At 42.3% G+C, this 288358-nt stretch overlaps 3 protein-coding genes, 1 long non-coding RNA gene, 1 other non-coding gene and 1 pseudogene across 15 annotated transcripts in view; 4 read left to right on the plus strand and 2 right to left on the minus strand.

Annotated features, from left to right (window-relative positions):
• Positions 1 to 44616: 44616 nt before the first annotated feature.
• LOC113614771 (U6 spliceosomal RNA) lies at positions 44617 to 44719 on the plus strand. The gene has a single exon (XR_003430722.1). It is a non-coding gene; the product is annotated as a U6 spliceosomal RNA (small nuclear RNA).
• Positions 44720 to 59529: 14810 nt separating this feature from the next.
• Positions 59530 to 82354, plus strand: HPF1 (histone PARylation factor 1). Its single transcript, XM_027096537.1, has 8 exons — positions 59530 to 59657; positions 62688 to 62847; positions 64549 to 64738; positions 65844 to 65942; positions 72832 to 72982; positions 77235 to 77322; positions 80292 to 80464; positions 82112 to 82354. The coding sequence occupies exons 1-8, from the start codon at positions 59610 to 59612 to the stop codon at positions 82241 to 82243; spliced, it is 1041 nt and encodes a 346-aa protein (XP_026952338.1). The 5' UTR covers positions 59530 to 59609; the 3' UTR covers positions 82244 to 82354.
• A 4151-nt stretch (positions 82355 to 86505) lies between these two features.
• On the minus strand, positions 86506 to 169859 carry CLCN3 (Cl-/H+ antiporter 3). Of its 6 annotated transcripts, none has more exons than XM_027096527.1 (14): positions 169667 to 169859; positions 157716 to 157891; positions 118384 to 118541; positions 112723 to 112822; positions 111238 to 111425; positions 110132 to 110254; positions 108761 to 108967; positions 106575 to 106655; positions 105096 to 105641; positions 102734 to 102920; positions 99839 to 100237; positions 94956 to 95172; positions 90768 to 90843; positions 86506 to 89276 (listed from the first exon to the last, which is right to left on the minus strand). In XM_027096527.1, exons 2-14 carry the CDS (start codon positions 157873 to 157875, stop codon positions 89118 to 89120), a joined length of 2601 nt encoding a protein of 866 aa, XP_026952328.1. In that variant the 5' UTR covers positions 157876 to 157891; positions 169667 to 169859; the 3' UTR covers positions 86506 to 89117. The 6 variants fall into 6 exon arrangements, with proteins under 6 accessions (XP_026952328.1, XP_026952327.1, XP_026952331.1 ...); XM_027096526.1 differs by having other exon boundaries at positions 169453 to 169859; XM_027096530.1 differs by lacking the exon at positions 169667 to 169859 and adding an exon at positions 154482 to 154587 and having other exon boundaries at positions 157716 to 157798.
• A 427-nt stretch (positions 169860 to 170286) lies between these two features.
• Positions 170287 to 172415, plus strand: LOC113614763 (uncharacterized). Its single transcript, XR_003430717.1, has 3 exons — positions 170287 to 170412; positions 170522 to 170633; positions 172168 to 172415. It is a non-coding gene; the product is annotated as an uncharacterized LOC113614763 (long non-coding RNA).
• Positions 172416 to 189205: 16790 nt separating this feature from the next.
• The window catches only part of NEK1 (NIMA related kinase 1), a 213219-nt gene continuing 114066 nt past the window's right edge, over positions 189206 to 288358 (plus strand). For 2 of the 6 annotated variants that reach the window (XM_027096521.1, XM_027096522.1), the window contains exons 1-17: positions 189208 to 189607; positions 206136 to 206284; positions 206965 to 207061; positions 212777 to 212874; positions 232242 to 232325; positions 234766 to 234833; positions 234959 to 235045; positions 237023 to 237077; positions 239190 to 239390; positions 243885 to 243945; positions 246927 to 247078; positions 259428 to 259487; positions 259726 to 259785; positions 259888 to 259935; positions 260427 to 260501; positions 266023 to 266186; positions 279320 to 279422. In XM_027096521.1, the coding sequence (XP_026952322.1) occupies positions 206168 to 206284; positions 206965 to 207061; positions 212777 to 212874; positions 232242 to 232325; positions 234766 to 234833; positions 234959 to 235045; positions 237023 to 237077; positions 239190 to 239390; positions 243885 to 243945; positions 246927 to 247078; positions 259428 to 259487; positions 259726 to 259785; positions 259888 to 259935; positions 260427 to 260501; positions 266023 to 266186; positions 279320 to 279422 (1530 nt within the window). In that variant the 5' untranslated portion in view covers positions 189208 to 189607; positions 206136 to 206167. Of the gene's footprint in view, positions 189608 to 206135; positions 206285 to 206964; positions 207062 to 212776; positions 212875 to 232241; positions 232326 to 234765; positions 234834 to 234958; positions 235046 to 237022; positions 237078 to 239189; positions 239391 to 243884; positions 243946 to 246926; positions 247079 to 259427; positions 259488 to 259725; positions 259786 to 259887; positions 259936 to 260426; positions 260502 to 266022; positions 266187 to 266260; positions 266393 to 279319; positions 279423 to 288358 lie in introns of those variants that run through there. The other 4 variants (XM_027096525.1, XM_027096520.1, XM_027096523.1 and 1 more) reach the window with 4 other exon arrangements.
• On the minus strand, positions 279429 to 282718 carry LOC113614761 (60S ribosomal protein L17 pseudogene; annotated as a pseudogene).

Raw genomic sequence — 288358 nt, forward strand, 5'->3', positions numbered from 1 at the left:
CATGTTGTTGAAAATGGCAAAATTTCACACTTTTTTATGGCTGAGTGATATTCTATTGTTTATATACACCATATCTTCTTTATCCATTTGTCTGTTGATGGGCACTTGGGTTGCTTTCATATCTTGGCAATTACAAATAACACTGCTATGAACATTGGGGTACATGTATCTTTTCGATTAAGTGTTTCTGGTTTTTTTCAGATGTATACCCAGGAATGGAATTGCTGGGTCATATGGTAGTCGATTTTTAGTTTTTTGAGGAAACTCCATACTGTTTTCCACAGTGGCTGCACCAATGTATACTCCCACCAACATTGCAGGAGGGTTCCCTTTTTTCCACACCCTCTCCGACCTTTGTTACTTGTGTTCTTTTTGATAATAGTCATTCTGACAGGTGTGAGGTGAGATCTCATTGTGGTTTTAATTTGCATTTCTCTGATGACTAACGATGTTGAACATATTTTCGTGTGCAAGTATTTAATTCTTGAGTAAAGCTTGGAAGCACTGAGGGGAAGGAAATGTATATTTACATCCTTTGACTGGACAGTATTTTAAATGAGATTAAGAAATAATCTTACTCCTTGGCCTGAAAACTCTCTCTAGCCTGTTACCGGCTTCAAAAGTTGGGATGTGATTGACAGAACCCTTCACATCGCTCGGTGTGGCTATGGTCACATGGGCATCATAATAAACGAGGTGAGGATACTGACATGACTTGATCTGAGATGCTCTTATGAACTCCTTCATCTGTGTGCTGTTTGGCTGCACTGAAAATTGAGTTATAATGTTGCCTTCTTTAGGTGTCCTCTTGAAATGTAGATACCTTGGAATGAGTCCTACATGAAGCCTCATCCAGAGAGGTTAAGTAAGTGGCTCAGAGTCACACAGCTAGCTTGGAAAAGCCCAGAATCTAAACCTTGATTTCTGATTGGTCATTCATCCACACACTTGCTGTTGCCTGATTACCATCTCATCTGTCTGTCTGCCTTCACGCACAGTTGAGATCATATGGCTCACAAACAAAAAATTGACTCTCTGGTCCTCTGTAGAAAAGGTTTGCCAACCTCTGGTTTAGATGATTGTTGTACATGTGCAGGAATTTGAAATATAGCACATATATTTTATATCTGGTACAGAAATAGACCTAGGTTGGGACCCATCCTGCCAGAGGAAGGGACGCCTGGACCACTAGCCTCGGATTCACCAGGTGGTGTGGTGGACACGGAGAAACACACCAGGTCATCACTCAAACCCGTGAGCCTCTGACTTTCACCACTTATACCTGGTGAGTCTCCAGAGCAGCCAGGAGGCACTAGGAAGGCATCAAGTGTAAATAAATAAATGGGAATTTAAAAGTAATCTCAAAGGACAGCCTCTTCAGTAAGCGGTGCTGGGAAAAGTGGACAGCTACATGTAAAAGCATGAAATTAGAACACTCCCTAACACCATACACAAAAATAAACTCAAAATGGATTAGAGACCTAAAGGAAGGCCAGACACTATCAAACTCTTAGAGGAAAACATAGGCAGGACACTCTATGACATAAATCACAGCAAGAGCCTTTTGACCCACCTCCTAGAGAAATGGAAATAAAAACAAAAATAAACAAATGGGACCTAATGAAACTTCAAAGCTTTTGCACAGCAAAGGAAACCATAAACAAGATGAAAAGACAACCCTCAGAATGGGAGAAAATATTTGCAAATGAAGCAACTGACAAAGGATTAATCTCCATAATTTACAAGCAGCTCATGCAGCTCAATAACAAAAAACCAAACAACCCAATCCAAAAATGTGCAGAAGATCTAAATAGACATTTCTCCAAAGAAGATATACAGATTGCCAACAAACACATGAAAGGATGCTCAACACTACTCATCATTAGAGAAATGCAAATCAAAACTACAATGAGGTATCACCTCACACCGGTCAGAATGGCCTCATCAAAAAATCTAGAAACAATAAATGGTGGAGAGGGTGTGGAGAAAAGGGAACCCTCTTGCACTGCTAGTGGGAATGTGAATTGGTACATATATATGGAATCTAAGGAAAAAAATGTCATGAAGAACCTAGGGGTAAGACGGGAATAAAGACACAGACCTACTAGAGAATGGACTTGAGGATATGGGGAGGAGGAAGGGTAAGCTGTGACAAAGTGAGAGCGTGGCATGGGCATATATACACTACCAAACGTAAAGTAGATAGCTAGTGGGAAGCAGCCACATAGCACAGGGAGATCAGCTTGGTGCTTTGTGACCACCTAGAGGGGTTGGTTAGGGAGGGTGGGAGGGAGACGCAAGAGGGACAGGATATGGGGATATACGTATATGTATAGCTGATTCACTTTGTTATAAGGCAGAAACTAACACACCATTATAAAGCAATTATACTCCAATAAAGATGTTAAAAAAATAAATAATTTTTAAAAATCTCAGTGGAGAGATAAATTAGGAGTTTGGCATTAACATATACAGACTACGATACATACAATAGATAAACAACAAGGACCTACTGTATAGCATAGGGAACTATATTCAATATCTTGTAATAGCCTGTGATTGACTCTGAAAACGAGTACATATCTATACATATATGTGTATATATATGTATATTCACTTTGCTATACACCTGAAACTAACACAGCATTGTAAATTAACTACAATTTTACAAAATCATTAAAAATTTAAAAAAATTTTTTAAATAAAAGTAAACTTGGGAACAGTAAGCTGTTATAGACCTGACAGGGTCTTTCCCACAACAGGCTGTGTAGCCTGTGAGAATTAAGGGGCCGACGGGGCAGATGCAAAGAACGTGCAGCTAAGTTGTTTGCACTGTTAAGTCCTCTGTGTGATCCACGTTCAGATAGATGCTTTCTTTTAAAATAGAAATATAATCAAGTGCACAGCTTTTAAGTAGGCACATCAGTGAATTTTTATCATGTATATGGCTGAGTAACCAGTACCGACATCAAGGTGTCAAACTTTCCTGCGCCCAGAGGCCCCCCGCTGAGCTCCGATTCAGTCGGTGACCCCCTAAAGAGACCAAATATTCTGATGTCTGTCATCATAAGTTAGTCATGCCTGGTTCTGGAGCATCAGATGAGCGGAATCGAACAGTATATGCCCTTGGTGTGGGGCTCCTCTGGCTATGGACAAACCACACGAGTTCAGGATGGGCCGTTCCGGCCCTGGGCTGGAACAACCCAAGGACAGAATAGACGCTGAGGCAACCGTCCCACGCTGCCTACCTAGCCTGGCACGTGGGTACAGGTGGGATCTCACCAGTGCTCTCGAGCCCCTGCAAAAACCAGGTGCGTCTGTTTTCAAAAGGCAAATATTGTTTGCTCCCTAATCGCTGAAGGCCATAGGGGAGAGCCCCTCCCTGAAATCAACACCGGCCTCAGCCTTGCCCGCTTAGCATAAACACTGCACCCTCCTCGCTCTACCCTCTGGGACCCCTCAGATTTGCTGAAGGCCAACACCTCAGCTTCAGCCCTAGGGAGCCACCTCTGCCTCTAGAGAAACAGGATCACAGTTTAGAAGCAGCTCCCTGCCTGTGGACAGAGCAGCCCAGAGCTGCCCAGCTCCCCACAGAGAGCGTCTGCACTTAGCACAGAATCCCCAGCACTGATGGCACTGCCACGCCAGACACCACACCCCACATGGTGGCCTGCCCTGGCTCATGTCATGAGGCTCGGGCCCCTGGCGTAGAGATGCTCGGGACTCCCCTCCACAATGAGTCCTGATCCAATTGGGAAACAAGACAAAAGAGTCAGTAAGACACAATCTCTCATGTCTTACTGATCAAGCCTCGGCTGGTGGACAGATTACATCTGCAGCAAATGGACGTCCTAGGACCAAACCCTAGAAGGAATCAGGCGGCCCTGCACCCGAGGCGTGTCCTGACGGCGTGGAGCAGCTGAGGGGACCGTTGGCTGTCCCCGAAGCAGGCAAGTGGAGGGAGGGGTTACAGGTGCCCAGCGCCTCTGCCTAAGCGCACTAAACAGATTAAATCCTTCTCTCCCGGGGAGAGTGAATGAGAGGCTGCGGAGAAGCCAGTTCTATACTGAGTGGATCTTTCTCCACGTCGAAGGGAACATCAGAAAACGGAAATAAGTGTTCCTTCAACAGAATATAGACTGTGGAACTATCAGTGATTGTTCGTTAAAAACATTAAACCACGCTTAAAACTTGGAGTAAATATTCACCAGAATATTTTATTAACTAATTGAAAACCCCTTTCACTGACCGTAAAAGATAAGAAGATTGTAATTTTTGCAAGTGCCTTTCAATGTCAGAACAAGAAAATGGCTTACAAATAGGGCATCTGTATTTTATTTTTTTATTGAAGTATAGTTGATTTTACAGTGTTGTGCTAATTTCTGCTGTACAGCACAGTGACTCAGTTATACACATAGATACATTCTCTTTTAGATTCTTTTCTATTATGGTTTATCCCAGGATATTGAATATAGTCTCCTGTGCTCTGCAGCAGGACCTTGTTGTTTATCCATCCTGTATATAATAGTTTTGCATCCACTAACCCCAAATACCCAGTCCTTCCCTCTCCTTCCCTTCCCCCTCCTTGGCAACCACAAGTCTGTTCTCTGTGTCTTTGAGTCCATTTCTGTTTTGTAAGTCCATTTGTGCCATATTTTAGATTCCACACTATACGGGATATCACGTGGTATTCATCTTTCTCTGTCTGGCTTACTTCACTTAGTAGGATAATCTCTAGGTCCATCCATGTTGCTGCAAATGGCAATATTTCGTTCTTTTTTGTGGCTGTGTAATATTCCATTGTATATATGTACCACATCTCTATCCATTCATCTGTTGATGCGCATTTAGGTTGTTTCCAAGTCTTGGCTATTGTAAATAGTGCTGCTGTGAACACTGGGGTGCATGTATCTTTTTGAATTGTAGTTTTGTCCGGGTATAAGAGCATCTGTATTTTAAACAGGATATACCCATATTCTGGATCCACTTTAAAAATAAGACGTTTCCTTATAAGAACTACTACGAAACACGAGGTAGAGACCTCATCACAGCTAGGATCCAGAGACTCAAACTTTACTATTTAAATCTTTTCATTACGAACTATTATCTTACATTTGGATATTTTCATGATCAGTTATCCTGGGCCAGAAATAAAGCAGCTCTGTGCGATCAAATAGCCTTGGGAGCAGCGCTGCTGCAGGAAGCCTGCGCTCCCTGTCAGGGGCTCACCTGAACACGCGTGATTACCTGGTCCCCAAGACATGACTTCACATCTGTGATGCTCGATTCAAATGATGTTTATAAGCATGAGTTACCTCCATTCAGGAGCAGTCTCAAAAAGCGGACTTTAAGAACACAGGAGGGGGAAAAAGCACCAAAGTATCTAAATGATGGATGAAATATACTGTTTTTCGGAACTGAAAACTGGAAAATTGCTTTCCACATGTGAGCTACGACATAAAAAAATGATATAATGATCATATTTTAAACTTCACAGCTGGGTTAGCAAAGTCAACCAAATCTTGCACATTATAAAATGCACTTTCTCAACTAAGAACAAAGATCTAAATAGCCGTTTTGATGATGTTTCGTTCCTCCACGGTGGTCCTAGGATCATAATACGTGGTAAAGCCCATCACCAGTAAAGAAACAGAGGCGGCTCTCCCCTCTGCTTAGTAAACCCTGGAAGCTTCCCCGGGGCCAACATGTTTCTCACCTGCCGTCATTTCTATGAAAACGCTCAGAGTCAGCGAGCCGCCCCTCTAGCTGGCTGAAGACTTAAATCTGGATCCTGGGAGAGTGACCAAATAACCGTGACGCCTTTCTTGTGCTCCACCCACTGTTGTCTCTAGAGTGCCCTTGGTTTAATTCATAGAAACGTTCTGGGGGGGTAGACAGTACAGTGGTTCAGAATCTAAGAACTCTAAAGCCAATTTATCCAGGCTCATACCTGGCTTTACTCACAATATGTCTCAGAAGGTTATTAATAACTGATCTTTGCTGCAGTTGTTTTTTTGTTTTTAATCTGTAGCGGGCAGGTGATACCAACTGCATTAGGGCTCTTGTAAGAATTAAGTAGGATACACATTAATTGCACAGAATGGCATCAAGCCCATAGCAATTGCCAGTGATCGTTCCTATAAAAGGCATCCATGCATCCTCACCCATGAGGGCAGTTTTAATGTATTCACTCTAGAGAATTCCAAGTCCTGGTTATGATTTCAGACTTTGTTAATGGTAACTCTGCAGTGTAGAATTTTAATCATAATTCAGTCATCCCTCAATTACTCTCATTAATGGACAGGAGCATTGGTCTAAACACACATGTACTCTCAGACACACACACACTCACACTCACACACACAGACTCATGCACGCCCTTCTTCATCATGGGAGTGCCATAGCCTGAATGTTTGTCTCCTCAAAATCCATATGTGGGGGCTTCCCTGGTGGCGCAGCGGTTGAGAGTCCGCCTGCCGATGCAGGGGACATGGGTTCGTGCCCCGGTCCGGGAAGATCCCACATGCCGCGGAGCGGCTGGGGCCGTGAGCCATGGCTGCTGAGCCTGCACGTCCAGAGCCTGTGCTCCGCAACGGGAGAGGCCACGACGGTGAGAGGCCCGCACAGTGAGAAAAAAAAAAAAAAAAATCCATGTGTGGAAGCCTAATCCCTAATGTGGCGGCATTTGTCAGTGGAGCCTTTCGGGGGCCGTGAGTGGCACGCTCATGGATGGGATCAGCAGTCACAGGAAGGCTGGTACAAATCTGCTGGCACCTCGGCCTTGCACTTCCAGCCTCCAGACTGTGAGCAATAGACTCCTGTTGTTTCTAAGCCACCCCGTCTGTGGTGGTCTGTTACAGCAGCCCGAACAGACTAAGGCAGGGAGGGAGTGAGAGAAACCTGAGGTTACTCTCTGCTTTACTCAGATAACCCCTCACTGGCTCATGCAATCATTGAAAACACTGTAGAAACAGGGCAAATTTCTCCCTTCAGGGTCTTTAAACATCAGACTGGAACCTTCAGTCTGAGATGGGGTAGGTGCAGTCAGTGCTGCATGACGTCAGGGACATGCAATAGATTTCCTAACCCTACACTTGCTTCCCTTCTTCTGGTTCACCTTTAGCTCTATTGTTAACTTTTTTTTTTTTTTCTGAAGTGCTGACTTTTAATTTTTTATTTTTATACCATTTTTAAAGGTAACTTTATATTTACAGTTATTACAAAATAATTCCCTGTGTTGTATAATATATCCTTGAGCCCATCTTACACCCAATAGTCTATACTCTTAATTCCCTCCCCTACATTGCCCTTCTCCCTTTCCTTCTCTCCACTGGTAACTGCTAGTTCGTTCTCTATATCTGTGAGTCTGCTTCTTTTTTGTTATATTCACCAGTTTGTTGTATTTTTAGATTCCACATATAAGTGATATCATACAGTATTTATCTTTGTCTGACTTACTTCACTTAACATAATACCCTCCAGGCCCATCCATGTTGCTGCAAATGGCATTATTTCATTCTTCTTTATTTATGGCTGAGTAATATTTCATTGCTGCCATGTCTTGGCTCTTGTAAATAATGCTGCTGTGATCATTGGGGTGCACGTGTCTTTTTGAGTTAGTGTTTTTGTCTTTTTTGGATGTATACCCAGGAGTGGAATTGTAGGATTCTATGGTAGCTCAGGTTTTTGTGGGGTTTTTTTGAGAGACCTCCATGCTGTTCTCCGCAGTGACTGCACCAATTTCCATTCCCACCAGCAGTGCACTAGGATTTCTTCCTACACCCTCTCCAGCCTTTATTTATAGACGTTTTGGTGACACCTGCTGTTACTTACAACACATTTATGTTACTCTTAACTGCTCTTTCTCTTTAATGTTTCAAAAAATAAAATAAACCTGTTCTTGGCCCAAGTTGAAGAGATAAAATGAATTTTCTGTAATAGCTACAATTCCTAAAATACTGTTGAGCATATAATAAGGAAGAATTAAATTACCATAAATGCCTGAGCAAAAAACATTTTCCCAAGATCAATTTAAGTATCTAATGCAGTGGAAATTAAGAGGTTTGCTAACTGTCCAAGTTATTGGTTGGTTTTTCAGTTCAAATGCCATCTTTTTTTCTTAATTCAGGAAAAGCCTTTTATTTGTAACATTGTCTCTTTGATCAATATTTCTTGTCCTTTCCCTTGTTTTCATCTTGTAAATTACTCTTGCCAGCATCATTCAGTCTGTTTTCAGGCCACAGATTATATAATAGCAAAAAATATATTTCAGATAAGAATCTATTAATATCGCATCTGAGAGCAAGAACCAGTTTTTCCTCTGTACCTCTTTTGAATTGCCCAGAATTGCTGAAGACTGTCTATCAAACCTAAATGTTTGACATCTCTGCTCCTTAGAATTATTCTTAAAATGAGCCTTAAGTCTGCAGGCTTCAAAAACATTTCTTTATGTCTCTTCCTTCCAAGGCTGTTGGAATCATAAGACCTCCCATTCTTAAGTGGGAGGTTGGCAGCAGGCTTACTGGAGTAGCTTTATCTTGGTTTATCTGACAAATGCAGCATTTTGCTGCTCTCAAGGATCTGACAAGTCAAGAAAATGGAGCACCCGAACACCTGGATATGTGACAATCATCTAGGAAAAGAAAATGGAACGGTCAATGTGCTGTTTATAAGACGCTGACTTTGAATACTGTTTTTTTTTTTTTTTTTTTTTTTTGGCGGTACGCGGGCCTCTCACTGTTGTGGCCTCTCCCGTTGCAGAGCACAGGCTCCGGACGTGCAGGCTCAGCAGCCATGGCTCACGGGCCCAGCCGCTCCGCGGCATGTGGGATCTTCCCGGACCGGGGCACGAACCCGTGTCCCCTGCATCGGCAGGCGGACTCTCAACCACTGCGCCACCAGGGAAGCCCCCGAATACTGTATTTTCAACTATCGTCCCATAAAGATAAAGCTTTAACACTAAAGATTTAACTCTCCATTCACAGACTGCCTCTCTCCCCAGCCATGTCAGACGAGTGAAATATTCATTTAATCCACTGAACAGTATGTGAGGGCTTCCTATGTGCCCGGCAGTGCGCCGAGCCCTAAAGCTGTAGCCGTGAGCCGGATTGTCAGAGTGCCCCGTGCACCTGGGAGGACGCAGCATTCAATAAGCCACAGCTGGGATGCCGCTGTGCACAGCCGGGAGGACGCAGGAGCCTAATCCCAGGTCTGCCAGCCGCCACCTGTCCCGTGCACTTGCTAAAGCAACATGTTAACCTTTCTCCGCAGCATCCCCATTACCACTGCTGTCTGAAGAACTGCCCTTGTCATTCCTCGCGATTGGATCCTCTCAAATCCATCCTCCAGCTGTGCTAGAGAGAGATTTCTAAAATGCACATATGCTGTGACTCCTTTGCTGCTCGTACGTCAGGAAACAAAGTAGGGGGTGTTTTCCCACGTCATTTCTGGGACCTGCACTTCCACTTCCTTAGCTCTGACCCCGTTCAATTCCAGGAGGCATGAAAGTCCATGGTCAGGAGGCGGCCACACACCAGCTGTGTGTGCCTGAGGGCCGTGTCCCCGTCTCTCTGGCCCCAGGGTCCTCATCCGTGGCACAAAGTCATACGATTAAGCCACCTTCAAATCCCTTCAGCTCTGCGACTTGTCGGGCAGAACCACTGAGGCAGAGTGAGGAGGGCCTGACCTTGCCGAGAGTTCTGGCTTTGCCCCCTAACTAGCTGTTTGGCCTTGTGCTGGTTACTGAACTTCTCTGCTGTAGGTTTCATCACGAATGATCCGGTGGCTTCATAGACGCATATGGTACAAAACGTGGAGCCATGTAACAGAGGTCTGCACGTGTAGAATGTGGACCTGTGACAGCGCCATCCCAGCTGAGTTCTGTGGAAGGTGAAGTCAGTGAGATGGTCATCATTGTGGACACTCTGATTTCTCGTGTTGGTCCTAAGATCGATTTTCTGCTCTGTGAATTATCTGAGGAATGCAGGGCTTTTATGTTCGTACCGCACAATTAAGCATCCATCACCGACGGAAATAATTCAGTTAGTAACGTAGTGTGGAAAACAGGAAATTCTGTGAAAAAGTTGAGACTTATTTGGGGGGCCTCTCACTCATTTCCTAAATCTGATAAAATCATTCTTGGATTACCTGTTATTTTAGGTTCTCCATGCCTTTATCCCTTTATTTTGTTGTAAGCAATTAAATGTTTTCTTAATTTCTTTATATTGGAGTATAGTTGATTTACAATGTTGTGTTAGTTTCAGGTGTACAGCAAAGTGATTTAGTTATACATATACATGTATCCTTTTTCAGATTCTTTTCCCATATAAGTTATTACAGAGTGTTGAGTAGAGTTCCCTGTGCTGTACAGTAGGTCCTTGTTGATTATCTGTTTTATATGTAGTAGTCTGTATATGTTAATCCCAAACTCCTAACTTACCCCTCACCTCCCCCCACTTTGGTAACCATAAGTTTGTTTTCTAAGTCCATGAGTCCGTTTCTGTTTTATAAATAAGTTCATTTGTATCCTTGTCTTAGATTCCACATGATATCATACGATATTTGTGTTTCTCTGTCTGACTTGCTTCACTTAGTACGATAATCTCTAGGTCCCCCCATGTTGCTGCAAATGGCATTATTTCATTCTTTTCTGTGGCTGAGTAGTATTCCATTGTATATATGTACCACATCTTCTTTACCCATTCCTCTGTTGGTGGACAGATTGTTGTCTGTCCATGTCAGACAGATGATAGGTTGTTTCCATGTCTTGGCTATTGTAAATAGTGCTGCCGTGAACATTGGGGTGCATGTATCTTTTCGAATGTAAGCAATTAAATGTTGACAATCTTGTCTAGTTAGCAAAGTGACATATTAGGAATGATTCATTCTTCAAGCATTTCTTGTGGGAGCCATGCCAGACACTGGGCTTATAAAACAAATGAAACCATACCACCCTGAAAGAGTTCACAGCCTGGAATGCTGGTGGTTCTGGCCTATAATTATGAAAAGCAAAATTCTTTCTTTCAAAGACTTGAAAACAGTATTAAAAATGGACAGCACAGGGCTTCCCTGGTGGCATAGTGGTTGGGGGTCCACCTGCCGATGCAGGGGATGCGGGTTCGTGCCCCGGTCCGGGAAGATCCCACATGCCGCGGAGCGGCTGGGCCCGTGAGCCATGGCCGCTGAGCCTGCGTGTCCCGAGCCTGTGCTCCGCAGCAGGAGAGGCCCCAGCAGTGAGAGGCCCGCGTACCGCCAAAAAATAATAATAATAATAATAATTGACAGCACAATTTTTTTTAATCTATGAGAGAGATGCACAAAGTAGCTTGAACTACATGGTATCAAATCCCTTCCGACTCTAAATTCTAATTTTGTGATCCACCCTACCGACCAAAGGCCGAATAATAACCTCAAAACCTGGAGCAGGATAAACTGATCTTAAAAGCTTCTCACAGGCTTTCCTGAAAGAAAAGGGGGAGAAATACATTTCATTAGCGCTTCTGAGAGAAGAGGGAGAGAAAGAGATGATAAACGTACAACAGGCCTCCAAGTGGAAACGGCCTTCATTTGGAGGGTTCCGTTGATTGACCGACATTTGAGGGATTAAAGGGGTCCCTCAACCCCTTTCTCCTTGATCTGTTTGTGAGTCACAGTTGGCAGGGTCTTCTTGAATAGCAAGCTTGTTGGTTCTTCTTAAAACTCCCAGGGTCAACACTCTAAGAGGAGGTCATTTTTTTTTTAATGTGAGTTCTGTAAATTTACCCTATTATTACCAGTTAGCATCAATTAAATAAGGCTGTTAAGGACTCTGCTTCATGCTAGAAAGGTAACCCAAAAGGAACTAACCATTCTTCTGAGCAATAATATATATGTATTTATAGCTATACTTGCATATATTCTTTGCTATCATTATATGCTGTTTACTCATAAATTACACATAGAAGTTCTACAAATATCAGCTGGGCTTGAATTCTATAAATGTTCCTGAAACACTCTAGCAGCCTGTATATTTATTACGATTGCATAGGTTAGAAAACTGAGGGCTGAAAGGCTGGGAGGCTTGTGCAAGGTCACCCATCGTAGAGAGACACGTCTCAAAACACAGGTCTGCCTTTTCCACACTACCCACCTGCCCCTCCCATGGAGGTACAGATGGCAAAATGTCTCTTTCCTTCCATCAGCCTAAAGAGCCAGGCCCTAGTACAAAGGTCATGCTCAGAGTGGGCAGATCATTCATTCATTCATTCATTCATTTATTGAACAAATAGTTTTGATGAGCTCCCACCATGAGTCAGGCACTACTCCAGGCTCTGGGTATAAACGGTGAATGACAGAGAACTCACCCTCTGGAGCTCACAATTCAGTGGGGATTGTTAGGCATAAAACAAATAAATGGGGGACTTCCTTGGTGGTCCAGCGGTTAAGACTTCGCCTTCCAATGCAGGGGGTGTGGGTTCGATCCCTGGTTGGGGAGCTGAGATCCCACATGCCTCGCAGCCAAAAAACCAAAACATAAAACAGAAACAGTATTGTAACAAATTCAATAAAGACTTTAAAAATGGTCCACATCAACAACAACAAAATCTTTAAAAAAGAAAAAACAAATAAATGAACACATGATTTCAATTCGTGGTAAATATCTTGAAGAAAACAAAGAAAGATATGATTGGAATTACTTAGGTTGGTCAGGAAAGGCCTTTCTGAGCAGGCACCATTTGAGCCAAGACCTAAGTAATAAGAATCAGACCTAAATCATAATATGCAAACACTTGAAGATGTGAGGGAGGGAAACGGCTAGTATAGAAACCCCAGACTGGACATTGCCTGGTGTGACCCACGAGGCAGGAGAGCCAGAGGGGGCAGAGGCAGGAGATGCAGTCGCAGAGGCGGGCAGGGCTGCCGTGACTCCCCCAGGCCACCATGGTCAGGAGAGCTTTAAGTAGCAGAGGGAGGGCCACGGTCTGACTTACACTTTTAAAAGATCTCTCCACTCCGTAGAGCTCTGTAGAAGCTGCGTTGCAGGGACAAGAGTGAAAACATGGCAGCAATTCATAGTTGGGTGCAAACATCTAAGCAGTTGCTAACAGCCGTACAGATGTGAGATATATTTTGAAAGTAGAACTCATAGAACTTGATGATGGATTGATTGCGGGGAGTGAGGGAAGGAAGGAAACCAAGGATCCCTCCCTGGTTTGGGGCTGGAGTAATTGGCTGAACGGCAGTGCCATCTGCTGAAATGGGATGGGCTGGGGGAAATCGGAGATTCTGTGGGGAGTTTGAAAGGCATGTGCCTTATCCCAGTGGACATGTTAAGTAGACAGCTGGGTATCCTTGTCTAAAGCCCAGTGAAAAAGTTATGTCAACAGGTATTCGTTTGGGAGTCATTGGAATATTAACTATTAAGGGGTTTTAAACCCACAAGCTTTGGGGGAGTGTGTATGTAGAGAAGAGATGAGAAGCCGAGCCCGGAGATCCCCACTTCATAGGTCTACCAACTGCCTTGAGGCATGGCCTCTTCATTCCTGATTTATAAGATGCACTTCACCTCTGACAGCCACGGAGCGGGCCATTTGTCATTTGATATAGAGGCATGTTTTCCGCATCTCAATCCAATACTGTACAACATATAATTTATTACAGTTGCGATGCTTCCGTGTTTCCAGCATTTCCCGTTCTTTAAAAATTCTATAATGTCATATTAGTTGAGGAGAAGACGCACAGCGAAGTTGATTTCTCTTCGTTTTCTCTTTTCAAGTTTGTCAGTTTATCATGTTTTACTAGATGCGGTAGTTCTATGTTGTGACCAAGTCTCCTGGCCAGGTGCCAGCCCTTCTCACCTCTTTCCCCACATTCAGATGCAGTCGTGAAAAAGCGTGTTGTTATTGGGGCAATGAAATAAATTAGACTTATAATGACGACAGCATTTTCTTGGAAAGGCAGTTGTAGTCCATAGGAAACAGAAGGTACATTCACCACATGCCGAGAATTTTGAAATTCTCGACAGGAGCAGGCAGAGGATTTTATACCCTGGACCACTCTGTCCGCCAGAGGTCACCTCCTTGATCCTGCCCTTCCGGGTGAGGGTTAGCGGGCGCTAATCAGGGAGGGGCATTGGCACCTGGAGGAGGTGTTCCCGGCACAGGATGCAGCGTGTGCAAAGACCCGGCGGTGAGAGCACCAGGGTGGCTGAGTGATCTGAGATCTGCCCCATTTCACTGCCTGGGCAGCCAGATGGCAACACAAAGCGAGGCTCCGGAAGTATCAGGGGCTGGATGGTGAAGGGCCTTGCGGGCCGCGCTGAGGAGTTTGGGTTTCATTCTGAGGCTTCAGTAAAATTCTGAACCACGGAAGGAACTTAACCGTATCGTGCGGTAGAAAGATGCCTCTGGCAGCAGACTGGGGGATAGCAGAAGGGGAGCGAGGATGACCGAGTAGCGGTGAGTTCAACGGGGACGTGGCTGAGTTAAGCAGGGGAGATGACAGACGGCCTACCTGTCTCCACGTGGCTGCTTGGGGAGAGGGGTTCACAGGGCTCCGAGCTCAGCCAAAAGGGTGTACGTGTGGTACTGTTCGGGGTGGAAGGGATACGTGAGCTCCAAACTGGGAATGCGGGCTTCTAGATGCAGGTGTCCAGTAAGAAGTAGTACACAGGATCGTGGAGTTGAGGAGATAGTCTGTCCTAAAAAAATACAGTACATGTGGGAGCCATTGTCACGTGGAAGGGAGCTGGTACGTCACCAAGAGCACAGTGTTAAGTCTGGGCTCGGCAAACTTGGACTCTCGGATCAAATCTCAGCCCACTGCCCGTTTTTCTGAATAAAGTTTTACGGAGACCAGCCACGCCCGTTGTTTACATAGCGTCCGCGGCTGCTTTCACACGACAGCAGCAAGGTTGAATTGTTACAGTAGAGACCGTATGTCCACAAAGCCTAAAATATTTACCATCTGGCCGTTTACAGAAACAATTGCCAACCTTTAGTGTGGAGTAATAAAAAAATATATAATTTAAATATTAATTTAAAAATTGCCAACCTTTAGTGTGGAGTAATAAAAAAAAAAAAGGACTAAAGTCTACACCTGGGGAAACATCCACAGTTAAGTGGGAGTCAGGGAAAGAAGAATCTTCAAAGGACGCCGAGAATTGGAGGGTTAAACAGGGACTTCCCTGGCGGTCCAGTCATTAAGACTCTGCGCTTCCACTGCAGGGGTCAAGGGTTCGATCCCCGGTGGGGGAACTGAGATCCCATATGCTAAGTGGCACGGCCAAAAAAAAAAAAAGAAAACGGAAAAGAGTGGATTCAAGAGAGAATGAAGATAGAGTCAGCATGTCCAGTATTGTCAGAGGTTTTTAAATAACGTCTGTGGAGTTTAACCAAAAAGAGGACTGTATGCCCTTTTACCGCGTGTACCCCGCTACCACTGCCAGCACCACCTTTGTTGCGAACTCCAGCCTAGACCCTGCTGATATCTTTGACTCACTTACACCATCAGCTGCTCCCCTTCGTCCTTTCTCTTTTTATAAACAGCCGTGAATTCACTCCGTCTATCCCTTCTCCATTCCTACGCCACTGCTCTATTCCACTCCAGTTACCCAGTCCTCTGGATCCCGCATCTGCACCATTTTACTCCCCTCCTTGGTTTTTTCCTCTAGTCCCTCTAACTTATTTTTAAATGACTTTATGTTACTCTGTCCTTTACGTCTTTTTGAGTTTCCTCAAAAAAAAGAGATGATTATCCCTCAAGAGGCTTCTAGTAATCATCTTGCCGGTGGGGTCCTCCTCGATTAGTTAGGGCAGGCTAATCACTGTTTAAACAAATCCACCCCGAGTTCTCAAGGCTCAGCACAAGAGAGGTTTGTTTTTCAGTCACACCAGCTGTCCAAGGCGGGTGTCCTTCAGGTGCCCTTCTGCTCCCCACAGACACACAAATCCTCCCAAAACACGACTTCCCTGACCCAGTGCCGCCTTGCTTCCTGTTGCTGAATGTGCCAGCACATCTTGCCCAGGGCCTTTGTGCTGGCTGGTCCCTCAGCCTGGAAAGTCCTTCCCCTGGAGCACACGGTGTGCTCCCTCCAAAGGTAAGGGAGGCTTCAAGTCCTCACCCAAATATCATCTTCTCAGGGAAGACTCCCCAGTCGCTGCATTTAACACTGTAAATCTCTCCCTTCACCTCCTGCCACGCTTTGCGGCTTTCTTTTCTCACGGCTCCGTCTCTGCCTAAAGTGCTGCGTGTTCGTTTCACTGTGGCTTCCCCTCTGTGTCCATGAGAACCTAAGGCCCACGAAGCAGAGGTTTTTGCCGCTCTGTCAGATCCTAGAACAGTACAGGGCACATAACAAGCAGTAAAAATCTGTTGCTGAAGGAAAGAATCTCAATACACCAAGGGGTGTAAACTTGCAAAGGCTGATGTCAGCTTAAATCAGAAGTAGGGCCATGGGAAAAGAATGGGCGAGAACCACCCAAGAAGGGCAGCTGTGAGAGCAGCCAGGGGGTCAGTTCCGCGGAGAGGGGAAGAGTCCTGCAGAGCCTGGACAGAAGGAGAGCCAGGAGGTGGGACCACGTCCCTCACAGAGGGCAGAGCCCAGCTTTACCCAAAGCTTGGATCAGCTCAACTGAAACCCCCTAACAGTCAAAGATGACTGAGACAAAACAGAATGTGACCTCTCACTTTATTTGCTTTTAATTTAAAAAAAATGTTTACTTATATTGGCCTATAGTTGACTTACAATGTTGCGTTAGTTTCAGGCATACAGCAAAGTGATTCAGGTGTACATATACATATATCTATTCTTTTTCAGATTCTTTTCCCATTTAGGATATTACAGAATATCCTCAATAATATCCTAATAATAGTAGAGTTCCCTGTGCTCTACAGTAGGTCCTTGTTGATTATCTATTTTATATATTGTAGTGTGGACATGTCAATCCCAGACTCCTAACTTATCCCTTCCCCACCCCTGCCTTCCCCTTCGGTAACCATAAGTTTGTTTTTGAAGTCTGAGTCTGTTTCTGTTTTGTGAATAAATTCACTTGTATCCTTTTTTAAAATTCCACATATAAGGGGTATCATGTGATATTTATCTTTCTCTGTCTGACTTCACTTAGTATGATAATCTCTAGGTCCATCCATGTTGCTGCAAATGGCATTATTTCATTCTTTTTTATGGCTGAGTAATATCCCATTGTGTGTGTGTGTGTGTGTGTGTGTGTGTGTGTGTGTGTGTGTGTGTGTGTGTGTGTGTACCACATCTTCTTTATCCATTCCTCTGTCGCTGGACAGTTAGGTTGCTTCCATGTCTTGGTTATTGTGAATAGTGCTGCAGTGAACACTGGGGTGCATGTATCTTTTCAAATTAGGTTTTCTCCAGATATATGCCCAGGAGTGGGATTGCTGGATCATATGGTAACTCTGTTTTTAGTTTTTTAAGGAACCTCCACACTGTTCTCCATAGTGGCTGCACCACTTTACATTCCCACCAGCAGTCTTAGAGGGTTCCTTTTTCTCCACACCTGTTATTTGTAGACCTTTTAATGCTGACCATCCTGACTGGTGTGAGGTGATACCTCATTGTAGTTTTGACCTGCATTTCTCTAATAATTAGTGATGTTGAGCATCTTTTCATGATATATAGATGCCTCTTGGCCATCTATATATCTTCTTTGGAGAAATGTCCATTTAGGTCTTCTGCCCATTTTTTGATTGGGTTGTTTGTTGTTTTTTCTTGAGCTGTAGGAGCTGTTTGTATATTTTGGAGATTAATCCCTTGTCGGTCGCTTTGTTTGCAAATATTTTCTCCCATTCCGTGGGTTGTCTTTTTGTTTTGTTTATGGTTTCCTTTGCTGTGCAAAAGTTTTTAAGTTTAATTAGGTCCTTTTTGTTTATTTGTTTATTTTTGTTTTTATTTTCATCACTCTAGGAGGTGGACCCAAAAAGATATTGCTGTGATTTATGTCACAGAGTGTCTGCCTATGTTTTCCTCCAAGAGTTTTATAGTATCCGGTCTTATATTTAGGTCTTTAATCCATTTTTAGTTTATTTTTGGGTATGGTGTTAGATAATGTTCTAATTTCATTCTTTTACATGTAACTGTCCAGTTTTCCCAGCGCCACTTACTGAAGAGACTGTCTTTTCTCCATTGTATATTCTTGCCTCCTTTGTCATAGATTAATTGACCATAGGTGCATGGGTTTATCTCTGGATTTTCTAACCTGTTGCATTGATATATATCTATCTTTGTGCCAGACTGTTTTGATTACAGCATCGGGGAAGAAGACATTTTCCTCTAGGTTCTTCTGCAAATTAAGTTGACATGAGACAGACAAACAGGAGAAAATCACACAAAAGTTTAATAACATGTATACATGGGAGAGACCCAGGAAAACTGAGTCACTCGTCAAAATGGCCCAAACCCTCACTTAAATACCATCTTTAGCTAAAGACAAAAAAGGATGCTGGGGGTGGTGGTTTGGACCACAAAGGGGAGGAAGGCAATTCACATGGAGACAGAAAAGCAAATGTTTGGTAAACAAATGTCTGCTGGGCCAGACAGCGACAGCGAGACAGAGAGGATTCTTATCTCTGGGCCCCGCCGAGTTCCCCTACCACAACCAGCCCACGTTCTTTGCAGATATTTCTGGTGATGGTTCTATTCCAGAAACAGGCCCCGTAGCTAAATTCTTCTAGGCCATTCAGAGGGAGGTAAGAAGAAAAACTTCTTGAGTCTTCTATTTCTTAAAACTAATCAGCCTAATTCAATCCTCATGCCAAAGATCATTTTGGGGGTGGCACATTTTGCTCCCCTGCATGGAGACATTCTCACAACATAAAATTATAAATTTAAAAACTAACTTCCTGGTTAAGAATCTGGGTTTTGGAGCAAAACCAACATGGATTTAAAATCTTCTTTCTGCAGCACACAGGCTGTGTGACCTTAGGCAAGTCACTTAACCTCTAAGGCTCAGTTTCCTCATCTGTAAACCTAGGATAATAATACTGATTCTCAAGATGATTGTAAATATAAAGAAGATTGTGATTGTAAAGCACTTAACACAGTACTTGACACATAGAAAGGCACTTAATCATAGCACCTGGTATTGTAAGAAAATATTACTTACTTTTCTTTACTTCTTTGCACTTAGTACGTTTAAGTATTCCTCCAGTTTTCTACCTGGAAGGGCCTGTATTCTTTTTATGAGAAAAAAAAAACATTATTTCAGAAGACAGTAAATATTTTTGCTCAAGTCTGTGGAGGTAATAGAGATTTTACTAAGACTCTAGGAACCTCTTAAGAATTTCATTTTGTGTGTAGTCTACTATTGGGGCTCAGGGCAGGTGGCCCCAAAATTTGCATCAATGATATATTGATTATTTTGAATTAAGGTTACTTAAGAAACAGTCAACACAAGAGGGATGCTCTGAGCCTCCTGTCCATCTCCCTGAAAGCAGGAAATAAACCTCCCCTGTGAAAGGTGTACCCCTGCATCTGGAGGTAGAAGGATGCCCTTATTGCCAGAGATAAGGGATTTGGGGCAAGAAGCCTGTATCAAAAAACCCTGTGAATTCTTTAATTGGCTACCCCCAGCCTAAAATCTGTTTAGATTCTTCACGAATTGAGCTTCCAAAACCTAGGTTGCTTTCTTCTGTCGTGTCATTTCCTCACAAATGTGTTTCTTTGCTTAAAAGCACTAAAGCTGCCTGCCTTGGCCACTTCTTAGGTCCCATTTCTATGGGACCTCCATGCACACGAATTAAAATTTGTTGCTTTTTCTCCTGTTAATCTTTGTGCCAATTTTACTATTAGTTCAGCCACAAGAACTCAGGAGAGGTGCGGGGGAAATTTCCATTCCAGTCAAGTGGATTTCAGCTGTTTAACAGTCCTTGTTAAATCATGATCTAGAAGGGTGACACCCCTAGGTTTACCCCAATATGGAGCCAATTTTAGATAATCAACAATCAGTAGATAAGGGAGGTAAAACCGTTGTCTTTAAGATACCCAAGAAAGATTTACAAGAAATCCTTGGAAAACAAGAGAGACAGGAGTGCAGTACAAAGCCCCTCACCTCATCTCATTCTTTCATAATCTCACCAGTCCAGGAGAGAAACAGGAAGGACTTGATGTGAATAGAAAATAATCACTTGCCACCCGTTAAACATACATGCTAAGAGGGGTGGAGAATGGAGTCAGAGCTGGCTAACGATGAAATATTCTGTGATGCTGACATCTGAGGTTAAGACAGAAATAAACCTCCCAGAGTGATCCCGGATTCTATCATTCCGTATTTCCAAGTTCCATCTGTATTTAGTGAGAAAACTTTAACTCAAGTCGGAACGACGTTCCCCAGGACAGGGGCAATAGGTAAGCAGTCCTCCCTTTCCTTGACAGAAACACGTGTCCAGACAGCCATAAATATATGCCAAGCAGTTGAAGGACCCAGCCGAGCTTGGAAACAAGGAAAGGAAAGTAGGAATCACAGCTCTGGACTTGGGCACGCAGGGTTTGAATAGGCCTGAGTAAGGAGCAACTAGAGCTGACCAGCTTTGGCAAGGACGTACGTGGCTCTGGGAAGTTTGGGAGTTGGACGTGCCTTCTCTCTTGATGTTTCACCTGGTGGCCACCTGTCCTGGTCCACCTGAGTTTAGAACGTGTATTTTCCTCCAAGCTGGTTCCTCTACCAGCATCCTCTGGTTGTCCTTGAACAAAAGCCTGACGTTGTCACAAGTTCTGGGTAGATGTACAGAGAACTCGGTTTTCTCTTCATCTTAGAGATGGGATCACTCAGGCTATTTCCCCAGAAGCTATTTATCCAATAGCTCTGAGCAGTAGCAAAGCCAAACCAAAGGTTTATATGCCCTGTAAGGCAGGCTTAGTGGGGAAAAAGGGGTCAGATCTAGTCGGGAATATGTGGATTTCCCCAGACACTCCAAAGGGAAAGTTAGATTGGTTTTTTGAGCAGTTATTGCTAAAATAGTTTTTTCCGTTGCATTCGCTTACATGTCAAACATTAGTGGTTAATAGTGACCCAGTGAACTTTACTTTCTGCTGCTGAAACACTTTTAATTCTACAGATTTCCAGCACTTAGACTGGGAATTAAATATGTTTCAGTGAAACCAAATAATATCAACAAAATTTAAGCCAATTTTTAAAAAATAAATTTATTTGTTTATTTTTGGCTTCGTTGGGTCTTCATTGCTGGGCGCAGGCTTCTCATTATGGTGGCTTCTTTTTTTGTGGAGCACAGGCTCTAGGCACGCATGCTTCAGTAGCTGTGGCACGCGGGCTCAGTAGTTGTGGCTCGTGGGCTCTAGAGCACAGGCTCAGTCGTTGTGGCATACCGGCTCAGTTGCTCCGTGGCACGTGGGATCTTCCCAGACCAGGGCTTGAACCCGTGTCCCTTGCATTAGCTGGCGGATTCCTAACCACTGCACCACCAGGGAAGTCCCTAAACCAATTTAATTCGAAGTGTGACCCAGAGAAAAGAGTCCTCTAGTATTTCCTAAGGTCTGATACAGATATGGATAAAAAATCATTTCAAGAACCTCCTTTTCTATAAAGCAGCCACACTCAAACCCAGATACCATGAGCAGAAGTGTTAAATAAAATCTGGGCCGTGAGAGAGAAATAAAATGTGGCAATCCTGTGAAATCCGAGGTAACTAGAGTCTAGCAAATACGTGGATCTAGTTATCAATTGATTCATTTCTACCTTGAACTGAATTGTCCCAAAATACAGTATTTGCCAGAGTATGGGGGGTGGTTTCTTTTTAATTTTTTTAAATATTGCAAAACATGTAAAATAAAAGTCACTATCTTAACCATATTTCAATGTTCAGTGGTGCTAACTGTAGTCACATTGTTGTACTGCAGACCTCCAGAACTTTTCCCTCTTGCAAAACTGAAACTCTGTACCCGTTAAACAGCAACTTCCCATGCCGTTCCCACTATCCCTGGCAACCTCCATCCTGCCTTCTGTTTCTTTGAGATTGACCACATTGAATCCCTCATATAAGTGGAATCATACAGCACTTGTCTTTTTGGAACTGGTTTATTGCACTTAGCATCATGTCCTCAAGATTCATCCACAGTGTAGCACATGTCAGAATTTCCTGTTTTCTAAGGCTGAATAATATTCAGTTGTGTGTGTAAATGCCACATTTTCTTTTTTTAATAATTTTTAAAAATTATTTATTTCTCTCTTTGGCTGTGCCAGGACTTAGTTGCGGCACACGGGATCTTCGTTGCCACATGCAGGATCTTTAGCTGTGGCTTGCAGGCTCTTAGTTGCATCATGCGGGCTCTTAGTTGTGGCATGCAGGATCTAGTTCCCTGACCAGGGGTCGAACCCAGGCCCCCTGCATTGGGAGCACGGAGTCCTGGCCACTGGACTACCAGGGAAGTTCCCACATTTTCTTTCTTCATTCATCCTTGATGGACATTTAAGTTGTTTTCATAGTTTGGCTATTGTAAATAAGGCTGCAAGGAACATGGGAGTGCTAAGATCCCTTCAGAATTCTGCTTTCAATTCTTTTGGATAAATACCCAAAAGTAGGATTGATGGATCATATGGTAGTTTTATTTTTAATCTTCTGAGGAACCTCAGACTCCAAACCCATAGGGCATGAGTTTTTCAACACACTTTTCCTCAATAACCCCTCTGAAAAGTTTAGATACTACAACTTACTTTCCACTCAGTGAAAGAGATAGACAAGAGGAATTAGACCCAATACTGAAAGGAAACATGGTAAAGGAACCAAGAAGTTATTCCAGGACTGTGACCCTCAGATTCCTAGACCCGCTCCCAGACACTCTGATTCATAATATTCATGATTCTGGTCAGAGCCAGGTTTGGGAGCCATTGATTTAGGGCAAAACTAGGGTAGCAGGGCTTCCCTGGTGGCGCAGTGGTTGAGAGTCTGCCTGCCGATGCAGGGGACACGGGTTCGTGCCCCGGTCCAGAAAGATCCCATATGTGGAGCGGCTGGGCCCGTGAGCCATGGCCGCTGGGCCTGCACGTCCAGAGCCTGTGCTCCGCAACAGGAGAGGCCACAACAGTGAGAGGCCCGCGTACTGCAAAAAAACCCAAAAAAACAAAAAAAACTAGGGTAGCTGTCACAGTGGACGGTGTCCCAGCTCCAACAGGCACAGGTCAGACAGGGCAGAGGTTAGGCCAGGCCAGGTCAGCCTCGGTCAGACCAGGCCAACAGGACAGAACTTGGTTCAAGCAGTAGGCATTGCCTCCTTTCTGACCAATTGTCGAGTGCTGGGCAAGCAGGGCAGCAAAAGGACTACAGAGGTTCAGGTCTACAGGATCAGCACCCTGGACAGCTCCCTGCTGGCAAAACTCATCCAAGCAATCCCGATGTCTTTCACTCTCCAAGACCCGAGTTTCTTAAGCAGGTCCACCCACAGGAGGCTGGTTTTTGGTAAGGGTCTCACACCTGTGCCAGATATAGGTCCTGTAGTGTGCGAGAACCATGCTTACTCCCACCACCACCTTTGCCCAGCTTTTGGTCTCTCTCTCAAATGGGAAGGACTCAGGATTCCAGAGGGCAGCCATGGCCCTGGGGATGACACAGTTTGGTCTCAGTGGCAAAGTACACGGGAAATTTATCTTCCTAGGCCTGGATCTTTCCCAGGTGAACGCCAGGTCCTGCCAGATTTTTCCGCCAATGACTTTCACACTGTCGTTAATACCAAAACACAGCTGTTAAATGAAGGATCATTATGGATAAATTGACACCTGGACACTTTGAGGATAGCAGTTGATCATGTCCAGTGACAACTTCATTTCAAGGCAGGCGTCCAACTAAATGAAAGAGATCCTGGTATTGAAAAGACTCAATGAAACGCAAAGGCTATTTTCACCATCTTTCCACCAAAAAAAGTTACTGTTCTACCGGGGCATTGATAGAGAAGTCCAAAAGATTAGCAAAGATTTTCTAAACAAATGTGTTATCTCAGACTCCAAAGCCTCAAATGCAAGTGTATTACAGAGCAGAGATGTTCCCAGTGGCAATCCAAACATGTCCTTTATGTCATTCATGTTCTTCTAACAGACTCTAACCCAACCTGCAGACAGCAGGCTCTGTAATGCAGATTGTATGCTGAGTCCTGGAATAGGATCGTTAGTACTCAGCACTGACAAAGCCGGGAGCTCTTGAGAAATCTCTCAGGCATTAATTGCTGCATGGAATTTAGCTCAGAGACCGTGAATTGATCTCTTTAAGGATGCTTAATTTAAATAGGGTGGTAATTTGCCCAGATGGCTACAATGTAAAAAGTTCTCACAAATGCATGAGAGAAAATGCATTTCTGGCACCTCTAACAAAACACGTAATGAAGAAGCAGACCTTCAGAAGCAGATGGTCCCTTGGTCTGCTCTTCACATTGTAACCCCATTGAAACAAAACCCCGGAAAGTCCAATCAGCCTTGGGTTTTGCCCCACATGGAACAAACTTAAAGGGCGAAAACAGTAATCTTTTGCTTCTGGGTGTTTTTCTCTTCACAGTGATTCTGAGTCACTGTCACCTGGTGTGAAATTCGGTGAAATTGGGTAATCACACTAGAAGATGTATAAAATCACCGCCACCCTGCCCCCAAAAGATGTATGTGCCAGAAGTGACAGGAAACACGAAACTGACAGATGCCCAGGAGAACTGTGTACAGCTCTGCTACTCATGCTGTTGGGGGTTAGGGGAGGAAAGGACTTGGGTTTTCTGTAAAGGATTAATTTGGAAACATCAGCCTTTTGTCATCGTAACTGACACCTTCTATTATATGCATCGACATTGGTTTACTTCAGGCCCCTTGGCTTGTTTATTGTTCAGATGCAGAATTCTAGCCCAATTTTATAATGAATAACTTTCCAATTATTTCCACGTCTTAATGACTACTTGATTATAAGGGGTTTCTTTTTTAGCTTTTGTTAAGGTTGCAAGCCTGTTTCCAAGGTAGCTAGTTGAATCTGATCACCATGTCCAAATCGCTTCCACAAATGCACTTGTTATAACTTTGGGCTGGTTTTACGTGCAGCTCAACTCACAGCAGCGCTTCTCGAAGACTCTCCTCGAACACCTGCATCGCGTCACCCAGGATGCACGTTACACGTGCGGACTCCTGGCCGCTGGCCCAAATGTATGACATCAGTGTTTCTGAGAGTGGAGTCAGGGAAGCTGCTTGTTCGGGAAGCTCCCGAGGTAACCCTGTGCACAGGGAGATTTGAGACCCATGGATTCGCAGGCTGGAATCAATCTGTACCCCTTCCCATTTCACCACTCGACTCATTCGATAGCCAGCTTATGGTTGCCTTGGATTTTAAATTATTTGCTCAACAAATGTTCATTGCACAAGTGTTATGAACAAGGCACTTGACTGGGCATCGGAGAAACACAAGAACACAAGCCAGAAATGTTCCCTGGAAGCACAGGGGCCAATTCCATCAGAGAAGACAATCAACAAATAATTTCATAAGTAATTGCTCAACTACAATTTTGACAGGTGCTACTAAGGGGAAATGGAAGATGTTTATACCAAGAGGGAGTTCAGGGAGGGTGTCTCTGGGAATGGATGCTCAGACAGGGATCGGAGACCTGGGTGGGGAAGAAGGGTCCAGAGAGAGCATTCCAGGCAGAGGGAGCTTGAGCCGAGGCTCTAAGGAAGGAAAACCATGGCGAAGCAGTAGGAGGGTAGCTGCCAGAGTGTGCAAGGGCCAGACCATGCCGGTCTTTTCAGTCCTGTTGAGGATTCTGGATTTTATCCTGAGAACAGAAAGGATCCGCTCAAGAATTTTAAATACACCTGCTTGTCAGTGAGCTGTGCAGCGGTGTAGATGAAGGGGTGAAAGCAAGGGCAGCCAGAACACAGTGAAAGCTTGGGGAGAGCTCTGCCCAGTGACAGTGGGGCAGAGATAGGAACTGTGCATTAGAAATATGGGGCTGGCCAAAAAAGTTCGTTCGGGATTTTCCGTAAGATGTTACGGAAAAACCGGAATGAACTTTTTGGCCAACCCAGTAAAACTTACAAGGGAAGATGTTAAATTGCATCTGATCAAGGCAGTGCCCTGGAACATTTAAGGATGTTAAAATCTTGACAATCTACTTTTACTGATTTAAAAAATAGCCCTCACAACATATAATTTCCTTTTATCCTCAGTGACAGTCATTCATGAGAACAAAAATAAAAACGTCAGTGGACACCCAAATTGTTCACTCCATCCCATGCCACTGGACTTTATGTGGTTTGTGGCTGCAGACCTGTGGCTCTCAGAGAAGTTGGATTTGGTTGGTGCCCTCTCTCTGGCGGGAAGCACCACCCCTGTAAACATGCAGGCTGCGATCATGGTGGCTTTGAGGAACACGGCACTCAGATCCTGGAGCCTGTTATTCTACAAAGTAAACACAGGTTTAAGTCAAAAGGCAATGTGTATAGTATCATGTCATCTGCAAACAGTGACAGCTTTACTTCTTCTTTTCCGATTTGGATTCCTTTTATTTCCTTTTCTTCTCTGATTGCTGTGGCTAAAACTTCCAAAACTATGTTGAATAAGAGTGGTGAGAGTGGGCAACCTTGTCTTGTTCCTGATCTTAGTGGAAATGCTTTCAGTTTTTCACCATTGAGGACAATGTTGGCTGTGGGTTTGTCATATATGGCCTTTATTATGTTGAGGAATGTTCCCTCTATGCCTACTTTCTGCAGGGTTTTTATCATAAATGGTGTTGAATTTTGTCGGAAGCTTTCTCTGCATCTATTGAGATGATCATATGGTTTTTCTCCTTCAATTTTTTAATATGGTGTATCACGTTGATTTGCGTATATTGAAGAATCCTTGCATTCCTGGAATAAACCTCACTTGATCATAGTGTATGATCCTTTTAATGTGCTGTTGGATTCTGTTTGCTAGTATTTTGTTGAGGATTTTTGCATCTATGTTCATCAGTGATATTGGCCTGTAGTTTTCTTTCTTTGTGACATCCTTGTCTGGTTTTGGTATCAGGGTGATGGTAGCCTCGTAGAATGAGTTTGGGAGTGTTCCTCCCTCTGCTATATTTTGGAAGAGTTTGAGAAGGATAGGTGTTAGCTCTTCTCTACATGTTTGAGAGAATTCGCCTGTGAAGCCATCTGGTCCTGGGCTTTTGTTTGTTGGAAGATTTTTAATCACAGTTTCAATTTCAGTGCTTGTGATTGGTCTGTTCATATTTTCTATTTCTTCCTGATTCAGTCTCGGAAGGTTGTGCTTTTCTAAGAATTTGTCCATTTCTTCCAGGTTGTCCATTTCATTGGCATAGAGTTGCTTGTAGTAATCTCTCATGATCTTTAGTATTTCTGCAGTGTCAGTTGTTACTTCTCCTTTTTCATTTCTAATTCTATTGATTTGAGTCTTCTCCCTTTTTTTCTTGATGAGTCTGGCTAATGGTTTATCAATTTTGTTTATTTTCTCAAAGAACCAGCTTTTAGTTTTATTGATCTTTGCTATCGTTTCCTTCATTTCTTTTTCATTTATTTCTGATCTGATCTTTATGATTTCTTTCCTTCTGCTAACTTTGGGGGTTTTTTGTTCTTCTTTCTCTAATTGCTTTAGGTGCAAGGTTAGGTTGCTTATTTGAGATGTTTCCTGTTTCTTAAGGTAGGATTGTATTGCTCTAAACTTCCCTGTTAGAACTGCTTTTGCTGCATCCCATAGGTTTTGGGTCGTCGTGTCTCCATTGTCATGCTACCAGAAAACTACTAGAGCTAATCAATGAATTTGGTAAAGTAGCAGGATACAAAATTAATGCACAGAAATCTCTGGCATTCCTATTCACTAATGATGAAAAATCTGAAAGTGAAATTAAGAAAACACTCCCATTTACCATTGCAACAAAAAGAATAAAATATCTAGGAATAAACCTACCTAAGGAGACAAAAGACCTGTATGCAGAAAATTATAGGACACTGATGAAAGAAATTAAAGATGATACAAATAGATGGAGAGATATACCATGTTCTTGGATTGGAAGAATCCACATTGTGAAAATGACTCTACTACCCAAAGCAATCTACAGATTCAATGCAATCCCTATCAAACTACCACTGGTATTTTTCAGAGAACTAGAACAAAAAATTTCACAATTTGTATGGAAACACAAAAGACCCCGAATAGCCAAAGCAATCTTGAGAACGAAAAACGGAGCTGGAGGAATCAGGCTCCCTGACTTCAGACTATACTACAAAGCTACAGTAATCAAGACAGTATGGTACTGGCACAAAAACAGAAAGATAGATCAATGGAACAGGATAGAAAGCCCAGAGATAAACCCATGCACATATGGTCACCTTATCTTTGATAAAGGAGGCAAGAATGTACAGTGGAGAAAGGAGAGCCTCTTCAATAAGTGGTGCCGGGAAAACTGGACAGGTCCATGTAAAAGTATGAGATTAGAACACTCCCTAACACCATACACAAAAATAAGCTCAAAATGGATTAAATACCTAAATGTAAAGCCAGAAACTCTCAAACTCTTAGAGGAAAACATAGGCAGAACACTCTATGACATAAATCACAGCAAGATCCTTTTTGGCCCACCTTCTAGAGAAGTGGAAATAAAAACAAAAATAAACAAATGGGACCTAATGAAACTTCAAAGCTTTTGCACAGCAAAGGAAACCATAAACAAGACCAAAAGACAACCCTCCGAATGGGAGAAAATATTTGCAAATGAAGCAACTGACAAAGGATTCATCTCCAAAATTTACAAGCAGCTCATGCAGCTCAATAACAAAATAAACAGACAACCCAATCCAATAATGGGCAGAAGACCTAAATAGACATTTCTCCAAAGAAGATATACAGACTGCCAACAAACACATGAAAGAATGCTCAACATCATTAATCATTAGAGAAATGCAAATCAAAACTACAATGAGATATCATCTCACACCAGTCAGAATGGCCATCATCAAAAAATCTAGAAACAATAAATGCTGGAGAGGGTGTGGAGAAAAGGGAACCCTCTTGCACTGCTGATGGGAATGTGAATTGGTACAGCTACTATGGAGAACAGTATGGAGTTTCCTTAAAAAAACTACAAATAGAGCTACCATACAACCCAGCAATCCCACTACTGGGCATATACCCTGAGAAAACCATAATTCAAAAAGAGACATGTACCAAAATGTTCATTGCAGCTCTATTTACACTAGCCAGGAGATGGAAGCAACCTAAGCGTCCATCATCGGATGAATGGATAAAGAAGATGTGGCACATATATACAATGGAATATTACTCAGCCATAAAAAGAAATGAAATTGAGTTATTTGTAGTGAAGTGGATGGACCTAGAGTCTGTCAATACAGAGTGAAGTAAGTCAGAAAGAGAAAGACAAATACCGTATGCTAGCACATATATATGGAATCTAAGAAAAAAAAATGTCATGAAGAACCTAGGGGTAAGACGGGAATAAAGACACAGACCTACTAGAGCATGGACTTGAGGATTTGGGGAGGAGGAAGGGTAAGCTGTGACAAAGTGAGAGCGTGGCATGGGCATATATACACTACCAAACGTAAAGTAGATAGCTAGTGGGAAGCAGCCGCATAGCACAGGGAGATCAGCTCGGTGCTTTGTGACCACCTAGAGGGGTGGTAGAGGGAGGGTGGGAGGGAGGGAGACGCAAGAGGGAAGAGATGTGGGAACATATGTATATGTATAACTGATTCACTTTGTTATAAAGCAGAAACTAACACAGCATTGTAAAGCAATTATATTCCAGGAAAGATGTAAAAAAAAAAAGGCAATGTGTTATTTTAATGCCAACCTCTATTTTAGTCAAAGACACAGAGTGAAGTTAGGGTAACTGGAAAGAGGCTTCAAAGGAAAAAGAAGGAAATCATTTGGGAACTTCTAATCTGTAACAGGGTCAGCCCCTCTTCTGATCCTGAGCTATAATAAACAGCAAAGCCCTTTACTCCCGTCCTCCACGCACTGATAACGTGGGTTGAACCTTTGATTTGGAGTATATGCTGTAGTAGCTATACTTTGAGAACATGGCCAGCTATTATAGAGATCCTCTACTGAGAGAAAAGTGTTTATAACAACGAGACTTCACAAACAAACTTCATTTACGTCACCACTAAGTCAAAATCTATGAGATCCAATCTGATCTGAGATTTACATTTAATATGATTATAACCAAAAAGATTATTATGCAAATTTCTAACATAAACAAGATTGGAAGAAGAATTTGTAAAAAAAAATCTTTAAATATAAAAAAAACCAATATACTCTCATAGGTGTCATCTGTTTAATACCTGAGGGCCAGCGCAATCTTTAATAAAGTTCCCAAACATTTGAGAATGTATAGCAAGTTTTTTCTGATAGCCATAGTTAGATAATTAATTCTGATTAAATATATATTAAATAATATATAATTATATAGTGCTATATAATTATTTGTACATTAATTTTTACATGCAGACTTGCCGTATGTACTACAAAGAATTTACCAGTTCTTGAAAAATTGGATAACTAAAAATATTATTTCCAGAAAATTGAACATAATTAACCTGCTTTTTCATATTTATTTATGTTTTAAATGTACCTACAGTAAAATGTCTCACATCCAGTTCTCTGAGCTATAACTTACGCAGAGATTCTTCTAACCACCACAGGCAGGAAACAGCATGACTCCATCACCCCAAGGAATTCCTTCATGTTGACCCTTTGACGTCAGACCCTCTACCCACCCCAAGCCCTGGGGACCACTGGTCTGGTCTCTACCTCTGCTGTCCTGGCTTTTTCAGAATGTCATGTAAATGGGTTCACACAGTGTGTCATCTTTTGACCCTGGCTTCCGTCACTTAGCACACTTCCTGTGAGATGCATCCACGTTGCTGCCTGTCTTCTTCTGATGATTCTCTAAGTAGTGCTTTACAGCCCTCATACCACCGATACAACAATATTCATGTAGAAAGTGCAGCCATAAAAGAAGAAGGAAATAATGCCATTTACAGCAATACGGATGGTCCTAGAGATTATCATACTAAGTGAAGCAAGTCAAAGACAAATACCATATCACTTATATCACTTATATGTGGAATCTAAGAAAATGATACAAATGAACTGATTTATAAAACAGAAACAGACTCACAGACGTAGAAAACAAATTTATGGTCACCAAAGGGGAAAGGGTAGGAATAAAACAGGAGTTTGGGATTAACATATACACACTACTCCATATAAAATAGATGAACAAGGTCCTACTGCATAGCACAGAGAACTATATTCAATTGATTGATTGGCAGCTCAGCTTGCGGGATCTTAGTTCCCCGGCCAGGGATCAAACCAGTGCCCCTGCAATGGAAGCGCGAACAGGACCGCCAGAGAAGTCCCTTCAATATCGTATAATAATCTATCATGGAAAAGAATCTGAAAAAGAATATATATATATATATATATATATATGTGTGTGTGTGTGTGTATGTATAACGGAGTCACTTTGCTGTACACCTGAAATGGATACAACATTATAAATCAACTATACTTCAATTTTTTAAATTTTTAAAGTAAAAACTAAAAAATAAAAGAAAGTGCAGGAGATACGGTGCCGCCAGTTCAGCAGCACCGCTGAGTGGTCCTCGGTGTGCACACGATCTCTGGGGCAACCAGCAGGTTTGCAGTTTGTTTCTTTCTAACAAAAGTGCCTGGTAGCAAAACCACAGTCGTTATTTGACCTATGACTTCTCTGCCGAGCCATGGTCAAGGCTTCCCCGCTGCCCATCGACTGACACCCAAACTCCTCCTCAAACAAAATTCTCTCATTTTCTCGGTCTTATGTCCACCAGTTCCCTAAAATAACCTACTTTTCAGCCAAACTGGGCTGTTCATTCTTCCCTGATTCTTCTACACTTCTCAGCCTTGGAACATCCTGCCTCTTCATGCTTCAAGGACCAATTTCAGTGCCGTCTTTTACACACCATCTTTCCTAATTCCTCCCTTTCTTCCCTCAAGGCTGCCCCAAAGTGGACTTAATCTCCAGTTCACGTGGCATGTTTGGAACCTCTCTCAGGGCACTGTTCACACCCGGTCCCACCCCCTCCTCCCCTCCCCCTCTGCTGCTCTCCTGCCCCCACTGGGTCATCTGCTCCATCAGGGAAAGCTGTGTCTTTCTCATCTCTGGGAAACAGCACCCAGCATGGCATCTTCGACTATTATTAAGGTGACACTAAAGGGTCCTATTACAAAATAACTGCTTGGCCGTGGAAGACAGGAGAGAGAAAAGGGCAGACATCTGAAAATTGTCAGGAAAAGAAAAACTGAGAATTGTGACTCTAATGCCACTGGAAAAAATACTTTGCAGCATGTTCCTGGTAAAAGCATTATGACAGCAATTTCTGGATGAAAATTTTAAACTGGTAAAAAAATGTAGACCACTGGTGTTTTGTGTTTTTTTTTTTTTGGTTTGTTTGGGGTTTTTTTGCGGTAGGCGGGCCTCTCACTGTCGTGGCCTCTCCCGTTGCGGAGCACAGACTCCGGACGCGCAGGCTCAGCGGCCATGGCTCACGGGCCCAGCCGCTCCGCGGCATGTGGGATCTTCCCGCACCGGGGCACGAACCCGCGTCCCCTGCATCGGCAGGCGGACTCTCAACCGCTGCGCCACCAGGGAAGCCCAGGCAACTGGTGTTGTATCTCCTATTAAATAGGAGGCTGTATGTTTAAGACTCCTGGTCTCCTCAGGAGCCACACATGCCCGCCTCGTGAGACAAAAGAGTTCCTCACGGGAGGGACTCACAGAAGCTGGTTCTCCCAAGGATCAGAAAAGAGGGCTACACTTTCGCTTCTAAAACACCAAGTGAGCTGGTTGCCTATAACAGAGCGAGTCACGGCTCTCCCTCAGGGGGGTTATAAATACTAGATGGGCAGGAATCACACCTTAGGCTTTTCTTAACCTTGTATGGTGGCCACTGAAACGCTCCCGGTCCCAAGGTCCTCCTGGACGCCCATCCCCCATGGGTGCACACTCATACACGCCGCACACCCTGACTCCTAAAATGTTTGGGCATTTGAAGTGCAGTCCCAACCATTTCCACTTCCTGGGGTGACACCCAGCTCCTCGGGGCTGTGTCCTCCCTCCCTTCCAACAGGTGCAAGTGCTTAGCGGATATCAGCTGGCACCTGTGAGAATGGCAACAGTCATCTTACAAAATCGACGGCAGCCAGGGAGACAAGGGGACAGGGTCCTAGCTCCAGATCCATCACTACCCGGACCCACGGCCTTGTGGAAGTCACCAGCCTGCCCAGGGCTCTGGTTTCCTTGCCTGTAAACTGACAGATGGTGTCAGGTGTGTTAGATCCATGCCTTATCCTGGCTCTCACCTTGGGGCTCTCTCAGGGTCTGAGGGGCAGGTGCTTTCATGTTTGGGCTTGACCTTCATCCCCGTCTTGCTTCCTCTCTAGACAAAGCGGAGCCCAAACATGAGGTGCTCGGCTGTCTTTTCCCCTCTCTGGCCTTTCCTGGAAATAGGAGCGCAGGAGGGCTCCAGTCTGACCGCCCCGCCGAGCCATCTTTAGAGTAAATGATAGATGGAAAGAAGAGTCTGTTTCTTTTTGTCCTGTTTTCAATGACTTCCAAGTTAGAAAAACTGATGATAGGATGAGAGCCTCATCCGTATTGAAGACACATAGCACTTAGGAGCTGCAGATTCCAGTGTTCACAGACCCTCAGTATCTCAGCTGTTAATAGATAATAAAAATGGTCAGAGCTTGAATTTATATTCAACAGTCCCTCTGACATGTCTGGGGCTCTACATGGATCACCATTCCCCCTTGTCCTCAAGTCTGTCCTTGGGGGTGAATGAGCCTGCTGGGAGGAGCCATTAGCTCCCGAAGGTGCCTCTGGGGATCGCTGAGCCAGCTGCCGTGCTCCTGCCCCCTCCCCCCATCACCTGGGAGTACGGGAGAGCTTTCTAGAGAGTGGGGTGGCAGGGGGCACACTGGGATGTGGCCAGTCAGTGGCCCATAGATGACCAGGGGCCACCCTGCACGCCCCACAAGCTCTCAAGCCTCCACCCAAGGACTGGGTACCACTTTCCCATGTACCACTGAGTGGCTGAACTAAGCCAATGCTTACTGTCCCTGGACTCAGAATCCCTGATAAGTGTGTAAGCTTAACCAGATGCGTATATAGTCATCCACACACGGGAGATCTACCCTCAGTGGTTACAGGACAAAGGCTGTGTCTTCAGACCTCTAGGATCCTTTAACAGAGATGAAAGATAGGGTTCTGATGACATAGAAACCTTCAGAAAAGAAGTTTAAATGTTTTGGTGCCAAGTGCTTTCAACACACTATCTTGTCTAGTTCTCTTAACAGTGACCTCAGTACTTCGAGGAGTTGGTCCTGTCCACATTTTCAACCATCTCTAAAAGTCATAGGAATAATAACAGCTAACATTTGTTGAGTAGCCCCTCGATTACTAAGTGCTTTGATGCATTAGTTCGTTTCATCCTGACAACAGAACTCTGAGGTCGGGGATTCTATTATTGGCCCCATTTTACAGATAGGAAAACTAAGCACAGAGAAGCCAAGTAGTTTGCTGAAGTCCACACAGCTGGCAAGGCATCCCAGCGCTCTGGTTCCAGGGCCTGTCCTCAACCACGAAGCTCCAGGATCGGTGAGAGGCAGGGAGAAGGGCTGCCAGACTTGGCAAATGCACGCACAAGACACCCAGTTCAATGTGAATTTCAGACGAACAACGAATTATTGTAAGTGCAAGTATCTCCCTTGTAATACTTGGAATATACTTTTACGAAAAGAATTATTTGTTGTTTATCCAAAATTCAAATTGGATTGAACAGCCTCTATTTTTTTTTTTTAATTTTTTTGGCTGTGCTACATGGCATGTGGGATCTTAGTTCCCCCACCAGGGATCGAACCTGCGTCCCCTGCATTGGAAGCACAGAGTCTTACCCAATGGACCGCCAGGGAAGTCCTGAACAGCCTATGCTTAAACGGGCGACCCTGTGGGGAAGGGATACCTGAGGGTTGAGCCTCAGCCTGTCTAATTCCAGAGAACCTTTTCAAATATGCTGCCATATTTGAATACATGCTTCTAAGGGCAGAATCATGTCCCAGTCCTGACGCTGGACTTTGGTCAACCGCTGGAACGAAAAGGCAAGCGGGCTTGACCCTGCATTAACAACAGAAGACAGGCATCCCAAGGCACTGTGATTGTCAGTCCTTCTTAAAATTCATTCAAACTCTGTGCCTGGTTCATAAAAACTTGAGTAAAGATGTGAGGAGACGTTTTAAAAAAAGAAAGGATAAGAAATGGGTCATTTATTTTTATATTCAGGAATGCCATTTTCTCCTAGGTACTCTGATAAGAAAAGCCAGCAATGTTCTCCAAGTACTTAAAGGAGGCCAGCTAGGAGTAGGGATGAGAGCAGGGTCAGGAGAAAATGCAGGCAGACGGTAGACAGTAGCAAGAGGTCTTTCCTCCTCCCTCACCACCATTGCCACCCCGAGCCAGGAAGATGATCTTTCTGTGTCTGCTCGCAGCACATGTCTGAGTGTTTACTCAGAACACATGCTCAGGCTCTAGACAACTACAGGAAAAGTGTAGGAATTTTTAAAAGTCATGTGCTTAGAGCATTTTCGATGACCTCTCTTGAGCATGAAATGGTGTGTGTTCATCATGATTCAGATGAATTTGTCTGTGTTCCCACAAGGCTTGACATCACCCAGGTGAGTCAGCAGAAAACCAGCATCTTTACCACATTTACTATTTGCTGACAATCACCCCAGAAATAGCTGCCCTTGAGACACTATAAAAGCTTTCCTCTCTCCCTCTTAGGGCAAAACATTTTAGGGGAAGAAGAAAATCTTGGCCAAATCCTGGTGTTCTCAATAGGGTAACAATGGACATCCTTGGCCCATTATAAGGAAGAAGCACATTACCCAGGGCCCAGTGATCTTAACCACACTCAGACTGGCCCGCTGAGTAGAATTCCATTCAAGGGCCTCCCCCTGGAGGGGGTTTCAAATCGTGGCTCCCTGACTCAATACAATACAAGACACTCGGGCTTTCTCTCTGAGCCTCAGTTTTCCCATCCCCAAACTGAAACATAACCGTGGCTTCCACACGTCGCTGTGCAGGACAGACAGGCTGGCCCATGTGAAGTTCCCAGCACAGAGCCTGGACCGCATGACACTCCCCATGTGTTATCCTCACGGGTCATTTGACTGCATCAAAGCCCCCGTGTGCCCTCTCACTGGCTTCTCAGAAAAGCCTCCTTCTGCCGCTGGGTCAGGCCCTTTCAGCTCAACCATGTCCTCGGGGTGACGGGAGGGCTGGCAGGCGGAGCTACTATAAATTAACTCGTGGTAGGTAAACACATCTGCGATTAGACTCAGTGTTATTAATGAATTCTCAAGCCATAGGCTATACATTTCTTTTAAAAATCTGATGATTGGCACCGATATTTAGGTATTTGAAATCTTATAGGCTAATTAGTGAAAGAAACAGTAACATTTTTTGATGAAGTATAGTTGATTTACAATGTTCTGTTAGTTTCAGATGTACAGCAAAGTGATTCAGTTATACATATATACACATTCTTTTTCATATTCTTTCCCATTATGGTTTACCCCAGGGTATTGAATAGAGTTCCCTGTGCTCTACAGTAGGACCTTGTTGTTTATCCATCCTATATGTACTAGTTTGCATCTGCTAACCCCAAACTCCCACTCCATCCCTCCCCCAACCCCCTTCCCCTTGGCAACCACAAGTCTGTTCTCTATGTCTGTGAGTCTGTCTCGAAACAGTAACTTTTTAAAGAAAGCTTACTTCGTCCCTAAGGCTGTTTTAGAGAAAAAGGATTTAGGAAAAAAAGATTCATTTCAAAAGGAATTTTCATCTCTTTGTCCGTTCGCTGAATACTTACACATCCTCACACTAGTTAAATTAGACTTAAAATTAGATTTTAAGGGAAAAACAATTCTCTGCCTTTCATAACACTATTTAAAATGCAAATTACTTTGCAGACAAAAAGAATTGGAATTTTTGTAGCTTAAAAAATACTTGGAATTCCGGAGTCAACATCATATAAATAGGTGTCCATCTGGCCAACCTTATGATTGCCAATTTCTTCTCTTTCAATTTTTTTCTTCATGTTTAACAGGAATTTAAACAGTTCCCTCTTGTGGCCTAAAAAGTCATTGTCAACTCAGAGTTTGGTCAGCTTCGTAGGTCATTTTATTCACTGCACGTTTTCTTAATAAATTATATATTTGCTACAGTGGTGGGCAAGCAGCCAGGGGCTGGGATGGATGTTGTTGCCTGTGGCTGCAGCGTGTGTGAATGGAATCAGCGTTCCAGTTCCAGGCTGGGACTCCGGCATCGCGTTCTCGCTGCTTCTAATTCAGGGGCTGTGTTTCTCGAGAATGCTTTGGGCAGAGCAGCTCACGAAGGGGATTGTTGCCTTCAGGCACCGACTGAGCTGCGCGGTGCTCAGAATTCCTGATGCCCAATCTACCCATTTTCAGCTGCAAAGCTTCAGATCATAAAGGTTTAAAGGGAAATCCCCTGAGTACATTTTCTGGTACACGCTGTGATGTCCCTGAAACTTTAATCAGTTGTTCATTCCAAAAATATTTGGGGTTGGGGGCGCGGGCTGCCTGCCGGGCACTGTACCAGATGCCGAGATGCAGTAAGCAAACCAGACACGGCCCAGTGATGCCGCAGCCTAGTGAGACGACGAATCGTTGTTTAACGTGGGGCGTGGCCATCACTGTCCATGAAAACGACCTATTCAGTGTAGATGGGGCGTCAGGGAAGGCGGCGTCTCTGAGAAATGGCTGAGTAGGAATCTGCCAGATGAAGAAGGAAAAATAACAGGTGCCCACGTGGAGAAGCGGGTGGCGCTTGGCTCCCGAGAGACTGGGAGCGCGTGATGGGGGGGCAGTATCAGGCCGAAGCCAGGTGCTTTGTGACCATGGGTGGACACATTCTCAGCTGAGAATGATTCCCAGAGGGACTTGCAGGAGGCTGAGAGTGGCCAGCACTCCTGGGGGCGGGGGGGAGATGGGGCATCATCCTGATGTACTTTGAAAGGCCTGATGTCTCTTTGAAAGGCCATGCTGGCTGCCTGAGCAGACAGGATAGGAGGGGAGCGGGGATGGAAGTGAGGACACTCCCCAAGGACCATGCAACATCCAGGCAGGATGGCCGGGGCCTGGATGGTGTGTGCAGAGAGGGCAGGGGGCGCAGGTTTTAGATCTACTTGAAGATCACATCGATAGGATTTGATGATGAAACCAAAGTAAGGGGCGGAGGGGAGGTTTCAAATGACCCGCACACAGCAAAGACAGGGAATCACCCACAACTATGCACCACAGAAATAGGGATGAACCTCACATCCAAGGTTGAATGAAAGAGCCCAAAGACAAGCGGACACAGAAGACACCTCCAGGCAGCTCCCACCTCCTCCTGTCTCTGAAGCTGCTGGGTGCCCTGCACCGCCTGTCTGGTGGCATCTTACAACCCTAAGGTCATTTGCCTTCCAAAATCACACCCAGGAGAACCCACGTGGAAAATCAAAGCCCAAGGTTTGAACAGTAAGAGACGACAGACCCGTGAAGAGATTTCTGTGGAACTCCTTGGAGGTTCCAGGAGCTATTCAGATCAGGACACAAATGGAACATCCTTTCTGAGCATTATATTCAATGCAGCATAATCTGAACGTTCTGACTACAGATTGAGGGAAGTGAAAACCAGAATTCATACATTCTTCTGTAAAGATGGACATGCTCGGTGTGAATATAAGACGAGAGACCTTCCGTGTGCCACGCAAACCGCGAGAAATATTACTTTAAATTTGCTGCTTGTTTTATGCCCTTTGTATCACACATCTTTTAGCTGCTGGTATTGGAATCAAAATAGATTTTCTGGCCCCAAAGCAGAAAGCTTCTCCTAGTCAGGAAAACAAGTGCCAGCCTTTTGGATTGCCTGAAAGCTAGAATTAGTTTGAATAAGGAGCCTAAGTCTTTCAGCTGAGGAAGCGTCTTTGAATGTGGGAGGTCATCTGAGGACAGCATCCGAGAATTTCCTCTACAAGTATCTGGCAAGAAGCTGGGAGAAAACCAACAGGAAACAAAGTCTGACCCAGGGAGCTGGTGTGCACTGTGGTGGCTAAATTTGGTGATTCCCTTTGTCGACGAAAAATCAAATAACAATCAAGCTAAGAAGAAAGAAAAGAGAATTTTATTCGAGCCAAACTGAGGATTATAACCTGGGAAACATTCTCAGAAGCTCTGAGAACTGCTCCATTGATCAGGAATTAAAGATGCATTTTTATACATTTTTGAGACAAATTATGTATCATGTTGACAGGTTAGCATTGTATCCATAATGCAATCAACAAAGTTTTTTTTTCCTTTTTTTCAATTATGCATGTACAGACAAGCCTTTGGTCAATGCCGCCCATGGTACCCTTGTATGAGATGAAAAAGAAACACAGTAATCATAGAATTACAATATTACAGTGCTGGCCGCTGAAGAAAGGGGCCAACTTTTCCCCACAGGTCGATTTCATCCTCCTCCTTTGAGGAGGTCTGGTTAATGTATAATGGAGATGCACATCGCACTTTGGGAAAAGCCTGCCCAAAGGGGGCATGTCAATTGTCTTCTTTTTTCTTCTTTCTGTCTTAGTTTGATTGTCCTGCCACAGAATATCAATGGTTTTCCTCATCACCTTCGAAGGTAAACGAGAGGGTAGTGTTTAAGCACAATTGTTTTATTTGTTCTGACAGTTCCCACGCTGAGTCATGAACTTTATCACCTCAGTCCCACAAAGGCGAAAAACGATCTTTGTTAGGGCAGGAGAGCAATGGTCCTCCGTCTGCCTTAGATGCGGTATCACATTGACCATTTTCAGATTTTGATGCCTTTGTTTCATTCTTCAATATTTATTCTCAGGGAAAAGAGAAAAGCAAGACTGTAAATCCTCAAAGAGAAGACTGGAAGACTTCACAAGTCGGAGAGAGAAAACCATGCCATGACCCCATTTTACTACAGAGCATGAACCACCACGGGCTTGAAACTGCACCTGCTGGCTTTACAGCGGGAAGCAGCGGACACTGGCGGCCACCCTAATCCCCCCGCCTGGGGCTGAAGCCACCTGCACTCCCCTCCCCCATCTCCCCCCCCAGGAGTGCTGGCCACTCTCAGCCTCCTGCAAGTCTCTCTGGGAATCATTCTCAGCTGAGAAAGGCCAGCTCACTCGCTCCCTGAGGTCAGCCTGCGCCGAGACTGGTCAAGGTGGGGTGTAGAAGTTCACACGCACACGCACACAGACACACCCCGCGAAATTCGGGAAACTTTAAAAGGTGTCCGTGTCAGTGCTCCTGACGGGGTCAGCCGACGCCTTCGGCAAGACTTCACTAGAGTCCCCCTTCACCTTTGCTCGATCACGCTTCCCTTCCTTCTGCCGACAGGCGTAAACCCTGGTGAAGGTTCTACCGGCTGAACACCGCCTGCAACGTCGCCGTGACCGACCCGGCGTGTTGATTCGTTTCTTTGTTTTCCTAGATCTAGGGGTGAAGGTTGGGGGTTCTGGGGTCTGACTCCTAATCATCTTTCATCTTTTTTTTTCCCTGGGGAATTTGAAGGGCTGTCATGACGAGAGGTTCCATCTCGGAAAACATTCAGAATCCACTTCATGTGACTACGAACCAAGGCAGTCCTCAGTGTACCGATGAATCTCTGTAGCCATAAGCAATTGAGGCGTAAGATACCGCCCGCCCCCTGGAGCTCTCAGGACAAGAAATTTCTAGCTCTCCTCCTTCCCCCATGATTGGCCAACCCCTTTATTCTCCTTTATTAAAGAAGAGTATGTGGGACTTCCCGGGTGGTGCAGTGGTTAAGAATCCGCCTGCCGATGCAGGGGACACAGGTTTGAGCCCTGGTCCGGGATGATCCCATATGCCTCAGAGCAACTAAGCCCGTGCACCACAACTACTGAGCCTGAACACCTAGAGGCCAAGCTCTGCAACAAGAGAAGCCACCGCAACGAGAAGCCCGCGCACCGCCACGAAGAGCAGCCCCTGCTCGCTGCAACTAGAGAAAGCCCGCATGCAGCAACGAAGACCCAATGCAGCCAAAAATAAATAAAAAATTTTATAAATAAATAAATAAAACTAAAAAATGAAGAGTACACTACCCAAAGGTATGCAGACATCAGTGAAAACATTGGGATACAGAGCTGTTCACATTTCTCCTTCTTCAGCATTTTCACAATGATAAGAATAAAAGATCTGTGGAAAGCATTTCTTTAATTAACAGCCATACATTGAACACCTCCTGTGCACCTCCTGTGCACTCCTGTGGTTTAGAGTTCGGGAAAGAAAAGAGACAGTCTGTCCCTCAGGAGTTTAACATCTGGTGCAGAGAATCTCAACCCTATCAAACCCAGCACTCCTTCTTAAAACAAATATTTTGTAAGGCCACCATCACGATTCTGATACAAAATCCATAAGTAGTTTACCTACAGATTCAAAAACCCATTATAATGCCCTAATTGTAAAGTATAACATACATTTATAATATAAATTATAAACTATGTATTTTAGTTATAAACAAAAAGAAAGTTGTAATCTTCTTAATGTAGTTCAGTGTGTAGCTACTACAGAAATACGCAGTTGCTGTGCCTTAAAATAGCACCTGCCAATCATTGTGATAATCAGGACTTCCAGAAATTTTCTAAAATGCTACCAAGAGCTGTTCTGGCTTCCCTAAAAATCACTAATCATTTAAGAGAAGAAAAGGAAACTGTTTGCTACATATTTAAAAGGTGGTATCAACTTCTAGTATTTCAAGAATCGTGCTTGAGCTTATGTATTTTTATTCTAATTAGAACAAGACTAGACAAGAACAGCATTTTCAGGTAACACCCTGTTAAGGGCTCAGTGTGTCCCCACAAAATCCGTATGTTGATGCCTTAACTGCTGTAGCTCAGAGTGTGACTGTGTTTGGAAATGGTGCCTTTAAAGAGGTAATTAAGTTAAAGTGAGGTCATATTACAGCTAGTGTCCTTACAAGAAGAAGATTAGGGCACAGAAAACATGGCAGAAGGACAGCCATGTGCGGACACGGTGAGAAGGCAGCCGTCTGCAAGCCAAGGAGAGAGGCTTCCAAAGAAACTCAACTGCCGACAGCTTGGTCTTGGACTTCAGCCTCCAGAATTGGAGACAGTACATTTCCGTCATTTAAGCCACTCAGCCTGGGGGATTTTGTTATGGCAGCCCTAGCAAACAAATCCACACCCCTAGGTGGGACTTGGGAGGGGACAGCAGCCCTGGGTGCCCTGCCCAGAACTGGTACAAGGAAGCAGGAAGAAGAGGAGGATGAAGAGGGAGCCCTTGAGCAGAAGCAACAGAGCAGCAGGGCTGAATAGCTTTTGTGTTGAAAGAACTGCATTGCCTGCTCGCTTAATTTAGCATTGTGTGCAGCATTTGGGAGAAGAGAGACACGATCCTCACAGAGAAGTCTGTTAACAATCATCTCTCTGTCAACGCAGTGAAAGAGAGCAGTTGTGAGCAAAAACCCAATTCTCAACTGCATTCTCAAAATGTGGTGTATGCAGAAATGCATAAGGGCAGTTGTGCAAGTAAGTGTCTCATATGTGCATGGGTAGCAAAAGTTTGCTCCAACAAAATGGGGACAAAATTACTCTTGTTGAATAAATTAATGAGGATCCATCTGTAAAGACCTGCTTTTCATTTCTGCGTTCTGTTCTACCACACGTTCATCTCCATGCGCATGTCTGATGGTACTCAGACCCACTAGATTGCCGCTGCATCCTGTGTCTGTTCACCGTCCCTGCCGAGTCACAACAGAGCTGAGTTTACAAATGAAAAGAATATTTTTCTTAGAGTCAGCTTTCCTGTGAATCCTCACTCCTTGTTTCAGTATTACTGACACGGCAGCAATGTCTTGCCTGATGTGTAGAAAGTCCACACCAGCCACCTTGCAAGAGAAGGTGTGGAGAAGTAAGGGGAACGAAGCGGATGGGACACATCCCTCCTCATGAGGGAAATAGGACACAAACAGGAAGAGCATGGATGCCACGTGAGCTGTACAGAGGAAATGTCTTCTCCCTAGCACTAATTTGTTTATATTTAGTAAGGCTTTACTATGTTGTGGACTTTGCTAAAATACTGCAGAAATACCAAAGAATTGTACAAGGACTCTTGTCCCCAAGAAATGATCATCTACCTGGAAAGACAGCACGAGCATAGAAAGCAGTCATCTAGAGGGCGGTTAGGGGCTGAAGTCTGAGACCCTGAGCGGGACCTGCCCTGCCTGGGGCACCCGAGGTCAGTCCTCAAGCCCGAGCCAGCTCCTTCTTTCAGGAAGAACACAGGACAGGAGCACACCCAGGTCCCTTCGTACCTACAGAGCATTGAGGTGACGCCTGTCAGAGTAAATTACATCATCAGCCAGCACAGAGCATCACTATTGCTCCGGTATTATCTCGGCCTCGTTAACGGTATTTGTGTCTGTGTATTTTATTAATTGTCTTTTATTAATGAGTAATATTGTAGGGGGGGGGCAGTGGGAAGATTGAGGCAGCTTCCACGGGAAAGACCCCCCAAGCCGTGAGTAGAGGCAATGGGTAAATAGCTTCCCAGCCTGGTTTCCGGTTCCCATAGACACGACCAAAACTATGTTTAAAACGCAAATGTTTAGGGGAAAACGGCATGGTTTAGGAAGGAGGGGAAGCTAAGAAAGCAAGAAAAGAGGAGTCTCCAAGAGTCGATCGATTTCACGAGATCTCTTCTACTGGGGTAACTGGAGCCTCCCAAGGGCTGCCAGCCGTGCATCTGTATGGGCCATACAAGTTACAGATCAGGGTGAACTGCTCCCAGCCTGCTCTTGTAAGCCGTGTGCCTCCGCGTGCAGCCCTCCATTCACACTCCGCGGCCCTCGCCGGCAGCATCGGGGCTGCGCCCTCGTGGAGTGTGCACTGTCTCCCAAGGAGGGAACCCTGGGACCTTTACAGCCTGGGGTCTGCACTGCACCACAGTAAGTCGCGTTGCTCCAGGTAACAGGCAGACAGATCTTTTCCCTCTCTGGGTCACACTTTTTCGGCTGAGGATAAACACAGGGCTGCCGTGCCCCGGTGTCGCGCCGTCCTCTCTCTGCCAGCTCGACAGGCGTCCAGCACGCAGGGCTGGAGAGACACAGCCACATTAACAGCTGGCACAGCACGTGATCCCTGCCATACTCTGCTTGAAGTGGGCTACACAGGTCAACTTAAACCCCCCCTGAGAGGCATGCAACTGCCAACACCCCCAGTGGTAAAAGGAGGTGGAGCGGCTTGTCTGAGACTGGCACCAGCCACTAGGCAGTAGAGCTGGGGGACCTGACCCCAGGCAGGTCCTCTGGCCGCAGAATCTGCACCTGATCCATCAAGCTGCCCTCATCCTTCCATCCTTCCCTGAGGCTCCGCAGACACCACTCTCCTCCAGACATATCCCCGATGAGAATACACTTCTTGGGAGTTGGCTCAAGCTGGGGCCCCTGCCGCACTAGCATCTTGCAAAGTTTCTTTTTCCCATCACAGTTTAAAAGCAGGTCTCCTGTGCGCGCTTCAGCAACACTTATACTAAAATGGAGATGATACAGAGAAGATTAGCATGGCCCTTGCGCAAAGATGACGCACAGATTTATGGAGCGTGGCATATTTTTGTTCCGACGTTTTCTTAGGTCAGTCTCCCAAGGCAATAGAAATAAAAACAAAAAATAAACAAATGGGACCTAATCAAACTTACAAGCTTTTGCACAGGAAAGGAAACCATAAAAAAAAAATGAAAAGACAACCTACGGAATGGGAGAAAGTATTTGCAAAAGATGCGACCAACAAGGGCTTAATCTCCAAAATATACAAACAGTTCATACAACTCAACAGCAAAAAAAACAAAGAGCCCTATCCAAAAATGGGCAGAAGACCTTAATAGACATTTCTCCAAAGAAAACGTACAGATGGCCAGTAGGCACATGAAAAGATGCTCAGCAACACTGATTATTAGAGAAATTCAAATCAAAACTACAATGAGGTATCACCTCACACCAGTCAGAATGGTCATCAGTAGAGAGTCTACAAATAACAGAATGCTGGAGGGGGTCTAGAGAAAAGGGAACCCTCCTGCAGTGTTGGTGGGAATGTAAGTTGGTGCAGCCACTATGGAGAACAGTATGGAGGTTCCTTAAAAAACTCAAACTAGAACTCCCATATGAGCCAGCAATCCCACTCCTGGGCATATACCAGGGGAAAACTATAATTCAAGAAGATACATCACCCCTATGTTCATAGCTGCACTATTTACAATAGTGAAGACACGGAAGCAACATCAGTGTCTATCAGCAGATGAGTGGATAAAGAAGATGGCGATATATATATATATATAGAGAGAGAGAGAGAGAGAGAGAGAGATACACTCATACAATGCAGTATTACTCAGCCATAAAAAAGAATGAAATCATTCCATTTGCAGCACCATGGATGAAACTAGAGGTTATCATACTAAGTGAAGTAAGTCAGAAAGAGAAAGACAAATGCCATATATCATTTATATGTGGAGTCTAAAATATGGCACAAATGAACCTATCTACAAAACAGACTCACAGGCATAGAGAACAGACTTGTGGTTGCCGAGAGGGGGAGGGGGAGGGATGGACTGGGAGTTTGGGGTTAGTAGATGCAAACTATTACATTTAGAGTGGATAAACCACAAGGTCCTAATGTAGAACACGGAACTATTGTCAGTATCCTATGATAAACCGTAATGGAAACGGAACTACAGTCAATATCCTATGATAAACCATAAAGGAGAATATGAAAAAAAGAACATATATATGTGTATAACTGAGTCACTTTGCTGTACAGCAGAGATAGGCACAGCATTGTAAATCAACTACACTGCAATTAAAGAAAGAGAGAGAGGGGCTTCCCTGGTGGCGCAGTGGTTAAGAATCCACCTGCCAATGCAGCGGGTTCGAGCCCTGGTCCGGGAAGATCCCACACACCACGGAGCAACTAAGCCCGTGCACCACAGCTACTGAGCCTGCATTCTAGAGCCCACGAACCACAACTACGGAGCCCGTGTGCCACAACTACTGAAGCCCGCATGCCTAGAGCCCCTGCTCCACAACAAGAGAAGCCACCACAATGAGAGGCCCACACACTGCAACCAAGAGTAGTCCCGGCTCGCCGCAACTAGAGAAAGGTCGTGCACAACAACGAAGACCCAACACAGCCAAAAAAAAAGAATCCGCCTGCCATTGCAGAGGACACGGGTTCGAGCCCTGGTCTGGGAAGATCCCACATGCCGCGGAGCAACTAAGCCCGTGCACCACAACTACTGAAGCCTGCACGCCTAGAGCCCGTGAGCCACAACAAGAGAAGCCACCACTTGCCACAGCTAGAGAAAACCCACGCGCAGCAACCAAGACCCGACGCAGCCAAAAATGAATAAATAAATTTTTATAAAAAGAGAGAGAGAGAGAAGAAAAACAGGTCTCTCAAGCTCCAGTGCCGTGCATTCAGCCATTAGCTCCCACTAATAGCTGGAGCTGCTTTATATGTCGTACTTCCAGCTGTTCTCTTAGCAGTGATAAATTATCACTGAAGGACAGGAGAGTCTGGAAAGGGAGACACTACTCAGAAGTTACAAATTCAGGGCTCTAAAGTGGGAAGAGTGGGTGACAGTGGGGACTGGAGAGGCAATGACAAGGCAGAGATGAGAAGGAAGCTCAGGACTTCCCTGGCGGTCCAGTGGTTAGGCCTCCGCACTTTCACTGCAGAGGGCCTGGGTTCAATCCCTGTTCGGGGAACTAAGATCCTACAAGCCAAGTGGTACAGCCAAAACAAAAAAGAAAAGGAAGCTGGACAAATAACAAATGTTAATGAGGATATGAGGAAAAGGGAACCCTCCTGCACTGTTGGGGGGGAATGTAAGTTGGTGCAGCCACTGTGGAGAACAGTACGGAGGTTTCTCAAAAAACTAAAAATAGAACGATGACCCAGCAATTCATTCCTGAGGATATATCCAAAAAAAACAAAAACACTAATCCAAAAAGATACATGCACCCCAATGTTCATAGCAGAATTTACAATAGCCAAGACATGGAAGCAACCTAAATGTTCACTGACAGATGAATGGATAAAGAAGATATGGTACATTTATATGGTGGAATATTACTCAGCCATGAAAAAGAATGAAATTTTGCCCTTTTGCAGCAACATGGATGGACTTGGAAGGCATTATGCTATGTGAAATAAGTCAGACAGAGAAAGACAAACATTGTATATCATTTATATGTGGAATGTAAAAAAAAATACAACAAACTAATGAATATAACAAAAAGACGTACTCACAGATATTGAGAACAAACTAGCGGTTACCACTGAGGAGAGAGAAGCGGGGAGGGGCAACATAGGGGTACGAGACTAAGAGGTGCTAACTATTTGGTATAAAATAAGCTACAAGGACATAATTGTACAGCCCAGGGACTATAGCCAATATTTTATAATAACTATAAATGGAGTATAACCTATAAAAATTGTTAATCACTATATTGTACACCTGTAACATATTCAATATAATATTGTACATCAACTATACTTCAATAAAAGAAAAAAAGAAATGGAAGCTGGAGAGATGACAAAACAACCATCCTCAACTTAGTTTCTACCTTTGGCCACTGAACTAGTGTTTGCTATGATGCTCCAGTGAAACCTGGGTTCTGTAATTATTACCCCAAATCCCTAGGCATTAAAGGAAAACAGTCTGCCTAGTTCCTATCTCTGCCAGCCCTCAAAATGTACCTTTTCCTCCCCAAGCCAATATCAACGGCACCTAATTGAGAGTTCACAATTTCACGTGGAATAATTTGTGAGCGCTGGGTCTCAAGTGGATATCAGGTGCAGCTAACACGCATAATAAAATCTCAAGGGCTTGCCAACTAGAGGTGTAACCTATAAACTGGTTCTAATAGCAGTTCATTCTGTGACAGACACTGCATAATGAAAGCATCCCACAGAATAAAAGAGCTTCTGTTTGCACAGAATACCATGGCAACTGGCAATTGCATCCCGATAGAAACATTAGGGTAAAAGCAATCTAACAGAGATTTGGAAGAATCAGAACTTCCCTGAGAGCCTGGTCAGTTGGAGGGTTTGCTCCTGGCTTGACCTGTGAGGCCCAAGAAGCAAAAGCTGGGCAGTGACTTGGGGAGGGAGCTCACGGGAGATGGCAGGAGGTTGTCACCTGGGGGAGAGAGAAGTAAAAGCCCAGGGTCTCGGAAACCACCACGTCCTCTGCAGCAGTCAAGGCAGCTGGAGAGATGGAGGTGGTAATAGCCGTGAGACCGTGGGTAAGGGGATGGTCTTCCCTCTCATTCCCCGCCCTGCAAACGCTTCTATCTCTCGCTGCTGTTCCATTGGCCAAGGCCACACTGAGTCAGCTCGTGAACCTGGTACCTTGCAGCAGGCCTCCTGGTGTGAAACCCCACCTGACCATTCAGATCCACTCTCTGGGCAGGCTCTTCCTCTTGCATTTGGACAAAAATTCTTACAGTCACCCTCAGATACCCAAAAGCCTCCAGCAATGTTAAGTCATTAAAAATTTGTTTCGATTCAGTGACGACTATATCCAGTCCGGTGCAATGAGTTAAAATTTCAATCTTCGTTCAGAGTTAACGTCTTCTCTCTCAGCTAAGGTCTGACACGGCCAGGTGGACCTGGGGCTTCTCTCTCCTTGGCCTCTCATTCCCACACCTGGGCACCCACGCACTCAGGTGCCTCTGAGTCCCCAGGAGCTGAATCCCAGCCCCAGTTGTCCAGATCTGTGAGTAATGGATTAAGATCGCTACTGGTTTCTGACCACCTACACCTTGGATTGACTCGACAAATTCATTAAAATATCCATTTGACTTTTTGACTTAATAAAAATTGACAGGATAACACTGTGCTAGATACTGCATAAGACACTCCCTGCCCTCCAGAAACTTTGCCTCTAGTTCTGATGAGAAAACACGTACACAAATAACTAGACCGCAAGGCCGCGTAGACTGTGGCCCTATTGATCATGAGCACGGTAAGTGCTACAAGAAATTAGCAAAGGAAACTATCCTTTCCAACATGGCTCATCGGAGAAGACTTTGTGAGGGGGTGGGATGTGAATTTGAGATGTGAACGCTGTGTAATAATAATAGCTCAATATGGTGTTTTGCATGGATATTACCCCTTAATCCCTTCAACAACCTTGTGAAGGGGGTACTATTATTATCTGTAGTTACCGCTGAGAAAATTAAAGCCTGGTGATATCAAGTAATTTGTCTAAGTTCTCATAGCTGGGAAGTGAAGGATCAGAGATTCGAACCAACATTGTCCATTTCTGAAGCCTGGAGAGAACTTTCCAAAATGGGAGATGGAGGTGGAATAACAGACAAAGGAACAAAGTGAGGAAAGGAGAACGATGGCTCAGGTGTGGCTAATCTGATACTTGACCAAAGGAGTCACCTCAGCAGGAGCGACGAAGATAGTCTCGGGGTTAAACAGGGCAGTGGACTCCACCATCTCCACTCTAAGAGCAGCCTTTAAGAACCCTAGGGCTTCCCTGGTGGTGCAGTGGTTAAGAATCTGCCTGCCAACGCAGGCGACACGGGTTCGATTCCAGGTCCGGGAAGATCCCACATGCCATGGAGCAACTAAGCCCATGCACCACAACTACTGAACCTGCAAGCCACAACTACTGAAGCCCGTGTGCCTAGAGCCCATGCTCTGCAACAAGAGAAGCCACCGCAATGAGAAGCCCGCACACCACAACGAAGGGTAGCCCCCGCTTGCAGCAACTAGAGAAAGCCCGCGCTCAGCAATGAAGACCCAACGCAGCCATAAATAAGTATCAGTAAATTTTTTTCAAATTGTATTAAAAAAAAAAAAACCTCTAACTGAAGAGCGTGTCTGGAAGATATGTGTCCCATTTGCGAGCTCCCAGCGCCCCTGGTGCTGGCTACATGACAGCTTTTTCCTGAGCTCCTGCCTGGGTTTACTTCTTTATTTCCTATGGCAGCAGGATTTGATCTGACAGCCCTGTACAGGAGGGTCTGTATCTGCACAGTCCTGTGTTCATGCACCTGGGCAGCTCATGCTGGTTCCTCTCCTTTTCCTCAACCCAGATAAATAAAAATGCCAATCAGAAGTGTCCAGTAGGGGCTTCCCTGGTGGCGCAGCGGTTGAGAGTCTGCCTGCCGATGCAGGGGACACGGGTTCGTGCCCCGGTCCGGGAAGATCCCACGTGCCGCGGAGCGGCTGGGCCCGTGAGCCATGGCCGCTGAGCCTGCGCGTCCGGAGCCTGTGCTCCGCAACGGAAGAGGCCACAACAGTGAGAGGCCCGCATACCGTAAAAAAAAAAAAAAAGTGTCCAGTAGGGCAGGCTGCTTTGGTTTAATCTTCTGGTGTGTTTAGAGGGTAGGTTCGGGGTGGGGAGACATGAGCGATACAGGAAAGAGACTCAGACTAGGGAATTCAACAGCAGGATGATCTAGAGGGTGGATCCGTCAAAACTAAGAAAAATCAATTCATCTGCCCAAAGCCAGTCACGATTTTCAGTGAGTTCTCAGTAGCCACAAAATGCCTTTTTTATTTTTTTAAAAAAAAGTATGTATTACCTATTGTTATGTTTGGTGATTTATAGAGTTATTTCATTGTGAAATGATGAGACTAGTGATTTTTCTTTCAAAATCAGCAGCTCACACGCTGCTCCTTCATCCCCTACGGGACCATCTCTCCCCTGGTCTGGGCTCATGTGCTTTAATCCACAAACACAGTCACATTTGTCACCAAGAGTTTGCATTTACCAGACTCCCTAGCTACTACTTTTTTCACCAAATTAAAAAGAGACAAATAAAATGGTAAGTGCAGCCCTTGAGAGCTACAGGAGAGTGAGCTAGAACTTCAAAACTGGGGGTGTCCCGGTTACTGCTGGGTCTGCCCCTGTGTTGTAATGCCTATAAGGGTTCCTGTCAGTGAGGTCCAGGAGGAAATTCCAAAAGCATCAGGCAATACAATAATTTATACTTTCCATGTGGTTTTCCCCGTTTCTCAGAAGAGGTATGGTCTCAGGTTTTGGATTCTCTTTTCAGGCATGTTTTTTTGATATAGTAACGTTTGAAACCTTGCTTTTCATCTCCAAGAAGAGCAGCAAATGTGCATAAAATGCCTCTCTAGGAGTTGCAGAGTGGTGCGCTGATAAGCTCTGTAGTAAAGAATTGCACTCAATTTTGTTCCTCTGGAGGTCCCGATAATTTTCTTCTTGTAATAGCTATTGTCATCTTGTAGAACATGCTAGGAAGCACTGTGAAAGTGAAGGTATGCAGCATCTGGACCATCAGACTGGATTATAATAAAAGTCTTTTCATTGGACAGGAAGAAAAGTAATGGATAGTGCATAACAATAAGTGTTTTTCTCATGCGACACCTGTAAATGAACTGCATATCCTGTTGCTATGAATTTTAAGATGCCTGAGATAAAAATAAAATAAACCAGAGCTTATCAATTCAAGTCTCATTTTCATGCTATTTCCCACAGAAATACACTCTAGGCTTCCAGAAGAATCTCTGGACTTTTCAAATGAACATTCTGAATGTAGCCGAGCTCCATGCCCTGGCTCCTTATTTCACCTGTATAAATAGGTATGACCCACTGAAAACTGCAGAGGTGCAGTTATGTGCCAGGAAAGTACAATTGCAGACGTTTTTTTCCCTGGCAACTGGGATGGAGCCCTCCAGTGGCTAATTTAATCAAGCAATGATTCCTACCTAAGCAGAAAAGCGTGCAAAGAAGCAGCTGCACTGCAGCTGTAGTCATGACAAGGTGCTCTGAGTCTAAGAGACCTAGGAATAAACAGCCCTGTGACAAGTACGCATTTCCCTGGGAAGAGGACATAAAGCCTGAGGACAGAAGGAACAGAGTTTACCTCCTTCTTTGTGGGTGGCCTCTGAAGGCATTCTCGTCAATTTCATGGTGGTGATTTACAAAAGGGAAAGGCCTGGAGCTCGGTGCCGCGTCAACAGTGAGAGAATATTTGTGCCTAAAAAGAGGAAAACCACCTATTTCCATGACTCAGATGTCCCAAATGTTAAGCGAAAAAGAATTTGCCATTTATCCAGAAATAATTTATCTGGCAGGTGCTATAGGTTGACGGATTATGTGCCCACAAATTCATATGTTAAAAATCTAACACCCATTGTGATGCTGTGAGGAGGTGGAGCCTTTGGGAGGTCATGAGGGCAGAGCCCTTAGGAGGGAATTAGTGCCCTTATGAAAGCGACCCCACAGAGCTCCCTCGCCCCTACTGCCGATGCGAGTACAGGTACAGTGAAAAGACAGCCGTCAGCTAGGAGGAAGGTCCTCAGCAGACACGGAATCTACCAGTGCCGTGATCTCGGGCTCACAGCCTCCAGAACTACAGGAATAAATGTCTGTTGTGTATAAACCACCAGTTCGTGGGCTTTTGTTATAGCAGCCCTAACCGACTAAGGCAGACGTTGGTACCGAGAGTAGGATGCCGCTGTACCAAATCCATAAGAATGTGGAAGACGCTTGGGAATGGGGTAATGGTGAGAGGCTGGAAAAGCTTTGAGGTTCTTGCTGGAAGAAGCCCAGTTGCCATGAACAGACCACGAAGGGCGATTCTGGTCAGAGACCAGAAAGAAAGGAATAGACTTCTAGAGAAGGCCTCAGTTTTTTAGAGAATAAGGAATCCTGAACAGAGTTTTGGTGGGAATATGGACAAGGAAGCCCATTCTGATGAGATCACAGATAGAAATGACAGATGACTGAGGGATGGAGGAGAGGCCAACCTTGTTACAAAGTAGCAACGAGCTTAGAGGAATTATGCTCACCTAGGAGGCTTTTGTGGAAGGTACGGCTTTCGAGGGGTGAAACTGGATATTTGGCTGAGAAAATTTCAAAGTGTCAGAGAAATTGCCCCATGCCTCTTGACTGCTTATAATAAAATGCAAGGAGAGGGCTTCCCTGGTGGCGCAGTGGTTGAGAGTCCGCCTGCCGATGCAGGGGACACGGGTTCGTGCCCCGGTCCGGGAAGATCCCACATGCTGCGGAGCGCCTGGGCCTGTGAGCCATGGCCACTGAGCCTGCGCGTCCGGAGCCTGCGCGTCCGGAGCCTGTGCTCCGCAACGGGAGAGGGCACAACAGTGAGAGGCCCGCGTACCGCAAAAAAAAAAAAAAAAAAAAAAAAAAGCAAGGGGAGAGACATGCCAAAGATGGAATTGTTGATCAATTATTGTGAGAATCAGGCCTGCCCCTCCCATCACAGGCCCTGAGAGCAAGGGCCTGGGGTCCACCGATTTCCAAGGAGGGGCTCTGCCCCACCCCCTGCACTCCATCGCCCCCCTGGTGGAGCAAAGCTATGGGGACATAGCTGCCTCCTCCCAGACTTCAAAGGATGCCTCCAAGAGCCTCAGGTCCAGGCAGAGAACCGAGGGGGGAGTGGGGCTGCTGCTGAGAGCCCCCGCTAGGGCCACACCAGCAGGACAGCAGAGGGGAGCCAGTGGACTCAGCTGTGGTGTGGTGAGTTCCCGTGGAGAGAGCCGCATGCCTGGGCTCCCACCCAGCAAAGTCCCCGGGGCAGGCCCTGTAGAGCCCTGCAAAGGCGGGCTCCAGAATCCCTGTGTCTGGAAGGCAGAACCTCGTGAGATGGGCCAGAGGCCAGAACACTGAGCCCAAGGTTATCCCTGAACCTTGAGGTGTGACCCACCCTTGCCCTGTTGCATTTTGGAGGTGCTGGGCGCTCTGTCTTTCCTATGTCTGTACTATGCCTGCCTCACCACTGTGGTTTGGAACCAGAGATTCACGGCTGGAGAGGAATTGGAGTCTCCCCCACATCTGCTTTCGATGGTATTTAGAGGAGACTTTGGACTGAGACTTTTGAGTTGATGACATACCAGAAGGACATGAACTTGCTGAGGGGGTAAAGGCAAAACAAACCAAGACAGCGGGCCTCGGTTTATCCAAGATACAGCTCAAAACCAGAAAGTAGTAACAGGAAAAAAAATACTGTTCTGAACTTGACCTGTTGAACGCCACTCCTCATCAAGGAACAGAAAGGGCCCTCGCTGTCCTGCCTGCCGAGAAGTGCCGGAGGGTCTGCTCACGCATCCGAGGCAGAACGCGAAGACCACTTCCCGCCTGACTTTTCATATCCCCCCATCTTGGCTCTTCTCAAGGACGCTTTCCCTTCTCTCTGGTCTCAGAGCGTCCATGGATCACCCTGATAACCAATACGTTCCTGGTTCAATCCAGTCTGTGGACCCTCTTCCCCAAAACTGTCCTTGGGGGCAGTGGCTGTCCACACTCCCTAAACGTGTGTGAGCTGCACAACCTCGAAATCTCACCTCCTTCCCTAACGGAAGTGCTCCTGATAAGTCTGTGTGGGGTGGACTGCCCCCGGCTCTAAGTAGGATGGTACCCAGCGCCTAGGTCATTTGGGGGTCATCTGGATGTACTTAGGAAATCACAGAAACCAATTCTCAGTGTCTTACACATGAGTGACCCCTAATATTTGTTAAATGATGGCCTGGATGGATAGATGAATGGTTGAAAGTGTGGTTGTGTGAGACATCAATTCCATTCCTAATTTTTAGGTAATGCATTTTTCATGTTCATTGTGACACATATATATGGCTTCTACAGTTAAAATGAAAGAAAAGGAGCACTTGATGTCCTCTCTGTGTGATCGTCTTTTATGTGGATACCTATGTTGGGGAGGATAAAGCTAGCTACTGTAACAAGTGACTACCAACGTTTCCATGAGTTAATGTAATAAACATTTATTTCTTGCTCATGAAACAGTCCAGTCAATTCAGCTGTGCTTAGCTGGCAGTGGCTTTCCTCCCATGATGACTGAGGCATCCAGGTTCTTCTACCTTGCGGCTCTGCCATCCCCTGGGGCCACAGGGCCCTCTTCAGCCACCCAGAAGGGGAACAGTAAGTGGAGAAGGCACACATGCTTCCTGAGAAAACCTGGCCTGGACGTGACACGCATCTCTCCTGCCCACAGTGCATCAGTAACACTGCGTCACTGGACACACTGGGATGCAGGGTGGCCTGGGAAATAGTCCCTGGCTGGACCACCGCCTCCCTCCTAGTACAAACTCACGCTAAGAAAAGGTGAGAGGGCTTCCTTGGTGGAGCAGTGGTTAAGAATCCGCCTGCCAGTGCAGGGGACACGGGTTCGAGCCCTGGTCCGGGAAGATCCCACATGCCGCGGAGCAACTAAGCCCGTGCGCCACAACTGCTGAGCCCGTGTGCCACAGCTACTGAAGCCTGTGCGCCTAGAGCCTATGCTCCGCAACAAGAGAAGCCACTGCAGTGAGAAGCCTGCACACCGTAACCAAGAGTAGCCCCTGCTCACCACAACTAGAGAAAGCCCGCGTGCAGTAACGAAGACCCAACACAGCCAAAAATAAATAAATTTATGTTTAAAAAAAAGCACAAACTTTTAGTCAATAGCTAGCATCTTTGCTGTTTAACTTCAAAAGAAATACAAAACAATTAGCAAAATTTTTGTTTGTTTGTTTTTGTTTTGCGGTACACGGGCCTCTCACTGTTGTGGCCTCTCCCGTTGCGGAGCACAGGCTCCAGACGCGGAGGCTCAGCGGCCATGGCTCACGGGCCCAGCCGCTCCGCGGCATGTGGGATCTTCCCGGACCGGGGCACGAACCCACGTCCCCTGCATCGGCAGGCGGACTCCCAACCACGGCGCCACCAGGGAAGCCCAGCAAAGATTATTTTTAACGAGAATTCCCAATGCTGTTTTGAAAAGAGCACTCTGACACACTACTTCTAAATGACAAAACGTTTTTTGCTCTAATTTCAAACTGCTTTATTTAGAAAGCAATTTGCAGTATGTGTTATGACTCTAAGTTTTTCACGTCTTGGGATCTAGCGATCCTTCTGAGGATCCACATTAAGGTAACCTTCCAAAATGTAAGATGTTGAACGTAGAGTTATGCATAGCAACAAAACGTTAGGAAAAATAGTGAAAACTTATTACTAAGAGAAAAGTTCATTATCTTATTAAACATTTGTCCAATGGCATATCTGTGTAGCCATTGAAATATTTATTAAGTATTCATGTTTTTTATGAAGCTTTATTTTTTTAGAGCAAGTTATAAAATTTTAAGAGCAGTATTATCTCAATTATTTAAAAAAAGAAACAAATAAGGAAGTACTGACTATACTAAATGTTTAGCTAAGGCTCCTTCTAGGTGGTGGGATATGATCATTTCTGTATTTTCCATACTCTTCAGACTTTCTAAAATTAATGTATATTACAACTTTATATTCAGAAATTAAAAAATAAAATTGGAGGGTAAGGAGAATGACCTCATCCAAGACAGATATTACTCAGCAGAATTTGGTTGCATCCTTCCAGTAACTGCTCCCCGAGCTCCCATCTCCTGTCTCCTTGGCTGTTTTCCTCATTCTTGGTCTTGGCTACTGCCTACCCCACCCCCACCCCCAGAGCATCACCAGGTGAAGTCCTTGTTTCAGCTGAGCTTGGTCCCCTAATCAAGTACTAATCAATACTGCCCTTTGCTGCTGTGTCATTTGTCATTTCCTGGTAATAACACTACTTGCTCAGAATTCTAGGTCTGATCAACTCTGTGATCCTCTAAGAATAAAATGATTAGAGCAGTTCTTTGAAGGAGGCTGATCTGGAGCAAGACATCTGGAAGACTGGAGTGTGATAAAGACGACCTGATGCTTCTACCTCTTTACGTGGATACAGGATTTTCCATGTCTCCAGGACTCGTCAGTGGCCTGTGAGCTCCTGGAACACACCACCTGCATCGTCTTGGCTTTTCCAGTGCCTAACACAGTTCTGATCCATAACCGGCACTGAATAAATGTTTCGAATGAGTAAATGACTAAACAGATGGAAGGAAGGGTAACTGTTCAATGGTGGTCATGGCTGTTTGCTAATGGAGATCTGCCAGTCAATTAATATTTATTGAGAGCCCATGATGTGCCACTTGGTACTTGGAGCTAGATTCCATGAAATTGTAGTAGAAAAAAAGTGGATTGGTGCATCAGCTGGACCTGTAATCCAGTGTAAATGTGAAGGCTCAGGCATCTGTGAAGCCTTTTAAAGAGGCGTTTGGATCATCCTCCTAGTGCTAACTAAAGGATAAATGGTCCCGGGGCTACTGATCTGGAATAAGCATAGCTGGACAGACCAGGCAGAGTTTAGTCACTGTTCAGTTGGTAGTCTGCCAGGGTGCAGTGGTCACAGGGTCAGACCAGGCTGAGTTTAGTCACTGTTCATTTGGTAGTTTGCCAGGGTCCAGTGGTCACAGACAGGGTCAGCATGCAGTATCAAAGATTAACTCAAGGACTTCCCTGGTGGTCCAGCGGTTAAGAATCCACCTGCCAATGCAGGGGACACAGGTTCGAGCCCTGGTCTGGGAAGATCCCACATGCCGTGGGGCAACTAAGCCTGTGCGCCCCAACTACTGAGTCCGTGTGCCTGGAGCCTGTGCTCCGCAACAAGAGAAGCCACTGCAATGAGAAGCCCATGCACCACAACCAAGAGTAGCCCCTGCTCACCGTAACTAGAGAAAGCCCACACGCAGCAACGAAGACCCAGCGCAGCCAAAAACAAAACAAAACACACACACACAACAACAACAAACTGAAGTGGATTGCATCAAGGATTTTACATTAAAAAAAAGATGAGGGGGCTTCCGTGGTGGCGCAGTGGTTGGGAGTCCGCCTGCCGATGCAGGGGACACAGGTTCGTGCCCCGGTCCGGGAAGATCCCACATGCCGCGGAGCGGCTGGGCCCGTGAGCCATGGCCGCTGAGCCTGCGCGTCCGGAGCCTGTGCTCCGCAACGGGAGAGGCCACAACAGTGAGAAGCCCGCGTACCGCAAAAAAAAAAAAAAGAGATGAATTCGACAGCTCATCTGCAGTCCATCAGTGGAGCAACCACCTGGGACCAGCTCTGTCTGAAGCTGCCTCTGACTTTTGATCTGGCAACTTAGACAAAAATGGACCCCTCCCACCTCTCCCTGTCCTCTGGGTTTAACACAATCACCTGGGTTTCCCTAATTAGGTCCCTCACGATCAACAGTCCCTACAAGAAGTCCTTTCTGCCAGGAAAGGCTAGGAACCTGAATGCCCTAGGGGCTCTGGGCCTTATCAATGCCAGTGCTACCCTCCAGGGGTGGGCAGTGCCTTGTCAGGGGCGCATTCCTGATTGGTAGTGTTAATGGTTCCCACATCCAGAGCCTCATACTGCTTCAGTACGAGTCTGGTTTCACCCGAGGACCTGGAATTCCAAGTGCATCCAGTCTTGTCTTTTATTTGCAGCAGCTCTCATAACAAATGCAGAAAGAGGTGTTTATTCCAGAGGCCAGATGTGACATCTACTGTCTTGAAAGCATTAAAAAGATTGGAAATAAATATTCCTTTTAAAATCTTATCTTGGATCAGGAGCTTAAAGTTAGCTGAATCCTAGAATCAATCACTCTTAAGGAATACAGAGGAATTCTGATTCCATTTTCATTGTCTTTTATTAATCCATGTTTCACTAACAGTCTAACCCTAAATAGTAATCCCAGTGACTTTTAGCTCTAAAAAACATATTCGTTTGGTAGCTACTATTTTTGCAGCGTGTGTCTTCTCAGTCTGTACTGTGATTAGCATCCTTTTCAATTTTAGCATTTTATTGGGTCTGAGAGCCTTCAACTATGCGATCTTAAACATTTCACTGATTTTACTTGTCAATTCCCGTTTTCATACAGAGAATTTTCCTTCAAAAGTCCACCAGCACCATCACCAACAAAAATATCTGTTTTAAAGTATGTTGGTGATAATTGTGTTAACCCAAATTTGGCAAAAAAAAAAAAAAAAAAAATCCAAACAATTACTATCTTTTCCCCCAGCAAGGTCAACAATCTTATACAAATCTATGGACACACTGTAGCTTAATTCTAGGCAGACTTCAGTTTGTCTTACTGATAAACTTTTATTAACAAAAAAGAATACCTTTCAAAGATACAGATCTCAAGAGGATCTTATTTAAGACCGACTCAGTTAAGTAAAACAAAAGCGTGGGTGGACAGAAATTGTGTGATTTCAAACCACTGAAGATGAATCAGGGCTGGGCAAGAAAAACGCGGTAGGGGAGGGACAGATAGAGGAATCTTTTAAACGAATGCAGACGAAGGAGCACCGGCCTTGCCCCAGTGAAGGCCTGGGGAGGAAGAAGACCTCCGCAGTGTCCGAGTCTGGGCCGAGGTCCATGTGCCCCCGGAGAAGCTCAGGTGGGTCAGCTCGCGGGACGCGCACGCGCGTACAAAGGGCAACCTGCCCAGCTGGCCGGGTGGGCGGGGCCTCGGCCGCGCGCTCGCTTGTGGGGGCGGGGCCTTCCCTATATTTGTGTGCGCCGCGGCGCGGAGAGGTGATTGGTCGCCCTTGAACCGGAAGCAGTCGGCGGCGTACGAGTTCTCGGCGGGACGGGCTTCATCCTGCAGCGGCTACAGGATGGTGGGCGGCGGCGGGAAGCGCAGGCCCGGCGGGGAGGGGCCGCAGGTACCGCGCTGAGGTCCAAGGGCGGCCGCGGGTCCGAGGGTGGCGCCGCGCGTTTGACCCCAGCCGCAGCGGAGAGCGGCGCCTCGCGTCCCTGCGTCCCCCGGGGGCGGGCCCGGGGCGGGTTACAGCCCGGGGTTCCCCCGGGGCCGGGTTGGCGCAGTCAGGGGCCCTCCCCCGGGGAGCGGGTTGACTCAGCCCGGTCCCCCCACAGCACGCTCCCCCAACCCTCTGGTCCGGCCGGCCCCGCCGAGTGTAGAAAGAGCTGCTGACGCCCCGGAAGGAGGGCGTCCCCGAAGGCGGGAAACGCGGCGGAGGGGTGGCCGGGCGCAGCGCCGAGCTCGGCCGCGGGGAGGCCGGGGTGGGGACGGGGGGGGGCGCTGACCACGGAGGGGCGTCGGCTCAGGCTTTCCTGCGGCCTCACACGTTCTGTCACCACTGCAAGAGCAGCAGGGAGTCAAGCAGGAAAGAAGTAGAGGTTTCCAAAACTCCCTCTGGCTGCGCTGTCAGCTGGATGGGGTGAGACGGTGCAGGAGGGCCGCGTTCTGGGCGTTCATTACTCTGGTCCCGCTCTCCAGGAACAGAAGGGTAAAGGATAAGGGCAGCCCCTGAAGGGCACAGCCGTCCTAAACTCGAGTTATTAGGGATTTGGGGATGCAGCCAGCGTGTGAGCTCAGGCAGAGCTGAAAACACCCTTTTCTCCCTTTGAAAGGGCAGTGAACTTCTTTGACAGAGTGTTAGTCTTAGAAATAAAGCATCAAAAATTACGATTCGTCTACAGAGACTATGGCCAACGGTAATAGCCAGCATTTATGTATTCTGTGCTAGCACTGTTTGTGTATTTTTACAAATAATTTATTCCTTTTAACAACCCTGTGATAGAGGTACTACATAGCCCTTTTTTTGTAGATGAGAGAACGGTACAGAGAGGTTAGGTAACTTGCCCAGGGTGACAGAGCTGGAAATGGGAAAAGTCAGGAATCAACCAGGGCAGCCTAACCATTATGCAACACTGCCTTTCAGCGAGGTAGATTTAAGGCTCTTCTTTCTAACATCTTAAGTTTGAGCCAGTCTTTGGAAGTCTCAGCAAAGGCGGGCATACACACAGAGGGGAGGCTGGGTCAGGACTTGACATGTTTCTGCTGTTGTGTGTTTGCAGTTGAAGAGACAGCTTGAAGTGGTTGGATCTGCTGGGGGCCGGCCCACCTGGGGTTAAATGCCTGTTCTCCCACTTTCTAGTTAGGGACTCGGGGAAGTCACCTAACCTCAGTTTCCTTGTCTGTAGAATGTGGATAACAGAATCTAGCTCATAAGGAATTTCTGAGAACTAAATGAGTTAATCCATAGAAGGAGTTTAGCACAGTGGCTTGGCACCATAGTAAGTGCATAACAGGTAGTTATTACTGACTGTTTTTACTGTTATATTTCTTACTGTTTGCTATTATCACCATCAATTTTTGGATCCCTGTTTGAACAGCCTTCTTGTTCAGTTTAATTTTTTATGACCTCATATAGACATGTTATAATCCTTGGCGTGATACACTGTTATTCTTGGTCATGGTCCTGTTTTACCTTATTCGTTTAATAATACGACAAACACCTGTGAGGCCGTTGCCCAGGCCAAGCACTGAAAGGCTGACCATCTTCATGTTGCTCACCTGTCCTGTCTGCCTAACTCCTTCCTGTCGACCCCATTCGGTGTAGCTGCGATCCTGAACTGTTTGTTTTCCTCTGTCTTCTTTTTATGGCTTTATCACCCATGAGTTTATGCCTGAACAGTACTTTTTGAACTTCATAAAAAGGCTATCATGCTGCATATAATCTTCAGGGACGTTTTTCTTTATTCAGCATTATATTATCAAGATTGATCCATACTGTGTGTGGCTCTCTTTCCTTTTCACTAAGCGTAATATTCCATTGTTTGAAAGTCCTGTAACCATTCTCCTGTCAATAGGCATTTTCATTTGTCCTGTCTTCCACTCGTAAAACAATGCCATCAAGAACATTCTTGTATATGTCATCTGGTACATAAATACACTTTGCAGACTCTGAAGGATACCCAAAATAACATCAGTAAACTTGAGCCTGCTGGAAGAATGTGAATATGAGAAACATGAGGTTAGAATTTCTCGGTCGTGACCCCTGTGGACGTCTGGGCCAGATAGGTGTTTGTTAAGGGGCCTCTCCTGTGCACTGGAGGATGTTTAGTAGCATCCCTGGCCTCTACCCACTGAACGCCAGCAGCACACACACACCCCCAAGTTTGTACAACCGAAAAGGTCTCCAGATACTGCTAAACGTGTCCCCTTGGGGGCAGAATACCTCGGGGTTGGGCAGCACTGATGTACTGATCGCTGGAAAGGAAGGACAGGAAGGAAAGGATCCAGGTTCCCAGAAAGAACAACACGCACGGCTGCTCCCAAGACTGAAGATGCGTACCCTCCAACCAAGCATTTTATTTTTGTGGGAATAGGTCACAGATGTAATAAGCATTCTAAAGCCTAGCATACTTACAGAATGAACCTATACTGCAGAGCTGCTGGAGCTGAGTTTTATAACCTAGTCTGGCCTTAAACGACCTTTTCTGAAATCATTGTTTTAACTGGTAAATCCCTTGCATCCAGTTATTTCTGGCAATTTGTTTCTGGTGTGGTCACTGAGTCTGTTTAAATGAAAGGCACGATGACACCCTGTTTACCAGAACAGGGCAAAACCTGCCATTTTCTTATTCCTCTTTTTCCTGCTGTTTACCTTTTATACTTTTTGGTTTTTTGTTTTCTGAATTTCCATTATCTTAGGGAAATATGTTTAAAAAGTTGCTGTGTGTGTCCCTCTTGACATCTATATATTATAAACTGTTCTTTCCTTTTTTTCCTCACCCAAAAGAATCCCCAGATTTTACTCAAATACCATTTATAGAGTTTTAAAGGAAACTCATAGAGTTGGGGTGAACAAAAATGAGCAATATTATTAAGCAGTCCAAGTTGCTGAAATTACTTTGGGAGAAACAAAGTTGTGTGTGCGGATTTTCAGTGTGAAAAAGCAGTCGCCGTGAAGAAGGGTAAATGCTGTGAAGCTGACGTGCCCAGTGACCTTCGAAAAGAAGTAGAAAGTCATTACAGGCTTTCTCTGCCTGAAGATTTCTATCACTTCTGGAGGTTCTGTGAAGGACTTGATCCTGAACAGCCAGCTGGTGAGTTGCTCCAGAATCTTCCTCTGGCTTCTGCCAGTGGAAAAGACAGTAGGAAACTGGACCCAGGATCTAAACAGTTCATGGAAAAGGAACTTTTCCAAAGATGTTTCAAATGAGAGAAATAAAATGTCATACTAGCAAAGGTACATCATTCCACAACATGCTTTGATGAGAGTTTGCAAGAAAACAAGCACATACTTCTGTGTGTTCCAGGACTTTTAGTATGACTTAGCAGTGCTGCCCCTAGGAACTTGTCTTAAGGGTTAGGTGAACCCAAACTATGTTAAATGATACTGAAACAAAAAGCAGAAAATGCCTTAAATGCTCATCACTTACCCATCTTTCAGTGGACATACATAGTTTTAAAAGAATCAGGCAGATTTTTAAGCGATGATAAACTATCATGCCTGGAATATTTCAAAAGAAAAAAGAGAGTAGCATATGCTGCCGTTAGTATTTTTAGGTCAAGAATACACACACACACACACACACACACACACACACACACACATCCCTACATACTTCCTATGTGCGTATACTATCTCTGAAAAGGTACACTAAAAACTGATAATGTAACAGTTACTTTGCATTGTTACCCTTTGGTACTGTTTAAATGTCTTCACATGAGGTGGGGGGAAGCAGTCCCAGAGACTGCTGACGAAAATGTATACTGGGAGATAACTGAATTTTGGCAGTATATCAAAACACTGCAACCATGCAGCACCTTCTCAAAAAGTACTCATGGATGTGTACAAACATGTGTTAGCAAAGATATTCACTGAAGCATTGTTTAGAATAAAAAAGAAACAGTAAATGCCTAGCAATGGTAGACATATTAAAGAAACATTTAATAGTATAAGAAACTATTCAGAAGATTTAAATGAGGACAGGATGACGAACAAAAAAACACTACAAAACAGCATGATCTCCATTTAAAACATCTATATATTTATATCTCTTCGTAGAGGGGGGGAAATTAAACTGTCCCCATGCTTTTTTTTCACATTGTTACCTCTTCCAAGAATTTCCTTCCTCTCTCCATCCTCACCTCCTTGCACATCCAGGTCCTGCCTGAAGTGCTTGCCTCGCTCTTAGAGAAGCACGAAGGCCCATCTGATGCTGTAAACGTGTACATTTGAACAGACTTGATGGCTGATCTGTGGATGGAAAAAGAAGGTGGGCTCATCCAGGATTAGGGTGAGCCAGATGGATGGTCAAGGAGGCAATGAGTCGAGAGTGACAATTAGCTGAGGTGGAGGGAAGGGGAAGGAAATACTTACATTAAACACATTTTTAGTTAAATTATTCGTCCTCATGTGCTGTCTGTTGCCTCTCCCTTGGTCTGGATGTGCTACAAGTATTTGAGACCGACAGCAACACAGTAATGAGACAAGGTAAAGGTTTGCAGTGCATAGGAACACAAAGCAGTCTTGTTTTGGCCAAAATAAGAAACAGCAGGAATGTTTGAAATGTCATCAGTGGTAAAGTTAAGAGGAAATCCTAGCCACATCTTCATTGCTCTGATTTCTTTTCCATTGAGTATTTACAACTAACATCTTCACATGTAACTAAAGACTTCTTTCTTTTCCTTTAGAAGCTCTTTTTTAAGACAACTGCTTAGAAATATTTTCTGAATGAAAGGCAGTATTTCCTGTCTGCCTCCAGAAAGGCACTGTCTAAATAAACATATTTAATTTATAGATTCACTTTCTGCAAGCCTTGGACTTCGATTAGTGGGTCCTTATGATATCCTTGCCGGAAGACATAAAATGAAGAAAAAGTCAGCAAGCCTGAACTTTAACCTTCACTGGAGATTTTACTATGATCCTCCTGAGTTCCAGACCATTATTATTGGAGATCGTAAAACTGAGTTCCACATGGGCTATTTCAGGTAAAGGGGCTTTTCTTCTCCTAAAATACAGCTACTGTCCCTGTAATGAGCGTAAGCAGATGTTCACTGGCCTCACCCAAGGTGCAGGACATGTACCCTCTCCTGGTGGGTACACAGGCTGTCTGCCGTTCTAACCTACTAACCTACCCTGGGACGGGTGAGCTCGTTAGGCTGAACCTCTCCAGCTTTTCCTCTGTAGTTATAAACTTTTTTTTTCCTTTTGAGTTCAGAAAAGCTCTTTTAGCCTAGGAAAGGTAATTTAGAGCAGCTGCTGTGACTTAAGTTGGCCCTGTGCTTCCAGGGGCCATAGAATTAAGAACGCGGTTTGGAGGCAGGCTGGTCCTCCTACTTACTACCTGGCTCACCCTGTGCCAGGGACTTGCTGTGACTCAGTTTCCTGTCCTGTGATCATCAGACACGCCCAACGGGAATGTTGGGAGGGTTAAATGATACATGCGGGAAGCTTAGACTCTTAGAAGTCGCGCTGTGGGTGGGGGGTGGCTCCTCCACTTGGAGCGGCGCTGGCGCTGACAGCGAGGCGGGGAGAAGAGGACGTGGAGAAGGTGTGCAGGGGTGCCAGGGAGCCGTGGGCGCGCGGGGCTGGGAGCTGGGGCGCCGGGGTCTGCTGGCTTCCTGCTGCCTCACCAGGACCTCGGCCGAGTCGCTTCGTCTCCATCGGTTCCCTCAGGCGTAGAGTAAAGGGATTTGGTTATAGATGTGAACCGGCTCCTTACGCTGCCAATGTTTTATGATCCTTTCTGTCCTGTTTCTTTTGGTTTTTCCACCTTTCTTTTTTTCACGGACTGTTAAACTGGGGTAGAGATGATTGTGTATAATTTCACCTCCTTTTAACAAGCTTTATTCTTTCCTTCTTTGTACTCAGGTATAAAAGTAACTAGGTCCTAAGAATCTTAATTTTAGGTTCTGTTATATAAATAAGATTTGTTATAGATATTCGTAAGAAAACTAGAGCTTAAACCTGGCAAATTCATTGGCAGTTTTTGAAACATGCAGATATAATTTGTTGTTTATAGACCTAAAATTCTACTTTGCTGATAATACAAATTATGGGCAGCTAAATTTGTAATATCTTTTGCTTAAACAGGGATTCTCCTGATGAACTTCCTGTATTTGTCGCTACAAATGAAGCAAAGAAAAATTGTATAATTGTTCAAAATGGAGATAATGTGTTTGCTGCAGTCAAGTAAGAAAATGTTTTATTTCAGTATGTCTCCTATTTATATTGGTTTACAATTTTTGTACTGTATCAGTCCATCTCTGAGGGGAAATGAGGTAACCAAAAATTTTTAGATACCTGGAGATCATTTACATGACTTTTGCAGGCATCTTATCCACACTTCAACTTTTCGCCAAACAACAGACCTCTTTTATAACTAATCATTTAATGAAAATATTACTTAATCTTGACCTTGTTTGTCCCGTGGCAAACTCAAAAGATTTTTTAGGCATCTTAGGTCAAACAGTCTTGAAGAGTTCGTTCCGAGAACCTGTGGTATGTGGTTGAGACGGAAGGTTGAGTGCAGTGAAGCCACTGTCAGGGCACATCGCAGGGAGCCGGAGCGCCAGCTGCGGCCACACGAGTGCTCCGGGACCGCGTGGTCTGGCAGAACCTGTGCCGGTGAGAGTGGGCCCCTGCCCGCCTCCCCTCCACCCGGGAGGCTAAGACCTCTGCGTGCAGGTAGGGCCGGAGCTGGACCTCCACCCCCCGAGGTCAGGGCCCCGCGTCTGCAGCCGGGTGGGGCATCAGCCCTGTCCGGAACGCGAGCTGAAGCGCAGGGCAGGTGGTGCGGCAGCGCCGGGGCGGCTCAGAGCCCAGCCAGGGAGCCGCCCACGGTGCACAGACACAGACACCATCCGGAGCTGCCACAGCAGGTGGGCCGTGGACACTCTAATAAAATGAAGAAAGCACCTTCACCACCTTGAGCAAAATAAGTAGACCATGTTTTGTGTGATCTCTTTACCCTACTTTTTCTTTTTTTTAATTACTTGATTTATTTATTTGTTTTTGGCTGCGTTGGGTCTTCTTGCTGCACGCAGGCTTTCTCTAGTTGTGTCAAGCGGGGGCTACTCTTCACTGCGGTGGCTTCTCTTGTTGTGGAGCACGGGCTCTAGGTGTGCAGGCTCAGTAGTTGTGGCTCGCGGGCTCTAGAGCGCAGGCTCAGTAGTTGTGGCATGTGGACTTTAGTAGTTGTGCCATGCAGGCTTCAGTAGTTGTGGCTCACAGACTCTAGAGCACAGGTTCAGTAGTTGTGGCACACGGGCTCTAGAGCGCAGGCTCATTAGTTGTGGCCTGTGGGATTCAGTAGTTGTGGCATGTGGGCTTCAGTAGTTGTGGCACGTGGGCTTCAGTAGTTGTGGCATGCGGGCTTACGTAGTTGTGGCTTGTGGGCTCTACAGCACAGGCTCAGTAGTTGTGGCGTGCAGCCTTCAGTAGTTGTGGCTCGTGGGCTCTAGAGTGCCGGCTCAGTAGTTGTGGCGTGTGGACTTTAGTAGTTGTGGCACACGGGCTCAGTAGTTGTGGTATGTGGGCTTCAGTAGTTGTGGCACACGGGCTTCAGTAGTTGTGGCGCATGGGCTCTAGAGCTCAGGCTCATTAGTTGTGGCGTGTGGGCTTCAGTAGTTGTGGCACATGGGCTTCAGTAGTTGTGGCACGCAGGCTTAAGTAGTTGTGGCATGCGGGCTTAAGTAGTTGTGGCATGTGGGCTTCAGTAGTTGTGGCTCATGGGCTTTAGAGTGCAAGCTCAGTAGTGTTGGCATGCGGGCTTCAGTAGTTGCAGCCCGCGGGCTCTGGAGCACAGGCTCAGTAGTTGCGGCGTGCGGGCTTCAGTAGTTGTGGCTCTTGGGCACTAGAGCGCCGGCTCAGTAGTTTTGGCGTGTGAACTTCAGTAGTTGTGGCATGCGGGCTTCAGTAGTTGTGGCTCTCAGGCTCTACAGCGCAGGCTCAGTAGTTGTGGCTCATGGGCTTAGTTGCTCCACGGCGTGTGGGATCTTCCCGGACCAGGGCTTGAACCCGTGTCCCCTGCACTGGCAGGTGGATTCTTAACCACTGTGCCACCAGGGAAGTCCCTACCCTACTTTTTAAAAGACTTTCATTCCCTGTGATTTAATAGCACAAATTTGCAGTAAACAGAAAACTAGGTCGATCAGTGCACCTGCTGGGCTGCTGTGTGCATACTGGTGTATCTAAAGGGCATGGGAGATGTCCCAGAAAGGCTCTTTTTTCTTTTCTGATAACTCTGAAATTTATAGAAGACGTTGCTTGCTGTTTATAGTTCTCTACACCCTTCAGATTTATTGTTGAATTTAAATTGGTCCTGTCTTTATTGGAAACAACTGTAGTTATTTCCTTATTGTCTGTCTCTTGCACTAACGTGTAAGTTCATGAGGGCAGAGGCTTTTTCTTGTGCACAGCACTTGCTTTGTAGATGCTCGGTGAATCATTCCACAAACACTCTGACAGCAAAAACAACTAAGTTTTCATTAATCCTAGTGGTCTTACAAAAAAAAAGAAGAAAGATACAGTTGTTATCGAAAATAATGCAAGATCATTCTGGTATTTTTTTAGCTTACTGGAGAACACAGAAAAGGAAATAGAAAACAAAAATACATTGGTGATAGATTTATAACTTAGGTGAAGACCAGCAAGTGAGTATATTTGAGTACCTAATGCTATTTCACACAAAAAATGTTTTGCACCTTCAATAATTTATCTCAAATATAAAGGTAAAAAGGTTATTATACTTTTCAAGTGTTACAGTATATATAGTATTCTTTTTTGAGACTTTACTTAAATCAGCTAATCAAAACAATTTCTATATCAGCCTCAGTAATGTCTTTTAAGGTAGACCGTTTGTTATACACAAATTATTTTTATGCCCAGGGAAACTAGTTCTCTTTGTGTAATATTTAATAGTAGCCAAAGAAATGCAAATTCAGCTAACAAAGATGAGTAAAGATTAAAGAATGGTAATACCCAAGGATGGTTAGGGTATAAGAAACCTTTCTGACATGTGTTAATTGGTAAGAGGTTTGTGGAAAGCAGTTGGAATAAGGTGGTTTAAATATTTTTTCAAAGATTACTTAACAGATAATGAACATTGCCAGCTAATATGCTATACCTTAAATTGGTGATTCCATTTTTAGCTATTTATCTGAGGAAATTTTGGATGGGTGCACATAAATATCTGTGTATATTTCAGATTATTTATAAAAAGGAAAAATTAGAAAAAACATACATATCCAGCAGTTAGAGAAAATTAGGTAACTAAATAGAAAATGTCCACAAAGTGTAACACCAGGATATTGATCTGTTGTTTTGGGAAGGAGCTGATACATTATGTGAAGAGGTCAAATAACAGAACAGTGTGGAACGGTTCCCTTTTCACAGCTTCTAATGCACACGGAGAGAAATCTAGATAGATTGAAAGTTTTAAAATACTTATCTTTGGACAACAAAATTAGGAATGATTTTCTTTTTATTCTGTTCTTTTCCCTAAAATAATTGTAGCAATAGTTTGGACCTCATATACCTCCTAAAAGGTCTCAGGGGTCCCTGGGGTCCACAGACCACTATTTGACCACTGCTGTTTAGTTAATGGTTTCAAACCTGACTACACACGGATGCCTCCCGGGCTTGTGGTTAAGAGCTTCACCTCAGCTTCATTCACTTCAGCATGTCTAGAGCAGGACTCGGGAACGTTCTTTAAAAATACATGTTCCAGGGGCTTCCCTGGTGGTACAGCGGTTGAGAGTCCGCCTGCCGATGCAGGGGACACGGGTTTGTGCCCTGGTCCGGGAAGATCCTACATGCCGTGGAGCGGCTACGCCCGTGAGCCATGGCCGCTGAGCCTGCGCGTCTGGAACCTGTGCTCCGCAATGGGAGAGGCCACAACAGTGAGAGGCCCGCGTACCGGGAAAAAAAAAAAAAAAAGTTCCAGGTGTATCTAAGTGTAGATATACTTAGAGATCTCAAACCTGTATGTCTATAATTTTAATTCTTAAGTTTAAAAAATTCATTTCAAGTGAATGTTTTAAGTGAATGAACATTCATTTTAACGAACATTTAATGAACGCTTCCTTTGTACGGGCCTATAGACCATTTAAAACACTTGGTGCGTAGTACGAGAGTACGTGTAGGCAAGGTTTCAGCTCTTGGGTCGAGACGTGCTGCTAAATAGGCTCTTTTCCTCTTGTCTGCACCCCCAGTATTCTCTGCCACCCTACGTTGCTGTACTGGGTGCTTTCAACCAGGAACCCAGGAGGTTCTGACGTGTAGTCACGTTTAAAACCATTAACTTAACAGCAGCTATCAAACAGTGGGGTGTGGCCCCCAGGGGTGCCTGCCCACTTCCCAGGAGGCCTGTGAGCTGCAAACTCTGGGTGATGACAGGGTGTCGTTCTCACACCAACAGCACAAAGGTGGAGGCGGGTAAGCCCTGCTGGAGCCTCAACGGGGTCGGGGCAGTGGACCTGGTGGGCAGCGGACCGTGGGTTATCACGGCTGGGATGTGACGCGGGTGTCCCTACGGAGGTCCGTGATGACACAGTAAAGGCGGATCAGATCCCTGCCGCTGGGCACGTGTCTTCTTAACGTCCTGCGTGACGGGAGGCACTTCGGCACACTTAGGTGTTAGGGTTTGTCTCGAGGAAAAAGGTCTTGTGAGGCTGAGTTGTGAGCTCAGCTTTTTTCACTTTGCTGAAGAGAGGGACTGGCAGACACTGGTTACTCTGACATGAGTGTTTGGCCGGCGTTGTCTCAAACGAACCGATGAAAACAACGGACTGTGTTTGTCGCCAGTGTTAAAACTTAAGATTTCAAAAGCAAACATTAGAATTGGGGAGAGTTGTAACCACCCTCGTGAGCTTGACAGCTTCTCACTTCCTGAAGACTTCGCTAACGAGGTTGGTAGTACTATTAATGAATGTGGTTTTTTCATATTGTGATAGAATGGAGTAAATCAAATACAGTGAAAAGGGTCACTCTTTGGGAGATCTGCATAACTTAGTGAACCAGTGTTTTCTGCATGACCACTGCAGGACTCACTCAAGATTCACAGTCTCCCATTAGGTTTAATGGGACAGCACAGAAAGTTCTGGCTGTTTCCATGTGCACATTGCAGCAGAGTATTGCAGCAGAGTATTAGGTTTGAAGCTGAGAGACAAAAGCTTAATAAACTGGAATGGAAGTGGTCCTATAATGTGATAAGGATGAGAAGACCAGTACTGAGGGCTGTCAGGAGAGGTGGACGTCCTCTGAGAGGGTGTTTCCCGTGGGCCTGATGAAGGCGAGAGCCTCCCGGGAGGAAGGGTGCTGTGGACAGAGAACAGCAGCCCCGGGGCCCTGGCGTCGCTGGTGTGCTTTGTATGGTTGTTGTAGATAGAGCCTCTTGATACGCGGCTGGTGAAGTTGAAGGTGAGATTTACTGTGATGCTGTGCTGTAATCATGAGACCGTGATTTTGGTGGTCTTGGCTTCTGTGGCACTTTAATCCACGCACACTAATTCTGTCAGCTTGGGTAAGTTGATTATCCTCTGTGCCTTAGTTTCCTGATCTGTAAAATGGGGATCAGAATAGCACCCGCAGTGCCCATCCCATAGCAAACTGCTGGATGTTAGTGGTGGGCAGGAGCGGGTTTCCTCCTGGGAGCCTGGTAGTGGCTGCAGGAAGGGGACCAACTGTGTCCAGCTGGGCACTGTTTCCAGCTCTTCCTTTCACTCTTGCTCTGATGGCAAAAGTCTTTTTTTTTTTTTTTTTTAATTTTTATTGGAGTATAGTTGATTTACAATGTTGTGTTAGTTTCAGGTGTACAGCAAAGCGAATCAGTTATACACATATCCCCTCCTTTTCAGATTCTTTTCCCACATAGGCCATTACAGAGTACAGAGTAGAGTTCCCTGTGCTGTACAGTAGGGCCTTATTAGTTATCTGTTTTGTATATGGTAGTGTGTGTATATGCCAGTCCAAATTTCCCAATTTATCCCTCCCTCTTACCCCCTGGTAACCATAAGTTTGTTTTCTACATCTGTAACTATTTCTGTTTTGTAGATAGGTTCATTTGTACCCTTTTTTTTAGATTCCACATATAAGTGATATCATATGATATTTGTCTTTCTCTATCTGACTTAGTTCACTCAGTATGACAATCTCTAGGTCCATCCATGTGCTGCAAATGGCATTATTTTGTTCTTTTATAGCTGAGTAATATGCTTTATCCATTCCTGTGTCAGTGGACGTTTAGGTTGCTTCCATGTCCTGGCTATTGTAAATAGTGCTGCAGTGAACATAAGGGTGCATGTATCTTTTTGAATTAGGGTTTTCTCCAGACATATGCCCAGGAGTGGGATCTGGTAAACCTAATTTTAGTTTTTAAAGGAACCTCCAAGCTGTTTAACATAGTGGCTGTACCAGTTTGCATTCCCACCAGCAGTGTAAGAGGGTTCCCTTTTCTCCACACCCTCTGCAGCATTCTTAACATAAAATTATTTCCGTAACTGGCAATAATATATTGTACTATTCACATACCTTTAAAAAATATTTTGAATTGTGCTTTCGTATCAGCTTATAGAATAGTTTTGCTTTCCTTTTATATTTTTTAAATTTATCTTAATGCAGATTTGAAGGTAACATTGAAAAGAATCTCTGATGCTTAAGTATTCTAAACGTCCTCTGGCTCTTTAAGAGTAGAAAATCCTTTTTGGTGTCTCCACACTCTTCTCTCCTGTTAGGTCGGCCTTCTCTAAGGCGGTACGCTGCCGATCTCAGCATCAAGCGACGCGACGGGAACTTGGCTTAACCTCATTCTGCTAATACCCTGTGTCTTTGTTGTAGACATTACAGAGATAATACAGACAAATCTTGTTTGCTGTTTCTGTGACTGGCAGCTGTTTATTAATAGTGCTTTTCTCTTGCTTGAAGAACCTGTTTGGGATTCTGGGGGGCTCTGGTGGTGGTTCTGCAGTCTTTCCCTTGCATGGAGTTTGATGTCTGTAACTCGGCTCCCCGTAACTTCCCAAGGTCTGTGTGCTTAGCACAATGGCCTGCATACTAATGAGGGCTTTTACTTCTTTTTCAGATTATTTTTGATGAAAAAACTTAAAGAAGTAACAGATAAAAAGAAAACTAGTCTCTTGAAAACCATAGATGAGAAACTCACAGAAGCAGCCAGAGAACTGGGGTTCTCACTGGAACAGAGAACCGTGAAGATGAAACAGAGAGATAAGAAAGTATGGTTTCTGTCTGTTAGTCTCTGACTCTCCTGCTGTTTTAATAGGGGGTTTTCCTCTCTTGATTGCTTGCCACCTGCACCTTCTCTCCATCCCTCGCTGCCCTGTCCTGGGGAGAGCTGGACGCTGCCCTCGCGGGGCTCCCTCGGAGGCTGTCCAGGGTCTGGCCTGGGAGGTCCTGCAGGTTGTTGGCCAGGCTGGGTCGCGTGACGCAGTGCCCTTGCAGCGGGTGCAGAACTCAGCCAGGCCTTCTCACTCGTTAATCTTGATTTACCAGTTTCCTGTAGAAGAGTGAAAGCGGCTTTGTACATAATATTTGCTTAAATTTCTTTCTTTAATGGCTAAGGTCTGTTGATTTCGTGCCAAGAGTTTTGGGGGTAGATGTGTAAAGGTCTGCCTTACAGTGCCTTATAGTTATAGCCCCTCAGGCAGTTGGCGTTTGAGAGCGGTGTGTACTGAGGTGTGTAAATCTCCAGGAAATGGTGCATGAGGAGGCCCCTCTCCTTTGCCTATGGAGCCCACCAACCAACGCTTCCCTTGGCACCTGCAGTGTGAGTGGTTTTGTAAACAGCAAATACTTCTTGGGTTTTGGATCCTTTGGGTTTTTCACTTACAATTGTCAGAGTGAGTTAACAGAGAAGCTAGAAGAATTCTTGCCTGGGGTAAATGAGAATTGTGTAGGACTCTGTCCTAATCACCCTGAGGAAGGAGGGCGTTCATCACTGGAGTCAGGGCAGCCAGCCTCTCAGCAGTGTCTCCTGTGTGTGGCTGCTTCATCTGCGTGTTCTAGGCCAAATAAAGTACTCGTTAACCCAGAATAAACTAGTGCTGGCTTACTTAGTTATTGAAAATCCTACTTCAGTGCTTTTTCTGACCTTGACACGGCTGCAGGGGTGATGTTCTGATAAGTTATAGTCACTGAATCGCAGTCTTACCAACTCTTTCTTTAGTCCTTGAGGTCGGAAGCAGTTTCTAAAAATGTTCATTTGAATGAAACTCCTTGCAATGGGGCATTTTTCAGTTGCTCTAAGATTTCATATTGCCATTTCACCTTTCTAGTTTTCATAGGGAGCCTCTCGCACCTTATAGGGTAGGAAGGGGAGCATTTCTCACCCCGTTGTGACGTATCCTGATTTGTCTTGACTAACGACTAAGCTGCTGCGAGCAGACAGCTGCCAGCAGCACATTCTGTCATCAGCAGTAATTTCAGATGAGATTTCATTCATTCTTCCCCATAACTATAAATTAGATAGGAGTCTAATGTAATCTGAGTCTTAATCTAAATTTATTAGATTAAGTTTCATAGGAATGTTTGTCCTGGCCCCCTTCCCCCATGAGGTTTCTTTTTAGTATTTGTTGTTACAAAGATAGCTGGTAAACACAAATTCAAAGAAAAAAAGAACTTCTAAGACAACCATGATTTTATCTTCCCAAAGACAACATGTGGTGATAATGCTTCCAGATCCTTTTCTATTATAAGTTTATTCTTTTATTGTTACTTTGAGATCTTCATGGAATAAATATTTTTCTAGTCCACTAGCATGTGAGTTGGTGACTCGGGCCTTCTGTGTGGAGGTAGCACGTGCATCCTAGGGTAATGGAGCACTCCATGGCACGCTAGCAATCTGTGTTTATACCAGCCGTGCCTTGTAGTGCTTTGGCCGGAGGTCCTTGTGAGCTGCTCATTCCACCCCTACAACCGACAGGCAAGCACAGTAGGTTTGCAGAGGCTGTGCTCCTTGTGCAGAATTTTACATGACAGATCTGAGACCTAAACTCACATCTTTCATAGCTAGCATTCCTTTCACCCTATCTGACTAACTGTGTGCCACTTTACCTCTTCCAGTACCTAGATGTCACTTTTAAAATCGACATTGAGTTAATGTCGCTGTAAAATGAGGGTCCGTCATTCTGTCCACCTCTAGTTCTGATGCCTCACAACATCACCCACCCTTGTGCAGGGTTTTCCTAAACTGGTAATCTGATTCTTCGTAATAAAATCAGGATTTTGATGCTTTACTAGTAACTGATACCTCTTTATGGACAATTAGTACAGTTTCTCATCAGTGAAAATACGTACATAGTGTGGCTTTTTGTTGGGTGTCAGCCTGAGTCGGGCAGAAGACAGTCGTGCCATCACTGTGGCCTTTTGCGTTCAGCGTCAGCACTGCTTTGTGAACACACTGTGGTCGTCACTCCATGTGCTGCACGGCACGTCTGCCACACAAGGGCGCTGCGCTTATGTTCAGAGTTTAGGGTGCTGAAAACTCCACTCATGCAGACAGCCTGCCATAAATAACGGTTCGCACCTTTACTTGCACACTTACCTGATTATTTCCTTAGAAGAAATTCCTAGATGTAGTATTGCCAGGTCCAAAGTGGTTTTTAAAAAAAATTTATACAGGTATAAAAAAAATTAAGTGTGTGTGTGTTTTCTCTGTTTGCAGAACTCCCCCCCCCCCAGGAGTTGGACTCCTTTGCACCCCACCTGCAGGGGCTGTGCGCCCCTTTCCCTGGGTCCTCGCCGGTGCTGGTCTTACCAATCCCTTTGGTCTTTCCATCCTGAAAAGTATAAAATGATCTACCATTGTTTCCATCAGCATTTCTTTGATTGTAAAGGACATTAAATCGTTTTCATTTCTCCACTGGCCATTTATATTTCTTCTGTGAACTGCTTGAACTTTGCCCGTTTTTCCATCAGGTTAGAATTACTTGTGTTTTCATTTGGGTGTTAAGTCTTTTCCATTATTTGTAAGACTTGCTTTATAAAGACATTCATCTTTATTAACTTTATTGTTATATGTATATATTGCAGATGTTTTTCATCATTTGTGTTAATTTTGTTCTTGGTTTTTACTTGATTTGTTAATTTTTTTAATCTTTGGCTGCATTGGGTCTTTGTTGCTGTGCACGGGCTTTCTCTAGTTGTGGCGAACAGGGGCTACTCTTCGTTGTGGTGTGCGGGCTTCTCGTTGTGGTGGCTTCTCTTGTTGCGGAGCACAGGCTCTAGGCACGCGGGCTTCAGTAGTTGCAGCACGTGAGCTCAGGAGTTGTGGCTCACGGGCTCTAGAGCGCAGGCTCAGTAGTTGTGGTGCACAGGCTTAGTTGCTCTGCGGCATGTGGGATCTTCCCAGACCAGGGCTTGAACCCGTGTCCCCTGCATTGGGAGGTGGATTCTTAACCACTGCACCCCCAGGGAAGTCTAATTTTTTTTTTTTTAATGTAGTCAAGTCTATAAGTCTTTTCCTTCTCCAACCCAAAATCATATAAAATATTTGCCTTTTCTTCTAGTAGTTTTATGGGTTTTACATTTAATTCTAAAATCCAACTGCAAGTTATTTTGGTATCAGGAGTAAGATACAACGTAACTGTGACTTCATTTGTTTTTTCCCAAGGGGTGAGCAGTTGTCTTGGGACTTGTTTGGAATAACCTGTCCCCTGGGTTGCTTAATGAAGGACAGTGAAAGCAGCGAGAGGGTGGAGAGCTGGTACAGAGACTTGGGGGCGAGGACCTTAAAACTGAGAGCGTCCTTCCCTCAGGAATGTCACTGGACTGCACAGAGATACTGGAAGCAGATGTTTTGTTCAGCAAATACCTAAGAATGCCACTAGTGTAAGAGAAATATGCAGACTGGAAGGGTTATGATGGGGGTTGTGTTTGGACCTCTGTTTGTCTTTGAAAATTAACACTTAAGAAAAGCTCACCGGTTTATGTTATTTGCCTCCACGAAGGGCACCACAACACTAGAAACTGCCCTACTTTGGGGAAGTTTGCTGACGAGCCTGAATTTTCCAGGTAGAAATGGGGGACCTGAATTTCACAAGATGGAAAGGAGTTCTGCCTTCCATGTCTTCCTGCTGACAAAAACCATTCCTTCTCCTTCAGGGCCCAGTCCCTCAGGCTCTCTGCCTAGAGGATCCCATGGCCGTGGATGGAACTGACACCGCGCCCTGCTTCCTGTAGTGGGACGCACGGCGCAGACTTCAGACAGCTGACACAGTTAATGAAAGCCGGCTGTTTCACTGTCGTACTTACTTCAAGTGCTTGACTTCTAGCTAATTTTAAAGGAAAGAAATATTAAACTTGTGCCCTGGGGTCCAAATTTACTGAAATAAAAGGGCCATTGAATGTTGCGTTTTGGCAGAAGTCTTGCGGGTTTGTGAGTGTGCTTTGTTTTGGGGGTTTTTTCCCCCCTGTTGTTTTCGTCTATTTACAGTGACTAAATTTTGTTTTTTTTTTCCTTTTATTTAGGTCGTGACAAAGACCTTTCATGGGGCAGGCTTGGTTGTCCCAGTAGATAAAAATGATGTGGGATACAGAGAGCTCCCTGAAACGGATGGTAACGTATTTCTCACATCAACATGTGTATGTGCGTTAATGTATATGGAGAAAGGTTTCCTTATGTTGAGAAGTAGGTCAGGACATGTGCCATTTGGGGAACAGTCACCTCCCCTTAGTGAAGAAGGGCTCAGGCTCTATGGTCAGTGAAGCCTGAACTGAAGCTGGGTTTGCCGCTGTGTAGCCTTAGCAAGTTATTGAACTACCCTGAACCGTGGTCTTCTTCATCCGCCATACGGGTAGTAGTGGTGAATACCATCCGTAGGGGTGTTTGGGGTGTAACCGAGCACGTAAGTGCTTAGCACACTGCTTGCCTGATAGCGCTCAAAACAGTATTTTTACAAGTTTAAAGAATGTGAACCTCTGGTCTAGGTGACTTTTTCTGAACTATTTCAGAGCCTTTGACACTGTAGCCATCAACGTACAATATAGTAATTAGTGGGACAGCACGCGTTTGTTTAGTGCTTTGTGACCAGTCTTGCATCTGTATGTAAGTCTGATTAGCTTTTAGAAGCCAGTGCTGAGTTACTTCATCTGTAAGTATAAAAACGACACAAAATCTAATTATTGCCATGTTGAAAACAGAGGATGAAAATCGCTTCCCAGCTCCCCCTGCCCAACCCCCTTTACTTGAGCACCCCCGAGGGCACCACCTTCTTGTCACCCTGCTCCCTTGGGGGCAGCGGGGCGAGGGGCACTCAGAGAGAGGGAATTAGAGGCGCCCCTGCGCAGCACGTAAAATGCAGGCCCTCGCTTGTTCAGAACAGAGCTGTGGCCTCAGCTGCCCTCCGCCTGGAGGACTCCCAGGGAAAAGCACTGCATGTGGGCCCCGCGGTGGAGGGGCTGAACTTGTGGTCTGGTTTGGTGTTAACTCACTTCCATGTAAAAACTGCAGCAGCGTTAAGTTTTTCCTACATTGACCATGTGTAGAAATGATGCTGTTTCGGATATGTTGGGCTAAATTAGATAGCTTAAAATTACTTTCACATTTCTGTTTTGGTATGATGCCAAGGTGGGTTACACGCGCAGCCTGCTGCACACGCGCTACACACGCGGGACCTTCCTGGACCTCCTCCCTGAGGCCGGAGGGGAGAGGGGCTGTGTCCCGGGGGCGGGGGTCAAACCCTGGTCTTCGCCACCTCCCTGTGAGCCAGTCCACCCCGAGCTTTAGCAGCAGCTTTACTGTCCTGTTGGGGAGACTGAGGGCATTTGTTACAGCGATCGCGGGGCCCTGGAGTAAACCGTTACCTCCCCCGGTTGGGGTTCTGGGTTTTATGTCCAGGGTCACTTTTATCTACTTGTACTTTTTTCTAACGTTCTAGCATTAGATCCTTCCGTGGTTTATTTATTTTTGAATGAGAAGTGGTAGCAGACATAGTTAAGGATCCAGTGTCTCGCTGTTTTGTTTGCCAGGAGGTGTAAGTGGCTGGCGGTCTGTGGACGGGTGACAGCGCTCAGCAGGTCACAGTGAAGTCTGCTCCTGACCAGTTTCCCCCGAGGCTCTCGACACATAACGCTGTAACGTGGCCCGGGGGATACCATTTATTGAGCACTGGATCGTGTCGTGGTTGACGCTGTCGGGGGATGTGTACGCAGTGTTAACTCAGGCTTCACCCAGGCCTTTACGCGGCTCTTATTCTCACGTCCGGGAGGTGGGGACCTGAGACGTGGCTCTGAGTGTCGCGTGATCGCCGAGCTGGCGGCCTGACTTCCCTGCGCTGCAGCCTGTGGCTCCGCGCCATGAGCGGGGGGGCGGTGGCAGCGGGGAGCAGAGCAGCAGCAGGCACTGAAGCGTGGTGACAGTGGAGGCTGCTCGCACAGTCTCGCAGTTTGGGTTCCGTGAGGCGACGCGCTGCAGAATGTTGCCGGTGGAAGAACATGTCTGTCCTCCAGTAAACGGGTCACTGCTGTCTGTCCACTGCAGTACTGCCTGCCACGGGGCGGGGGCAGAACGCAGCCCGTGCCGGGTGTGTGCCGGGGGCGCGCGTTCCAAGGTCAAGCCCTGGCAGACGCTCACCGCTGTCGTCAGCCTGGGTTTGTGGTTAGTGTCAGTAGAGTGTGTAACATCAGCCCCCCGTGCGTGAGACGCGGCACCGTGAGTTCCAGGTGTGACTGTTCATGTCGTGGCCGAACCTCGTCCCTGCCAGCGCGGCAGCCCCGTGTCCAGGAACATGTCTGTTGCTCCGAGTGAGTGGCAGCTCGTCCACGTTATCGGATTTTCCCAGTTTGTCAGAAAGGAAGTCTAACTAGGCATCGTTCGGTGCCTTTCTTCTCACGTGCCTCGTGGGAGCTGACGCACCTGGCCTCCGAAAGCAGGGAGAAAAACGTTGAAAGTCCAGATAGAAATGTTAAACCACTCGTTTTTATTTAGATAAATGTTAGTTTTCTCTGTTCTCACCTCAGATTACACTTTGGCCGTAGCTGCACTTCCCCCACTTTGGTAAAAGTACTGGTAAAGGTTTAATTCTACAATGATTTCTTGTCTCTCGTATGTCTTTTTCTGGGTTTTTTTTTTTTTTTTTTTTTTTTTTAAGTAAGGTAGGAGGGGGCAAAAAGAGCAGACTTTACTGTCTGTCTGGATTTTTTTTAATCCCTCGGTCTCCATATAGTTTTTGTTTTTTCCAACCATTTAAAAATGGAAGAACACTCTTAGCTTGAGGGCAGTTAAAAACAGGTGGGTCAGGTTTGGCCATAGTCTGTGGAACCTGGAGTAGCCCAGGGAAAATCTCTGGAAGCTGGTGTGATTCCTGATTACAGCTAGGTCCCACTGTGCTAATACAAGAAGTCTTTTTCGTTAAGTAAGCCATTTTTATGCTTAATCTTAAGTAGAAAAACCATAAAATGGCCGTTGTAAAACACAGTGCCAACCAAAGAGGCATCCATTGCACTAGGACAGAGTCATGAGGAAACATCCAGGTTACCGTCTGCACCGTGGTGGTTACAGGTAACCTTGTGTCCTTGATCTTTCAGCCAGTCTCAGGAGAATCTGCAAGACGATTGTGGAGGCCCCCAGTGATGCTGAGAGACTCAAAGCTTTTGCTCCTGTTCAGGAAATGATGACTTACGTGCAGTTTGCTAATGATGAGTGCGATTATGGGATGGGGCTGGAGCTGGGGATGGACCTCTTCTGCCACGGTTCCCACGTGAGTGAGCACACCCTGCCCTCCCTCCCCACCCTGCATCCCCTCCACCCCACCCCCCCCCCCCCACACACACACTCCGGCTCATTGCTGTCCGCAAGTCCAGCACGCAGGGTATGGATTCAGCTTGAATTTCAAAATGAACATTTTGAAATGATTTTTAAGCAGATAAAGTGAGCATATTTTTTATTTGAAGTTCACCTTGTACTCTGGCCGAGGTGAATGACCCGGATGTTGTGCCCAAGTGACTTCCTAGCTACTTACTAGTACGGCTGTGCCCTTCGCTAGGGTGTGGACACACCTTCCCGGCTCCGCCTCATTTTCCGTGGGGGGTTTGTTCTTGTGCTTGAATTCCGGGATGAAGAGTAAATGCTGTCTGTAAATATGCTGGAAATTCTTTACCATAGAGGAGGTGCTGTTTTACCATGAACTCCCTGCTCATCACGTAGGAGAAACGTACAAGGCAGCTGCAGGAGGCCGCTGAGCCACGGCTGGGGGTCGGGCAGGCGGGAGGAGTGGTGGCCCCGGCCTGAGTCCCGTCTCCCCGGGAGTAGCCGTGTGAGCGTGGCCCGTACTCCCTGCACCTCCGCGCCACCTGGGGCCCTCCCAGGCCATCTGCCCGCTGTGGAGACCACCTAATTCTCCCTTCACCTACCATGTCACCTGCGGCACAGAAAGAGCCCCAGGTGCTCAGGGCCACACAGGCAGCTCCCGCGTCAGCCTCTACCCCAGAAGGTGACTGCGCAGGCTGTGAAGTGCAGGGTCACCTGGGGACGCCGCGGGGCTGGAGCGTCAGGGTGCCCCGGGGGCTTGTTCCGCACAGGCTGGCGCGCCCCCGACCCCCCAGTCCCCCTGGGCCTCACCGAGTTCCCTTCCCGCTGGGGCCTGAGCATTTGCGTTTCTGATCGACAGTTACTGGGTCAGGCTGACGCCACTGTGGGGGAGTCTGTTTTGGGGACTCTGTCTTTCTCGTGTAGGGCTGTTTGTTAGCAGTAAAAATAATCAGAGTGGTTAACAGCCAGAGAGGGTCAGTGACCGATCAGAATAGTGCTTGAGCAGCTTCACAGAAACTCGGTTGTCTTGAGAATCCAGCAGCATCGGAGAAGGGACGGTGAAGCAGGCAGCAGGCGCCAACGGTGGCTGCCCTCCCTTGTCCTCGGAGCGCGTCTGGGCCCTTGACAGAGGCAGCGACTTCAGGGGTGGAGGCTGACATGGGGCGAGAAGGAACTGAAGACACGGGGGAGCCTTCAGTGCGATGTGAAAACTCACGTTCAGCTCCTTGTTCCGACGGCGCCAGCTAACGGAAATGATGATTGAAGTCTTATGTGGTGGGGACACGCCGACGAGAAGGAAAAGGCATTTGAGCGTACTGGGGGCAAAAGGGGGTGAATAAACCGTATCTGAGGGAATAAGGACGCTTACAGTTTTTACTTGGTTTTCTTCTGAGTTTCCTTCAAGAAGTGCCCTTCGTCCTGAAGAGCTGCACGACTGCCCCAGGGACGTCGCCAGGCGCTGTCTCAGAACTCACTGTTGTCATGCAGACGCTGGCTGAAACCCAGCGTGCGGGGAGTGGGCTTCGTTAACAACTGCTTTTTCCACTGTATTACCTGCTGCGTCCTCTGGCTAATGTCATCTTCTTTTGTTTTTCAGTATTTTCATAAAGTCGCTGGCCAGCTTTTACCTCTTGCGTATAATCTGTTGAAGAGGAATCTCTTTGCAGAAATTATTGAAGCTCACCTGGCGAACAGAAGCAGAGAGGACGTGGACCAGCTTGCAGCATGAGTGGGAGGTGCCTCTCGGGCATACAGTATTTCAGAGCTTCAGTATGAAACATGATGTTTGTTTTTAAGGAGTACAGAAAATAAATGGACGGAAACATTTGCTAAAAACTTTTCTGAAGCTCTCGTGGCTGGTTTTTTCTTTCACGTGCAGTCAGATCGTCTGCATGGTGATGCCCTCATCACGTGTGAAGAGGGGATGCACCTGCCGTGGTCCTCGCCGATGTCGTCATAGAATGTCACGCCTGACACCTGTGGACGAGCACGCGGTCCTCCCCTCCCAGGAGTGAGTCCTGCTTCAGCGTTTAACACGTAGGCAGCGAGGAATGTGTTTCTGGGACTTGAGTTGACGAGAGCGGCAGCTGTAAGCACTGGGCTTCTGGGCAGCAGGGAGGGCACAGGGGAGCAGACTCAGGACCCACCCCGGATCCTCCACAGCTGCATCTGAACAGCAGCTGCAGGCACTCCGGGCCTCGCCCCACGAGCGTCCACTCGCTCCGTTAGGTCCATTCCTTGTAGCAGCGCTCCTCGGGCTGTCTGTACCTGCCAATCGACACAGCATTAGGGTGTCGACACAGTATGCAGTCAGTGTACCATTCAAGTTTTCCATTGGGTTTCCAGTACAGTCTGGGTAGCTGTGTTTGACCAGCTTCAGATCCTTCTTCAACCTGACAGAACGTCCTTCACCTTAAAACCTCAGAGCTCACAGTGAAACACAAAATAATAGCAAACTGTGGATTGGGCCAAAGGGCCCCTTAGTGAGGTTTCCCTCGTGAGGTTCAAGGTGGGAAAGCCCGCAGATCACCTGGCTCACCCCCCATCTTGCAGGACTGACTGGACCTGCCCACAGAACTCTCCAAAGTTAACTGGGTCAGCCGCCTCCTTAGAACCCACCTGAGACCCGGACTCTTCGTGGCAGAAGGGTGAGGAGACGGGCAGGAGTTTGACGGGGGCAGGACTCCCTCCCTGGTGAGGCTGTGGGCTTTCAGGTCCCTCAGTAGCGCCAACCCTTGAACATAAGCGTATCTGTTAACCACCGTGGCCCACACTCAGCGCCAGGGGAACCCACGCTAGCACGGTCTGGGGAACTGCTTGGTGAGATGCCCAGAAGTTGGGGAGCCCTCTGCTGCAGCCCACGTGCGGCAGCCGTCCTCCTCCCCATGGCCGTGCTGCCGCTGTGCGCAGTTAAGACTCAGCTGATGGCGCCTCTCCCTCCCTTTCAGTCCCTTCCAGGAACGTCCTCATCCTGACAGCAGGGCTCCCGTTCTAAGAACGGACAGAGTTCCGTTACGTGAGGCCCTGCCTGCAGCTACCTGGGCCCATCTGAACACTGAGCTGCTGTATGTTAAAACGTGACAGTAACAATTAGCTCACACGTACTTTGATTCGGAAAAAAACAGATCATGTTTGGTCTTAAATAACCTTTTAAGAAGCTCTTGAGCTTTTCCCCACAGATTTCTTTACTTTCTAGGGTGCCTGTCAGTACTGTGGCAGTATTTAAAAACAGTTAACACATTTATCTAAAATACTGATTATGAAACTCAAGTGTCTTTCATTAAAACCGTTTGCTCAGCTAGAAATCCTAGGTTCCCTTAACTTTGCTATTTGTTGATCCAACAATCCCAAATGTGTTTTTTAAATTTGCCTTCTTGTGATCAGTAATGCGGATTTCAACAGGATTTCCTACCAAGGAATAAATGAAAGGGGACAGAAGAATTCAGCTTCTCATCCACACCTTACACAAACCTGAGTGCAAATCTTCAGAAAGCTGGGTATACTGGAGCCAAGACAGGATTTGGACAGGAGTGCCAAGAACGTGGCAGTTACAATTTGGATGCTACAGCTGTGAGCAGAGCTTCCTGAGGACAAGAGTCTTGTGAAATAGAGACATTTCCAGTCTCAAAGCCCAGCGGTTGTGTCCGAGGGCTGGCAGCGCGTTTCAGGAGGGACTGGCCTTCCAAGGACCGAGCCTTGGCCATTCAAGAACAAGCTCCTCCCGCCAGCCCGACACCAAGCACGCCTTTCTTACCTTTTTCCTGCACTAAAGGCACAGTCCTTGGAAACCTCGTTTGCTAGATATTTTTATCTCCTCTTCATTGGCTATTGTGGTCTCCAAATGCCACCTGCCTTCCTGTTCATTTTAAGTACCTGGGCTCTTTCATGAGTAAAGCACCTTGACCCAATCAGAATTTAACAAAATCATTACCTAGCTCAAATTTAGCTAAGCTCACACCTGGAGCGTGAAAATTTTTTTCTGTGTAACCTCTAACACGTAGAATGATTCACCCAAGAAAATAAGCGGAAGCAGTAAACCTCACCAGAGACCGTGATCTCAACTGTCTCCACAAGGGCACATCCCCTCGCACCAGCTCAAAGCACCCGCTCAAGGCCGCCTGTCCAACCTGCTCCCCGCCCCCTGGAGTCCCTCCTGCTACTCAAGCCCCCCCTCCCCTCTCAGAACAGTGAGTCTCCCTCAAACATCCCCATTGCTTAAAAGAAGCAAAATCCAACAGAGTAAACCCCGAAGGCCTTGCTGGCTGTGTTCAGCGATTCATCCCATCCAGCGAGCAGGAGGGGGTCCGAGGGGCTGTGCAAAACGGGCGGCCCTCCTGGGCCCAAGGGGAGACGGTGCCCTGTTGGAGCTCACGTGACCTACCTGCGGCGGACAGAGGAGCCCGTGGCGGATGACCTCACTGGTGCTGACCGGGCACCTCCAGGCTGCCGGGGACTGGACCTGCCCTTAGCTGAGGGACTGAGCCGTGGTTTGGTGACGTGGGCTTGGTACAGGGCCTCCGTCGGGGCCCGCGGTGTCCTTATAACACCACGAACAACAGCACAAGCCATAGTATCCCGCAGCTTACAACACAGCACCGTCCATCACACACCGCTCTTCCGAAAGCGGTCCCGGATGCCTTCAGCCCCTTCCCATCTCTGCAGACCTCCCTCCAGTCACACTGCGGCCGCCCGATCCCGCTGAACCTGCCCCGGCCAAAGTCATCAGTGACGTCCGCGGGGCCGACTCGTCCTCACTGACTTCACCTGTCGGCGACCGTGACTCACGCGCTCGGGCGGCCCACCTCTCCCACGAGGGGCCTCTGCACCCGGCCTCATGCTGCCCTGACCGCTCAACCCCACGGTGGCCTTGTCCTGCCCCACGAGGAGGATCAGGTCAGGCCTGCGTCGCGAACAGAACACGGACCTCAGACACACAACCGCCCACCGGACGCCCTCGCCCAACCCAGCCGGTGCTCCGAGCTCCCTGGCCCAAAGCCCGGGAGACCTGACGGCCGGCACCCCGCTCCAGCCCTGCACGTCCCGAGGGTCCGCACGCCCCGCCCCGCAGGCCGAGCCTCAGGAGCGACCCCCCCCTCGCCCCGTCCCGCCCCGCCCCATGGTCTGGACCCACAGAGCGGCCGGACGCCTGCCCCGCCCACCCTGCTGCTCCTGCCCCGCCCCGCCCCCAGCCCCGTCCCACACCTGCCGTCCGCACCTGCCGGGGCTCCCGCCTCTGGACGCGTGCTCAGCGTGGCTCCTCCCCCAGGGGGGAAACTGCGTCAGCCTGCCGCCCCCACGGCGCGCTCACGAGTAACCCTGCCCCTCGGACACGACCAGCATCCCCGCCCCCCGTGGCTCATGTCCCCCCGACCCTCCGAGCCGGGGGATTTCTGCCCGAGTCACCGGTCGGGACAGCGCGCGGTCCCCGGGATCGCGTAAACACACGTGCTCAGCAACCACCACAGCGCACCCTGACACGTGTCAGCATCTGACACCCCGCGTGCCCGGAGGCCTCGGGAGCAGGGAGCAGCGCTGAGCACACAGTCGGTGCTCAACACGTGTCGAGTGAACAGCACACGAGAGCGATGACACAAGGCCCACCGGGCGCGTGGGGACCGGGCTCCTCCCGCCGGACACCTCGGAGGCCTTTCCACAGCGCACCTGTCACCACCTCCTCGCAGGCAGCTCTGTCAGCAAACCTCCACACTCTTTCTTAAAAGCACACGGTGCCGCTGACTCACGCGTCTCCTTTCAGGGGTGTGACAGCAAACTGAGCCATCTCTCTGCAGGCCCGCAGACGCCGCCGACCCCATCGCTGGTACGTCCACCCGCTGTTACCCCAGCGTCTGTCCCCCTGTCGCTCCTGCTTGCAAAGGACAGCACCGGCCCTGTAACGCGAGAGACGCGGGACGACCCTCCCCCACCTTCGAGGCTGCACCACGGCTGTGACCGCGGGGGACGGTGACAGAGGGAATCAAAGGCCAAACCACACACTGTCATACAGATTTTAATAGAGTTTCTGATTGACTCATCACAGTAACCATTTTTACTGTAATGATATGCAGCTTTACTACATGAGTATAAATAAAAACAGATAAATACAGCTCTAGGCAACATCACAGATTAACAAACTAAGCATTCTTCATGAGCCAAAACTGAAAACAATGCTGAATAAGAAGAGATGCTGACACCCTTGCCCATTCTCATCATACCTTCTCTAAAAGGGTACTCAAATGAGGCGCTCCACCCACATCGGTCAATCTGTTCGCCAATGAGCCAGGCACATCGATCTCATGGTCTCCAGTGTTCCCTCCTTTGGCTGAAAAGCAGACACACCCCAACGTACCAAAAGGAAAAGTGGAACAGAGTGACGCAGACAACCAAGAGCACACTGGAGACACCCCACCCACCCACCCCCGGTCTCAGCAGGGCGGACACACCGAGAAGAAAATCAACATCCACCTGAGATGTCAGTCTCTGAAGCAGGACCTGAAATCGGAAAGGAAACGTGGGAGACAAAATCCACGCCACGTGTGACTTAGCGAGGCCGCGCCTCTCGGGGGCAAATGCACGGATGACAGGTCGAGGGGAGACGCACAGGACCATCATTCAGGAAGGACTGCCCTCCAGACACCAGGAAGAAAGCCTGGAGGCGGCCAAGGGGGGAGGAACGGGGACAAAACACTAACTGCAGGCAGACAGCAAAACTCAGAAGGTCTCACGAAATTCCTAACATTTTGCTCAACTCTCAACTGTCACTCTAATCTGGCCTCATGATCTTATAAACCTTGCAGACCGTAAAGATCTTCCGTGATCTCACAGATCTTACAGATATATTAAGAACCAGGAAGTGAAGAACCACGGCTAAATTGTAAAAACAGCTCATTGCCAGTTATGTTTCAGAAAATGTGCCCGTAAAAATTCATTTGTGCCTCCAAAAATACATAATCCAGAATTTTTAGGCCAGTGCTTCAAGTAAACTGCCTTTGCCAATAGTGAATTAAGACCACGATTAAGTCAGATATTTCCAAAACCCACAATTCCAAACACATCCCAGTATATTTTCAACTCATCCTGCAAAAAAGTGCAGTGTGGATTCAAAACGTCACTGGACACCTGGACGCGACCTATGCAAAGATTCACAGGTTCTGTTCAGATTAACGTTTTAACTGCCACCTCTGCAATTCTACTGTTTTCATTTCATTTTTCTTTTAAAGGTTAACAGTGTTTAACTTTTGGTTTTAATCTGCAAAATAATATGTAGTGTTTCAGCTTCCAGTTATAACATGAGTCAAAATGGACAGGTCAGAAGACAACCCAGGGGATGGCAGTGAAAGATCAGAAAAGGTTTCCGTACGCATCTGATCGCAGAGAAATAACCATAACCACATCTTAAACCCTTGCTCCCACTGTAAACTTTGTTCGTATCTCCATATTTCTAAGTCTGAATTAGTCTACAAAAATCACATTAAAAAGGTAAAATTACTTAAGTGCGATATTAACTGATCTGTATTTTATAAATTTTAATCCATAAAAATATAAATAAGAATGGTAAATTTTTAAGAAAGAAATATACATTTAGTGCAAGTTATGAATTACATTTCTTCTTCAGCGTCAGCAGTAAAACACCTTGAGGAAAGAAAAGAAAAGAAAAAGACTGATCTAATTTCAAGAAAAAGAAAATTCCAGTGTTTAAACATGCAACTCATACCAGGTGCAGCTAAACAGAATTCTTCCTTCTCGTCACTGTCAAAGAAGCAGCATCTTGTCTCCTTATGCTCAACAGTACTTGTGTATTATAGGAGTTTTAGAAACAAAATCTGCATACGACCAGGTCACATTATCCATAAAGTCAGAGAGGGGCGGGAAAAAAAGCAAAAAAGAAAACTATTTACCCTCACAAGTAAAGTTCACCGCTGTAGGTTCTGAACCACACGGCACCCGAGCGAGAGCTCATTTCTCCTCCGTGGAGGTCCTCCCGGTGCCATGGGCCCCTGTCGGCGCACACGTGACTGCACCCAGCATCTCGTGATGGGGCAAACTACAGGGTTAAGGGCACAAGAAACACTCCCTTCTTCTGTGTGAAACCTCAGTACAACCTCAGTACATCTCAATATGAGAAAGGACTGCTTCCAAAGGGCACACCAACTTACAGAGGCTCTGTTAGAGCGCGAGAGAGAAGGGGCGGTGGGGAGAGGGAGAAGCTCGTCCGGAATGTAGAAAGGTAATGCTTTAACTGTACACTTCATGAGTTAAACAGAAAAGTTTTGATTAAAAAAGGGCAAGACCTTGCAGTCTTAGAGATGGCTCGATTCAGAGGGATCCCTCCCGAAACAGGCACGTCTCTGCGGCGCTGGAGAGCAGGCCGGGGGGCCGGGGTCAGGCTCGGCCGCCCTCCCCGAGGAGGGAGGCCCAGGCCACACCCCGGGCTGAGCGCATCCAGCGCAGACAGCACACCACGTGGCCCCCTCGTGGGATGGGAGATACTCACTCGCCTCCTTCTCTCTCTCCTTTCCCTCCCCAAACAACTCCTCCATTCCACCAGCAGTACTGCAAACCATGTTGCAGCAGCCCGGCTTTTCTACTTCCTTTTTTGAAGGGGGTTAAAGCGTGGTGCTGCTCAGCAGGCGGGCCTCCTCCCCGGCCTCCTCTCCCTCTGACGTCACGGGGCTCAGTTGAACATTATGGACGCGGGGTCTTGGTTTGCCGTCTGGGCCATATGACGGAGGATATCTTTTTTTGTGATGATACCAAGGAGGCGTCTGAAAAGGATAAACAGAAGGTTGCCGTTAAAATTAAAAGGAAAAGAGGAGCTAAATCCATAGCTAAACCCTTTTTGTTGACAGGAGTAGAGCAAAAGCAAGCAGCCTGATTCTGTATTTTCTAAAAGCATTTTACTGGTAAAGATAATTAAATACCCAGCACCCATCCTTGGATATAGCGAGTACGACGTCACTAACAGCTCGGTGTCCTTTCCCCGAGACTGAGGACTGGGCCCCCCTGAAGCACAGCCACTCTGAGTAACGTGTGCCAGCGAGAAAGGGACAAAGACGGGAGGATGTAGGACAGGAAAGGACGCTGACCCCACCTGAGAAGGAAAATTTGTTCCCACCGCATCAAGAAAGAAGTGTCTGGTGACCAAATCCCCTCAATGTTCCGCTTTTTTTAAAGCCAAAATGAACTAACTTTAAAAAAATAACTTAAGGATTGCCCAGTTGTATGCAGAATCTACACGAAAGCACATACAATTGAGATAAAATGCATATAAAATGGCCAACACAGAATTTCAATCCCAAACTTCAGAATCCCAAGAATCAATCTCTGAGACAACCCGAATTTCTAGTACGGTCGTCAATGTCTTCCTTTTTTGATTTTGGTCAAAAAAGTTAAGATACAGTGCTTTTATGAAAGTCTGAGTTGTTAATGCTTACACTGAAAGATAGGTGAAAACGTCAAGAAGGAGTCCTAAAAGATGATTACAGATGAAGCAGAAAGCAGAATGGATGGGTAGCTACTTACTATTCTGGTTAGTAGCTTTTTTTAAAAAGGATGCATGAAACACTTGTGAAGGGTTAGCGCACAACAGGGGTGCCTGATCGGTGCTGGACTGGGACAGGCCTCACGGAGGGATGGCAACTGCAGGGCGAGGCAGTTCCAGGCAGTAACTGCCAAAGCCAGGCCACTTACAGATGATTCAAAATCATCTCCAGTCATGACCCCACTGGGACAGAGAGCCAGTTAGAACCACCGCACATGGCTCTCAAAGCTGCTGACAGCGTTCTAGAAACAGCCTGCGAAGGGCACCGGGGCCCACGCCCCAGGACTCTGCGGGTACGGCAGAGAACGGAGGCCGGTGACAACCACGTCTGAGCCAGAGTCCCCACAAGACGGCCAAAGACCAGGGAACAAGACAGAGACGGGGTGGGGCTGGGGGACACTGTAAGCAGAGCGGGCTGTCCTCAAGGGCACGTATTTGCCGCAAGAACGTCCAAGAGGGTTCACTCGTCCGCCGACCACACTGCCTACGGCCCCAAATCCAAGGAAAGACCCTGACGGGAGGCGGGACCCGCTGGCCTTCCCTATGGTGGGGCCTGGACACGCCCCCAGCCTCGCGGACAGACCGCGGGCGTGCGGGGGCGGGAGGGTCACAGGCCCCAGGTTCCCGCCTCGGCCCCGGCGGTCTGGCGGCGTGTGCCCGGTCACGTCACAGCACGCCCCCCACCCCCAGGTCTGGGGAGCAGCCGCGTGATCACCAGGGGCTCGGCGCGCCGCGTCAGCTCCTCCAGGTGCGCTACCATGTTCTTCTTGGTGATGATCCCCAAGACGCTCCTGCAACAGACCACGTGATGCTAATGACTGCGGGAGAACTTAGGCGGGAGGAGCTTCCAATCATGATAGAGAATGCGAGAAAAAATTAAAACATGAACCGTAAGAATGCTTTCATGAGCTTTAGGAAAACAAACACAAAAATGATCTGAAATCCCAGGTCCCACGGCATGAATTCTACTGACTTTCCAAAGTGACAAGATCCTATTTGAAACACTGGTGGGTGGTTATCCTTTTTAAATTAAAAATCAAAAGCACACAATGACGATGACTACAAAAAAGTACAAAGAAACAACATCTATCACAGCTACGAAACTCTGAAATGGAGTTGCATTTGCAGCGTTCTTCCCACAGAGGAGAGTGCTTCTCTCATTTCTGCAATGTCGCCCGCGGCCCTCCTCGCTGGGCCCACCCCGCCGGGGAAAAGGCAGAGGCGGCCCGGGCTCCTCAGGCTCTGGCCTCCTTAAGAAACCCCGTGACTATTACTTGGAATTAAAATGAAAGAAAACGCACACTAAATAAAGCTGACTAATACATGCGCTCCCCGATTTTCAGGACCTGCTGAATTCTGCTTCTTAAAATAAGCTTAATAAAAATGATTTTTTGATTTTATACATTTTTCTCTAAATAATGATTATTTCTCGGTTAATATCATTATTATAACATCAAGCAAGATGATGAACAAATTCTCATGAGGGTACTTGAAAATAATTCAACTGCTTTTTAATCATTAAAACAAAATTCTGGTAACTGGCTTTAAAATGGAAGTGAATGACTTCAACCACCATGTATGGCAATACAGACAGCGAATGTCAAGAACCCTAAAATGCTTTAATCTTTGAATTCTGAAAGCCCATCCAGCATGCCCTTCAGGGTGACTGGACGTCCTTGTGCTCCGGTTAAGTCAGCTCTGTATGGCGCTGCCTCAGACCGTCCTGACTTCCTGGAGAAGTCACAGGGGACCTCGTTCCGTCAAAGGCTCTGGTCCCCCACCGACGTCAGTTATAAAGCAGTCACTAGGGGGTGCTGGGGCGGGGCAGCAAACGGAGGGTAGGGAATGGGAAAGCCAGAAACAGGTGCTTTGCTAATGTTTTCTCATTATGTTTTAAAATAACGTACTTTTCCTTAAGAACAAAGACAAACTAACTGAAAAACTAACTAACTAACTCAGAGCATGGGAGCCAGTTTCCCTCCAAAAGGCTCAAAAAATGCACTACATAAAATAAACACTGACTCAGTAGATGTTCTTCTCTGACTAAATGTCTGAGGTAAAACAGACAAAAACCATCACTTCACTTGCATTTATAGCTGGAATCAAGAAATGTGAGCATCCTGACAATTCAGTAAAAGAATCGCAGTTTAGTTCTTACTCATTCTTTTCTACCCAGTTACATACAATGATTAATTTCAGTTACTGTGTTAGTAACCTCTGCCAAACCGCAAGGTACACAGGGAGGACAGTCACGAGTTTATTAAAGACACAATGGCAAATTTATAGACTTCTAAAGTAATCTTCGTATTTACCAAGTAACAGCCCTAAAAAGGAGGAAATACACATATTTCCTTTCTTTAGTTACTGGAGAAAAGAGATTTGAGAGTAATAAGGGCAAATTCAGTGCTGCTTTATTACTTTCAGAAGTGCAAGGAAAATCAATGCAAAATGTGATTCACGTAGGAAACAATTTTCTGTTCCCTGGAGGTGGTGGTGGGGGGCGAACAATGACGTCAGAGTAAACAGGGCATGACCCAGCATCTTCCCAAAGTATCAATACTGGTTTCCAAGAAACACGAGTTCCAGGAGTTCCTCTGCTCCCGTTTTTCTCCCCTAAAGGGTGCACGTTTGGAAAACCAAGTTTGCTGTTCACCCCCCTCTGAGAAGCTCCACAGTAAAGAACCTCAACTGTATTTAATCCAACACTTTACAAACGCATATGGTCACGGACCTCTTTTTTGAGCCATTCTAGTTAACATCCTGCTGGTTCCACCAAGACTAAAAGGTTTTGAGAAATTCTGCTAATCAGAATACAAAACGTGGGGAATCTTCAACGCTGACAGACACCCGCCTAGTCTCACTTTCTCCTTGCATCTCAGGGTCTAGGTTCCTCAGGTCTTCTTCCCCCCAAATACATAGTTATTTTCCACCTCGAAGGACCCAGTATGAACTGTAACATACTGACCGTTAGACTCTCCACTAAAATGCAGAAGAGATGAGCTCTCTTCTTTTATCTACCAATCTATTTTCCTTGAAGGACAGAAGTAAGGAAAATATAATCAAGGCCAATAAACATAAAAAGCCACCTCCCACCCCACGCTTTCTTACAAACAGGCGGGATCAGGTAAGATCTTCATCAGCTGTCCCCCCACCCCTTCACTCCTTTCCAGCATCCGTGCTGCTGAGAACCTGAACTCCGTCAGCAGAGTGCACGACGGGCATGAACCCACACAGCCTGTGACATGCTCCACCGGGACTGGAGAAGGACATCCACACTTGTTATGACACAGGAGGACAAGCCACGCCAGGCACAGAGAGCAACACAGAGCAGGTCAACGTTTAATAAGCCAACTCACTCAGCTAGGCTTCCAAGTGAGCCATTCGTTACTAAAAGGACCCCAAACCTTCATGATAAGGTAACTCCATTTAGCGGGTTCTTATTAAGCTTTTTAAACAATGAAGTCTGGTACCATTACTCTTTAAAGCAAACATTAAACAGAAGAAAGTAGTTATTTTACAACATACATCTCTTCTCCCATCAGTATCTGTGGCATTTGATCGTTAGCCTCCCTGCCCTTGATCAAGAGCTGCATCCCTCAAATGATTTATTTCCTCTTACCTAGACTTAATCTTAGCTGGTCGGCACAGTGGAAACACCAATCATGGATCGAGTTCTCTAGCTTTCTGTTTCTGTTCCTAACCCAATACAGGCTAATATACTGTCCAAGAAAACAGTAGTTTAAGAAATCACAAAGAAAGAAGACAGCCTCTATTGGTCAACCACCACGTAAAGCAGCAAGAGGCTGGGCTTCCGAGCTGGAAGGCTACCTGACCCCTGAGCTACGCCGTGCTGACCACGTGCCTGGACACATCTCCCCAGCCTTGACGACCACCTCTGTGCAGGGGGCCACAGAGGTCAACGAGAAACTCGAAGGAGGTGTCCCATCGGGAGGTGTTCGCTTTCCCTCCTTTCTCTACAGAGGGGTCGTGTGTTTTGTCCCTACGGGATCGTTTGTTAAACTGCTGGGTCCTCTAAGTGTGCGGTGTTTCCAGGAGCCTCACGCGGCGCAGGGGAATCATCCCATCTACACACAGTCCAGCCTTGCTGTCATCAGCCTGCAGGTAAAACACTGTGCCTGAGGATTCCAAGTGGGAAGAGCCACACAGTAGGGATCAAGGGGCCCGGAGAGAAAGGGCAGGAGGCAGATACCAGCCCAGGAGCAGGGGAGCAACGCCGGGCTGAGGCCTGTGCGCTGAGGCGGGCCCGCAGTGCGTCTCCACGCTGCCTGACACCCGCCAGGCCATACCTCCCCACACTCCTACCGTGGGGAAACACAGCCAGTCTACGTGCAAAGGGCAGAGAAATCAATTTATACATTTTAAGTGCACTGGTGTTCATCGGCCAGCACCTTATTCAAAAGATTTGTGGATGGAAACCACAGAAAAGCAGAGACAAAGCGTCTGCAAAAGGTTTTCACCTAATTCACAAACCTCGTTTAATTATGTATGATTTCCCTCATTACACAATAAAGCAAAGAGTAAACAGCAAAACATTTAGAAAGCTATTATTGTACTGGAGACGAATACTCTAACCATGGCATACTTACAAAAAGAGAACAGGGTGCCACGGTGCTGCAGGCCGCGGGCTCCGCCGCCCTCTAAGCGGGGAAACACCCTCAGCCGGGCCCCGCCCACACCGCACCATGACGCCCCGGCTCCCTGCAGCTCCGAAGTGCTCCTGAGAAATGTCACTTCCTGTTTTGGCAAAGACCTGGCACTTGACACTCTGCTCGCCATTGCTAAGTGGGACTCCGAGGACCCCCTCCCGGGGAGGGCGATAGGGCTGACCGGGCTCCCCCAGAGCGTCCCGCAGGCTGGCGGCGGCCGGGCCGAGCACACTCACCCGTTGTGCGTGACCAGGCACTGCCGCAGGCCCAGCTTCCGGAAGATGTCCACCACGATCTCCATGGGCGTGTGGTCCGTGACCGTGAATGGGCTCATGTCAAGGATGCTGCGGAGCTTCAGTGGCCGGGGACTCTCTGCTGGGAGGGACGGGGTGTGCTGTGCGAAGCACACGCGGGAACTGCCCACTATCCCTTCCTGTTTTTTTCTGGCACTCTCTGAAGAGACAGAGAAGACCAAAAATTAAAAACTGGTAGGTTTTCGTTGGTTTGTTTTGTTTTCAGGACAACCTGCTTATTCAGAGATTTAAAACAATAAATAAACGTATCCTTTCGGTCCCCTCTTTCTTTTCCCTTCTTCCTAACCAAGAAAAAAATGGACTGAAAAGCCATTTAGCAATTTCTTAAATTAGACAGAATTAGGATCCACCAATAACAAATCATCTTCATGCAAATAAAATACTTGTGGTATAATTATATCATGGTATAATTTTCTTTGCTGTGGTCTAACTTTGGGGGACAAGGAAGCATACTGGGAATACGGGCTTTTAAAGGCACACAAGTAACGAGAGCACCACTGACTACAGGAACGCACCCCCAAGAGGCCTGCCTGTGCCGTGGGCCACTCCTCCTGCCTTGGAGGCGGGACCACGGGAACCTCATCCTTGCCTGGACCGTGTTGTCTATCCTACCCCTGTGAACCAGCTAGTTCTTCCTCTTTTCTGATGTTCAAGCTTGATTTTCTAGGTGCGTCATGAGGTGGGTTGCAAGTACAGTTACACACGTAACGGACACCAACCGACTTTCGAGGTTTATCTGCACAGGCTCCGTTCATTCCCGCTCTCCGGGGCTCCGCCTCAAGTGCTCCTGTCCTGTGCCTACTTCCTCTCTGCCACCTCTCAAACTGTGAGACAACAGGTGGCCAGGACGCAGAAAACGGCAGAGGAGGGGCAGAGACTGTGGGGAGGAGAAGGAAACCCGCAAAAGGGAGAGAGCACACAAGCAAAATGAAAGAGCTTACGCTCCTCGTTCGTATGAATCTAAAGCTGTGTGTACAAGTATCCTATTTGTCATACTGAACACATTCTGAACATGAGTTTTGCCACAAAAATATGTAAGCCAAAATAACAAGCACCAGCCCTACACGAGCAGTGAGCCCAGCTCATAAACACACACCGCAACGCCTTCTCCTTCCGTCCAGCAAGGCCCTGCTTCACTGTGCTGTCACGGTCAGTGACGTTCTAGCGCTAGGAAGCACCTCGGAAGCATGAGAAGGGCACGGAGAAGAAGAAAGCCCACCAGCAACTGACAGAAATGACTTCTGAAAAACGCTCGTTAAGCTGCTTGTGGCCCATAGAAGCATCAGGCTAATGGCTTGTGAATGGAGGAACGGAGGTGCTGTTAGCATGGAGGACAGTTGCTCTGTGAAACCTGGTAGTGACAGATTCCAAAAACATCCCCCAGAGATCTTTCACTTGTATTAATTTCACTTGTATTAATTTCAGAAACCAAAAAGGTCTCTATACTCATAAAATGGTGTTTCAACTACCTGAGCAGGTACAAAGCTAATTTTAACTCCTACAAAGAGATAAACAAAAGGCTGGTCCATGTACTGCAGTTCGGATTATTGAGTAAACGCTGTTTCACAGTCTAAGGCTGATAATAATACTGCCATGGGGCAAACCTTCAGCAGATCCTCTCTCCCAGGTGCACAAGCTAAAGCTTTACTCTGAACAGAAGCTCCTGAGGGGGCAGGAGAAAAGTACGAGGGGAGCAGCCTAACTGTCACTGCGCCATGTACCTTTCTAATCGTGTTCAATATGTCAACAGTATTCGAGTTCTCATGCATTAAGAATCTCCCTGTAAAACTCACAGCTCCTAGCACATCATCAGAAAGGAGCAAGTACGCTTTTATACCTTAAGGTGGAAAACAGGAAAGATGATTCAATTCACACTATAAATGTAGTATTAAATATATGCTTCATTGTAAACAAATCTATAAAAAAGCATTCAGCCTCACTTTTACATCTGGACAAAAAAAATGCAGGAGAAATGTCTCTCCATTTGGACTAAACTTTAACACAGTAAACTGTCATCTACTCCTGGTGAGAGTCCATGGCAGAACCACGACTTCGTGCAATCTGAAAATACCTTACAAAATTACAAATGCACTACTCTCTGGTCCAGCGATTCCATTTCTAGTACTTCCCTACATCTGCATAGGCAAAACGTCAAGTACACAAGGTTATCAGATATGTGAGGTGGCAATTTTTATCACAGCAAGGCTGAAAACATCTTAAATGTCCATTAGCGGGAAGCGGATTTAAAAAATCATGATGTATTCCACAGTACATCCACTCAGTGGAGTACTGTGTAGCTGTTAAAAATAAAATGATTTGGAAAGATGTCCAAGAAAACATTGTTTAGTGAAAAAAACAAGACACAGAACAGCACGTATTGGGTAGCATGTTATGACTTGTTTTATAAAAAAGGAGAAAACGTATACACTTACTTACACAGGCAGAGAATGATACCTACAGAAAACGTAAGAAGCCAAGGAGACAGTTGCCTACGGAGCTAAACTGGGGATTACGAGGTCATGGGTGAGAGATTTTTCATTATATACCTTTTTTCTTCTTTCTCTGTATGGCAATTCATCACTATAAACTTTTAATCTTCTCAAATTTGAACTGTGTGAATGTACTATCTACATACAAACTAAAAAAAGGGACTTCCTTGGTGGCGCAGTGGTTAAGAACCTGCCTGCCGATGCAGGGGACACGGGTTCCAGCCCTGGTCCGGGAAGATCCCACATGCCGCAGAGCAACTAAGCCCGTGCGCCACAACTACTGAGCCTGTGCTCTAGAGCCTGTGAGCCACAACTACTGAGCCTGTGTGCCACAACTATGGAGCCCGCACGCCCTAGAGCCCGTGCTCTGCAACAAGAGAAGCCACTGCAATGAGAAGCCCCCGCTCACCGCAACTAGAGAAAGCCCACGCACAGCAACAGAGACCCAACGCAGCCAAAAATAAAATAAAATAAAATAAAAAAAGATTTTTAATGATATAACATAAAATTTAATGCCGAGTTTATAAATAAATTTGGAGAAAACTGCTCTTTTAAAATCTTGAGTTTTCCACCCCCAGACATAGTATATAGTTCACAATTTATTCAAGCATTCCTTTCGGTCCTTTGATAAACTATTTTATATAAATATCTATAAACTACATATTATATACAAAACTCTAGTGTACAGGTCTATTTCTCCCATTCAAAAACTAAAATTTACCAAAATATATGTTGGCAAATATTTAAGGTGTGTTAAAGAAAATCATGCTGTGACTAACCCTTCTGATGACATGAGTTGCTATTTCACACATCTAAAGTACCCCTATTTCCCTTAAACTGACATTATCTGCTATCCCCAATGTTCTATTTCTCAAGACAGTAATAAAATCAACTTTTAAAAGTATGTCCACAGAATCAATGGGAATATAAATAATTCTTAACTTTACCACTTTATCTTTTAAAAACCTGGGCTTTTTTTCCTTTAAATTTCTACATAAATTCCAAAATTCTGACCCTTTTCTTTTTTGCTTCCTATTACAACGTAATGAACAAAATGTGGACAGCGAAACTCTTCTCCGACTGTAGGTCGGCCATGGAGATGGCTCAGAGGCTAAAACACTTGAACGCCGCCACATCTAACACACACTCCGCCCACTCGGACAACTACCAGTCTATTAGCTCAAGGGAATGCTAGGCTTTGAGCAAGTCTCCCAAAGCTGCAGCCTTTTCCTTAGCTGAACTGGATATTCTGCATAGGCTCTTTTCTTTTCTTTCTTTCTTCTTTTTGCTTGAATAGCTCTTGTAAACTGAGAGCTTCCAGTTTGCCTTGAGATATGCTGCCCATCTACACCATCTAGGCTTCCTTCTTCAAATGGCTCAAGAACTGAAATATTTTACAACCCTTTGGCCACAGAGGTAAGTTGGAGGGAGGTGACGGGCTCACAGGAATGACCTTTGGGGACAGGCTGAACGCTCTACATTTTCAGCTCCGAGTCCTCTACTGAACAGCAGGAGTATCAAGGCAATGGCTGGACAAAAATACCCTCTATCACAGGGGTCCCCAACCCCTGGGCCACGGACCGGTACCGGCGCGTGGCCTGTTAGCAACCAAGCCGCGCGGCAGGAGGTGAGCGATGGGCGAGCCAGCGAAGCTTCATCGGCCACTCCCCATTGCTCGCATCACTGCCTGAGCCATCCTCCACCCCTACCCACCCGCCCCGGCCATGGAGGAACCGTCTTCCATGAAACCGGTCCCTGGTGCCAAAAAGGTTGGGGACCGCTGCTTTAAACTATATATTACAAGTTAATACTGTAAATCTACATACAAAAATTGAAAAAGCAAAACCCTATGGATCTGACATGAGACAGACCAAAGATGATGGAGTTTTCAGTAACTTGCATTCAAACAAGCCAACTCTATTAACTACAAGAAGGTATTTAGCTGTATGCCTCGGCAGTTACTAAGGCCTTACATGACATGCTATTATGAATACTGTCAAGTTAACAAGACTTATCTGAGTGAGAAAAGAAAGAGCCGGACTCCAGTCCCTGATAACAATGCCAAATCAAAAGATAAAACAGCATTTAGCTGGAAAACATCCCACGGAAGGGTAAATTCCTTTCCTAAAGAACCTAAGATATTACGAGACATAAAATACACCACTTGTCCCCACGAACCCAACCAATTAAATTTTATAGCTTTCCTTTCTTTCAGAAATCTATTACATATTTATACTCGTCCACCTAGGTATCTAGATACCAACAGACAGAGCCGTAGATAGACGTATATGTGTGCGTAGTTCTTTAAAAGGGTACCTATTGCAATTGTCAGGTCTCTTCTGAGGGCAAATCCCACTAATCTCTGAGACTCTTTGGACATTATGACAGGAAAGCCGTTGTAGCTGGTCTCATTAATCATGTTTTCTATGTCATCCACGGTCATGTTGTCCTGGGTCAGGACGGCCAGGGGAGGGTCGCTCCTCCGAGGTCTCATGACATCGGCAGCCAGGGTGGTATGAGTGAATTCTTCTTTTGCATCCAAGAAAGGGTATCCATTTAGCCGGATGTGAGCTTCATAAATGCCTTCCCTCCCAAAGGCATCTCCAACCCATTTACTGGTCATTACTGCGGCCATCAGGGGAACAATATACTCCAAGCCTCCAGTGAGCTCAAAAACAATGACCACCAGGGACACAGTCATCCTTGTCACACCACCTGAAAAAATAAGACCACAGGTCAGGAAGGGCAGGGTCCTCATCAATCCACGGTGGTAGAATTTTTGCACTAGGCAGGCGGTCACAAATTATAAACAGAACTTAGTGAAAAGGATCATCGCTATTTTAATAAGATCTAGAGAAACCAATCTTCTTTGTTCATAACACAGAAGACTATTAAAATAACATTTTAAAACTGGTTAACTTCAGACAAAAAAAATCACAGCTGACCAACTAATACAGTTTGCCATTTTGGTTTACTGCTATCACAAAGACATAATTTCACCACTATAAAAGCTTACAAATAATTCTTAAAGAACTTGGTGAAGCACATCATAGCTAATTTGCTTACTACCAATTTACAAATTAAACTCGTGGGTAGAATATTAAATTAATACATTTCTCCCCTCTAAATCTCTTCAAAATGAATAAAACACTCTGACGCCTTGCGGTTTCTGTTAACAGTGTAATGCCCCCGCTTAGAAAACTCACCTGAACTATTCCAGGTACCTACCAGATCACCACTGTGAACCCTGCTCTCTGCTGAGGCCTCCCTGACCCAGGCCCCTCCACCCACGCTGTGTCTGTCCCATGTCTCTGGCTACCCACACCTTATCTTCTGGCTACGCTGGTCTCACTTCCAACTGTGAAGACTCTGGGGGACCCACTGTCGCAGAAACCACCACACACTCAAAGCCAAACCCCTCTTCTCCTCCAGAGAGCTCCCATCCCGGCCCCCAACTCCAGGACCAGACAACACACTCCTCCTGACAACCCAGTGGCCACTCCCGGTTCATCCCTTTACTCTATCCCAACATCTAGACTCTCACCTAGTCCTAGCTGATGTGCTCTGCAAACATCTGTCTAGGGGCCCCTTTCTCAGTATTCTCACTATTACCCACCTAGTCAGACCCTCAAGTCTCAGCTCCTGAATGTGAGCACTGTTTCATCTAACCTCCCTGACTGCGGGCCCCATTACCTTCCATCCATCCACATTATAAGCCATGTCCCCAGGTTAATCTTCCCTAAGTGCTACTTTCACCATGTTGCTCCTTTGCTCAAGAACCTACCAGGGCATGTCAGTTGATACTGTGTGAAGCTAAAGCTCTTCCTTTTTGTGTTTTAACCTAACAATAGAAGGGAGAAAGAACCTACTATATATTAGGTATCTACACCAGGCCAGGCATGCCCTAGGTGGTTTACAGAGGCTTTTATTTTTTTAACCAAGCACGTGTTTTACCAGGCACTGTGCAAACAGCTTTATATGCATTTAATTTTACATAATCCTCAAAAACAACTGTAGGAAATAAGTAGCTATTATTTCCATTTTAAAGATAAGAAAGATAAAAATCAAGCAGTAAAGGAATTTTCCCAAAATCATCCCACTAAAAATGGCAAAGCCACAACCCTGCCACGGACCTGACCGATTCCAAATAGAAATTCATCCTGACATAAGTCACTGCCTCCTTCTCACCAATCCACCTCTCTTTCCCAAGGTGGCCAAAATGCACTCTCTACTCCAACACCGCCAGGCTCTCCAAAGGCCCCCGCGTGCCGAGTTCACCCGTCCCGACCCCGCTGCCTGCACACCACTCTCCTCTTCAACAAAGGCAGCTCCTTCCAACCCTGCTCCTCTTCCAGAGCCCCTGCCGCCACCCTCCCTCTGGATCCCCGCAGGGCCCATGACGACGCTCCTGCGCTGGGGCCCATCGCCCCGTGCGGTGCTCCTCCGTTTAACCAGCGCAGGCCTTGTCCCCCGACCCGCGTCTCGCGAGGTGAGGGCCCACGCTCACATTTCTTTCTGTACCGCTCGCCGCGCGGCGCTCATCACAAAGTGGATGCCTGCTTGCTGCTCTGCAGAAAACGATTCTTTCATTTAATATTACACTTTGGAAGATCAATAACTACACAATTCTGGCTCACTGAACAAAACTGAGTCAAAATACCAATTATAATTAAATATTATAACCAAAGTTTAGTTGACATTTTAAATATAAAATAAAATAATGATTTTTCATGTCCAAGAGGACAACTCTTAAGAATGTAATGCAGACATTTTGCTTTTCTTTGCCTTAGAACACTAGTTAGCTTTCTCCTTCGGCTGTAAATGCATCTTAAAGGACCTTCTACTAAGGCTGACGGGGAACCTCTGCAGAGGCGGAGTAAAGGTACCCCGAAGCTCTGCTGAGTGCTAACCCAGGAACCACGCTAGAGGGGCTGCAGGTAAGGCAAGCACCCCGACAACGAAAAAACAAACACCTCCTTGGCCAGGATTCAAATCAAGCCTCTGTTGTAGTGAGATGTTTTCTGCCCTACAGCATCACGCGATATTAAAAAGATGTTAACTGCTCCTACGGCTTTGCATTAACAAGTGTGCAGGGGCTGGCGAGATGAAAACCAGTGCCGCACAGGCCACGTGCCTCGCCGTGCCCTCCTCCCCCACCCCGCTCCTCTCTCAGCCACAGACACACGCGCGCACGCGCGGGGGCCCCGTTACCTAAGCACGCGGCCGCGCCGACCATGGCGTAAAGGCCGGGGGTGATGCAGTCGGCCCCGACCTCACACCACTCCTTGAAGATGAACCAGTCGTGGTGATAGTAGGCCAGCTGCTCCACTGCGATGCCCACGATGCGGCCGGCGATCGCGCCGATGGCCATGCTGGGGATGAACAAGCCGGACGGGACCTGCAACGGGGCAAGCGCTCGGTGAGGCACGTCCTCCGCGCGCCTGCTCCAGACCTACGGTCTAAGCCTTGAGGCACAACGCAAAATCCTGGTGCAAAGGGAACTACAGCAAACCCTTGTTCTAAATGTAAGGGCAACAATCCCACCAGCTCAGTTACAAAGTAACAACCCACACTCCCCAGCCCAAAGAGAAGGTGACCCAAGAGTTATTTCTCCTTTAGCTCAGGGGTCTCTTCATGCCAGTCCCTTACATACACACATACGTGAAATGATTAAAAGGCGCACAGTTTTCTGGATTCAATTTAGTGAGGAAACCAGGAACAGTACAGACCAACTATTTAACCAATATTAAAAGACCAACAGCTCCAACCTGCCGGGCACGAAACGAGCCCAGCACAGAGCAATACGTGTTGACGACTGTGTCAGGTCATGAAAAGAATATGCACGTAGAAGGGATCAAAACAGACGTTTCACTCTCCCACCAGGTATGCCCTCAGCCAGAGTGGAGGGCAACGTGGGCCCTGGCGGCCTGCCCGCTGCCTCTGGCTTCTGCGGGAGAAAGCTGGATTTACAGAGCAAACTCCCTGCAGAAGTGGGGGCTTTAGTGGCTCTTCTAACTTGATTCACCATGAAAAAAGGGGAAACTTCAGGGCTTTTCTATCACTTAACCCTTACGCCCAGCGGACTAAGGCAGAGCACAACAGAAGAGAGAGACGGTGGTTCAAAGGCTGCTGCCGCTGCAGTCTGCTGAGCTGCAGCTGTCCTCCCGTGGCTCACAGTGCTGTGTCACTAGTGAATGGTAGCAGCTGCATCAGCCGCAGGGGCCGGCCTTTAAAGAACAAGGGTCCGAAGGACAGACATCTGATTCCCACACACATCACTGACGATCATAAGAATTACATCTCTGGCAAATGACTAACTGATGAATGTTATTCTCACTTTCATAAATTCAAAAGAAGCAATGTCCCAGGGCACAAGGCCTAGCTGCCTGAAACCCCGGGTGGAAAGGCCTGGTGCCCCCAGGCCTAGTGACTGAGCTCTGAGCCCACAGGGGCCTCTCCAGCCAACATCCCACAGCGATACAGGAGGCAGAGCCAGGGCTCCCCACAAACACCCACACCCTAATTCCTGGGAATCGTCTGCCGCAGGGTTGTTTAATCAGCTGACCTGAAAACAGGAGATTACCCCGAAGATATGGGTGGGCCTGAAGTAATCACAAAGGCTTTTTAAATGTGAAAGAAGGCTTTAGAAGAGTTCAGAATGCTGAGATAAAGCAAAAACTTGACCAGCCGTGGCTCTGAGGATGAAGGAAGGGGGCCAGGAACCAAGGCACGTGGAGGCTGGAAAAGGCAAGAAGACAGACTCTCCCCCAGAACCTCCGTGAATCCCTGTTTGCACCTTCACTTTAGCCCAGGGAGATCCAATTTGGATTTCTGAAGTCCAGAACTGTAATAAATGTACGTGATTTAGTGGTAATTTGTCACAGCAGCAACAGGAAGCTACTAAAAATGGTTTTAAAACATGATGATCAATTCTCTGACACCCCTTCCCACTCTGAGGTACAGTGTGTGTGCCCTCCCTGAACCTGGGGCCTCTGTGACCGCACAGAGAAACAGGACTTAACAGGAGGTGTGCTGCAGGACATCCTTGCCTAGGTTAGAAACGGTCCTCTTGGAACCATGCTCTGGGGACCCTGAACTGCCACCATGTGAGGAATCTACCCACCCTGAGGCTGCCACGAGGGAAAAACCAGAGACAGACAGGCAGTGCAGGAGGCCAGCTGTCTGAACCTGCTCAGCCCAGGTACCTGACACACGAATGGCTTTGAAATGACCAGCCGAGCCGTGTCTTGATGACAACCGTGGAACTGACCACGAACACAATATGCCCAGCTGAGACCTTCCCATCCTACTGACCCAACATCAAGGGCACAGTAAGCGGTTCTCTTAAGCTGCTGGGTTTGGGGTAAGTTGTTAACCCAGCAAGAGATACCACGCTCAACAATATCTCCTAAAAAACTCTTCTTTTCGTTACTAAAAATTGAACCCAAAAGATAACTCTTTCAGCCTACATTTACGAAGCAACCATCTTCAGATAAAACTTTCATTTCTCATTCCACATACAAGTGCTGAACACGCCAGGACTACTTACACATCACCTCACGGGAGCACCTACCTTGATACCGAAAGTGAACACGGTCATTATGATTTTAAATATGAGTGCCAAGCATAACTGCCATATAGCTGAATATACTCCAAGGCCTGCTGGACGATCCGGAATGTCATCAACGATTTTACTGGCGTTCATGTCATTTCTGTAGTCACAGAGAGAAGAGGATTCCAGGGGGCCGCAGTCTGTGAAGAGCTCTTTAATCAGTTCGCTGGTGTTGAGCCTCGTGTAGGGATTAGGGAAGGCTGCCACGGCAGTGATGGCTGCAACAATGATGACCTCGAGAACAGGATACTTTCCAAACTTGGTGGATTTGCGTCGGCGGCACCAGGCAATATTTGCCCTAATGAAGAAGGCTCCCCATAGCCCTCCAAATACCCCGAGGAGAATAAAAGGAAACAGTTCGAAAAGGTACCACGGTGTATGATACTCCACATAAAAAAGGACCAGACGGCTATTACCAAACGGATTGATGGATCTCAAAACAAATGCAGCCACTAAAGCAGCAAAAAATGATCTCCATAAAGTTTTTAGAGGAAAATAATAGCTAACCTAAAAAAAAAAAGGAAAAGAAAAATTAATGCTGTAATTTTATAAGATAGTTCTGATATGTTATAACTTGAACGGTAAATATCAACACTCTAAATTTTGCTGCAGCTAGAATGTACATATAATGGATTTTACCGTGATAAGAAAAATACCACTATTTAGTAACGTTGGCTATCACATCATTACTAATTCACAGTATCAACTGATTATAAATGTCTACTAATTATTTAAGATACCTAGCCTTGTGTTATTTTTAAAATGAGCTTCAATGCCAATTCAATCATGGTAGTTAAGAATAAATGTACCACCACCAACTCCTGTTAGTTCATAAAGAAGTATTTAATTTCCCTCTTAGATATTAAAGCAAAAAGAAGAACATAAACAACTGGGAGAGAAAAGTAAATTTTAAACATTTCTAAGTCACATTTTTGTGTCAATGTGTAAAAACTCTTAAGCACCAGTGAGAACACAAAAACAAAATATTCCACTGAAGCGACTAGGATTATTTCCTTAAACATCAATAACTGCCACAGAAATAATCACACAAGAAAAACTTAAAAAGATGACTTAGAAACTGATTAAAAACCTTTAAATAAAAACAAGGCTATAATTTAGCCAAGGAGGATGGTTTCCAATATTTTCTATTTGTGCTTACCCTTAATTATCTTCAACAAAGTTAAATTTTAAATAATCACTAACCTTTTATACATGAATAATATTTTGAAAGACTTTTCTCAATAAAGAACATACATATTACTTTTCATGACTTTTTAATGTAAGGAAGAGTGAAAAATAAGTATGAAAATAAATTTGAAAACGTAAAAGCAAATTCTGTATCTATTACACTAGCTATAAAACTGAAAAGTGTGCCGAAATACATGTGCAATGGTAATTAAACATAATTTTAATTGCTGGTGGTGGTTGTTTTTAACCTACCTCTTCCAGGCTGAAAAGAACTCCTCCGATTGGTGCACCAAAAGCTACAGAAACACCTGCAGCTGAGGCAGCTGATAGCACCTACAAAGAGGATGCGGGTTATTTCACATGTTCTTATAAACTCAAATATACCAAACACAAATTCTTCATGTTACTCAAATTTTCGAAATGCCCTTCTGAATTTAACTCGCATGTCTCCCTCTCTCCAAGCAAAGACAAACATTTCTTCTAAAAAGATTTTCTTCTCTTCTGCTTGAATTGAAAGGTCACTCTCATATTCAATATCCAGTCAAAACACATTTGTGCGAGATACACCAACGTAATAAGCAGGATGTAAAGAAAAGGCAATGACCACAGACAACCTTCGAGATGTGTGCTTGAGGACACGAGTGGAGAGACCAGTGGAGACAGTTGTTTGCTTGTTTTTAAACAGGATATTATTTCTTCAGATTTTGGAGCTCACTGCTGCATCATTAATAATTACTCTAGCCCACATCCTAGTGAAATGTCCAGGGAACTTAAAACCTATCGAGCTCCCTACAGGTTCAGTTCCCTAAGTCCTCTGAAGAGTCCGCTACTGCCCCCTTGGGAGCCTCAGGTGAGGGTACAAACCATGGCCACCCGAGGGCACACGCCCAGCACAGGTCACAGCAAGGAGGAAACAGCACTCACGGTCCTCCCTCCAGTCCCCAGGCGGCCACTGAACGCTGCCCACCTCCCACCAGGGCGAAGCCAAACACACATATCAAGTCACTGGGCATCTACTGGTAATCAAGTACTTTTCTAAGTCTTTATTCCTTTTACTACTTTACTCCAGTAAATATCTGAGGCTACCAAAGCATTTCCTCAAATGGTGAATTCTGACATCTCTGAAAGAGAAATTTGAAATAATAAAAATTAAATTGTAAGTGTTAAGAGCACGAACTCCATAGTCAGGCTCCACAGTCAGTAGTTGGTAAATTAAAAATGAACAAATTCTTGTTTTAATTAAATTGTACCCGGCTTTAGAAGGCAGACTGCTTATTTGGGGGAGGAGGGAGAGCAAATCTAACTTACTATTTTGTGTTTTTTTCCACCAACAGGATTGCAGACAACAGACTTAACTGAATTCTCTGATTCTCTGTTTAATATAATAGAATTTTACAATCAAGCTAGCACCCACATACTTAAAAGTCACAGATGTTTTCGTCTGTTTCATAAATATCTAAGAATCACTTAATTTAAACACGTCAAGGAAGTGGTCAAGGGAAGAAGGCCAAAATACGAAGCCTAAATGCTTTCAACTAACGTGTGAACTCTAGTCATTTACGCGCCAAGGTGTCAGAATCAAGTTAATGTCATAAACATTACTAATCTTCACAGTGTGCACATTAAAATCTGGGTGAATTTAATTTCTATAATATTTTCTAATAAATAAATTTTTGTACTTATAATGAATAAATAAAAATTAAAATCGTACTCCACAAATGTCAAGGTACAATAGCAAGTAAAGGAACTACACTGGGTAGACAAATGCAGTTGAGACTGGGGAAACAGGAAGGGACTGGGCTCCCAAAGTCTAGAGCTAATAAGAAGGTCCCAGGAGCCCACTTTTCTTCTAGAAAATATCCACACCAACCTAGAAACCTCAGGGGAACTCTATGATATATCAAGTTTAAAGGTCTCCTAGAAGATCTCAGGCAAGACGAAGTCCTGTATCCCCTTAACGTGAATCTCTGATGTAACCTCAGGAGGTTAAAGACCCTTCGAGCTTCCCTAAGGTGCCAGAGAGCTCTGTGAGATGACACACCTCTCCCACTGGGCATCAGAAACCTCCTCCAGAGGAAAACAGCTGGTGAGATGGCCCACCCCAGGAGAAACACTGATCCAGAGAAACAGGAGTAAAACAATGTTACATTTGGGAAACACTCCAGAGGAGGAGAGGTGTCAGGCAAAGCAAAAACAAATGCAAATCTTTGTGAAATGCAGCTGAAACCAACGACACCAGGCCATCTAAACCTCCCTGAAATACAGGAGTGAGCCGCACTGGGGATGGACTCCAGACAGATTCTGGAGATCATTCAGAACACATTAAAATTGTAATCTGAATACAGAATGTATCCAATGTGATCCTTACACTAGGAGATTCTTCACTGATTAAGTCTATGGAACAGATGTTCGTCTGTCAAACAACAGAAGACGCTTACCTCTCTTTTCTTGGCTTCATTTGTGCTGTACTTGGGAAAGAGGTAGGAAAAGATATTTCCACAGCAACAGGCAACGTGTACCAAGGGCCCTTCTTTCCCTAAACTCAAACCTGATGCCACAGCCAGTACTAATGTGATGGTTTTAATCATTAAAGTCCATTTTCCCAAGTAGCCTCTGATGATGAATCCACTCAAAATAGTTTTAATCTACAAAGGAAAGATCAAGGCAGCTTAATTTCCTGTAAGAAACATGAGACCTTAACTAATAGATTACTCTCTTGTTTTACTCACCCTGCAAATTTTGGTGGACAATGGAAAGATTCACAATTCATTTTCTGAAAGCTTGAACTGTTACGCTCTATGTAATAAATCTGTAACGTATTCTAATTCTCTTCCCCAGCAAGGATAGAAGGCAACCCTATCTCATGAACAAAACTAAAATACCAGGCCATGTTAAGGGGCTACAGACTTCAATGCAAGGGGTATAATTACATAACCAGCAAATGGTAAAGTGGGATATTTCTGTTACAGACATATAATAAAGTTAGATACATTTCAGACATTCTGTGTCAGAAATAAAGATATCTTGCCTTTAAAGATATTGTGCCTTCTCAGAGTACTGTAATATTGTGTAATATTTTCCTATATATTAAGAAGGATGAGTGACAACTGCTGAATACTACACAGCATTGCTCCTTATTAAAGATATTCTTAATTAATACAGCTTTAAAATCACTAAAATTGTTTTTAAAAGCAATGCACTAGAAAGAGCTAGTAACTTATTTGAGACAGAAAAATAAAAAGGGAAAAGAAAAGAAATAAGTTCACATCATGTTCAATCCTAAGTATATTCTTCTTTAAGTCACTGTTGATAAAAAATAAAACCCAGAAGTCTGTACTATGGACCCACTATGATCAAATATTTATTTTAAAGTACAGAAGGGTTATAAATGTTAACTGCCAAATTCAAGGATTATTAACTTATCTAATTAAAAGATAGTTATAAAAAGAAAATGAACGTAATCAAATCCAGTTCATAATGAGCAAAACATCAACTAAGTCACCAAAGAACTTGAGGCTGCAAGATACTTTCCAGGTTCTTGATGTTTAGCTCAGGGCTGACATTCGTTTAGTCATGTGCGAAATTAGTGGTGAGGAAAAAAAATCAACCTCCACAGCAAACAATGAAATGAGTATGGGGAAGAATTTCTTTCAACGATGTCTACTATCAGCTGACATTTAAAAAATTTTCTTTTTCATATTACAGACAAACCACTTCCCCAGAAAAACCACTACTTTTCCCCCCTACAGGCAAAAAGATAAGTATCACAACTGCAAAATGTTGATGACACTAAACACTGCATGGCTTACCTCTGGAATCCCAGAGCCACAGGCATACGGAGCAAACACCTTCACCAGGGAAACGGCAAGAAAGGCAAAACTCAAGGCCCAGAAGATGTACATTATGTAGTTCATGATGTACGAACCAGGACCCTAAGAAACAAACAGTTCAATAGCATGAACTTAATTTACGGGCGTCACTAATTCAAGTGCTTGCCACCTAAGCAGCTTGGGTAAAACTTGTAGAAGCCTCCTGGTTTACTGCCACAATAATAAAAGCTTTACATGAACGAAATATTTAGGTAGAGTCTAAAAACATATTTGTATACGTACCAAGGAGACCATCTATTTAATATTTTTCCTAGCTTCATCCTGATCCTCAAAGTCTTGTTGCCAAGAATCTCGGCTGCACTTCAATCTCCGCCAACCCACAAACCACTTTTTGGAAACAGTTGGTGAAGACAAAACTACCTTCACACTCAGATTTCATTTTGCTGCGATTCTCCTGAAGATTAAGTGAGAAACAGCATACTGCCCATCTCACCAGCAGATATGTTATTTTTAGTGCTAAAATTCACCTATGACAAAATTTAAAAAACATATCCATATCTTACCATGTAACCATGTATATATATATAAAATATAATATTCTAACTTCTGAAATGTTCTTTATAGAACATCAACAATAGTAAAATACTCATTTAAAAACTGTCATGCCACAAAGAAAAATCTCGGCATTTTTGCAAGATATCTCCAGTCAGAAGGCTTATTTTCACTAACATTTTTCATAATTCATACTTCCCAAACCATTGTGATGTACTATGTTAATCGGCACTTTGTGGTTACACAGCTCCTACTGCACTTCTTTTCTACAATAAGAAATACATTTTACGTCATAACCCAGCAGATTTGTATGTGGCTATGCAGTTAATAGAAGAGCCTCTTGAAACAGTACCTACATTTTACTCACGGCAACGTATTCTCATATTTTCCATTCTATCCTATTACATTTCTTTCTTTATTTTCCTTTAATGCAGCTGCAGTCATCTAACGTGATTAATTCTATAATTAAATGAATTGGAGACTCATTTCACGGTATCAATTATTAATTCACTTTGAGACAAAGCAAGACTCACCTCCGCTTGCCCTAAGATTAATTCCGCCCAGGTTTTCCACTGTGGACATTTATCCCTCTCCTCAAATGTGGTTTCATTAGACCCCCAGCAACACTGTTCGTGGTTGTACCACAGTGCACTAAGGCAGATGCCCTCCTTGAGGTCAGTCATCCAGTCGGCGGCGATGTCTATTAAACCAGCCAATGCCCCTGGAAAAAATGTTGGAGGTGGTGAAAACAGGCAGTCCATTTCTGGGGAGCCCAGAACTATCAGGTTAAAAGGGTCAAGGAAAGCTGGGGACTCCCTACAAATAAAGGGTCATAAAGAGAATACTACACAAATTTAAGATTTCAAATCATATTAGAAATAAGTTTCTATTACTTTTTAAAAAGTGTAAATAGCTATTCTTTAAAATAAAACTGTTATTCTTTGCTTGAAATTAAAACTACTTACATCATTAAAATTCACTGTGATTTTTAAAATGTGTCGGAATCTTCCAAAGACAACCACCTGGCAGGAGGGGCTCATCTCAGGTTGTGAAGTCATAGTTTTTACTGGTGTCTTTTAATCTGAAACCTAATCCGTAGATTTACAAAGGATCTCAAGCTCGTTAAAATGGAATATCCGTTAGAATTAGTGAAACTCATGGCATTAATGAATTACTGTGACAGACTATCAGGTTTGTTTCTTTTTTTCTTTTAACAGAAAATCAAATATACCAAGATCATCTTACTGACAGAGTACAGAGAATACACAAATTATGGTCAAAATCTAGAGCCTTCTCATATAAAAAGATCAATGGGTCACATAAACAGTGGCCAGCCAATAAGGGGTATCAGACTGCCTCTACTCTCTACACAAATTTTAACTTTCCCTTGTGTTCTTGGGGACAGAATCTTCCACAGTGGAAACTGAAAGTCAGTAAAACAGCCCTTCGTGTTTGTTTTCACATCTTCAACTGCTATTAAAGTCTCACCCAGAGGGCCTCTGGGCGCGGTGCAGCCCACACGGAGCTTAAGTGTGGGCTCTGACTGTGCCCTGCCGACTCTCTAGCTACATGACCTCGGTCAAGTCGCTTAAGCTCTCTGTGCTTAGTCCCCTCGGCTGTTAAGACTCAGACCATAGGACTGCCATGAGGTTTACACACATGTAAAGCTTTCGGAACAGTGTATGACACACAGGAAGCACTCAATAAATATTAGCTATTTACTGTGATGTTAACATTAAAATATACTTCACTGATCATCTGGTCCAAACCATGTGTTTTACAGATAAAGAAACAGAGCGAGAAAGGTCACCCCAATTGGATAGACAAGTACGCTGACAGAGCCAAGGATAGAACTCTGCGCCTCCTGCCTCCTAGTCTTATATTTAAGAAGATTTTTTGGAAGGAAAGAAACAAATGCTTCTAAAAATCGAAAAGTACCTGAAAAAAAACTGCAAGGAGGGGAGAACCGTTTATTATCCTGTTAACCAAAAAAGGGTTACATTAAAAATTTTCTTTACCTGATGCCAATCCTGTTAGTGTTACTACTAGCCATCCTGACCACGCATCATACAAACTTTTTGTCATTTCCCATGCTGATTCTTTCTTTTTGCTGTTGATCTGAAATTAGAAATGTTTATGCTTCATTTTTCAAACTACGAGCAGAAGCCAGAGTTCTAGAATCTAACAATTTTCTCAGTTACTATACATGGAACAGTACTTTCTAAACTAAATAATGGGATAAGTGAGTTTGGGGCAGAATCAGGAGGTCAGACACCTGCGACCCAGATGACAAGCATTTACCCAGAAATCTGTATTTTTAACAAGAACCACAGGATGAGAGCAAAGGGGTCCACAAACCACATAAAGTCTGACACAGACTGTGTTAAACTGAATCAATCTTCGCTGGTATACATCTTTTATATTAACAGAAATAAGACATTATAGCTTGAAATGTCTGCCATTCCCTGCTCATTCTCTGCTTCTAGCAGTTAAGTGGAACATAATGGTCTTTAAAAGGTAAGGTCAGTGAGTAACAGTACTACGCCCATAAATGCAGTACAAAGCAGTCATGTGAATAAAGGGGCTGCCAAAATGTGTAGGCCCGTAATATGCGAGAAAGGAGCACTCCAATCCCAGGGGAAGGGTCCCGTCACTGTGGAAGGCAGAAACGTCCTCTACAAATACAGAACAGGAGGTAAGATTCGTGGGACGGCAACAGATTTGACTTCCAGATCTCACTCTAAGACACAAGAGGGCAAGTCTCTCCTCTCTTCCCAAGAAACGATCCCTAACTTGCCCAAACCTCTTCTGTCCTACTACCACGGCTGCTTTACAAAGCCACATTCTCGGGCCAGGACTTCAGTGCTCCTTCATCCCACGGGAGGGCTACAGCCGGAATTCAATGATCTGGCCTATTTCAAACATTTGCTCTATTTCAAGCCACAAGGCTCCATTCAAAAGACTCAGTAAGTTCTAAATTGAATGCGGCAATTTTATTCCTTCTATATTATAAGCAACCAATCACAGATATTAACCATTCTTTAGAATTGAAGGTAGGTCATTCCTTTCAAAAACAATAAACCTCATGTTGCTTCTTCTTCCTCTAACTAAGAATAACTGTAATGTTTAATGAGATATAACATTAAGTAAACATTTGAAAATCATCTAAATGTTCATCAATATAGTACTGGTTAAATAAACTGCAGTACATCTATGTCATGAAAAACTCTGTAGCCATTAAAAAAGAATGAGATAAATGCAGTATCATTTGGGGGAGAAAAGCAAGGTATAAGTGTGTATAGGATGCTACCATTTATCTAAGAAAAATAAATAAATATATATGCTTGCATTTTAAAAAATAAAGGGACAAAACATAACATTGAAAGTGTGAATCATTACCTGTAAGAGGAGGAAGGCAATAAGTTGGGAGGTGCAGGGACTATAAAAGAAAGTAATTTGTATGTGGAACCCTAGTGGGTTAAACACTAAGGACAAAAAAGTATCGTAAAAAAAGAAAACACTAAAACTCTTCAGTAAGCATGTTGCTGGCGAGAGTGTTGGTAGCGTTATTCTGAAATAACACATCTGCTGTGTGTGTGTTGTGAGGAGAAACAATGCATGTGACGCTGAGATTCTAGGCTTGGCTGAAAGGAGATACAGGCTTAAGGACTCCAAGTCAAATGAAAGCCCTACAGCATTTAATTTAAATTAGAAGGTTCCTCTAAACTTAAGAGGCTAGAAACAATGGCCAGCCTGCAAGCAGTAAGAGCCTCCAGCGCTCAGGATGCCTGTGTACCATTTTCCTTCAAAGGAACCAGAGCTCCTTGGAGAGGTCCAGGTTCGGTGCAGGAAACGTGTAACATGAGCCAGGATTAACTTGTCTTCCCAGAATACATCAAAGTCTACTAAGCACGGGCCAAAGGACTCACACACCAACCTAAATAGGCTGCCACTGGTCAGAAATGGAATAACATGGGCATCAATAAGGATAATAATTGTGATGATTAAAACACATCAAATATGTTTAGGCCCATGAAGATACAGAAACAGCAACCAAACAAGCAAACCAAAACCTCACTGGTCAACTCTGAGGATGCTAGGGAGCCATGAGGTGTCAAACCTCCTCCCTTCTCTGAACAACCCGAACTTGAGGGAATCCAGGTAACTGGTGTGGGAAGGTTCTCTTTATAGAAAAAGTCAAGCTAATAAATAAAAACGGAATGAGAATTAGATTGCTACCATCCTGCGAAATACTGACATAAATATTTGAAATGATATAATGCTGAATTTGCTTCAAAATAAGCTGGGGGCGGGGGCAGCTTCCCTAGTGGTGCAGTGGTTGAGAGTCCGCCTGCCGATGCAGGGGACATGGATTCATGCTCCCGTACGGGAAGATCCCACATGCCGCAGAGCGGCTGGGCCCATGAGCCGTGGCCGCTGAGCCTGCGCGTCCAGAGCCCGTGCTCCGCAACGGAGTGGCCACAACAGTCAGAGGCCCGTGTACCGCAAAAAAATAAAAATAAGCTGGGGTAGGAGGGCTACAAGGATAATTAAAAGTTTAGGGGAAAAAGGAATTAGATAGCTATACGCACTAATATAGAAACTTTTTTTTTTTAATTTGATGCTTTAAGAACAACAGTAAGAACATCTACATGTAGAACTTCCCAGCTTTAACAGAGTTTTATGCTTATATAAGCATATATTAAAGCACTGAAAATGATATTTGACTTACTTAGAAAGAGATGATTGATGTGAATAGCTAGGACACTCACTGACTACCTCACTTACTGTTATATTATTTGAAATGTTTTCAAGGACCATGGACTACTTTCATAACCAGAGAAAAAAAGGGATGTGTTGTGGTTTTAGTTTCAGTTTTCTCTATAATTTTATAAACACGGTATCTATGGACCCTTTCCTACCCCTCACTTGAGAACACACTTAAACCCTCCCTGAATATGTCAGTGACTCTGTAAAGTAATATAATTCCAAGTATAACTGTGTTTACCTAACAATCACACAAGGTATGGAATTTATAGTGTGTGTGATTTAGGCACACTGGACTAAAACAGTGGTTCTCGGGGGCTTCCCTGGTGGTGCAGTAGTTAAGAATCCACCTGCCAACGCAAGGGACATGGGTTCGAGCCCTGGCCAGGGAAGATCCCATGTGCCGCGGAGCAACTAAGCCCGTGCACCACAACTACTGAGCCTGTGCTCTAGAGCCTGTGAGCCACAACTACTGAGCCCACGTGCCACAACTACTGAAGCCTGAGCACCTAGAGCCCATGCTCCGCAACAAGAGAAGCCACCGCAATGAGAAGCCCGCGCACCTCAACGAAGAGTAGCCCCCGCTCACCGCAACTAGAGAAAGCCTGCACGCAGCAACAAAGACCCAGCACAGCCAAAAATTAAAATTAAAATTAAAAAAAAATTAAAAAAAAAAAAACAACAGTGGTTCTCATGGTGTGGCCCAGACACCCTGTGTGTCCCTGAGACCTTTTCTCAGGGGTCTTCATGGTCAAAGCTATTTTCATAGTAATATTAAAACACGATGTGCCTTTTTCACCATGTTGATGCTTTCACTGACAATGCAAAAGCGATAACATAACTGCTGGGTCCTCAGCAGAGTCAAGGCGGTGGCATCCAAACACCCTGGCAGTCATCACATTCTTCACTGCCACTTAGAGCTAAAAGGTAAGTTAAGTGCCAGTTTCACTTTGAAATGTCTTTGAGGAAGCAGTAAAAAGTATTGCGCCCAGTCTACTGAGGCTTCCTAACATTGCGTGTGATGACTGAAGTATACACACAGCACTTCCGATGCACACTGAAGCCAGAGGCGAGGCCTTGAGGAAAAGCACCTGTGCGATCTACTTGAGCTGCAAAACAAACCACTTCCATGGAACACCCATAGTACTTGAAAGAAAACCACCAAGCCATGGTTTTTCAGACTTGGAAATTTGACAGGTATTTTTCTCAAAAATGAACCAAGTAAGCCTGTCATTTCAAGTAAAATGTGTATTTGTTTCCAATGACAGAATTTCAGCTTTCAAGTAAAAATGAATGTTAGAAAACTTGTAGCCATCACTATAAGAATGACAGATCCCAGTCCTTAAAGACGTTTCTGAGGAGATCAGGGTTGATATTAACAAATGTGCCTTTTTTGATATTGTATAATGATATGGTGTAATGAAAGTGTCAACTATTGAAAGAACTGCATGAATCAATGATTCACTATTTTTCTCTTTTTTTTTTTTTTTTTTTTTTTTTACTATTTTTCAAAGGATCATGGCATAATATTACAAAATCATCCATTCAAAGTTCAACAGGAACCAAGAGATTTTAATGTAATAGGAGACAAAAAGTTCATTGATACAGTTTCAGATTACACAGTGCATCTAACCTTTAAGAAACTACCACTTGTCACTGTCACTGTCATGCAGTATCAAAGAATATCCACAATGATCTGAAAAGGTTATTAAAATACTCCTGGCTTTTCCAACTACACATCTGTGTGAGGCTGGATTTTCTTCATGTACTTCAATCAAAACATATCACAACAGATTGCAGCAGCAGATATGAGAAACCAGCAGTTTTCAGTAAACCAGACAACAATGAATGAATGATTTATAAAGATGTAATACAATGTCACTCTCTCATTAAATATTTTTTATTTTGGAAAATAGTTATTTTTCATAAAAATATGTTTTTTATGTTAACATGTAATGGGTTTGTTATTGTTACTTTTAAATGAATTAATATTTTTGAAATTTCTCAGTTTTAGTATCTCATATGGTATTACCTCTTATTTTCAGTTACACTCCATTTATAATGTTCCCAGAAAAGGTAAATATTGACTGATGAATCTCAGAAGCAGTACTTTTCATAAACAATATAATCTAAGTCCAACTTTAGGTTTAATACACATATATACATTATTATGAAAGGTAATACCTAATTTGTACAAGCCATTATTTCATTTACAAGTAACTTTCAGAGCTCAAATTTGCAAACGGCCTTTTAGAATTTGGAATTTTATTTTCAAGAGATTTTCTTTTTCTCTTTTAAAATTATTTTTGGATTACACTGTATCAGTAAGGCACAATTGACAACAAAAAAGTTAACGTAAGTTGTAGTTTTTAGCAAAAGCCATTCTTTTTTTGATTAGTGATTCATTACAACGTTCAATATGCCCTATACTGGACTCAATTTGAGAAACATCTCAGAATTTAAAACCAGGAAAGGAGATAAAAGAAAACAGCAAAACCCTGGGAAACTATCTCCCCAGTAAGCGGCTTCTTTTTCCAACAACTGAAATTATGTAATACGTCTCCTCTTTTGCCGTAGCTGCTGTGCTGCTCGAAGTCAGATATCATGCTGACTGCTACATCTTGAACTTGGCTTCATCCTCCCTCAAGTCACATGCCGCGTTTTCCCTTTCCTTCCTGCTTTGTCTTACTATACTTCTTTGATTTTAAGCTACTTCAAATCCTTTCCAGAAAGACATGGGATATAAATAAACGTTTAAAAAGTTACATAGAGAAAAAACATATTACTTATAAAATGTAGGCATTTACTTGAATGTACTTTTAATGTATAACATATTTTGGCAGGCCAAGATCACATATTAGTAAATGATCTGATTGTGCACTGTCATTTTAAAGATTACTGAAAACACTCACCCGTCTATGCCTTTCCCTGTCTTTACATCTCTCCCGCACCCAATCGATGGTGTGGAAATCGTCATAGGTACCCACACCGGGGATGGGTTCATCCAGAAGGTCCAGCAGGTGGGTGGAACTGCTGATGCTGCCTCCGTTTGTCATTGTGTAATGAGTTCCTACAAAGCAAAAAGGGGACAATGAGTGCGTTCTGTGAGACACAATGGTGAACTATGCTGCCTCCTCAGCAGTTCATTAGGGATTCATAAAGAAATAGTTATCACTCGAAATAATTACACTAAAACAGAGGCAGGAAAGCATTAGAAAAATTCATCTGAGACTTGGAAATAGGCAAAAAGACTATGGCATGTCCTTTCCAACTCACACACGATCCCCTAAACCAGCTTTGTCATCAAGCTGGTTCCCTCATTAGAGTTAAATAAATACTTGACAAGTGTCCACTATGTAACAGACTTGAAGGTACAAGGAAGGAGACAAAGACAATTCACAAAAAATAAAAACTGGCTATTAAATTTGAAAAGAAGTTCAATCTAACACAGAAAAAGAAATGCAGATAAAACCTACAATAGCATTTTCCTCTATCAGATTGGTAAAGATTAAAAAAGCTGGCTAACGCACTGAGTTGGCAAAGTTATGGGGAAAAGAGGTCCTGCCACAAAAGCATTAGTTTCAGTATAAACTTGTATAACCTCTTTGGGCAGGCAAAGCTACACAGACAATCTCCAACCCAGCGGCCATATATCTAGGAATTCTTCCTGCACTTATCCTTGTACAAGTCCATAAATCATGCAAAGTGTGGGGAGAACATCTTACTAGTGCTCCAGAAAGTAGGCAAAAACAAATGCCAGATGCTTATGATCTAAAAGAGGGGTCAGCAAAAGAGCCAGAGAGTATATCTTTTAGGCTTTGGAGGCCGTATAGTCAGAACTACTCAACTTTGCCACGGTAGCACAAAAGAAGGCATAGACAATATATAAATGAATGAATATGGCTGTGTTTCAATAATAGTTTATTTACAGGTGAAGAGCGAGATCTGACCCCTGACCCTATTTTCAAGTGCAGATCAGCATGTTTACTTTGAAAATCATTTAGTAAAATTTATTTTGGTTTAAAAGTTACGCTTACATGTATATTTAAATACAGAGAAAACAGTATGAAAAGATATGAAACAACATGTTAATAATGGTTACCTCTGACAAGTAGATTTGTTAGAAAAAGCAGAGAATGAACTTTGTCTGCATAACCCTTGTAGGTATATAAATATACCTATCAATATCAATGAAAATTACTTTTCTAAATAAACACACACACGATTAATAGGGATGTGAACGGGACTGAGAATAAAGGAATCCTAATGGATCTAACAATTAGGTAAGTGAAAAGAGCAACAAACTGCTACCAAAAGGCCCAGATGCTAGCCTCAGACAGCTAAGTCACTTTGGACAACTCATCTTCAAATATTAAGCATCTAAATGATATATGTTATATATCATTTTGTTATACCTTATAACAAAGACGTATAAGCAAAGAAGCATTTGGAATTTTTCTAAAGCCCTAAAAATTTAGAAAAGCTGGTACATAATTTCAAACAGGTGATCTTAGCATAAGTGATTACAGATTACATCTTCAAATTATGTAGCAGTAATATAGATTTTATGCCAAAAATAATCATCTAAAAGTGTATCATTTTAATAAAAATGTACTAACTGATATAGAATAAGGAGTGGCACTATACTAATGTTTAAACAAACACTATAAAAAGAAACCCAAGAAAGCAGTTTATTTTATTCTGTGGCTTTTAAGGAATGGAGCAAAATTTCCAGACCACTCTTGCAGTCTGATGGTTTAAACTGACTTGTTCTCTTTCGTTTACAAAGAAACTATCATAAATGTTAAGTCATTCACCAAAGGATCACGTGGCAAAGCCAGAATCTGAACTTCCCCCTCGCTATAAACAACGCCTAGTTTAGAGCACGAGGGGGTCTTGAAGCAGTGGGGCAGTGGGAGGGAGAGACACACACAGCCACCATGCTGAGACAGGGACTCATTTTGTTACTGTTCAGACAGAAACCAAACGGACGTCACTGTGGGTTGCAAGCTCTGTTTCTTGATCATTCAAAGAGGCAGTATTAGGAACAAGCATTAAGACAAAAAGGGTTAGTATTTCAAACAATGTAATAAGTACTTAATATTGTGCTAATAAACTTAATGTCTCTTTACTTCTACCAGATAGAACAGAGTTCTCTCTTACCTCCCCATTTAATACATTTGTGCTTGCCTTGGAAAGGTGTAAAACTTCTAAAAGGAGAGGAGTGTACTGATTTCAGTGTTTTGGCAGAAGCCCTCCGGGAATAAATAATTCACCGTTTTGGCTGAGGGTTTAAAGGCCCAAGTCCTGCAATGGCCCATGCTTGCTTACATAAAACATCTGCTCTAAACCTTCCTCTTCAGCCTTTACATACACACTAGCTCTTTCTTCCTCCCTCTATCCTGACTTTATTTACTAATTTCCACTTTGTGAAAGCTAACTGAAAGGCCACAAATTTTCTTAAGAAAAAGCGACAGGAGAGTAAAAATAATAAGAGCATGTATAATATCTTGATGAATTTCAGAAATCTGACTCCGCTTTCTGTACGATAATACTAAAATTGGTCACTGTGAGGATGGATTTTGGAGGGAAGCACCAAAGCCTCTACACCATTTAGGAAGACTTCTGGGGGGCTCTGCCCAAAACGCATAATCAGCACTACAAATCCAAGCTGAGGGAAATTCTGCAAGATAAATGGTTTGCATTCTTCAACAATGTCAAAGTCACAAAAGACAAAGCATGACTGAGGAGCGGCTCTAGATTAAAGGAGACCAAAGAGACAGCCACAGAACATGACCTGTGCGCTGGACGAGCACAGCAGGTCTGGGACAGACATGTTTGCGCTTCTGTATTAAAGGACACAGGGCAACAAGCAGCATATCTGAAAACAGCCTGTAGCTCTAATAACAGTACTGTATCAATGTCAATTTTCTGAGTTTGAAAACTGTACTTAGCTATACATAAGCTATATACCCTTCCATAAGGAAATACACACTGAAGTATTTAGAGGTTAAAGCGTATCACGTCTGCATCTTACCCTTATAGAGTTCAGGAAAAAATTACGTGGTAATTATATGCACCACATACATATAAATAGCCGTATAGATTATGGATTACACAAAAAACAGTAGATATAACAGCAAGAGAAAGAACAAGACACAGGATGAACAAATGTGGTAAAATGTTAACATTTCAGGAACCTGGGTGAAGGGTATATGGGATTCTCCTCACTATTTTTCAACATCTCTAAGTGTGAAATTAAAAGAAAAAAAATTTTTAAGTCTACTGTGATATATTTTGCAAACTTGAAACTTTTCCCCTATTTGCCCTTATCTGGGTAGAGTTGAAGAGACATGAACTACTGATCTTTATTATTATCTTCTATGAAAAATCAAAAGCAAAATTTCTATAGCACCTAACAAGCATGCACACAATATGTCACCAGCCCCAGGATGAGAATTCCCAACCGTCTGCACCATGCGGGTACTAAGCAAACACAGAGTGTATCCCTCCAACAGGCTTCTGAGCTAGGGAGGGGCAGGGAGAGACCACTATGCCTAATGTCGGAGGCAGCACCACACACACATTCACAGAAGCCCTGTGTCTTGCCTCAGTGACTTTCAAATCATTAGCCTGGAGGAACTACCCTGACATCTAACTTACATAACTACACAGTAATTCAAAAGTCCTGAAAGTCAGATATAAAGCATTCAACTTTTTAAACCAGAGGACCCTGTGCACCAATGATCTATGTTTTGGGACTTTTATGTGTGTCCCTTGGAATTTCTGGGGCTGCCACTGCACATTTTAGGGTAGGAATTAGCCAGAGCAGTTTGTGTCCCCAACAGACTATTTGAAGTCAGTCTGTCCTCTCATGCCTATTTGCTTCTACCTGACACAGCAATGCTGTTTGAAAAAAGTGGAGTATGGGAGAAATGCTGATTGGTCTTGGTTTTGGGGGAGCCCAAAGAAACAGAGATTCACTGTTTCGCCTCTAAATTATTCCGAAAAGAGGTTTGAGTCCTTCTTGTGACTCTTGCTATCAAATCGGCTTAGAAAGTAACCAAGATGGATTTTGCTAAGAAAGTAAAATAACACCTTTTTGCTAGTTGATTACAATATTTCTCTGGCTCTGATAAATATAATTAAAAGGAATCTCCCAGAAGAAAAAGGCAGACATTTCTTTTTTTTTCTTTTTTTGGCTGTGCCACGTGGCATGCGGGTTCTTAGTTCCCCCACCAGGGATAGAACCCATGCCCCCTGCAGTGGAAGCACGGAATCTTAAACACTGGACCACCAGGGAAGTCCAAAAACGCAGACATTTCAATCTGGCTTTAACCTCTCTCCTTTCATCCTGTTTCTTACTGGGTTATTATTAACAAATGAAAGATATATCATATTGAATGCAAAATCAATTAACATATTTTTTATGTTTAAAGTCTGCTTTGGACTTCTCTGGTGGCGCAGGGTTAAGAATCCGCCTGCCAATGCAGGGGACACAGGTTCGAGCCCTGGTCCGGGAGGATCCCACATGCCGCGGAGCAACTAAGCCCGTGCACCACAACTACAGAGCCTGTGCTCTAGAACCCACGAGCCACAACTACTGAGCCCACATGCCACAACTACTGCAGCCCGCACGCCTAGAGCCCGTGCCCCGCAACAAGAGAAGCCACTGCAATGAGAAGCCCACGCATCACAACGAAGAGTAGCCCCTGGTCGCCGCAACTAGAGAAAGCCCGCGCGCAGCAAAGAAGACCCAACGCAGCCAAAAATAAATACATAAATAAATTTATTTTTTTAAAAAGTCTGCTTTACTATTGCTAAATAAAATTCAAGAATCAGCTGACTATTAAAAAAAAGGATTCACACTTTTACATTAGTATGTGTGTGACATCGTTACATGCATTTTCTTTTATAGTTTGTTCTGCCAAACGTGGAAATCTGAATAGTACAAAGAAGGAGAAAAGGAAAGACTTTCTGTCCTATTCTAAACTGGGTAGGGAACATTCATTTCTAACAGGATCACAGAAATGCCTATATATCCCACAGTACGAGTAATTTTAAAGGTATTATGTTTCCTAATAATAACAATGGTTTTTAAATGTTCCTAATTATCATTTCTCTGTGTATAGTTCACTGCAACCTAGATTCGTTTAAAGTTTAACTTTCATATGATAAAATGAGATGAACACAAATAAATTATATTTGTGTGTTAATAAAATTCTTAGAAGCAACTGTGTAAGTTATCCAGCTTCCCCTCTCCACTTCACCTTATGCATGAATGTAGCACATACCTTGCAGGTAATGCCACAAGCACAAATTAAAGTTCTCTCATATGTGGGACTTCCCTGGTGGTCCAGCAGTTAAGACTCCGTGCTCCCGGACTTCCCTGGTGGTGCAGTGGTTGAGAATCCGCCTGCCAATGCAGGGGACACGGGTTCGACCCCTGCTCCTGGAGGATCCCACATGCCGCAGAGCAGCTAAGCCTGTGCTCCACAACTACTGAGCCTGTGCTCTAGAGCCCGCGAGCCACAACTACTGAGCCCATGTGCCACAAGTACTGAAGCCCGGGTGCCTAGAGCCCGTGCTCCGCAACAAGAGAAGCCACTGCAATGAGAAGCCTGTGCACCACAACAAAGAGTAGCCCCCACTCGCCGCAACTAGAGAAAGCCCATGCGCAGCAGCGAAAACCCAATGCAGCCAAAAATAAATAAAATAAAATAATTTATTAAAAAAAAATTAAAAAACTCCGCGCTCCCAATGCAGGGGGCCTGGGTTCGATCCCTGCTCAGGGAACTAAGATCCCACATGCCACAACTACTGAGCCTGCACGCCACAACGAAGAGCCCACGTGCTGCAATGAAGATCCAGTGCGGCCACAATAAATAAATAAATAATAAATTTTAAAGTTCTCTCATATGTTAAGCGCATCTCTCTTTCTTTCCTAAAATATTATTTTAAGGGTTGGCTAATTAGGAAATTATAACATGACTTTCCTAAAGCTGTTCTCTGTCCAGAAGACAAAGAGGTCGACAGGATGAAATAAAGGGGTGAGGCCGCACTTCCCCGACAAGGCCTCTCTTTGCCTCAGTGAAAACTCTTGTTATAGGTGCATGAACACAAAATGACATGATTTACTTGGACCTCCCATTTCTCAAAGCATGTGCAGCTCTCACTGATCTATCTGTGGAGACAGTAGCAGAGACGTACCAGGACACCTTTTGGAAATACTACTCATCAGGTTCCTTATCCGACACGATCTCCTCGTCCTCTCCACACGTGTTCCCCACCAATTCAGGAAACACCCACCACCACAGGGAAAGAAACACACAGCAGAACACAGAAAACAACATTCAGCACTGTGGCTTCTTTCACTGTGGGAAAAAAAGTTAAGAACAAGAAAAAGATTAAAAATTTAAAAATTAATTGGAAAAGAGGATGACTAGGTACACGTATGTTCATTGTATATACTGTTTTTAATGCAAACTAACCTAAATGATACAGTACATCACAACAGTTATAGTAGTCTGAAGTCCTTTGAAAATGATATGCATATGCGTTTAATGACATGAGATGGTTTTTAGAAAGTATGTTGAGTAATGAAAATATGCTAAAAGCTTATAAATAAATGTGGCTAACTAGATCTTATCTTTTTTTCTTGTATAAAATGTTAAAAGCTGAAACCAGTTGCCAGTTTACCTATTTTAAAACTCTCTTGTTTACTCAATTCCCTCTCCTTGCTTCTCCCACAAACCTTATGTAACTGTGTAGAATTGCTTCTTCATCTGTTCTTTTTTCAACCCAAGGCTTATTGCAGAAACTCTCTTTTTTACTTAAAACATTTTGAAACCCAGAAACCCACTGCTTACAACTCAAAGGTATTGGCTTTTAAGACTTTGCCTTTTACGTGGGCTTCAAAAGCCTGAGTTGGAAACTCAGCCCCTGCTCGCTGCAACTCGAGAGAGCCCACACACAGCAACGAAGACCCAGTGCAGCCAATAAATAAATAAATAAATAAATATATTAAAAAAGGAAATACCATTAAAAAATAAAATAAAATGTATGCCCAATGACCAACCTTTCCATAAAATGGACTTCATATAATTTAAATATCACCAACAATATTTCATAGTTCAAATATCACTAACACTAAAATATCAATACCTCAGCAAGTAGGAAAATTTATCCAATCAATGAGCTGTAACTGGTTTGCAGCTTTCTTGCAAAAATAACTTTATTGATAAGAGGACTTTTTGCCTTGTTTATTTTTTCCCCAGACACAAAAGCATACCTATGTAAACACAACTTTATTATTTATTAACATCTATAATCTAAACAAAGAGTTTTTAAATTATCTGTCGGAAAATTTTAATTTATGTTATTTATTTTGTTTTGGTTTTGGGTTTTGTATTGAAGTATAGTTGATTTACAATGTTACGTTAGTTTCAGGTGTACAGCAAAGTGATTCAGTTATACATATATATCTATTCTTTTTCAGATTCTTTTCCCTTATAGGTTATTACAAAATATTGAGTAGACTTCTCTGTGCTATACAGTAGGTCCTTGTTGGTTATCTATTTTATATATAGTAGTGTGTATATGTTAATCCCAAACTCCTCATTTATTCCCCCTGCTTTCCCCCCTTTGGTAACCATAAGTTTGTTTTCTGTGTCTGTGGGTATATTTCTATTTTGTATATAAGTTCATTTGTATCACATTTTTTTTTTTAGATTCCACATATAAGCAATATCATGTATTTGTCTTTCTTTGTCCAGTATGCTTCACTTAATATGATAATCTCTAGATCCATCCATGTTGCTGAAAATGGCGTTATTTCATTTTTTATGGCTGAGTAATATTCCGTTGTATATATATACCACATCTTCATTATCCATTCATCCGTCAATGGACATTTAGGTTGCTTCCATGTCTTGGCTATTGTAAATAGTGCTGCTATGAACACTGGGGTGCATGTATCTTTTCAAATTATGGTTTTCTCCAAATATATGTCCAGGAATGGGATTGCAGGATCATATGGTAGCTCTATTTTTAGTTTTTTAAGGACCCTCCATACTGTTCTCCATAGTGGCTGCACCAATTTACATTCCCACCAACAGTGTAGGAGGGTTCCTTTTTCTCCACACCCTCTCCGGAATTTATTATTTGTAGATGTTTTAATGATGGCCATTCTGAGCATTGTGAGGTGATACGTCACCGTAGATTTGATTTGCATTTCTTTAATAATTAGCGATACAGAGCATCTTTTCATGTGCTTTTTGTCTATCTGTATGTCTTCCTTGGAGAAATGTCTGCCTATTTTCTGAATAGGTTGTGGGTTTTTTTGATATTGAACTGTATTAGCTGTTTGTATATTTTGGAGATTAATCCCTTGTCAGTCACATTGTTTGCAAATATTTTCTCCCATTCTGTAGGTTTCCTTTTCATTTTGTTTATGGTTTCCTTGGCTGTGCTAAAGCTTTTAAGTTTAATTAGGTCCCATTTGTTTATTTTTATTTCCATTGCTCTAGGAGACGGATCCAAAAAGATACTGTTATGATGTATGTCAGAGTGTTCTGCCTAAGTTTTCCTCTAGAAGTTTTAGAGTATTTGGTCTTACATTTAGGTCTTTAATCCATTTTGAGTTTACTTTTGTGTATGGTGTTACAGAATGTTCTAATTTCATTTTTTTACATGTAGCTGTCCAGTTTTCCCAGCACAACTTACTGAAGAGACTGTCTTTTCTCCACTGTATATTCTTGCATCCTTTGTTGTTGATCAATTGACCATAAGTGCATGGGTTTATTTCTGGACTTTCCATCCTGTTCCACTGATCTATATGTCTGTTTTTCTACCAGGACCATACTGTTTTGATTACTGTAGCTTTGTAGTATGGTTTGAACTCAGGGAGCCTGATTCCTCCAGCTCCATCTTTCTTTCTAAAGATTGCTTTGGCTATTCGGGGGTCTTCTGTACTTCCATACAAATTTTAACATTGGTAATTTGATAGGGATTGCACTGAATCTATAGATTACCTTGGGTAGTATAGTCATTTTGACAATACTGATTCATCCAGTCCAAGAACATGGTGTATTTTTCCATCTGTTTATGTTGTCTTCAGTTTCTTTCACCAGCCTCTTACAGTTTTCAGAGCACAGGTCTTTTGCCTCCCTAGATAAGTTTACTCCGAGGTATTTTATTCTTTTTGATGCGATGGTAAATGGGACTGTTTCCTTAATTTCTCTTTCTGATCTTTTGTTGTTAGTGTACAGAAATGCAACAGATTTCTGCGTATTAATTTTACATCCTGCAACTTTACCGAATTCTTTAATGAGCTCTAGTAGTTTTCTGGTTATATTATTATTTAAAGAAATATTTTCATCAATGGGAAAAGAATAGTCTCTTCAACAAACGATGCTGGGACAATGGGCTAGCTATATGTAAAAGAATGAAGTTGGACCCCACCTACCTCACACCATACATGAAAATTAACTCAAAATGGATCACAGACCCAAATGTAAGGGCTAAAATTATTAAACTCTTAAAAGGAAACAGAGGAGTAAATCCTTTTGACCTTGGGTGAGGCAATGGTTTTGCAGATGAAACACCAAAGCACAGGTGGCAAAAGAAAAAACAGATAAACCAGACTACATCAGAATTAAGATAATCGCTCCCACCTAGAGGCCAGACATTGTGTGTAATACTAACAATAAAAGAACTAACATGTATTGAGTGCTTACTGTGTGCTAGACATTGTTCTCAGCACTTTACATATATTAGCTCATTTAATCCTCACAACCACCCCAGGAGATAGGTATTACGATCTCCATTTTACAAATTAGAAAAGGCAGGCACAGAGAGTTAAGAGATATGCCCAGGGCCACATAGTAAGTAGTGGAACATGGATTCAAACTCAAGTAGTTTGATTCCAAAGGCATTTCTTACCACTCTGAGTACTGCCTAAAAATAGCTTCACAGTTTGTTTGCTTGTTGCTCTGCAAGTAGGTTAAGACTGTTGATGCTGCCTTCTCCCAAAACACCTACACACATGCACTGAGCGCTCATACAATTAACACAACTCGACCCTTCACCATCACCAGCCCTTTCTGCCTTTGGCCCCAGACCACAAGTCTGCTGCACAAGTTGTCACTGGCACTGCTTTGGTACCAGCACTCACATCCCTGTGCTTCAGCAGAGGTCAGTGACAATTACACATCCCATTCTCATCCTCAGGTTGTTCCAAACTCATCTCAGGCGCAGGAAGCAGAGCCAACTGCCCCTCCAGGGGTTTACTTAGAAACTGGTTTTCAAACTTTTTTTAACGGTGGCCCACAGCAAGAAATATTTCTCACTGACACAGTATACAGATATGCACCTAAGTAAAACCAAAGTTTAGCATATTTACTATTTGGCATATACTCTGGTATTTTTACTTTCTGTTTCCTTCCTTCCTCTTTTTTTTCTTTTTTTAAATATTTGTCACAACCCAACATGCTGAAACCTGTAATTTGACAAACAATGAACTAGAGAAATACAGACATTAATGAAATTGTCTGCTTTCCCACAAATAAAAACCTTTATATTCCCACCCACTAGTCCTCAATATATATTTGCTGAACTGAGCTACAAAAAAATAGTACTTGTTACACCTTAGAGTGAACTAATTTATTAGTAAATTTCACCATCACACTTCTTCCGCAGTCTAAGTCTTTTCTCAAAGGGGAATATCCAAATAATAGCTCTACATGCAAAAGTAGGTATATATTTGTTTACTAAGACTATTGCTTATTACCGCTGGGGTCAATCTCAAAAGATTTGAGAGCAGTGATCCCTGCCATTTAAGCTCATAGGCAGATTACTGTGCTATCACACACACATAAAACATATATGCCTTTATTTTAAATTATGGAATAAGGCAGGCAGAAATCTAAAATTCTGCATATTCCCTGACAGCCCAGTTTCAGCTGTGTATTAAGAGCAGGAAGTCTAGTCCCCAGTGGATTTTCTCCTCCCTCTGTGACCCTATTGATAAGAAATGGTCACCCTGGTGAGGGAGGGGAAAGTGAGTGTTGTAAGTTGATAGTGGAAGTCCCAGAATGTCAGCAGATTTCCAAATGGAAGATTAAAAGTGTAACAGCACAGTGCTGGTACTTAGGAGGTGGTCAACGGGACATCTGCTGGATAAATTAATATGATAAATAAAGTATTTACTCTTTAAATTTGTTCTGCCATTCACAGTCATACTTAACTGCCACCTATTTAAACGGCAAAGCCTTGGAAATTAAAACCAAGTGGCAAAGAAGTTGACAGAAGATACAGGACCAGTAAGTAGCAACGCTAAATTACCCAATTCACTGTTTCCTTCTCTGTTCTATTGACAGCCCAAAATAAAAAGCCACATTCTTAGGTAGGGATGATAAAGTGGGTATTAAGACATCTGTATAACTGGAAACAAGTACCATGTTCATTTATTATCTCTGCACATAAGATGATTTGTAGATTACATGAAAAAAAGATTCATGGAATTTGCTCTCTTAAATGGTGGAGGGAATAAATTGACAAACTAAAGCAAATCCATCTTTGATCTAGTTAAGGTTGTAAAGAACTACCAAAAAACTATGAATTAAACATCTGTTTATTAAAAAACAAAAACAAAACTCTAAAATACAATTTAAGCCACCAGTCTCCTGTGGCCTCGTGTCAGCACGAAACAGAGACCTCAATGCTGGGAAAACAGCCAAAATCACAAACCTAATCTACGTGGCAAGAGACCTGCTCACGTTTTGATATCTTGAAACACAAAGCATTTTTAACTTACAACAAGCCATGAGATGGTATAAAATTAACCATACTAAAAGTGTCAGCTAATTTTAGAAAACAGAGCTAGAGGTAGTAATATGAAACACATTTAACTGAAGATTTTAAATTCATATACTGTGGGCAAAATAAATCTAAAGATAGGCTTTGTTTTATAGTATTATTTTAGAATACAAAGACTTTTTGACATCAGATGAATTAATTTGTAAGAAGAGATTTAATTTTCTAGTTGGCTAGAAGATTAAAGGTAAGAGAAGTACAATAACGACTCGAATCCTAAAATAATTTTACAAAGAATCTACAGAATGCCCCTGTGGCAATAAGAATCTAACACCTGGATTTTCAAATAACGTGCAAAAAATGCTAACTACTGATACTTTCAGGAGGGAATAAAAATGAACAAATTCATCTATTATAATAGGAAGAAAAAAGCTTTACTTAAATATATGTCTGAGCTAATGGATGTCAAGAAATGATTTCAGGTAGAAGCTTTAAAAAACAAAACAAAAAAACCCTTGGGAATTCCCTGGTGGTCCAGTGGTTAGGACTCAGCGCTTTCACTGCTCTGGGCCCGGGTTCATTCCCTGGTCAGAGAACTAAGAACCCGCAAGCTGCTCGGCGCAGCAAAAAAAATTTTTAAATAAATTTAAAAAAAAAAACACCTCAAACTTTATTTCAGAAGGAAAGCCACACCTCTTGTGGTCTAAGACCAGTGTTAGTCTAGCATTCAAGTTCCTCTGGGATCTGGCACTCTTCTACCTTCCTAAAGGACCCCTTTAGCCGACCCAGTGACACAACAAAACTAATCAGGGAAAAACATACTAGGCACTTGGTCCCATCAGAGCACTTACTAGCCTATCCTCCCCACCAGGAACGCGTATCAAATCCCCTGTGGACGTGGAAACTCGGCCGACTTTGATAACACTTCTCAAAAGAAGACTGGTCTCCACCCCCCCACCCCCCCAAAACAGACTCACAGAACATGCAGTCTGTACCATTCACGAGAAATTAGCTTCCTTGGGGTTTTGTTTGTTTGTCTGTAAATCTGGGAAGCCTTCTTACGCTACCAGACTGCACATGCCAAGTTATCACAGGGACATACACAGTGCAAAGCAGTGGGTCTCCACGATCAGACTATGAGTCTCATCATCTGCACCGAATCCTGACTTTTCTTGAACATTTCTTTTTTTTTTTTTTTTTTGCGGTACGCGGGCCTCTCACTGCTGTGGCCTCTCCCGTTGCGGAGCACAGGCTCCGGACGCGCAGGCTCAGCGGCCATGGCTCACGGGCCCAGCCGCTCCGCGGCATGTGGGATCCTCCCGGACCGGGGCACAAACCCGTATCCCCTGCATTGGCAGGCGGACCCCCAACCACTGCGCCACCAGGGAAGCCCCTTGAACATTTCTTTACCTCAGCTTTGTCAACAGGAAAATGGGGATTATAACCGTTCCTACTTCACAGTCTGTGACAGGGGTTAAAATAATTTGTTACACATCAATGAGCTGACACACGTAAAGCACTTATTAGAACAGTGTATAGGTATTAGCTTTTATTAATATCACCATTACTACTCCCACCAGTTCTCCACAGCACCTGAGAGTGCCTTACACACACAAGAGAGCTCAACACAAACTTCAAAGGAAACAATATTCAAATAATGCTAAAAGTCCCAAAGATCAAATGCACTATAAGGGCCTGTTAGGATAAAAAAGAATTCAACCTCCAAACTACCTAAACTTCATGAACAAATAAGGAAAAAAGTTAAAGTATAAAACTAATAATGCAAATAAACCAAAGGTTTTCTTCCCCCCACCCCCCGATGAAAATGGAAGAGATATTTTATGAAAGAACTTAATAGTGTCTGACAGGAAATTTACTCCCAAAGATAACTATTCTAAAATGACATATTAATTTCTAATCCATCAACAATATATTAACTAATTCTATTTTTTTTAATAAATTTACTTATTTTATTTATTTATTTTTGGCTGTACTGGGTCTCCATTGCTGCGTGCAGGCTTTCTCTAGTTGCGGTGAGCAAAGGCTGCTCTTCGTTGCGGTGCACGGGCTTCTCATTGTGGTGGCTTCTCTTGTTGTGCAGCACGGACTCTAGGCATGCGGGCTTCAGCAGTTGTGGCTTGCGGGCTCTAGAGCGCAGGCTCAGTAATTGTGGCACACGGGCTTAGTTGCTCCATGGCATGTGGGATCTTCCCGGACCAGGGCTCGAACCCGTGTCCCCTGCATTGGCAGGTGGATTCTTAACCATTGTGCCACCAGGGAAGCCTTAATTCTCTTTTTAATCTACATCCATTTCTAGTCTCTGTATTACTCACTTAAGTGGGAACTGTCATATTTACCGTCTTGCCTGGACAAGGAGCATTAAATCTAATTTATCCGCAAAGGTAATTCCTAACCCTAGCACTCAGGGATTCAGTAAACAGTCTATTTCCTTCACTGATATGCTTTACAATTTTATACTTGAGTTATCTGCCTCTTCGCTCTTTTCCAGCCCCAAGAGATATTTCTAGTCATTGCAATTGTGTCCTTACAGGGAAGCTGATTCTTTTTCTTGATTCATGTTAACTGCTTGTCTCCACATCTCCAGTTCCTTTGTTTTGACCCATGGCCAGAAAAGGTCATAAATTATGGAACACAAATAACCTCTTACCCACAGATGCTAGGATGCTACAGAACGGTCAAGTGAGCCTAATAACCAACTGACCTGTACTACAAAGACACAGTGTTACTCTCAGACAAAACGGCTTAGGTTGGCTGAGGAAGGTCTTGTCAAGGGATAAGGAACCCATCTGAGCTGCCAAGAGTGGGACTGACTTAGACCTTCAGCAAGGTTCCTAAAGGACTATTTGTGAAAATATAATAGAAGCCAAAAGCTTCTAGTTTAGTAATAATCATACCAGGAACCATGCCTACTCGCACATAAGCTTTGGCTTACTTCTTATTACTTGCACACCTTATACAGAGGTGGGGTCCATATGCCAAGTCATGTAAAAGATTGCCACGGCTAACACTGGGAATTTCAATTTCCCAACCCCAGGTCTTCTGGTTTGTTATAAATCAACAAACGGAGGTCGAAACAGCTCAAAGAAAACACAGTTTAATTACTGATTAGCAAATACTGTGACATCTGAACAGTCACCATTCATTCAGGTTGCTTCCTGTTTAAAGAAATCCCTACCAGAAAAGGCATGATGGGAACACAGAAAAAAAGGAAAGCACAGGAACACATTAGAGCTGGAAAAACAAACAAACCCAACAATTCTAGGTGTTAAGATTATGAGAAAATTTAATTTTCTTCTTTATGCTTTTAGGTATTTCCCCAAATGTTCTAAAATAATTTATATATACCTATATATGTATATTTTACTAAAAAGGTAATTAAGAGAAAGCACAATATATAACATAATCTTCATATAGTTTTTCTCAAAATCTGAAAAGCACGCTTTTGCCAACAACAGAATACTATGGGATATATAATGTTACAACTGTTCAGAGCCTAAAATATTGTCTAGAAGACACAAGTCAACCGATAAGTATTTGTTGAATATATTACCATTTTTCATCCTAATGGAACTTAATACTAAAGAAAGCTGTTATCAGAATACAAACTACGTTTTAAATAAGAGGCTAAATATGCTCAGGAAAATCATGACTTCGCTGCTTACAAAAGGAGTTCATAATATCATGCAGGAAATTCAAACTAATGTGGCTCGTAAATGAAGTCATCTAGCTAAGAGATTTTTCTTGAGGTTCAGTTTTTTTTTCTAGAACTGCCAGTCTATTTTCAGAATAATCAGTTTAAGAAAAATGAAAAAAGGGCAGTTCAATTAACATGTAACCATTTCTGGCAGTGCCTGCCGAAAGACTTACATGAATGCTGGGCGCTTTTCTGGCTTTTACAAACTACTGACTCTTATTTTTTCTGATGTGTAAAAATGATCCCATATGTTTTTATCATATAAATTTTTACCAGATACCTGTGGAAGACAATGTAGTTAATCAGCTGAATGTATGCTAAATAAAAATATTCATATAAAACAGTGTTCCTCTCTACTGCCATTTGAAAGTGTTCTAAAAGGCAGGTAGGAGCTTCTCCTAGGAATTGACGTTAGGGTGCAGGGGCTCCACGGTAACCGGCAGCAGCTGAAATCCAATGGCACGGGGACACGCGCCGGATTTCGCGGTGTGAAGTAAGGTGGAGAAGCGCCACTGCCCGCGCCACCCAGCAGGACTGGGGCGCGCTGTGACGGCGGCCGCGATGCGCACGCAGGGAACAGCCGGACCGGGACCCTCCAAGGCCCTCGAACCCTCGGCCCGGGAGCAGCCCCGCCGCCCGCCCGCATTACCTCGCCTGTGCAGCTCCCGCAGGGGGATGCAGTCTCCTCCCCCGTCGTAGGGCAGGTAGGGGTCGGAGGCGGCGTCCATGGCCGAGGTCCGCAGGAAACAGCGGAGGGAAAGCTCGCGAGCTCACCGCCCGCGCGCGCCCCGCAGCCCCGCCGCAGCAGGCTGGGCAGCCGCCATGCCCGACCGGTCGGCGCGCGCAGCCCCGCGGGCTGACGTCACCAAGGTGCCACGGTTGCTAGAGCGACGGGCTCGCCTCCCCATCAAGCAGGCCCTGCTACGTGTGACGGTGACTAAGCCCGGGGGTGACAGACCAAACAGCTTCCACAGCAAGGGGGCAACCACAGGACGGCGACAGAAACCGTACTTCTCGGTTTCCAACACAGAGCTGTAAACGGAAATTCTGCGTGTCCAAAACGCATGAACCTTTTCACTCCTAATGGAGATACATGCGAGCGACACTAATAAGGCCGTGTGATTTTACAGTAAAAATACACTAATTTGTAGGTGGTAACGTCACGTGAATCATAAAGACCTAGAACATACCTAAGGCTTCAGGAAACTTAGGTTTAAAAGCCTATTCCTAATTATCTAAAATGTGCTACTGTGGATTCAAAATTTCAGTAACTGGATCGGTACTAATCCCCTTCAGCAGCCTCTTATTTCCTTCCTTCAAGGAACTGGCTAGTAAGGCATTCCAGGTTTGAGGAGAAAGAAACGTAACATCCTAAGTAAATAACTTGGCTAGTTGTGAAACTGCAAAAAGAGATGTATGTACTGGGTGGGAGATTTCCTTTCTCCTGACTTCTTTTCCTACCTCACAAAGATTTTTGTTGTGCTAAAAAATAAATAAAATAAAAAGGCTTTTAGTGAAATATGTCTCAAAGTGCACTCTGTCTCTTTGCTAGACATTTTATGAAATTCAGAAATAAAGGAACTCTTTGTTTCAAACTGTCATTCCAACCAAAAGAAAAAAAAAAGCTGATGCTCATTTAAGCTGAGTTCAAACTTTTACAGCTGGCTCTCAGGTGATTACACTAGGAGATTCTCCTTCTGAAATAGCTATGGCAGGACGATGCCACTAATCAAAAATATGCTATTCATTAGAAGCAGTTCCACAGGACTCAGAGGCTTTGTAAAATTTGTTTTCCTAAGTACTGAATGAGCCAACCCTAAGGTCTACTCCAATTCAATGATTTTATATGAGAATTGGGGGCGAGAGAAGGAAGAGAGGACTCAGATGCAGTAAAGAGAGAAATTCTATTTGTGTAGTACATCTTAGTTATTTGGGAACTTTTTAAAACTTAGATTAAACAAAGTTTTTATATTTCAAAAAGTTTGAACCTCAGAAAGACATACTTTCTTATAAAATCCCACCTGGGATTTGGGAGAAAAGGTTCTGGGAAAGGAATATAGACTAGTTACTGCCATAGGACAATTCCATCTAATTCTGATTCTGGCTATTAACATTTATGAAATGACCATGGGTGGCTTTCCCCTTCTATTTTCTGTATTTTTCCAATTTTCTTGGAAATGATTTTTTTCCTTTTTCTGCATGGAGAAAGGCGTCAGAGCCCAGCAACTCCACCCTCCCCGCCATCCCCCCCGCCCTGGCACGACCCTGTCCCATCCAAGCCCCCAACCACCCGAAATGATTTTTTGTTGTTGTTGTTGTTGTTGGTACGCGGGCCTCTCACTGCTGAGGCCTCTCCCGCTGCGGAGCACAGGCTCTGGACTTGCAGGCTCAGCGGCCATGGCTCACGGGGCCCAGCCGCTCCGCAGCATGTGGGATCTTCCCGGACCGGGGCTCGAACCCGTGTTCCCTGCATCGACAGGCGGACTCCCAACCACTGCGCCACCAGGGAAACCCCGAAATGATTTTTTTAAACAAGGAAAGCGAACTTTTAAACAAAGAGCTAACTTTGCTAAATTAACTAAGTATAAATTTGGTCCTTTTTGGTACTTTGGTGTGTTAAGTTCTACTAGTATAAGACTTTTAAAAAATATATGCTATATGGCATTTATAAATAATTTAGTTTTTATACTACTTACATCCTACCATGCTTTTTTTTTTTTTTTTTTTTTTGCGGTACGTGGGCCTCTCACCGTTGTGGCCTCTCCCGTTGCAGAGCACAGGCTCCGGACGCGCAGGCTCAGTGGCCATGGCTCAAGGGCCCAGCCGATCCGCAGCATGTGCAAACTTCCCGGACCGGGGCACGAACCCGTGTCCCCTGCATCGGCAGGCGGACTCTCAACCACTGCGCCACCAGGCAAGCCCTCTACCGTGCCTTTTTATAAAATGAAAAGCTATCTACAAGTTTTCTGGGTAATTTGTAGGCACTCTCTTAACCTGTTTTTCCTGATTTACAACTTGGTCATACAGGAAAAATGAAAATGATAGCTAGCTAACACTAACTAGAAGGGGAAGAATACCTCCCCTATAAAATACATTGACAGTGTTGCATAGATAAAAGTTTTGTAGCATAAGTAAAAAGTTTTGAATATTTTTAAAGAACAAAACATTTGTATATGTATGCATGTATATATAATATGCCGTGTATCTGTATAGAGTTAAGTTTCAAATGAGATATACCAAACTTAACAATTATCACTGAGGAAGGAATGAGGTGGAAGTGGGGAGGATGATGGTACATTCAGTTTTCACTTTATATAAAGTTCTACATTGTTTAAAAATTTTAAACAATTACTTAATTTTGAAATAAATGATTACTTTTGTAATGATAAATCTGAAAATTAAAAAAATTGCAGAAATGAACACATTTCTCATGCTTATGGGGTCCATGGCTGCCACTTTCTCCTAAAGTAAAAGAATTATTATTCAGGCTAAGGTGCTTTCCAATTACACTTTAGAAAGGGAAGAGGTAAACTAGAAGGTGTGGCCGAAGAGGACTTCGACACAGATTAGGTATTATCAGACTAAGAAGCTGAATTACAGTTAAAGAGAGCAGAAGACACATTCAAGAACTCCTAGGCACGGCTGTGGTGCAGGGCAGGGGAATGCTCATGTCACCTACAAATTGGCACTTGCCATCTACCTCTACAAGGATCAAATCCTGAGCCGCTGCGGCTGCTGACCTTCCGCACCCCCTGAGAGGAGTTCAGGGTGGAGAGCACGAAGGAGGCAGGCACTCTGGGCTCTGGGGAAAACAGGCAGAACAGGTCTTCAGATAGATATTTTTAGGAAAAGATTTTATGAGCCCAATTCTTGCATCTCCTCGTATCTAGAAAAGCACTAAAATCTTTCTTGGTGACGTCTGCTCCTCGTGACTAGCAGAAACCTTCTGCAAAAAATACGTGTTTGACTGCATGTACTCCCCGTTCGCCACAATCACATATATACTGACCTTAACCCCAGCCTCTTCGGAGCACTTTCTCAGAGCTCTCTGAAATGCTGTCTCCCGGGCTATAGTCCTCATTTTGCCCCAAATAAAACTTAACTCACAACTCTCACACTGCGGTTTTGTTTTTTTTTTTTAGTCCACACGTGGGACAGAACCTCTGCATAAAAAAGGACTTAGAATTTCAAAAGGGGGAGGTACTTCTACTTCCAAATACACCCTCCATTCTAACCTCAAACTGATGTGGGATTCTGAAGGTGTGACAATCAGGGAGGCACAGGGCATGATTATATGATTATAACCATGCACTATAACTACACATACATAACTATATGTAATGTTCAACCTTCAAGCCCCTCTGAACCCACATGATCCAAGAAATCTACAACATTAGAAGTGCTTAAAAAATAAAAAACAAAAATGTTTTTTATCTTTAGATCTAACTACCAATTTACAGGAAATACAGGAAACAGAGAAACATGTTAAATGACAGCTCAGGAACACAATCAGGAAAACTCAAAATGGGAAACAAATGAACTGATTTGTTCGTTTCTTCAACAAATACACAGTAAGAAAAAAAAAAAAAGGGAAGGAGAGCCCTATAGAATTTTTTTAAGGATTTGAAAGATATATCAACCAGTTTCAATGTACAATTTTTTATGAAACAATTGGGGAAATGTGAAATAGACAAGATCATTGATTACAAGGAATTATTTATTTTTTAGATGTAATAGCCTTTAAAAGAATTATCATCTTTTAGACATACATAATGCAATATATATAGAAAAACAGCAACCCAGAGCTGAAGACTAGTTAAAACAGACCCCAATGCAGAACTTGGCTCAATGTTCTTTGGGTTAGGATTTGCATACTTTTTTTTTTTTTTTTTAATTCCTTTAAAAAAAGACTTGCAGGGCTTCCCTGGTGGCGCAGTGGTTGAGAGTCCGCCTGCCGATGCAGGGGACACAGGTTCGTGCCCGGGTCTGGGAAGATCCCACATGCTGCGGAGCGGCTGGGCCCGTGAGCCATGGCCACTGAGCCTGCGCTCCGCAATGGGAGACGTCACAACAGTGAGAGGCCCGCGTACCGCAGGAAAAAAAAAAAACAAAAAAAAAACAGGAACTAACACAATACTGTAAATCAACTATACTTCAATTTAAAAACAAAACAAAACCCCAACAGGAGTTTCTGTGACAAACTCAGCTAAAATTTACATGGAAATGAAAAGGCCCAGGAATAATTAAGACACTCTTAAAGATAAGGTGAGAGGACTTGCTTTACCAGACACTGAGACTGTTTATAAAGGTAGAGTGATTAAAACAGAGTGCTTTTGACATAAAGCTAGAAAAATAACCAACAGTACAGAATAGGGAGTCTAGAAATAGACCCTCCTTTACATATGACCCTTGATATATATCAGAGGTGGCTCTATAAAAGAGTGGGTAAGAAAATGGATTTTTTAGTAAGTAGCATTGGTACCACGGGCTACCTCCATGAAAAAAAAAAAATTAAATACACCCTTATCCATACACACCCACAAAAATCACTCAGATGGTTATAGACTTGAATGTGAGAGGCAAATAAAGCTCTTACAAAATAATAGGGAAAAGTATCTTCATGACCTCAGGGTAGGGAAATTTTTCTAATGACAAAAAGTATTAGCCGTAACACAAAAGATTATGACCACATTATAATTAAGAACATCTGTTCATGTCTGTCCATTAGGAGAATGTTATAGACTGAATGTTTGTATCCCACAAAAATTTATTTATTTTTTGCGGTACACGGGCCTCTCACTGCTGTGGCCTCTCCTGTTGCGGAGCACAGGCTCCGGACGCGCGGGCTCAGCGGCCATGGCTCACGGGCCCAGCTGCTCCGCGGCATGTGGGATCTTCCCTGACCGGGGCACGAACCCGTGTCCCCTGCATCGGCAGGTGGACTTTCAACAAATGCGCCACCAGGGAAGCCCCCACCAAAATTTATATATTGAAAACTAAAAATTTTATATATTGAATCCCCAATGTAGTGGTATTTGGAGGTGACTGGATCATGAGGGTGGAGCCCTCGTGAATAGGGTTAGTGCCCTTATAACAGAAACCCCAAAGAGCTCCCTAGAGGACAAAGAAAAAGATAGCAGACTATGAACCAGAAGCAGCTCCTTCTCACCAGACATGGAGTCAGCCAGTGCCTCAATCTTAGACTCCCGGCCTCTAGAACTGTGAGAAATCAATGTCTGTTGTTGAAGCTACCCAGTCTGTGGTATTTTTGTTATAGCAGCCCAAACAGACCAAGACAGACAGTGAAATACCACCCACAGAATAAAAGATATTTATAACACATTTAACAAAAAGCTTGTTTATAGGAAATAAATAACTTTTACATACCTCTAAGGCAGATATGGCAATAGAAAAATCAACAAATGACTTGAATAGGTACTTCAAAAATTTTTTCAAATGGCTCATCAGCATGACAAGATGCTGAATCTCTTTGGCTACCAAGGAAATGCAAATTAAAACCACAATCAGAATCCATAACCTAGCCAGCAGATGGACAAACTTAAAAGTCGGACATCAAGTGATCGGTGAATGTGGAGCCAGGGAAGCTCTCATACATGCTTACCTGAGTGTAAAGTAGAACACCACCACGGAGAACATAGCCTACAACCCAACAAGTTCACACCCAGACCAATGAAATTTGTGCACATACCCACTAGGATACATGGATAGTATTCAAAATAGCACTGTCTGTACCCACCAAAAGCTGTTAAGAACTCAAAGATCCATCAGTAGTAAAATGAGTAGGTATACTGTGGTGTATTTATAAAAAAGAATGATATAGTCTAGAGCAACATCATAAACGCTACTACTTGCAGCAAAGAAGATTCTTCAAAATCATGCTGCATAAAAGCAAGAAACAGGGCTTCCCTGGTGGTGCAGTGGTTAAGAATGTGCCTGCCAATGCAGGGGACACGGGTTCGAGCCCTGGTCCAGGAAGATCCCACATGCCGCAGAGCAACTAAGCCCATGCGCCACAACTACTGAGCCTGTGCTCTAGAGCCTACGAGCCACGACTACTGAGCCCATGTGCCGCAACTACTGAAGTCCACACACCTAGAGCCCGTGCTCCGCAACAAGAGAAGCCACCGTAATGAGAAGCCCGCACACCGCAACGAATAGTCCCCACTCGCTGCAACTAGAGAAAGCCCGAGCGCAGCAACGAAGACCCAACACAGCCAAAAATAAATAAATAATTTTTTTTAAAAAAGCAAGGAAAAAAAAAATTTACTGTATGATTCCATTTATTTAACCTTCAAAAACAGGGCAAAGCTAAATTATAATCCCATTGATGCATACTTAGATGCTCAAACCATAAAGTAATGTTAAAAAAGTGACTAGACAAAGAGAAAACAGTATTTATCTCTAGGGAAAGGGAAGGGGTTGTCATCAGCAAGCTTCTGGAGTACAGTAATCCTTTATTTTCTTAACCTGAGTGGGTTGCAAAGGTGCCTGCCTTGTAATAATTCATTAAGCTGCAGAAGTATGCTTTATGCATTTTTCTGATGTGTGTTATACCTCACAATTCAAAAGTCTGAAAAGTTAGAAATTTATCCTAAATATCTCTAATTCTACTAACATTTAGTGTGGATTTATTATTCTTTTTTTCTTCCCTATCCTAAACCCCTCTAGTCAAATCTTATTTACAGTGTCAATCAGTTACAGATAACAGGTTCATAAGTATCTACACTGACTTTCACTTGTTCTAAGCACAGATTCTTCCAAAGAACTTCCTCTAAATGATAGTGGTTTAGAACTGTTTAAACAGGTCCACAGACTCCCTATGATTTTATGTATTTACTTCAGCTGATGATTTTATAGGCTTAGTTCATAACTCCTGAAGCCTTTTTCAACTGAAATTTTTAACTGGAACCACAACACAAAACGGGATTTAACCGACTATTTTCTCAATTCTCCCAAGAACAGTTCATAAGTAATGCTCTACGTGCACAGGAACAAAGTCAATTCATTACATCATGACATTAGGGTAAGAGGGGTAGAGTGCATGTACCAAACAATTATTCATTGACCGAGTAATTTTAGTTAACTTTCTATGGACTTCTTTTTGTGGAGCAAGACAACCATTACAGGTGACATTTGAGGTACAAATCCTCAGGCTCTATATATGAAAATCAAAACTAAGCTCACTTCTTTCCAATGACATTCCTTAGGATATCCAACCAGTATTTGATCAGCTTTCCATTGGTATTTTAGGCTAATTTCACCAAGACACCACTTTACAATACCAAGTTCTTTTTCCTAGTTCATTAGTAACATCTTGAATTACAGCACTTCATAAACTTAGTATGGGTTAGTTCTCCCTAAATGTGTGACCTAAACCTTATCCAAGCACACAAATTTGCAAAGTCCCCTACTCCACACGTATTAAGTAGGAAATACAGGTGCAGAAAATGTTTACAAGGTAGTTGTCAACAGAATGTGAAGGGTGTCATATGTATTAAGAACATTGCTCAGAATAAGTATCAGATGAACCCTAGAATTATTTGCTCATTTCTAAAAATAATTCTGAGTAGACTGTTTGAAAGAGTTTTGACCTTCTGCTGACAGATAACCATTAAATGGTAGTGGCAGTGTTTTATTAATTTGATTTTAAGAATTTCTAAAAAACCCTTTACTGAGGATTCACGATGTAACCATTTCATGTTTTTTAAAGGGTTGAATTTATGTTGCCAGATTCAACTTTAGGGCCAAATGCCTCACTCACTAGAACCATGCCACCAATGTCATAGGTAGATGCCCGATGAAACTAAAATCAACTTGTCACCTACTGATGACATCATGAACAAACGTAACCTCTGAAGACCTGTAGCAAAGTCAGATTATCCTAACTCAGAATCCATTTCTTGGATTTCTGAGCTATACCACAACTTGACACTATCAGTAATTTGGTTTTGCTTACAAATCTCCATGCAAGGAACTGAGCTCACCAAAAGATTCCTCTTGGCTTACTTTATTAATGTTTTCTACCTGCAGCTGACATCAAAGAACTTCATTATTCTTATTCACAGGAAGCGACCAGCTCCAACTGTCTTAGCAGCATTTAGAGTCTTTAGCAACAATCCTACCATCCATTTGCAAACCACTGTATTCACTACACATAAACAGATATTAATAAATGCCTTCCTCCCAGTAATTTTTGCTAGGAATTTAGAATACATTCATGTATTCAAATATTATGCAACCATTAAAAATTATTAAGGTAAGCTTTTGTACATAAGGCAATGCTTTTAATATTAACTGAAAAAGGTCCCGCCTCATACATGGCATTACCAGCTTCATGCGCTAGGAATACAGAACACTTAACTCTCCTTTCACCCCCAAAACCACATCCAAACAATCAGCATGTCTGCCTGATTTCACCTCAGAAGCTATACTGAATCCGTCTGCTCTGCATCTGTCACTCTGCCCGTCAGAGAACCATCACCTCCCTTTGACCTACCACACTTACCTCCCTGCTCTCACTACCTTCCAACCCACCTGCTCACACGGCAGCCGAATAATCTTCTAAAATTACTAACATATTACTCCCCCATCACTCTTTAGGAAAAAGTGCCCAAACCTTAAAATGCAGGATTTCAACCTCGCTTAACTACCTCTTCAGCCTCAGCCCCTCCCGCCTCTAGCTCCTAACTCCTTCCTCCCTGAGGGTCCCCCGCCTGTACCTGCACCTGTACCTGAACTCCCAGGGCCCCCACTCCACCCTCCCTCACCTGCCCGACCCCTCATTTTCCAGTTCTCGACTCCAATGGTGCTTCTTAGATTCCCCCCCACCACATGTCCTCACGCCCGTACTGCTTCTTTACAGCATTTCCCACAACACCACTGTAACTGGTTCTTGTGGGATTATCATTTATTTTAACGGTGCTCGCTCTCTCTCAGTAGAGCACAGACTCCATGAGAGAGACGTCATTCTTGTTTGCTGCTCTATCCCGAGCTCCTGGCATGGTGCCTGGCCCATAAAGGAGGCTAAGAATTATTTGCTGAATGGATTATACATAGAATTAAGTCTAGAAAAAAGATACGAAAACAGTCAGCTATCCATGGGTAGTAGGGTTACAAGTGATCTCAATTTACTACCTTTTCTCATTCACATCTTCTGCAATAAGCACATTTGCTTTTATTATTTACAAGTTAATTCTTTCCTACCCATATTTTACAATAAACGTTACTTTGGACTAATTTTAGATTTATAAAAAAAAGTTGCAAAGATTGTACAAAGAGGTCCCGAATCCCTCTCGCTCAGTTTCCCAGGCTGTTAACATCTTATGTGTCCAGGGCACATTTTGCTCAGCTAAGCAACTGACATTGGTACATTACCACTAAGTCAAGCCCAGACATCCTCTGGCTCACCAGCTTCTCTGTTACTGTCCTGTCTCTATTCCAGGGTCCCATCCAGGGCACCACATTGCATTTAGTCAATGCATCTCCCTCCACTCCTCTGGTCTTGACAGTTTCTCAGTCTTTCCTTGTTTTTCATGACCCTGTCCTGCAAAACATGCCCTCAGTCTAGCTTTGTCTATTGTTTCCCTTGTGCTTAGGCTGGGGTTATGGGTCTTTGGAAAGAATATCACAAAGGCAAGTGCCCTTCTCGTCACGTACTGGGCGTATGTGACATCCATATGGCCTCAGTGCTGGTGGGAACATCCAGTACTCGGTTATCATTTTCCCCTCCTCCATTCTTTGGAAGTAAGTCACTAAGTCTAGCCCATCCTCAAAGGAGGAGGTAGGAGTTAAGCTCCTCCTCCATGAGGGTAGAATAGCTACATAAATTATTTGTAATTCTACATGGGAGACTTGTCTTTTCCCCCCCATTTATTTATTTGTATATGTATTCATTTGTATTTATCTTACACTTTGGTTATAATCCAATTCTACTTTATTGGTTTTTGCTCAAGTGGTTCCAGGTTTGGTCACTAGGTACTCTCTCAGGTTGGTTCCAGTGTTCCTTTGACATGCCTTCATCTTTCTGTTTTTGAGCACTTCCTTCCTCTGGTACTACACATACCCTGCGCTCATCTTGTATTTTCCCTGCCCCAGGTCTAGAATTAGCATTTCTCCAAGTCAAGCGAAGTCATCACTAAGCCCTGAAGTTAACCATATAAGATTATTGTGAACCCAGGATAATCTATGTGAATGTCATGATGTAATCTGTTTAATGGCTACACTAAGTATAAGTAAGTTTAACCTTTGAGCACCCAAGCCAAAATTGCCACAAAGGACTCTCAGGTATAACAGCAACATTTGCACCATTTCTTTTACTATATTCTTCTATTTTGTTTTCAAAACTAATCTGAGTTGGGTGGGTAGAATAGATTTGATATTTTGTCTTCATTTTTCAGATAAGAAAAATGAGAAACAGAAGTGATGACAGTGACGACCGTCAGGGAGCTGGATGTTAACACAGACAGTATATTCCATCCTGTGCCTTTTCCCTCCTGGATGATGATGACACTGCCACTTTCGGCCCCTGTGCAATACAGCTGTAACAACATGGGTGAATGACAGTTCCTACCACTCCACTGAATATCCTACTGGCTTCATAGATGTCCAGTTAAACCAAAACTTTTCTCAATACACCAATATTCGTTCAATAAATAAAAAGGAAAACAGACTCCTAAACACTATAAAATAAGACTAGCTAATAATGTTAAACAGATGAATATTTTATAAAGTAGCAAACTTTTAACAAGCTTCTACTGGATGTATGCCAATATATCAAACACGGTAAGAAGGGAGGATGAAATAAACAACATCCGTGGCTGTCCACGGTTCACTAATATCCCAGCCCCACAAAATTCAGAAATAAGGAAAATAAGATTGCTCATCAAGAGTTCAGATATGTCATCAGTACATAATGGATCGGCTCTAAACAGAACAATGCAGACAGAAAAATTAATGGCTTACAGGCCAACACAAATTAGTAGGATAATTAGACAGAAAGATAGTGGGCTTAGTCTAGGAGGAAGGCAAGCTACAACCAAAACAAATAAGAAAAGTCAGGAAAGCAAACATACAACAGAAGCAACACAGTTCACAACACAGGAGAGGCCCCTAAGCCAAACCTGAGAAGTCAGGGAAGGCCTTCTAGGGGCGTGAGGTGTAACCTGAGAAGCAAAGCACAGTACTAACTGCTATTACAGGCAGAGGAAACATGTTCAAAGACCTGGAGATATGCCGGCCAGGCACAAGCCCCAACCTGACATTTACAACGCCCAGCACAAGAGAACCAAAGAAGGCCCATTTGCCACATGGCTAAATTTTAAGTTATAAAGCAAGTTAAACTATTCATGAAATATGTTCTATCTTCCTACATTGACAAATACACCTTATAGTGAGTTGGAAGTTCTGGCTCAGTTTTATAAATCTGAAGACAAATTGGTGACAATCTGGAAAACACTGCAAAGCATTTAAAAAAAAAAAAATCCACCACCCAGGGGAAAAAAATCATTATTTTGGTGTATCTCCCTCCAAATTTGTGCGGGGTATGTGTGTGTATATAGTATTTTAAGAGAACTGGGATCACATTATACAAACAGATTTTACCCTTTTTATATAAGCCCTTCCATTCTTATAGCTTATAATACAACACAGCAAGTCACCTTATTCAGTCACCCAATGTGCATTTTGCAGCGGGCTTATCTTAAGTCAGAATTCTCACAGTATGGTCACGTGTGCCCCACAGACCCCCCCCCCCGGAGATGCCCAGGATCTTTTGCAGGGGGTCTGTGGGGTTAAAACATTTTCATAATAACACATTTGTGTATGACTGAAATGATACATTTGCACCAGTTTCCTATCGCTACTGTAACAGACTGCCACAAACTGAGTGGTCTGAAACAATACAAACGTGCTCTCTTCCAGCTGCTGAGGTCAGGCGTGTACAATCAAGGTGTCTGCCGGGATGCGCTCCTTCTGGAGGCTCCGGGGGAGACTTCTCCCCTTGCCCTTTTCAGCTTCCTTCTCCAGTTGGGCCGCGGCCCCCTTCCTCTTAGTACCCCAGCCTCGGGTCTCGGACTCAGCCTCCTGCCTCCGCCTTGCAAGGAGCTAGCCAGATAATCCAAGAGAAATCGCTCCATCTCAAGATTCCTCACTTACTCAAAACTGCAAAGTCCTTCTGCCATGTAAAGTAACCTGATGACAGGCCCCAGGGATCTCGGAGTGGGGGTGGGAGGGTTAGTGAGCCTCCACAACAGCATCTGTCTTTTTCACTCTACAGTATTTATGGTACATGAGTAATAGCAGGTACACGGCTGGCACCTAGCACAAAGCCAAGCAGGGGCACCGAGATGGACGAGCAGGCACTGTACTCTGTGCCACCACATCACCACCAGAGAACAAAGGCCTGTTTCCCTTCCACATGTCCTTCATAAAACAGTAAAGGTTATTCGCTTTACGAAACAGCAACTCTTGAGTATACACCCTTTTAATGGGAAGAATACACAAAGTCTTTTTTGTGTATACCGTGGAACAATGGCTCCTTCTTGGGGAAAAGCAAAAATTAAAGTTTGGAAAACTTGTATTCACCAGTGTGAGCCTGACAGCTGCCCAGCACTTAAAGACTTCTGATGGGATTGTGGGATTGGTGGCAACAAAATGTGACTTGTTGGTTTTCTGTAATAAAATGTGTGAACATTAGCAAGATCTGCATAAATCTGAATTATGGGCTGAACCGTGTCCTGCCAAACGCATATGATAAAAGCCCTCGCCGCCGGCACCTCAGAATGTGACCAGACTTGGAGGTAAGGCCTTTAAAAAGGTAACTGAGGCTCAGTAAGGTCACTGGGGCAAGGCCTCATCCAGTAGGACTAGTACCCTCAAGGAAGAAGCAATCAGGACACAGATATACACAGACCATGTGAGGACGCAGGGAGAAGACTGCCATTTACAAGCGAAGGACAGAGGCCTCAGAAGAAACGAACAACCAAAACCTCCATCTTGGACCTTCAGCCTCCAGAACTGTGAGGAAATTAATTTCGGTCGTTTAAGCCACCCAGTCTGTGGTACTGTGCTACCGCAACCCTAGCAAACTGATAAATCACTGCCTCAATTTCCAAATGACTAATGCATATTATAAAAGCATGCATGGGTAATAGATCCATTCAAAAGCACAAGATAGGCCAATGGATTTTAATGTAACGCAACACAGAAAGTTTATTAGTATGGGTTCACTTACCACACTGCAATTAACCTTTAAGAAATTACCCTCTGCCGAGTTTGGGTGTAGTATCAAAGAAGGATATATCCACAATGATCTGCAAAGGCTATGAAATTATTTCTTCTTTAACTATATATTTGTATAAGGCCAAATTTTCTTACATATTTCTCATAGGTTTCAACTGAACAACACATTACACGAAGTTGAATGAGGAAGCAGATCTAAGAATCTAGATGTTTCCTATTAAGCTAGACATTAGAGATAGTTACAAAAACATGAAACGTTGCTCTTCTCACTCAATTTATTTTTACTTTGGAAAACAGTTATTTTTTCATAAAAAGAGTTATTAATGTTATAACTAGTTGTTATTTTTAAGTGAATTAATAAAGGATTGAAATTTAATTTTTAATACGGTAAATATGGATAGCTATAACCTACATTTAAAAAAAAAAAACAAGCTTGTTAGGGTCCTCAATAATCTTTTAAGAATAGAAAGGGATCTTGAGAACAAAAAGGTCTGAGAACTATTGCCTTAAAAGGTATACTTAAATATTAGTTAAAGCCAGGCATTTTGTGAATACTTTTTTTTTTTTTAATGTCTGTGGTAGCTACTCCCTTTAAAATCTATCATAGCTGCAATCATCATGATCTTGTCACATGGAACATAAGTTTTGGACCTTCTGTTAATCATTTACCTATGACTTCCAGTAGGCACAAAATTATTTTCAAAACAAAGACTCCCAACCCTGCCCACTTTTCATTAAGAGGCCTTCTAGCGGCTTCTATTCAGTCTTAGGTTTTGTTAGGCCTTTCAACTTCTTAAGGAAAACGAGCTGAATGTAAGTAAATAGCTCCGTTATAATTCCGAAATATAATTCTAAAATCACTGCTATCTAATATATATCAAACCTTCAGCAAAAAAAAAATCACGATAATAATATACCTTGATGACTTCTGAAACTCTTCATACTGTCCATCTATTCCAAGATACTCTAAGATACACCTATGGATCCTGCCAGATCATCATAAATAATCAATGCCTGTACCATATAATACAGTACCCTTGTGGAATTAGGTCTTGTGATTCAAGTCAGCAATACTGATGGATGTTATCACAAAAGCCCTGTGAAAATCACTGCTGTTTACTCCAAGCAAAGTCTTGAAAAATCAGTCTAGTACATAGACAGGAACCACTTCATAATGTTTCTCAAAAATGGATTATCTTAATATCAGTAATAGGGCTTCTGCTGAGAAACTGATTGGGTTTTTCCTCTCATAAACACTGTGAATCACTTAACTAAACAGGTTCCCTCATTTCACTTGCTGCTACAAAGCTCAGAGCCAAATTCCTAGTCCCCCCTCAGAAAGTAAGTAATATATCGCTAATGTTTTCATTGGCCTCATTCATCTCTACATTTTATGTCATTTCAACCTGTTTTCCTTTTGCTTCAGCCTTCTCAAATGCTTATGTTAATTACTGAATTTTGTGTACCTTTATACGCTGCTTTACGTCCTTTCTTTCAAATGAAGTAAAGCATTAGTATATTACTCACTGTAAATACATTCGCACTTTTACCTAACAAGATGTAAGATCCTGGTTAATATGAATCCACTTCTAAGAAACAGCTCAGTTTCCTGGGGCTGACACCATGCTTCTGTGTCTAGCAGGACAAAGGACTGGACCCTGGACTGGCAGGTTTGGCCAAATCCTAAGAGGTATCCTGTAGATGGTCAGCCAGCTTCTGGCATGGTCCCTCTGCATCCACTTCGCCAGGCCTTTCCTGCTGAAATTTCTAGTAGAGACAGTTCTGACAAACACACCACCCAGAGGGTATGTGACAAATAAAATCACAACATTTTGAATAAAGCTAAATCTAACAGTAGATATGCAAATGAAAATGCTGGAGTCTCTTGTAACAGCTCAGAAGGTTAAGTTAAGTGTTTTGTTTGTTTGTTTTGTTTTGTTTTTTGCGGTACGCGGGCCTCTCACTGCTGTGGCCTCTCCCGTGGCGGAGCACAGGCTCCGGAAGCGCAGGCCCAGCGGCCATGGCTCACGGGCCCAGCCGCTCCGCGGCGTGCGGGATCCTCCCTGACCGGGGCACAAACCCGTGTCCCCTGCATCGGCAGGCGGACTCTCAACCGCTGCGCCACCAGGGAAGCCCCTAGGTAAATTAAGTTTGAGCAGAGGTGGAAGGGTCACAAGACCTAGAACAGAACGGCCCACCTCTCAGCCCATGCAGCTGTACGTGGTTTCTGAGTTCTGAGGCTCAGGATGTGATACATATGTGAAACAGAATACAACCATCTGTGTGATGTCTCTGCATTCCATTCCCAGTGATTATATGTCCCAAGGTCTTGGGAAAAAAAATAACACCTGACATTTGAATTTAGTATTTCCGAGTTGGTTTAAGGTTCCCTATAGACAGGAAACGGAAGCAATCAGGAGCAAGCCCTCTGGATGCCACCGTTCCTTGCCCACTTCCTCTCTCGGTTTGTGACACTACCATCCACACACAATCTAGAGAGCTGGGAGTGACTCCTGATACAGCAAGTAAGCCATACTATTCACAATTCACGCATGACGAAGAGGGATAGAAGAATCTAAATGTTAAACTCATTACCATCATTAACACGAATTAACCGTTGAGAGTTCATTTGCTGAACAGTGGCCGACTCTAGTTTTTACCCCGTCAGCCAGTTCTCTTACTCCCAGTGAGAGCCGTACATTTAAGAATAACACTTCAGTTGTACAGAGGAACGCGCGTGTGTTTCATCTTCAGTGAAGCAAGAACCTTATGGTTCTCTTTAATGAAAACAACTCTGACAACAACACCTTGGCACTCTCTTCCTGCTACTTGTAATGCAAAATTTTGCATTTTCCAAAGAATCTGAATTTTAGACTAAAGTGACTCACTCAATATACTTAATATAAATACATTATCAAGTGTAATTTTTCAGCTTTTCACTAGCTTAGATTTTCGACACTACTAATTAGTCATCATTACTAAGGATAACTTCTATTTTTTAGTCACAGTGTGTTCTGGATTATTTAGGATTCACTCTGAGCAGACAAGGCTGATTTCATTTTTGAGATTTGGGTCCATCTCTTTGCTTTCAAAACAAGGGCTAGCTATGTAACAAATAAGTAACTCAATTATCCAGTGGAGTCAGGGGAGTCCAAAGTGGTTTATCTCTACAACCTAAATCCTAATCCAGAGTCGTATTTTAGTTTTAGAACTATATCTCTTTTTAATACTACCAGCAATGTTCCTGACATCTCACTTGAACGCTAAATTAAAAGAAAATTGTTCAAGTTGGGGGAATAAAGTCTAATACACCTAAAGGGGAAGGAACACAGGAGAAAAGAGTACCACTGCTAGTTACAGAGGAAAAAACTCAGGCAAAGTGACTTGCAAGGGTTACAGAGCGAGTAACTGGCAGAGCCAAGATGTAAGTTCAGGTCTACAACTTGAAAGCCAATGAACATAAGATTTCTACTCAACACATACGCCAAACACTACCAGTTCTTTCCAGTGATTAATTATTCTTTGGTATTCTAGAGAGATATTGAGTCATAAAAGAATATTTAAGACTCAACTGGGCTTCCCTGGTGGCACAGTGGTTGAGAGTCCGCCTGCCCATGCAGGCGACACGGGTTCGTGCCCCGGTCCGGGAAGATCCCACATGCCGCGGAGCAGCTGGGCCCGTGAGCCATGGTCGCTGAGCCTGCGCATCCGGAGCCTGTGCTCTGCAATGGGAGAGGCCACAACAGTGAGAGGCCCGCATAACACACACACACACACACACACACACACACACACACACACACACACACACACACACACACACACAGACTTGTCCATTGTCTATTTCCATGCTCCACACAGAGCAGACACAGAGATGAGCTCTCTTCTTGGGCACCTGCCTTGACCCGGGCAGGGAGGTCTCGCTGAGGCCCGCACTTCTACCGCAGGACTGTCCTCTCCCAGCTACTGTGAACAGAACCACTTCGGCTCTGCTGAAAGAAAGGGTATCACCATCCTACCCAGGACATTCGCTGTCTCACAACCTAATATCTTTTCCTACCGCTGGGCCTTCATGCATTATCTCCCTTTCCAGAACACTCCACAATACTAAACAGGTATTCAAATAATATCCTCTTTTCGAGATGTAAAATTTATAATCTGTACCACCCAATTTGACACTTAGATAGTTGTCGTCAACCACTGTTCCACAACTTGTACCTTCAACTAGGCTAACTCAGAGGACAGACTCTGTATGAGAAACATTAATGGTTGCTTACCCTATGGTCATTCCAACTTCTCCCTTGTTAACAGAACCTTAATTTTGTTTGGTTGGTAATGTGCCTAACTGCAAGGAACAAATCATGATTGTTCTAACCAGTCAAAAAGCCTCCTAGTCAGTGATCAGTCTAGGTGTGGTCATGTAACCCACTTCTGGCCAGTGACGTAAGAGTGTGTTCTGTGTTCTAGAAAATTGTCCTCCGTGATAGAGAAAAAAAAAAAAAAAGAACAAAAAAAGACCCTTTCTTCCCCCCTTGCCGCTTCCTTCCTACGTGACACTGTGTCCTATGGAAAACCATGAGTGAAGACATCACCAACACTGGACGGCAGTGTGGAAAGATAGAAAGAGCGAGGTCCTCCTGTGTCTTTCTACTGCCCTGCATTACTTCTCTGTTTCACACACAGGGCCAAGGAGCTACTTAAACACAGAAAAGTGGGTGTGCTGTTAAATTTCACCTGATTTTTCAAATTATGAATACATGTGTTTAGCTGGCTTATAACTTGTAATTAAAATTAGGAAAAACTCCATCAATGATGAGGTGAGCCAATGATTAATAACAGCAAAATACTGCTGCTGCTGTTTTTAAATCAAAGAACATTTAACAAAATAGCCGGAGAAGATACAAGGCGTGAGAACCTGAAGTGCCAACACTGAGAGAAGAAGTGAAACAGGTAAACCTAACAGCCTCGGTCACTGTTTGCCCTGAGTCGCTTCCTGGTTCAGAGCAGCACCGTGACTGAGAGGCCCAGCTGGGAGCTTTCGCCAGTCTCACGGGGCCACGGAGACAAAACCACCAAGGCAAGTGGACTTGAACGGGCCAATATCCTGGAGAAAAGAGAACAGTTCATGCCATGATGCTTTTCCCTAAAAATATCTACAATTCCTAAACTTCGTGAGCAAGAGGCTGAGAAACCAAGCACACGGCAGTGGTTAAGAGACTAAAATGATAAGCAGAGCTGTCATCAGTTTCAAAATGCCAGAGAGACAGAAACTGAATTTCAGGGCCCAAAAAAGAGAAAGTCTTCGTAAACACACTTTAGTAGGCTTTCTACTAAAATCCTCAAGGGGCTGTGCCCTAAAAATAAAGTCAGCCCAAAATAGACTAACCCTCAGAAAGTCTGAAACCAGGCTGAAAATTCTCTCCATCTTTGATGGGATCATTGTAATTGGATCCTAGACTACCTGCCTGCCAAAAAAACCTAAATACACTACGGTGAAGATATCATCCAGAGCACCTATAATTATTGGTTATAATTATATAATTATATAATTATATATAATATGTCCAGCAGTCTGTAAAAAAATTACAAAGCCCATCCAGCCACAGTCAGGGCCAAAAGACTGAAAACCAAGAGGAAAAAGGGGCAAAAGATACAGACCCACAGGTGATCCATACATTAGAAGACACAGACTTTAAACAAGTGATTAATAGGGAAAAACACACACACACACACAAACACTGAATTTCTCCCAGAATACAGAAGTCTACTTAAAAATAATCAAATGGAGGGACTTCCTTGGTGGTCCAGCGTCAAAGAATCTGCCTTCCAATGCAGGGGCCGCGGGTTCAATCCCTGGCCAGGGAGCTAAGATCCCACATGCCATGGGGCAACTAAGCCCACGTGCCACAACTACTGAGCTTGCATGCCTCAACAAGAGAGCCTGTGTGCCGCAAACTACAGAACCCACGCACCCTGGAGCCTGCGCGCCACAACTAGAGAGAAGCCTGCGCACCACAGCTAGAGAGAAGCCCATGCGCCACAACGAAGAGCCCGCACCACAACGAAAGATCCTGCGTGCCTCAACGAAGACCCTGCGTGCCGCAACTAAGACCCGATGCAGCCAAAAAAATAAAGAAAAAAAATAATCAAATGGAAATTTTATGACTGATAAATAACTGAAATTCAAAACTTGATAGAAAACAATGAGATAGCACTACACACCTGTTGCAACAAATCCAGAGCACTGAGAACACCAAATGCGGACAAGGATGTGGAGCACTGGAACGCTCATTCGTTGCCAGGGGGAATGCAAAATGGCACAGCCACTCTGGAAGACAGTTTGGCAGTTTCTCACAAAACTAAACATAGTATTTGATCGAGCTATCATGTTCCTTGGTATTTACCCTAATGAGTTGGAATATCCAAATGAAAAAAGGAAAATACAGAAAAGAGCATAAGAAACACAAGGATCTCAGTGAAAAGATGTAACACATGTGAATGGAGTCCTAAAAGAGGGGTCGGGCAGAGGTGGGGAGCAGGGGAGATGGCAGAAACAGTATTTGAGGACACACTGGTCAAAATTATCCAAAGATGAAATAAAAAATAAATAAATAAATCAAGTCACAATTCAGGAGTTCTAGTAACCCCAGCCAGAATAAATACAAAGAAAACCAGTTAGGCACACTATGGTTAAGCTTCTGAAAAACCAAAGACAAGGAAAAAAGCCTTAAAAGAAGCCAGAGTAGGGGAAAATACCACTGATAGCTGACTTTTCAGCAGAAGGCAAATGACACCAAAATTACATCTTTAAAGTGTTCAAAGAAGATAACTGTAGATCTGGAATACAGCTGCAAAAATACCCTTCAAAAACAAAGGTGAAACAAAGGCTTGTAACTGTGTGAATTTATTGCTAGTAGATTATAATTAAAAGAAATACTAATGAGAGTTCTTCAGGCGGAAAGATAACTATCCCAGACAGAAACATGAAAATGCAGGACAGAATGAAGAGCAATGGAAAAAGTAACGCCACAAAATCTAAATAGGCATTGACACAAGATGACAATAATAATGTCTCATGCAGTTTAAAATATATAAAGAATTAACAGAGAGGACAACAATGGCACAAAAAGCAGGAGGGGGGATAAAAAGAGGTAAAGTATTGTAAGGCCCTTACATTTCCCATAAAGTGGTAAAAGTAGTAATTTATAGTAGAACTAATAAGAGTGCATGTTATAATCTCTAGAGTAACCCACCAAACAGAATATAAAAGAATGCATAACTAACAAGGTACTGGGGGGAAGAGAAATAAAGAAAGGAAAAAAAGACAGCTGTGCAAATAGAACATAAATATAGTAGATTTGAACTTAAATATATCAGTGGTTACATTAAATGTAAATGGACTACATTTACATAAAACCAATGTGAAAAACAAAAACTCATATATATGCTGGGTTTTGGTACAAAGATAGCCAAGTATTTCAATGTAAGCGAGTAAAAAGTCAAGAAACAGACCTACAGAAATACATCCACTTGACAGATGACAAAGATGTCAGTGCAGTACTCTGGAGAATGGAAGGTTTTTTCAATATATGAGCCAACTAGTTATCCACATGGGAAAAAAATGAACCTGAACACTTAACTCACATCACATATAAAAATTAATTGCAGGTAGATTATAAATCTAAACGTGAAAGACAAAAAATAAAACTTCTAGGAGAAAACGAGAGAATATCTTCTTGACCTTGAGGTATGGGAAGCTATCTGAAACAGAACACAAAAAGTATAAAAAATAAAGGAAAAGATTAACTGCTTTTCATTAAAATTGACGACACCTTCATCAAAAGATTCCATTAAGAGTGAGAAGGGGGCTCCCCTGGTGGCACAGTGCTTGAGAGTCCACCTGCCGAGGCAGGGGACACGGGTTCATGCCCCGGTCCGGCAAGATCCCACATGCCGCCAAGCGGCTAAAAAAAGAGTGAAAAGGCATACCACAGAGCAAGAGAAGACATTTGCAATACATAAACCTAACGAAGGACTCAATCAGAATGCATAAAGAACTCTTATAAAATAGGCAAAAAGATTGAACAGGCACTTCAAAAGAGGCTATCTAAAAAGCCAATCAACATACCACAGGCATTTAAACTCACAGGTCATTAGGCAAATGTAAATTAAAACCAAAATATGAGATTACTGCACCCACAATTAGAATAGCTAAAATTTTAAAAACTGATAACATCAAGTATTGGTGAAGGTGTGAAGCAACCAAAACTCACACACAGCTGACAGAATGTACAGGTTACAACCTGAGATGCGATTCTGAGGTATAAATCCTACAGAATTGTGTAAATGATATGCACTAAAATAACCTAAATACCCTTTAAAAATATATGATGGGTAGAACAGATAAATTGCAGCATATTTACACAATGGCATACTACATGGCAATGAAAATAAATTTAACTACTGCTATATAAACAAAACAGATGAATCAAGACATAAGTAAATGACACCAGACTCAAAAGAATATATATAGTATAAATCCATTTATATAAAGTTTAAATACCTGCAAAAGTAGTCTGTGGTGATAGAAATCAAAATAATAGTTACCTTTGAAACTGGAAGGGGGAACAAGGGAGGATTCTGGGGGAACCAGTCATGTTTTATTTCTTGATTGAGGTATATAAGTGTGTTCACTTTGTAGAAATTCATTACTTTCCACGCTTGTGATATGATGACTGTTGTGATGGTTAATTTTATGTGTCAACTTGACTGGACTTCAGGATGCCCAGATAGCTGGCAGAACATCATTTCTGGGTGTGTCCGTGAGAGTCTTTCCAGAAGAGATAAGCATTTGAATCAGTAGACTAAAAACTTTGCTCTCTGCTTGATTTGGGATATCTTTCTTCTGCCCTGGGGCATCAGCACTCCTGTGTCTGGGCCTTCGCACTCAGACTGGGATTACACCACTGGCTGCCCTGGTTCTCAGGCCTTTGGGACTGGACTGGAACTACACCACCAGCTCTCCCGGGTCCCCAGCTTGCAGATGGCAGACGGTGGGACTTAGCCTTCACAATCACATGAGCCAATCTTTCATAATAAATCTCTTTCTACATGCCTCTCTCTCTCTGTGTATCCCATCAGTTCTGTTCTTCTGACAGCTCCAATTACAGCTGTATACCTCTCTGTACTATGTATACTAAGATTTTAAAGTGTACCCATATACAAGGCTTTCTTTTGGGGTAATGAAAACTAGACACAAATGGTAGTTGCATAACACTGTAAAGGTACTAAATGCCACTGAACTGTACACTCTTAAAATGGTTAAGTTTATGGTACATGAAATACCACAGTGAAAAAGAAAAATAACCCCAAAACTTGACCTCAATAAAACAATGTATATATTTATTAGCAGACATTCATGACTATAAATACTAAGAGTTGTAATGCCAAACTTACCAACTGCTGTGTCACCGTCTAACAAGTTGTCATCTTCAGAAGTCTGAAAGTCCATAATCACACCTGCTCCGTCTAAAAGCTCCTCGTCACTACTCGCACTTGTTATACTGTTGTAGCTGTTTCTATAGTAGCCTCTATGAAACAGCTGCTCAGACTCCATTTAGCTGTCTGCTTATCTGAAAAAACAAAGGGGGAAAAATGGCTTTAACATTTTCCCAACATATAATAAAAATCATCTACTTAGGGCTCCCCTGGTGGCGCAGTGGTTGAGAGTCCGCCTGCCGATGCAGGGGACACGGGTTTGTGCCCGGGTCCGGGAAGATCCCACATGTCGCGGAGCAGCTGGGCCCGTGAGCCACGGCCACTGAGCCTGCGCGTCTGGAGCCTGTGCTCCGCAACGGGAGAGGCCACAACAGCGAGAGGCTCGCATACCGAAAAAAAAAAAAAAATCATCTACTTTAATAAGTCGAAGGAAACTTCTGATCTCTGTATTAAAAATATATATATACTAACTTGATTCACTGTAACAATAACTAACTCTATTGTGTTAAGTCTTTGGGGATCATTTAATAATTCTATTCTCACCAAGAAGCTGTAAAAAGGAATGAAGAATTTCTTCAGGTAGTGGTATAAAACAATCTCCAAGATCAATCGTTAAGTTAAAAGACAAAGTACAGAGAAGGGTTTATAGTACACTACAATATATGTGGGGGGTCCCCCGAAAAAGGGGGGCTGTGGTAGAGGATGAAATACAGTACACAACTGGTTGTGTATGTACAGCCCATCTCCGGAGGGAGTTCCAAGAAAGCTCCCCACAGGGAAAAGGAACAGTGACTGAAGTACCAGGTCTGAGAGGGAAACTGTATGCCCCTTTTGAATACCTTACCAGATGCAAATACTAATTTTAAAATACTGTCATTTACACATTTTTAAAATTTCATTCTCCTTTCATCATTTTAAAATTTATTTATTTATTTTTGGCTGTGTTGGGTCTTAGTTGCTGCACACAGGCTTTCTCTAGTTGTGGTGAACGGGGGCTACTCTTCATTGCGGTGCACGGGCTTCTCATTGCCGTGGCTTCTCTTGTTGCGGAGCATGGGCTCTAGGCGCGCAGGCTTCAGTAGTTGTGGCGCACGGGCTCCGTAGTTGTGGCGCATGGGCTTAGTTGCACCGCGGCATGTGGGATCCTCCCGGACCAGGGCTCGAACCCGTGTCCCCTGCATTGGCAGGCAGATTCATTACCACTGCGCCACCAGGGAAGTCCCCATTTTAAAATTTAAACCTTCAGAGCCCATGGTCAAATATCAGCCATGAAAAGTATAATAGGTCACGATTTCTATTTTTTCCCAGCAGATAACAAGTAAGCACACGTTTCACTGTTCTTACTCCATACTTTAAAAACAATGTAACTCCTAAATAGTTTGATGTTTTAAATGCATCCACCTACTTGCTCAACACCCAAATGACAGTTCAACATTAGTGAGCTAGACACCAGCAACAGGCTTGAGAGGTTCGTGTGTGGGACTTGAAAGGTGAAGCCGTAGGAGCGGTCCACCCAGTAAGCCTGGTAAAGCAAGACTTCTTAGCTTTGTCATGATGAGTACACATAGAAAGTAAAGGATGAATGGAGCGACGCGCACTCCAATTCGAGTGCTGAATTCTAGCACTGAAGATTTGAAGGGTTAAGATAATCTCTTGTCCTCAGTAAATGTTCCTTCGGCACATGGAAAAACAACCTCAAAGAGCTGCAACGATTAAAAATTATTTGTAGTGAAAAAAAAATTATTTGTAAAGCTTTTACACTTTTTAGAAAAATAAAATACAGATAACTACTTTTAAAAGGTATATTATATAAATTCCCTAACTTAAAGACCACCTGAGAGAAGGTGAAGCTTGAGAGCTCTAGTCTCAGCATCTGGCACAGTGACTGGAACATAATATACGGATAATAGTGGTCAAAATGCCAGACTGTTTTCTCAATCAACCAGGTGAAAAAAGAGAAAGGAATTCAGTCTTCAATAAACAAATCCTCTCTACAACAGTGTTAATCTGGTCTTGGGAGAATAACCAAAACCTAGCACCTAAGTTACAAAGAAAACATTAAGTATTTACCACTTTGCAATTTTATTAATGTTTTATGATTACCTCCACCAAAGACAGCCTATTATACTGAGACTTGTTAGAATATACTAATTAAAACAAGAGTTTTGGGCTTCCCTGGTGGCGCAGTGGTTGAGAGTCCACCTGCCAATGCAGGGGACACAGGTTCGTGCCCTGGTCCAGGGGATCCCACATGCTGCAGAGCGGCTGGGCCCGTGGGCCATGGCCACTGGGCCTGCACGTCCGGAGCCTGTGTTCTGCAGCGGGAGAGGCCTCAACAGTGAGAGGCCCACGTACCGCAAAAAAAAAAAAAAAAAAAAAAGCGTTTTATTTTAAGGTAAATGTTAAAATAGAATAGTATGAAAATAACTGTTTATGCTAAGAACTCTGCAGTATCCATAGAGGTGATCAAATTCAATATTGTGGCTCTTGAGTAAATAACTAAAAGGCTTTTAAAAGAAAATAAGGATTAATAGTTCAAGAGTCATTTTAATTTTGATTAGCAAAGCACATATGCTAAGATTTTGCAAAGGACACAGACATTCTATTCTTCACTTCTTTACACGACGGTCACACTAGAAGCGCTTAATACATGTGATAACATACGTCAATGAGCGTTAATTCGCTAGAGGCTATAGAACACTGAGAAATCGCTCTAAAATAAAACTGTCTGTGTCCTAGGCCCTCAATCAGCAAGTTCCAACATAGCTCCTACATTTTATCCCTGAAAGTCCTCAAAAACCACTAGTGATGACTGCTAACTTAACCCTTTCAAAATGTCTAAAAACTTCATATCACGAACACCTCTGAGACATCTAGACTCCATACCTTTCCTTATAACAAGAGCAACCAACTCTGTTCCAAAGGTTTATTAAACTCAGGCCTGCATGGGTTCCTATTTCTATAAATTCAATAACTTAAAAAGAACTATTCTTATTTAACCCAGAAACCTGTAGAGCTGACCTGTGTGATCAGCAGCCACGAGTCCTGAAACACGGCTCTAAGGAGAAATACCTACTGCGCTTGTAGGACTTCATGACAAAAAAGAATGTCAAGTATTTCATTAAAAATTTCATATTGAGTCCATGCTGAAATAACACTTTAGATATACTGGGTTTAATAAAATATATTATTAAAATTAATCTCACCATTTCCTTTTTACCTTTTTAATGTATATACTAAGAAATTGGAAATTTCATATGTGTGTTGAATTTGCAGCACAACTGTTTTTATTGCCCAGCACTGCTATAAAATAGTCAAGATTCTATGGTAGCATAAAAGAAATACACAGAAGCAATCTGCACACCAGTGTTAAATCACTCTAGGTTTCAAACTCGATTCCCAGGCTTGACTACAAAAGGCTATTTAAACCATAATACAGCAGCTGAAATTTGGCATATAAAAAATGAAAACAATACTACAAAGTCATTTTTTTCCTTTTAAATTGTCAAAAATATACTTAAAACCATTACAAAACATTATAATAGACACAGCGACTTGCAAATATATTCTTGCAGAGCTAGGAAAAGTAGAGCTAACCCATGAAAATCTCTAGGGAGAAGGCCTGGTGCACTGCAGTGAGTTCCCAAATGATCTATGTACAGTCACCCTGACCTCTGTCATCTGATCACACCACAGCCAGCATGGTCTTTTCTAAAAGCAGGTCTGATGGGTCATCTCTGCACATGCCATGGATTTAGGTCTTAATCACTTCTCACCATGCTTAGCAGACAAACTCTTCCACACAGCGCACAAAGCCCATGCAGCCCGGCCTCTGCTGCCTCTCCCGGGGCGAACATCTCCCTCTCAGCCCCACCAGGCCGGCCCCAGCCCCTGCCCTAGGCTTAGCTGCTCCCTGAGCCGGGAACAGACCCTCACCTCCTCATCTAGGTAATGCTCCGAGGCATTCTTCAGCTCTCACCTCAAGCATCCCTTTATTCAGTTAACAAACTCTCAAGCAAGGACTTCCCTGGTGGTGCAGTGGTTAAGAATCCACCTGCCAATGCAGGGGACACGGGTCCGTGCACTGGTCCAGGAAGATCCCACATGCCACAGAGCAACTAAGCCTGTGAGCCACAGCTACCGAGCCTGCGCTCTAGAGCCCACATGCCACAACTACTGAAGCCTGCGCACCTAGAGCCTGTGCTCCGCAACAAGAGAAGCCACCGCAATGAGAAGCCCGTGCACCACAACCAAGAGTAGCCCCTGCTCACCACAACTAGAGAAAGGCAGCGTGCAGCAACGAAGACCCAACGCAGCCAAAAATAAAAATTAATTAATTAATTTAAAGAAACCCTCTCAAGCAGAGTTTACTATATGTCAGGCACCATCTTAGGCACATTACAAGTTAACTCATTTAAGATTGGTACTAAATACAACCAAAACCCTAAATCTTAGGTGCTGTTATCATCCTCATTTAACAGATGAGGAAACTGAGGCACAAAGAGTTGCAGTAACTGGCCCAAAGTCATGCAGCTGTAAGGAAAGCCTTCCTAACCTACCTCCTACCTGGGCCAGGCTTCCCTGACCAGGTCAAATTCTCACTGTGAGTTCTCACACCTCTCCTTGACAGCACTTAACCCAGGTGTAACGTCACCCCGATTCACGTGATAAGTCCTCCCTCCGGAGGGTGGCATGAGGCCTGGCTGTGCCCATCTGTACTCAACTCTGCAATGCTTAGCACAGTACCACACACCTACGAGGGGTTCACTTTTTTAAATTAAACTTTTTATTTCGAGATATTGTGATTTCACATGTGGTTGTAAATAATACAGAGAGCTCCTATATACCCTTTACTCAGTTTCTTCCAATGGTAACTTCTTGCACAATCATGATATTGACACTGACACAGAACTTTCCATCCCAAGGACCCCTCGTGCTGCCCTTTACAGCCTCACCCACTCTCTTCCAGTCCCCCACCCCTTCCTTAACCCCTGGCAACCCATAATCTGCTTTCTATTTCTAAAACTCTTCCACTTCAACAACGCTGTATAAATGGAATCGTACAGTCGACCATTTCGGGGATTAGCTCTCCGCACTCAGCAAGACTCTCTGGAGAGCCATCCAGGGGTTGTGTGTGTCAACAGTTCTTCCCTCTTCGTTGCTAAATAGTGCTCCACGATACGGACACACCACATGTTTGTTTAACCATTCACCCGTGGAAGAATTACCTGCCTCTTTTCTAGGTTTGGGCTATTATAAACAAAGCTGCTATAAATATTCACGTACAGATTTTTTGTGAACTTAAGGCTTCATTTCTCTGGGATAAAAGCAAAGGAGTGCAACAGCTGGGCCATATGGTAACTGCATGGCTGGCTTTTAAAGAAACTGCCAGTTTAACATCCCAACTTTACAGCCCTACCAACAATGTATGGGTGAGCCTGTTTCTCCACATCCTTACAAGCACTTGGTGGTGTCGGTTTTTTTCTTTCTTTCTTTTTTTTAGCCATTCTGATAGGTGTGTAGTGGTATCTCACTGTTCTTTTCATTTGTATTTCCCTAATGGCTGATGACGTTGAACATATTCTTATGTGCTTACTTGCTACCTGCATGTCCTCCTCAGTGAAATGAGTGTTCATATCTTTTGCCGATCTTCTAACCGGATTCTTTTACTTCCCAGTTTCATATTTTAGAATATATATTCTAGATACTAGTCCTTTGTCAGATATGTTGCTTGCAAATATTTTCTCCCACTCTGTAGCCTGGTTTTCTTCCTTTTGATAGGGTCTATCACAGAGCAAAAGTAATTCTGATGAAGTTCAACTTGTCAGTATTTCCCTTAAGGAGCGTGCTTTTGGCATCAACTCTAGGAAATTTACCTACCAAAGATTTCCTCCTAAATTTTTTCCTAAAATTTTTATAGCCTTACATGTTACATTTATGTCTGTGGTCCATGTTGAGTGAATCTTTCTATAAGTTGTAAGACACAGGTTGAAGTTTGTTTTTGTTTTTGGACGTATGGATATCCAACTGCTCCAATGCCATTTGCCAAAAAAGTTATCTTCCCGGGCTTCCCTGGTGCAGTGGTTGAGAGTCCACCTGCCGATGCAGGGGACACGGGTTCGTGCCCTGGTCCGGGAAGATCCCACATGCCGCAGAGCGGCTGGGCCCGTGAGCCATGGCTGCTGAGCCTGCGCGTCCGGAGCCTGTGCTCCGCAGCGGGAGAGGCCACAATAGTGAGAGGCCCGCGTACCAAAAAAAAAAAAAAAAAAAAGTGATCTTCCTTCCACTGAATTGTTTGGGGGTCTCTGTCAAAAATTAGTGGGGCATATTTGTGTGAGTCTATTTCAGACTTCTCTGTTCTGTTTCGTTGATCTGTGTGTCTATACCTAGAGCAGTAAGGACAGTATTGACTACTGGAGCTCTTGAAATTGGATAGATTGATTTCTCACACTTGGTTCTTATTTTTCAAAATTGTTTTGGTTATTCTAGTTCCTTTGCCTTTCCATATAAATTTTGGAATAGCCTGGTCTCTATCTACGGAACCTTGCTGGATCAATTAATGTCTATAGTATGAATGAATAGCAAATGCCTAACGGATGATGGATACATCTGTACTTGGATGTTGCATGGGAACTCGAATTCAACAAGACCTAAGCCAAATACCTATTTGCCCCAAACTTGCTCGTCCTCCCCCTCTCCCTATCTCAGTTTACAGGATCACCATCTACCTAGTAGCCAAAGTCAGTTTGGAGAGTCACTGATTAATGCATTTAACAACCATCTGCTGAGCGCCCAGCATGTGCTGGGGTGATGAGTAAGAAATGGTCCCTATTCCCAAGGCAGTGAACGTGAAAGACAGACAAACAATGACATATGGTGTGAGAGGCGCCAGAGGAGAAGTATGCTCAAGGTACATGATGACACTGAGCAGGAACAAGCTGCTGCCTGGGAAAGTCTGCAAACACTGAAAGAGGAAATGAGTACTGAAGGATTAGGACGCATCAACTAGGCCAACTATGAGGTGCCAAGTCAATAAAGGAAAAGAAAAAAGTACATGCAAAAACACAGCAGCATAATAAGACCTGCTCGGGTAGCTTATGGAAGAGGCAGGGGCTGGAGAGTAGCCGAGGAGGTGGACGGACGCCAGAGAAAGGCAGGCGCTCCTAGGTCCTGCTGAGGAACTTACTCCTGACAACACGTGAGAAACCATTATGAGGTTTAAAAGAGAAATCACCTGATCAGATACAAACTTTAACAAGCAACAGCAGCAGCAGCGTGGAAGGCAGAGGAGAAGGGCAAGAGTGACCCGGGGAGGACTCCAGGAGACCTTGAAGAGCCCTGGACACAGCACAGTGAGGTCACCACCGAACTGAGTCATGGCCACATGAAGAAATAGGAACGGCTGCGAGGGACATTTAAGAGGCCACGGTAGCTAACAAAACGCGAGGAACGTGAAGGAGAAATCTAAGGTATCTGCTCGGTTTCTGACTTGATTGATTCAAAACAGCTGGAAGAAACAAAGTGCAATCTCCAGCAGCTTGTAGGACTCAGAACCAGAGCGTTCTTTCCAACAGCAGGATTACACACTCAGGCTTTAGTCCTATTCCAGGCCAGACTGCAGTGAGGGGATGGCGACCCTGAGCGCACCAGTCTAGCCCCTGAACTGCAGACACTGAGCGGTTCAGCACCAGAACTGGGGGGTGGGGAGCAGAACGAGGGAGACCTGGAACCCAGAGCCTGAGGGAGGCATGCTGCTTCTTCATAGCTTCCAACAAGGTTTTGCCCTCTCATCAAGGGGACTGGGTAGGCCTGAGGACCATGGCTAAGTTGCAAAGGCGTGTCAGTCAGCTATCTGACAGAACAGCAGGCACAATCAACCCCAGAGAAAGAAGAAAAGAAAATCCCAAATGTCAGCAGCCAGAGATGAAAAAAAGTCTCAAGAGCAGGGCTTCCCTGGTGGCACAGTGGTTAGGAATCTGCCTGCCAATGCAGGGGACACGGGTTCGAGCCCTGGTCCGGGAAGATCCCACATGCCGCAGAGCAACTAAGCCCGTGAACCACAACTACTGAGCCTGTGCTCTAGAGCCCGTGAGCCACAACTACTGAGCCCACGTGCCACAACTACTGAAGCCCAAGTGCCTAGAGCCCATGCTCCGCAACAAGAGAAGCCACCGCAATAAGAAGCCCGCGCGTTGCAATGAAGACCCAACACAGCCAAAAATTTAAAAACAAACAAAGTCTCAACAGCAATAACCGCAGGGAGGTGGAACTCTGACTGATATAGCCACTTGGAAGTAAGGAGCTTCCTCACGTGAATATTTCAAGAACTAGGTGTGCGAAAGACTTGTCAAAGATTAAAACGTGACAATGAATTTCAACACAATCATTTACACATTTACTAAAGTTTGTAAAATGGCCACTCGTGTACCAGAAACTGTAAAAAAAAAAAATACAGACAAAATTTTTATTTATTAATGGCATCATATCTGTACAGGCCTTACAGCTTTCAATAAACTTCAGCATAAATTACATAATATACTGTCCTCAAAAGGGATATAGTAATTTTTTCCTATAAATTACTATATATCCATATAATGACAGGCAACGCATGACAGATGTCACAGAAGACACTGAAATTGTTACAAGAGCTCGGGGAAAAGACTGCATCCATCTGTAATTGATGATGCGAAGACTTCTTTGGAAGAGACACACTTGAATTGGACCTTAAAAGGTAAGTGGGAGGGATTCTCTAGCAGTCCAGTGGTTAGGACTCGTGCTTTCACTGCCAGGGGTCCAGGCTCAAACTCTGGGAGAATTAAGATCCTGCAAGCACGTGGTGTGGCCAAAAAAAAGGTAAGTGGGATTTTATGGGGCAGAGGTGGGAGAAGAGGTTAGTTCATTGAAGCAACAGTGAAGCATTGGCGTGAATCAAGCCATGGAGCCAAGAAGGTGACAAAGACATTTGGCGATGAGTGAGTGTGTGCAGAGAACACAAGTCCAATGCAAGGTTTCGTGGTCAGATAAGTCTGGGTAATAAAACATACCCTGTGTAGAATTGTAATGGTTAACAGAATAAGAAAGGTTCTTGAGAAAACCTGTAGTAAACATTAACTTCATAAACAAAATTTATTGAAAGTTTCTCAAATTTATTTTACCAGGGAATGACCCCTCTACCCATTATAACATCATGAAACTTAGATCAGAACATCACCATATTAAAAAAGAATTTACCCTAATACAAATTGTCAGTACTTACAAGACATGACAGTAATGAAACGCATTTCTCCCCAAAGTAATATTTCCTGGTATTTTATCCTACTGTCCATTAAGTTAGCTGCATGTCCAAATCACTGCACCTTAGATATTTCTCTTCAAAAAAGTATTAAATGGATAACCTGCTAAAGAAAGTGGCTTTCTATTCTGAAGAAAATTTCCCAGATTCATAAATATTTTTAGATCCAGTCAAAAGATAACTGCTAGATGATTTTAAAAGGAAAAACACACACACAAATATAAAAGTCAGACTATAACAAGTAAAAAGGTAAACAATCCAACAAAAAGATGCTGTGGAGGACTTAGACTTTGAAAACTAAATAATTTCCATGACTTTACAAGACAGAAACTGTTCAACTACTTCCCATGAGGGCAAGAAATGTATTTACCTGACATGGTTCCAATCAAAGTTGCAGATCAAATCTCTCTATATTTCAGCAATGCAAATGAGCATTTTCCCCACGTGGGTTCATCTTTCATTTTATATTTAACCTTATACTTAACCGAAGAACACTGATCTTTAAGAATCAAAATGTATCATAGCTACAATGTTTATATACACATGTGAAAGTGCATAATTAAAAAACACAAGAAGAGTTTCTTAGAGTAGTGGCATGAGGATTAAAAAAAAAGATTTTCCAGAGTTTCTGTAATTTTACATTATTTTTATAACTGAAGAATAAATGGACCTGTGCTGCCATCTCTCTCACCCCATCTTTTCTTCCAGCATTTTGTTGAGTCTCGCTCGCAATGAAGTGCAGCCAGTGAGAGCAAGAGCTCTGAAATCACATTGCCAGGCTTCAGTCTCAGTTCTGACACTGACTGTGACCTTGGGCAAATTAATTAAATCCTCTATGCCTCAGTTTCCACAGCTCTATAACGGGAAAAATCAAAGTACCTACTTCAAGGGGTTGGAGAATTGAGATAATCCACAAAACCACTTAGGAAAGATCCTGAACCATAGAATTCGCTCAATAAATATTAACACATCATATTTTAGATCCCTGCTGAAAGGTTTGACTGGAAACTAAGATGAAAGCTCTACAAAGCAGTGATAGTGGCCAAACCTCACAGGATACTGCTTTGATATCTGACCCACCACAGAGATCAAATCTGGCTTCCTGAGCCATCTGAAAATTATTACCAACATGTCACAACAGGAAATGGAAAGCCTATCACCAACATGACCTGGAAAACAGCCAATTCACTGACATAAAATCCTAAACTCAGCAAATCCTTCCCCTAAACTGTATATATCCAAAACCAGGTTAAATATTGGCATTCCTAATGAGCTATGTATGATTGAAAACACATGCTAAAACACAAGTTCCAACTAAAGTTGTAGGTACTATACATTCATATTGATCTCTTAAAATAATGTGACCTGTTTTTCAAACAAAGATTCAGTCTTTGAAGAGTGTGGGGAGTTAGGTGTGGGAGAGCTGCAATCTGCCTTGGGTTCTTCCAACAGTGGCTGTTCCTATTAACCAGAGGTCAGAAAAGCTGGCTTAACCTGAGTAAATAACTGCAGGGCACACACCTGGTTTTTAAGCCACAGTCTGTAACAAGAAAATCAGCAACAGCACCTTTTAGGATGAAATCAACAACCTATACACGAGCATTTTAACTTCTCTGTGTACTCCCGTGCTACACAGACAGTATTTTCCAGTGACTCACAGAAGCAAGTAAAATTGACTGACATCAGTTAAATTATTTCCATGCCGACCTCATCAAGAAAAGATTCTTCTAAATTAACTCTTGAGAGATGAAAAGTAAAGCATTTCTGGAAAGATTCAACAAAGACAAACCACAGTGATGCTGCTGTAACTGAACTGCATGCTGTAAACTCAAAAAAGTTTATAGTTTGCAGAACTGAACTTTTGAATTACCAAAGAGAAAAAATGGTACCAGTCACTGTTGATTCATTTCTTATTAAAAAAAAAAAAGAATTTTCTTCCAAAGGAAACACAAATCTCGGTCTCTAATATGCATAAAGTATGTGTAATTATCTTCTAGGTGCTCCGGTTTTGAAATGCTATACAAATAAAGCACATTATATACAATATCGATTTCTGAGTCTAAGGTGGTTTCCGGTCCAAGTCTAAGAACAAAACACAAATGTTACATATACACACAAACTATGTCTTGATATACACATAAATTTAAAGAAAGAGACACTGAACTTTATAGTTGGGCAAATTTCGCAAAAGTAAAACCCACAATTAATCTCTTCCTGGCACCTACGTCCATTCTGCTCACAGGTCTTTCGGCGGTTCCCGAAGGAAGCAGGTGAAAGCTCAGAGAACGGCCGCGGGCCACACCTGCTGCTGGCGGGGTCAGCGTCCCAGGACGGAGAGGCTAGCGGCCCGCCCTGCCCCGCGGAAGCCACGGCCCCGGACCCCCTGCCGCCGCCGCCACTCACCTCGCCGCTCAGAGGCAGACAGCAGCCCCGGGGCCGCGTCCTGCGCCGCCGGCGGGCTCCGCATCTGAGGGCGGCCGGCGCGGCCAGCCCCACCGCGACCGCAACCCACGGGCTCAGCCGGGAGGGAGCCGCATCAAGTTGCAGCCGCCGGCTCCGGGGCCCTGGACTCGACCCGCTGCTGCCCCGAATCAAACACGACCGCCTCCGAGCTCACCTCCCTCTGGAGGGACCGCAGCTGCAGCCATGCTCCAACTCGGGGAGGAACTGGAGCGGCCGGCCACCAGCACCCCTCCTCGGCGCTCGGCCCGACTCCGGCCGCCGGCGACGGGCCCGCAGGAAGGACTGCGGCTCGGGACCGTCCCGCCCGACCCACCGACCCCAGGAAGCCGACAGGAGCGGCGCTAGCAGGGCCGACAGGTGCGTCGGCGCCTGACGTCACCGCGTAGCCGTGAACGGCCGGTCGGAGCCGCGTAGACGCCCATTGGGCCGTGTGGGAACAGGGGGCGGGACGCGTGGAGGCAGTAGGCGGGACCTTTTGGAGCAGGGGCGGGGCTTGTGGAGGATGGGGAGGGACTTGTGGCGGCAGGGGGCGGGCCGCGTAGGAGCGGTAGGCGGGCCGTGTGTGGGTAGTGGGAGGGCCGTGCGATGCAGTGGGCGGGGCCGTGGCGCCTTGGGGCGGGGCCGGCTAGGGGCGCGACCTTTCCCAGCTGGTGGGTCACGCCCCTCGCGCTGTGGGGGGTCCTCGTCTTGGTGACCTCGCGAGAGGACTGAGGTGGCACCGGGCCGCTCTCCCCGAAGGGCACTGCGCGCAGTCCGGCGGATCTCAGGTTCGCGTTCGGCGCCGGCGGGACCTCGGCGTCCAGCAGCGCGGAGACTGGGCTACCGTGGCGGGAGCGTTGATTCCGTGGGCAGCCGGTCTGTCTGAGCTTACGCGCGGACCCGGCTCCGCGCCGGCACCCGGTTAGCCTTTATGAATTGTCAAAAATAATGCTTGTTAATTGACTATTTTGGAGAAAACGTGTAACCTGAGGACTCGAATGGCAGAGCTGAGTTGATTTCCTTTTGGCAGACAGCTGTGGAACTCCTCAGGCGCGCCAGTGCGGAATCCCAGAGCAGGGAGGGCCGCACAAGGACAGTCCAGGACGCGGCTCTGCGGCGTGGGGACGTCCTGAATCCCACAGGTGACCTCTGACCTGGGGGGGGGCGGGGAGGAGATGTCCAACAGCACCTGGTGGCAAGGAAAGGAAGAAGTGTAAAGGCGAATGGTGCCCTGCTGTTACTGGAATGTAGGTGGAAGGGGGATGAAGAGGTGGGTTGTTGATGCAGTTGTATGGAAGAGTTTGTGTTTTATCCCAGATAACTGGGAGTTGTTGAAACGGTTGTGGTTGTTGTTGTTTGAGTAGTTTTTCCTGCACAATTTTTATTATGAAAATTTTCAAACCCAAAATACCTGAGAGTATGAAATGAGTTTATTGCATACTCAAATATGGTTTTTCATTTCTTTAAGGTATATGATAAACACTCTAAAATTTTCGGTCTTAAAAGTCTAAAGTCGGGCTTCCCTGGTGGCACAGTGGTTAAGAACCCGCCTGCCAATGCAGGGGACACGGGTTCGAGCCCTGGTCTGGGAAGATCCCACATGCCGCGGAGCAACTAAGCCCGTGTGCCACAACTACTGAGCCCATGTGCCACAACTACTGAGTCCGCGTGCCTAGAGCCCGTGCTCCGGAACAAGAGAAGCCACCACAACGAAGAGTAACCCCCGCTCACCGCAAATAGAGAAAGCCCACGCACAGCAATGAAGACCCAATGCAGCCAAAGATAAATAAATGAATAAGATTTTTTTTTTAAGTCTAACATCAACTTACAGCAGCTGCATGTAACATGGAAGTGTTTTAATCATGGGCATGATGGGATCAGTCATCTAGATGCAAAAATCCTGCTGTATTAGCTTCATCTGTATTCGGGTGTAATTTTTTACCCTGAAACTTGTGACAGTCGGAGGCAGACATTATGAAACTCTCCCCAAAGATACTTCAACATGCATCTCAAGAATAACACCTCTCCAACACGATCAAATATCACAGCTAGGAAGTTAACAATAAATCCCTCATATCGTCTGATAACCAGGCTATATTTAAATTTTGCCAGTTGTCAACAACAACGAAACATCTTTTGCAGACTTTTTTTTCAAACCAGGATCCAGACAAGTGTCTTTTTTTTTTTTTTTTTTTCTTGGCGGTACGCGGGCCTTTCACTGTTGTGGCCTCTCCCATTGCGGAGCATAGGCTCCAGACGCGCAGGCTCAGCGGCCATGGCTCATGGGCCCAGCCGCTCCGCGGCATGTGGGATCTTCCCGGACCAGGGCACGAACCCGTATCCTCTGCATTGGCAGGCAGACTCTCAACCACTGCGCCACCAAGGAAGCCCCAGACAAGTTTTAAACGTTGCATTTTGGTTATGTTTCTTACATCTCTTTTATTCTTCAACAGCCCCTCCAATTTTTCATAGCACTGATGTTTTAAAGAGACAAGTTGCCTTGTAGAGTGTTGCACGTTGAACCGTTGTCTTTTAATTGTTAGAGTAATCATGGCTTGTGTAGATTGACTGTGTCCCCAAAGAACCCCCTCCCTCCCCTACCCCATGCTTTATTTGGAAGTAGGGTCTTACAGATGTGACCAAGGAAAGTTATTAGGATGGGCCCTAATTCAACAGGACTGGTGTCCTCAGAAGAGAAGAGACACAAAGACAGACATACAGGAAGATGGCATGTGAAAATGGAGGCAGAGACTGGAATGATGCTGTTCAGAGCTAAGGAGTGCCGGGGGCACCAGAAGCTGGAAGAAGTAAGGAAGGATTCTCCCCGAGAGCCCTTCAGGAGAGCAGAACCCTGCTGACACCTTGATTTCAGACTTCTGGCCTCCAGAACTGTGTGAGAATAAATTTCTATTGTTTTAAGACCACCAGTTTGTGGTACTTTGTATGAAAATATGAAATGCAAGTTGATGTCATCCTGTACAACCTGACCAACCTTAGTGCCGCTCGCCACAAAAAGATACTATTAAGTATGTCTTGGATATCTTTCCAGGGACTTTTTAGGCATGTACAAACATATTACGTACGTAAAATGATGGAGGAAACTTTATTCACCAGTAGCCCTGTTAAGAGCCTGGCTTGGCTTGGCCAAACCTTCTGGTAAGTGTTTAGGGTAGGAGACCCTAGATAGGTCTCAGCTGGTTCCTAGAGTCCAGGGAAGCACGTGGAGGGAGAGGAGGCTGTTTTCCTTTGGAGAGGGGAAAGGAGCCCTGTCGACCGGGAGAAGGTGGGGTAAGTGCTGAAGGAGAGTTTGCTGTCGAGTGTTGCACAGCAGGGTGTGCAAGAGAAGCTTCTTTGCCTCCCTACCAAATTGTATCAAACTCTGTATCACACACTAATGCCTTTGATTATGTACACTTTGGGGGCCCTCCAGTAAAACACAAGAGAGTAATGAATATCTGATCTAAATATGTATTTTTTGTATCTTTGAGGCACATAGCACTCTATAAGCATTAATATCAACATTCTAGATTCAACTCATCCTTTTTGATAGCTGCATACAACATATCACTTAAAAGGTCTTTAAGTAGGGTCCGGTGACATGATTCTACTTGTTGTTGTAGGACTGAGGCCGCTGTTTTGTTGCTTTCTTGCCAGCTGTTAACTGGAGATCACTCTAAGCTCCTAGAGGTTGCTCTCAAGTCCCAACCAAATGGCTCTCACAACGTAGTGACTTACCTCTTCAAAGCCAGCAGAATTTCTCTTCCTTTCCCTTGAATTAGACTTCTTTGAAGGGCAGGAGGGGTTATGTAATTAGGTCAAGCCCACCCATCATAATTTCATTTTTTTATGAACTCAAGGTCAGTTGACTAATAACGTTATCATGGAAGTGAAATCCACCATATTTACAGACCAGCCCACACTCAAGGAGCAGCAGTTACACCAGGCACGTACACCAGGGCCTGGGAATCTCGGGGCCACATCAGAATTCTGCCTGCAGCAGCCCCCGCTCCAGCCCCTAATGATTCACAGGTAAAGTGCATTCAGTCCTTCCCAACGTTCGCAAGGGCCTCGTGCCAGTACAGCATCTGCGTGAAGTCCAGGGTCTCATCTAAATCTAAATCTCATCTGTTCAGTGTCCAAAAGCTCTTCCAAGTCAGGTGAAGATGGGGCCCCTGGGTGTAATCCACTAATTCCTCTTCATCTGTGGACCAGTGACACTAAAGAACCAAGTTACCTGCTCCCAACACTCTCGAAATACAGGGCTGGGACAGGCAGAGGAGCAGTGGCCGGCCTTCCAGCCCACAGGGAGAGGAAGGAAGATGGGGGCCTGTTCTCAACACACAGCCGCCTTCCACGGTGGCGAGGGTGCCCCTCTCTTCCCTGAGTGCAGTAGCTGGATTTGGGGTGATTTTGTGTTTTTGAGAAAAGGAAAACCCCTTTGTGTTGCCCTCAGCCAAGAGGATTTTGCGCCTTAATAGGCTAGAGCATCAGCTTTTCCAGATCCTGTATCTGCCTCACGGGCTGACAGCCTCTTCACTTCCTGACTCAGCACCGGCACCAGCTCACAAAGCAGGTTTTTCTCACTGTGACTTTATTTCATAACCGTTACCTTTGCCCTTCCCTGTCGCTAGGCCTCGCATAAAATTATAGGAGTTTACACAGCAGATTTCCTTAACTCCAAATCTCAGGCTAGGCCATTTAAACAAACAGGCAGAACACACCCAAAGTTCTTGCTATCTAAGCCCAGAACCATGAGGCCTAGTTACCCAACGTGTGTGGTAGTCAGAGGGCCACTCAGGTGACCTTTGTAGGATCAAGAAATTCAGCTTCTTGCAATTAAAATAAACTATGCCCCAGAATATTACAAAAATTGTGTGTCTGGTTTATTTGGAAAGCCTAAAGATTCAAAAGTCTTCTAAGGACATATCTTAGGACCTGCCAAAATTAGGAATCCTTTCCCTTGTTACCAGGAAAGTGTACTCTCCCTTGTATACTTCTGAGTGCAAAGAGTTGAAAATTGTAGGACATCAGGCAAAAGACTTTCACTCCTTTTAAATTATTTTTAATATACAGGGCAGAGTAATACCCAGAGATTACCTGCTTGATGTTGTGTGGGAGGGTACCTCCGTGCAATGGTACCCTCCAAATACACGAGCAGACGAGTTTTCCCAGAGGTCAGGGAAAGAAAGCCAACACACCTTGAGAAGCCAGGGAGAAAGAAAGTCAACACAGTTAGAGAGGGTGCAAGGCGGGTGGAAAGATTAAAACCTGTGGTCATGCAATGTACATACATCCTGTCTCTTTTTGGTACGTCAGCCTCCTGTGGATGGTGGGGTAAGTAGAACCAGAGGTGAGGTTTGAGCGAGGGTGCAGAAATGGAAGGTGCCCTAAGCCAACGACACACTCTGGCTCTGTCAGAGAGGTGTAGGGCGAGAGGGCCTGGCCACAGCCCCAGGTTGCCTGTTAACCTGCTGAGCACTTTTTGGGCAGGACACGTAGGACACAGTAAGCGTGTCACCTCTGGGTGGCAGGATTAAGACCCATGAACATTGGGTGTCTCACGGACATTTAGTGTGCCGTGAAGATACGGTGCTTGATGCACATTCGATGCCTCTTGTATGTTGAGTGCCTCACGAACATGTGGCGTCTCTTGGGCTTTCCAGCCTTTTCAATCTCTGTTCACAAGTATCAGTATATGCCCTACTGACCTCATCTGTCCACCATGTCTCACAGCTGAGTAACTTACTTCTCTGTGCTTAACACATGAGCTTTTTCTATCCTATTTATTTCTTTTCTCCCAGGACAGAATTCAGTTTTCTCAGACAACACAGTCCTGGGCTTCAGAGCGGGTACGGTGCCCAGCTGGTGATGGGGGTGCCCACAATGCAGTCAGACTTCTCGGGACTCTTTCATTGCTGGTATCGTGGTAGAATTCACGGAACCATGCTCATACCCAAGCCCAGTTTTCTCTTATTTTACTTGGGACCCTGTTGGACAAGTTTCTTAGGTTCTTTCTTAGAAAAATGTTGAAAAGGAAGTGAAAACTTTTCTAAACTAAGTGGAATTTTTCACAAGAGATTTACAGACATTCTCTGTTTTCTTCTCTCACTGAAGATATGTAGCCTAAATTGGGGGAGAGGTGCCTAGCTTTGAGAACAGACAATAGTCGCAGTCACAGTATTGTGCTATAACGTCCAACATGAGGAACTATAGTTAACACTAGAGTTAACTGTGTGGTATATTTGAAAATTATGTGGTATATTTGAAAATTGTTCAGAGACCAGGTACGAAGAGTTCTCATCACAAGGGGAAGAAACATGTTTTTCCGTTTTTTGGTATCTACATGAGATGATGGATGTTAACTAAGCATTGTGGTCATTGTTTCACCATATATGTGAGTCAAATCATGATGCTGTACCCCTTGAACGTATGCAGTGCTGTACATCAACTGTATTTCAATAAAACTGGAAAAACCCAAACCAAACCAATGACTAAAAATAAATAAAAAGCTGTCAGCACACAGGAAGTAGTTGGAGGCACAGCAAACTATGTTATGTGAATAAAGCCAGGCTCCTGTACTTTAAGTCATAGTTTCTGGTTGGAACTGAGCTGAAGCACTAATAACAACAACTCTACCAGGACTCGTACTAGCTTTACTCCTCCTCCAACAACCAGCCAACAAAACCTTGAAACTCTCAAGGAAAGTGAAAAAGAAGAATAACGCACAGTGCTAAGAGTGTGCTTATTCCAACCATTTCTGGTTCCCCGGGAGATCCAGAGAACAGATGGTAGACATCGCCAGTGAGTGCATGTGGTGGCACTCATTCCTTTCTGCCAGCATTTCTGTCACTCTGGAAGTGGCAGCTTGTAATGTGCTATTTTATAGACTTAGCAAAAGGAGTGAAAAAGAGCACTTTTTCACAGAAATCTGGAATCAGATTTCAGTTTCTCCTAGATTCTTGTTCTCTGGCCTCAGTCAAGTTGCTCTAAGTTTTCCCTGAAATAGAAAAACCTGGAGATATGATTATTTCCCATAACAACTTTAGAAATACGTTAAAAAACAGGTCCGCAGGGCTTCCCTGGTGGCACAGTGGTTGAGGGTCCGCCTGCCGATGCAGGGGACGCGGGTTCGTGCCCCGGTCCGGGAAGATCCCACATGCCACGGAGCGGCTGGGCACGTGAGCCATGGCCGCTGAGCCTGTGCGTCCCGGAGCCTGTGCTCCTCAGCAGCAGAGGCCACAACAGTGAGAGGCCCGCATACTGCAAAAAAACAAACAAACAAAAAAACAGGTCCGCAGAAAATCAGAGATATGAACAAAGCCACGGAGATCTGCTTCATGTATTTGTGAGCTGTTTCAGAAAAAGAACGTTGATTCTATCACTTAGTTTCATGCACATTGTCAAGAGGAAGGGAAAGGGATTGAGAAGTTCTATTAGGAAAATAGGGATGCGGTTCTAGTCTAGAATTTCTTCCTGATTTCACCAGCATCAGGGAAGTAGTTGAAAATGACCTTTTCTTGTCCTTTGCCTTTTTCCTTAAGGGAGAACACGAAATTATATTGAATAGATTTGCAGTCTTGATAATATTTTTTAAACATCTTTATTGCAGTATAGTTGCTTTACAATATTGTGTTAGTTTCTGCTTTATAACAAAGTGAATCAGCTATACGTATACGTATATCCCCATATCTCCTTCCTCTTGCATCTGCCTGCCACCCTCCCTATCCCACCCCTCTAGGTGGTCACAAAGCACCCAGCTGATCTCCCTGTGCTATGGGGCTGTTTCCCCCTAGCTATCTATTTTACATTTGGTAGTGTATATATGTCCATGCTGCTCTCTCACTTTGTCACAGCTTCCCCTTCCCCTTCCCCATGTCCTCAAGTCCATTCTCCACGTCTGCGTCTTTATTGCTATCCTGCCACTAGGTTCTTCAGAACCTTTTTTTTTTTTTTTTTAGATTCCAAATATAGGTGTTAGCATACAGTATTTCTTTTTCTCTTTCTGACTTACTTCACTCTGTATGACAGACTCTAGGTCCATCCACCTCACTACAAATAACTCGATTTCATTTCTTTTTACGGCTGAATAATATTCCATTGTATACATGTGCCACATCTTCTTTATCCATTCATCCGACGATGGACGCTTAGGTTGCTTCCATCTCCTGGCTATTGTAAATAGAGCTGCAATGAACATTGTGGCACATGACTCTTTTTGAATTATGGTTTTCTCAGGGTATATGACCAGTAGTGGGATTGCTGGGTCGTATGGTAGTTCTATTTCTAGTTTTTTAGGAACTTCCATGCTGTTCTCCATAGTGGCTGTTTCAATTTACATTCCCACCGACAGTGCAAGAGGGTTCCCTTTTCTCCATACCCTCTCCAGCATTTATTGTTTGTAGATTTTTTGATGATGGCCGTTCTGACTGGTGTGAGGTAATACTTCATTGTAGTTTTGATTTGCATTTCTCTAATGATTAGTGATGTTGAGCATCCTTTCATGTGTTTGTTGGCAATGTGCATATCTTCTTTGGAGAAATGTCTATTTAGGTCTTCTGCCCATTTTTGGATTGGGTTGTTTGTTTATTTGATATTGAGCTGCATGAGCTACTTGTATATTTTGGAGATTAATCCTTTGTCAGTTGCTTCGTTTGCAAATATTTTCTCCCATTCTGAGGGTAATCTTTTCGTCTTGTTTATGGTTTCCTTTGCTATGCAAAAGCCTTTAAGTTTCATTAGGTCCCATTTGTTTATTTTTGTTTTTATTTCCATTTCTCTAGATGGTGGGTCAAAAAGGATCTTACTGTGATTTATGTCTTAGAGTGCTCTGCCTGTGTTTTCCTCTAAGAGTTTCATAGTGTCTGACCTTACATTTAGCTCTTTAATTCATTTTGAGTTTATTTTTGTGTATGGTGTTAGGGAGTGTTCTAAATGCATTCTTTTACATGTAGCTGTCCAATATTCCCAGCACCACTTATTGAGGGCTGTCTTTTCTCCATTGTATATTCTTGCCTCCTTTATCAAAGATAAGGTGACCATATGTGTGTGGGTTTATCTCTGGGCTTTCTATCCTGTTCCATTGATCTATGTTTCTGTTTTTGTGCCAGTACCATACTGTCTTGATTCCTGTAGCTTTGTAGTATAGTCTGAAGTCAGGGAGCCTGATTCCTCCAGCTCCATTTTTCTTTCTCAATATTGCTTTGGCTATTCGGGGTCTTTTGTGTTTCCATACAAATTGTGAAATTTTTTGTTCTACTTCTGTGGAAAACGCCATTGGTAGTTTGATAGAGATTGCACTGAATCTGTAGATTGCTTTGGGTAGTATAGTCATTTTCACAATGTTGACTCTTCCAATCCAAGAACATGGTATATCTCTCCATCTGTTTGTATCATCTTTAATTTTTTTCATCAGTGTCTTATAGTTTTCTGCATACAGGTCTTTTGTCTTCTTAGGTAGGTTTATTCCTAGGTATTTTATTCTTTTTGTAGCAAAGGTAAATAGAAGTGTTTCCTTAATTTCTCTTTCAGATTTTTCATCATTAATGTATGGGAATTCAAGAGATTTCTGTGCATTAATTTTGTATCCTGCTACTTTAACTCATTGATCAGCCCTAGCAGTTTTCTGGTAGCATCTTTAGGATTCTCTACATATAGTATCATGTCATCTGCAAACAGTGACAGCTTTACTTCTTCTTTTTTGATTTGGATTCTTTTTATTTCTTTTTCTTCTCTGATTGCTGTGGCTAAAACTTCCAAAACTATGTTGAATAATAGTGGTGAGAGTGGGCAACCTTGTCTTGTTCCCTATATTAGAGGAAATGGCTTCAGTTTTTCACCACTGAGAATGATGTCGGCTGTGGGTTTGTTATATATGGCCTTTATTATGTTGAGGTAAGTTCCCTCTATGCCTACTTTCTGCAGGGTTTTTATCATAAATGGGTACTGAATTTTATCAAAAGCTTTTTCTGCATCTATTGAGATGATCATATGGTTTTTATCCTTCAGTTTGTTAATACGGTGTATCACATTGATTGATTTGCATATATTGAAGAATCATTGCATTCCTGGGATGAACCCCACTTGATCATTGTGTATGACACTTTTAATATGCTGTTGGCTTCTGTTTGCTAGGATTTTGTTGAAGATTTTTGCATCTATGTTCATCAGTGATATTGGCCTGTAGCTTTCCTTTTTTGTGACATCTTTGTTTGGTTTTGGTATCAGGGTGATGGTGGCCTCGTAGAATGAGTTTGGGAGTATTCTTCCCTCTGCTATATTTTGGAAGAGTTTGAGAAGGATAGGTGTTTGCTCTTCTCTAAATTTTATAGAATTCACCTGTGAAGCCATTTGGTCCTGGGCTTTTGTTTGTTGGAAGGTTTTTCATCACAGTTTCAATTTCAGTGCTTGTGATTGGTCTGTTTATATTTTCTATGTCTTCCTGGTTCAGTCTCAGAAAGTTGTGCTTTTCTAAGAATTTGTCCATTTCTTCCAGGTTGTCCATTTTATTGGCATAAAGTTGCTTGTAGTAATCTCTAATGATCCTTTGTATTTCTGCATTGTCAGTTGTTTCTTCACATTATTCATTTCTAATTCTGTTGATTTGAGTCTTTTCCCTTTTTTTCTTGATGAGTCCGTCTAATGGTTTATCAATTTTATCTTCTCAAAGAACCAGTTTTATTGATCTTTGCTATTGATTCCTTCATTTCTTTTTCATTTTTTTCTAATCTGATCTTTCTGATTTCTTTTCTTGTGCTAACTTTGGGGTTTTTTGTTCTTCTTTCTCTCATTGCTTTAGGTGTAAGGTTAGGTTGTGTATTTGTGTTTTCTTGTTTTCTTGTTTCTTATTGTATTGCTATAAACTTCCCTTTTGGAACTGCTTTTGCTGCATCCCATAGGTTTTGGGTCATCATGTTTTCATTGTAATTTGTTTCTAGGTACTTTTTGATTTCCTCTTTGATTTCTTCAGTGATTTCTTGGTTATTTAGTAGTATATTGTTTGGCCTCCATGTGTTAGTATTTTTTTACAGTTTTTTCCCTGTAATTGATATCTCGTCTCATAGTGTTGTGGTCAGAAAAGATACTTGATACAATTTCAATTTTCTTAAATTTATCAAAGCTTGATTTGTGACCCAAGATATGATCTGTCCTGGAGAATGTTCCATAAGCACTTGAGAAGAAAGTGTATTCTGTTGTTATTGGATGGACTGTCCTGTAAATATCAGTTAAGTCCATCTTTTTTAATGTGTCATTTATTTATTTTCATTTTGGATGATCTGTCCATTGGTGAAAGTGGGTGTTAAAATCCCCTACTGTGATTGTGTTACTGTTGATTTCTCCTTTTATGGCTGTTAACATTTGCCTTATGTATTGAGGTGCTTCTATGTTGGATGTATAAATAGTTACAATTGTTATATCTTCTTCTTGGATTGATCCCTTGATCATTATGTAGTGTCCTTCTTTGTCTCTTGTAATAGTCTTTATTTTAAGGTCTATTTTGTCTGATGTGAGAATTGCTACTCCAGCTTCCTTTCAATTTCCATTTGCATAGAATATCTTATTCCATCCCCTCACTTTTAGTCTGTATGTGTCCCTGGGTCTGAAGTGGGTCTCTTGTAGACAGCATATATATGGGTATTGTTTTTGTATCCATTCAGCAAGCCTGTGTCTTTTGGTTGGAGCATCTAATCCATTCATGTTTAAGGTAATTATCGATATGTATGTTCCTATGACCATTTTCTTAATTGTTTTGGGTTTGTTATTGTAGGTCTTTTCCTTCTCTTGTGTCTCCTGCCTAGAGAAGTTCTTTTTGCATTTGTTGTAATGCTAGTGTGGTGGTGCTGAATTCTCTTAGCTTTTGCTTGTTTGTAAAGGTTTTAATTTCTCTGTCGAATCTGAATGAGATCCTTGCTGGGTAGAGTAATCTTGGTTGTAGGTTTTTCCCTTTCATCACTTTACATATATCCTGCCAGTCCCTTCTGGCTTCCAGAGTTTCTGCTGAAAGATCAGCTGTTAACCTTATGGGGATTCCCTTGTATGTTATTTCCTGCTTTTAATATTTTTTCTTTGTATTTAATTTTTGATAGTTTGGCATGTTTGTCCTTGGATTTATCCTGTATGGGACTTTGTATGCTTCCTGGACTTGATTGACTATTTCCTTTCCCATATTAGGGAAGTTTTCAACTGTAATCTCTTTAAATATTTTCTCAGTCCCTTTCTTTTTCTCTTCTTCTTCTGGGACCCCTATCATTCAAATGTTGGTGTGTTTAATATTGTCCCAGAGGTCTCTGAGACTGTCCTCAATTCTTTTCATTCTTTTTCTTTATTCTGCCCTGTGGTAGTTATTTCCACTATTTTATCTTCCAGGTCACTTATCGGTTCTTCTGCCTCAGTTATTCTGCTATTGATTCCTTTTAGAGAATTTTTCATTTCATTTATTGTGGTGTTCATCTTTGTTTGTTTGCTCTTTAGTTCTTCTATGTCCTTGTTAAATGTTTCTTGTATTTTCTCCATTCTATTTCCAACACTTTGGATCCTCTTTTTTGTCATTACTCTGAATTATTTTTCAGGTAGACTGCCTATTTCCTCTTCATTTGTTTGGTCTGGGGCGTTTTTACTTTGCTCCTTCATCTGCTGCATATTTCTCTGTCTTCTCATTTTGCTTAACTTTCTGTGTTTGGGGTCTCTTTTTTGCAGGCTGCATGTTCGTAGTTCCCTTTGTTTTTGGTGTCTGCCCCCAGTGGGTAAGGTTGGTTCAGTGGGTTGTTTAGGCTTCCTGGTAGAGGGGACTAGTGCCTGTGTTCTGGTGGATGAGGCTGGATCTTGTCTTTTTGGTGGGCAGGACTGCATCTGGTGGTGTGTTTTGGGGTGTCTGTGAACTTATTATGATTTTAGGCAGCTTCTCTGCTAATGGGTGGCGTTGTGTTCCTGTCTTGCTAGTTGTTTGGCATGGGGTATCCAGCACTGGAGCTTGTTGGTCATTGAGTGGAGCTGCGTGTTAGCATTGAGACGCAGATCTCTGGGAGAGCTCTCCCTGATTGATAATACCTGGGGCCAAGGGGTCTCTGGTGGTATAGGAGTATCCATAGACCTCAACCATCATGCCAATCTTTCCACTTGGATTCCACTCCAGGGGCACAACGCGAATGAACCAGATTCCCACAGAGTGCAGTAACTTGTGGTGGCATTCATGTTTCCTGCAAAGGTTCATCTCAGTAACGGCTCCACCATGTGAAGGTTCCCTCAAGATAGTCAGTCTTGGTCAGACAGGCTAGAATCTCCTTGATTACATTTTGAAGGCTTTGACAGCGCTGAGAATCTTCCAGTTTCATGATTCTCTCCTATAGATTCCCTATCTAAGCCTCCCTGGAATTTGATATACTCTGAGCTATTCATCCAAGCCCGTCCCCAGTTCAGTCTCATGGTGAGACTCCTGTGTCAGGCTCTACCCAGCTCAGGGCTCAGTGTTTTGCTTTATTCTTCCTGGAAATAAATTGTGATCTTCCTCCTTCGACAGAGCTCCTCCTTCTCATGTGAGCTCTTATGGTGACCCAGCCCAGAAAGCCTGAAATTTAAGACCTGACTAGATAATGTTTTATCTTTGCATATCAAGCTAGACCTACCAGATTAAGATCCAGAAATCACCAGGCTGCTGCAGTTTCCATCCAAGCTCCCTGCAGCTACTGGTTAGTTTAAACTGTACATCTAGCATAAGGCCAGAGTAGGCTTTCAGGAGTGTGGCTTAAAACTAAAAGATCTCCTCTTAGAATATAAAAAGATGGAGTGCACAGACACTGAGTTGTTTTCCTCTTGCATTTGAATATTACATATTTTCAAGAGGTCTGGATTTTAGAGCATGTGTTTCCTCCTATTTAAGGTCTTAGGTCTTTCTCTTCCCCAATCACAAAAGATGACTTGTGTGTCAGGATAGTTTGATCACATACATAAAGCTACACAAACACATGGCCTTTTTATAACTTCACAGAGGGAAAACACTCAGTGTAAGTGGACTGCCAACCACCTGCTCTAATTTGTTATCCTCCAGTTTGTCTCATTGCTGCCTGCTTTCTGGAAAGAACAAACCACAATACCCAGCCCTGAATATGTCTGTTCCCATCACCCAGCATGGCACTCAATTTACTGTGAATGAATGACAGGGTATATTTCTGAAAAACCTCAGTAGAAGAGCACTTTAGTAATAGTCCCTTTCTGCTTGCCATGTTATACACTGCTATGAATAAAGGTTTAAGGAATTTTCTTTTTTTTTTCCTACCAGAAAAGAGGTCCACAAGTATAATTTTATAACCATATTTAGGATAGAAGTCTGTTTAATTATCATAATTTTAAAAATTAATTTAGGAATTCCCTGGCAGTCCAGAGGATAGGACTCGCTCGGTGTGTCCACTTGCTGTGGCCCCAGTTCAGTGCCTGGTCGGGGAACTAAGATCTCACAAGCTATGCAGTGAGGCCTGAAAAAAAATTATTTTAGTGTTGGCATTTCTTTTTTCTTTCAAATGGAAATATGGTTGAAACCAAGCTGGGTCCTGTGGGGTCTTCCCTGGGGACAGGCCCCTCTCTCCCCCCCATGTCCCCTGCCTGTTGTTTTTAGAAAAGCTTTAGCCTCTTAGGCCTTCTCCAGGTTCCAAAGAGCAAATTTAATCAGAAAATTGAGAAAATACATAAAGGAAAATTATCAAGCAAGATGGAATAATAAGAGTGTAGCCATAAAACAAATTCAAGGACATTTATTTCCTCCTCAAGGGCTGTAGATAATATCCTGAGCCATATCCTTGAGTTGTTCTGCAGATACTGAAGCCCCCACCAGGTGGAAGAAGTTAACTGCATGCTGACCACTAGCACATAGACCCCAGACTGCTTGGAGCCAGAAAACTGGTAATTGAGTTTCCTGGAATATCACCCTGTCAGCTCATCATCAACCAATCAGAGAATTGTACACTAGCTGATCATGCACTCTGTGACCCTCTCCTTCCCCAGTCTTTCAAAACCCTTCTGTGAAAGTCATCAGGGAATTCGGGTGTTTTGAGCATGAGCTGCCCATTCTCCTTGCTTGGTACCTTGTAATGAACACTGCACTTTCCTTCCTTACAACCTGCTGTCAGTAGATTGGCTTTACTGAGCAAGGGAGAGTGGACCCAAGTTTGGTTTGGTAACATTGTTTACAGAACTTCTTGATTACTAAAACAAACTTATTCTTTAAAAAAATATATATATATACATATATATATACATATATATGTATATATATACGTATATATACACATATATATGTACATATATATGTATATATATATACACACACACACACATATATTTATTTATTTAGCTGCACTGCATCTTAGTTGTGGCACATGGGATCTTCATTGCCCTGTGCAGGATCTTTATTTGCGACACGTGGGATCTTTTAGTTGCAGCATGTGAACTCTTAGTTGCAGCATGTGAACTCTTAGTTGTGGCATGTGGGATCTAGTTCCCTGACCAGGGATCAAACTGGGGCCCCCTGCATTGGGAGGGTGGAGTCTTAGCCACTGGGCCACCAGGGAAGTCCCAAAACAAACTTATTCTTTTTAAAATGGACATATTGAGTAAGAAACTAATAGGTAAATGGAAGAGAAATCCATAAGTAAATGTAGTGTATGGTAAAGTTTACATTTCAAATCAGTCGAAAAGGAAATCACATTTAACAAATGATTTAGGCATAACTAGCTTTCCTCCAAAAGAAAACCAAGTTATTCTCCCTATGTTACTTATATATAAAAATAAATTTCAGGTGCATTTAATTCATTAGACAATTAAAATCCAAGAACATTGAGATTATTTAGATAATTCTGGGGTGAAGGAACATTTGCTTGGCAAGATGAGGAACCTAAGTGACAAAGAAAAAGACCGATAAATTTGACCACAAACAAATTGACAAATTTCTGTATGGTCAAAGATGCCATAAAACATATCAGCAACTCTAGCCGGGGCCACAGGGAGCAAAAGCACCACCCAGCAGACCCCTGCTTGACTTCCTGGCCTCAGAAGTGTGAGAAATAATAAATCGTTGTTGTTTTAGGCCACTAAGTTTTAGGGTGGTTTGTTACACAGAAATATATAACCAAAGCACAGGAGTACCTATTCAAGTGAAAAAAGAAAAAAAAAAAAAAGCATGCTTTTTGACCCAGCAAACCCTCTTTTCAGAATCTATCTTTCAGAAATAATAATACCAGTGGAGACCATCTCTATGTCTGTTGAGTGGGATCTAATGAAATAGATTTCAGTACATTTATCTCATGGAGTATTGATTAATTGATCTCTGCAGAAATGTTCATGATTTACTCTTAAAAAAATTCAGGTGGCAAAATAATGTATATACTATAATCTCATTTTAAAAGATTAAAACTAATATATATGAATATAAGCTCATGTATGTTTTTATGAGCTTAGAGAAAAATGTAGATTATATATGTGAAACTGTTAACAGTGGTTTCCTGGGGGAGTGAGCACAGGGTGAGCTCTGGAAACAGACTGCATACGGACCTTATGTATGCATGTTTGTGTTATTGGGTTTTTTCAAGGAACAGACTTTTGTTTGAAAGAAAAATCCAATAAAATACTTAAATAAAAAGAATCAAAGGAACCTAAACACACTCTTGTTGTAAAAAGAAAAAAATATTACCAAAGTATATAAACTAGAAAGAGAAATAATCAGGTAATCCTTTTAACTCAGGTTATGAAACTGAGTCCCCCTAAAACCAAGTTCCCTTACCGAGTTTATGATTCATTTCTCCATCCAAAATTTTATTCCTTTTCTTGTCCCCTCTGACCTCAATCCTATGCTCATTGAACACTCATCAACCAGAATCAGATGACTAAAATTATTGTTGTTAACATTGTTAAAGTACTAAAATTGCTATTATAGATATCATTAACACATAAATGCAGGTTGTTTCTCCAGGGCAAGATGAGCTCACAGACCCCCCAGCCATGGAACACCTGGCCAGATAATCATAATCCAGAGACATCCTGACTCTGATTTTCGATTAAGAAATGTGACAAGACAATGATTAACCCCAGCTTCTGTTTTTCCCCTTTAAAACAAACAAACAAACAAACACACACACACACAACTCATAGACCAAGGGAGAGTGGATCTGCGGATTGTCTCCCACCCCCTTGCTTGGATCTCTGCAATAAACCCTTACTTTGCTGCAAACTCCTGCTATCGCTGTGGGAGTTTGGCTTTCTACGCCTTGGGCACTGGCCCTTTGCTCTGTTACAGTTAAGAGTAAACTGCATTATTTACTCAACAGTATGTCAGGGGCATCTTTCTGTGTCAGTACAAATAGATCCCAATAACCCTTTTTAATGTTTTCAGAATACTCCATTGTTTGGATATATTGGAATGTATTCAGTCAATTCCTTATTGTTAGACATTTACATTGTTTTTAGTTTTTCTGATTATAAACAATGATGGTTACCTTGTATATATATACATATATATTTGCCCTCTTGTCTTAGAAGTGAACTTGCTGTCAAGGATATGCATATAGCTGGCATGCCTTCTGCAAAGACTAGAGCAGTTTATGTTCCCACCAACAGTTTATGACAGGAGCCTAAAGAAGGATCTGACTAATCATTCTTCATGAAAGCAGCAAAGAGTTTACTTAGATTAGCAATTGGCAATGTTTTCATGTTGCTTTGCTGTACAAAGGGATGTGGGTAGAACTGGCGTTCTTGTGCATTCAGACACCAAAATTCCTACTGACTGGGGGTGGGAGGGGTCACAGAAGGTTAGCCTAGGAGTCGGGAAATGAGGGAAACAAATCTTTTGCTTGGAGATTGAAGAGAGGAGATATACCAAAGCAGACTGCCCCAGCTTGCCAGGTTGGATGACTTGCAGTGCCATCTTCTGGCAAAGAAGCCAAAAACGTTCAATTTCCACGCTAGCAATAAAGTACTTCTTATAAAGCAGGACTAAACCAGACTGGCAGGAGAACCCGAGAGGTTTTAGGCGCTGGTGTGTTTGGGAGGGTATGAGGGGGAAGGAAGCAGATTTCTTTGAAGCCAAGGTCTGAATCATTTACATCTGAGGTCTCTGGCAGAATCTGTGGTGTCTCTGCCGTGCTACACACAACACATACAAACAGGTACTACAACCTGGGGAGTAACTAAGGTGGCTAGACCACTGTCCTCCTTCAGCTTCAAGTTTGGATTCTCCAGTATCTCGGCTTTACTCTAGGGAAGGCAATTTAGCTGAAGGACTACACCGCACCTGATCCCTTATTACACGAAGTCTGTCTCTATCTGCAGCCTGCAAGCCTGCAATGAAGAAAGGTACTCAGACCACTAACCCTTTCAATATACCAGCGAGTAATGCGTACACCCGTTAGATGTAAAGGTATAGAACCATATTTTGTTTATTTGTTTTGTTTTAATTTTTTTCTCTTTAAACCAAGTTATACTAAAAAAAAATTTCAAGACTTAAAAATACTTTCTTGCTTTAATCATCCAGAATATACTAGGAATAGGCTTGCTTTTAAAAAACATTCTGTTTATTTATTTATTTATTTATTGAGGTGCAGTCAATGTACAATATTACTTAAGTTTCAGGTGTACAACACAGTGATTCAATATTTTTACAGGTTATACTTCATTTACAGTTATTACAAAATAATGGCTATATTTCCCTGTGCTGTATAATATATCCTTTATCATTTATTTTATACATAGTAGTTGTACCTCAATCCTATACCCCCACCGTGCTCCTCCCTCCTTCCCTCTCCCCACTGGTAACTACTAGTTTGCTTTCTATATCTGTGAGTCTGTTTCCTTTTTGCTGTTTTTTGTTTGTTTGTTTCGTTTTTTAAAGTATTTATTAGAGGGTTTCCCTGGTGGGCAGTGGTTGAGGATCCACTTGCCAATGCAGGGGACACAGGTTCGAGCCCTGGTCCGGGAAGATCCCACATGCTGTGGAGCAACTAAGCCCGTGCGCCACAACTACTGAGCCTATGCTGTAGAGCCCGCGAGCCACAACTACTGAGCCTGTGCTCTAGAGCCTGCAAGCCACAACTACTGAGTCCGTGTGTTACAACTGCTGAGCCCTTGTGTCACAACTGCGGAGGCCCACGCACCACAACGAGAGGGGTCAACACAATGAGAAGCCCCGCGCACTGCAATGAAGAGTACCTCCTGCTCGCCACAATTTGAGAAAGCCTGCGTGCAGCAATGAAGACCCAACGCAGCCGAAAATAATAAATTTATAAAGGAAGAAAAAAAATATTTGTTGGATTATAGGTGACTTTTTGTTACATTCACTAGTTTATATTATTTTTTAGATTCCACATGTAAGTGATATCATACAGTATTGGACTTATTTCACTTGTCTTGATTTTTAAAGCAAATTTAGTTTAAAAATATGGCATCCCTAAGAAATGGCCCTCAAGTTTAAAAAAAAAATCCCTTTTGCGGTATGTGCGGGACGAATTTATCACAGGCTTTACTCCACACCAGCTTCAGCGGGTTCTGTCAGCCGCCGGGCCTCGCTTCTGTGAGTGAGGGACGCTCTGGTCTCCCTTTCCTCCTCTCTTCTCCTCCCGCACCTAGAGAGCCCGCGCCCGCCCCCGCCCCCGCCCTTCCCGGCCACCCCCGCTCCACGCCGGCTTCGGCGCGCTGACGTCACACGCCCGCGCCAGGGACGCCCCACCCTCTGCCCTGGCTCCGGGATTTGGGGCGCCGCTTGTGGAGTCCTGAGCCTGAACCCGGAGCGCATCTCCGCGTTGCCGGGTAGCCAGCGCCCGCGTGGCGAGGCTGGGGGACGAACCGGCAGGGAGCACCCAGCCCCAATGCGCCCGGCCCGCGAGGCCGCCGGCAGCCGCCTCTGAGAAGTTGGGGGGCGGCGCCCGGGGAACACCCCACGCCACCGCAGCCGTTGCAGGGGGCTCGGAAACCGGTTTGTTTCGTCCGGTGGCGCAGACCCGTGTCCCGGGGCGTTGGCCGGAGTGGCGCGGGCTGCGGCCCAATGCCCTTTCTGGACCGCGGGGGGGTGCCTCGGGCTAGCTGAGCCCCGCGGGAAGGCGGCGACCCCCGGACGGTGCCCGCCCACGGCCTGGGTCCTGAGGTGAGCTGCGCTCGGGGCGGCGTGACGTGCGCGATGGTGGGGTCGCTCTGGAAACGGGAGAGCTTGCCTCGACTTCCGATGTAGAGGCTGCGGGGTCCTCCCTGAAGTGCGCGGAAAATAGCACCAGTAGCCGCACCTCGTCAAGATGGGAGTTCTCCAAGGAACCGTGTGTGTTACTCAGTACCCTTTGGACATTATTTAAAAAGCGATAGTGATCATGGAATTAAAATAAGAATAGAAGCGTTGGTATGAGTAAGAAGTCATTTACGTTGCTTATATCTTGTCTGCGATCTTTACATATACCTTTTAACTAGAAAATGAGTAGCAGTTAACTGGCTGGCCCATAATCTTATATTTCAGTTTCCATAGTTTGATTCAACAATTTCTTCATGGAAGGCATTGAAAGTTCTAGGACTTGTAGAGTTCATCACAACTCTTTTTTTTTAGGCAGGTCTGATTTTTGTTCTCTAATGTAAGATCCGCCCCCCAAGAAGCAGAAATTTTTGTATTGCCAGGGTAAGTTACATCAGAAATAATTATGAAGGATTAAAAGTAATATCCAGTATATGCTAATAATGGCCTTTTGTTATGATGCAGCAGTATTGCAGAGATGATGGAGGGAAGCCAGATATGGAGAGAAGTAGTTCTTTGTTTCTGCTTTAGATTTGTCTGAAATTAGAGCATCTGCAGATCTGTTTTAACGTTGCCCGCTTGTTTTTGGTGAGAGGTAAGGAGCCTGTTTTGTGGGAAAACAGGTTTTTGCACGTTAAGAGTCACCACTGGGAGTTTAGTAAAGGTTATGGAACTTGGCCACAGGAGTTCTTTTGAGGTCATTTTAATAATGCATTGACGTTGTACTCCAAGTATATTTTCCTCTGTCTAATCCCCTGGACTTGAATATATCCATTTCATGAATGTAAACTCTTTATTTACATGTTGGTACTTTCACTAGGGAAGCTGTTAATTGTTGTCTGAAGAGTCTTACAGAGAGGAATAGACTTGCAGAGAAGAACAACAAATATTTTGAAAAAACTCTGTATTAGGAATCCCGCTTTTGCTTTCTCCTTTTTTGAATTACGAAGTAAGACAGGGCCTTTCCTCATTGAGGAGTTAAACCGAGCCTCTCCCATAACTCAAAATGGTATTCATTATTTGGGGAGAACTATATGTGTAGATCCTGGTTGCAAACAGTACCCTGAGGGCTTCCTGAAATCTGTTGACACTTCTTTACCAGTGTTTCCCTTCAGGACAACTTGCTTGTGCATCAAATAGCTGAAGCAGCTGCAGAGGCTTAATGTTCCAGATTGGTGGGAATACAGCTTTTCATTCATATACTCTGACATTTTTCTCATTCGGTGCACAAAATTTTATTATGTCAAACATTTATTTGTGGCTTAAAGGTGTTCTTAGTAAAAAGTGAGGAAAGATGTCTAACTTGACTAGAGGCTAAGATATTTTTTCTGGAGCGTAGTTGACATACTTGAAAAGAGTGATGCCGTATAGAAAAATTTGATGGACATTTACGTATTTTATCGTCTGAAATTTGTGTTGGTGTAAAGCAAAGAAAATGGATTTAATTTTTTTCCATATGGCTACCTGGTTGTCTAAAAACTATTTCAAAATCCATCTTTTCCTTACTGATTTAAAATGTCACGATGGTCATCTACCAAATTAAAAAAATTTTTTTTGTATATTTCTGGACTTTCTATGATTTACCTGTCTAGTTCATAATTATTACTGCTTTATAATGTGTCTTGATATCAAGTAGAACAACTCTTCCTTCATTGCTGCTTTTTTTTTCAGTATCTCTGGCTATTCTTTCTTCTTTTTTTCACATTAACTTTAAAAATCAGCTCGTGTGATCACCCTCACCCCCAGAGTTTGTGTTTTTACTAGGGAAGCATTAAATTTAGAGATTAAGAATTAAAATCTTTCGAATATTGAAACTTCCTTTCCTTTTCTTCCTTCCTTCCTTCTGGGCATGTCTTTTTGTTTTTTCTTCATTTTTTCTCTCTGTTCTTTTGTTGAATATATTCTGCTGGTTTATTTTCCAGATTACTAATCCTGCTGTATGCTGCCTGCTGTAAAACCCATGCAATGAGTTCTTAATTCCAGATATTTTATATTTTAGTTCTAGAAGTTCATTTAGTTTTTAAAAATAAATTTCAGTTCTTTGTTGAAGTTCTCCATCTTTTAAAAAATCACTTTCGTCCATCGTTTCCTCTTTATTTTCTTGAACTTATTAATCAAGGTTATTTGAAGTCCCCTGCTGATAGCTCCGTATTTGAGTCGTTCGTGAGTCTGTTTCTGTCCTTAGGACTAGTCTGATTTAGTCTTGCCCTGTATCTGCACAATTTAGGAGTGGGCTGACTGACAGGAGAGGAATTTACCTGCACATTTTTGGTCACCTGTTCCTTCTCCTCCTCCCCAGGATTTTGGCAGCCCTAAACTCTGACCTCTCTGTCCTCAGCCCATAAGACTGCTGCTTTCTACTCAAGCTCCATTCTGCTGTGCCACAGTTTGGAAAATGTCTTCAGGGAAAAGGCTGGGGTAATGTGGGACTCACTAGGATATTCCCACCTCTCAGTGAATTTCTTTCTGTTCTTTTATATATTTTACTCAGGGTTCGTGATTGTTTTTGGAGGCAGGCTGGTCTGGTACAAGCGCACCATCATGGTCCGGAACAGTCTCACCGTTCATTATGTCAGCTTTCATTCAGTCTCCCAGACGGTATTTCCATTCTCAGCTGTGATGGGTGTTCCTAATCTGGAGACATCTCTCGCCTGCTGCCAAGATGGGAGGGGTGGTCGCCTGACTGGGAGAGGGGATGGAGGAGCTGTGTGTCTGACAGCTTCTTACATAGTCTCCGCCAGTTATTGAGCTAGTCTGTAGTGGAAGTGACTTCCTCCCCACTCGTGGCTGAGGACACAGCTTTCTCTAGTTTCCTGAGTCAGTTGCTGCTTGCTCTTGTGTTTGTCAGCTTCCAGAATTTTATTGCCATTGCTGTCTCTCCTCTTCTGCCTTTCTGATCCTTTCAAGCTGTGTTAGCTGGGTTTAGGGAAGAAGCAGAGGTAAATATGTATGTTCAGTCTGGTATCTTAAATTGTAAGTTGCAGTTTATTTTTTGACTTTTTAAAGATTTAGGCTAAAGATTTGGGGCATCTTTTGATTTTTCTGAACGAAAGACTTTGGCCATCTCTCTGCCATTCCTACTCTCTGTGGCTAATAGTGCAATTTCAAATTGTTGAAGTTTTCTACTTTCTGACCTACTTTAAAATTTTTTTCTCCTTGAGTCACAGACTTAGAATTCGTAGGGCCCTTAAGATAGTATTATATTTAAATCTTTAGTGTTTTTAGATGAAGAAACTAAGACCCAGGGAAGTCGGGTGGTTTGCTTTTGGTCACGTAACTTTTCTCTTCTGAATCCATTGCTTTGTTTGTTATATCACAAGACTCTTGGAAATCTTAAATATCAAAAAAATCTCTAATTTAATACTTTGAATATCTTCAGTATCACATATGTATTACAGGGATTAAATTGATGTAATTGTTAGAGACCTTAAGATACTGTCAAGTTGGTATGCGATTTCCCTCTTACTTTGGAAGCTGAAGCATAGAAAGGACAAATATTTATTTATAATTTGGGTTAATTACAGTAATGAAATTAGAACAGGATCCGTGTGCTTCTTCAGTTACATGTTACGACTATTTTGGATGAGTACATTTTTTTGTTACCTTTTATTTCCTTTGGTTTAAAAATCTTCTAGAGTTGTTATTCAGCTGAGAAGTCTCCTGACTAGGAAGTAAGTACCCCAGTTACATATGCTTTAAGACGCTGAAATTACCTATCTTGCCGTGTTTTCCCCTTCACTTCGTCTGGCGTCCGATACTAGTCAAGTGTAGCCTCTGCAGAATAGGAGGGGTTGTTGGTTGCTCTGAAACTCACCTACCATGCCTTTCATTGTCCAGAAAGCTGTCTGCACTGGACGTTATTTGGTGGCAGTGAGAGCCGTCTTTCTTCATTTCCAGGGCAGTAGATCTCCTCCACCTTCCTGAGGTGCCGGAACACACTGTAGTCCTGTGGTGGGCAGCGGACTGCAGTGCTAGGACCCTCGGAGCCTCCATCTTGTTAGTGCGGTCCCTCGAAAGGAACTGGCAACTCCGTTTTGGGGGAGGGCCAAATGGACTAATTGTGGTTTTTTTCTTGGCAAAAGTCACAGAGTAATGATGGTTGTGAAGTAGTCTCATTGTACGCTTACTATTTAATGTAATTTTTTTTTTTTTTTTTTTTTTTTTTTTTTTTGTGGTACGCGGGCCTCTCACTGCTGCGGCCTCTCCCATTGCGGAGCACAGGCTCCGGACGCGCAGGCTCAGCGGCCATGGCTCACGGGCCCAGCCGCTCCGCAGCATGTGGGATCCCTCCAGACCGGGGCACGAACTTGTGTCCCCTGCATCAGCAGGCGGACTCTCAACCACTGCGCCACCAGGGAAGCCCTATTTAATGTAATTTGATTTATGAAATTTAGTTTTCTAAGGTGAGTTTATATTTTTTCTAAACAGCATAGTAATGTGATATCATGTCCTGGAGAAATCATTAAATTCTGGCTGGTGCTCAGAGAGCTATTATATTATGCCGGTTAACCAAACTTGGGCTTGAAAATATGTTTGGAGTGACTTTTCTTCTTTAACTCACTAGCGATGCTGTAGTGCTGTCATAATAGTTAATTTCTTGTTTCTCTTACAGCTGCTAAAAAACATTTCATTTCTTACAGAAAGTTTGAAGTAGAGAAGTTTCCTGAGGTAGAAGAAGGCTCTTTCCCACAAATTTCTATTAAGCATGATTATTCCATTGATTTACCACAGGCAAAGTTGTGGCCTTTGAGTCTTAGAAGCCCAGGATACGAATTTTGTCATTTAAGGAGACTGGATCAATATATTAGAGGCAAAATAAAATTAAATTTAGTACTAATAGGTGAAATGAGAACATGAATTTGTTCACTTACAATGAGAGATATGGTAAACTGTCATAGAAATGGTAATATAGTCTTCATGACAAGCTCATTTTCTCCTAGAAGGGAATCATACACAGAAAGCCTGCTTGCTATGGAATGGAAATAGAAAAGAGCAAGTTATGTGAATCACTATTTTTCAAATTATTTATTTATACTTTATTTTTTATCGAAGTATAGTTGACTTACAATATTATATTAGTTTCAGGTGTGCAATATAAAGATTCAGTTTTTTTATACATTACAAAGTGGTCACCATAAGTCTAGTTACAATCTGTCACCATATACAGTTATTACAGTGCTATTGACTGTATTCCCTATGTTGTACATTACATCTTCATGACTTATTTGTTTTGTAACTGGAAGTTTGTACCTCTTAGTCTCCCTAACCTATTTCACTCATCCCCCACCCCCACCCCTCTAGCAACCACCAGTTTGTTCCCTGTATCTATGAATCTGTTTCTCTTTTGTTACATTTCTTCATTTGTTTTCTTTTATATATTTCATGTATAGGTGAAATCATACAGTATTTGTCCTTCTCTATCTGATTTTCTTCACTTAACCTAATGTCCATGTTATTGCAAATAGCAGATTTCATTCTGTCTCTTTTTTTTTTTTGGCTATGCCACACGGCTTGCAAAATCTTCCCCAATCAGAGATTGAACCCGGGCCACGGCAGTGAAAGCGCTAAGCCCTAATCACTGGACCACCAAGGAATCACCTCATTCTTTTTTATGACTGAGTAATGGTCCATTGTATATATATATACCAAGTCTTCTTTATCCATTCATCTGTTGATGGACAATTCGGGTGCTTCCATGTCTTGGCTGTTTTAAATAATGCTGCATTGGGGTGCAAATATCTTTTTGAATTAGTGTTTTTGGTTTCTTTAGACAATGCCCGGAAGTGGCATTGCTGAATTATGTGGTAGTTCTATTTTTAATTATTTGAGGAACCTTCATACCGTTTGCCAGAGTATCTGCAGCAACTTACATTTCCACTGAGAGTGCACGAAGATTCCCTTTTCACTACATCCTCTCCAGCACCTTTTTTTGGTTGTCTTTTTGATAATAGCCATTCTGACAGGAGTGACGTGATATCTCACTGTGGTTTTGATTTGCATTTCCCTGATGATTAGTGAAGTTGGGTATCTTTTCACGTGTGTGTTGGCCATCTGTAGGTCTTCTTTGGAAAAATGTCTATTAAGAGTCAACCCACTTTTTAATGTTTTGTTTTTTTTTTTGATGTTGAGTTGTATGAGTTCTCTGTATATTTTGGATATTAACTCCTTACAAAGTATAATGTTTGCAAATATCTTCTCCCATTCAGTAGACTGCCTTATTGTTTTGTGGATAGTTTCCTTTGCTGTGCAAGTTTTTTAGTTTGATGTAGTTCCAAATGTTTATTTTTGCTTCCATTTTCCTTGCCTGAGGAGAGGTATCTAAAAAAATAGTGCTAAGATTTCAAAGAGTATATTGCATATGTTTTCTTCTAGGAGTTTTATGGTTTGAGGTCTTACATTTAAGTCTTTAATTCATTTTGAGTTTATTTTTGTATATGGTATGAGAAAGTAGTCCAGTTTGATTCTTTTGCATGTGGCTGTCGAGTTTTCCCAACAACCTTTATTGAAGAGGCTGACTTTTCCCTGTTGTATATTCTTGCCTCCTTTGTCTTAGATTAATTTGCCCATATTAGTGTGGATGTATTTCTGGGCTCTCTATTCTCTTCTGTTGATCTGTGTGTCCGTTTTTGTGCCAGTACTGTACTGTTTTGATTACTGTGGCTTTGTAGTATAGTTTGAAATCAGGGAGTGTGATACCTCCAACTTTGTTCTTCTTTTTCAAGATTGTTTTGGCTATTTTGGGCCTTTTATATTTCCATACAAATTTTAGAATTATTTTTTCTAGTTCTTTGAAAAATGCCATTGGTATTTTGATAGGGATTGTATTGAATCTGTAGATTCCCTTGGGGAGGATGGTCATTTTTACAATATTGAGTCTTCTAATCCATGTGCACAGTATATCTTTCCATTTGTTTGTGTAATCTTCAGTTTCTTTCATCATTGTCATAGTTTTCTAAATACAGGTCTTTTATTGATACCTCCTTAGTCATATTTATTCCTGGGTATTTTATTCTTTTTGCCACAGTTGTAAATGAGATTTTTTTAAAAATTTCTCTGTTAGTTCATTGTTAGTGTATAGAAATGCAACAGATTTCCGTATATTAATTTTGTATCCTGCACCTTTACTCAATTCATTTATTAGTTTTAATAGCTTTTTGGTGGTATCTGTAGGATTTTCTTTATATATCAGGTATTTCTAGTATCATGTCATATGCAAACAGTGATAGTTTTACTTCTTCCTTTCCAACTTGGATTCCTTTTATTTCTTCTTGTATGATTGCTTTGGCTTGCAAAGCTACCAGTTGCTTTGATTTGACTTCCAATACTATGTCGAATAAAAATGGCAATATTTGGCATCCTTGTTTTGTTCCTGATCATAAAGAAAATCCTTTCAGCTTTTTGCCGTTGAGTATGCTGTTGGCTGTAGGTTCATATATGACTTTTATTATGTTGAGGTATGTTCCCTCTGTACCCATTTTGCTGAGAGTTTTTATAGATGGATGTTGAATCCTGTCAAAAGCTTTTTCTTCATTTACTGTGATGATCCTATGGTTTTTATTCTTCAGGTTTTTTTCATATGGTTTTTTTCACATTGGTTGATTGGCAGATATCTCACCAGCCTTGCATCCCTGAGTTAAATCCCACCTGGTCATGGTATATGATTCTTTTAATGTATTGTTGAATTTGGTTTGCTTATATTTTGTTGAGGATTTTTGCATCTGTGTTCATCAGTGATATTGACTCTTAAAGTGATATTTCCCTTTTTTTGTGGTATCTTTGTCTGGTTTTGGTATCAGGTGATGTTGGCTTTGTAGAATGAGTTCATAAGTGTTCCTTCCTCTTCAGTTTTCTTTGACTAGCTTGAGAAGGATAGGTGTTAACGCTTCCTTAAGTGTTTTGTAGAATTCACCTTTGAAGCTGCCTGGTTGTGGACTTCTGTTTGTTGGGAGTTTTTTGATTAGTGATTCAATTTAATTATTGGTGAGCTGTCTTTTCATACTTTTTTTCCTTCCTGTTTCAGTCTTGGGAGGTTGTATGTTTCTAGAAATTTATCCATTTCTTTTAGGTTGTCTATTTTATTGGTATAAAATTATGTATAGTAATCACTTATGATCTTTTGTATTTCTGTGGTATCATTGTAACTTCTCTTTCATTTCAGATTTTATATATTTTTCTCTCTATTCATAAGTCTGGCTAGAGGTTTAGCAATTTTCTTTATTTTTTCAAAGATCCAACTCTTAGTTTCATTTATCTTTTCTATTTTTTTTAGTCTCTATTTCATTTATTTCTGCTGTGAACTCTGTTTTTTCCTTTTACTAACTTTGGGTTTTGTTCTTTTCGTAGTTCCTTTTGGTGTAAGGTTAGATGGTTTATTTGAGATTTCTTGTTTCCTGAGATAGTCTTGTATTGCTATAAACTTCCCTCTTAGAACTACTTTTGCTGTGTCTCATGGATTTTGGATCATTGTGTTTTTGTTTTCATTTGTCTCCAGGTATTTTTTCATTTCATGTTCAATTTCTTTAGTGATGTATTTGTTGTTTAGTAACATATCTGCATTTTTTATTTTTTGCAGTTTTTTTCTTGTAATTGATTTCTAATCTCTGTTGTGATCAGAAAAGATGCTTGATATGATTTCACTCTTCTTAAATTTATTGAGACTTGTTTTGTGGCCTAGCATATGATGTATCTTGGAGAATGTTCCATGCATGCTTGAAGAATGTGTGTTCTGCTTTTGGATAGAACGTTCTATATATATCTCTTAAGTCCATGTGATCTAATGTGTCATTTAAGGCCATTGTTTCCTTATTGATTTTCTGTCTGGGTAATCTGTCCATTGATGTAAGTGAGGTGTTAAATTTGCCTACTGTTATTGTGTTTCTGTCAGTTTCTTCCTTTATGTTTGTTAATATTTGCTTTAGGTATTTAGGTGCTCCTGTGTTGGGTGCATATATATTGACAATTGTTATATCTTCTTGTTAGATTGATCCCTTTATCGTTGTCTATTGTTATTCTTTGTCTCTTGTTACAGTCTTTGTTTTAGAGTCTGTTGTCTGCTATAAGTATTGCTACCCCAGCTTTCTTTCCGTTTCCCTTTGCATAGAATACCTTTTTTCACCCTTTCACTTTCAGTCTGTGTGTGTCTTAGCTCTGAAGTGAGTCTCTTGTAAGGCAGCATACATGCTGTGTCTTTCGATTGGAGCATTTAGTCTGTTTACATTTACAGTAATTATTGATAGGTGTGTACTTATTGCTCTTTTGTTAATTGTTTTCTCGTTCTTTTTTAAGTTTTTTTTTTTTTTTATTTGCTCTCTTCCCTTGTGATTTGATGGCTATCTCTTTTTTTTTTTTTTTTTTTGGCTGCGCAATGTGCCTTGTGCAATCTTACTTCCCTGACCAGGGATCGAACCTGGGCCCATGGCAGTGAAGGTGCTGAGACAATCCGCAGATCCACTCCCCCTTGGTCTACGAGTTGTGTGTGTGTTTGTTTGTATGTTTGGTTTGTGGTTACCATGAAGTTCATATATAACAACCCCCTTCCCTCCCTAACCCTCTCTCCCTCTCCCTCTCCCTCTCTCTCTCCCTCTCCCTCTCTGTCTCCCTCTCTGTCTCCCTCCCTCCTTCCCTCTTGTCTCTCTCTCTCCCTCTCTCTCTCTCTCTCTCCCTCTCTCTCTCTCTCTCTCTGTATATATATATATATATATATATATACACATACACACATATATATGTGTGTGTATGTACTATGATTATTTTAAGTTGATGAGCTCTTAAATCCTAATGCATTCTAACAATTTTGTGTTTTTTCTCCCTACCCCGCAAATTGAATGTTTTTGTCTTCATTTTTTTTGCATCTTTTTGTTTATGTATCCCTTAACTTCTTATTGTGGATATAGATGATTTTACAACTTTTCTTTTTTAACCTTCCTGCTAGCTTTGTAAGTGGTTTATCTATTACATTTACAGTGTGTTTGCCTTTACCAATAAGATTTTTCCTTTTGTAATTTTCATATTTCTAGTTATGGTCTTTTCTTTTCCACTTAGAGAAGTCTTTGTACATTTCTTGTAAAGCCAGTTTAGTGGTGCTGAACTCTTTTCTCTTTCACTTTTCTGTAAAACTTCTTATCTCTCCTTCAGATCTGAATGATAGCCTTGCCAGGTAGAGTATTTTGGGTTATAGGCTTTTCCCTTTCATCATTTTGAATGTATTATGCTACTCCCTTCTGGCCTGCAAAGATCAGCTGATGATCTTTTGGAAGTTCTGTTGTACATAACTAGTTGCCTTTCTTTTTTTTTTTTTTAAGATTTTTTTTAATATGGACCATTTTTTAAAGTCTTTATTGAATTTGTTACAACATTGCTTCTGTTGTATGTTTTGGTTTATTTGGCTGCAAGGCATGTGGGATCTTAACTCCCTGACCAGAGATTGAACCTGCACCCTCTGCATTGGAAGGCGAAGTCTTAACCACTGGACAACCAGGGAAGTCCCATAACTAGTTGCTTTTCTTTTGCTGCTTTTTTTAAAAAATATTATTTATTTTTGGCTGTGTTGGGTCTTCGTTGCTGTGCACGGGTTTTTTCTAGTTGCGGCGAGTGGGGGCCACTCTTCTTTGCAGTGCGTGGACCTCTATTTGCGATGGTTTCTCCTGTCATGGAGCATGGGCTCCAGGTGCACGAGCTTCAGTAGTTGTGGCTCACGGGCTCTAGAGTGCAGGCTCAGTAGTTGTGGCACACGGGCCCAGTCACTCTGCAGCATGTGGGATCCTCCTGGACCAGGGCTCAAACCCATGTCCCCTGCATTGGTGGGCGGACTGTTAACCACTGCTCCACCAGGGAAGCTTTCTTTTGCTGTTTTTAAGGTTCTGTCTTAATCTTTAATTTTTGCCATTTTCATTTTAATGTTTCTTGCTGTGGACCTCTTTGGTTTTATCTTGTTGGGGACTCTCTGTACTTCTTGGACCTGGATATGTTTTCTTTTCCAGGTTAGGGAAATGTTCAGCTGTTATTTCTTCAAATAAGTTCTCTTCCCCTTTCTCTGTCTCTTCTCCTGGGACCCCTTATAATGCTAATGTTACACATTGGATGTTGTCTTAGCGGTTTCTTAAACTATCTTCATTTTTAAAAATTTTTTCTTTTTTCTCTTCAGCTGGGTGATTTCAACTACTCTGTCTTCCAGTTTGTTGCTCTGTTCCTCTGTATCATCTAATCTACTGTTTATTCCTTTTAGTGTATTTTTTATTTCAGTGATTGTATTCTTCATATTTGTTGGGTTTTTTCCTTATGTTTTTTAACTCCTTGTCACACTTCTAAGAGTGTTCATCCATTTTTCTCCTGGATTTATTGAGCATCTGTATGATCATGACCTTGAACTCTTTATTGGGTAGATTGCTTATCTCCATTTTGCTTAGTTCTTCTGGGGTTTTGTCTTGTTTCTTCCTATGGTATGTATTCCTCTGTCTCCTCATTTTACTGAATTAATTATCTATCTTTATTTCTATGAATTAGGTAGGTCGGTTGTGTTTCCCAATCTTGGACAAGTGGCTTTGTGTAGGAGTTGTCCTGTGGGGCCCAGTGGCACACTCCTCTTTGGTCACAAGAGCTATGTGCTCTAGGAGTGTCCCTTATGTGGGCCCTTCTTTTTTGGTGGGGCTGCCCTGTGGCCTGGTTGATTGTCAGGTCCTGCCTCCTGTGGTGGCTGCCACTGGTGGGTGGGGCTGGGTACTAGCGTAGCTGACTACAGGTCCCCAGGGGGTGGCCTCCAGGGCTGTTGCCATCTGGTTAGTGGTTGGGTAAGCTCCTGTTGCTAATAGGCTAGGAGGAGGACTCCAAGCTGGCTTTTGTACCATCAGTGTCTTCGTGGAAGAACAGACTTCCAAAAATGGCTGCTGCAAGCGTCTGTGTCCCCAGGGGAGTCCCAGTGGCCCTCCTGCCTCTTCAGGGTGCTCTCCAAGATTAGCAGGTGGGTTTGATATAAGCTTCTTTCAAATTATTGCTTCTCAGAGCTGTATCTCAGAATGGCTGAGATTTTGTGTGCGCCCTCTAAGAGTAGAGTCTTTTTTTTCTACAGCACTCTGCCTCTCTTGTATGCAAGCTCTGCTGTCCTTCAAAGCCAGGTATTCTGGGGGCTCATCAACCTGGTGCAGGAGCCCTGGGCTGGGGAGCCTCATATGGGGCTTGAACCCCTTGCTTCTCGGGGAGAACTTCTGCATTTGTGATTATTCTCCTATTTGTGGGTCACCTGCCCATGGCTGTGCATCTTGTCTATACCGGGTCTCCACCACTCCTACCCATCCCATTGTGGTTCCTTCTTTGTATCTTCAGTTGCAGAAAATCTTTTCTGCTGTTCTTCTGGTTGTTCTTATAGGTAGCTGCTCTTTAAATAGTTGTACTTTTGGTGTGTTTGTGGGAGGAGGTGAGCTCAGGGTCTTCTTACTCTGCCATCTTGGTCACATCCCCCTAAATTAAATATTTATTATTTTTAGATTAACAAAGTGAATTCATGTATCTTCACAGTGTGTGTGATCTTGCCAATAAGCAGTGCTAGAGGTTGTTTTTGGGACACTTTTTTCTCTCCTTTCCCCTCCCTCCATCTGTCCTCCTCCCCTTCCCTTCACTTTTTTAAGCTTTCACTACCTAACCTATTGTACTCTCGCTTCTGTCTCCACCACTCTCCTGAAGTTACTCTTGCTGAAGTTAACAACCTTAATCAAGTATCTTACAGTATTTGGTACAGTAAGTTTCTAAGTGTGATACCGATGGCAGAAATATAAGGAAGACGTTAATAAATTTGTTCACATCAAAATAAACTTTTGTATTTCAATAAAATTGAAGACAAATGGCATATAAGCAAAAAAAATTCATACCTGAGAAGGGCTAACATCGTCATTAAAGAAGCTTCTACAAACTAATGAAAAGAAGATGAACTTGAAGATGGTGGAGTAGAGGGATGTGGAACTCACCTCCTCCCATAAGTACATCAGAAATACATCTATGGGACTTCCCTGGTGGTGCAGAGGTTAAGAATCTGCCTGCCAATGCAGGGAACACGGGTTTGAGCCCTGGTCCGGGAAGATCCCACATACTGCGGAGCAACTAAGCCCATGCACCACAACTACTGAGCCTGTGTTCTAGAGCCCGTGAGCCACAACTACTGAGTCCGCTCGCCTAGAGCCCGTGCTCTGCAACAAGAGAAGCCACCGCAATGAGAGCCCATGCACCACAATGAAAAGTAGCCCCCGCTCGCCGCAACTAGAGAAAGCCTGCACACAGCAACAAAGACCCAACACAGCCAAAAATAAATAATACATTTTAAAAAATACATCTATATGTGAAACTATTCTCATGGAATACCTACTGAAAGCTGGCAGAAAATCTCATACAGCCAAAGCTGCAGTAAAAATCCCCAAGTAATTAAATAGGACAAAGGGAAAAGGGAGACGAGGAATTGGGATGGGACCTGCCCCCTGGAAGGGAGCTGTGAAAGAGGAAATGTTCCCTCTCTCTGGGAACCTCCTTTACCGGCTGGGAGGTTCGGTGGGACAGATAGGGGGCTTGAGAGGACAGTGTGGAAGCCGGCCTGCTGTCCTACAGGGTAGAGAGAGTGCAGCACAGGCCGTCTTGGCCATGCCGCTGCACTTTCCAGCCTGTGATGCGCCTGCTGGTGTGTGCAGCAACTGGGTGCTGCAACTCAGGCTTCAGCAGACAGACCCGGGGAGGGACTCAGGTTGGGTGCATGGAGACAGCCCGAGGGGCCTGGAGTGTGGCACAGGACACAACTGGGGGTGCGCACAGCAGGAGCGTGGGCCCGCCGTCGGAGCCTGTTGTCAGTGCATAAAGGGAGGGGTGTGGGCCGCCTTAGCAGCCCATTATCAGCATGCTCACAGCGGGCATGGCTCTGGCTGCCGTGGACTTTGTGCAGTTTGTGGGCATGCACACAGAGGTGGGGCTGAAATCAGAGCCAGTCACCGGTCCTCCCACAGCGGGTCCCAGGCTGTGGCTGTGGCGGGCTCTCGTGGTGGTGCGTGGGTTTTGGGACAACTCATGCATGCCTCAGGGGCGTCCACGGCGGCCCTGAGGTGGCCCCTGAGGGCAGCACTAGCACTAGTTCACTAACAGTGAAGTCTGTGCGTGTGCACACGGGTGGCATCACAGAGTTGCGTGTCCTGGTGGATAGCTCCTGGGGAGGAGCACACGCTGGCTCCTGTCTCCCAATGCTCCAGGCCCTCACTCCTCGTATTGCAGCTTGTAACTGGATCTGGGGGCTTCACCTGTGACAGCTGAGGAGCAGACCCTGTCCCTGACAGGGCTGTGACAACTACAGGGCAGAGAAGAGGCCCCACGCAGTATCCACTGCAGGCTCTGGTCACCACAACACCAGACACACCCCTTAGCAAGGGGACAAGGGCCAGCACACCCTGAGGAAAGACGTGGCAAGCATCCACACTAAAAACAGCCTTCACACCAAAAATATCAGACTCACACAGTCTACACAGGGACACTCCCACATAAAAACAGCCCTGTGAGACCACAATAGATAACTGTTTCTCTTAAATTCTTAGAGTCAGAGAAATTTAACTAAAATGAAAAAGCAGAGGAACTACTCCCAAGTAAAAGAACAAGAGAAATCCCCTGCAGGAACAATGAAACAGACCTCTCCAGTCTACCAGACCCTGATTCAGCAAAGGAGGTAATAAAAATGCTGAAGGAGTTAAGAAAGATTATTGATAGAAATGCAGATCACTGTAACAAGTAACTAGAAACTATAAAGAGGATGCAACGTTTATAGCAGCACTGTTTATAATAGCCAAGACATGGAAGTAACCTAAATGTCCATCGACAGAGGAATGGATAAAGAAGATGTGGTACATATATACAATAGAATATTACTCAGCCATAAAAAAGAATGAAATATGCCATTTGCAGCAACATGGATGGACCTAGAGATTATCATACTAAGTAAAGTAAGACAGAGACAAATATCATAAGATATCACTTATGTGAAATCTAAAAAATGATACAAACGAACTTAGTGACAAAACAGAAATAGACTCACAGACATAGAAAACAAAATTGTGGTTACCAAAGGGGAAACGGGTGGCAGGGACAAATTAAGAGTTTGGGATTAGCAGATACAAGCTACTGGAAACAAAATAGATAAACAACAAGAACCTACTGTATAGCACAGGGAACTATATTCCTAATCTTGTAACCACCTACAATGGAAGAGAATCTGAAAATATGTATACATGTATCTGGAATACTTTGTTGTGCACCTGAAATTTACACAGTATTGTAATCAACTATACTTCAATTAAAAAACAATAAAGAAGACTATCCCAGTAGAAAATGGACAAAGAACCTGAATGAATAGTTCAAAAGAGAAGAAATGCAACAGTTCAGAAACGTGGAAGAATTTTTCAGATTCATTGGTAAGCAAAGGAGCTTACAAAAAAAAGTGAGACACTGCTTCCCCCCATCCAACATAACGAATAACAGTAAGAACAGATTGTGACACAGTGCTCACTGTGTGTAAGTCACTGTTCTCTAGACATTAATGAAATTGACTAATCCTCCCAGCAGCTCTATAAGCAGGTCCTGTTGTTGGCCACATTGTACAGATGAACAAACTGTGCCACTTAAAGATAAGTAACTTGTCCAAGGTCAAATAGCAAATAAGTGCTAAAGCCAGGATTTAAACCCAGGCTCTCTGACTCTAAGGTTTTAGTGCTCTTTGACTACTACCCTTTATTGCCTCTGAAATATTTTAATAAATAATAACCACTGTTAAAAGAGTACGTAGGAACGGGCATTTTTATTCACTGCTGGTCAGAATGCAAGCAAGCTAGTAGGCGTTTCTGTAAGACAAGCAGTGTGTTTGAAAGCTTTAACATGTGCATATTCTTTGAACTCACAGTGTATACTATGGAAATCTTTATAATGAGTACATAAAAATGTATGTACAGAAATTTAATCTGAAGTTCTTTTATAATAGCAAACACTGTAAACAGCCTAAATGTCTAATAAGAGAGGATGAGGTAAATAACTTTGGGAAATAGTCTTGCTAAGCTTGTGTTCTTATTGCAGGTAGTAAAGTAATGCTGCTAATTAATTAGTTCATGTAGGAAAAGGTTTGCTTCATCCTCCCTTAAGTATGTACAGTATTTGACTTTCCAAAGTATTCTTATAAGATTGAAATGTCACTGGTTTTCTCTTTTTAGCTATCTCTAGGTTGCATGACTAAAATTGAGTTAAAGTTTATTTAACCTTCAGTAAAGATTTTATATATCTTTTTTTAAGTAAGCAAATCACTGAGGAATAGAATTTGAAGTAAATATTATAATTGTTATAGATGACATGCTTTATTTCTATTAACTGTTACTCTTTTTTTTTTAATATCTAGCCTATCTGTTAAGATGCCTTAGAAAAAGAACCATGGAGAAGTATGTTAGAGTACAGAAGATTGGAGAAGGTTCATTCGGAAAAGCCATTCTTGTTAAATCTATAGAAGATGGCAGACAGTATGTTATCAAAGAAATTAACATCTCAAGCGTAAGTATATTTTTTGTTTGGTCATCCAAGTAGAAGTCTGGTTACAGGAGAGAATAAAAAAATATATGGCAATGCATGACCTAAAGTGAAAGACTGCCGTAATTGCAGAGAGAACCACTAATTTCAAAAGAGTCTGTAAATCCTTTCAGATTTTTTTCTGTGATGTGTGCTCATGTTTATGTGTTTAAAAAAGATACCTCACCTACTGTTCTGTGACTTAATCTGGTTTGAACATCTTAAAATGTTTTTGTTGTATTTGTGCCTTCAACTTATTCTTTTTAACTTCTAGCTATATTTTAGTATTTGGGCTGTGCTTCATTGGTAGCATTATTATTTTTTAAAAAATATTTATTTATTTATTTGGTTGTGCTGGGTCTTAGTTGCGGCAGGCGGGCTCCTTAGTTGCAGCTTGCGGGCTCCTTAGTTGTGGCTTACTGGCTCCTTGTGGCTTGCGGGCTCCTTAGTTGTGGCTTGCGGACTCCTTAGTTGCGGCAGGCATGTGGCATCTAGCTCCCTGACCAGGGTTTGAACCCAGGCCCCCTGCATTGGGAGAGCGGAGTCTTATCCACTGCGCCACAAGGGAAGTCCCGGTAGCGTTATTTTTAACCACTCTCTTTTTGATGGACTATTATGTTGTTTATTTACTTAATTTACTGTTTTCTTTTTTCCTTCTATTTAAGATGTCCAGTAAAGAAAGGGAAGAATCAAGGAGAGAAGTTGCAGTGCTGGCAAACATGAAGCATCCAAACATTGTCCAGTATAGAGAATCATTTGAAGGTCAGATAAATTTTGCAAGAGCGCGCAAAAGAACTCCTAAGCCTTATGACAACTGTTGTATACTTCCCTTTTAAGGATCTTTTTGTGAATTATTCTCAGGAAGAAAAGTATATCATTTCTGCTTCAATACACATGCATTTTAGACATAGGAGGAACAGTCATTTATACCTTTTTAAACTAAACTTCTTTTAAGTGCTACCACCACTGCCACTGAGAAAATGTTCCGATTTTAGAAAGTATCCTGCTTGAGAGTGTTCTCAGGTTCTTAAAGTATTATAAAGTATTGCTGTTTTGGAAATATCTACCATCATATTTGGTAATGCCGGAACTAAGATAAGACAAAGCTTCTCTAAAGGCAGGAAAAGGTGGTTTATTGAAGTCATTCCTATTATCATAAATCTCTGTCAGTTGCAAAATAGAAAGATAATCTAGATTGAAAGTAAAAGATAGTTTAAATGACCATTTCAGGGTCGCATTACATACCAGCTTCAGCAGCTGAATTAAAGTATCCTTGTTCCCAAATAAACTTGGTATCTAGTAAAGTAGAACATACTTTTAAAAGTATATGGATCATTAACACCTTATGCCATAAAGTACTCAGTTTATTTATTTTATGATGGCAGTGAAATGAGGCTTTATAGCTGAAAGAGTACAATGTTAACCATCTCTTCTTTCTCAGGACCTTGAATTTCCTTTATTTATCTTTCCCTTAGCATCTGTCTTTTAGTTTCTTCTTTCATCAAGATTTTACTATTTCACGGTAAAAGGTTTGAATGTATGTCAACACATGTTCTATCAGACGTTTTGTATTTATGTTGAATGCTTCACCTAGAAACATCTGAATGATTCAAAAGGGATAGCACGTTCTTTAAATAAGGTTATATTGTTACTGGCGTTTAGTTTTAAAGGAGTAAATGCTCATGGTAAACGTATTCAGGAGTGCAGACATGCATGAACCCCAAGCTCTCTGTTCCTCCCACTCATTCTCATTCCCTAGGGGTAAACAGTGTGAATAATTCCACATTGATTCCTTCCTGTATTTTCTGTGACCGTGTGGAACAAGCATATGTGTGTAGCCTTTGACGTTTAAAAACAAGTGGGATCGTAAATATGTATGTCTGCATCTAGTTCTTTTCACTTTGTCTCTCGTGGGTATCTTTCCATGTCACTGTGTATTGATGCACCCCATTCTTTACAACTTTCTTGTAACATCTGCAGTGTTTTCCATCGGATGCACTTTATGGCTGTATCACACTTTGTTTAGCCTCTTTTCTGTTATGGATACTTAGGTTGTATTTAGTGTTTCACTGTTACAGGTAGTGTTGCACTGGACGTCCTTGTACAGGTGTCTGTGTACTGTGGCAGTCTTTTAGGAGTGGAGTCCTTAGACTAAAGGGCATGAGAGTTCCTTTTTCTTACAAGCTCTCCAGCCCTGGCCTATAAGTTCATTCTCAGATTTATAAGATGTAGTTTCGTCTGGTGATTCTATACATTTGGTATAGAATTTGGTCCCTGTTTCTGCCTCACCTGAGCCATCTTCTCATTTTAATCATGTAGCTCTTTGGACCTCTTAGTTTCTCATAGAGCTTTTGGGAGCTCTGAAACACAAATATTTAATTTTTCTCTAAAATGATTAAAAATAACTTACATATGTGAACATTTTAAATCTCTCAATTTTTAAAAATAAGCAAGTTGGTTAAAAAAGTGAAAATTTTAATGTTATTTTGAATGTCTGCCATGAAAGGTGAGGAAATTAGTGTCTTTACAGTTCCTCCCCACTGATTTTCGTTCATCTTGACAGGGTAAAAATATTTAATAATTATCATTTGTTCTGAAATTATATTTCTTAGAGTTGTTTGGCCTTGGTTCTATATTTAGACAGATTCAATTCTTATTGTTAGTTCGTTTATAACTTAGATACCCCTTTCCAGAGATACTTGAATTTATCTCCAACTTTTCTGGATTTCATCAATTTTTTTTCATGACGAGCTTATGGATGCTGTATTCCCTCAATGCAGTTACTGTTTGCATTTCTGAGAGTGTCTAACTGATGCTTTTATACGTGAATAAGTATCTTTGATGACCCCTTTTCCCTTACAATCACATTATATCTTCTGGCATTGCATGTTTCTGTAGAAAAGTTTGAGGTCAGCATAAAGCTTCTCCTCTTGAAGGTAATTTACTTTATCTTTCCTCGATGCTGGAAGGATTCTTTCTTTAGAATTGAAATTCACCAGAATATGGCTTAGTATTAATATTCTGTCTCTAATCTAATATTCTGATTCTGTCTCTCTTGGAACATTTTGTACCCTTTCTGCCTGCAGATTCTGGTTTTTCTTTGTTTCAGGAAAGTTTTCATTTCACTGTTTTTAAAGAATCCATATATATCTTAAGATAAGGAAAAATATTCCAAAATTTGTTTGTCATAAAGTTGTCTTAGCTTACAGATGAATTCTTTCTTATAAAGTCTCTTGTGTTACAGGATGTGTTCTCAAATTTTAAAATACATTAAATAACAAAGTGGTTTTGGGGAAGAAAACTTCACTGAGTTAGTTTTGAGTGCTTATAGAGGTCCTCAGGCAGAATCAGTTTTAAAAAGAGGCATCAAAGAAATTTAATACTGATGTCATAATTGCAGATACTATTGTAAGCCTTCTAAAGTCACTTAAAAGGCAGTATGGTTATGTTGTGACAATCATGCATATGAACTCTCTAGGATGATTTTTTTAAAGTCCCAATCTTATGTGTATGGGAATTAGGACATAGAAAAAATTCCACTGACAACATAAACAGATTTTAAAAGTGCTCTCTTTCAGTTAACTTAAAATGAAATGAAGATCATGTGTATCGGGAAAACATAGGTGAATCAATAAAAGACATTTATATTGATGACACATGTGAAAAATTTGGATAAAATTGTTTTGTAAAACTGGAGAGTGGGGAGAAAACAGTATTTTCAGGTACATGAATGTATAATTAGATTATATTAAATATTATAATTAGACATTTTTGTCTATATTCCTAACATTTTAAAATTTTTAAAAATTTGATCTTATCATTGAGAAAGTGTTGTGTCACTGTATATTGGGGTATCTGTGTTATATACAGTTTTGTTTTCTCTACTGTTATTCATATATTGCTCTCTGTTTTTAGTTGTCTCTAGCTATCACCTTCTAATTGCTTTCATTCTTTTGTTTGTATTTTCCTACAGTCTGTGTTTTTTTGACCTCATAAGTTTGTTTTACTTCTTACTGTTGCAAAAGTAGCTTTTATATCTTTAATGGAAGCTTTTCAGTCTCACTTATGGCGCTTGTGTTGGCATTCACCTTGTTCCCCATTGGTGTTGCCAAAATCTAACTTCTCTATGTACTTGAAGAAAGCTTTTCTTTGAGGCTAAATTTGGATTGCTTTTTGCTGCAGGTAACAGAAAATCTGGCCAGTATTGGCTTAAGTGAGAAAGATATTTAATGATCTCACCTAACAGGAAGTCTGAAAGATGAGCTGTCCTGTGTATAGGGTGTATATGGCAGCTTAGGCCCTGTCTGATTTCTACTCTGGCATCCTTAATAGGCACGTTTTTAAGCCTAATGCTGTCTCCTTGTCCTGAGAAGACGCTTTGCAACTCCAGGCAGCGCCTGCATCCAAAAGATGCCAGAAGAAGGGGCAAGGGCAGCACCAGTAGCTTGCTCTTGTCTGTCCTGTGACCAGACGAGCCAGTGCTTTCTCAGAAGCCACTGTTCAGATTTCCTCTTAGATCTTAGTGACCGATATGGGGTCAGTGACCCCCTCTAACTGTAGGGGAGACTGGGAATTAGGAAATCTGGGATTTTTTTCAGCTTCTCAAGTGAGAGGCGATGAAGGGAGAAAAGTGTTAGAATTACAGGGTTAGCCTGCTAGCAGTGCATTCTTCTCTGAGAGGTCATGGTTCGTGTCCTCTCTTAAACTCTCAGTCGTTTTCTAACATGCCTTGAGGCTTTGTCACTCGCCTTACAGTCTTTTTGCTTCAATTTCAAGCAGTTTCTAGGTGGTCATTATGTTGGGTTTTTTTGGAGGGTGTTTCTTCAGTACTGTGTGAGCCCATTGGTGATAGGGGTGGTGTCTTATATTTCTGTATCCCTGGCATCTTGTGCAAAGTGCCTGGAACATAGTTGGCACTCAGATGCTTGAATGATCGAAGGAATACAAAACAGATTAGTATTTCCCTCATGCAGAAGAGACTTTTCTTTTAACCTTACATTTTAACTAGTACTTATCCCAAAGTAAATGATAAATGTTTAAACAGCAAAAAATATAGCAGAGCTCAGATATTTTTCTTCAGGATTGCTTCTCCATTTCCTTTCTCAGGTCCTGTTTAACCTTCTCTGTCTCCCTGTCTCTGTGTCTGTTTCTGTCTCTCACACACAGACGCACACACCTTTATAAAAAAACCTTGTAATGGTTTTATTTAATTTTTGCTTCATGCAGATGGTACAGAATTCAAAGGTTACATAACAGTAAAAAATTTGCCTTCGGTTTCTAGTTTTGAGTCACCTGTTTTTCCCTCCTGGAGGTACCCACTGTTTTACCACTATCTTGAGTTTCCCTCCAGAAATGTTCTAAGCATTAATAAGCATACATAAATCATAGCACACGGTACTTTTTTTTTTGTCTTTTTGTTTCTCATGCTATGTAAATGGTGACATTCTATACATATTTTTCATAAGTAGTAGATTGTACGGTTTTCTGGGTTTTTTTTTTTCGCACAGTGATTTCTCACATGTATATTTGGAAGATCTTTTCGTATCAATTGTAAAGAGTTAGACAGATTCTTAATCAGCTCATTCATGTAGGTTCCCAACCCTGGGCACATTGGAAGCAGTGTGTACAAGGTGAATGTGAGCACTGCGAGTAACAAGACCACCATCCAAGGTGCCGGGAGCAAGGCCATCAACACAAGGCAGCAAGAGAAGTGAACTCTGGGAAGGCTGTTCCTTGAGCTGTAATAGGTGATCTTGGCCGCTCTTCCTTACCTGGGAAGAAGTGGTGTGGTCTTAGTCCTATGGAAGAGTGAGGGTGGAGAGAAGGATTAGGAGTGTTCTTCTCATCCTGTCTACCACAGGAGGGGTCATGGAAGTCTTTTATCCTGTGGACTGAGGCATACAGGTGATTAGGGAAGTGCCCCATCTTCATGTTCGTTCACAGATTATGTATCACTACAAAGAGAGCTGCAGGAGAGTAGAGACTGTCTCACTGTTGAGTCCTGACAGTTCATCGCAGCATCTGTTATTGTGTTTGTTTAACAGGCAATTAAGTGGATGAAATAAAGCTGGAAAGTAATGGTCAGCTAAAAACCAAGGTTACCCATCTCTGACAAATGATTGGAAAAATGTGATTTTTATAGTTGACGTTTAAGGAAATATATCTACTAAATGAAATCAACTATATCTGTCTGTATTTTGTCCATATTGCAGAGATGTTTATGTCAGTGTGGATAATGGGATGATATATTCTTGGCAGAAAAGTCATTAATGATGGAGTTGCCTGTTAACCCAAGTTACCGCACAGTCTGTACGTCCAGTAAACCTTGACTTTGCACTTCAATTCTTCTGGCTGTGGTTCTGTTTTTAGTTTAGTGGAACGTATTTAATTAATTGCTGCTTTTTAGTAAACCTTTAGGTGTAGCTATGCTTTTGATGTACATTTTAAAAAATGGACTGTAACTTTTATATTTTTTAGAAAATGGCTCTCTCTACATAGTGATGGATTACTGTGAAGGAGGGGATCTGTTTAAACGAATAAATGCCCAGAAAGGCATTTTGTTTCAAGAGGACCAGGTGAGTTAGCACGTGGGAGACTGGCTCTTACTCCGTAAGTGTTGTTGAGAATTCATTCTGCGCTTGTTTGTTTGTACTACGAGTATTAACTGGACGCCTACTCCAGCTCTCGTGACCTCCCTCCTGAGTTCAGGTCCCGTCTCGTTTCCGTCTGTGGCGATGCTGCTGTGTGTGTCGTATACGTTGTGTCCTGTGTGTATGTGTGCGTGTGTGTGTGTGTAACTATATTTTTATGCGGGTAGCTGATTGATTACTCTGTATGCTGTCAGTTGGCTTACTGCCACCTTATCTTAGAATGTGGCTTTGTCGGTAACTCCAGCTCTAGAAGCCTTGTCCTGCAACTGTGTGAAATCCAGTCTTCGTTTTGAGTTCAAGGATCTCTAAAATATGAGCTATTCTACGTACGCAGTCTTGTTTCCTGTTCCCTAGGGTGCACCCTTTTTCATGGATGTACCAGATATTTATCGCACATTCATTTTGTGGTTGGCACTGGGACACAGGTTTATACCACTCATTCTTCCTGTGTATTTATTCTGATTATTTATTTTATTTTGGTAGTACCTTCTCCTCCGCATCCCTGACTCTCTGTTACTAACATTTTACCATTTTTAAAAAAACTCAGCTCAAGTCCCAGCCTCTTTAGATTTTCCATAGGTACTCTGATTTTCCATGATCTTTTCTTTCTCTGAATTCCTGTTGCATTTCTCATTATCACCCATCCTTAATTTTAATTGCAGGCTATTACGTAGGAGAATGGAGGGAGCTGTATGCTAGGAGTGTTGCATTTGCTGTCTCTTTTAATTCTTAAATCCCCCTGTGAGTTAGTGTACTGTAGTTTTCTCTATTTAATAGGTAAAAAATCTAAGGTTAAGTAGCTTGCCCAAAGTCACAGTTGGTGTTTGAACCTACCCCTATCTAACAGCAGAGTTTATAAAATGTTCTTTTTACAAACTTAAATTGTAAAATTATTCAGAGGTTTGGAGATGGAAAGCCGTCTTCCCCTGCCGTTCTGTCCCTGAGATTACCACTGCTTTTGGTTAGGTGTGCTTTCTTTTTCATATTGAACATACACATGTATACACTGAGACATGCGTATTCAGAAATGGGATAGTATACATACCATGCTCTGTCTTGCTTTTGTCGCTTAAAAATTATCTTGATTATGTTGACATGTCCGTCCATATAGATCAGTTGTATAAGGTTTTGTTTTGTTTTTTCGGGCACGCCGTATGCGGGATTTTCGTTCCCCAGCCAGGGATCAAACCCGTGCCCCGCTGCAGTGGAAGCTCGGAGTCCTAACCACTGGACCGCCAGGGAAGTCCCGAGATCAGTTGCATTAGTTTTAAGAGGTGCATTATATTTCATACCAGCAAAGCCCTTGTTTGTTTCTTTTTACTTCGTACTCATTTCTGCTCCACTCCCCTCTATCCTTAGGCAGCCCTGCCAATGTCTTTAATCAATATCTCTGTCTATGTCTGCAAAATAGCCATCATTGTTTTGTATACATGTATTTTTAAATGTGTACCTGTTGTATTATATCTCATTCAGTTTTACTTTTCCCCTAAGGACTGTTTCTGATCCATCCGCTTTGCTGTCTGTACATCTGTTGTTTCTAGCTCCGACCTAATAGTCCATGGGATTCCTCCCAGTCTACACTCACCTTCAGTGCATCGTGCACCCTTGTTAATGTACTCTGAATAATGTCACATTAGACTTGTTTCTCCAAGCAGGTTGTAATTTACTGTAGAGCGGAGTCCCCAGTCTGCTTATGTCAAGGTACTGAGGAAGGCTGCGTCTGTGGTAGCACCGCCTTGGCACAATTCATCAGCTGATTGATAACGTCATACAGATGGGGACTTTGAGGGTCTTGGCAGCAACTTGGAGATATGGTAAGATGAGAGCTTGAGTCAAAAGTACTGTTGAGTAGGTTAGTATCGTATTCCTCAAGCTTTCCTTACCTCACGTTCCACAATTAAGCCTACTAGGCAGAGCCCAAAACTTGGAGTGAGAAGGCTTGGGTTTGAGTGCTTGTCCTACTTATCAGCTTGGTAATTACGTTTACAAGTTACTTAACTGCTTTGTGGCTTTACATCCTCACTCAGTAGTAGGGATATTCCTACCAGGTAGCCGACGGTACTGTTGTGGTGAAGGTCAGATAGTAATGTTTGTTTGTGTACAAGGTGCTATTTTTTTATTACAGTTTTATCTGATATATTCCATTGCTTGTGCTTATTTTTATTCTTTTGTCTCTTTTGGACTTTAAAATGCTTGCTGTTAAATTCCGTAACATTATACTGTAAAGTACATTGATAATCTATTGGTTGAGTTGAGTTTAGTTTTTTTTATTAATTAATTAATTAATTAATTTTTGGTCTTCGTTGCTACATGTGGGCTTTCTCTAGTTGGGGCGAGCGGGGGCTACTCTTTGTTGTGGTGCACAGGCTTCTCATTGCTGTGGCTTCTCTTGTTGCGGACCACAGGCTCTAGGTGCATGGGCTTCAGTAGTTGTGGCACGTGGGCTCAGTAGTTGTGGCTCGCCGGCTCTAGAGCACAGGCTCAGTAGTTGTGACGCACAGGCTTAGTTGCTCCACGGCATGTGGGGTCTTCCTGGACCAGGGCTCGAACCTGTGTCGCCTACATTGGCAGGTGGATTCTTAACCACTGCGCCACCAGGGAAGCCCTATGGATTTGGTTTTTCTGTTGGATAAATATTCTTAGTACATAACGATATATATATGTGTGTGTGTGTGTACATATATTTTTCTTGTAATCCTAGAAATTATGGAGATTTACTCTAGTTTTTTGGTCCATCTGAGATTATTCCATATAAACAATAAAAATTTGGCAAGTCTTTCTTTTAAGTTAATAGCATTTTTTCCTACCCTTCAAAATGACAAGTTTTGTTAGCCTATTTAAAATGGTAATTATTTACACAAAAACAACCTGCTACTCTCTGATCTTTGAAGCAGGAAAACAGAGGTCAGAGGCCATTTTTGCTGTAAGCTGTAGGTTGAAATCAGTCTGAGATGGTTTTGTTCCATCTCTAGAATGGGAGTGGGAGCAGAGACGCGTGAGACAAGGAAATTCTCCAACTGCTCAAGCCATTCTCTTCAGTGATAACTTCCTTGTTTGCATCTTTACTAGAAAAAAACCTCGTCAAGTTAGGAAGCAGGCTAAGTCTGTGACTTTTAATCAGTAGTAAACAATGATATGAAGTAAGTACATTCTGCTGAACAATCCTTGAATGGCCTTTCCCCACGTAGATATTAAAAAGATGTGCCACTGACTATTTTTGGCTTATTTCTAAGTGTTGGATAAATTTTCTGATAGTCTCGTCTCCTGGTAATTTACAAATGTATGTTCTTTTAAAAGAAAGTCTGGTCTCATAGGGTTAGCCCTAATATTTAGGTGCAGTCAGAGTGTTAATTAGGCATACAGACTTCCTTGAGTTTGCTCTGAAAATCCAGAGCCTTATAGAATTGAGCAACTATGTAGCTACTAAGGCCACAGAATTGATTTCTGTCCAGAAGTTTTCATAAGGAATCTTAGATTGGACTTTTTAAAATATTATTTGTTCTTCTATCCCAAGGCCAGTAAACCAAGCCCAGTACATTTTCCACCGAATTTCACCTGCAGTACCTATAAATTTGGGTGACTTTCTTTCTTCTTGAGGGTTTTCAGATTTGCCAAGGTTTTTGGCTACTACTAAATGACCTTGCCACCTGTGATGCTGAGACCTTGTAAGTCAGGCACTAGGCCAGTACCCTGGTGGCACAATGTAGGAATTGGCTCTGTGTGTATTTGTGGGCAGCAGGCTTGTCATAACTGATTGAATGAAATTCATCCTCACATAAGACAGTCCAAGTATGGCTTTGGTTGCACAATTGATTTGTGTAGTTATATTCTGGTAAAAAGGAGTATACATTCTTATTGGACCAATGAAAATTACAATATTCCTGAAAAGTAAAACTCAGTAAAACTATTTCTAAATTCTGAATGGGTCAGTGAGAAGCAGATAATCATTTCAAGATGTTATATTTCAGTCTAGAAAAGCATAATTTACTAAATTGAGGGTAGAGATAGATTAAGAAGAGAAAGAAGAGAACTTCATATGTTCATTAAGTACAGAAGGATGGAACGTTAAAAATATATATATAATACCAGTTGTATTTCAAACAAATACACATAATTAAATTTCATTTAATTCAGTTCATTCAGTCCTAGTAATTCTTACCATGCTGGGTTTTGGGTGAGTCTGCTTTTATGATGTGTATCAGCTTCTGGACTGAAAAAGCCTTAGGAATATTGACTCAGTCCATTGTTCAACGTTAGCAGTGTCAGCTCAGAAGCCTGTACTCAAGAGTGTGTTTTCTGAGGTGTCAGTAGTTTAGTGTTCCTAGTACAGTCTTTTCCAGGAGCCTTCTGGTCATCAAGAAGCAAAGGGCTGTTTGATAATGAAACTGAAAGGCTGTAGTTAATTTCTTATAGTAACCAGTAATAGAATACAGTTCTCCATAGGGGTATTTGTTACTGGCTTGTTGAATATTTTCCCTAAGGGTAAAAACGGACAGCAAAGTCATTGACAAATCTCTGGGACCTTCATAAAGCATGCATTTTCTGAAATATTTATATTAATAATATATATATATATTTTTGGTGTACGTGGGCCTCTCACTGTTGTGGCCTCTCCCGTTGCGGAGCACAGGCTCTGGACGCACAGGCTCAGCGGCCATGGCTCACCGGCCCAGCCACTCCATGGCATGTGGGATCTTCCCGGACCGGGGCATGAACCTGTGTCCCCTGCATCGGCAGGCGGACTCTTAACCACTGCGCCACCAGGGAAGCCCAATAATGTTTTATGTATACAAACTTAACCTAGAAAATGCTGAGCATCTTTGTTGATTTGGTAAGTCTTTCCATGCAGCTCTTATAAAAATGTTGAGCTAACTAATACATATGGTGAGAGGTAGCCTAGAATTTTTATTTTATTTTTTCTAAATTTAGGATCTAATCTTGGGAAGGAAAGATTACAGAGTTGTCAGAGATTTGGTCACTTGATTAAGAGACGGTTTTGGGTACCTGAAAAGCAATATTTGGTTACCTATTTAATCAAAGAGATAAAGTATTTTAAAATAAATACAGATGGAGAAGATTCTGGGAAGATAGTACAGTAGGAAACACTAGGAATCTGTCTCCCCACCTGTACAACAATACAGTGGCAGAATCTATCTGATGTAACTATTTTGGGTCTCTGGAATCTCTTGAATCTTTGCAACTTCCAGGGGAAGGCTTGGAGAGTAAATTGTGGTTAATTTCAGTCAATTTCACCTCTTAGTTAGGTAGCAGGGGCTACTCATCCCCCACATCCCAGCACTGAGACATCCAGCTGTGCGCGCATCCCAGAAGCAGCTTGCGTGCACCTTGTGGGAACCAGGGTGGGCAGACAGGTTCCTGTCGTCCACATATCAGGGATCTGTGCTCTGATTGTTGATGGCTACTTCAGATCTGGGGGGAAAGAGGTGGGCAGCCATTGTTATGGTTCCTCCCCAATTTGTTGCAAGCCTCTCCCCTTCTGGCTGAAGTGACTTCCAGAGGATTTAAAGGGCCAGCAGCTCTTTTCCCCCCTGCTACACTTCTCTCTTTTCACCTTTGGGGAGACAGACGTTAAAACTTAAGGCATTCAAAGCAACCATGGATCTGAGGGAAATTAAAAAGTCACCATGGGGCTTCCCTGGTGGCGCAGCAGTTGAGAATCTGCCTGCTAATGCAGGGGACGTGGGTTTGAGCCCTGGTCTGGGATGATCCCACATGCTGCGGAGCAACTGGGCCCGTGAGCCACAACTACTGAGCCTGCGCGTCTGGAGCCTGTGCTCCGCAACAAGAGAGGCCGTGATAGTGAGAGGCCTGCGCACCGCCATGAAGAGTGACCCCTGCTTGCCACAACTAGAGAAAGCCCTTGCGTAGAAGTGAAGACCCAACACAGCAAAAATAAATAAATAAATTCCTACCCCCAACATCTTAAAAAAAAAAAGAAGTCACCATGCATATCCAGAGAAACATGCAGACTCAGAAAAGACCTGAGAGGATTTTAAGTTTGTGCCTCACACTGATCTTGGCTCAGAGACAACGTACAACAATCAACAAAAACAAAAAAAACAGCAAATGTTGGGGAAGGAGAAGAATCTGATTTCCAGAGGTACCGCATTTTTAGATTCAAATGACTACTTTCCACCAAAAAAAAGAGAAGAAACAGGAAGGTATAGCTCATTCATAGGAAAAAAAAATTAACTAACAGGAACTGTCCCTGAAAAAGATCTGATGGCAGATATACTAGACAAAGAGTTGAAAACAACTGTCTTAAAGAGGCTCAAAGCTAAAAGAAGACATGGAGAAAGTAAAAAAACACTATACGAACAAAACAGAAATATCAATAAGGAGATAGAAATTCTAAAAAGAAACCAAAAAAGAAAGTCTGGAGCTGGAAAATACAATAACTAAAATGAAAAATTCATTAGAGAGATTCAAAGGCAGATTTGAACCTTTCCTGAAGAAGAAGACTCAGTGAACTGGAAGCTAGGACAATGGAAATTACTGAGTCTGAGTAACAGAAAGATAAAAGATTGAAGAAAAATGAACAGAGCTTAAGGGACCTGTGGGACATTGTCACACAGACCAACATGTGCATCATAGGAAGGAGAAGAAGGAGAGAGGGACGGACAGCGTATTTGAAGAGTTAATGGCTGAAAACTTCCCAAATTTGATGAAAGACATGTATATAAACATCCAAGAAACTCAATGAACTCCAAGTAGGATGAACTCAAGGAGACCCACACCCAGACACACTATAACCTAACTGTTGAAAGCCAGAGAATCTTGAAATCAGCAAGAGGGATGTGGCTTATCACATACAAGGAATTGTCAGTAAGATTTTCGGGAGATTTCTCAGTGGAAACTTTACAGGCCAGGAGAAACTGGGCTGATATATTCAAAGTGCTAAAAGAAAAAAAGCTATCAACCAGGAATCCTATATCTGGCAAAATTGTCCTTCAGAAATGAGAGTCATTTTCAGATAAACAAAAGCTGAAGCTATTTGTTACTACTAGAGTTGCACTGAAAGAAGTGCTAAATGGAGTCTTGCAGATTGAAAGGAAGGGACACTAGACAGTGGCTTGAAGCCATGTGGAGAAATGGAGAGCTCAGTAAAGGTAAATACACGGGCAGTTATAAAAGCTAGAATTGTTACAGCAGTGGTTTGTGACTCCCCCTTTTCTACATGATTTGAGACTAATAAATTTTTAAAAAAGCAATTACTAGTCTAAAAGCTGGTATTGTAACTGGTTTGTAACTCCCCATTTTGTTTTTCTACATGATTTAAGAGACTAATGCACTTTAAAAAAATTATTAGTTTTACATTTTGAAACATACAAACAATGATATTATTGTACAAAGATGTAATTTGGTGACATCAGCAACTGAAAGAAGTAGGACAGAGAGGTAAAGGAGCAGTATTTTTTTTCTTTTTTTAATTTATTTTATTTATTTATTTTTGGCTGCATTGGGTCTTCATTGCTGCGCGCGGGCTCTCTCTAGTTGCAGCGAGGGGGGGCTGCTCTTCCTTGCAGTGTGTGGGCTTCTCATTTCAGTGGCTTCTCTTGTTGTGGAGCATGGGCTCTAGGCACGTGGGCTTCAGTAGTTGTAGCACGCGGACTCAGTAGTTGTGGCTTGAGGGCTCTAGAGCGCAGACTCAGTAGTTGTGGTGCACGGGCTTAGTTGCTCCGTGGCATGTGGGATCTTCCCTTACCACGGCTCGAACCTGTGTTCCCTGCATTGGCTGGCAGATTCTTAAACACTGCGCCACCAGGGAAGCCCAGGAGCAGAGTTTTTATATGTTATTGGAGTTAAGCTGGTAGAAGTCCAAATTAGAGTATTATAATTTTATGGTATCGAAAGTAATCCCCTTGTTAACACAGAGAAAATAGATATACACTTTTTGGGTTGACTAAAAAGTGCCTTCAGTTTTTAAGTCAAAATAAAAGACCCATTTTTCATTTTCACCAAGAACTTTATTGAATAACGTATATACTATTTTGTTCCACTACCTTCTGCCATTTTTCAGGCAACTTAATAATTCCATCTTCCCAAAACTTTTTATCTTTTTGAGCAAAGAACTGTTCCAGGTTCCTTTTACAGTCTTCCAAGGAATTGAAATTTTTTCATTAAGAGAATTTTGTAAAGACCAAAGTAAATGGAAATCCGCAGGTGCAATGTCTGGTGAATACAGCGGATGAATCAGAACTTCCCAGCCAAGCTGTACAGTTTTTGCCTGGTCATCAAAGAAACATGTAATCTTGCGTTACTCTGATGGAAGATTATGCGTTTTCTGTTGACTAATTCTGGACTTCTTTCGTCGAGTGCTGCTTTCAGTTGGTCTAAGTGGGAGCAGTACTTGTTGGAATTAATCGTTTGGTTTTTTGGAAGGAGCTCATAATAGACAACTCCCTTCCAATCCCACCATATAAACAATATCACCTTCTTTGGATGAAGACCAGCCTTTGGTGTGGTTGGTGGTGGTTCATTTCACTTGACCCACTATCTCTTCTGTTCCACATTATTGTACAGTATCCTCTTTTCATTGCCTGTCACAATTTGTTTTAAAAAACGGAACGTTTTCATTACATTTAAGTAGTGAAGAATTGCCTGTGGAAATACAGTTAAGAAGGTTTTTTCGCTTATCTTACGTGGAACCCAAACATCAAAGCGTTTCACATAACCAAGCTGGTGCAAATGATTTTCAGCACTTGATTTGGAAGCTACCTCCCAGGTGGTGTAATGTTGATTGTTCTCAATTAACGTCTCGATTTGATCGCTATCAACTTCATATGGTCTACCCGACAGTGGAGCATCGTCCAGCGAGAAATCTCCATCATGAAACTGTGCAAACTGCTTTTGACATGTCAGAGCACCTTCTCCATACACTGCACAAATCTTTTTTTGCATTTCGGTTGTGTTTTTACCTTCCTGAAATGATAAAACATAATATGCTGAAAATGTTGCTTTTTCTCTTCCATCTTCAATATTAAAATGGCTACACAAAAATTCACCAATTTTGATGTCTTTTTTAATTTTAATTTTATTTTGGCTGCATTGGGTCTTGGGTCTTCGTTGCTGCACACGGGCTTTCTCTAGTTGTGGCGAGCAGGGGTCTACTCTTTGTTGTGTTGCGCGGGCTTCTCATTGCAATGGCTTCTTGTTGCAGAGCATGGGCTCTAGGTGCACAGGCTTCATTAGTTGCAGTATGTGGGCTCAGTAGTTGTGGCTCATGAGCTCTAGAGCGCAAGCTCAGTAGTTGTGGTGCATGGGCTTAGTTGCTCTGAGGTGTGTGGGATCTTCCCGGACCAGGGATCGAACCCGTGTCCCCTGCATTGCAGGCGGATTCTTAACCACTGCGCCACCAGGGAAGTCCCTGATGTCTTTTTTTAAATGCATGCTGATATGACAGCTGTCACATACAATCTAACAAAATTGTTTCAAATGAAGTTAAAGACAGCTAAGTGCTACTAGAGCCATCTTACAGAAAAAAACTGAACGAACCTTTTGGCCAACACAATATATAAAATGAAATGAGAGGGGCTTTCCTGGTGGCACCGTGGTTAAGAATCTGCCTGCTGTGCAGGGGACATGGGTTCGAGCCCTGAGCCAGGAAGATGCCACATGCTGCATAGCAACTAAGCCCGTGTGCCACAACTACTGAGCCTGCGCTCTAGAGCCCGCAAGCCACAACTACTGAGCCTGCGTGCCACAACTACTGAAGCCCGCGTGCCTAGAGCCCCGTGCTCTGGAACAAGAGAAGCCACCGCAATGAGTAGCCTGTGCACCGCAACAAAGAGTAACTCCTGCTTGCCGCAACTAGAGAAAGCCGGTGCACAGCAACAAAGACCCAACACAGCCAAAGATAAATAAATCAATAAATTTTTTTAAAAAAGTAAATGAGAGATGAATTTAAATGTTTCACAATACAAATGTCAACTAAGCACAAAGAAGACAGTAATGCAGGAAATAGGGACAAAAGAACCACAAGGCATATAGAAGACAAATAGCAAAGTGACAGAAGTAACCCTCCATATCAGTCATCCTTATAAAAGGAAGGGAATTCTGACATATACTACAGTGGATTGACCTTGAGAACATTATGTTAATGAAATAAGCCAGTCACAAAAAGATGAATACTGCATGATTCCATGTGTATGACATACTTAGAGTACTCAAAATCATAGAGACAGAAAGTAGAATAGTGATGTTTAGGGAAGAGGGAAAGAGGGGAGTGGGGAGAACTGTTTAACATTTAATGTTTCAGTTTTACAAGATGAAAAGAGTTGTACAGGTGGTGATAGTTGTACAACAATATGAATGTACTTAATACCACTGAAGTATGCACTTAAAAATGGTTAAGGTGGTAAATTTTGTGTTCTGTGTATTTTACTACAATTAAAAATCTTTTTAAATATACATGAAGGTAATACAATTATAAGGATCCTTAGCACTCTCATAGGTGAGGAACCTTTCTTCAAAAACAGAAACGGTAGAGTCAGTAGAAAGCAGAGAAAACTATTCTGGTGGACCTGGGATATCTGCTTTCTGGGCAAATTACACGGAAGTTAAATAGTAAGTAAGCTCTTATAACCTCTTACAGGCGCTCTAAGATCAATTTACGGTTCTATTAGAAAGCCAAGTTCCGTTTATCCACTAATATAATATTTGGCAGTAAAAGTTTCTCAAAAAATTTTTTACAATGAATAAACATGTTAAAACAGCATACTTCAGTAAATTTTAACACATTTCGTTGCACAAAGAAACCTGAGTTTTGGAGCAGAGAAGGTGGATTGTGGAATTGTTTTAGTGCTCTAAGGCAGTCTATAGTAATGGAAATAACACGTACACGTAAAGCTGTAATTCAGACAAGTGTATGATAATTACCATGTGTTTAGTTGGGCTGGCTCAGCATTTTATACCATTGGAATTTGGCAAATAGGGACAAATAGGGACATTCTCTTTTGAGCAAGAGAATGCCATTATCCCAACATTATTTTGTAAATATTAATGTGAGCTAATGTGTACAAGGAAGTGAAGAGGAGGAGCAGTTAGAAGCAGGCCTGTAATTTAATGGCCTTCCCTCCCTCCAGCCTTGATGTAAGACAGGCTGAACTGGACCGACAGAGGGAGCACAGACTTGTGCTGTGCCCTCCTCCTCCTCACAACTTCCCTCTGGAACCTCGTGTTCTGTCAGGTTTTGCTTTATCGCCTCCAGGCTGAGTTGGCTGTTGTCCTCTGTGCTGTCAACACTCAGAGCATCACCTCTGCTCTACTTACTCATCTCCCTCCTGGTCTCTGATGCGGGTTAGCAAACTCGGCCCACGTCTTTGTTTGTAAATAAAGTTTTATTTAAACAGTTCATGCTTATTTGTTTGCATATAATCTCTGGCTGCATTTATACTACAGTGGCAAATTTGACTTGGGACAGAGACCATAGGATCTGCAAAACCTAAAATATTTACCCTCTGGCCCTTTACAGAATAAATTTGCTGACTCCTGGTCTGTGAGCTCTTCTATTAACTTTTTTGGCCAGTTCCAGCCCATGTCAGGTACCTTGTTGGTGCTGAATACATTTTTGTCAAATTATAAAGGAGTACAAGTATGGGAAATATGGTAATGAAAAACATTAATCTGTAAAACGAGGCATTGGTGGTTTCTAGCATGTGTCCCAGGTGCTCCAGGTAGACTGTATAACAATAAGACTCAGCTGAGCTGAATTTTCATTTTCTTTTTATACTTTTCCTGACCCCTCCCTGCTGCAGTTAATTGCTTTCTCAGTGCACATTGCTGTTATAAGACTTGTGCATTTTATTAGGTATTTGTCTAAAAGTGTATTTCTACCACTGTATGAACGAACTCGGAGAACTATATTTAATTTTTCTACTTACAGCGCCTTATGTGAATATGGAAAGGAACTTAAAATTTGTGTAGTCCTCAGTAAATATCTACTGAACTGAACCAAGAAGGTTGTTTTTTAAAAAAACATGGGCTTCCCTGGTGGCGCAGTGGTTGAGAGTCCGCCTGCCGATGCAAGGGACACGGGTTCGTGCCCCGGTCCAGGAAGATCCCACATGCCGCGGAGCGGCTAGGCCTGTGAGCCATGGCCGCTGAGCCTGCGAGCCATGGCCGCTGAGCCTGCGCGTCCAGAGCCTGTTGCTCCACAACGGGAGAGGTCACAACAGTGAGAGGCCCACGTACCACAAAAAAAAAAAAGGGGGGGAAGTGGGGGTTCTTCTCCCCACTCCCCTCTTTCCCTCGTCCCTAGACATCACTATTCTGTTTTATTAATTTTTAAAAAATTAATTTAAAAATTAATTTTACGTTACATTTTTGTTTTGTTTCTTTGTTTTTGAATTTTATTTTATTTACTTTTTTATACAGTAGGTTCTTATTAGTCATCAATTTTATACACATCAGTGTATACATGTCAATCCCAGTCACCCAATTCATCACACCACCATCCCCACCCCCCCGCAGCTTTCCCCCCTTGGTGTCCATACGTCTGTTCTCTACATCTGTGTCTCAACTTCTGCCCTGCAAACTGGTTCATCTGTACCATTTTTCTAGGTTCCACATACATGCGTTAATATACGATATTTTTTTTCTCTTTCTGACTTACTTCACTCTGTATGACAGTCTCTAGATCCATCCACGTCTCAACAAATGACCCAATTTCATTCCTTTTTATGGCTGAGTAATATTCCATTGTGTTTGTGTACCACATCTTCTTTATCCATTTGTCTGTCGATGGGCATTTAGGTTGCTTCCATGGCCTGGCTGTTGTAAATAGTGCTGCAGTGAACATTGGGGTGCATGTGTCTTTTTGAATTATGGTTTTCTCTGGGCATATGCCCAATAGTGGGATTGCTGCATCATAAGGTAATTCTATTTTTAGTTTTTTAAGGAACATCCATACTGTTTTCCATAGTGGCTGTATCAATTTACATTCCCACCAACAGTGCAAGAGGGTTCCCTTTTCTCCAACCCTCTCCATCATTTATTGTTTATAGATTTTCTGATGATGCCCATTCTAACTGGTGTGAGGTGATACCTCATTGTAGTTTTGATTTGCATTTCTCTAATAATTGGTGATGTTGAGCCGCTTTTCATTTGCTTCTTGGCCATCTGTATGTCTGCTTTGGAGAAATGTCTATTTAGGTCTTCTGCCCATTTTTGGATTGGGTTGTTTGTTTCTTTAATATTGAGCTGCATGAGCTGTTTATATAGTTTGGAGATTAATCCTTTGTCCGTTGACTCATTTGCAAATATTTTCTCCCATTCTGAGGGTTGTCTTTTTGTCTTGTTTATGGTTTCCTTTGCTGTGCAAAAACTTTTAAGTTTCATTAGGTCCCATTTGTTTACTTTTGTTTTTATTTCCATTACTCAACGAGGTGGATCAAAAAAGATCTTGCTGTGATTTATGTCAAAGCGTGTTCTTCCTATGTTTTCCTCTAAGAGTTTTATACTGTCTGGTCTTACATTTAGGTCTCTAATCCATTTTGAGTTTATTTTTGTGTTTGGTGTTAGGGAGTATTCTAATTTCATTCTTTTACATGTAGCTGTCCAGTTTTCCCAGCACCACTTATTGAAGAAACTTTTCTGCATTGTATATCCTTGCCTCCTTTGTCATAGATTAGTTGACCATAGGTGTGTGGGTTTATCTCTGGGCTTTCTATCTTCTTCCATTGATCTATGTTTCTGTTTTTGTGCTAGTACCATATTGTCTTCATTACTGTAGCTTTGTAGTATAGTCTGAAGTCAGGGAGTCTGATTCCTCCCACTCCATTTTTTTCACTCAAGATTGCTTTTGCTCTTTGGGGTGTTTTGTGTCTCCATACAAATTTTAACATTTTTTGTTCTAGTTCTGTAAAAAATGCCTTTGGTAATTTGATAGGGATTGCATTGAATCTGTAGATTGCTTTGGGTAGTATAGTCATTTTCACAATACTGATTCTTCCAATGCAAGAACATGATATATCTCTCCATCCGTTGGTATCGTCTTTAATTTCTTTCATCAGTGTCTTGTAGTTTTCTGCATACAGGTCTTTTGTCTCCCTAGGTAGGTTTATTCCTAGGTATTTTATTCTTTTTCTTGCAGTGGTAAATGGGAGTGTTGCCTTAATTTCTCTTTCAGATTTTTCATCATTAGTGTACAGCAGTGCAAGAGATTTCTGTGCATTAATTTTGTATCCTGAAACTTTACCAAATTCATTGATTAGCTCTAGTAGTTCTCTGGTGGCAATCTTAGGATTCTCTATGTATAGTATCATGTCATCTGCAAACAGTGACAGTTTTACTTCTTCTTTTCCAATTTGTATTCCTTCTATTTCTTTTTCTTCTCTGATTGCCGTGGCTAGGACTTCCAAAACTATGTTGAATCATAGTGGTGAGAGTGGACATCCTTGTCTTTTTCCTGATCTTAGAGGAAATGCTTTCAGTTTTTCACCGTTGAGAATGATGTTTGCTGTGGGTTTGTCATATATGGCCTTTATTATGTTGAGGTAGGTTCCCTCTATGCCCACTTTCTGGAGAGTTTTTATCATAAATGGGTGTTGAATTTTGTCAAAAACTTTTTCTGCATGTATTGAGATGATCATATGGTTTTTATTCTTCAGTTTGTTACTATAGTATATCACATTGATTCATTTGCGTATATTGAAGAATCCTTGCATCCCTGGGATAAATCCCACTTGATCATGGTGTATGATCCTTTTAATGTGTTGTTGGAATCTGTTTGCTAGTATTTTGTTGAGGATTTTTGCATCTATATTCATCAGTGATATTGGGCTGTAATTTTCTTTTTTTGTAGTATCTTTGCCTGGTTTTGGTATCAGGGTGATGGTGGCCTCATAGAATGAGTTTGGGAGTGTTCCTTCCTCTGCAGTTTTTTGGAAGAGTTTGAGAAGGATGGGTGTTAACTCTTCTCTAAATGTTTGATAGAATTCACCTGTGAAGCCATCTGGTCCTGGACCTTTGTTTGTTGGAAGATTTTTAATCACAGTTTCAATTTCATTACCTGTGATTGGTCTGTTCATATTTTCTATTTCTTCCTGGTTCAGTCTTGGAAGGTTATAGCTTTCTAAGAATTTGTCCATTTCTTCCACGTTGTCCATTTTATTGGCATTGAGTTGCTTGTAGTAGTCTCTTAGGATGCTTTGTATTTCTACGATGTATGTTGTAACTTCTCCTTTTTCATTTCTAATTTTATTGATTTGAGTCTTCTCCCTCTTTTTCTTGATGAGTCTGGCTAATGGTTTATCAATTTTGTGTATCTTCTCAAAGAACCAGCTTTTAGTTTTATTGATCTTTGCTATTGTTTTCTTTGTTTCTATTTCATTTATTTCTGATCTGATCTTTACAATTTCTTTCCTTCTGCTAACTTTGGGTTTTGCTTATTCTTCTTTCTCTAGGTCCTTTAGGTGTAAGGTTAGCTTGTTTATTTGAGATTTTTCTTGTTTCTTGAGGTAGGCTTATATAGCTATAAACTTCCCTCTTAGAACTGCTTTTGCTGCATCCCATAGGTTTTGGATCATTGTGTTTTCATTGTCATTTGTCTGTAGTTATTTTTTGATTTCCTCTTTGATTTCTTCAGTGATCTCTTGGTTATTTAGTAACGTATTGTTTAGCCTCCATGTGCTTGTGTTTTTTACGGTTTTTTTCCCTGTGATTCATTTCTAATCTCATAGCACTGTGGTCAGAAAAGATGCTTGATATGATTTCAGTTTTCTTAAATTTACTGAGGCTTGATTTGTGGCCCAAGATGTGGTCTATTCTGGAGAATGTTCCGTGCGCACTTCAGAAGAAAGTGTAATCTGCTGTTTTTTGATGGAATGTCCTATAAATATCAATTAAATCCATCTGGTCTATTGTGTCATTTAAAGCTTGTGTTTCCTTATTAATTTTCTGTCTGGATGATCTGTCCATTGGCGTAAGTGAGGTGTTAAAGTCCCCCACTATTATTGTGTTACTGTCGATTTCCTCTTTTATAGCTGTTAGCAGTTGCCTTATGTATTGAGGTGCTCTTGTATTGGGTGCATATATATTTGTAATTCTTATATCTTCTTCTTGGATTGATCCCTTGATCATTATGTAGTGCCCTTCCTTGTCTCTTGTAACATTCTTTATTTTAAAGTCTATTTTATCTGACATGAGTATTGCTACTCCAGGTTTCTTTTGATTTCCATTTGCATGGAATATCTTTTTCCATCCCCTCACTTTCAGTCTGTATGTGTCCCTTGGTCTGAAGTGGGTCTCCTGTAGACAACATATATATGGGCCTTGTTTTTGTATCCATTCAGCAAGCCTGTGTTTTTTGGTTGGAACATTTAATCCATTCACGTTTAAGGTAATTATCAATATGTGTGTTCCTATGACCATTTACTTAATTATTTTGGGTTTGTTTTTGTAGTTCCTTTTCTTCTCTTGTGTTTCCCACTTAGAGAAATTCCTTGAGCATTTGTAGAGCTGGTTTGGTGGTGCTGAATTCTGTTAGCTTTTGCTTGTCTGTAAAGCTTTTGATATCTCCATCAAATCTGAATGAGATCCTTGCCGGGCAGAGTAATCTTGGTTGTAAGTTCTTCCCTTTCATCACTTTAAGTATATCATGACACTCCCTTCTGGCTTGTAGAGCTTCTGCTGAAAAATCAGCTGTTAACCTATGGGAGTTCCCTTATGTGTTATTTTTCTTTTTTCCTTTGCTGCTTTCAATAATTTTTCTTTGTCTTTAATTTTTGCCAATTTGATTACTATGTGTCTCGGCGTGTTTCTCCTTGGGTTTATCCTGCCCGGGACTCTCTGCGCTTCCTGGACTTGGGTGGCTATTTCCTTTCCCATGATAGGGAAATTTTCGACTATAATCTCTTCATATATTTTCTTGGGTCCCTTGTCTCTCTCTTCTCCTCCTGGGAACCCTGTAATGCAAATGTTGTTGCGTTTAATGTTGTCCCAGAGGTCTCTTAGGCTGTCTTCATTCTTTTTTCTTTATTCTCTTCCGCAGCAGTGAATTCCACCATTCTGTCTTCCAGGTAGCTTATCCGTTCTTCTGCCTCAGTTATTCTGCTTTTGGTCCCTTCTAGTAAAGTTTTCATTTCAGTTATTGTATTGTTCATCTCTGTTTGTTTGTTCTTTAATTCTTCGTTAAACATGTCTTGCATCTTCTCGATCTTTGCCTCCATTCTTTTTCCGAGGTCCTGGATCATCTTCACTGTCATTATTCTGAATTCTTTTTCTGGAAGGTTGCCTATCTCCACCTCATTTAGTTGTTTTTCTGGGTTTTATCTTGTTCCTTCATCTGGTACATAGCCCTCTGCCTTTTCATCTTGTCTGACTTTCTGTGAATGTGGTTTTTGTTCCACAGGCTGCAGGATTGTAGTTCTTCTTGCTTCTCAAGTTAATCTCTTTTAAGGCTAAATGCACATATGCCAACATTAGCAGCCTGAATCTTATAATGCCTCTTTGTTCTGTAAAAGAAACTAGCATTCAGAGCCTGGCAGGATGGTTCTCTGGGACATTAGCCTGCCATCTTCTTGGACTCTCTGCTCACTGAATAAAGTTGTTATCCTTTGTCTCCCAATTCTTTGGCCTGCTAGGGTTGGACGGTCTCCTGCAGAGGTGGGCGGTGGCTGTGGCTCACCATGGGGCTAAGGACACTGGCAGCAGAAGTTCTGGGAAGTACTCCTTGGCATGAACCCTCCCAGAGTCTCTAATTTTAGGTTACTTTAATGTAACATTTGTTCTTTAAAAAAATACTGAATAGGTAAGAATAAAAAGTAAAGCCTGCTACTTGCCTTTCATTCATTCTTCTGAAAATATACTTCCCTGAAGAAGAAGACACTGTTAACTGATGAGTAGCTGACCTTCTGCGCATCCTCCCTACACACAGCACACAGTTGTAAACATTTATACAGAGTTCTGGTATGTTACAGACAGAAAGAGACTTAAAAAAAGGAGTGCGCTCTGCATACCGTGCTGTGACTTTCTTCTTTTCCCTTCACGGTGTATGTACATAGAAGTACTTCCTTCTTCCCAGTGGCTGCATAGAATTCTAGTGATTCCAATTGTGATATTTTCCCAGGCCCTTGATGATGTTTAGGTGGAGCAACAATGCTGGAGTACACATCCTTGTACATATTCTTTTGTATTTGTGACATTTTATCTTTAGGATAAATTTGAAATTTCAGCTGCTCTTTCAAATGGTATGTGAATTTAAAATTTTTACCAAGTAACTGTAATTAACTTTCTCACAAACAGGGTATGCAAAGACTTATTTCCTCACATCCTGGCCAACATTGTTTATCACTTCATCTTTGTCAGGTTACAGTGGTATCTTGTTTAATTGCTATTTTCTTAATTTGGAGGGAAGTTAGTATTTGGTTTATGTGTTGATTGGCTTATGTTTCCTCTGTCATTTGCCTTTCCCGTCTTCTGTCCACTTCTTATTTTGGCTGCCATGTTTTCCTCAGTGATGTCGAAGAGCTGTTGTGTATTAGAGGATTAGCAATCTATCAGTTATGTTGCAGGTATTTTCTCAAATTATTATTAAATTGAATTGTATATTTTGCCATCCAGGTGTTTTAAAATTTATATAGGGAACTTTTCTTGTGACTTGTGGGTTTGGTATCATGTTTTGGAAGTCCTGCGTCAGTCAGAGAGTATAGAAAATTAACCTATGTTTTCTTCCTCGCTTTAAACTTTAATTTTTTCATGTTTAAAAATGCCGTCTATTTGGAATTTTTTTGGTGTCAGGAGTGAGGTAGAAATTCAGCCTTTTTACTTTCAAGTGGCTAACTCCAGAGTGTGTGTTTTTATGTGATGAATGGGGGGCGAGAAAGAAGTCAGTGATGTCTTCCAAATTTTCAGCCTAATTTTTTTCGTCTTATGATTTTTACTTACGTATATAGAAAAAAAGATATATTTAACAACAAAGAAAAGTCACTTACCGTCATACTATGCTAAAATATAAAGTAATTCCATTTTTCACTTTTCTCTGGAAATTTCCTTCCATATTAATTCTGATTTATAGGAGATGCTTCAGTAGCAGTGTCTTACATTTAAACTTACCACGTGTGCTGCACATAATGTGTCAGTTGGCTCGAATATCTACCTAATGTTGGTGACATTAATTACAGTACAGTGAAGTGAAACATTAGAGCCCGATTATTTTAAGGATTTAGTTCCCCTCATCCCTGAATACTTCTGAAGCATTTTAATGATCAAGGAAAGACTACTGTGAAATGTAAATTTTAAAAGAAATGACAGATCTTATTTTTACCCCCTAGATTTTGGACTGGTTTGTACAGATATGTTTGGCCCTGAAGCATGTACATGATAGAAAAATTCTTCATCGAGACATAAAATCACAGGTAAGTTTATTATGTCACTACTAACTTCTCAGTGGATGTGGACATGGGGCCAGCATTGTCTTGGGCTAGAATGTTTGAGCTTGGTGCAGTCTGCATCCGACTGTCTTCTCCCTTCACTGTCCCCACTCCACTGTAACCCTGAATATCACACAGGCGTCGTGTGTTAGGTCTTTGCCTGCTTTTCATGTCCTGCTCTTTCATTATGATGGAAGAAATCCAAAACAATGGTTATGTGGAAGGGATTTGTTTTTTGTTTTTTGGTTTTTTTTTGAGATTTTGCATGTTTGAAGATTCTCCTACTTTATTTTTTTTAATTTTTGAAAAAATTTATTTACTTTTTATTTACTTAATTTTGGCTACATTGGGTCTTTGCTTTGCACAGGCTTTCTATAGTTGCGGTGAGCGGGGTCTACTCTTTGTTGCGGTGTGTGGGCTTCTCATTGTGGTGGCTTCTCTTGTGGAGCATGGGCTCTAGGTGCGCGGGCTCAGTAGTTATGGCTCACGGGTTCTAGAGCGCAGGCTCGGTAGTTGTGGTGCATGGGCTTAGTTGCTCCACAGAATGTGGGATCTTCCTGGACCAGGGTTTGAACCTGTGTCCCCTGCCTTGGCAGGTGGATTCTTAACCACTGCGCCACAAGGGAAGTCCAAGATTCTCTAACTTTGATGAGAATTTGGTTATCAACTTCTGGTTAGAAATTGTTTTCTTACACAATTTTTAAGATGTTGCCCATTTGTCTTTTGGCTTCTTGTGTTGCAGTTTAGGAATTTGCAATCTCTTGCCCTTGTTTCTTCTCTCTGACCCATTTAAGATATTCTCTCTGTCCCATGGTTCTGAAATTTCATAGTTTGTGAATTGGTGAGGCTCACTTTTATTCATTATGCTGTATACTTTTGAGAATGTATATTTCTTCTAGAAATGTTATAGAAAATGTTTAGTTATATTTTTTCAAATATTATTTCTCTTTTGCTACTTTCACAGTTGTCTCCTGGATTTTTTTCTAGACACACGTTGGAGCTTCTTAATTCGTCCCTTCAAGTGTCTTATTTGTTCTTTCACATTTTGTGTCTCTCTCAGTTGTATTCTACATGAATTTTTCGACCTATCTTCTAGTTAACTAAATCCCTTTGAAATTTTGTGTAAACTAGTGCTTTTCTCATCTGTTGACTTTATTATGACTTTTTTTCTCTCCAAGGTTTCTAAATGGTTTTTCATATAGATCTGTTCTTATTGTAATTGGGTTTTATTTCATAATGTCTTGTTCTTTTCAAATGCATATTTATTTCTTCATTTATTTCTTCGCAAGTTTCTAAATATATTTACTTCAAAGTTTTTATTGGATTGCTTTATAAAACTAATTCTGTCTGTAGTGAATTCTGGTTCTGGTTATTTTATTGGTTGTTTTTCTTTGCAGTAGCTTTCTTCACATGTGTTGGATTCTTTTGTGGGAGATACTTTGTCCCCACAGCTCACTCATCTTTGCATCGAGGTTTCTTTCACGTTTGCCTCACTTGGGCTCACGCCCTTCCCAGAGTGGGTAGTACAGAGGGGCTTTGTTTCCTGATGTCAGGGCCGTGTGTCTGTCTTCTTACGTCCTTAGGCCTGCAGCTGCTTATGTAGCCTTGTAGCCCCAGGATGAGTAGTGGGAAGGAGAGGGACTATGGTGGGGCTCCCTACCCCATCTTTCCTGTCTCCCGACCCTCAGCCTCCTAATCCCATTTCAGACCATTTTACTCCATTCCACTCAACCCTGCCTTGTGCCGTCTTTGGCTGTGAGCATGTGCTTGGTTCACATCTGACTGATAACGGAGTTTAATTCATGTAATCCCACAAACTCCTGGCTCCGCAGTTTGATGATAGAGCATTGGAAACCGGTGGTATGCTTTCTGTCTCTGTGGATTTGCCTATTCTGGACATTTGATACAAATGGATCATATAATATATGACTGTGCCTATTTTAAAATTGGGTTGTCTTTGGTTATTATTGAGTTGTAAGAGTTCTTTATGCTGGATGCAGATTCTTTGTCAGATACGTGATTTGCAAATATTTTCCCCAATTCTGTGGGTTGTCTGTTTACTTTCTTGATAGTGTCCTTTGCACAAAAGTTTTTAATTTAATGAAATCCAATTTATCTGTATTTTCTTTTTTTGCTTGTGCTTTTGGTGTCATATCTAAGAAATCATTGCATAACCCAGTGGCATGGAGATTTACTCCTGTATTTTCCTCTAGGAGTTTTATAGTTCTCACATTTAGGTCTAGAATCCATTCTGAGTTAATTTTTGCTTATGGTGTGAGATAGGGCTCTACATTCATTCTTTCGCATGTGGATATCCACTTGTCCCAGCATTATTTTTTAAGTGGATTCATTTTTATGACAGAAGTCGTAGACTAAGAACTGGACTGTAGCAATATTTCTGGCTTTTTTTTCATCTCTTTTACAGAACATATTTTTAACCAAAGATGGGACGATACAACTTGGAGATTTTGGAATTGCTAGAGTTCTTAATAGGTAACATACAGTTTTAAACTTTGGTTTGCTATAATGTCTTCAGTGAAATTTTAATCCCTGGTGATGTATGTGTGGTAATGTCTTTAAATGTCTTAAGCTTCTCCAGTAACTCTCTTTTGTTCTAGTACTGTGGAGCTGGTTCGGACTTGCATAGGGACCCCATACTACTTGTCACCCGAAATCTGTGAAAACAAACCATATAATAATAAAAGGTATTTAAAATGATATTCATTATGTGTTTATTTCCTTTACATCTTTCTCTGTTGTACTGTCTTTATTAAACTTCAGAATATTATTCAAAATCGGTAATGCACATATGTAGACATATATATACATATGTATATACACTTTTTTAGTATATAATGAGGGGAATTATAAAGCAGCTATTTCACTATCTTGCTGAAGGAACTATAGAATCACTTTATTATTTAAGCTATAATGGGAAATAGAGTGCTTTCTTTGTCTTTCTGTTTGTAATAGTCACTTATTGAATTATCATAGTTAATATTTATTGAACACTTACTATATGCCAGGCACTGTTTTAAATGCATTTTATGCATTAACTCTTTTTATCTTCACGATAACCTTGTGAGTTGTAGGTATTATTCATTCCTCCTTTCCTTATAAAGAAACCAAATGCAGAAAGAGGTAAAGTAACTTCAAAGTCCCAGGCATCTGGCTCCGAAGCACGAATTCCTAATCACTGGGCCGTATTATGGCTAACAGATTGACCAATATGTGTGTTGGGAAGAGGAATTCTGCCACTGAATTCCAGTTACCCTTTATTTTCTCTCATACTCACTAATTTAAAAATGCCAAACAAGAAGCATTGGTCTTAATTTTGAAAGCACCCTTAGAAGCTGAAAGGAAGAAAGTGGTAGCTGGCAATAATGCATGTGTTCATGGGTGCTATCCCCCTGCCCCCCCCCCTTTTTTTTTTGAGGATGGAGAGGAAGCTGTGTTTCAGACCCGAGCAGAAGGTCTGAGAACGTCATCCGAGGAATGTATTTAAGATCAGTTTAAATTACAATGATCAGTCAAGTCCATGCAGTGTATTATTAGTAGATATTCTAAAAGAAAATAGTATTTTCTTTGAGCTAAAGTAATTTTACATTTTAATGCTGTTTCTGTGTCTTGTGGATAACTCAACTGTGAAAATATTAGTCTTTAAATTTGAAATGGATTTGATCATCCCTTGGAGAATTTTATGTAAAATTGGTTTTGTGGGAAAAATGCTTTAAAAATGTAATGCATGAACATCATCAATTATATTTTGAAATTCATATTTTCCCAAATGTATTTTAAAGTATTTTATTGATAAGATCATTAGTTTAATGTTTTTGTTTATAGCTTTTAGTTTGTAACATGTACAAGTTACTAAAAGCTTAATTACATTTACATTTTTTTCTTAGTTGAATCTTAAAATTAAACAAATTTTGGAGGTTACAGGTTTATATTTGTAGATTTTTGTGAGAGTTTGGGTAAAGATAACTTTAGGATTTCGATAATGGGCTTTATTCTTTTTCAATAAGTTCAACTTCCAGGAGCAGTGGTTTTGTTTTTCTTTTTTTTGACTTCCAAGGACCACTGTAGCTCTAAATTATGGGGTTTTTTCCTTTTAAAAATAGAAGTAGTCTTTTAGTTACAGAATTATCTGTTTAAGATTAAAGAGCGGAAGAGAGTGTGGATAAAGAAGATAGTGTAACTAAGTCTTTAAATTAGGGGAAAATAAATTAATGTATTTACATATGTTAGTTGGCTGTCAGAGATTTGTTTCAGATTTAATTTTAGTAAATTAATATTTTCTTCATTAAAACAGTATTTTGCTTTTATAGTATTTAAGAAATTGTGGTATTTTGCAAATAATTGAACAAAACATTTTGATTTATGCAAAATAAAAAAACTAAATGAAGCATCCATGAAATTTACTGATTTTTGTCCTTTTAAATATTAGATTTCTTTAATGAAACTTTTAAAGTAATTACTTGGGCAACTGTTATTTTTCTAATCTGGGATAGCTGCTTTTGTCATTTGGTTATGGTTGTAATTTTAAGTTTGAAAGGTCATGTTTTATGGAACACATATTTTTGCAAAGCATTTTTATGCTGCTTTTGTCTCCTTTAAGTTAAAAAACCTTTTAAAGTAAATTCTGATATTTAGAGAAGATCTCTTATTTTTCTCTTTTCTAGTGACATTTGGGCTCTGGGGTGTGTCCTTTATGAGATGTGCACGCTTAAACATGCAGTAAGTAGAAGTTTCTGAGATACTTTAAAAATTTTGTCAAAAAGTACGTATAATGTTTCTGATTTTAAAAAATCATATGCCATCTTTCAGATGACCCTCTTGTGCTAGAAATTCTTCTCTGTCAGTTTATAAATTTCTCTTCTTTTCTGAGGTATAAATTTAAATCAATTTTCCCTTAATATGTATGCATATATTACATATACATATTATATATGTTATTATAATACATATATCATACTTTATTCCAGAAAATTATTTCTAAAGACACATTTGCTGTCTTTTTAATGTTAAATTCACGTATGAATTTGATATTTCAGCTTAACAAACTTTATTAATTTCATTTTAGCAGTTTTTCTCAAAGCATCCAAATTATTTGAGTTTGGAATTGAAATTATCTAAAGAACATATCTCAGCATATTCGTTGAGGGGGGATTTTATCAATTTAAATAATGTTTAATTCAGAGTATTTAAAAATTTCACTGTTGAGATTCTTTTGAGATAACACATAATTCACCAAAAAGGGGGAGTTCTTGTCCAAAATAGGTTGAATTTTAATCACTTTCCATTTAAAAATCTTTTTAAAATGCTTCCCCCACTGATTAAGCAATAATATATTTTCATTACAGAAAACTTAAGGGAAGAGATTAAAATATAAGTAAGTGAATAAATATCAAAAGCAATTCTTCCAGCCAATAATGATTACTTGTAATATTTTGTTTCCTTCTAGACTTATAGAATAATTTATAAAATGAGTTTTTGGTTTTTTTCCCTCAAGATTTTGGTTATATGGTATAAGCAGTTTTATAGTTTGTTTTTATTGCCTGATATTATTTGGGGAGTATTTTTCTTTGTTGTGATTATTCATAGTTGCATACTCTTCTACTGTATTCCCTTAAGATTTTATTTTTCTGAAGGAAAAAAACAGACTGCCAAAGTGATATGGCCTGGTGGATATTAGATCTGTACTTTAAGGAATTGGTCAGTTTTTCTGTGACACACAGTCATGTAGGTCTAAATCTACACATTTTTAGAAAGTCTTTTCATTTACAATACATTGTTCTGTCACCATTGTTTCTGTATTTTGGAATTGTTTTCCCTTAAGTGGACACATAAAATTAAGTACTTCATTAACCTTTATTTATGAAGAGCTTATCAGTTGAGAGATAAATAAAACTTCATTGTAATGAAAGAATAGAGTAATAACCTATTTCTGCATTTAGGATTCCTTCTTAGATATATACGTATTTCTAGATGATGGAATTGTACTCAAATCTTAGTAAACAATATCATATTTTAAATGCTAGAATTCCACATTTAACAGAACTCTTTTATACTTGGATATAATCACCAGTGCCTAACTTATAGCATGTTTTGTTTTCTTAACGTGTGCATTAAGAACATATTGATAGTGTACAACTGTTCTATACTATTTTAGCTGAGATGTCAAAAGCTTAATTTTACTTTCAAAATGAAATCATCTTTAGATTTTAAACTGCCCCACCTCTTTTCCTCCCCACTTCAGTTAGAGTTTATATTGTGTTTAATCCTAAAATATATATTCCCATTGATAAGGCTTATATTCCCCTTTGGAATATTTGCCACATCGCTGATCGCATGGCTTTTGGGAGCATCACACACTTAAAAGTAATAATGAGCAGTGTATAAAAGGAACTTAATCAGTACCTTTATTTATTATATTTTTACCAAATAGTTTTAGTTCTGTAGTTAATTTCTTGTTCTAGTTGCTATAGCAGGGGCACAGGAAGGCAGGTGTTAAATGAAGACTACCAGGTTTGCTTGTTTTACCATCTTGATTACTGTTACATTTTTATAAACTCTTTAATTGATACCTATATCCCATCTTTTAGTTTTTTGAATAAGTAAAAGTTAATCTTATAGCGAGTTGTACCATTTTATGAGGACTGATACTCTCTTTCAAATGTGTTTGTAAATAACCAAGTGAACCTTGCTCTAGAGAGCATGTACTGATCAAAACTGGGAAGAGGGTTGCAATTCTGTTCTATATTGATAGGAAAAGTACTGTTTCTCATTGTTGAAACTGACATTTTCGACTTCTGTTTCATATATGTTAATTTATTTTCTGGATTTTAGTTTGAAGCTGGCAATATGAAAAACCTGGTACTGAAGATCATATCTGGATCTTTTCCACCCGTGTCTTTGCATTATTCTTATGATCTCCGCAGTTTGCTCTCTCAACTATTTAAAAGAAATCCTAGGGATAGACCATCAGTCAACTCCATATTGGAGAAAGGTTTTATAGCCAAACGCATTGAAAAGTTTCTCTCCCCTCAGGTATGTTTTTTTATTTTATAATTAAATTGAACAGTAGGGTTATGGTGCTTGGCTGGGACGTGGCCTCCTCTTTGGAGGAGAGCACATCGCAGCTGTGGGGGAATGCTTGCCTTTACATTGGCGTCAGCTTACTTTCTGTTCTCACATAGCTCTTCCCCTTGCTGTCTGCTTTTGAGCTGTGCATCTATAGGAGGGAAAACATACCTTCTGTGTTTCCTCTTAACACTTACTGCTGAACTTCTGAACTTCTCATCACCAAATGTGTGGCAGTTTTTACATACCAAGCAGAATTCATTCCAGCCCTGACCCTGTGTACCTGGAGATCACATCAGATCCCACAGGTTAAGGGCTCCGTCTCTCCCACAAGACCACCCCCACTTCAGAAGCTAGTTTAAGTCACAGGTTGCCACCTGTGCTTCTGAGAGACTTATAAATCAGAGGTTCCCATTACCCCTTCCTCTGGTTTGATTAACATGTTTGCTGGAGCGGCTCACAGAACTCAGAGAAACATTTACTTACGTTCACCAGTTTATTATAAAGCATAGGATAAGGGATACAGATGAACAGCCAGGTGAGGAGGTGCGTATGGCGAGGTCCGGAAGGGTCCCGAGTGTAGGAACTGGGGTCCCTCTTTGAATGTTCACCGACTCAGAGGCTCTCTGAACCCTGTCCTTTTGGTTTTTATGGAGGCTTCATTAGTAGGCATGATCAGTTAAATCATTGGCTCTTGGTGATTGGCTCCAGCCCCTTTCCTCTCCTGGGTAGGGGAGGGGAGCGGCATTGAAAGTTTTAACCCTCTAGTCAGGTGGTTGGTTTCCCTGGCAACCAGCCTCCGCCCTTAGGTGCTTTCCAGATATCATGTCATTAACATAAATTCAGGTGTGTTTGAAAGGGGCTTGTTCTGAACAACAACAGACACTTTTGTACTCTTCCCGCTGAGGGAATAACAGGAATTTGAGGGCTGTGTGCCAAGAACTGAGCGAAGACCGAAGTATACGTTCCCTAACGTTGTCGCCTCAGTACAGTTACTCCTCTGTCTCTTGTGTTCCTCTCGTTTGTTTTTCCAGTTTATTTTATTGTGGTAAAACAGACATAACATAAAATTTATCACTGTGACGAGTTTTGAGTACGCAGTTCAGTAGTATTAACTACATTCGTAATGCTGTACAGCAATCACCACATCCGTCTAACTCTTTTCATCTTGGAAAACAGACTCTATACCCATTAACCAGGAACTCCGCTTCCCCTCTCCCCAGCCCTGACACCCGTCTTTCTGTACTCTCTGTCTTCTCTGGTTTCTGACAGTAAGATTATTGAACACTTCTGTGCTTCCCTTTCCTCACCTGTGAACAATGGGATTGTAAATGTACCTACATCATGAGGCGGTTGTGAGAATCAAAAGTGACACTGCATGTGAAGTGCCTGATGTCTCATACTTAATAAGTACTCAGTATACTCAATATATTAAATATTATCCGTATATCACTTTATTGTGCTAATATAAATATGTTATCTTTATAATTCATATGATTGTAATTGTTTTTTCTCTAACAGAAAATGATTGGAAACCGCTGATGTGTGGGCATTTATATGTATGTGTAATAGATTATTGACTCATGATTCCTCCTCTAGTACTCGCATATAGGTGCATAATAAATATTTGTTGTGTTGAATTTTATTTTGACAGGATTTATCAAAAATCTATATCAAGTCAATTAGTGTAAGTTATTGATATAAATATGATCACCTGAAAGTGGAATTATTTTACGTAGTTTGTGTGGCCTTTGTTGATTTAAATGATCAACAGTGATCATTTATACTCTTGTATAAATCAGATATCTAGCAAAATCATAGTTTTATTACTTTTATATGTTCATGAGATGAGAGGGAAGTGTCGTATATCCTCTGGCTTTTAACAGAACATCCATATGAACAAACAATCTTTAGAAAACAGAGATGTGGATTTAACTGTTAACATCCAGGAAAACACATTAGTAAGCAAGAAAGCCAATTAAAATTTGGCAGTTAAAGGCCACTTATATAGGACATAGCTACAGTCTCTGAAGTGTGGGTGTCTTACAAGACTCCTTTGTTATAAATAACATTTTCAAGGACAGATTTATGGTGCAGCGTACTATTGTTTTTTGGCAACTACTGGAGAAGAAAGAATGACTGCATTTAATCTCGCTGTTTCTTCCCCTCTTTTTCCCCCCCCCCCCCCCCCCCCCCCGCATACCAGCAGTTAGGACGTGCAGTCTCAAGGCTGAAGCACTGGAATTCAATTAGCCAGCTACAAAAGAAATATTCAAGCCTGATATACACAAAGCCTGTAACATCTAAAGACAAAAGGGCAGATTATGGCCGTTAACAGAGTGTTTGACACACATGCTTACTAAATACATAGTACCCCGTTGCTGTTTATGCACCACTTAGATTTCACTCTTCACGAAAAACTTTCGTTCTTATGATTTTTCTGCTATATATCACTTGTTCAGTACTTTAACGACAAAGTTTATGATACTTTTTTTAAGGCTTTAACTTTGAAACAATATGAACTTTTACTGTAGCATATGAACTATTATTATCACTATAATATTCTGTACTGTCTTTAAATTTCTAGTCCCTGAATTCTCTCAGTGCCATCAGCCAGGATCTGTGGGGCATAGTTCTCAGTCCAGCACATCCTGGAGATGTCTTCTTGGATGTGGCTTGATAGATCGTGGACAAGCTCTGGTCCATTAGGAATGTAGGTGCCGTCCTGTAGTGCTTTCTGTGAGGCTGAAGATGTTTTATATCTGCATGTGCAACCTCATAGCCACCAGCTTAAAATGTGGCTAGTGTGGCTGAAGAGCTGAACTTTAAATTTTATTTATTTTAAATTTTAATCCAAATAGCTACATGTTGGTAGTGGCAACTATATTGGACGCCACAACATAGGAATTCCAGAATCTTCTTGGATTCCACATGTCCCATCTCTCAGTTCACATGTGCATTCACACAGGGGAAAAGACAGACTCACACTCAGATTTAGGGCAAGGTGGAGATCATAAAGCATGTCTTCCATGAAAAAGAAAGGAAAAAAAAGCGCACATGTTCAGAAGAGAAAGCACACTCACACAGTTGGCTCTCAGTTGCCTGTGAAGCAGACTTTTCATGCAGTGGTTCTCAAACTTTAGCATACATAAAAATTACCTGGAGGACGCTGCTGAATCCCACCTCTATTTCTATTTCAGTAAATCTGAGATGGAGCCTGAGAATTGGCATATTTTATAAGTTCCTGGTGATGCTGATTCACTGTTATTATGAGGCTTTGAGAACTGCTCCTATAGGGATCCCTGATGGGAAAGGCGACCATCTTAGCTTCTGGCTTTTTGCCTGTTGGAGTTTCTGATCCCTTCCACTGTGGGCAATCTTCCCTTCACCACCCCTCTGTTCTCTCGAAGAAAGAGAAAATTCACTTGCCTTTCCCTTCTTTGCCCAGTAAGAAAAAAAGCAGGCCTAAATCGACTTAGCAATTATATTGTTGCTAACATAGTTTTACCTTTAAAGAGGGAAAAAATATAGTGAGTAGGGAGAGAAAGTTACTTGCAGGAAATACTAATGACTTCTGCTTCTCAAAATAAGTAGTGGAGTGTTGTAGTAATAGTAAAAAGAGATAACTTTTAAGTTATGTAAGAATATTCAAATAGGGGAGGGGGAAGGGTAAGCTGTGACAAAGTGAGAGAGTGGCATGGACATATATACACTACCAAACGTAAAATAGATAGCTAGTGGGAAGCAGCCGCATAGCACAGGGAGATCAGCCCAGTGCTTTGTGACCACCTAGATGGGTGGGATAGGGAGGGTGCGAGGGAGGGAGACGCAAGAGGGAAGAGATATGGGAACATATGTATATGTATAACTGATTCACTTTGTTATAAAGCAGAAACTAACACACCATTGTAAAGCAATTATACTCCAATAAAGATGTAAAAAAAAAGAATATTCAAATATTTATCCAGTAATATGTTTACAATTATATATTGATAAGATCGAAAACTCATTGGAGATGCTGAGAATATTCAGAGTAAAGTTGAAATAACCGAGAGGTTAATCCAGGGGAGGGATAATGAAGTGATTCTTCAGCAGTTTTGAAGTAGATGAGGGAGACGGATGCACCTCGGTACAGAGGTTATTCCAGATGGAGGGCAGTGTTGTTAAATCGCCGAAACGCAGAACAGGGAAGGCAACGTGCAGGGGCCTGGGGGGTGCGTTTTGTTAATTCGAGAAGAGAGCTTGTCCAGAGAAATAATAAAAAGATATTGATAAGACTGGGGAGAAGGTAGCGTGAGAGGAATTTGTTGAATGGGTAACTTGGATTTTAGTACAGTTTATTTGGCAGCATAATTGTGACTGAAAAAGGGAAAAAATGTGTTCTGATTAATGGCTAGGTTTTTTTTTAAAGTTGGTAATTTAACATTTTTTCTAACGATTTCCCCCATCTTTCAATTTAAGCTTATTGCAGAAGAATTTTGTCTAAAAACATTTTCCAGGTTTGGAGCACAGCCTATACCAGGTAAATGAAATTTAATATGAATCCTTTCCCCTGTTTGCCATAATCAGTATACTAATTATGCTAGAGGTATTTGTAGATGTAGTAAGTTGGGGTAATCCAGAGGAAATGCATCTTTAAATTTTTTATGTTATATGGCAATATACAACACTTTCTGATGAATTCATAACAAAATTTCCCTTATTATCTGCCTTATTTAAATGAATTCTATTTTGAAATCTGTCATATTCAAATGTTCAGCTCATATTCTGAGAACATTGTTACAAAATGTTATTAAATGCCCTAGTTAACTGCAAATCTTTATGTAAAATAATTTTCTTTGAGAAATACTTAATATTTATGTAAAATAATTTTCTTTGAGAAATATTTAGTATTCTAGAATACTTTAAATGTAAATCAGTGTGAAGTCAGGCACCTTAGTAAGGATAGATTTTCTTTTAAATATGGCCAGCAGCGGTGGAACATTTGTAGGGCTGTGAGTGTGGTTATATATTATGTTTATGTATGTAAGTGTATCTCTGTGAGAGGGAAATTACATTTTTTCTGCATGGAATGATTTCAGAATGGGTTTCTAAAATCAGTGGAAGTCATTTAAGATTTGAAGATTGTGTTGTTTTTCAAACATAATGCTTTGCATGTTCTACTCCATTTTGAGTATGAACACATTAATAAAAATAAATCCTGTATCATAAAAGCGAGTCCATATCAGCTGGATGTGGTGTGACTGTGTGTTCTCAGGGAGGCCAGCTGGGTTTAGCTCTTCTTAAACACCCTGGGGCTCATCCTCTGCGCCGGCCGAGACTGGCAGTCCTGGGAGATCAGATCCACTTGGAACCAAGTTCATGAGACAGACCCAGGGCAGGGTCAGTGTGTCCCTCCTGGCGAGGAGTCACACCTTCTTCAAAAGCCTCCTTGTCACACAGGCAGGAAGGAATCCCTGTGTCAGCACTTTCTTCCTAGTGGGCGAGCCTCCTGGGAAGCACAGCACAGGAGCTCTGCTCTACTCTGGTGTGAGGAGCTGGATGGAAGAGATGTGTAATGGCGAGGCACTACCTTGTGGGTCCCCTCCCCGTGGGCAGGAAGCTTCCTCCCACTGGGAGCCTCGCCTCTGAGATGAGACACCTCGGCAGCCAGACGAGTAATCCTCCCTCTTCTCTGGGGAGTGTTTGTGCTTTTCTGCCTCTCCCTCTTCTCTGGGGAGTGTTTGTGCTTTTCTGCCTCTTGCCCCTTTTCTGGTACACACAGTATTTCTTTTTTTTTTTTTACACAGTATTTCTTTGGTTATGTTAATATAAGTAGCCAGGTTGCAGCGGTGTGACTTTGTATATCTGTCTTCCGATTGGAACTTACAGTTGAATTTTCAAAGGGGAAATTTTTTTTCTCACATTTCCTAGTTCCTGTTCTGATACAGTTGGAGTATGTGTTTGGAAAAACTTACTGTACCACACTGTATCTCACACATTAGTTGTGAATCTCTAAACTGCCAATCAAATGGCTTATATTATTTTTATTTTTGTAAGAGTTTACTAAATTATATGAACAGTATGTGTTCATTATAAAAATTAAAAAGAAGAAAATAGAAATTACCCTAATGTTAACACAGACTTATATTTGGTATATTTTTTTCTGTGATAGGAGATGCATAATGATTGAAAATTGGGGTTGTGTTATATAAACGAAGGTTCGTTTCTTTTAATTCACAGTATTATATGTTGATCATTTTCTAATACAATTAAATATTCTTTGAAGAACAGAGTTTAATGGTAGTATTTCCTCGTGAACTCCCAGGTAATTTTTTTCTCCATTACCCTCTTAAAGAAGAAGCGTGCTTGTTGTCAGAGGTTGATCACGTGGCTCTAGGACATGGTACACCCCTGGGATGGAGGGCAGGCTGAGTGAAGAGTGGGACAGAGTAGGGGGAGGGGGTCATGGAGGAAGGGGCTCCAGGAAGGCTTCGAGCAGAGGAGACTCTTTAACCTCCTTTAGTATCTTTGATGGCCGTATGGTGTAGACTTTCTTTTTCATTACTTTAGTCTATTTTTCTTGAATTTATCATTGTTCTAAGACTGAATCTTGTCTGAGCTTCAATAAAAGTTTAATACGTAATGCTGCAGGGTTTATCCTTGTGTATAAATTTTTGTGTTTCTCTGATTATTTCTTTAAAATCACTTCATAAACGTTGTTCTTTTTTTCTTTTGGCCACACTGCGCGGCTTGTGGGATCTTAGTTCCCCAGCCAAGGATTAAACCCGCGCCCTTGGCAGTGAAAGCGTGGAATCCTAACCATTGGACCACCAGGGGATTCCCATAAACATTGTTCTTGATATAGATTGCTCTGTGGAAAGTTTGACCAGTTTGTATTCCTACCAGCAGTGCATAAACATACTCATTTCATGGAACCCTTAGCTATAGAGATTCTTTTAAGTAACCTGTTCTTCAATGGGTCTGTAGGTATAGGCATTACGTAGACTATATATGAAGCAAATATTAAAGTGCTCATAGTGATGGAATTAATGTTTAACAGTTGCTCTTGAGGTTTATATTCTGATTTCAAAAGTAATTTCTAAGACATTGAATGTTCTTTTTAAAGTTTATTTTTAACAGCTGTATTGAGATATAATCCGCATACCATTCAATTCGCCCATTTAAAGTCAACAGGTCAGTGTTTTTTAGTATATTCACAGATACGTGCGGTCATCATCCACAGTCAGTTTTAGGGACGTGCTTGTTCTGTGTGAGAAATTTCAACATGTGAGAAATTTCAACAAGTTAGCTTCTTGCTTCTTTCAAAGAGTGGCTTTAGTGTGGAATAGCCCTAATGGAGGCATTGCCGCATGGTAAGGAGGGAGTGAGACGTTTAAAAAGTCTCAGATTCAATGATCTCAGGGATTGTGAACATGAACAAGGCCATCCTGAAGAATTTTGAAATTAGGGGTTTCCTATTAAGAACTCTGAAAATAATTTTTTCTATTTTTTTTCATGTAGCTAAAAGACCAGGTTCAGGACAAAGCTTGGCTTCTGTTGTGTCTGCTCAGAAAATTACAAAGCCTGCTGCTAAATATGGAGTCCCTTTAACGTATAAGAAATATGGAGATAAAAAATTACATGAAAAGAAACCACTCCAAAAACATAAACAGGTATGATGATCATGCTACAAACTGTGTATTAATAACATGCTCAGTTTGACCTTATTTTATTGTAGCTCAATTCAGTTAATCTTGATATTCATAGGATTGTTTTTATTAAGTTAGTAAAGAACATTGTTCTCTGCTTCACCAGTCTTCTAAAACTTGGGAGACTTATAGAAGTCATAAAGAAACATTAGTTAAGTAAAGTAGCTAGTGCAGTAAAAAGAAAGTAACATTATAAATGAAATCATTTTTGAATAACCTAAGCAGAGCCATTTGTCTTTGTGCCTAAAATAAGTAAATATCTGTGATAAACATCATAAAAATCTGGGGAAATTTTGAATTTAAGAATTCACAATGAGATAAATAAAATCATAGAGCTGGAGGGATATGATCATATAGTCTGTCATATTTCAGATGAAAATTAAGGCCTGTAGCATTTAGGGGTTGTGTCTAAGGACACAGAGTATTAGTTGCAGGAATTTGATATTTTTCTTCACATCACTAGCTGTGTTCTCTGGTATATGGAACCTGTTGGTTTGCACTGCGTATGCACTTGCATACATACACGTACACACACATGCAGTTACAAAGGTGTGTGTAATGCTGTAAGACAGACCTCCTAGTAGGGGTGGTCCGTCTCTTTGGGTAGAAGCTATGATAAAGTAGTTCAGCATGATCCCTGTAAAGCAGCCTTCAAATAAGTTGTGTAGGTCAGCATCCAGTCAGGAGACAGAAAACATAATAATTTGATAGGGGGAAGTTTGGTGTACGTAATTACGATCTGTTTTTAGGTAATTGACTTCTGAGGGCTGAAGAGAGCTCTAAAGAATACAGGCCTAGGGCTTCCCTGGTGGCGCAGTGGTTGGGAGTCTGCCTGCCGATGCAGGGGACACGGGTTCGTGCCCCGATCCGGGAAGATCCCACGTGCCGCGGAGCGGCTGGGCCCGTGAGCCATGGCCGCTGAGCCTGCGCGTCCAGAGCCTGTGCTCCTCAACGGGAGAGGCCACAACAGCGAGAGGCCCGCATACCGCAATTAAAAAAAAAAAAAAAAAAAAAAAAAAAAGAATACAGGCCTAGCAGACAGACGCAGGAAGCAGGCACTGCTCCTGGTGCAGAGGCAGGGCCCCATAGGAGAGACAGAGGCCAGAGTATCACCCCGCCTGCCCTTGAAGCCGAGACTCAGAGCCTGCTGGGTGTGGATGGAGGTGACCCCTGGGTAGTGGAGTTCGATGAGGTGCCAGGGCCGAGGCTGGCAGATGCGGGACTGTCCATTGTGGAGCTGATCAGACTCCTGGAACCTTCATAGGGTGAACCGTGCTGAGAGGCCCATGGAGGAGCCTGTGGGCACTGCTGGGCCCTTTGGGCTGGGCTGCCCGACTGGGGCACTGGGTGCGGCGGGCAGCTGGCCTCGAGGCTGCCGCTGAAACTCGCAGAGAGGCTGCTGGGGGTACTCTGCCTGCAGGGGTGGTGTCACCGCCTGTCCTGCACCCACAGGGACAAGAGGAAGAGAAGCCCTTTCCTTGTGCAGCGTCCCTCTCTCCAACATGGTCTGCGGACAAAGCTTACATCCTGATGCAGGCCTGAGGTTTGCCCTGTCCAGCTCCAGGGTCACGAGCAGGACGGTGAAGGGTGAACTGCGAGCTGAGGGGCATTGTGACAGCTGGCACACCACGTTTGTGTTTCTGTTTTTTGGTACCATGTTTATTCAGGCCTAAGTGGAGCGATTCCATCATAGCCTTTACCCCTCTTTTCTTTAGTCACCACAAGACACCCAGCGCCCCCGCGTGCCCTCATTCCGTAGCCTCTCAGCTCCCTAAGGCTCTGGCCCTCCCCCGATCGCACCCCCGAACCCTTCCACAGAGCCTTGGAGAGCACATCATCAGCAAAATCCCCTGTGTTCTAACCTTGTCAAGAGTGTCTTCACCTCTTTTGCTCTAAAACCTGGCTTGCCCTGAACACACTGTCATGCGTCTCTCTTGGGGACCGTTTTCCCTCTGGTCCCTCAGTCCTGCTGGGCCTAGAGGTGGGACGATGGAGGCGTGGTCCTCGCTTGTCATTGCTAGACTCTCCCCTGCTCCCTAAGCCACTCCGCCAGGCTTCGTGTCAGCTGCTGCACCTCCGTGCGGGTCATCCTAGACACTTGCCCGCACTGTCGTGATTCTTGTTGACTTCAGTATCTGAGAAGATGACCCTTGCAGTAGTGCACGGCCTTGTTTTCTTGATGGTTCTCTTTCATCAGTGGTCGTGTCTCCTGCCTCACCTTGGAACTCTCCCTTGTAGTCATGCCATCACATTTGTCATCAATGACAGCATCTATTTCGTAGTCTCAGTGACAAGTACCCCACTCTCTGACCACTTCCTGTGTTTTCAGCTCATTCCCTGAGGACTCTGCCACCAAAACTCTTTGTTCTGTTGGATCCGTGGATCTTAGCTAGTTTTTTCATTGTCCATCCCTTCTTCATTTTTATTTTCTTTCTCCGGCTTTAATTTCATGTTCTCTCATTGTAGTAGTTTCCAGAACCTCGACTGTCTTGTCCCAGTGGAATGTGGTGGGGAAAACAGGCAGCTGTTCTAACTGGTCTCGCTTTAAATTTAAACCCCCAGCATCAGGCAAGCACTGCCGCCACCACCCTGTTATGTTTCCACAGTCCAGTTCCCTTCCCACTTTCCAGGATGGTTATCTCCTGCTTTCTCCTTGCTCTTCACCTCAGGGTATGGCCTTGCTTCCTATTTTACTGAGAAAGCAGAAGCAAGTGGAAGGAAATTGCCCACACTCAGCAGCCCTCTTGCCAATCAGTCCTATGTGTTTGTAAATATCCTGCCTTTCTTCCTGTTACTTTGCTGATCTATTTGTGTTTTGATCCAGAGGCGACCCAGCTGTTTGTGGACCATCTGTTGTTAGTATTTCTGCGTACTAAAGGACTTCACCCTCTCTTCGGTATCATATTTTTCCTCTCTCCCGAATCACTCCTGTTAGCAAACAGACATGTTATATCTTCAGTCTTCTTAACAAAATCCTCCCTCCCATGTCTCCCTGGATCCAGCCCTTTCCCTGTATCTCTGCTCCTTTAATGGCAGAACTTCCCCCAGCCTTGTCTGTACGTCTTTGCTTCCTTGCTTCCCCTTTCCTCTTGCTTTGTCACCGCTGTTAGGACGCGGCTCCTGGCGAGGACTGCAGGGAGCCCAGTTGGGTATGTCCAGGGGTCAGGTGTCCTGTTCCTCTGCCTCAGTTTTGGACTCACTGATTACCTGCTCTTCCTTTAACGTTCTCTTCACGTGAGTCCAGATACCACACTCTGCTGACTGTCCTCCTCCCTGCCTGCCTGCTCCTCCTGCCGCGGCGCAAGCTCCTCCTGCTGTCGCTGACCCCTGACGCTCCAGTGCTTCAGGACGCCAGCCGGGGACACCTCCTCCCCGGACCATCCTCGCGCTCTGACAGCACCTGTAAACCGACACATCTGCGTCTCGAGCCTGGACTCCTTTCCTGAACTCCAGAGCTGTGCTGTCCTCGCATTTCTAACCGGGTGTCTGATGGGCCTCCCAGCGTGAGGCTGTGTAAGTCTGAACGCCAGGTCCCGTGCCGTCCCCAGGCTCATCGTTCTTGTCTTGCCTCATGCTCCTGAAGTCCGCTGATGCCCTGTCACCGTCACATCCTGTCCACCGCCTGCAGAACCTGTCCTGTTTGCAGTCTGACTGCTGCTCGCCACTCTGTCAAACACTGGTCCAGGCCACCTCGCCCTCCCCGGCCTGACCTCACTGCTCTCAGACCGGCGTCCTGCGTCTGTCCGCACACGGCAGCCTCAATGCTGCTCTGGTGGTGAAGGGTAATCGTCGCCCTTTCCTGCTCAAGAGATGCCAGCAGCCTTTCCTCCCGCTCCGAGAAGGTGCCCTTGTTACCTCCGCGAGTCTCATCTCTGCTCCCTCCTTGCTAGTCTCCATCCAGCAGCGCTCATGAAACCTTGCTGTCCTCGGACATGACATGCCGAGCACTTATCTGCGGAAGAGCACTTGCACTTGCTCCTCTCTTCTCCTGGAGGACGCTCTCTCTCTTGCATGGTTTTCCTCCTTCCTTCCTTCCGGGCTGTGCTCGCAACTGTATGGATAGAACTGCCATCCAGCCTTCTGGCCCACCCCCGCAGCTCCGTCTGCTTTTTCCTCCGCTGTTTTTCCTGCATGTGCTTGTTTCCAGCCTCCTCCGTGGAGGTGTGAAACTGTGAGAGCAGGGGTGATGTTGTTCACTGGTGCCTGAACCAGTGGGGCCCCCAGTAAACACTAACTGGATAAGTGAGTGATGAGTGGATTAGAGAGCACTAACAGAGTTTGTCAAGTCACTCAAGTGTTAATTCTTTAAAAGAATGAATAACACCCAAAAGTTGTTAGTAAAACTGTGCAGAGGCCATTTTGTTACCGTTGTTAGCACATTGATAACTATTAGAAAAACAAAACCAAGAGAGAAAAAATGATAATGACCAACTCCTGAGCACACTGGGATGTGTCTGTACTCCATAAGGTCACAGGAGGAAAAAAATAGAGTCAATAGCTATTTTCTTCAGTTAGGAAGACGAGTAGTCTGCTAAGATTATTATCGATAGCTGTACTGAAGAGACTAAAAATTAATACGATCCCTTTAACTTTCTCTTGTAACCCAAATACATACTTGGGTGGACTTGTAGAAGGTCATTTGCCTTATCTCTGGGCCAAGTGTTCACCTGACCAAGTGGAGAGATCAGAGCGCTTGGTGAGGCTGGGCTGAAGATGTAGCAGGTGGTCCTCACCCTTGGGCGGGATCGTAGCCAAGTGTTTATTCTTTCACATGGCTGGTCGAATCAAACAGTATGTTGCTGTTCTTAATGTTTCCCTCATTTTCAGTTAGCATTTATTCAGTATGCAAGAACAGCATGCTGTGGTATTTTCAGATTCCAGTTAATAATATCCTGAATAGCAGATACCATCCCATCAAATAGTTAGTGACAGGTACATGATTCAGGTGATAGTTATAAGAGTTTTGGAGTTCAGGCAAGGTTGTTGCCCTTAAAGTTTTTAGGCATTTGGCATGATTTTCTAGACCAGACCAATGAGAACTAAGTAATAATTAGCACATGAAATAATCATGCAGCTTATTTAAACAACGTTTCACGACAGATATCTTTGCACGACAGTGTGAATGTACTTAATGCCACAGAATTGTACACTAAAAAATGGTTAAAATGGTAAATTTTTTTTAGTTGAAGTATAGTTGATCTATCATATTGTGTTAGTTTCAGGTGTACAGCATTCTAGTGATTCAGTTTATTGTTGGGGGCAGATTATATTCCATTATAGGTTATTACAAGATATTGGGTATTAATTTCCTATGCTATACAGTAAATCCGTGGTGCTTATCTGTTTTATGTATAGTAGTTTTTATTTGTTAATCCCGTACTCCTAATTTGTCCCTCTCCCTTTTGGTAACCATGAGTTTGTTTTCTGTGTCTGTGAGTCTATTTCTGTTTTACATATACATTCATTTGTATTATATTTTAGATTCCACATATAAGTGATATCGTATAGTATTTGTCTTTGTCTGACTTATTTCACTTAGCATAATAATCTCTAGGTCCATCCATGTTGCTGCAAATGGCAACTTTCATTCTTTTTTATGGCTGAGTAGTATTCCATTGTATATATGTACCACATCTTCTTAAGCCAGTCGTCTGTTGATGGGCCCTTGGGTTGTTTCCATGTCTTGGCTATTGTGAATACTGCTGCAGTGAACATTGGGGTGCATGTTTCTTTTCAAATTAGATTTTTTGGTTTTTCTGGATATATACCCAGGAGTGGGGTTGCTGGATCATATGGTAGCTTTATTTTTAGTTTTTTAAGGAACTTCCATACTGTTTTCTAAAATGGTAAATTTTATATGTGTTTTACCATGATGAAAACAAATTAGAAAAAATTTCAGGTAAATAAAAACTAAATAAAAATAAAAGAAATGACACATGCGTGAAGTTTTTCAAACCTAACAATGAAGGGCTTCCCTGGTGGCGCAGTGGTTGAGAGTCCGCCTGCCGATGCAGGGGACGCGGGTTCGTGCAAAAAAAAAAAACCCTAACAATGAAAAGAATTAAATGAAAGAAACTAAATGTCTAAATTATTTTAAATGTGATTTTTAAAAATAAGTTGGTTTTTTTGGTTTTTATATGACTCATATTTTTTATTTATTTATTTATTTTTTGCGGTACGCAGGCCTCTCACCGTTGTGGCCTCTCCCATTGCGGAGCACAGGCTCTGGACGCGCAGGCTCAGAGGCCATGGCTCACTGGCCCAGCCGCTCCGCGGCATGTGGGATCTTTCCGGACCAGGGCATGCACCCATGTCCCCTGCATCGACAGGCGGACTCTCAATCACTGCGCCACCAGGGAAGCCCTCATATATTTTTTTAAAAGACTTATTTTGTCCCCAGAAAATCTAAAGCATCTTTTAGATTCAAATTCATAATGACTCTTAGAATTTTAAATTTAACTTTCTATCAAGCTTGAAAAGGAGAAGTTTATAAGGAAAACCATAACCCCTTACTGATAGTGCCTGTCTCTTTTTTAAAAATAATTTTTGGCTGCACTGGTTCTTAGTTGCTGTGCGGGCTTTCTCTAGTTGTGGTGAGCGGGGGCTACTCTTTGTTGCGGTGTGCGGGCTTCTCACTGCAGTGGCTTCTCTTGTTGCAGAGCACGGGCTCTAGGTGCACAGGCTTCAGTAGTTGTGGTGCACGGGCTCAGCAGTTGTGGCTCACAGGCTCTAGAGCGCAGGCTCAGTAGTTGTGGTACATGGGCTCAGTAGTTGTGGCTTGTGGGCTCTAGAGAGCAGGCTCAGTAGTTGTGGCTCACGGGCTTAGTTGCTCCGCAGCATGTGGGATCTGCCCAGACCAGGGATTGAACCCATATCCCCTGCATTGGCAGGCAGATTCTTAACCAGTGCACCACCAGGGAAGTCCTGTCTGGCTCTTTTTAACTGCAGAAAATTAAGCTAATACACATTAAGTTTTTATTACTCAGCATATCTTAAAAATATCTGCATGTCATAAAAACTTTCTTTGCTCCAGTTCCTATTAATAATCATAACTGTTTTCTAAAGTGCTTCAGTTAAAACAGAGGAGTGGTTATGAAGCCACCAGAGGGAGCTCCGTGAGTATGTTTCAGTATTTTGGTTCTGACTTGAGCAAAGAAACAAAACAACACTTTTCGTTTAATATGGATGTTTTATGTAACCATATTTTTCTCTTCTGTGTAGAAATAGTGTTCTGAAAATACTTGTGTGATGTCAGAGGAACAGCTTGGCATTTTTATTTCACAAATATTTGTATATCTTATATGTGAGGCTGCAATCTGGAGGACCAAAACATGAATATAACTCTTGCTTTCATGTGACTTACCGAAGAGTACGTAGGTGTCTTAGTTAAACATTCTCTTGTTGCGCACAGTTGTGTAATCTGGTGTAAAGCTGGTTATGTATAGTGAGATGCTGTATCACTCATGTTAATATTTTTAAGTTGTTGGGTGTCGTGGTTCACAAATGTGGAGACCAGTGCTAGACCTGCTACATAAGGGTTCACCTGTGGAACTTGTTAAAATGTAGAACGCAGGGCTCTGTGTCCAGAAATTATAATTCAGCAACTCTTGGGGATATGTGTTTTTTGAAAATAGCTTTATCAAGATATAACTCACATACTATATAACTCATCCATTTGAAGTTTGGAATTAAATGGTTTCCAATGAATTTGCAAGAGTTGTGCAACCATCCCCACAATCGACTTTAGAACATTTTCCTTGCCTCCCCACAAAATCCTTTTCCCGTTAGCATTCCCTCCCCATTCTTCCCCAACCCTTAGCCCTGGGCAACTGCTAATCTACTTTTGTCTCTGTATAGGTTTGCTTGTTCTGGACATTTCATGTAACTGGAGTCATACAGTACCAGGTCTTTTGTGACTGGCTTCTTTTGCTTAGTATAGTGTTTTCAAGGTTGTAGCATGTATCCATGTTGTAGCATGTATCAGTACTTCATTGCTGTTTATTGCCAAGTAATACTCTTTTGTATGGAAGGAATATGTATTTTTACAAAGCTCCTGGATAGCATTCCCCACTAGTTTAAATTCTATATATATATAAAACATACTTTGAAATGTTAACTTTGTGATTGTAATGCCATAAAAAAACATTATATACAACTGTTTTTTCCTTGTACTTCAGTAATAGTGCCCCCAGAACACTCTCTTGACTATTTTAAAAGAGGGGGTTGCTATCTATTAGTGGTAGCAAAACCATTTAGTGGGTGAAGAGCACGGACTTTTTTTTTAAAGTAATAGAATGGAAAGTAACAGACTCAGCTACACATAGTAAAAGTATTTTATGGAACGTGCGTGTGTGTGTGTGTGTGTGTGTGTATCTTAATTGGGCCTGGATGTGAAATATATTTCTTTTTTTTTTTTTTTGCGGTACGCGGGCCTCTCACTACCGTGGCCTCTCCCGTTGCGGAGCACAGGCTCCAGACGCGCAGTCCCAGCGGCCATGGCTCACGGGCCCAGCCGCTCCGCGGCATGTGGGATCTTCCCAGACCCGCTGCCTCGGCAGGCGGACTCTCAACCACTGCGCCACCAGGGAAGCCCTGAAATATATTTCTTACAGTGGGTTGCTTTTACAAAAAGTTTGAAAGCTACTGTTCTTTAAATATTTCAGTATTATTGTCATCTCATTAACCCTAGTGTCTTTCCTGGGGCGAGGTGGTGAGATACATGGTTCAGCTTAAGTGAAGGTTGAATTGAAATAACTAGCCAGCATGAGGTTAGGAGTTAGGATCTAATAATACAGTGAGGAGGAGATGGGACGGTTCCGGGAACCTACTGCTTGGGTCATTTTGTCAGGGAGTAAACTTGCCATTTAGTTAGTCATGGTGTGAGGTTTTTTTTTTTTGGGGGGGGGGGGGCTGCACCGCGCGGCTTGTGAGGTGTTAGTTCCCCGACCAGGGATCAATCCCATGCCCCCTGCAGTGGAAGTGCCGAGTCTTAACCACTGGACTGCCAGGGAAGTCCCTGGTATGAGACTTAATACCACTTATCACATTGATGATGTAGCTTTGAGTTTAAAACATACTGTGTTAATAAAATGGATTTGGTTTATAATGGTCATTTAATTAAAATGCCAAAACACAGTATAAGAGAATCATTATTCTCATTTTAACAGTTTATCAACCCATTTGATGATGTTACATATTGTAAATATTATCATTTTATTGTGCTCAGATTAAATAATGTATTCATTAAAATAAGTTAGTTGCATTTCCTAAGGAAGAAATTATGTTTAAATTATGTATCATGTTGCTTTCTAAAGTAAGCAGAAACTTTAAAAATCTTTTTGAATTTTTTTTTTTTTTTAGTGAAAGGAAACTTTTGGTGCCTTTCTAGTTCTTTATGTGTTGTGAGCTATATAATATCTTAACAGTAATATATTTCTGGAATTAATTATATTAATTTCACATTGATTGTGGGTCATATTTATTTTGTAATATTCTGAATTCGCATTTAGAATTTTAGTGCTTATCCATTATGGTCATTTTACAAAATTTAGGAAGTAGAAGCAATAAGTGGTATATGAGAGTAATTTCATAACATTGACTTTTGCCAAAATACAGCTGCTGGGCTTCCCTGGTAGCGCAGTGGTTGAGAGTCCACCTGCCGATGCAGGGGACACAGGTTCGTGCCCCGGTCCGGGAAGATCCCACATGCCGCGGTGAGGCTGGGCCCGTGAGCCATGGCCGCTGAGCCTGCGCGTCCGGAGCCTGTGCCCCGCAACGGGAGAGGCCACAACAGTGAGAGGCCCGCGTACCGCAAAAAAAAAAATACAGCTGCTATTGAAATGGAATTGTTAGTGGAGACACTTTAATGATATAATCAAATGCTGAATTATTTTACTAATAATGTAAATGACCACTGAAATAATTTTTTTAAAGTAGCATTTACTTTCCTTTGAGTTGAAACCCAACATTGGTAAATAATTTTGTACAGTGTGTCTTTTTATATTCATTTTTTCCTAAGGTAGCTGAAAAATTTTAAATTGGTTCATGATAAATGACTAGAGTTTCCTGTAAATACTTTTAATCTTTTTTGGTATATAGAATTGTATTTTGAACGGTTTGAAACACTGATCATACAGTAGGCTTAACATTGCTCACAAAATTGAGTAGCTAGCCCAAGATAAAAAAAGAAAGAAATCCATGGGTCAATTATACTTATGAGCACACATGCAGAAATCCTAAAAGAAGTTTTTCAAAAACTCAAACCATTTATCAAAAGAATGATTTAAGAATTATTAAACAGGATACATTTTGGGATGCAAGGATGGTTCAACAGTAGGAAACTGGTTAATTTCACTTCATTAGTAAGTTGAGAAAATCATACATAAATGATCTCAGTAGATACTGAAAGTTGAGTAGAATTTAACAGTTTAAACAAAAAAAAACTTCTTTGGTTGTATACATTAAACATGTACAACTTTTTGTATGTCCATTGTACCTCAATAAAATGGTTTTTAAAAATGATCCAGTGGCCTCCCTGGTGGCGCAGTGGTTAAGAATCCACCTCTCAATTGCAGGGGACACAGGTTCCAGCCCTGGTCCAGGAAGATCCCACATGCTGCGGAGCAGCTAAACCCATGCACCACAACTACTGAGCCTGTGCTCTAGAGCCCGTGCACCACAACTACTGAGCCCACATGCCACAATTAATGAAGCCCGTGTGCCTAGAGCCCGTGCTTCACAAGAGGAGAAGCCACCTCAAGGAGAAGCCTGCGCACCGCAACAAAGAGTAACTCCCGCTCGCTGCAACTAAAGAAAGCCCGCGCGCAGCAACGAAGACCCAATGCAGCCAAAAATAAATAAATAAATAAATTTTAAAAATCCAAATTTCTTTCATTCAAGAAATAGAGGGGAAAGTTCTTAACATGACACAGTTATATATACTAGAAACCCATGTCAGGCATTATACATAATACTGAAAAATTGGAAGCATTTACATTAAAGTTAGGAGCAAAACAAGGATGTTTGCAATGATTGCTATTATTTAATGTTATTCCAGAAGCCTAGCTAATGTAATTAAAAAGAGAAAGAAATAAGAAACAAATACTGGGAGAGAAGAGGAAACAGACATTTACACATGATATGATTCCCTATGTAGAAAATCCTAGGGAAGCAGCAGAACATTACTAATGAATTCAGTAAAGTGGCCTGATAGAAGTTCAGCATGCAGAAATGAATAATCAGAAAAGGAAATGGAGAGACATAGTGACAGACTCCCTCAAATACTTTATTTTATTTTTTATTTATTTTTATACAGCAGGTTATTAGTTATCTGTTTTATACATATTAGTGTATATATGTCAATCCCAGTCTCCCAGTTCTCAAATACCTTAGACCTGCTGAGAAAAGTGCGAGATAACTATGAAGAAAGGAATCAGCATCAATGGAGTATTACTTATCAATGAAGAAAACAAATGCAGATACAAGTAATAACATGGACGATTCTGAAAACAATGTTGAGCAACAGAAGTGAGATACAAAGGAATGTATATTGTGTAATTCCATTAATATACAGCTCAGAACACAGAAAACTAAACTGTATTGCTTAGGAAGGCATACATAATTGGCAAAGCCATAAAGACAAGCAAGATAGTGATTAGTAAAGTCAGGATGGTGGCTACTTCTCTGGTGGAGGGCTTCTGCTTGTTGGCAGTATTCTGTGCCTTGACTTGGGTGATAGTTACTGGCTATTTCCTTTATTTTTGCTAACCTCTGTGTATGTCCTTTATCTACTTTTTTATAGGTGACTTTATTTTTATTTATTAAAAAATTTTATTTATTTATTTTTGGCTGCATTGGGTCTTCATTGCTGTGTGTGGGCTTTCTCTAATTGCTGCGCGTGGGCTTTCTCTAATCACTGCGAGCGGGGGCTACTCTTTGTTGCGGTGTGCAGGCTTCTCACTGCGGTGGCTTCTCTTGTTGCGGAGCACAGGCTCTAGGCGCATCAGCTTCAGTAGTGGCACGCGGGCTCAGTAGTTGTGGCTCGCCAGCTCTAGAGCACAGGCTCAGTAGTTGTGGTGCACAGACTTAGTTGCTCTGCGGCATGTGGGATCTTCCCGGACCAGGGATCGAACCCACGTCCCCTGCATTGGCAGGCAGATTCTTAACCACTGCACCACCAGGGAAGCCCCAGGGATAATATATTTTGAAAGACAGTTATGGCAGTATTGGCTTTACATTTTTTCCTGTTTTAAATTTCCATACATTTGAATTTTTCAAAATCCTTATCTAATTTGTAGTTTTACTTTTTGTCCAGGCCCATCAAAGTCCAGTGAAGAAAGTGAATCCTGGAGAAGAAAGGAGGAAACTGTTTGAGGTATAAAGACATCTGTCTGCTTATTTTAAAGCTTTGTAAAAATAATTATAAAAGAAGAAACAAATCTTATAAAACCTCCAAACCTTTCCTCCTTATTTCTTTCAAACAAATACCTCTAACTTATTTCTGTTTTTTAACCTCCCTGGGCATATGTCTACCATTGGTATGCTAGCTTTACTGATGAAACTAGAAGAAGTAATATTTATTATTGATAAAAAATGTTCTTTTTTTATTTAAGGAACCAGTAAGGAAGAGAAGGTTGGAATTGAATGAAAAAGAAAAGAAACAAAAGGATCAGGTAGTTATTTCGCTCTTACTTTTTTCCCCTGCCAAGTTGGAGAGTTGGAGAGGATAATAGTTTCAAGAGTTCTAAAAAGTTTGTCTTTAAAACTTGTTACAGATTAGTTTAATGAAGGCTGAACAGATGAAAAGGCAAGAAAAGGAAAGGGTAAGAGGATGGTCCATTTCCCCAGTGTGCTGCACTGCCTCCTACACATGCGCCTTTTTTTTTTTTTTTTTTCCTGGCTGCGTTGGGTCCCCGTTGCTGCACGCCGGTCCTCTCTAGTTGCAGTGAGTGGGGGCCACGGCTCGCTGCAGTGCACTTGCTTCTCATCGTGGTGGCCTCTCTTGCTGCGGAGCACGGGCTCTAGGCCTGCGGGCTCAGTAGTTGTGGCTCGCGGGCTCTAGAGCACAGGATCAGTTGCTGTGGCACACGGGCTCAGCTGCTCTGCGGCACGTGGGATCCTCCCAGACCAGGGATCAAACCCGCGTCCCCTGCATCGGCAGGAGGACTCCCAACCACTGCGCCACCAGGGGAGTCCCCCCCGCCCTTTTTTTTTTTAAAGGGATACACTGATTCCATTTTATTTCTAAATGTATTTCATGTACTTTATACTAAATATTTGAAATGGTGTTTTGTTTGTTTCTTTTCCCCAAAAGTTGGAGAAAATAAATAGGGCCAGGGAACAAGGATGGAGAAACGTGCTGAGTGCTGGTGGAAGCGGTGAAATGAAGGTAGGCCTTTGGTGCCAGTGCACTTACACTACTGCTTTTTCTCCAGTTTCCTCCTGCTCTTGGAAAGGTATACAATTGGCTTTTTGGGGGGATACACTTACTTTTTACTAGAGTTCTTCAGCATCTATTATGACTCCTTAGTTTTCCTGCACATATTTGGTATGTAATTTGTACTGATAACTAATATGTGACACTGTTAAAATTGCATAAAAAGTTTGCTGTGAAGGCTGTGATACACCATTCCTGCCTGAGGCATCTTTTTAAAATCAAATACAGTTTGTCTCCACTCTGCCTAAAGTCCTCCTCTAGCTTCACGCAGACCTGAAGATTCCGTTTTCAGAAGACCCGTACTAAGCGGGGCCCTGCCAGTCTCTCCGCACTCATCCTGGTCGTGCCATGCGCTCTAGTCATGCTGAGCTAAGGACCATACTGCAGTTTCCCCACTGTGTGTGGCCTGCTGGAGCTACGTCCTGACACCTGTATTAGTCTTTACCTGAAAGCACCCTCCATCCCTCCTCACTCTCACTCCTACCTCCAGCCATTTACCTAGGTAACCAGTGACCTAACCAGCCGTTTACTTAGGTAGGTTAAGTCAGACATTTCCTTTGGGCAGATCCACACTGTACAACCTCGGGCAAGTTACTTAACTTTCCTGAGCCTTAATTTCTTCATTTAAAAGAAGAAAGAAAGAAAGAGAGAGAGAGAGAGAGAGAGAGGAAGGGAGGGAAAGAAAGAGAAAGAAAGAGAAGGAAGGAAGGAAAGAAAAGAAAGAAAAAGAGAAAAGGAAGGAAGGAAAGAAAGAAAGGAAAGAAAGAAAGGAAAGAAAGAAAGAAAGAAAGAAAGAAAAAGAAGGGAGGGAGGAAGGAAGGAGGAATGAATTTCAAGAGCAGTGCCTGAGCTTGGCCTGCAAGGACTCACCTGTTAAGCTCCTTTTCCTTTCCTTGCTCTGCCAGTCTGAATCTTGCGTTTCTTCTTTCGCCCTCAAAACACCCTTTACATGCCAAATTCTAAGGTGGTCCCAAAATTCCTGACTCCAGAGGTCAGGCCTGATGTTATCCCTCCACTGGAGCACGGGGGAACCTGTGAACAGGGTGTGTCGCAGCCCTTTAGTTAGGCTGTGTTGTATGGCCCTGCTGATGGGGTAGCCACTCCTGTGGTCACGTCACTATTTTATAAGCCTCCCTCATAGCAGCCTGGAAGGGAGAAGGTCAGAGAGACAGCTTCTGCTGGCCTGGGAAAAAGCATGCGTTCACGTGGCAGGGAAGCACAGGTGTCCTGTGGGAGCTGATAGTGGTCTCTGACCAACAGCTAGCAAGAATGTAGTGACCTTAGCCGTGACAGCCACAAGGGAGTGAATTCTGCCAGGAACCAATGAGCTTGGAAGAGGATCCTGAGCCTCAGATGAGGGTGGCAGCCCTGGCTGACACCTTGATTTCTGCCTGGTGAGACCCCCAGCAGAGGACCCTGCTAACCATGCCCAGACTCCTGAGACCACAAATGGGTCTGTCTTAAGCTGCCGAGTTTGTAGTACTTTATGACACAGCAATAAAAAATGAATACATACTATTATTCCTCTGTACTATCAGTTTTAATTTGTATAATCCAATCAACTGTTACTTAAGGTCTTTAAACTGTGAATTTGCCTGACCTTGCTCAATAAACTTGGTATTTAGGTGCCCAGTAGATATTTGTTAAGTTGAAATGATTACCATTCTTACTTGTTTCTTTTTCCCTGAAAGATATGATTTGAATAAAAATTTATCTGTTTATGTAGATATACATGTTCTGCCCTGGCTTTCTTGGGTTGTATTTCAGTGTGTTGAGATGACACATTTTCGTATTACATATCAATAACCCAGTAGGAGTCACTTTTTCTAATTCTGTATTAATATAGGCTTATACAGTTTTTAGTAATACAGTTTTATCTTTAAATTTGTACTTTACTATTTTTGTACTGTACTATCCAATTTACTATGAAATTGAACTTTTAACCTCCTGAGCGATAAGGAATGACTCAGACAGAATTTGGCCCATTCTAAAATAACTAACCCCATATCTTATATGGTTAGAAAGTAAAATCTTAGCAAAGTGCAGGCCCTCAGATCTTGTCAAGCATTTTGTATCAGTCCATGATTAGTGTTGAGAATTTGATTATTTTTTCTTCTCCCTTTGCGTATATCTTCTTAATGCAGTGAAGCACCTTTTTCCCCTATGATGTCTAAAGCCATATTTAATCCTAAAGTCCAGTTTTACCAATGTTTGATTATAGTTTCTCAACAGTGTGAGATACTATGTGCTTAATAGGTTTCTGCTTTGCTTCATAAACTTCTATACTGCTTTCTGTGAGGATTAATAAAACAATTTATTTTCCATGACGTAAAGCAAAGTCTATGTTAGTTTCTGTACTTATTCCCTGTGAGGTTTGAAATATTGAACTTCTTCAGCTGTTTGATTTCTGTACAGTTGATAAGGACCTGGAAGCTCAGTAAAAATGTGAATCAAATTAAGGAGATTCCCCAAAATAAAGATAAAACAAAAACTAAACATTAAGGGAAATATTTCAAAGTTAATATTCTATTATTATATACCTCTAAATACCAAGACATTATGCACAGTATAAATAACCTACTGTCCTTGATTACTTAGTATCTGCAAAATCTGGGACTTTTTGCTTTGTCCATTTTTTTCTTTTTGATTCTTCTGATAGGTATTTTTTTCTTTTTTTAAATTGTAGTTGATTTTCAATGCTTTATCCATTTTTGATATATCTCTTATGAAGGTGCGTTTTTAGAAAAATTATGAAATGTTCCACATATATAGTTTGATTATTATAGATAACCATTATATATAAGAGTGTATCTGTTGTTTGACAATATATTGGAATGCTGCTCAGCATTGAAAAGGAATAGCCTATTAATACATGCAACAGCATGGGTCAATCAACAGCATACTGAGTGAAAGAAGCCAGGCACAAGAGTACATGTTGTATGAATCCATTTGTATGAAATGATAAGAAAAGGCAAATCCAATTTCTGTGACAGAGAGCAGATCAGTGTTTGCTAGAAGGAGGGAGGGGGTGTTGGCTGCAAAGGAACATGAGGGACCTTTTGGGGTGATGGATGTGGTTTCGATTGTGGTAGTGGTTCCAAGAGTGTCTGTATTTGTCACAACATCAGCCTGCGCTTATAATTGGTGAATAAAGTCATGTTTAAAAGATCCTGTTGTCTCAGTATTCTAGTACAGTTTTTTCAGCATTATTTTGAGTATAGGTATCTTCAGAGATATGTACATACATTTGATTTTGCTAGAGAGAAACCTTAGAACACTCAACCGTAAGTTGATATTAGCGCCAGACTAAACTCGAGGAACCAGGCTCGTAGGAGGTATGACCACCTTTTACCAGAATTGTGATTCTGATCATCTTGCCCTGAGATGCACATTTTGAAAATGTATATGAAAATCACCTTGATGGAGTTTCCTGCCGAATGAAGTATCTTCCCTATTTCTAGCAACTTTCATCTCTTGCTATTCAAGCATCTTGAATCAGTTTTCTATTTTTATCTTGAGCTGACTTTTTTTAAAATCAGGCTTTCTTATAATACTGTACACAATTCTTGCGTCAAGATGTTAACACAAGTTTTATCTCACTGGGTACACTGAAATGCCTTTTATTTGGTTCTCGTATTTTCCTTAGCCAGACTTCTTCCTCAGGATGTCGTCACCTGGAAGCTCTTCTCCCTTTCCGGGCAGTGTCCTGGCTTCTGCTCTCATCTGCGTTTGAGTGCTGCCCCTCCACTTGAGTCATGTCACTTTGTCTTCGTTTTGGTGCTGCTGGCCTCTGCCTCTGAGGTTCCTATTTACTCTTTGCAGTGCAGTTCTTGCCCCCTGACCTCTGTAACATTCTACACTTACTCAACTCTCATCCTGACATCTCTGTTTTCTGTGAGTTTTCCATGCGCTTGGGTGCGTGTGTTCTGAGGCTGCGTCCTATGCCTTTGCCTTCATCCTTTGTTATTTCCGCAGAGAACCCACAGCTCCCTTCACCGTTGACTTCTCTGATTGCTTTTCTTTGCTCGCAGGCTTCTTGGCTTGGTGTCAGTGCAGTAAGCCTTCTAATTAGTTCCTCTACTTTGTTCTCTCTCTCATTCTTGCTTATCATGTGTAATTTGACTTACTGACCTTTTTTTTTAAACTTTATTTGTTTATTTTTGGCTGCATTGGGTCTTCGTTGCTTCACACGGGCTTTCTCTAGTTGTGGTGAGCGGGGGCTACTCTTTGTTGTGGTGCATGAGCTTCTCATTGCGGTGGCTTCTCGTTGCAGAGCACGGGCTCTAGGCGCACAGGCTACAGTAGTTGTGGCGCGTGGGCTCAGTAGTTGTGGCTCGCAGGCTCTAGAGCGCAGGCTCAGTAGTTGTGGCGCACAGGCCTAGTTGCTCCGTGGCACATGGGATCTTCCTGGACCAGGGCTCGAACCCTTGTCCGCTGCATTGGCAGGCGGATTTTTAACCACTGCACCACCAGGGAAGTCCCACCAACCTTCTAAGAAACTGTCTTAGTGCACTTTCCTGCTAGAAAATGTATGCATGCTTTCTGTTGTTTATTCTATGAACTCGCACAGCTAGTTACCTGTGATGACCTTTTAGGACCAAATAACACTTCCTATCTGCCTTCTTTCTAGTAAACTTCTTACATCTTCCTGCATCCTTTTCCCCCCTACTGCCAACACCTAAACGTACACCTCCAGTGCTTATTTTTACTTTAAGTTTTACTTTAATACCATGGTTCATATTTAATCATTTACTCTTTCTTTGTTACATTGCTTTCAAGGCTGGGTTGAATAATATTTTTCTCCAGTGATTTTTTTTTTGGAATTTTTATTTCTCATAATTTTTTTTTTCTATTTTGTAAATTTTCTCAGTATTTACTACTTTACAGTGTGCCTGTGGCCACTCATTTACTACAGGAAATGAAATGTTTTTCAAGCTTTACACTTTGTTTCCCAGTTTGTTTGTCAACTGCTTAAGGATTGGTATGTTGTTTTGTTTCTTTTATTTACACCTAGAGTATGTTTCAGTGGTGTTTATATCCTCATTGCTTGTTGAATTGGATTTGGGGTATGTTAAATGCCATATGTTTTTGTTAGATATAATTTTGAGTGTTACAAAAGCAGGCTCTGTTTTATTTATAAGCTATACATATTTAAACTTAATAGGATGGGATTACATAAAATGTATACTGGAAACTTGTTTCAAAACTTGTTAATTAAGACCAAGTTTTTTCATAGTTACATAAATTCAGTGATAGTTTATATTTTAGTTACATAGAATTAAGCTTTATTGTTAGTAACAAAGTATACTAGTTTTTGATTGTTAATGGTTATAATATAGTAGGAAAACATGTTAAATTAGGTAATTGCTTTCTAAGAGTCAAGTGTTGAAATTTACTTTTTTCTTTTGAGGGTAGTACAGACCTTTTGGGTCTTGTGAGACAAGCATGTGAGAGCTCTTTGTTTGATTCCTAGGCTCCCCTTTTTGGCAGTGGAGGGGCTGTGGCTCCATCATCTTTTTCTTCTCGCGGACAGTATGAACATTACCATGCCATTTTTGATCAAATGCAGCAACAAAGAGCAGAAGATAATGAAGCTAAGTGGAAAGGAGAAAGACATGGCCGAAGGCTTCCAGAAAGGTATGGCATGTTCTGCAGAAGTTGCTTGTGCTTTGCTTTATGTAATGGAAGTCATCATGCGTATTTATTGGCAGAGGAATCCCACCTGGAGTACATCCAGGATTTCCCAAGGGGGCTGCAGGTCATCACCATTCCTCTGATGCCGATGCTCTTAGAAAAACTTGGAAAAGATTGAAGGCCGTGTCTAAACAAACCTATATAAACAGGTTGGACCGTGATGATCCATAAATTCACCCTTGCTTGTAAATTTGTCTTAGGCCATGTACAGCCTAATACGGTGTTTTCTCCATTATACATAGAATATTTTTTGCCTTCTGGATGCAGTCATTTTCTTATGTGCAAATTTGGCCCTTGATTACATGTGGAAAACATGTAGCTCTTCAGCCTGATTTTTGTAGCTTATATATGTTATAGGCTGCATATACTATTTAAAGAAACATGTGATAACTTTGAACCAACATATGGTTGTAATAACTTTATCCACTTGCTTTAAATAAATCAGAATATATTTAAATGGAATTACATTCTATGCAGAAATCCAAGACATGCCTTTGGGTCTTCCTTTTCCTCGTTACTTAGAACCCCACTTTTCTCTTTGTCTTTCTCTGCATGTTCATCTCTGATTGATGGCTCACTATGATCCTGTTCATTGGGTTTTTTCTTTTCTTCCATTAATTAATTTAATATGGTTGCAGTCAATAGTTTTAACTTGCATAGTTCCTTTTTTTAAAGTATGCATATGTGTTTTTTTAGATCTTCCCATTTCTTCCATAAAAACGTTCCAGTTGAGAGCAGATACCATTTTGTGAAAATTTAATTTGTCATTTTACAGAGAATACTTTTGAGTGTGATAAAACTCTTTGTGGCTCTCCCAATTATAAAAGATTATTAAAAGGTAGCTGAGCAGAGGTAAATAATTGAGGGGAATACAAATTAACATTATGAATTATGTACAATAGCCTGAAGTGTTAAGCTAATTGTAAATACTTCCCATTTTTGAGAAAAGAGGGCTACAGACTTCCACATATGCATGTTTTTTATGAAATGGTAAAGAAGATTTTTGTGTGGGGTTTTATCCTCTGGTATTATTGACCTTTCTACTATAAAATTTGTATGGCTTTTTATTTTTTGCGGTACCTGGACCTCTCACTGTTGTGGCCTCTCCCGTTGCGGAGCACAGGCTCCGGATGCACAGTCTCAGTGGCCATGGCTCACGGGCCCAGCCGCTCCGTGGCATGCGGGATCTTCCCAGACCGGGGCACGAACCCGTGTCCCCTGCCTCGGCAGGCGGACTCTCAACCACTGTGCCACCAGGGAAGCCCCTTTTTTTGTTTAATTTTAATCAGATCTCTTAAAATAAATGTGTATAGTATAAAGAAAATAGGGAAAACTATGTTATGCTTCTTCACGCTGTTCATCTTCCATAAGGTTTCTTGGTTCTTCACAGTTGGAGTGACGAGTAATGGACTAGTTTGGTCCATTTGCATCAGGCTCCCATATAACCTTGAAATGTTCACATACATTTACACTTGTTTCATATTGTCTTCAATGACTGTGTATCTCAGTTACTTCTTCCACTAGAACACAACTTCCATTCAGTCTTTGTTTGAGCATCAGATATAGTTTCAATATTTTAATTTTCAGCTTTTCAACCATTTGTGATTGTGAGATCGTTTATCATTTCCTTTCTGCTAACTTTGGGGGGCTTAGCAGTACTCATACATATAGTATACCTTTTCTTAATGTTGCTTTGAACTTGTTGTTATTGATGATAGATATTATTTATTGCATACTTATTATGTACCAAGTTATATTAACTTATCACAGCATCCCTTTGAATTAGATATCACTCTTTTAATAAGATGAAGAAATTAGGACCTGCAGAGATTTAAAACCTGTGTATGGTCAGGCCACTAGTAAGTGGCGGAGGTAGGATTTAAACTAAGTCCGTCTGAGTGTAGAGTTCAGCTCCTCGAGCACCGTTTTAAGGACTTCTCAGCTTCTTGAGATACTACTAGTGAACAGGCAAAACAGTTATTGGTTTAGTTGGTTATAAAATTTTAAACTATTGGGTACTTTAAAGATTAAACATGATACCAAATACTGAATGAACTTTCATATATATTCATTGAATTTATTTTGGTTTTATGTGAGGACGTAGAAAATGGAAGAATTGGTAGCAAACTGGAGATCATCAAGTATCATATAATTTTCAAAAGGCAGATTCTAAAAACTAGACTAGTTTTTTTCATGTTCATCCCAGGCAAGATTAAAAGTAGAGCCTGCAAACATCTTAAAAGGAAGCAGTCGGGCTTCCCTGGTGACGCAGTGGTTGAGAGTCCGCCTGCCGATGCAGGGCACACGGGTTCGTGCCCCGGTCTGGGAAGATCCCGCATGCCACGGAGCGGCTGGGCCCGTGAGCCATGGCCACTGAGCCTGCGCGTCCGGAGCCTGTGCTCCGCAACGGGAGAGGAGGCCACAACAGTGAGAGGCCCGCGTACCGCAAAAAAAAAAAAAAAAAAAAAGAAAAAAGGAAGCAGTCATCACTGCAATGCAGCATAAATTCACAGAGAATGGATTTTGTCAGATACAGCCTTTATTTCTTTTTAGGGTTGTAGGCTAGAGCTATAGTTCTCAACCTGTGTGCTGAGGCAAGTTGGAGCCTCACAGTGCCTTGGATATTTTACAGTTGTGAGGGAAACGTAACTACATCTGTTGGACAAAGTGTAGACCATACTGTTAAGCAGTTTTGACCTAACTGTTTCATGAATGGGACCGCTAGGTATTTCTTTTGGCCTTAGAGGAATTGTGAAAAAATTACTTAGATACCTAGTAGGGTATATAAACTTCAGCAGGATACTGTTGCCAGGGTGTCTCAGTGTAGACATGGTAAAGAAATATAAATAAAAATTGTTAGGTGGATTAGTCATTGGTTAAAGAATTATATTCAGAGGATGCTGGTTAATATTTTGATGTCCAAATTAAAAAAGTTTTAGAAGCGCATCCTCCTGTAACTAATCTCCATTTTTAAAGAGGACATAGAAAAAACATTCAAAGGATATAGTCATATTTCCAGAAGACATAACGTGGAAAGAAATAGTAGATACGTTGTATGATTGATCAGGAAACAAAATAATCTCAGTGGACCATAGCTACAACTAACTTGATTTAGAGAAAACTTAATGGGAATTTGATGTAGTTTTGAGTCTGAAAAATTATCTGACCAAATAAATATACCCTTGGAAAAGGTTTGTAAATAGCATACACTAAAAAGTTGAACTAATGACCTTTCATTGCCTCTTGGATCAAATTGCAGCCCCTAAGTGGCCTGCAGGGTCTCTTGGAGGCCTGTGTACTTCCTTGGCCTTATCTTCTGCTCTTCCTTTCCAGAGTTCTGGGAGTGCAGACTTAAAAGACATGTTTTTCCTCATCCTTGTTCCTGTGTACCTGCTGCTCCCTCTGCCCAAATTTTTGCCTGGTTAATTCCTACTTACTATTCTGGCGTTGGTTTAGGTTGACAGGTACTTACTAGGTCTATAAAATGAAAAATAAAATAAAATTGGAGACCTGATTGAGGACTTCCAACTTTTAATTTGCCAAGTAAGCTCATTTTAAAAAAAAGTTTCTCAGCCCTAATTCCATCCTTTGGTAAAAGAATGAACATTTTAATATGAAAAAAGTAGGGTGACACAATCTTAGAATGCAGATTATCCTTTGGGATTAAATAAATTTGGATTTGTGAAAATTGTATTAGTCGTTTCTTTATGTTGTTGACAACTGTTGAAAACTCAGTGATGAGTGACCACCGGTTAGGGGACGTACCCAGGCTGATCACCATGCTCTTCTGAGCCTCAGCTAGCTGTGGTCTGGGCTGCTCTCACATCCTGCCGTGGGTCTCCTCATGAGGCTTGAGCTGTGAGCCGGAGAGCCCCCTCGGTTGCTGCTTGGATGGCTCCTCAGGGAGCTTCTCGGGCACCCCCATCACTGTCGCCATCGCCACCACTGTGCCTCTACCGCTGTCCTCATCTTAGGGCTTTTATGTGTAACGTTAAAGTATAACCAGGTTTCACACAACTCTGCCTTGGTCAGCAAGCCATTTTGTCTCGTGAGGGCAGCTTTACAGCTCTTTCTTCTTTCAATATGTTCGTTTTACAGTTCAGTATTAAGAAGTCAAATTTATTTATTTTATTTTCAGATCCTGCTAAGGTATACATTCCAGTAGGTTAAATTAGGGAAAGAAGCAAGTTAAAACGCGTTGATAAATCAGCCAGTTTAAACACACTTGAAGGATTTGCTTCTGCAAACTCCTTGTGAATGAAAAAGAAAAATAATAAAAAGCTTTCAAACTACTATAATTATATATTGCTATAAGAATAAAAATGCCCTTACCTTTTATAACTAGTAATCATTGGTAAGAGAAGAATTCAACTACTGTGTGTGTGATATGCTCCTAACTTCATACTTACTAATACCCACTGTCTCATATTTAGGTATGTATTGTAATCCTTTTCCACTGTCGTAGATCAATAACTTTTCCTACTCCGTCACACTTAAAGTGTTGTCTTTTTTTAACGTTTTAAAATTTATTGGTATAAAGTATTCCATACTGAAAGCAACAAACGAACAGAAGTCTGTTTCTCCAACTGTGTGAACACACAAGTGCCATTAACAATGAAGCAAGCTGTATATCCAGCCTGGAGAATTCAATGGGTCTGCCTTCTCAATCAGTACTTTCATTTTAATGTCAGTCATATCCAGGAATTACCAATGCACCTCGGTACAAGAACTCATTTGTTTGCAATCTGGTGTGATATGAAATTATTCTAAGACAGACTATCTTTTAATATTTGGTACACATTTTTAAAAATTTATTTATTTATTTATTTTAACATCTTTATTGGAGTATAATTGCTTTACATTGTTATGTTAGTTGCTGCTGTATAACAAAGTGAGTCAGCTATAGGTATACATATATCCCCATATCCCCTCCCTCTTGCGTCTCCCTCCCACCCTCCTTATCCCACCCCTCTAGGTGGTCACAAAGCACCGAGCTGATGTGCTATGTGGCTGCTTCCCACTAGCTGTCTATTTTACATTTGGTAGTGTGTATATGCCCATGCCAATCTCTCACTTCATCCCAGCTTACTCTTCCCCGTCCCCGTATCCTCCAGTCCATTCTCTACGTCTGCATCTTTATTCCCGTCCTGCCTGTAGGTTCTTCAGAACCATTTTCTTTTAAAGATTCCATGTATATGTGTTAGCATACGGTATTTGTTTTTCTCTTTTTGACCCACCTCCTAGAGAAATGGATATAAAGACAAAACTAAATAAATGGGACCTAATGAAACTTAAAACCTTTTGCACAGCAAAGGAAACCATAAACAAGACGAAAAGACAACCCTCAGAATGGGAGAAAATATTTGCAAACGAAACAACTGACAAAGGATTAATCTCCAAAATATACAAGCAGCTCATGCAGCTCAATATCAAGAGAAACAAACAACCCGATCCAAAAATGGGCACAAGGCCTAAATAGACATTTCTCCAAAGAAGACATACAGATTGCCAACAAACACATGAAAGGATGCTCAACATCACTAATCATTAGAGAAATGCAGATCAAAACTACAATGCGGTATCACCTCACACCAGTCAGAATGGCCATCATCAAAAAATCTACAAACAATAAATGCTGGAGAGGGTGTGGAGAAAAGGGAACCCTCTTGCACTGTTGGTGGGAATGTAAATTGATACAGCCACTATGGAGAACAGTAGGGAGGTTCCTTAAAAAACTAAAAATAGACCTACCATATGACCCAGCAATCCCACTACTGGGCATATACCCTGAGAAAACCGTAATTCAAAAAGAATCATGTACCACAATGTTCATTAAGTGTCATCTTTGCATGCCAGTGTTTTGCTTTATTCAAAGGCATTTATTTATTTTACTTCCTTTAATCCTCAAGTTCCATTTTAATGCTGTTTCCTTTGCTGAAGTCAAGAAAGCTCACATATTTCCTGATTTTAAAATAGTGGCAGCCGGCCATCCTGTCGTCCCCCTTTCACTTAGGATTCTCAGCCAAATGTTCAGACCTCTTTTTTCTCTCCCTTTCGCTCAAGGAAAAAGAAAACCTGAAGGAAAATCGCAAGTGACTTTTTGGTCTTGTTTTTCTGCTTACCAAGGTGATATAGATTAGCTTTAGAAATATTGGAAGGTATCAGTAGGTGTTAGAAACAGGAGAAGAAATCACTGCTTACTTATCCTGCAAGGCAGTCACTATGAAGACTGTGGTCTATTTTTGCATCTTTTGTTCATATTTCTTTTTCTATAGTTAGAGGAGATCAAATCATGCACAAAGTTTTATCTGCTGGGGTTTCTTTTTTTTTTTTTTTTTTTTTGGTATCTGTTTTTATTTAACATTTTTACCATAAAAATTTTCCCATGCAAAAAATTGTTTTCATGGGACTTTTGATGTCTGTATTCGATTCCAGGGCTGTTAACTATAGTTTATATAGCAAATCCTCTAATATAATACATTGTAATTTTTCACTTTTTTGAACACTTTGTGTTTTGAACATATTTTTTATTTCTCATTATTTCTGTAGAATACAATCTTAGAAGGGTAATTCCTGGATTAAAGGCGTTGCTCTGTTATGTTCTTTATGAAGGCTCTAGAAAGAAATATTACTAAGTTTATTGAATTTATGAAATTAAATTTATTTAACTAAATTTATTAACTAAATACTACTAATTTTTTTTCTACAAAAGCTGTGCCAATTTATGCTCAATCTAACAGTATATGATTGTGCCCATTTTATTGCCCCCTGACTAGTACCAGTTACTCTTAGGAGCTAAAGAAGTTTTTGAAAAATATAAAATTTTAAATTAAAGTAATGGAGGAAATGAAGTTTTCACTATATTCACTACTGGTCACACAACAGATTATTGACAAAGCATGTGCCCATGAGGATGGTGATGATGAGGATGATGATAGTGACATAAGCATAGGAGCTGCTGCTGGGTTGCGTACTCTGTACCAAGACCACCGCGGAGGGATTTACATGCCTCGCCAGTTCCCGCTACCTGTGGATTGTGTGCTTGTGGATTTGCCTGCTTGCTAAAATTTATGTGTAGACGCACATCAGTACTCCAGTCCCTTCACGGTCATTCCTGGGCATGTGCAGAGCTCCAGGGACTTTGAGTTGCCCAGTGCGCAAGTCCCAGCTGAGCGGGAGCAAGGCCAGCTCTGCTTTCCTGTTTCAGCGCTCATGAACAAATGTACTTTCATAGTCTGCTCAGCTGCATTTTCTGCATTTTGGGGCATTTTGCTGGTGATTTCATTGCTTAAAATGGCCCTCACGCCTTGTGCTGAAGTGCTATCTGGTGTTCGTAAGTGCAAGAAGGCTGTGATGTCCCCTTATGGAGGAAATATTTGTATCAGAGAAGCTTCATTCAAGTGTGAGTTACAGTGTTGTTGGCCGAGAGTTCAGTGTTAATGAATGGACCGTGTAATAAGGTGTCTTTAAACAGAACCACACATATAACAAGGTTGTATATTAATCCATTGGCGAAAATGTTGTAGCAAGAGGCTGTCAGGAGCCTAACTCTGTAATTCTCCTCGGGGTAATCATTCAGTATGTGCTAATTCATATTCACGGTGACTTTATACAACATAAGTACCAGGAATAATGAGAGTTGATTATTATTAGCTCATCTAGTCATCACCAGTGCTACAAGGCACATATTATTGTTCCTAGTTTTATAAATTAAGAAATTGATATATGATAAATGACTGTATAAATAACTAATTTCTTGAAGGCCACATAACTGTTTATTAGTAAAACCGGGAGTTGAAGTTGGACAGTTTGGTGCCAAAGTTCACTCACTTAACTTTTGTTCCATATTGACTTTACTAAGGCTTGAAACATTTTATGAGGAAAATTAGAGAAGCTGGGAAAATTTCGCTACCTTTAAAGAAAGCATGCTTAAAGGAGCAAGTTCAGAAGAAATGGATGGCTTGTCTTGTAGAAGAGGAATTAGATTTCTTTGTATTTCCACATTGTAGAAGTACTGTGATTAGAAGTAAAGAGGCAGATTTCTATCCATTATGAGGTGTGTTTAGTGGATGGGCTGTTGTGGGATTTAATCAGTGCTCTCAAACTGAAAGTATTACACTAGGAATTTGAATGACCATGTGTCAGGGATATTTAGATGGGAATATGAGAATACTTTATTCAGCAAGAAGTTGGATTAGTTAATACTCAGGGTCTCCTCCAATTTGAATACTATGATTTTTTTAAAAATTTTAACATCTTTATTGGAGTATAATTGCTTTACAATGTTGTGTTAGTTTCTGCTATAAAACAAAGTGAATCAGCTATACATATGCATATATCCCCATATCTCCTCCCTCTTGTGTCTCCCTCCCACCCTCCCCATCCCACCCCTCTAGCTGGTCACAAAGCACTGAGCTGATCTCCCTGCGCTATGCAGCTGCTTCCCTATGCTTTTGTTGAACTTTTTAGTACCGTTGGCATTATAGAGCATTTTCTCCACACTGTCATAACTTCTGGTTTTTATAATTTGTTTGTTATTGTCATATGTAATCAGTTCATTTCCCTGATTCAAACTGAATCAGCAAACTGAAATCTATAGTCATCTAAGAGTGCTTCAGGTTATCTTTTCCTCATATTTTAGATAACCCATATTTGCTTCTTCCTTTTTCATGGTGTTATTTTTCTTCTTCCCTTTTTATCAGTAACTCTGGCTCCGACTTTGCTTTTTATATCCATGTCTTGATAACACACCTCAATTAGCATTTTTTTTTGAAGACTAACTTTTTGCAGCAGTTTAGCTTTACCACAAAACTGAGGGAGACGGTACAGAGATTTCCCACATGCTGTCCCTATACCCGTTGTCAGCGTCCCCCACCAGAGTGGTATGTTTGTTACAACGGGTGAGCTTATATTCAGTTAGCTTTTAACGTTAGAACCTCAATCACGTGAGACCATCTTATGAAACCATTGCGTGCCTCTAATCATTTGTATTTTATTGAACTTTTACTTTTCCAAGTCTTTTCCTCTGTATTGCTTAATTTGAGTAAACCTGACAACAATTCCGTTCCCTCAGATAGACATTATGCTGCTTAAATAAACAGAGGAGGAAGCTTAGTGAATACACCCACGACATCCTTTTTTCATTTCATTAACCCTATACCACCCCAACTCTTCTACCTTAAACCATCTTGACTCATTTTTCATTTCTCGGATTATTTCTGCTACCTAGGTTGCTGCCATTTTTATGTTGCTTTCACCTCTTAAGCAAATCCATTTTTAGTCATCTTTCAAAATTTTTAATTTCCCTTAGTAAAAGGTTTGAGCCATGGATATGAGGTATCTTACCCAGATCTTTCCATTTATTCATACATTTGTATAAAAAAAAGAAAATACTTTCCTTTTTTCTCTTGTCAGGATGAAAAAGAGTTTGTCTCATTATTTCTTTTTTACCCATTTTAATGTCTCTGTATTTCACTTTCCAGATTCCTAATTTCTTACTGTATATTTGTGGCTTATATAGTATTTATATTAATCATTCCTTTACTATTAATCTAGATTAATGTTCTACTAATTTTAAGTGGCATAAGCTTGGAACTCAAAAGATATGGTCTATTTAATTTGTTTAGAAAAGAGTATACACATATAAATTCTTTTATTTATTTATTTTTGGCTGTGTTGGGTCTTTGTTGCTGTATGCGGGCTTTCTGTAGTTGTTGGGTCTTTGTTGCTGTATGCGGGCTTTCTGTAGTTGTGGTGAGCGGGGGCTACTCTTCATTGCATTGCACGGGCTTCTCATTGCAGTGGATTCTCTTGTTGCAGAGCACAGGCTCTAGGTGCGTGGGCTTCAGTAGTTGTGGCACTCAGGCTCAGTAGTTGTGGCTCACGGGCTCTAGAGCACAGGCTCAGTAGTTGTGGTGCATGGGCTGAGTTGCTCCACAGCATGTGGGATCTTCCGGACCAGGGATTGAACCCGTGTCCCCTGCATTGGCAGGCAGATTCTCAACGACTGAGCCACTGGGGAAGTCCCACATATAAATTCTTAATAACATTTAATGAAGAGAATGACTATTAAATGACTATTAAGTTAATTGACTATTTCCTCTATCCCTATGAGCCTTGCACATGTATATAGTTTGTGCTCACAACTCAGTACAGTTTTACTACTGAAAGGGGAATAAGAATATGAGAATGGGTTCTTCTTTTGGGTATGTATTAAGTAGTAAACAGAAATGCATGTGAAAAATGAAAACAGTATAGGTTTTTAAATATTATAAGGAATCATAGAATCAATTAAACTAGTTTTGTCCTTTATTCTTTTAATAAGGTATATTACTCTGATTGATTTTTATATGTTGCACCAACCTTGCATTCCTGGAATTCTGTTTTATACATCTTATATCTTTAAAGACAGATGTAATATTGGTAAATAGTTGACACTCAATAAGTATTTGTTTAATAAATGAGAAGATAAAAGAAATAATGGTAAGCAAAAATCACTACAGGTTTTAAGTTTGTGATTGAAAGCAACCAGTTATATATACTTGCTTATTTAAACCAGCTTAGGAAAAAACTATTCAGTAAAGCAAAACTTATAGATTACATAAATAAATAGAATGGATAGTACTATATTTACATAAATGCTGTGAACATTCTTTAAATCAAAGCTGTTACGTCTGTGATCAGGTTCTTAGTAAAATATTTCTTTGTCGCTGAATTATTTGATTTAGTGAATCAAATCAATCAGTGAATATGAATTAACATATGCTGAGTTGGAGCCCCAGACTGACAAACATTGGAGATACTCAGTATCTTAGAATGGGAAATCAAGCATAAAAACTTTGTAGAAGTTTTACTTTTATAAAGGTTAGAAAAGGAAGTCAGTGCAGTCAGGATACAAAGCAGAGATTTTATCTAATTGTATATGGTGGTGTAAGCGTCCAAGACTCCTCAAAAGAGCCTTATCAGTAGATGTACAGTTTCAGATGACATATCTGAGCGTCATACTCTCTGAAAGTTTATCTGTCGTCTTTAGGCCCAGCCTTATATAAATGGGGCTATAGCAGACCAGAATAACAGCCTTGCCTATATATTGAGCTGGTCAAAATGTTTGTTCAGGTTTTTCTGTAACATACAGAAAAATGAACGTTTTGGCCAACCCAGTATATGAAGGAGATTTTCCTAGCCTCAGCAACCAGAGAAGAAAAAGAAATGAAAGGAATCCAAATTGGAAGAAGAGAACTAAAACTGTCACTGTTTACAGATGACATGATACCATCCATAGAAAATCCTAAAGACGCTACCAAAAAACTACTAGAGCTCATCAAAGAATTTGGTCAAGCTACAGGTTACAAAATTAATACACTGGAAAGGCTCTGAACCAGCTATAGAGATTATCTAATCCTAGAAAATTCCAATGGTGGAGTTTCACAAGAATATCTTTTAAGCACTATGAAAGTTAAATGAATCTTAGGCCACTGTCTTCCATAGCTTTATGGTAAATCAGATTTTCAATTTCTACCATTTAATTTCATATTTAAGATTCTTACATGTCTCAGTACAGTTGACCCTTGAACAATATGGGGGTCAATCTGCATATACTTATAGTCAGCCCTCCATATCTGAGGTTCCTCTGCATCTATGGATTCAACCAACCATGAACACGTAGTGCTGTAGTATTTACTGTTGAAAAATATCCGCATTAAGTGGACCCACACAGTTCAAGCCTGTGTTGTTCAAGGGTCAGCTGTAATTGTTAACAAAACATGTAAAAGAAATGACTATTTGGGGTATGAAAATCAGAAGTGTTTAAATCTACTGGAAGAGAGAAGGCATTATTTCATATCTTTTTCTGAACATAACTTAGTTATGGTCCATCACAGAGGCTGTAGGAATTTTGTGTGCCTTCGTAGCCAATATCTGAGAAGTGCAGTCAATAACTTTCTCATCTTTCTTCCTTACTCACAAAATTACTGCAGTTGATACTATGCAATGAGTTCTCTGTTTACGGGGGGTGGGTTTTGTTTATTTTTGTATCTTTCCTAGTACACGGTAACAGAGACAATATATATTATAAATTTATTTATTTATTTTTGGCTGCATTGGGTCTTTGTTGCTGCGTGGGCTTTCTCTAGTTGCGGTGAGCAGGGGCTACTCTTCGTTGTGGTGCGCGGGCTTCTCATTGCAGTGGCTTCTCTTGTTGCGGAGCACAGGGCTCTAGGCACGTGGGCTTTAGTAGTTGTGACACGTGGGCTCAGTAGTTATGGCTCACGGGCTCTAGAGCGCAGGCTCAGTAGTTGTGGCGCGTGGGCTTAGTTGCTCCATGGCATGGGGGATCTTCCCAGACCAGAGATCAAACCTGTGTCCACTGCATTGGCAGGCGGATTCTTAACCACTGCTCCACTGGTTAGGGAAGTCCCACACAATATATACTAGATGTTCAAAATGTCATTGATATTTTTTAGTTGTCGTCTAAGGCCAACATGTTTACATTCTCCCATAGTTGTTAGAGGAGGATACAGAAACATAACTGGAAAAGATGGAAACAAATAAGTGTGCTTTTAGTTTTCTCCCCTAATCTATCCATTTTTCTTTTTAATAGTTGTGATATTCAAGGAATTCAGATTTTACTTTTTACTGCAGTTTTGAAAATTCACACAAACTCTTCCTTATTTTTGATGAGCTTTGAAGTTGCTACTCTGCTGCTTTAATCTTACTTCCATACTGATTGATATCTTTGATGCAGAGTTCTGAAATAAGCTTACCTACTTGGAAACTATTGAGATTTTTCTGTAGGTATAGTCTAAAATCATTTTATGTGTCTATAAGTATAATAGATTAAATGAACATAGCAGTGGAAATTTTACCTCTATTTAAAATAATAATGTCTCCAATTTAAGTGGTAGATTCTAATATATGTGTAGAAATTTCTTCATTACAGAGGAAGATTTTACTTCATATCAGCCTTCATATTTTGCAAATATCTCTAAAGAAAATATGTAGAATAAGTGTAAATTTAAACTTTTTGAAATATTTAATGTTCAGAATTTCTAACTTTGCTATTTGTCCAAATTCCTCAGGCAGAAGGGGCAGCTGGCTGTGGAAAGAGCAAAGCAGGTAGAAGAGTTTCTACAGCGAAGACGGGAAGCGAGGCAGAACAAGGCTCGGGCTGAGGGGCATATGGTAGGATTTTGTTTTTGAGATTTTTGAACATGTTAGTATTCAAAGTGAAGGTCTGGAACAAGGTAGGTATAAACGCCAAGAGTCGTAATCCTTTATAAACATTTCCTCTAAACATTTGCAGAGCATTTAACCTCTCTTCAGCTATTTCTTTTATGCTAAGCGTGAAATTCTATTGTTCCTTGGTTAATTGAGAGTAAGTTCGTAGCTGTATCCTTCCTTTTAAAAGAGTTGAAGTAGGTATAGCAACCCAGATATTTATATTAAATAAATAAGTTCTTACATTACTTTTTTCTTCCATTATGCTTCTGGTTTTAAATACTTTTAAGTAGCAAAGAATTGTAGAAGAAAAATGGAAAATAAACATTTGGGTAAATATACATGTAACTGTGCATTTACTCAAAAGTAAATTAGGAACAAAAGTATTTTAAAGCCTCTAATTATTCCAGTTAGCTGAATTAAGTCATGTACATAAGAAAATATTAATAGTTTTAGATCATCGTTTCAGTAGTTAATAGTTTTGACTTGCAGAGGTGCACAAATGCCTTTTCACCTTTTGTCCACAGAACAAATGGTGATTATTTGTCAGCTCAGCACCCGTGAAGCATCATGCTCACGTAGGAAATAGGTCAATTGTATGGCAGTATGTTTTCTTTAGACTTAGATTTACTGTAAGTCCATAAGTGATATCTTTATGAGTTAATTAATATAATTATTCCAATTCAGGATTTTTTTTTTTGAAATAATATCACAGAAAAATAGTTAAATTTTTTAATGGTTACCCTGTATATGTGTAACACCCATGAGCTTGTTTTTCTAATACCTGGAATTAATCTGTATTTGTATCCTCTCTATAGACAGAGGAGAACCTCCTTTGTTTTCCCTTGCCCTATTTCTCCCATGTTAGTAGCATCTGGAATTTTAGTTACAGATTTTAAAAACAGTTATTAGACTTACCAAGATTTACACATTTCTTTCCTCAGCACAGTTCCTTATATACTACTGTCCTCCCTCAGTTTGTCTTCATGATGGAGACTATCCTCTCGTAACCTTTTGGAGAGAAACTGTCAAAGATTTGTTGGGAAGGTCCTTATTTTGTCTTCACACTTAAATGTTAATTTGTAGTGGTGGTCTGCTGGTGAATTTGCTTAGCATTTATATGTCTGAAAAAGCATTTTGTCTTCTTTTTTGAAAAATATTTTTGCTGGATGTAGTCTTATAGGTTGAGAGTTCTTTTTCTTTCAGTTCTTTAAAGGTGTTTCTCCACTTACATCCTGGCACGCCGGTTCTGACCAGAGGTCTGCTGTCATTCTTAAATTTTCCTCTGCGTGTAATGTGTCTTTTCTCTCTGACGGCTTTTAACGTTTCCTCCTTATCACTGGAAGTGGATTGATTTAGATGTATCTGGGTGTAGTTTTCTTCATTTTTATTTTGTTGGGGGTTCATTGAGCTTCTTGGATCAGTGGATTTATTGTTTTTATCAAATTTGGAAAAATTCAGCCATTATTTCTTCAAAATCTTTTTCTGTTCTCCTCTCCTTTTTCCTCTGGGTGCTCAGTAGCCATACGTCAGCTTGCTGATGCTCTGTTCATTTCTTTTTGGTCCTTTTCCTGTGTTTGGTTTTGGGTAGCTTCTGTTACTGTATCTTCAAGTTCATTACTCTTTTTGTCTGCTTTGTGTAATCTGCTCTGCTCTTAATCCCATCCAGACACTGTATATTTTTCATTTCAGATACTGTATTTTTTAATCTCTTAAAATTTATTTGGGTCATTTTTATACTTTCCATGTCTGTCTTTATAATACTTACACTTTTCTCTACCTTCTTGAACATATGGAATATGATTAGAGTCGCCTTTTTAATGACCTTGTCACTAATTCTATTTTCTGTGTCATTCCTGAGTCTGTTTGTTGACTGATTTTCTCTTCATTTGGGTAATCTTTTCCTGCTTCTTTACCTACCTGGTAATTTGTGGTTGGATGCCTGGCATTGTGTATTTTATCTTGGATTTTTTGTATTTAAATACAAATGAATAAGTTTATTCTGCGCTGCAGTTATGTTACTTGAAAATAGTTTGAGTCTTTCAAGGTTGATTCTCAGCGTTGCTAGGCAGGTGGAGAACAGCCTTTCGTCTAGAACGCACTTGGCGCCACCGCTCAGGCAGTACTCTTTTTTTTTGTTGTTTTTTACTTTTATTTGCATTTACTTTTTGCAGCATTTATTCCGGAGCCATAAGTTTTTGTTTCTTCAATTCTTTGGGGATATCTTTTTCTTCTGGGCAACCTCCTCTTCTGCTTTAGGAACAATCTGGTTTTTTTCAGTGAGGATCATCTCAGTGTGGCAGGGAGAGCTCACGTATAGGTTGATCCAACCATGAGCTCTGTAAGTCCTGCGCCACGTCTTGGGGGCTTTGTTCGCCTGGATATGCTCAGTGACCAGAGTCTACATCTAAGCCCTTAAGTTCAGCGTTACTCTCTGCATTTTTGAGCATGTGCAGTAAAAATTCAGCGCTCTTTTTGGGCCACCGACCCTGCGTGCAGCCCCACTGTTTGGCCTGGGCACACCTACCCACTCCACCATTGTAACGACGGAATGGCACACACTGCTTCTTTAAAGTGACATCCTTCAGATACTTGGTGGCTTTTCGGATATGCATACCCTTAATGGCCTGGGCCGTTTCACAAGTGTTCTTAAAGTGAACACGAAGATTTGAACCTCTCGACTTGCATGATTTTGTGGGGTTTTCTGGGTCAAGTGAATAGCGAACCATTTTTAGAGGTCACCTCAGGCTGCTTACTGGAAAAGCGAGGCAGTACTCTTGACGCTCTGGTGACGGATTGGTGGTACTCCAATGCTCTGTTGATTTGGAGGCCTTTCTAGTCTGGCTGTTGGAAGTGTGATGTGTTCCCAGCCCTCAGTGAGCCTGAGGGATTGGTGACGTCATGGTAACCGTCCCTCAGCAGGAGACTCAGGGGAAACCTCTGCAGATTCCAGGACTCTCTGGGCAGCTCTCTCTTCCTTGGTACCCCTTCCTGCAAATGGTACTGCTCTTCAGCCTCCCAAGCTCTGGCTGCTGTTTCCCTGACTCAGGACACCCTCTCCCTGTGCTGCAGCCTGGAGACTGGGCAGTTGCTGAGCTTACCTCACTTGTTACCCTTCTCACAAGGATCACTGTCTTGTGCTGCCTGTTTGCCAGTGTTGGAAAATCGTTGTTTCAACTACAAGTTTCCAGACTTGTAGTTGCTGAAGGTGGGAGGGTAGATCTGGTCCCTGTTACTCCACCACAGCTGCAAGTGGAAGTCTTGGCTGGTAGTTTGCTGGGTGAAGAAATGTGGGTTGCAAGCTCTCCCCACCCCACTTTGAAGCTGCTGCCTCATCATGGTCTCATTGTCGCTCTCAAGTCTTGTGACATGGTTTTCCTTCACGTTCCTCTGTAAGGGGTTTTTCCTCTCTGAAAGCTTTTGGCACCGTTTTTCTGCCTTCCGTGTTCTGAAATATCGCTTGAGTGTTCTCGGTATTTTTAATTGACCTGTCATGACTCTAACCAGATGCCTTCAGTCTGAGCACTCACCTTCGGTTCTGGGACATTCTTAACTGACGCTTCTTCACATATTGCTTCTTCTCCTTTTTCTCCTTAAGAGAACTCCGTTAAATGGATAGATTGGAACCTCTGCATCAAATGTCTTTTTTTCTGTACTTTTATTTCATCTTTTTTATCCCTTTGTCCCTTCTTACTGTTTTGGAAGGATTCCTGGGCCCGAATTTCAGCTCGTAGCATGTTCTTTTGTTTTGTCTACTCCGCTCTTCAGCCCATCCAGTGATGTTTTCTCTTAAGTTTAGAAACTTGTATTCTCATGTCCATGAATCTTCTTAGTTTTCCTTGAAAGCTCTGTGATCTTGTGCTCATTTCTCTAATGATACTTTATCATTATCATAAAGGTTATCATAAGGTCTTGTTCTTAGTGCACTCTTGGCCGTGTCACCTCAGTGTCTTCAGTTTTTTTTTTTCAGCAAGTCTGCTCCCTGTTTCATGGTACTGGCATCCCTCATACATTTAGTGTTCTTGCTGGTGTGTTCATGTTTGGGGGTGTCTATTTTACCCTTCGTTGCCTCTGTTTGGGTGGCCCCCTGGCGGGATGGGCACGTGTTGCTGACCTCTCCTCTGTTCAGTTTTTCATCACAGTAGAGGATGGGTGGGACACATTGCTGTTCGGCCAGGCAAATACATGGCAGCTTACTTTCTGGGCATTGGAGACCCCACCTTCCTGGGTGTCACCAGTCACCTGGAGCACCGGCCTGGCCTTTCAGTCCGGGCTCTCTCATCACTCGTGTCTGAAGGGAGCTGCTTGCGGAGATGGACAGTGTGCTGGGTGACCTCTTCTTTAAGCGCCATTGCTGCTGTTCCCCTCGTGCCCCGGCTGCCAGCTCATCGCAGAGCAGCCTCCTGTTGTTCACACCTGCTGCCGAGGCCTCTTCCCTACAGGCTGTGCTCATGACGCTTCTCATCTTAAACCCACGTATGTACTTGTCTTACCTCTGGGTTCCTTCTGTTCTTGGGGCTACCCAGAGTTTCACTTGTTTGGGAGTGCTGGTATGCATTCACTGAACAACTTCTCAAGTGTAGAATTTTGGAAGAAGGGGAGGCCATGGTCTCACTGCAATCAGATATTAGTATTTTCATTTTGTTGTTTTATCATTTTTAAAAAACGTGCTTTAGAAATCAGTGCATTTTTGACGGTGATTTTTATATGACTTTCCAAGATTCGTTTTGTTAACCTGTATAGAGTTTCTTCATTCCCTAGATGACTATATGTATACGTGAAACTTTACTTTAGAAAAATGTGGCTAAAAAGTGAAGAATGTTTACTTTTCAGTATGTTTGGGTGGATGCATCGTATATTACTTTCTTTATTCACTGATACAACAACAAGGCAGTGTGTTAAACACTTTGGGGATAATAGGTTAATTAATTGATTAAAGATGACTTAATTAAAGCTTACTCAGATATAGTTTCTCTTTGGAATAACTTAGAGTCTGGTGTTAGACGAGAATATATATTCTGGAAGCGTGAGGTAAAGAATAGAGGTGAAAGCTGAGGTTAGCTGTGGGGATTTTAAGATTTTAAGTTCATACAATTTTAAGTTCTAAATTGGAACTTTTTTATGATGAGGTAGAGGGGTTGTTTAAAATAGGCCTCTCCTTTTCCATGCTGTATAACACAAATTACCATAATGTAGTGGCTTAAAGCAACACAAATTTATGACCTGCAGTTTCTCCGGGCCAGGACTCTGGCACGTTATAACAGTTCTCTGCTCCTGGTCTCCTGAGGCTGAGGTGGATGTGTCAACAGCTGTGTCCTCAGCTGGAGGCTCAGCCACCTTCACCGACCCCTCAGGGGGCTGGCAGGACTTCCCTCCCTGCTGCTGTGGAACTCAGGCCTCGCTGTCTGAGAGCTTTGACTGGGACCATGTGGCCCCTTCATCTCAGCGTCAAAGAACTCCCTGTGCATCAACCCCCCACCTGCCGCTTCTACAACCAGCCAGGAAAACTGCATTTAATGGTCAGCTCACTGGTTTATAATCCCTCATCCCATTTATCGTGACCTAATCCTGCGGGTACAACCCATCAGACTTGCACACCTGGGGAGTGGGTGTGGGTATCAGGAAGCCTTGGGGGTCTTCTCCAGGTTCTGCCCGTCACAGTCCCTTTGCCTGTGAGTTAGAGGCCGCGTCTGGGGATATAGACAAGGCGAGGGGGCGGAGCTGTCTCGAGCCCGTGCTTGGTGGTGGAGCACGCAGCCCAGGCGTCCACACAGAGCCTTGTAAGAAGTCACCTGTATTAACATGAAGTTTAAATACAGTGAAATTCACCAGTGTTGGGAGTGTATCTGGATGAGTGTTGACAGGTGTATGTAGTCATGTAACCACTGACACAACCACAGGACAGCACCATTCCATCATTTCTTAAAAGGTTGCTTCTCTTGCCACCAGAGAAAAAACTGTCGGTATGTGAGATGATGGATGATAACCAGACTTACCGTAGTGATCCTTTCTCAGTATATGCGTGTATCAAGTCATTATGTTGTACACCTTAAACTAACAGTGTTGTAAGTCAGTCGTGTCTCAGTAAAACTGGAGGAAGAAGTTTCCTTGTGCCCCGTGACAGTCAATCTTCTACCAGCTGTAGGCAACCACTGGTCCGCTTCCTGTCACTGTGGTCTTGTTTCTTCTAGAATTTCATGTAAAATTATTATACAGTATATAGAGTTTTGAGGCTGGTGTGTATCAGTAGTTCTTTTTTATTCCTGAGTCATATTCCATCGTGTGGATGTACCAGTTTGTTTGTTCAGTCCTCAGTTGATGGGCATTTTTGTAGTTTCTAAAAGAGATGCTTTTAAAGCTCATGGGAGTAGCCGATCATTAAATTCCCTCAATTATATGCTCCCCATGCTCCCACAGAGCCCTTCTTTCTGAGTGGGCATATCCCTCTTTATTACCTGTAACTCAGTTGGTGACTGTTTTTTCTCTCAGACTTCTGAACACTGCTGGAGAAAGTTAAAGCTGTGATGACTAGTGTCAGATGGGTTTATGGCCTCTGGTTTCAGCAGAGCTTCAGTCCTTCTCGGCTGTCCTCTGAATCTCCGTGGTCAGCAGCCTCTCCTGTTGCCCACAGTGGGGACTTTCCTCCATGGTTTCATCCTTCTTCCCTTTCTGTGAAGATAATCTACATCACCGAGAAAATTGGGCTTAAAAATCCCACATTTCGTCACATTTTCTGCCTCCATACTTATAAACTTATGCATAATTGTGCCCAATCTATCCTTGTTTTCTCCAGTCTCAGAGAAGGATATAACTTCCTCTGTTCAAAAGTAATCTTCCTGTTCCATCCTATTTGATGATTATAATGCTGGTAATTGTTCACAGTGGTCGTTTACTGGGTGCTGATGTGTCAGGCTTAGTTCTAAGCTCTATACCTGTACTCACTCACTTGTCACAGCAGTGCTCTGAGGCAGGTTCTGTCGTCTTCCCATGTTACATCTCACTGAGGCAGAGGTGAGAAGCTAAAGTGATAGCTTGAGCTTTACAGCAACCAAACGATAGATTACATCCTGTTTAAATCCCTGCAGTCTGACTTGAGAGCCCACGCTTTCATGGCCTTATTTTCTGGGCCATGCTGTCTCTTTCCTCAAGGGTCCTCCTTACTCTATCACTTGCTTCCTCTCTTTTCTGAACTTCCCGTCTTTCCTGGCATAGCCCATAAATATATTCATGTTTCTCACGTTCTCGGCTCCTTCCTCCTCTTCATGGCCAGACACCTCAAATGAATGAAGCTCTGTTCTCTGTCGTTGCTTACCCGCTATTCATAATCCTGTTGAAACAGAAGTCACCGATGTCTATCCTGCCAAATATAATCGAGTATTTTAAATCTTTATCTTACTTGACCTTTCTGTGACATTTGATCTCATGAGTTACTTCTTCAAAATTTCTTCCTTGCCTTCCGTGACACCAAATTCTCTTTGTTTATCCCTTAGTTTTCTGATTATTATTTCTTAATATCTTCTTCTACAGGATTCTCTTCTTCCGTAGTTTCTAAGGCTGATATTTCCTGGGATTCTGTCCTTGGTTATTTTTCACTGTAAGTTAATACCCTGGGGTGATCTCACTTACTATTCTACAAGGGACTGGTGACCTCAAAGTCTCTGTCAGTTACGCAGACTACCCTCCTAACTTCCATCCTGTCTAGCTGCCTTCTGGACATCATTTCCTAGCGGTCACATTGGTACCTTATTTTTAAATTTTCCTTTTATTGTGTAAATCATCATACAATAACATTAACTTTATTTTTCTTCTCCAGTTCTATGAATTTTAACACAAGTATAAATTCACGTACCCACCACCACAGTCAGGATACAGAACCATTCCATTACCCCAAAACTCTCTCGTGCTCTCTCTCAACATAGTCATGCTGTCCCCTCACCCCTAATACCCTGAAAGCCACTGTCTTTTCTCCATTACTATGGTTTTGTCTTTTCAAGAATGTCTTATATGGTATTTGTGTGTGGTATATATAATAGTATGTAACCTTTAGCATTTGGCTTTTTTCATTCACCTTAATGCTGTTCATCCAAGTTGTTGCATGTACCAGTAACTTTTTGTTTTTTGTTGTTGAGTGGTATTCCATTGTATGGATGTGCTACAGTTCATTTATTCATTCACCCACCGAGGGACATTTGGGTTGTTTCTAGTTTTTGTTAATTAATAATCAGTGCTGCTTTGATCATTCATTTACAGGTGTTTGGAGAAGAGTAAGTTTTTGTTTCTCTAGGGTAAATTCCCAAGAGTGGCTTTTCTGGATCATGTGGTAAGTGTAGACTTACCTGAGTTTTCAAAAGTCAGCCATTTGGCAGAGCACTCGCACCTTTTTGCCTTCTTAGCATCAGTGATCAAGAGCACCCGTTGCCCCACATCCTCATCAGCATTCGTTATTGTCGCTCTCTTTTATTTTGGCCATCTAATCTATGTATAGGGGTATCTCATTGTGGTTTGATTTGCATTTCGCTAAATGTCAATGATGTTGAATCCCTTTTCATGTGCTTATTTGTGATCCTTATAATCCTCTTTAGGGAACCGTGTGTCTGAGTAATTTGTCCATATTAATTGTGTTGTGTTGTTACTGTTTTGCTTTGAGAGTTCTTTATATTCTGGACAAATCTTTTATTGGGTAAGTGATTTGCCAATATTTTCTCCTAGGTGGCAGTTTGGCTTATCATTCTCTTAACAATATTTTTCACAGAGCGCAAGGTGTTAACTTTGATAAAGTGTGCGTTTTCAGGTTTCTTGTTTACGGATCATGCTTTTGCTCTATCATGTCTAAAAACTCTGCCTATCCAGTAGTCATGAAAATTTGCTCCTATTTTTCAAAAAATTTTTATAGTTTTATT

The sequence above is a fragment of the Aethalodelphis obliquidens genome, unplaced genomic scaffold (genome assembly GCF_003676395.1).
Source record: "Aethalodelphis obliquidens isolate GAN/ISIS:26980383/991018 unplaced genomic scaffold, ASM367639v1 scaffold103, whole genome shotgun sequence".
NCBI classification, from domain to species: domain Eukaryota; kingdom Metazoa; phylum Chordata; class Mammalia; order Artiodactyla; family Delphinidae; genus Aethalodelphis; species Aethalodelphis obliquidens.

Bases quoted from the DNA above. Each gene is read 5' to 3' on its own strand.
- HPF1 (XM_027096537.1), top strand. From the start codon at position 59,610: ATGGTGGGCGGCGGCGGGAAGCGCAGGCCCGGCGGGGAGGGGCCGCAG. The intron at 65,943-72,831 runs GTAAGAAAATGT...CTTCTTTTTCAG, and splicing joins AATGTGTTTGCTGCAGTCAA to ATTATTTTTGATGAAAAAAC. The intron at 80,465-82,111 runs GTGAGTGAGCAC...TTTGTTTTTCAG, and splicing joins TCTTCTGCCACGGTTCCCAC to TATTTTCATAAAGTCGCTGG.
- CLCN3 (XM_027096527.1), bottom strand. From the start codon at position 157,875: ATGGAGTCTGAGCAGCTGTTTCATAGAGGCTACTATAGAAACAGCTAC. The intron at 112,823-118,383 runs GTGAGTGTTTTC...TTCTAATTTCAG, and splicing joins ACAGGGAAAGGCATAGACGG to ATCAACAGCAAAAAGAAAGA. The intron at 105,642-106,574 runs GTAGGTTAAAAA...TTTTTTTTTTAG, and splicing joins TTCTTTTCAGCCTGGAAGAG to GTTAGCTATTATTTTCCTCT.